General features: G+C 37.0%; 3 protein-coding genes across 13 annotated transcripts; 1 reads left to right on the top strand and 2 right to left on the bottom strand.

Moving 5' to 3' along the window:
* Positions 1 to 32,754: 32,754 nt before the first annotated feature.
* Positions 32,755 to 91,076, bottom strand: RBM41 (RNA binding motif protein 41). 5 transcript variants are annotated; one of them, XM_082716928.1, is made up of 9 exons: positions 90,709 to 91,010; positions 87,824 to 87,940; positions 87,068 to 87,260; positions 86,579 to 86,783; positions 84,624 to 84,695; positions 57,700 to 58,103; positions 40,445 to 40,592; positions 38,149 to 38,329; positions 37,356 to 37,432 (listed from the first exon to the last, which is right to left on the bottom strand). In XM_082716928.1, exons 1-8 carry the CDS (start codon positions 90,927 to 90,929, stop codon positions 38,163 to 38,165), a joined length of 1,527 nt encoding a protein of 508 aa, XP_082573054.1. In that variant the 5' UTR covers positions 90,930 to 91,010; the 3' UTR covers positions 37,356 to 37,432; positions 38,149 to 38,162. The 5 variants fall into 5 exon arrangements, with proteins under 5 accessions (XP_082573056.1, XP_082573053.1, XP_082573057.1 ...); XM_082716930.1 differs by lacking the exon at positions 90,709 to 91,010 and adding an exon at positions 91,019 to 91,060 and having other exon boundaries at positions 32,755 to 38,329; XM_082716927.1 differs by having other exon boundaries at positions 32,755 to 38,329.
* A 4,313-nt stretch (positions 91,077 to 95,389) lies between these two features.
* Positions 95,390 to 193,294, bottom strand: NUP62CL (nucleoporin 62 C-terminal like). 4 transcript variants are annotated; one of them, XM_082717401.1, is made up of 10 exons: positions 193,046 to 193,294; positions 146,846 to 146,950; positions 145,244 to 145,342; positions 140,515 to 140,674; positions 132,259 to 132,409; positions 131,935 to 131,984; positions 131,436 to 131,570; positions 129,162 to 129,273; positions 125,363 to 125,429; positions 95,390 to 96,291 (listed from the first exon to the last, which is right to left on the bottom strand). In XM_082717401.1, the coding sequence occupies exons 2-10, from the start codon at positions 146,901 to 146,903 to the stop codon at positions 96,197 to 96,199; spliced, it is 927 nt and encodes a 308-aa protein (XP_082573527.1). In that variant the 5' UTR covers positions 146,904 to 146,950; positions 193,046 to 193,294; the 3' UTR covers positions 95,390 to 96,196. The 4 variants fall into 4 exon arrangements, with proteins under 4 accessions (XP_082573527.1, XP_082573530.1, XP_082573529.1 ...); XM_082717404.1 differs by lacking the exon at positions 125,363 to 125,429; XM_082717403.1 differs by lacking the exon at positions 145,244 to 145,342 and having other exon boundaries at positions 193,046 to 193,283.
* Positions 193,295 to 193,389: 95 nt separating this feature from the next.
* Positions 193,390 to 232,022, top strand: DNAAF6 (dynein axonemal assembly factor 6). 4 transcript variants are annotated; one of them, XM_082716955.1, is made up of 8 exons: positions 193,398 to 193,477; positions 194,046 to 194,319; positions 200,217 to 200,387; positions 204,288 to 204,360; positions 207,469 to 207,574; positions 210,517 to 210,613; positions 226,271 to 226,356; positions 231,000 to 232,022. In XM_082716955.1, the coding sequence occupies exons 3-8, from the start codon at positions 200,220 to 200,222 to the stop codon at positions 231,127 to 231,129; spliced, it is 660 nt and encodes a 219-aa protein (XP_082573081.1). In that variant the 5' UTR covers positions 193,398 to 193,477; positions 194,046 to 194,319; positions 200,217 to 200,219; the 3' UTR covers positions 231,130 to 232,022. The 4 variants fall into 4 exon arrangements, with proteins under 4 accessions (XP_082573080.1, XP_082573081.1, XP_082573078.1 ...); XM_082716953.1 differs by having other exon boundaries at positions 193,421 to 193,477; positions 200,217 to 200,390; XM_082716954.1 differs by lacking the exon at positions 194,046 to 194,319 and having other exon boundaries at positions 193,390 to 193,477.
* Positions 232,023 to 288,358: the final 56,336 nt, after the last annotated feature.

Below are 288,358 nucleotides of genomic sequence, written 5' to 3'. Positions count from 1 at the left end.
CACTTTGTTTTATAGCAATCTAAAAAGAGATGATTTGACTTGATTCTTGGAAGTGGATTTAAGTGTTCTACGAGGATCACAGACCACAGCTGTGCTGAACGAAACTTTACACATAGGGTATGGTGTCATAGAATGTTTTTGTTACCTTCACAAATTAAATGACATAATAAGACCTCATTCAGGTTGAAGTTTACATTTGAATACTTAATGTCTTTGTGAAGAAACTGCCCTGCCTCCCTAAAGAAATATAGAAAAGTGTCATTGTTCCTTGGGTACTGCAATCCTTTAATTTCAATCATGAAGAGAAATGCCCCCCCCCCCCCGCTTTTTTTGCCGAAGAATACAATATAGTATTTAGAAGCATAAGCTTGCTCTGGATCCATTATTTACTTCCTGTGTAAGTCCCATAATGTTTCTGTGACTTAGATTCCTCATTTGTAAAAATTGGAATAAAAAATAGTATCCCCTTTGTAGAATGAGGACTACTGCCTTCCTTTTGAAGGTATTATGAAATGTGTTTCTTTATTTCCAGTAATACTTCTTGCCTTAAAGACTATTTTATCTAATGTTATTATAACCATGACAGCTTTGTTGTTGTTAGTGTTTGCCTGGTATCTTTTCCATCCTTTTACTTTCAGTCTATGTATCATTGTATGTAAAATATCTCTTGTAAATACCATTTAGTTCATTTATATTAATGTCATTAATGATATAGTTGTATTGAAGATGACCACCTTGCTATTATTTTCTGTTTGTCTCATTTGTCCATTATTTCTTTGTTCCTCTTATCCTGCCTTACTTCAAATTAATCAAGTTTCTCATTTTTATTATTATTCCATTTTGAGTCTTCTATTAGCATTTTGTTTATATCATTGTCTATTGTTTTGGTAGTTATTCTAGAGCAGTTTTTCTCAACCAGAGTGATTTTGCTACCTTGGGGATATTTGGCAATGTCTGGAAATATTTTTGGTTGTCACTCATAGGGGGGAAGTGCTAGTAGCATCTAGAGGATGAGTGAGTCCAGGGATATGGTTTACCATCCTGCAATACACAAGAAAATCCCCCACAACAAAGAGTTATCAAGTCCAAAAATCGTAAGATTGAGATAAAGTTGAGAAACCCTGCTTCTGATAGCTAGAGATTACATCATGCATCCTTAATTTATTACAGTGTACCTTAAATTAGTACCTTACCACTTCATTATAAATGCAAAAATTAGGGGTGCCTGGGTGGCTCAGTGGTGTTAAGCCTCTGCCTTCAGCTCAGGTCATGATCTCAGGGTCCTGGGATCGAGTCCTACATCAGGCTTCCTGCTCAGAGGGGAACCTGCTTCCCCCTACCCTGCCTCCTTGTGATCTCTCTCATTCTGTCAAATAAATAAATAAATAAATCTTTTTTTAAAAATGTAAAAATGATACATCAGTAAAACTCCATTTACCTGCTCCCACACTTTTAGCTATTATATTTCATTTCTATGTACAATATAATTCACAAGGCACGGATATTATTGCTACTTTAAATGATATATAATGTTTTATATTTACCCACATATATCCCTTCTGGTATTCTTCAGTTCTTTCTGCAGTTCTGTTCTTCAAAGAAGTATCATTTTCTTCAGTCTGAAGGAATTAGTATTTTGTATAGTTCATCTCTTATTGCAATGAATTCTCACAACTTTTACATGTTCAAAGACACCTTTATTTCACCTTCACTTTTGAAGGATATTTCACTGGGTACAGAGTGGCAGTTTTCTCTTATAACATTTTAAAGATGTGACTATGCTATATCTTGGCACCCATGGATTATGTTATGTTGAAGGGTATGTTGTTAGTTTCATATTCACCTCTCTGAAGGCAACTTGTCTTTTTTGTCCTCTGGGTGCTTTTAGGTTTTTCTCTGTATCCTTGGATCAGAAGTTTGGCTATGACATACCTAGGTATGATTTTATTGTTTCTCTTCCTTGGGCTTTACTGAGACTCTTGTATCTATGGTTAATGTCTTTAAAACTTTTTTGTTTGTTTGTTTTAAATTTATTTATTTGTCAGAGAGAGAGAGAGCACACAGGCAGGCAGAAGCAGAGGGAGAAGCAGGCTCCTTGCTGAGCAAGGAGCCCAATATGGGACTCAATTCCAGGATGCTGGGATCATGGCCCAAGCCGAAAGCAGCTGCTTAACCAACTGAGCCACCCAGGCATCCCTGTTTGTTTTTCAGAGAAGAGAGAAAGCACACACAAGAATTGGGAGAGTAGGAGAGGGAGAGAGAGAATCTCAAGCAGATTCCACGCTCAGTGTAGCTCAATCCCATTACCCTGAGATTATGATCTGAGCCAAAATCAAGAGTCAGACACTTAACCAACTGAGCCACCCAGGCACCCCATTGTCTTTTACCACTTTGGGGCAATTATCAGCCATTACTTCTTCTAATATATTTTTCTGGCTTATTCTTTGGCTCTTCTCATTCTGGGATTCTAGTTACACATATATTAGACTGACCGACAATCTCCCACATATGTTTCAGTTGGATAGTTTCTATTGAACTGTCTTTGAGTTCTCTATTCCTCTCTTCTGCTGTGTTCAGCCTGCTAGTAAACCCATTCAAGGAATTATTTTTTAATAGAGGCGAAATACACACATAAAAAGTTAATAATTTTTTCAGAGTAAAATTAATATTTTCCATGCAAAAAATCCCTAATATGGCCAAAGGAAAAAAAAGAGACACAGTGAAAATAATTAGCCCTCTTCAGACATCCATCTCCTGCTCTACCCTTTCAGGCATCTGAACAAATACACTTGACCCTTGAGAACATGGGTGTGAACAAGGCAGATGTCCTTCTACAGATTTTATTTTTCATTATGTTCAATCATTGAACACTACAACAAAAACTTATGTAGTATATGTTGATGAAAATTAATAATTTTAAAGTTTATAGTTCAGTGGCATTTAGTACACTTACAATTTTTGTGCAACCATCACTGTTGTTCAACCACCACTTTTGAAACTTCTAGTTTCAAAACATTTTCAACACCTCCAAAGAAAACCCCCATACCCATTAATTAGTTATTCTCTATTCTCCCCTGCTCCTAGACCTTGATAATCACAAGTTTGCTTTCTGTCTTTAGGAATTTATCTATTCTGGGTATTTTATACAAGTGAATTCAAAGAATATGTGATACTTTGTGTCAGTTTTCTTTCACTGAGCATAATGTTTTGAGGCACAACCCCTTGGATCACCAGTGGGTATAGTTACACTCACTGTTTTTCTTATTTATTAAGAGTCACAGTTTCCTGTTCCTCCATGTCTCATAATATTTGTATGCTGAACATTGTGCATAAAGTGACTATAAATTCTAATGTCAAAGTTTTTTTTCCTTCCAAGAGAGGATATGGTCATTGTCAGGAAAATGAGTAAGGAGCTAATCATCTCAAATCAAATAGGAATTGAGCTAGGTAACACTGGATTGTGGCTTTAGTTCCCACTCAGTTCTAACTAAAAGTCTCAAGGGCAAAATTTAAAATCAGGTCCTTTCCTTTTAATAGAAAACCTTTTCTCTACCTAGACTTTCTCTCTTATAAATCATGAGACTGCAATGAATCTATGTCTGACTCCCCAATCTAATTCCTTAGCCTCCAGTGCCATTCCAGCACTGAGCAAAAGCTCAAAGAGACAAACTAAAGTGAGGCAAACCAAATTCTGACCTGTCATGCCAACCAATGAGGCTATAAAATGTTCTTCTGCTTTTTTGCCCCCTCAGCAGAGTGCCTCTGTCTACAGCAAAAACAAACCTTACTTCATATCCAGACTTTCCAGATGCCCACAGAAGGAAATAGGTTGCTAATTTCCACACAAATTTAAAGGACTCTTCCCTTGTTAGGCCATATAAATACAGACAGATATCTCTTTTTTTCCTAGTTGTTACAATGGGAAGGAGGTTTGTTCCTACCTTCTATATCCTGCAGGGTTGTGCTCCATCTGATGTATACACAAGTCTAGAATTCAAGGGAGACAGCCAACCTGGAGTTATAAATTTTGGGACCATCAGGATATAGATGGGATTCAAAGCCATAGGTCTGAATGAGATTATCTGAGAATGAGGGCCTATTAAGAAGAGGTCTATAAGGAAGAGCAAGATGGCAGAGGAGTAGGAGACCTAAATTTTGTCTGGTCCCACGAATTCAGCTAGATAGTTAACAAACCATTCTGAACATCTACAAACTCAATAGGATATCAAGACAAGAATAGCAGCAATTCTAGGAACAGAAGATTGACCACTTCCTAGAAGGTAGGACATGTGGGGAAGTGAATCCGAGGTGATATATAGGAAGATAGAACATGGGGAGAGGGGGTCCTCTGTCAGCCAGCTATTGGCAAGCAAGAGAGCAAGGGAGCACAAAATCAGAACTTTTAGAAGTCTGGTCCACAGAGGGATGTCACTCCAGTGGCTAAGCAGAGGGTGGAATCCTCTCTGGATCAGTGTGGTCTCAGGACTTTCAGGGTCACAGAAAGACTGGGGGGTGGTGCCTGAATGTGCCAGAGATCCCAGGAATCAGAGCAGGGAAGCTGGCAGTAAAGACAGAGCAGAGGAGTGGGCTCTCAGCTAGGGGTTATTTAAACTGCGATCTGAGGCACAATCAGGCCACTACTCTTCCAGTAGGGACCCAACAAGCAGCAGATCTGGGGAGATACCCTTTCTCCCCGGGAGGAACAATGCAGGAGCAAGCTGCAGGAAGCTGCTGGGTATGGAGACTCCAAACAGGGCCATGTGCCAGAGATAGAAATGCTTGGTCACAGGCTGGATGAGCACGGAGTGCAGCCAGAGACCAGGGAAACAGATGTGACTGACTGCTTTTCTCTGAGGGTTCCCTGAAGTGGGGGGGGACCCTGAGATTGTAGCTCTTCTGGGGGTAGAGATTGATAGGCTGCCATCTTCATTCTCGTCCACCAAAGCTGTAGGGAAAGTTTTCAGGGAATAAAAACTACTGAGAGCAAATCCAAGCAGATTACTTAGCCTGGCCCCTGAAAAAGGTAGTGAAATTCTACCTCAGGCAAAGACATTTGAGAATCACTGCAACAGGCCCTTCCACCAGAAGATCAGCAAGAACATCCAGCCAAGACCAAGTTTACTGATCAATGAAAACTGCAAAACACCAGTGCTAGGGGAGTACAGCCCATAGAATTCATGGCTTTTTCCCTGTATTCTTTAGTCTTTCAAAGTTAAATTTTTAAAATTTTTGTTATTTAAAAAAAAAATCCTCTTTCTTATTTTAACTATTTTATTTTATCAATACCTTTTTTAAAAAAGACTTTATTTATTTGATAGAGATCACAAGTAAGCAGAGAGGCAGGCACAGAGAAAGAGGGGGAAGCAGGCTCCCTGCTGAGCAGAAAGCCCAATGCGGGGCTCAATCCCAGGACCTGGAGATCATGACCTGAGCTGAAGGCAGAGGCTTAACCCACTGAGCCACCCAGGTGCCCCTATCTTATCAATACCTTTTTAAACATCTTTTTAAAATTTTCATTATCACATTCACATTCTATCCTTTCATTATATTTAACCTTATTTTTTGTATGCTTTTAAGTTTTCCTTTCTTTAAAATTTTGGGACACAGTCTCTTCTAACAGACCAAAAGATGCCCTAAATCTAGCATATGCCTTTGTTCTAGTCTCCAGTCTTATTACATTCTCCCTCTTTGTTCAACCAACTTCTTATTAATTCCTTTTCTAAAATATTTTTAAATTTTCATCCTTACAGTCATATTCCATCCCTTAAACATGTTTACCATTATTTTTGTATATATATATAAGATTTTCTTTCTTTAAAATTTGAGGAGGCAGTTTTATCTAACAGACCAAAATACGCCCAAAATCAAGTGTGCAGCTCTCTTCTATTCAACAGCCTAATCATATTTTTAGTTCCTTTCTTCTCCTCACCCCCCCCCCCCAGTTTTGGGTCTCCTCTGATTTGGTTAGTGTATATTTTTCTGAGGTCGTTTTTACCCTTTTATCATTTTGTTTTCTCATTCATCTATTCTTCCCTGGACAAAATGACAAGGCAGAAAAACTCACGTCAAAAAACAAAACAAAACAAGAGGCAGTACCAACTGCTAGGGACCTAACCAATATGGACATTAGTAGGATGTCAGAACTAGAGTTCAGGATGATGATTAAAAAAGATGCTAGCTGGGTTCAAAAAAAGCATATAAGATACTAGACAATCCCTTTCTGGAGAAATAAAATCCCTTTCTGAAGAAATGAAAGAACTAAAATCTAACCAAGATGAAATTAATAAAGCTATTAATGAGGTGCAATATAAATGGAAGCTCTTACTGCTAGGATAAATGAGGCAGAAGAGAGAATTAGTGATATAGAAGACCAAATGATGGAGAATAAAGAAGCTGAGAAAAAGAGAGTTAACTACTGAATCATGAGGGGAGAATTCGAGAGATAATTGATTCCATAAGATAAAGCAATATTAGAATAATTGGGATTCCAGAAGAAGAAGAAAGAGAGAAAGGGTCAGAAAGTATGTTGCAGAATTATAGCAGAGAATTTCCCTAACTTTGGGACGGGAACAAGCACCAAAATCCAGGGGGCACAGAAAACCTACCTCAAAATCAATAAAAATAAGTCAACTCCCCATCACCTAATAGTAAGACTTACAAGTCTCAGAGACAAAGAAAAAGTCCTGAAAGCAGCTCGGGACAAGAAGGCTGTAACCATAATGGCATTATATTAGGAGCAGACCTATCCACAGAGACCTGGAAGGCCAGACAGGACTGGCAGGATATATTCAGAGCACTAAATGAGAAAATATGCATCCAGGAATACTATATCCAGCTAGGTTGTCATTGAAAATAGAAGGATAAAAAGCTTCTAGGACAAACAAAAACTAAAAGAATTTGTAAACGCCAAAACAGTCTTACAAGAAATATTTAAGGAGGTCCTTCAAGCAAAGAAAGAACTTAAAAGAAACAGAGTAGAAAGGAACAGAGACAACATATGCTAACAGTCACCTTACAAGAAATACAATGACACTAAAATCATACCTTTGAATAGTTATCCTGAATGTAAATGGGCTAACTGCCCCAATCAAAGACACAGGGTATCAGAATGGATAATGAAACAAGACTCATTGATATGCTGTCTGCAAGAAATTTATTCTGGACCCAAAGACACCTCCAGATTCCAAGTGAGGGGGCTGGAAAACAATTTGCCATGCTAATGGACATAAAAACAAAGATGGGGTGGCAGTCCTTATAACAGACAAATTAGATTTTAAGCCAAAGACCATAAGAAGAGATGAGAAAGGACACTGTATCATACTTTAAGGGTTTACCTCAAAAGAAGACCTAACAATTTAAAATATCTATGCCCCTAACATGGGAGCAGCCAATTATATAAACCAATTAAAAACAAAAAAAGAAACACATTGACAATAATATAGTAATAGTAGGGGACATTAATACCCTCCTCATTGAAATGAACAGATCATCTAAGCAAAAGATCAACAAGGAAATAAAGGCTTTAAATGACACACTGGACCAGATGGACATCACATATATTCAGAACATTTCATCCAAAGCAACAGAATGCACACTCTTCTCTAGCACACATGGAACATTCTCCAGAATAGATCACATCCTGGGTCACAAATCAGGTCTCAACGAGTACCAAAATATTGAGATCATTCCCTGCATATTTTCAGACCACAATGCATTGAAACTAGAACTCAACCACACGAGGAAAGTAAGAAAGAACTCAAATACTTGGAGACTAAAGAGCATCTTACTAAAGAATGAATGGGTCAACCAGGAAATTAAAGAATTTAAAAATTCATGGAAATAAATGAAAATGAAAATACAACTGTTCAAAATTTTGAGATACAGCAATGGCAGTTCTGAGAGGAAAGTATATAGCAATACAAGCCTTTCTCAAGAAATGAGAAAGGTCTCAAATACACAATCTAACCCTACACCTAAAGGAGCTGGAGAAAGAACAGCAAGTCAAGCCCAAACAGGGAAGGAGAAGAGAAATAATAAAGAGAAGAGCAGAAATTACTGAAATAGAAGCCAAAAGAAGAGTAAAACAGATTAACAAAACTAGGAACTGGTTCTTTGAAAGGATTAATAAGATTGATAAAACCCTGGGCAAGCTTATCAAAAAGAAAAGAGAAAGGACCGAAATTTATAAAATCATGAATGAAAGAGGAGAGAGCACAACCAACACCAAGGAAATACAAAAAGTTATAAGAACACATTATGAGCAACTATACACCAGCAAATTTGACAATCTGGAAGAAATAGATGCATTCCTAGAGATTATAAATTACCAAAACTGAACCAGGAAGAAATAGAAATCCTAAACAGACCCATAGCCAGTAAGGAGATTGAAGCAGTCATCAAAAATCTCCTAAACACAAAGAAAAGCCCTGGGTCAGAGGGCCAGGGGAATTCTACCAAACATTTAAAGAAGAATTATACATATTCTCCTGAAACTATTCCAAAAAATAGAAATGGAAGAAATACTTCCAAATTTATTTTATGAGGCCAGCATTATCTTGATCCCAAAACCAAATAAAGACCCCATCCAAAAGGAGAATTACAGACTAATATCTCTGATGAACACAGAAAAATTCTCACCAAAATACTAGCCAATAGGATCCAACAGTACATTAAAAGGATTATTCACCATGACCAAATGGGATTTATTCCTGGGTTGCAAGGGGTGATCCAATATCTACAAATCAATGTGATACAATACATTAATAAAAGAATAAGAACCATATGATCCTCTCAATAGATGCAGAGAAAGCATTTGACAAAGTGATAAAGCATCCTTTATTGATCAAAATTCTTCACAGTGTAAGGATGGAGGGTACATACCTCAATATCATAAAAGCCATCTATGAAAAACCCAAAGTGAATATTGTTCTCAATGGGGAAAAACTAAAAGCTTTTCCCCTAAGGTCAGGAACACAGCAGGGATGTCCACTCTCACCACTGCTATTCAACACAGTACTAGAGTACTAGCCTCAGCAATCAGACAACAGTAAGAAATAAAAGTCATCTGAATTGGCAAAGAAGAAGTCACTCACTTTTTGCAGATGATATGATATTTTATGTGGAAAACCTCAAAGACTCCACTCCAAAACTGCTAGAACTCATACAGGAATTCAGTAAAGTGTCAAGATATAAAATCAATGCACAGAAATCAGCTGCATTTCTATACACCAACAACAAGACAGAAGAGAGAGAAATTAAGGACTCAACTCATATACAGTTGCACCCCAAACCATAAGATACCTAGGAATAAATTTAACCAAAGATGCAAAGAATCTGTACTCAGAAAGCTATAGAGTCCTCATGAAAGAAATTGAGGAAGACACAAAGAAATGAGAAAACCTTCCGTGCTCCTGGTTTGGAAGAACAAATATTGTGAAAATGTCTATGCTACCAAGAGCAATCTACACATTTAATGCAATCCCTATCAAAACACCATCAACTTTTTCATAAGAAATGGAACAAATAATCCTAAAATGTATATGGAACCAGAAAATACCTTGAATAACCAAGGGAATATTGAAAAAGAAAGCCAAAGTTGGCGGCATCACAATTCCAGACTTCAAGCTCTCTTACAAAGCTGTCATCATCAAGACAGTATGGTACTGGCACAAAAACAGACACATAGATCAAAGGAACAGAATAGAGAATCCAGAAATAAACCCTCAACTCTATGGTCAACTAATCCTTGACAAAACAAGAAAGAATGTCCAATGGAAAAAACACAGCCTCCTCAATAAATGTTGGGAAAATTGGACAGCAACATGCAGAAGAATGAAACTGAACCATTTCCTTATACCACACACAAAAATGGGCTCAAAATGGATGAAAGACCTCAGTGTGAGACAGGAATCCATCAAAATCCTTGAGGAGAACACAGTCAGCAACCTCTTTGACCTCAGCCACAGCAACTTCTTCCTAGAGACATTGCCAAAGGCAAGGGAAGCAAGAACAAAGGTGAACTATTGGTACTTCATCAAGATAAAAACTTTTGCACAGCAAAGGAAACAGTCAACAAAATCAAAAGACAACTGACAGAATGGGAGAAGATATTTGCAAATGACGTATCATATAAAGGGCTAGTATCTAAAATCCATATCAGATAAAGGGCTAGTATCCAAAATCTATAAGGAACTTATCAAAGTCAACACCCAAAGAACAAATAATCCAATCAAGAAATGGACAGAAGAGGGGCACCTGGGTGGCTCAGTGGGTTGAGCCTCTGCCTTCGGCTCAGGTCATGATCCCAGGGTCCTGGGATAGAGCCCCGCATCGGGCTCTCTGCCCAGCGGGGATCCTGCTTCCCCCTCTTTCTCTGCCTACTTGTGACCTCTCTCTCTCTGACAAATAAATAAATATAATCTTAAAAAAAAGAAAGGGAAAGAATACATGAACAGACATTTCTGCAAAGAAGACATCCAAATGGCCAACAAACACATGAAAAAGTGCTCAGCATCCCTCAGTGTCAGAGAAATATAAGTCAAAACCACAGTGAGATACCACCTCACAACAGTCAGAATGGCTAAAATTAACCAGTCAAGAAACAACAGGTGTTGGTGAGGATGCGGAGAAAGGGGAACCCTCCTACACTTTTGGTGGGAATGCAAACTGGTGCAGCCACTCTGGAAAATAGTATAGAGGTTCCTCAAAAAGGTGAAAATAGAGCTAGCCTATGACCCAGCAATTGCACTACTGGTTATTTACCCTAAAGATACAGATACAGTGATCTGAAGGGGCACGTGAACCCCAATGATCATAGCAGCAATGTCTGCAATAAACAAACTATGGAAAGAGCCTAGATGTCCATCAACAGAAGAATGGATAAGGAAGATGTGGTATATATATATACAATGGAATACTATGCAGTCATTAAAAAACATGAAATCTTGTCATTTGCAATGGTATGTATGGATCTAGAGGGTATTATACTAAGTGACATAAGTCAATCAGAGAAAAACAAGTATCATATCTCACTGATTTGAGGAATTTGAGAAATAAGAAAGAGGATCATAAGGGAAGGGAGGGAAAAATGAAACAAGATGAAACCAGAGAGGTACACAAACCATAAGAGACTCTTAATCTCAGCAAACAAACTGAGTGTTGCTGGAGGGGAGGGGTATGGGTGGGGTGGGTGTCTGAATGATGGACATTGGGGAGGGTCTGTGCTATGGTGAGTGCTGGGAATTGTACAAGACTGATGAATCATAGACCTGTATCCCTGAAACAAATGATTCATTATATGCTAATTAATAAAAAAGAAGAGTTCTATAGTACTTACACCTGGGGAAATCCAGTATTTAGAGATGTGAGAAGGGGAATAAGTTAGTCAGCAAAAGAAGCAGTGAAGAAGCAGCCAGTGAGGAAGGAAGGAAACTAAGAGTAAGGTATCACAGAAGCCAAGTGAAGATAGCATTTTAAGAGGAGGGAGTGATCAATTGTGTTGAATGATGTGGAGAGATTAATGAACATGGAGACAAAAATATGACCATTGCATTTGGCAACTGGTGTCCTTAACAAGAGCTGTTTCAGTAGAGTTGTAGGGCGTAAATCCTTGTCAAAGTGGAGAAAAAATGAAAATAAAAAAGTACAAACAACTTTGTTTGAATTTTACTGTAAAGGGGAGTGTAGAAATGGGATCATAGCTGGGAGGGCATCAAGAGATCAAAGGAGGGTTTATATTTAAAGATGAGATTATGCAATTTACTTAGAGAAACCATTTAGCATAACACAGGTAGGTAAATTATGTTTATTATTTTTATGTCAGTATGAGAATTCCTTGAATTTTTCTATACTAGTCTAGATAATTTTAAGATTTTTATTATTCATCTTCTGATTCCTTAAGTTTGGAACAAAAAAGAAAGTCAAATCCTCAGAACAAGAAACTCAGAATTTTGTGAGCATACTTGTGGTGACAGAACACCCTCTCTATACATGAGCTAATCTCACCAGAGACCAGGAAGCATCCACAGCTGCCCAAGTATTATTGGAGACAATTTTTGGTGTTTGACTTTCATACTAGAATCACTGCAGCAAACAGAAAAACTCTGAGAATTAGCTAATGTGTCAATTATATCTTTTAATTCACTAATTCAATAATTACTTATTTAAAAATTATGTGCCAAACATTATTCTAGGTGCTTGGATCACTACAAACAAACAAACAAACAAACCCACAACATTTCTGCTCTCTTGAAGTTTGTATTTTAATGGGGGGAGATCAGTAAAAAATATGCAAATAATTAGTAAGATAATTTTATATAATGTGTGGTATGAAGAATATACACAAGGTAAAGAGATAAGAAATATCTATGAGTACGGCAGGTGAAATTCTATCGAAATAAGGTAACCAAAGAAAGCTACTCTTAGGAAGTGACATTTGTTCTAAGAAAGGAGGCAGCCATGTGCAAATATGGGGAAGGAACAATTTTCTAGGCAAAGGAAACAAAGATCCCAAGGTAAGGTGAGCTTCAGTTGTGTGTAGAACGGAAAGAAGGTTGGTATACCTGCTGTATAATGAGCAAGAGTAGTGGTAAGAAAAGAGTTCAGAGGGGGTTGATAACGAGATATGGTATAAGGCTTTGTAATAAGGGCAAGGAGCTCACTTTTTCAAAAATTTTGACAAATACACGTAACATAAAATTAACCATTTTAAGAATTTTGAAGTGCACAATACAGTAACATTTAGTATATCCAAGATGTTATGCAATAATTACCTCTATCTAGTTCCAGAACATTTTCAGTATACCAAAAAAACCAAAAAACAAAAACCTGTAACCATTAAGTAGGAACTCTCTATTCCCTTTCCCTCACAACCCCTGGAAACCACAAATCTTTTTGTCACTGTAGGTTTGCCTATTCTGGATATTTCATATAAATGGAATCACACAATATGTGTGATATATATTTCATATAAAATGAAATGATATATACTTCATATAAAACTTTATATTTCATATAAAAAGCCACATATTGTAGCTTTTTTATTTATATTTCATATAAATGGAATCACACAATATGTGACTTTATGTTTAGTTTATTTACAATGTTTTCAAGGTTCATCCACATTATATAGCATGTATCAGGATTTTTTTTTCCTTTTCATGTCTAAATAATATTCTTTTATATAGATATATTTATTTATCAGTTGATGGACATTTGGATTGTTCTCATCTATCTATTACAATAGAATAGTAGAAACAGTAGAGTACAAATTTTGTTTGAACAATTCCTCATTCAGTCCAGCATATGGTAATTCTATGTTTGAACAATGGGCAAACTATTTTTTACAGTGGTTTCACTATTTTAAATTCCTTCTAGCCATATAGAAGGATTTCAATTCCCACATATTCTTGTTTTCCTTTATTTATTTATTTACATTTATTTTCTTTTAATGATAATAACTATTATTACTTTTATATCCATCCTAGTGGGTGTGATTTAATATCTCATTGTGTGTTTTTTAAATTATTGAAGTATAATTGACATGTTATATTAGTTTTAGGTGTACTACATACATATCAATTTGACAATTCTATATATTACTCAATGCTCACCACAATAAGTGTAGTCATCATCTGTCATCATAAAATATTATTACAATATTATTGACTATATTCCTTATGCTATGGTTTTTATCTCTGTGACATTTATAACTGGACATTTGTACCTCTTTATCCCCCTTATCTATTTCATCCATCCCCCAACCTACCACATCTCTGGCAACCACCAGCTTGTTCTCTGTATTCAAGAGTCTGGGTTTTTTGTTTGTTTGTTCATTTGTTCTGTTTTTTAGATTCCACACATAAGTAAAATCATGTGGTATTTGTCTTCGTCTGACTTACTTCACTGTTTAAAATACTTCTAGGTCCATCCATGTTGTTGCAACCTTCATGCATTCATGGTGAGGGTGTAAATTGGTGCAACCACTATGGAAAGTAGTAAGGAGGTTCCTTGAAAAATTAAAATTTGAAAATAATTTTTTAAAGATTTTTTTTTATTTATTTACTTGACAGAGAGAGATCACAAGTAGGCAGAGAGGCAGGCAGAGAGAAAGGAGGAAGCAGGCTCCCCGCTGAGCAGAGAACCCGATGCGGGACTTGATCCCAGGACCCCGAGATCATGACCTGAGCAGAAGGCAGCGGCTTAACCCACTGAGCCACCCAGGCGCCCCTGAAAATAAATTTTTTAAAAAAATTAAATTTAATTTTAAAAATTTTATTTAGAAAAAATTAAAAATTAAAAATAGAAATACCATATGCTCCAGTAATTCCACTACTGGACATTTACCCAAAGAAAACAAAAGCACAAATTTAAAAAGATATATGCACCCTTATGTTTATTGCAGCATTATTTATAATAGTCAAGATATGGAAGCAATGCAAGTTTCCACTGATAGATGAACGGACAAAGATGTATCTATATAATGCAAGATAAGAGTCCAAATTCATATTTTGCATGTAGATATCCAATTGTCTCAGCACAATTTGTTGAAAAGGATACCAAATTGAATGGTCTTGGTATCCTTGTAAAAAATCAATCGACAATAGATGTATGGATTAATTTCTGGGGTCTCAATTCTAGTCCATTTATCTGTATGTTTATCCTTATGCCAGTAAAATAATGCCAGTTTTTATTACTGTAACTGTTGCAAGTTTTGAAATTGGGAAATGTGAGTCCTCCAACTTTATTACTCTTTAAGATTGTTTTGGCTACTCTGGGTGCCTTACAATTCCATATAAATTTGAGCATCAGCTTTTACATTACTTTAAAAAAGGCTATTTGCATTTTCACATGGATTGCATTAAATCTGTAGATTACTTTGGGGAGCATTGCTACCTTAACAATATTATGTCTTCTACTCCATAACCACATGATGTCTTTCTATTTATTTTGGTCTTTTATTTATTTCAGCACTGTTTTATGGTTTAAATTTTACTAGTCTTGTACCTCTTTGGTTAAGCTTATTTCTAAGTATTTTATTCTTTTTGGTGCTATAATAAATTGAATTGCTTTCTTAATTTCCTCTGAATTGTTCATGCTAATATATGGAAATACAGTGAGTTTTTCTGTGTGTTGATTTTGTATTCAGCAGATTTGATAAATGCACTTGTTGCTTCTAACAGTTATTTTGTGTGTGGATCCTTTAGGGTTTATATATCTATATAGATATATAGAGATACATAGATATAGATATAGATATATTTGTTCAATATATAACAATATTATTACTATCTATCTATATACACAATACCATGCCCCATCTGTAAAGATATAGTTTTATATCTGTTTTATACAGATAGTTTAACTTCTGTTCGACTTGGTAAGTCTTTTTATTTCTTTGTATTTCTTGTCCAATTGCTTTCGCTAGAACTTCCAGTACGCCATTAAATAGAAATGGCAGAAACCAGCATATTTGTCTTGATCCTGATCTTAGAGAAAAAGCTTTTAGTTTTTCATCATTGAGCATGATGGTAGCTGTGGAGTTTTTGTTTCTGTTTTGATTTTTTTATAATGCTTTCTAGTATGTTGAGGAAGTTCCTTAGTTTGCTGAATGTTTTCATCATGGAAGTGTATTGGATTATGTCAAATTATTTTTTGGCATAAATTGAGATAATCATGTAGTCTTTTTCCTTCATTCTATCACACTGGTGTATTACATTGATTGATTTTCTTTTTTTAATATTTTATTTACTTGAGGAGTGAGAGTATCAGAGAGAGAATGAGTTGGAGTGGGGGAACAGAGGGAGAGAGAGAAGCCGACTCCCCACTGCACAGGGAACCCAGTGTGGGGTTAGATCCCAGGAACCTGAGATCATGACCTGAGCCAAAGGCAGATGCTTAGCCAACTGAGCCACCTAGGCACCCCTGATTGATTTTCATATGTTGAATAGTCTTTGCATTCTTGGGATAAATCCCAGTTAGTCATAGTGTATAATACTCTTACTATGCTATTGGATTTGGTTTGCTAGTATTTTGTTGAAGAGTTTAGCATCTACATTAGTAAGAGATGTTGGTATATCATTTTGATTTCTTGTGGTGTTTTTTTTTTCTGGCTTTGGTGGCAGGGCAATACTAGCCTTGAAGAATGAGTTAGGAAGTCTTACCTCCTCTTCTATTTTTGGAGGTGTTTGAGAAGGATTGATAGTGTAAATTTTCCTTAAATGTTTGATGGAATGTATCAATGAAACCTTCTGGTCCTGGGCTTTTTTTTATTGTTGGGAGGTTTTTACTTACTGATTCAGTCTCTTGTTACAGGTTTATTCAAATTTTCTATTTATTTTTTAATTTAAATTCAATTAGCCAACATATAGTATATCATTAGTTTCAGATATAGTGTTTAATAATTTATCACCCAGTGCTCACCACATCACGTATTTTTTTAAAAGCAATTTTGGTACTTTGTGTGTTTCTATGAACTTGCCCACTTCCTCCAGGCTGATTTGTGGTTTACAATTATTCATAGTATTCTCCTTTAACCCTTTATATTTTTGTAAGGTTAGTGGTAACGTCTCCACCTTAATTTCTGAGTTTAGCAATTTGAATTTTTTTTCTTAGTCCAGGTAATGGCATGTTAATGTTGTTGATCTTTTCAAAAAACCATGTTTTGTTTTTGTTGATTCTGTTGTCTATTTCCTATTTTATTTATATTAATTCTAATCTTTTTATTTCCTTCCTTCTGCTAAATTTGGGTTTAGTTCTATTTCTAGTTCCTTAATGTGTTAAGTTGGATTATTGATTTTAGATCACTTTTTAAAACGTAGGTGTGCACAGCTTATAAATATTCCCCTGAGCACCATTTTTGATATATCTGATAATTTTTGTTATGTTGTGTATTTGTTTTCATTTATCTGCATGTATTTCTAAGTTTTTTTTGACCTGCTGACTGTTATAAAATCTGTTTAATTTTCACATATTTGTGGATTTTCCCAAGTTTTTCTGTTATTGATTTCTAGTTTCATTCCATTGTGGTTGGAAAAGATACTTGATGTTATTTAAATAATTTTAAATATACTGAGACTTGCTTTGGCCCAATATATGGTCTATCTTTGAAATTTTTCATGTGCACTTGAGAAGAATGTGTGTTCTCATTGTGGGATGGGGTGTTCTATAAATATCTGTTAGGTTTAACTGGTTTATTTATTTATTTATTTATTTTTGATTTTTTTTTAAATATAATTTTTTATTTTTTATAAACATATATTTTTATCCCCAGGGGTATAGGTCTGTGAATCACCAGGTTTATAATTTTGTTCAAGTCTTCTATTTTCTTAATGATCTTTGTCTAGTTGTTATATACATATCATAGGTAGGATATTGGAATATCCAACTATTATTGTTGAACCATCTACATTTCCCTTTAATTCTGTCAACTTTTGATTCATATACTTTGGAGCTCTGTTGTAAGATGTATGTACATACATAAATTTTATATCTTGGTGAGCTTATCTTTTCATCAGTATCTAATATTCTTCTTTGTATCTTGTAACAAAGTTTTGACTTAAGTCTATTTTGTCTGATATTAATATATCCATTCTAGATTTCTTTTGGATATTATTAACATATAATTTTTTTCCATTTTTTACAGTTAACCTATTATAGTTCTGGAGTCTAATGTGTGTCTCTTTTAGACAGCATATAATTGAATCATGTATTATTATTCATTCTTCAAGTCTCTGCCTTTTAATTGGAGAGTTCAATCCATTTACATCTAATTTCTGGTAAGAAAGGACCTATTGCTGCCATTTTGGTTTTTCTTTTCTATATGTCGTACCTTTTTTCTGTATATTTTTAGTTATATTCTTAGTGGTTACTGTGGCGATTATAATTAACATCCTTTTTCTTCCTTCCATATTATAACTTGATTGACATATAGCTCACATGCCATACAATTGCCCATTTAAAGTGTACAGTTAGCATCTTAACTTTATAAAAACCTAGTTTGGATTAATACCTACTTTGTTCAATAGTATACAAAACTCTGCTCCTATACATTTTCATCCCTCACCTTTGTTATTACTGTCACAAATTACATCTTAGTACATTGGTGCCTATTAACATAAATTTATAAGTACTGTTTAAGCAATTGTATTTTAAATAATATCAGAAAGGAGGTACAAAGCAAAACTACAATACTAGATTTGTATTTACATACATAATTATTTTTCCAGTGTTATTTATTTCTTCATATGACTTTGTGTTGCTGTTGAGTATCTTTTCATTTCATTCTGTAAGACTTTCTTTAGCACTATTTATAGGATAAGTCTAATTGTAACAAATTCTCTCAGCTTTTGTTTATCGGGAAATGTCTTCATTTCACCCTCATTTTTGAAGGATTATTTTGTTAGATCTAGAATTCTCAATTGACAGGGTTTTCCTTTCATCACTTTGAATAAGTCACCCCATAATTTCTGATTTATATGGTTTCTGATAAGTAATCAGAGGCAATGCAAGTGTCCATTGATGAATGAATGGGTAAACATAATGTGGTATATACATACAATGGAATATTATTCAGCCTTTAAACAGGAAGGGGATTCTAACACATGCCAGAACATGGATGAAGATTGAGGACATTATACTAAGTGAAATAAGTCTGTCACAAAAAAGATAAATATTATATGATTCCACTTATATGGGGTACTTAGAGTAGTTAAATTCATAGAGATAGAAAGTAGAACAGTGGTTGCCAAGGGTTGGGTGGTTGGAAGAATGGGCAATTATTGTTTATAGAGTTTCAGTTTTGTAAGATAAAAGACTTCTGGATATGAGTGAGTGGTGATGGCCTCACAATAGGAATGTATTTAATACCTCTGAACTGTGTGCTTAAAAATCGTTAAGATGACAAATTTTGTTATGTGTATTTTACTATAACAAAAAAAATGGGGAAAATGCTGCCCAGGAGGCTACTCCATCCCGAGATAACTTGGGGTGAGGTGGGAAAATCAAAAGCAAGTTCCTGAGCTGATCCCTCAGGGAGCCACCAGGCAGGTCAAAATGCAAATCTACAACTCTTTGAAAACAAGGTCTGCATTGCCTCCTTTGGCAACTGTAAGCCCACAGTTCCATGGCTGTTGCTGAGTTATTGATTGGAGGATGTTTGGCAGGTAAGTAAAAATGTCATAATTCTCTCTTACTGAAACTCAGGAGCCTCTTTCTTCATAAGCACTACCCTGGTTGTTGTAAGCTGTTTTTGTTTTTGTTTTATAATTTCAGAATTCCAAAAATGTTGATTCTAACAGTTTTTTTCCTAGCTTAAACATTGCATTAGTAAAAGGATAAATCCTTGGCTTTCCCTACTCCTCCATTTTTAGTGACATCGCTCTCTGGAGTTTGCTTTTCTTTCTTTCTAATGTGGAAATTTGTTAAAGGATTTTTAAGCCAATTAGTTACAGGATTACAATTTATATATATATATATATTTTTTTTTAGATTTTATTTATTTATTTGACAGAGAGAAATCACAAGTAGACGGAGAGGCAGGCAGAGAGAGAGAGAGGGAAGCAGGCTCCCTGCTGAGCAGAGAGCCCGATGCGGACCTCGATCCCAGGACCCTGAGATCATGACCTGAGCCGAAGGCAGCGGCTTAACCCACTGAGCCACCCAGGCGCCCCTACAATTTATATTTTTAAAAGATTCCTCTCAGGGTGCCAGGGTGGTTCAGATGGTTAAGTGTCTGCCTTTGGCTAAGGTCATGATCCCTGGGCCCTGGGATCTAGCCCCACATGGGCCTCCCTACTCAGTAGGGAGTCTGCTTCTCCCTCTCCCTTTGCCCCTGCCCCTGCTCATGCTCTCTCTCTCTCTCTCTCTCTCAAGTGAGTAAATTTTAAAAAATCTTTAAAAGACTTTTTAAAAAAAAATAAGATTCTATACTCTTTGAAGAATGGATTGTAAAGAGGTAAGAGTGGAACAAAGGACACTAGTTAGGACGCTTAAGTGGTAGTTCATCCAATTATGGGTTTGTCTAGGATAGATTGGATTGGTAGTAAACTTTTTTTAAAAAATGGGTGATTCTTCAGTCAGAATGGCCAAAATTAACAACTCAGGAAACAACAGGTGTTGGTAAAATGTACAGAAAAGGGAACCCTCTTATAATGTGGGAATGTAAGCTGGTGCAGCCACTCTTGAAAACAGTATGGAGTTTCCTCAAAAAGTTGACAATAGAGTGACTCCACAATCCAGCAATTGCACAACTAGGTATTTATCCAAAGGACACAAAAATACTGATTCAAAGGGACACATGCACCCTAATGTTTATAGCAGCAATATCCCCACTAGCCAAAATTTGGAAAGAGCCCAGATATCCATCAACAGATGAATGGATAATGAAGTGGTATATATATGTATGTATGTGTGTATATATATATATATATATATATATATATATATAAAATGGAATATTAGCCATCAAAAAGAATGAAATCTTGCCATTTGCAATGATGTAGGTGAAACTAGAGGATATTATGCCGAGTGAAATAGGTCAGAGAAAGACAAAAACCATATGATTTTATTCATATGTGGAATTTAAGAATTTAAGAAATGAACATAGGGGAATGGAAGGAAGAATAAGATAAAAACAGAGAAGGAGGCAAACCATAAGAGACTCTTTTTTTAAAAAAATTTTATTTATTTATTTATTTAAATTTTTTATTTTTTATAAACATATATTTTTATCCCCAGGGGTACAGGTCTGTGAATCACCAGGTTTACACACTTCACAGCACTCACCAAAGCACATACCCTCCCCAATGTCCATAATCCCACCCCCTTCTCCCAACCTCCCTCCCCCCAGCAACCCTCAGTTTGTTTTGTGAGATTAAGAGTCACTTATGGTTTGTCTCCCTCCCAATTCCATCTTGTTTCATTGATTCTTCTTCTACCCACTTAAGCCCCCATGTTGCATCACCACTTCCTCATATCAGGGAGATCATATGATAGTTGTCTTTCTCTGCTTGACTTATTTCGCTAAGCATGATACGCTCTAGTTCCATCCATGTTGTTGCAAATGGCAAGGTTTCATTTCTTTTGATGGCTGCATAGTATTCCATTGTGTATATATACCACATCTTCTTGATCCATTTTTCTGTTGATGGACATCTAGGTTCTTTCCATAGTTTGGCTATTGTGGACATTGCTGCTATAAACATTCGGGTGCACGTGCCCCTTCGGATCACTACGTTTGTATCTTTAGGGTAAATACCCAGTAGTGCTATTGCTGGGTCATAGGGAAGTTCTATTTTCAACATTCTGAGGAACCTCCATGCTGTTTTTCAGAGTGGCTGCACCAGCTTGCATTCCCACCAACAGTGCAGGAGGGTTCCCCTTTCTCCGCATCCTCGCCAGCATCTGTCATTTCCTGACTTGTTGATTTTAGCCATTCTGACTGGTGTGAGGTGATACCTCAACCATAAGAGACTCTTAACTCTAGGAAACAAACTGAGGGTTGCTGGCAGGGAGGTGGGTGGGATGATGGGATAACTGGGTGATGGGCATTAAGGAAGGCACTTGATGTAATGAGCACTGGGTGTTATATGCAACTGATGAATCACTAAATTCTACCCCTGAAACTAATAATACACTATATGTTAACTAAATTGAATTTAAATAAAAAAAAATAAAGAAAAAACTAGGTGATTCCTGGTATATTTTTGGAGATTAGCTCTAGGTAAACTCCAGGATTGCTTATGAATATATGTGGAAAGTGAGAGGACAAAAAGAATGAAGAACATACTTAGAACTTGGATAATAGTGCCATTTTACCAACGAGGGGGACTAAAAAAAACGACAGGTTGGGGAGGTAAATATTCAATGTTACATTTGAGATGGCTTTTGACATTCAACTGGCCTTGTCAGGAAGTCAGTTGGTATAAAAATCCAGAGCTCAATAGAATGATCTGAGCTGGAAGCAGATTTGGCAGTCATAAACCTATAGCTAGTAATATAAATTTGTGAAACTAGGTAAGAACTTTTAGGGAGAACATGAAATCAGAAAATAATAGGCTAGGTAAGGAGCACTGGGGTCTAATAATATTTAGGCAAGCAGAGAAGGAGCCATAAAACAACTGGGAATATATTAGTGAAGTAAGAAGAAAACCAGGATTATGGTGTTACAGAAGCCAAGACAACAATGTTTCAAGAAAGAGAAAGTGGTAAACTGCATTGAATGCAGTTGAGAAGTTGAGATATAATGAGGACAGAGAAATTACCATTGATTTGGCAAGATGGGGTGGGGGATGTTACAAAAGACCTTGCCAAGAGCAGTGCCTTACTGAAACAGATTTAGGAGAAAATGGGAAATATGGATACAATGACTATAGAAAACTTCAAGAAATTCTGTTGTCAAGAATAGAAAAATGGAGCAATAGCTTGATCGGAATGTGAAGACATGGAAGGTTTTTTTTTTTTTTAAATAAAGAGGATACACAAGAATATGCTTATATGCTGATAGAAATGAGACTGGTGAAGTAGAAAGAGAGTACACTTATATGTGTTAGATCCTTGAGAAATCAGAGGACTGGAATCCAAAGCACAAATAAAGGGGATGGCCTTTGATAGGATCAAGGATACTCCATCCATTTTAATGATAATCTAATATCTATTGAGCTCTATGTACCAGGTACTACTTAAAACACCTTACACATATTCATTTAATGCAACAAGACTGTGAGGTAGAAATTGTTACTGCCCTCATTCATTTTAAATAAGAAAAAAAGTTACAGCCTAGTAAGTTTAAATAGCTTAGTCAAGTTCACTAAGTCAAGTTCTAGTAAATGGTAGAGTCATTATTTGTACCCTGGGAGTATGGCATTTGATCCCACACCTTTAACCACTATTCTATACAGTATATGGAGAAAGCTAGAGTGTGGACACAAATTAAACAGATGGTAGATTTGGTTATAAAAAGAGGAGGAAGTTCTCATCTCACTGCTTTTATTTTCTCAATAATATGAAGCAAGGTCTATATCAGTATCTATAGATGTCTCATTCCTTTTAATGCCAACATAATACTTTATCATATAGTTGTACCACAATATAGTTATTTAACTAATGAGTTCCCTATTGATGAAATTTTGTTTTCAGGTTTTTGTTATTACAATGCTGCAATGAATATTTCTGTGCATTTATCTTTGAGCATATATATAAGTATTTTCTTTGAGCATATATATAAGTATATAATGGATTTCTAGAAGTAGGTTTTCTAGATCTTCTCCATTAAAATTTTAATATATATGGCCAAATTATCTGCTCAAAAGATTACCCTTATTTATACTCCTATCCAAAGTATATGGAAGTGTTTATTTTCCATACCCTTTGAAACATTTCTTGTTATCAATCTTTATAATATTTGATACTCTCATAGGTTGCAAAAAGAACACCTAGTGCTGAGGTCTTGGTTTCTAAATACTGTTTTTCCAATCAAATAAATTAGAGCTCCATGTAGAAATGGTTGATCCCAGCACTGGGTTAGGAAAAATAAGATTAATCTGGTACAACATGTGGTGCCAGAAAGTAAGGAAGCAGTCAAATAATAGGGACCTGTCAAAATGACATAGAAGCTCTCAATGGCCAAGGTGGAAACAATCTGAACAAAATAATGGTAGTATTAGGTTATAAGTCAGAACAAAATAAACATCCATCTAGGAATGCATCTATTATAAATGAGTAAATAAGTGGGGGAGATGGGATATCTTCCTTATAGAATTTCAATTAATACATATAGAAGGAATGAAAGAATTAAAAAAAATCAACATTAGGTAAACAGTAATAACTGTCACTATCAAGAACAATTGATGAATGCTAAAATTAGTGAGCAAAAGTATGATGAGAAACAGTATTTGAATAGTCTCAAGACATTTATTAATTATAAATAGGAAAACAGTAACTTTATAGTGAAGCTTACCAAACACTACCTTAACCAAATGATCAAGGTTAATATCACCAGTAATAAGACATATCAGCATTAGCTATCATCTGATATGATGCACTAAAGAGGACAAACAATGGGGAGGAGTTAAGATGACAGAGGAGTAGGGGACCCTAAGTTCATCTTGTCCCTGGAATTCACCTAGATAGTTGTCAAATCATTCTAAACACCTGCAAAATCTACTGGATTTGAGAAAAAAAAATGCTACAATTCTACAAATAGAAAAGTGACCACTTTTTGGAAGGAAGGAGATACGGAGACTTGAATCTGGGGTGATCTGTCAGAAGACACTGTGGAGGGGAGGGAGCCAGCTTAAGGAGGTTACCACAAAGTAGCATAAACAGTGGAGTGCAAAATTGGAATTTTAGAAGTCTGCTGTGGGGGCGGCGGGGTGAGGGGGAGGACATCCCTGGCTTAAAGGTGCTCAGGTGGTGAAGCAAGATGTAATCCCAGGTCTGACAGTGTGGTCTTAGGAGTCCCAGGGTCACAAGAAGAACAGGGGTGCCCAAGTGCATCAGTTTCCAGGCATCAGAGCAGGGAAGCTGGCTGAAAACCGTGAGTCTAGGTGCAGGCTTTCTGCTTCGTGTTGTCATAAAATGCAAACTGCTGCATGGTCATGTGACTGTTTTCCTGGCAGGGGCCTTAAAAAGGCAGAAGCCTGATGAGACCTCCAGCTTCCCCCAGAAAGAACAGTGCAGGTGTGTGCTGCAGGAGTCCATGAAATTTGGTCTTGAAATTCAGTTGTGTGCCTGAGATAAAAATGATCGGTCACAGGCTGGGTGAACACAGAGTTAGGATGGAAACTGAGGAGACAAGAGTGATTGCTTTTCTATGAGGGCTCACTGAAGAGTAGGGGGCACGAACTTTTACCTCTGGGACTACAGAGCAGGATGCAGCCATTTTCATCCCCCATATCAATGCTGAAAATCTTCAGGGAGCAAAACAGTGCCACATAGTGGAATCCAGAGCTGCTTACACTTAGCCCAGCCTGCTGGAAAAAGCAATGCCACCTGAGAATCAGTGGATCAGGTGCCTACACCAGAAGACCAATAGGAACAACTGGCTAGCACCAAGTCTACTGATCTTAGAAAATTGCAAAGCCTCAGCTCTTAGGGAAAACAGTATACAGCATTCGTGGTTTTCTTTATTCTTTCATCTTTCATTATTATTTTTTCAGCAATTTTCTTATTTTTTCAATTCTTTTTAAATTAATTTTTAATTTTTATTTATGTATATTATAAATTTTAATTTTTTCTTTCTTTTCATTGTATTTTCCTATTTTTGAGTTTATATACGTTTTTCTTTCTTTCCTATTTGGGGATACAGTTTCTTTTAACAAGCAGACCAAAACATGCCAAGGACCTAGGACTTTTTTGCTCTGTTTCTTGTCTAATTTTACTTATTTTGTTTTCTGTTATTGTTATAACTCTCTTTTCTCTTTCTTTCTTCCATTCTTTTCTGAACAAAATGACAAAATGGAAAAATTTACTCCAAAGGAAAGAACAGGAGGTAGTACTCACTGCTAGGGATTTAATCAATATGTATATAAGTAAGAGGTCGGAAATAGAATTTAAAACAATGATTATAAGGATGCTAGCGGTGCTTGAAAAAAAGGAGAGAAGACACTAGAGAATCCCTTACTACAGAAATAAGAGAACGATAATCTAGTCAGGCCAAAATTAAAAATGCTATTACCGAGACGCAGTCCCAAATGGAGGCTTTAAAAGTAAGGATAAACAAGGCAGAAGAGAGAGTCAGTGATATAGAAGATAAAATAATGGAGAACAAGGAAGCTGAAAAAAGGAGAGAAAACAACTACTGGATCAAAAAAGGAGACAGAGAACTCAGTGATTCTATAAAGCAAAACAATATCTGAATCATAAGGGTCCCAGACGATGAAGAGAGGAAGAGAGGGGCAGGTTTATTTGAGCAAGTTATGGCTGAGAACTTCCCTAGTCTGGGGAAGAAAACAGGCATTCTAGTCCAGGAGGCACAGAGAACACCCCTCAAAATCAACAAAAACAGGTAAACACCTCAACATATAATAGTGAAGCTTGAAAATTTCAGTGATAAATTGAAAAACTGAAAGAAGCTCAGAACAAGAGATTCTTAACACATAACAAGGGTAGACATATAAGTTCAGCAGCAGACTTGTCCAGAGACCTGGCACCCAGAAAGGACTGGCATTCAACATGCTAAAGGGGAAAAATACGCAGCCAAGAATATTTTATCTAGCAAGGCTATCATTTAGAATAGAAGAGATAGTTTCTAGGACAAATAAAAACTAAGAAATTAATGAAAATTTAATCAGGCCTGCAAGAAATATTTTTTTAAAGGTATTTATTTATTTATTTGACAGAGAGAGAAATCACAAGTAGGCATAAGTAGCAGAGAAGCAGGCAGATAGAGAGGGAGAAGCAGGCTCCCCACTGAGCAGAGAGCCCGATGTGGGGCTCGATCCCAGGACCCTGGGATCATGACCTGAGCTGAAGGCAAAGGCTTAACCCACTGAGCCACCCAGGCACCCCAGCCCTGCAAGAAATATTAAAGGGGAACCTTTGAGCAAAGATAGCGCTCCCAAAATAACAAAGATCGAAAAGGAACAGAGGCAATCTATAGAAACAGTGACTCTACAGGTAATACAATGGCACTAAATCCCTATCTTTCAGTAATTACTCTGAATGTAAATGGACTAAATGCTCCAATAAAAAGGCATAGGTTATCAGAATGGATTAAAAAAAAAAGACCCATCCATATGCTGCTTTAAAAGACACTCTTTTTTGACATAAAGACACCTCCAGATTGGAAGTGAGAGGTGGAGAACCATCTATCATGCTAATGGAAACCAAAAGAAAGCTGGAGTAGCCATATCAATATCAGACAAACTAGATATTTTTTAAATTTTTATTTTTTATAAACATGTATTTTTATCCCCAGGGGTACAGGTCTGTGAATCACCAGGTTTACACACTTCACAGCACTCCCCATAGCACATACCCTCCCCAATGTCCATAACCCCACCCCCTCTCCCAACCCACGCCCCCAGCAACCCTCAGTTTGTTTTGTGAGATTAAGAGTCACTTATGGTTTGTCTCCCTCCCAATCCCATCTTGTTTCATTCATTCTTCTCCTAGCCCCTTAACCCTCCATGTTGCATCTCCACTTCCTCATATCAGGGAGATCATATGATAGTAGACAAACTAGATTTTAAAACAGAGACTGTAATAAGAGATGAAGAAGGATACTATATCATAATAAAGTGGTCTATCCAATGAGAAGATCTAACAATTATAAATATTTATGCCCCAACTTGGCAGTAGACACATATATAAAGGAATTAATGACAAAATTAAAGAAACTCATTGATAATAGCACAATAAAAGTAGGGGATTTTAACATCCCACTCATAGCAAAGGACAGATCATCTAAGCAGAAGATCAACCAGGAAATGGTGGCTTTGAAGAACACACTGGACCAGATGGACTTCACAGATATATTCAGAGCATTTCATTCTAAGGCAGCAGGATACACATTCTTCTCAAGTGCACATGGAACATTCTCCAGAATAGACTACATACTGGGCCACAAATCAGATCTCAACTAATACCAAAAAATTAGGATTAATCCATGCATATTTTCAGACCACAGTGTTTGAAAATTTGACATCAAATACAAGAAAATTGTGGAAGGAACACAAAAACATGGAGGTTAAAAAGCATCCTACTAAAGAATGATTGGGTCAGGCAGGAAATAAAAGAAGAATTTAAAAAACTACATGGAAACAAATGAAAATGAAACACAACAGTTCAGAACTTTTGGGACGCAGCAAAGTGGTCCTAAGAGGGAAGTACTTGGCATACAGGCCTTTCTCAAGAAACAAGAAAAGTCTCAAATACACTACCTAACTTTATACCTAAAGGAGCTGAGAAAACAGCAAGCAGAGCCTAAATCCTGCAGAAGAGAAAATAAAGAACAGAGCAGAAATCAATGATATAGAAATTTAAAAAAACCCCAGTAGAACAGACCAACAAAACTAGGAGCTGGTTCTTTAAAAGAATTAGCAAAACTGATACACTACTAGCCAGACTTATTAAAAAGAAAAGAGAAAGGAACCAAATAAATAAAATCACGAATAGAAAAGGAGAGATCACAACACCACAGAAACACAATTATAACAGAATATTACAAGCAATTATATGCCAACAAACTGGGCATTCTAGAAAAGATGGACAAATTCCTAGAAACATGCAAGCTACAAAGCTGAAACAGGAAGAAATAGAAAATTTGAACAGGAAAAGTGAATTGGCACAAATCGGAGGGGGAAACTATGAGAGACTGGACTCTGAGAAACAATCTGAGGGTTTGTGGGGGATGGGAGGAATGGGTGAGCCTGGTGTTTGGTATTAAGGAGGGCATATATTGCATGGGGCAATGGGTATTGTACATAAACAGTGAATCTTGGAACACTGCATCAAAGACTAATGGTATGTTTTATGGTGATATAACACAATTAAAAAAGCAAAAAAAAAAGGATGAATGAAGAAGTGGTATAGACATATAGATAGATATATAGATATTATAATGGAACATTATTTAGCCATAAAAGTGATAGAATCCTGCTGTCTATGACAACATGGATAAATCTGGAGGACATTATGCTAGATAATATAAGCCAGACAAGAGAAAGACAAATACTATATGATCTCCTTAATATGTGGGATCTCAAAAAACTTTGAAAACCAAACTCATAGAAAAGGGGATCAGATTTGTGGTTACCAGAGGCAGGGGGTGGGGGGAAAAGAATTGGGGGAAAGGTGGTCAAAAGGTAAAACCTTCCAGTTATAATGTAAATAAGTAGTAGGGATTTAATGTAGAGTGTAACAACTATGGATAAAACACTTCTATAATACATGTGAAAGTGGTTAAGAGGGTAAATCCCAAGAGTTATCATCACAAGGAAAAACAATTTGGTTTTTTTTTTTTTTTTTTGCTTTCTCTTTTTATTCTATTTCTATGAGGTGACAGATGCTAATTAAATTTATAAGTGATCATTTCACACTATATATAAACCAAATTGTATGCTGTATATCTTAATGTATACAGTGATATATGTCAGTTATATCTCAATAAAACTTAGGGGGGAAAAAAGAAAATTTGAACAGATCCATAACCAGCAAAGAAATTATATCAGTAATCCAAAATCTCCCAAGAAAAAAAAGTCCAGGGCCAGATGGCTTTCCAGGGGAATTCTACCAAATAGTTAAAGAAGAATTAATACCTATTCCTCTCAAATTGTTCCAAAAAATAGAAATGGAACAAAAACTTCTAAATTCCTTCTATGAGGCCAGCATTATCTTGATTCCAAAACCAAATATCCCCCTATAAAGGAGAATTACAGGCCATTATCCCTGATGAACATGGATGCAAAAATTCTCACCAAAATACTAGCCAATAGGACCTAACAGTACATTAAAACGATTATTCACCACAACCAAGTGGGATTTATTCCTGGCTGCAAGCATGATTCAAAATCCACAAATGAATCAATGTGATGCACCACATTAACAAAAGAAAGGACAAGAACTGTTTGATCCTCTTACTAGATACAGAAAAAGCATCTGACAAAATACAACATCCTTTCTTGATTAAAACTCTCCACAGTACAGGAATAGAAGGAAGATACTTCAATATCTTAAAAGCCATATATTGAAAACCCACAGTGAATATCTTCCTCAGTGGGGAAAAACTAAAAGCTTTTCCCCTAAGGTCAGGAACATGAGAGGGATGTCCACTCTCACCATTGTTCTTCAACACAGGGCTGGAATTAATAGCTTTAGCAATCAGACAACAAAAAGAAATAAAAGGCATAAAAATCAGCAAAGAAGTCAAATTCACTCTTCGCAGATGACATGATTCTCTATGTAGAAAATGCAAAGGACTCCACCAAAAAAATCGCCAGAACGGATACAGGTATTCAGCAAAGACACAGGATATAAAATCAATCACACAAGTCAGTTGCATTTCAATACACTAACAATGAGGCAGAAGAAAGAGAAATCAAGGAGTGGATCCAATTTACAATTGCACCAAAACCTCTAAGATACCTAGGAATAAACCTAGCCAAAGAAGTCAAAGACCTGTACTTTAAAAACTATAGAACAATTATGAATGAAATTGAGGAAGACAAAGAAATGGGAAAACATTCCATGCTCATGGATTGTAAGAATATTGTTAAAAGGTTTATGCAACCCAAAGCAATCTACATATTCAATTCAATCCTTATCAAAATACAATCAACATTTTTCACAGAGCTGCAATAAACAATCCTAAAATTTGTATGGAACCAGAAAGACCCCAAATAGCCAAAGGAATGTTGTAAAAGGAAAGGAAACCTGGAGGCATCACAGTTCTGGACTTCATGCTGTAATACAAAGTCGTAAAATCATGAAGACAGTATGGTACTGGTATAAAAACAGACAAATACATCAAGGAACAGACAACAGAACCCAGAAATGGACCCTCAACTCTATTGCCAATTAACCTTCAACAAAGCAGGAAAGAATATCCAATGGAAAAAAAGACAGTCTCTTCAACAAACGGTGTTGGGAAAACTGGACAGCCACAAGTAGAATTAAACTGGACCACTTCCTTAAACCATACACAAAAATAAACTCAAAATGGGTGAAAGACCTAACTATGAATTCATCAAAATCCTAAAGGAGAACACAGGCAGCAACATTTAAAAAAAAAAATCTCAGCTGCTAAGTTCTTGCTAGACATGTCTCCAGAGGTATGGGATAAAAAAGCAAAAATGAACTACTGGGGCTTCACCAAGATAAACAGTTTTCGCACAGCAAAGGAAAGAGTCAACAAAACTAAAAGTCAATTTACGGAATGGGAGAAGATATTTGCAAATATCTTATCAGATAAAGGACTCATGTCCAAAATCCATAGAGACCTCACCAAACTCAACACCCAAAAAACAAATAATCCAGTCAAGAACGGGGCAGAAGACATGACCAGACATTTTTCCAAAGATACAAAAATGGCCAACAGACACATGAAAAAATGCTCAACATCACTAGGCATCAGGGAAATATAAATCAAAACCACACACCTGTGTCTCACCTGTGAAGTGAGATACCACCTCACACCTGTCAGAATATCTAAAATTAACAACTCAGGAAAAAACATTTTGGTGAAGATGCAGAAAATGGGGAGCTCTCTTACACTGTTGGTAGGCATACAAACTGGTGCAGCCACTGCTGAAAACAGTATGGAGTTTCCCCAAAAGTTAAAAGTAGAGCTACTCTACAACTCAGCAACTGTACTACTAGGTATTTATCCAAAGGATACATAGTGATTTAATGGGGCACATGTATCCAAACGTTTATGTCCCAAATAGTCAAAATTTGGAAAGAGCCCAGATGTTCAATGGCAGATGAATGGATGAAGTGGTATAAATGTAGTATTATTCAGCTATCCAAGAGAGAAATCTTGCCATTTGCAATGACATGGATGGAACTAGAGGGTATTATGGTAAGTGAAGTCAGTCAGTGAAAGACAAATACCATATGATCTCACTCATATGTGGAAATGAAGAAACAAAATGGATGAACATAGCGGAAGGGAAGGAAAAATAAAGTAAGATGAAAATGGAGAGGTTGAGAGGAAGGCAAACCATAAGAGATGCTGAACTCTAGGAAACAAACTGAAGTTTGCTGGAGGGGAGGTGGGTTGGGGGATGAGGTAATGGGTGATGGGCATTAAGGAGGGCAGTTGATGTAACGACAACTGGGTGTTCTATGCAACTGAGGAATCACTAAATTCCACCTTTGAAACTATTAATAAAAGGGGGGCACATCACTTCTCTGGTATTCTTAACAAAAACACATAACCTCACTCTGATCACAGGCAATCATCAGACAAACCCTAATTAGGGACATTCTACAAAATAAATGCAATAAATAATAAATGCAATGTGGGATACTGGAGTTGAACCTGGATCATTAAAAGACGTTAGTAGAACAAGTAGTAAAAATCAAATAAGGTCTGTAAATTAGTTAATAGTACTGTAGTGATATTATTTTCCTGCTTTTTGATAATTATACTGTGGTTATATAAGGTGTTAATATTAAGAGAGGCTGAGGGGCGCCTGGGTGGCTCAGTGGGTTAAGCCTCTGCCTTCGGCTCAGGTCATGGTCTCAGGGTCCTGGAATCGAGCCCCGCATGGGACTCTCTGCTCCTCAGGGAGCCTGCATCTCCCTCTCTCTCTGCTTGCCTCCCTGCCTACTTTGTCAAACAAATAAATAAAATCTTTAAAAAAATTAAGAGAGGCTGAGTGAAGGATATATGGTAACTCTTGCTATTTTTCTAACTTTCCTATAAATCTAATGTTTTTTTAAAAAAAGAGAGTTCATTGTTCTAATTTTGATTACTATTCTGAATATTTTTAATTAGTCATTTATATTTGTTTCTATAAACTTTTTTACCCACATTTTTCTTGCATTGACTTTTGTATTTTAAGAAAATTATATATATTGCATATTAAGGAAATTATCTCCTTGTGCATGGCAAATTATTTTCTAGTTTGTCTTTTGATCTTTTTATGGTGGGTTTGTGTGTGTATATATATATGCAGATCTTTTTTTTTTTTTGCTATATGCAGATTTTTTAACTGATGATTTCTGTTGACCTGTGTGCAAAAAATAAGGAATAGTAGCTAAGTGGCTTTAAGTCTTCCATGTAATCAAAAGACCACAGAATAGGAACAATACTTTATGACTTCTCTCAATTAAAAATTACATTTATTTAAAAATTCACATATAGTAAAATTCATCCTTTCTGGCATATAATTCTAGTTTTGACAAATGCATACACTTAAGTAACTATAATCAAGATACAGAAACTTTCCATTATTAAAGCAAATTCCCTGTGCTACCATTTTGTAATCAGTCTGCCATTTTTAACCCCTGACATCCACTGATTTGTTCTCTGTTCCTATAGTTTTGCCTTTTCCAGAATATCATATAAATGGAATCAAACTGCAAGTAGCCTTTTGAGTTTGGCTTCTTTTACTTAGCAAAATGTATTTGAGATTCATCCAAGTTGTTGTATGTATCACAGTTCATCATAGTTTTTATTGCTGAGTAGGATGCTGTTTTATGGATATACCACAGTTTGTTTATGCACCAGTTGAGGGACATCCTCCATTGTTATTTTCCTCTATTGTTAGTGATCTGCAGGTCTAGCAAAGGGCGGAGGCGAGATATTCCACTCAACAGAACTAAGTTTGTTCTGAAAAGTCCAGCTTAGAAGTATGTCCCTGGGTAACATGTGCAAGAGGTTGTATCAGGATAACTTAACTTCTTCCTTTTACACTGTATTTAAAATTGAAGAGTTAATCCTAAGGGAGCACTGTATCAAAGGAATAGGAGTTTGTCCTGAGTATAGTTAGATGATATCCTCAGAGCAGGCCTGACAAGTATTCTGGAAGCCAAGTCATTTGTAGAGTAGTAAAAAAAAAATTTTTAATTAAAAAAAACCTGAAAAAAAGTAAAAATTGCCCCAAATCATACCACTTTAAAAATTTTATAAAGCAAAAAGTCCCCTTTCAGTCTATCTAATCTCACTTCTAAAAGGTTTACAATTTGGTATGTATATTTCCCCGCTTTTCCTACATTTATTCAGAAATACCTATATACACATGTATCGTACATATACAAATGCTTTTGTTTATAAACTTCATTCACATTATACCATTTCTTGCTTTTTAAATTAATACAAAATTCTGCATATCATACAGATCAGAATGTATTCACAGATATATCCCATTATTTTAATGGATGCATAGTATTCCACTAAATGAATGTGTCATGATTTATTTATTCATTTTCCTATTGATGGACAGTTGGGTTTTATCCAATTCCTTTTTTTCGTGACTTTGAGATATAATTCATTAAAAAATCACCTATTTAATGTATACAATTCATTATTTATAATATATTCATAGAGTTGTACAATTTTCACTACAATCAATTTCAGAACATTTTAATCAACCTCTAAAGAAGCCTCATACAATTCAGCTATCACCACCAGCCCTGAGCAACCACTAATCCACTCTCTGTCTTTACATATTTACCAATTCTAGTCACTTCATATAAATGGAATCCCATATAGTCTTTTGTGACTGGCTTCTTTCATTTAGCATGCTTTCAGGGTTCTTTATGTTTGTAGCATAAATTAGAATATGAACACTTTTTTGGAAGAGAATGCAAAGAATTTGTACTAATTCTTTTTTAATGTTTGCTAGAATTTATCTGAGAAGCCATTTGAGCCTAGGTTTTTTCTTGTGGGTATTTTTAAGAGTTATTAATAAATCTCTTTGCTATACATATACATATACATTTTTAAATTAATAAATTAATTTATTTTCTATTGGTTCCAGTAGTTTTGTGTTTCGAGGAAATTTTCCATTTCATCTAAGTTATTTATTATTATATACTTGTTCATAGGGTCCCTTCATAATATTTTTTATTTCTAGAAGGTTGGTAGTAACGTTCCCTCCTTCACTTCTGATTCCAGTAATTTCAGTCTTCTTTTCTCCCTGGTTAATCTAACAAAATGTTTGTCACTTTTGTTAATCTTCTTTTATAGAACCAACTATTAGTTCCATTGACATTCTCTACTGTTTTTGTATTCTCTGTCATTTATTTATCTGATCTTTTTAAAAATTTTCTTCCTTCTGCTTACTCTAAATTTAGTCTGCTCTTTTCCCAGTGTCTTAGGCATAAAATGAGATTATCGATATGTGATTATTCTTTTTATTAAATATAGGCATTAGTATTAGTATTTATAAATTTTTCCCCAAGCATTACTTTAGTTGCATCCCATGTTTGGTATGTCATGTCTTCATTTTCATTCATCTCAAAGGATTTCCCAATTTTCCTTGTGATTTTTTTATTTGACCCATTGGTCATTTAAAAGTATGTCCAATTCATGTTTCTGAGTTTCTCAACTTTCTGTTATTGATTTCTAATTCCATTCCATGGAGTCAGAAACATACTTTGCATTAAATTAAATTTACTGAGGTTTGTTTTATGGTCTATGATATGATCTATTCTAGAGGTATTTCATATGCCCTTGAGAAGAATGTGCACTCTGTTCATGTTGGGTATAGTGTTTTACAGATCACTTTAAGGTCTAGCTCATTATGGTACTGTTCAGGTCTTCTATTTCCTTATTATCTAATTGTTCTATTATTGAAAATGGGATACTGAATACCCCAACTCTTATGGTAGACTTGTGGATTTCTCCCTTCATTTAAATCAGCTTTTGACTCGTGTATTTTGGCACTCTGTTGCTACTGCATATGTAATTTTGCTCTTTCTGATGGGCTGACTCTCTTATCATTGTAAGATGTCACTCTTTACATCTAATGACATTTTTTGTTTTAAAGCCTATTACATATTAGTACAGCTGCTCCAGCTTGCTTACAGTTGCCATCTGATACTTCTTTCTATCCTTTTACCTTCAATCTGTTTTTATCTTTTTTTTAAAGATTTTATTTATTTATTTATTTGACAGAGAAAGAGATAGCAAGAGGGGGAACACCGGTAGGGGGAATGGGAGAGGGAGAAGCAGGCTTCCCGCTGAGCAGGGAGCCTGATGTGGGGCTCAATGCCAAAACCCTGGGATCATGACCTGAGCCAAAGGCAGACACTTAACAGCTGAGCCACCCAGGTGCCTCGTTTGTATCTCTGAATATGAAGTGTGACTTCAACAAATAGCCTAGAGGTAAATCTTCCTTGTTTTTCCAGTCTAACACTCTCTTTGACTGGATTGTTTAATCCATTCATATTTATTGTTACTATTAATATAGGTGGACTTAAGACTGCCATTTTACTATTTGTTTCCTATGTGTCTCTGGGTTTTTTTTTGTCTTTGTTCCTCTATTCATCCTTTTGCATTGAATATTTTCTAATGAAAGGTTGAAATTTCTTTAATAATATTTTTACTACATATTTTCAGGTAGTTTCGTAGTGGTTGCTCTAGGGTTTACCATAAAAATCTTAACTGAATTGACTTCAGATATACAGAAACTTAACTCCAATGATATAAACACCTTATTCCTATATGAACCTATTTCTTTCCCCCACTTTTTTGTACTATTATTGTTATACATATTATTTCTACACATTATTAACCCAATATACTGTTATAATTATTACTGATACAATTTTATGTCTTTTAAAGAAGCTCAGAGAAGAAAGAAGAGCAAATAAATATTTGATGCTTTTTTATATTTACTTTCTTAATTCCCATTTCTTTTTCTCTTCACTTGCTCCTGTAGATCTGAGTTACCATCTGGAGTCATTTCTATAGTCCAATACAGCTTTGCCTCACCCACCTCCTATGGCCTGTTATTGGCAAATATATTGCAGTTTTATGTTATAAACCCAACACTGCAACTATGTACATATTGTTTTACAAAATTACTTTTTCAATCAAGTAAGAGAAGAAAAATGCATTTAGACTATCTCATGTAATTACCTTTACCCATGCTACTTTTCTATATGGGTAGATTTAAATTATTATCTGAGGTCAATGCTTTCGACCTGAAGATCTTCCTTTAGTATTTCCTGTGAAGTCAGGTCTGCCAGCAACAACAGCTTATGATATGTGGGAAGACTTACATTTTATCTTCATTCTTTAAAACACAGCTCTATTGGATACAGGGTTCTATAATGATAGTTGGTTTCTCTGAGCACTTTGAATAAGTTATTCTACTGCCACCTCCATTGTTTCTGATGGGAAGTTAGCTGTTAATCTGATTGGTGTTCTCTTGTAAGTAATGATTCATTTTTCTCCTGTTACTTTCAAGAGTTTCTCTTCGTCTTTGACTGTTAGCATTTTTATTATGATGTGTCTGTGGACTTCTTCTTTATCCTACTTGGGGGGTGTTGAAATTCTTGGATGTGTATAGGTAATGCTTCTCATCAAATTTGGGACATTTATATCCATTATTTATTGGAATATTTTCTCTGCTTCTTTCTCTTCTCTTTTTCTGGTCCTTTCATTACAAGTATGTTGGAGTGATTAATGGTCCTACTCTCTGTTCAACCTTCATTTTTTTTTTCTTCCTGTTCTTCAGCCAAAATAATATCATCTCACTTAATACTTATAACCCGGTGAGGTAAGTAATATTATTATCCTCATTTAATAGATGAGAAAACTGAGGCTCAGATAAAGTGACTTGCCAAGGTCATGAAGTGATAAGTGTGGCTGTGAAGTTCAAACACAGGTCTGATTCCAAAGTTTGTACTACATCCTCTGTATCATATTTTCTTGCTATTCGCCAGCAACTACAAGCACACAACTGAGGGATTTGGGAATGGGTGGCTCTCTTCTAGAGACTGCTTTCTTCCCATCCTCCTTTAGGGTAAATTCATATACCTAATGGTAAATTCATATACCTAATATATAACATATATTAAATAGTCATTCAATGTTTATTGCTTTGAATTCAATGATTACTCAATGGTAGCTAGCTTAAATGACTATGAGAACATCAATATTTTGATCTAAATGATTTCATTAGAAAAATATATAGCTTTTTGAAGACACTGATAACTTTATGGGGAAGCATTCATTAAAAATGTGGACTGATTTATGAAAATACATATTGTCACTGCTGATAGTTCCCACTCAACAGCATTTGTTGATGTTTAGGCCTGGGGTCTTAGTCCTTTATTTACTAGGTGGATATAATTAGGGATAATAGGGAGCTCTAGTAAATAAGTATTTCAACATTTAATTAGTTTTTTGGTTCTGCATATAGGAGGAGATCTTGGAAAGAATGTTATATTTATAGACAAATACTGAAGACCCCAGGTAAATCATAAAGATTTAAAAAAAAATCCTTAGAAATAATCATTTGTAATTTATCCTGAGAAAATGATACTTTTTGTATCCTATACTTCATACTTGGCATGTCTGTCCTATATATACTCTTTGATTATAAAAAGTGTTTTCTACCAATTCATCCTGAAACTGAGAGGGATTATCTTAATTTTTCTCTCCCTCAGTTTCTCTTCTTCAAATCCAAACTCTATCTATAAACAAATTCTAGATCCAAGATTCTGATGCAAGGAAGACCTCCTGGGACTCACCATCTATATATCTTTTAGCTACCACTGATTTCTGTCATGTTATCTGTAGCAGATGATATGAGAGAAGCAGCCTGGAGATCTGACCGTTGCTTTTTGTTCTTTCCAAATTCTATCACCAATATTTTCCCACGTAGTTTATATCCATTTACTAGATATAATGCTTGCCTTGCTATCTCCTTACCTAAAAGAGAATGAAAAAAATATCAATTTACATAGGGCTTAATAATTCAATTCTATTCCAAGTCTAGTTTATTTTGTTTTGCCTTAGAGTTAAATACAGGCTATAAGGCTATATAGTTATTTAATTTTATTCTCTTTTCTATATTTTCAAATTTGTATAACTCAGCAAGATTAAACTAATGGCTAAGAATAATGACAATAAAAACTTAAAATGGATGTATGAAAGTGCCTCCTAATTCAAAGATAAGGTTAAAGAAATAAGAACATAGTGTGCCAAAGAAAGCTAAGCTAAGCTATAAATAATAATATATGAACCTCTTAGATAACAGATTACAGGTGTTGTGATAATGAAATCATTTTCAATATAGATGACATGAATAAAAGATGTTATCATGTTAACATTTTGTTACTTTTTTCTTTTGATGGAAGAGTGGGAATCCTCATTAGGATAAATAAGTTTAAGAATTCTTACACCCAGGGGCACCTGGGTGGCTCAGTGGGTTGGGCCTCTGCCTTCGGCTCAGGTCATGATCTCAGGATCCTGAGATCAAGCCCCGCATCAGGCTCTCTGCTCCGTGGGAGGCCTGCCTCTCCCTCTCTCTCTCTGTCTGCCTCTCTGACTACTTGTGATCTCTGTCAAAAAAAAAAAAAAAAAGAATTCTACACCCTGGGGCGCCTGGGTGGCTCAGTGAGTTAAGGCTCTGCCTTCAGCTAAGGTCATGATCTCAGGGCCCTGGGATTGAGCCCTGCATCGGGCTCTCTGCCCAGCAGGGAGCCTGCTTCCCCCCCCCTCTCTCTGTCTGCCTCTCTGCCTACTTGTGATCTCTCTCTCTCTGTCAAATAAATAAATAAAATCTTTAAAAAAAAAGAATTCTTACACCCACATGGATGCCTGAGGTACGGGAGTATACAGTATATAGCAGGGGTTTTCAATTTATGGGCCTCAGAGCCTGGATGTGGGAAATTTGGAAGTGGAATTATTGCCCAGAGTCTGTGAAATCACAGGCAAATAAGCAATGTCTTTAGACTAAACCAATTTATGTCCCACATATGTATATACTGAGAATTTTCAAATGTAAAACTGCTGTTACTAGTAAAAAAGCTATTTACTTTAAAGTACTTAGTTTATAGCTTTGGTGAGTGCTGTGAAGTATGTAAACCTGGTGATTCACAGACCTGTACCCCTGGGGAGAAAAATATATGTTTATAAAAAATAAAAAATTATATTAAAAAAAAGTACTTAGTTTATAAAATCTTTTATTATATATTTTTTCAATTAATGGGTCATATTAACTTGAGACCAATAAAATATATTTAAGTTTAAAAAGGGCCCTCATACCTGAAAAGACTGAAAACCGCTAGTATAGAAGATCCACAAACTTCCAACATGATAGGAAAGATAATATAAGAATGTATGAAAAAAGTGGAGGGGAGTTTTGATACTACTTACATGTAAAAGCACTTGCCTATACATGGACGACTGGGCTGTTTATAAGTAATGATAGTTTAGGGATAATAAAAGGTGTAACTCCTCCCCAGATTCCACCAAAATAAACAGTCTGGTCTGTTATAGAAAATGAAATTCCTCTATCATTATTCTCTTTTAATTAGAATACTGAAGTCATGTATTAAGATAGAAACAATTGTTAAAATAATTTAACATCATTCACTAGTTAATTATGAATTACTAGTGAATTGCACGTTAACTTATAGTCTCTTAGTCTCAAAGGAATAGGGCATAAGGCAAGTACAAGTATGCTGACCAGAATACCAATATATTAATAAGTACTATAACTTGAACTAGAAATACTGTCATCAGCAAAGGGAAGGTACATTTTGATAGAAGGAAGTGCCAAGACTAGGGGAAACTGAGGACAATGGGATACAGTGGCCAGTCATGTATTGTCAATGGAGGAGAGGAAGCACAGAAGGGAGGATAGCGGAACACTGAAAACATATTTCCCTTACTTCTCTTTCCTTCTTCCCATGTATTTCTTCAAGCACATACTTCTTATATACTATGGAGAAATCAAAGGGCTAGATTTAAATTAGAGGGGGTATAAATAATCTCCAATGAACTGATGCTACAATTAATTGTCCAGATAAGGCTACTTACTGGGAAAGGTGATAAAAGCCTGCCCCCTCATTCGTCCAGTCATCATTCGGAATTGAATTGGTGGTCCTTTTTTCTCCTGGAACCGAGCGAACAGTGAGACAAGATCTCTTTCGGTCACCCGAGGGCTAAGGTTCTTCAAGTATAACACCTAATATAAACCGAGGATCAACAGAAATATCACATGAGGAAGGTAAGGCAACTATTTCACTTTGGTCAGAATTAGTTCCAGATAAAGATGGCAGATTGAATACATGCATCTAATTTCACTCCCTCCAGAAAACTCTCTAAAACTATAGGGACTTAAACACACACACACACACACACACACACACACAGACACACACACAGACACACACACATCAGAAAGAACAAGGAAATGAAGCAATAGCAATAATATTCTGGAAACTGAAAAATAATTAGATAAGTGTACTAAGAAAGCTGAATCTTAAACCAGTGGTGGGGAAAGCCAGGAACCAACCCAGTACACACTTAAGAATCCTCAAACAGTTTAGATAGCTTCATGTACCTCTGGGAATGAATGTACAGGGATAGGTTAAGATAAGGTAGGTAGGTTGAAAGTTGTTTAAAAGTCAACTAGATCTTAAATAACTTTTCCTAAAATTAGCTACTAGGTAAAGGCCAATCCCAATCCTGGTGAATAGTGGTAGCTCATTTGCTGAATATGGGGAATGCCAGACACAGATGAGGGTATAAATACTTTAACTGAACAAAAGGGGATTAAGAGAAATAATGCACACTAAATATGATGAGCCCCAAGAGAAAAGATTAAAAAAAAATACTGGTTTGGCATTGGGAATTTCTCCAACAAATAGACCAGCCAGATAATTTTAAAATGAAGCTAAAAGTCAACAAGGGCTGCTCATGTGCTCAGAGCTTCCAATCTGCTTTTTGGCCCCCTACTCATAAATATGGGCACAGATTACCAGGAATCTGAGGAAAGCCTCTAATGTCAAAGAGAGAACAGAACAAACTGAAATGAAAGCAAATGGGGAAAAAAAAAACATCATGCAGGGTGAAGAAAACTTCAAAAAATCATTAATAATACTCTTAGAGAAATGAGACAATATTCTGTTAGAAATGGGATGCTATTTTTAAAAAAAAGAACATTCAAGAAAACAATAAAGAGCCCTCAAATGCAATTTAAGTTCTGATCAGCTTAAAATAGATTGTTATAACTATAAGATGTTTTAAGGAAGCCCCATTGTAACCCAAAAGAAAATACCTGTGTAAGATATTCAAAATAAGAAAGGAAAAAAGCACATCACTATTAAAAAACCAATGAAACACAAGGAAGACTTCAAGAGAGGAAAAGAGGGACAAATGAGCTACAGGACAGAAAACAAATAATAAATGGGGATAGTAAGTCCTTCCCTATCAATAATTACAAGTAAGTATGTTAAACTCCCTAATCAAAGACACAGAGTGGCCAAATGAATAAAAAAAACAAGTTCCAACTATAGCTGTCTACAAGAAACTCTCTTTATATTTTAAGGCCACATATAAACTGAAAATGAAAGGCTAGAGAAAGATATTCCACACAATTGATAACCAACAGAAAGCAGGGTGGCCATACTTCTATCAGACAAAATAGACTTTAAGTCAAAACTGTCACAAGAGACAAAAATGGTTATTATATAATAACAGAAGGGTCAATTCACCAAGAACATATAACAAGTATAAATTTATATGTACGCAACATCAGAACATCTAAATATATGAAGCAAACATTGAGAGAACTGAAAGCAGAAATAGATAGCAACACAATTAATACTAGGACATTTCAATACCTCAATTCCAACAGCAGAAGGAAAACAAGAAAATTTACAAATATGTGGAAATTATATGTCATACTCTTGAACAACCAATGGGTCAAAGAAGAAATAAGAAGAGAAATTAGAAAATATCTTTAGACAAATGAAAATGAAACCACAACGTAACAATATTAATGGAATGCAGCAAGAACAGTACTAAGAGGTAATTTTATAGTCACAAATGCATATATTAAAAAATAAGATCTTAGGGGTATCTGGCTGGCATGCAACTCTTGATCTCAGGGTTTTGAGTTCAAGCACCACCTTGGGCTTTGGAGGCTACTTCAAAAAGAGGAGAGGAGAGAAGAGGGGAGGGGAGGGAAGAGAAAAAGATCTCAAATAAGCAACTCCACAACTTAAAGAACTAAAGTAAGTATCAAACTAAGCCCAAAATTAGCAGAAGGAAAGAAATAAAGGTTAAAGCAAAAACAAACAAAAGAGATTAGGAAAAAAAAAACAACTAAGATGCTGTTTTTTAAAAAAAAGATCAACAAAATTGACTGCCTTTAGCATAACTGAGGAAAAAAAAGAAGATTCAAAATCAGAAATAAATGAGATGTTACAACTAATGCCACAGAATTAAAAAGGATTACAAGAGACTACTATCAACAACTATATGCCAATGAATTGGGTAACCTAGAAGAGAAGGATAAATTCTTAGAAACATACAACATACCCAGACTAAATCATGAAGAAACAGAAAACCTAAAGAGATTTACAACTAGCAATGAGACTGAATTAGTACTCAAAAACCTCTCAGCAGGGCGCCTGGGTGGCTCAGTGCGTTAAAACCTCTGCCTTTGGCTCAGGTCGTGGTCCCAGGGTCCTGGGATTGAGCCCCACATCAGGCTCTCTGCTCTGCAGGGAGCCCACTTCTCTTCTCTCTGCCTGCCTCTCTGCCTACTTGTGAACTCTGTCTGTCAAATAAATAAAATCTTTTTAAAAAAAGAGTCTCTTCGAAAACAAAAAACAAAACAAAACAAACAAAAAACACCTCCCAGCAAAGAAAACCCCAGGACCAGATGGGTTCATGGGTGAATTCTACCAAACATTTAAAGAAGAATTACTGCCAACCCTTCTCAAACTCTTCCAAAAAACTGAAGAGGAGGGAACATTCCCAAACTAACTTTATGAGGCCAGCATTACCCTGATACCAAAAGGGAAAAAATGACACTATGAGAAAACTACTGGCCAATATCCCTGATGAATACAGGTGCAAAAATTCTCAACAGAAAAGCAGTAAAATGAATTCAAAAGCACATTAAGAGGATCACATACCATGACCAAGTGAATTATCTCTGAGATGCAAGGATGGTTCCACATAAAAAAATCAGTGTGATATGCCACATTACAGAAGAAAAGATAAAAATCACATGGTCATCTTAACAGATGCGGACAAAGCACTTGACAAAATTCAACACTCTTTCACGATAAAAATGCTTAAGAAACTAGGAATAAGAGGAATTTACCTCAACACAATACAGGCCAAATATGAAAGGCCCACAGCTAATGTCATGCTCAACAGTGAAAAACTGGAAAGCTTTCCCTCTAAGATCAGGAATAAGGCCAGGATGCCCACTCCTGTCACTTCTATTCAACTCAGTTCTAGAAGTCATGGCCAGAGCAGTTAGACAAGAAAAAAGAAATAAAAGGCATCCAAATGGGAAAGGAAGAATTAAAATCACCTCTGTTTGTATATGGCAAGATCCTATATGTAGAAAACCCTAAAAACTCCACAATTGTTTTAACACAAGTAAAACTAATACATTCAGTCAAGTTGTAGGATGCATACAAAAATTAGGAGCAAACAAAATCAGCAAAGTGGAAAGGCCATACACAGAATAGGAAAACATATTTGCAGATCATATATTTGATAAAGGATTAATATCTAAAATATATAAGGGGCTCCTAACATAAAATAACACCCCCAAACCCCCAAATAACCCAATTTTAAAAATGGGTAAAAGACCTGAAAGACCTGAATAGTCATTTCTTCAAAAAAGACATACAAATGGCTAACAGGTATATAAGATGCTCAATATCACTAATCATCAGGAACATGCAAATCAAAACCTCAATGAAATATCACTTCACACCTGTTAGGATAGCTATTAACAACAATAACAACAAAAGTAAGTGTTGGTGAGGATATGAAGAAATTTTAAACCTCGTATGCTGTTAGTGGGACTGTAAATGAGTATAACCACTGTGGAAAACAGTATGGAGTTTCCTAAAAATATTAAAAATAGAACTAAAATATAATCGAGCAATCCACTTCTGGGTATATATCCAGAAGAACTGGAATTGGAGTCTGGAAGAAATATGTGTATTCCTTTGCTCATTGCAGCATTATTTACCATAGCAAAGATATGGAAACAACTTAAACGTCCACTTACAGATGAATAGATAAAGAAAATGTGTATAAATACAATGGAATATTATTTGGCCTTAAAAAAACAAATCTTGGAAGACACTATAAATAAACCAAACACAAGAACAAATACTATATGAGAATCTGTAGAATACTAAATAGGAATTTATATCAGGCATCTAACATAATCAAACTCATAAAAGCGGAATAGAATCATATTTTCCAGTAGGCTAGGAGAAGGGGTAACTGGGGAGATGTTCATCACAGCATATAGTTTCACTTATGCAAGATGAAGAAGTCCTATACATTTACTGTACAGCATATTGCAAATAGTGTTCAATACTGTACTAGATACTTAAAATTTATTAAGAGGGTAGATCTTAGTTAAATGCTATCCAAGAGAAAGGAGGGAAGAAATTTCTAGAGGTGATGGTTAAGTTTAGGGCATTGTTTTGGTGATGGTTTAATGGTGTGCACTTATTTTCAAACTCATCAAGGTACATACATTAAATATATACAGCTTTACTGGCTGTCATATGTAAGTGATGAATCACTAAATTTTACTCTTGAAACCAACATTTCACTATATGTTAACTAACTAGAATGTAAATAAAAAGCTGGGGCACTTGGGTGGCCCAGTTGGTTAAGTGTCTGCCTTTGGCTCAGGTCATGATCCCAGGTTCCTAGAATTGAGCCCCACACTGGGCTCTGTTCTCAGTTGGGAGCCTGCTTCTCCTTTTCCTTCCCACTCATGACCTCTGTTACTATCTCTGTCTCTCTCTCTCAAATAAATAAACAAAATCTTTTAAAAAATTGATACTAAAAAACCCAACTGAACAAAAAAAATGTACAGCTTCTTATAGGTCAATTATACTTCAATTAAAAAAAAACAATGAAGGAAGTTAAGGACTTGTACACTGAAGACCACAAAACATTGCTCAAAGAAATTAAAGGCACAAATAAATGCAAAATTGTCCCATATTCATGGGATGGAAGACAACACTGTTTAATTTTATACACTACCTAACGTGATCTACAGATTTAATTCCATTCCTATCAAAATCTCAATAGTATTTTCTAGGGATAGAAAAACAAATCCTAAAATTCATGGGGAACCACAAGAGACCCCCCAAATAGCCAAAGAAATCTTGAAAAAATAACGAAACGGAGACTTCACACCTCTTAATTTCAAAACATATTACCAATCTATAGTAATCAAAACAGAGAACTACTATAATGACAGTTATATAGACCACTAGAACAGAACAAAACCCAGAAATAAACCCACACATACATTGTCAACTGAGGGGCAACACACATATACAGTCAACTGAAGGGCAAGAAATACAATGGAGAAAAGATAGTTCCTTCAACAAATGGTGTTGGGAAAAGCTGGTATCCACATGCAAAAGAGTAAAACTGGACTCTTAATTTATATCACACACAAAAATCAACTCAAAATGTATTAAAGTCTTAAACATAAGTCCTAAACTCTAAAACTCCCAGAAGAAAACACAGGGGAAAAGCTTCATGACATTGCCTTGGCAATGATTTCTTGACTATTACATCAGAACCACGGGAAGCAAAAGCAAAAATAAAGTGGGACCTTTATCAACTGAAACACTTGTGTACAGCAAAATAAACAATCAGCAAAGTGAGAATGGCACAAAATATTTAGAAACCATATATCTTATGGTTTAGAAGTTAATATCCAAAAAACAGAATTAAGTTTGGATATTTAAGAATTAAGTTTGGATATTAACTTAGAAGTTAATATCCAAAATATATAAGGAACTCTTAGAACCCAACAGCAAAAAGACAACACAATTTTTAAAAAATGGACCCAAGACCTAAACATTTTCCCAATAAATACATGTAGGAAATAAGTTTAAAAGGATATAGACAAATCAGAATTCTTGCACACTGCTGGCAGAATGTAAAATGGTACAGGTACTATGGAGAACATTTTAAAGGTCCTGCAAAAAAGTAAAAATGAACTACTACATGATCCAGCAATCCCACTTCCAGATACTTATCCAAAGAATTAAAATCAGAATATCAAAGAGATATCTGAATACATACATTCATTGCAAACTGTTCACAATAGCCAAAAGGTGGAGACATCCATCGTGGATGAATGGATAAAGATATGGCATACACACATACAGTGGAATATTATTCAGCCAGAAAAAAGAAATCTGGTCATATGCTACAACATGGGTAAATCTTGAGTGCACTATGTGAAGTGAGATAAGCCAGTCACAGAAGGACAAATACTATGTGATTTCACTTGTATGTGGTACCTAAAGCAGTCAAACTCATTGAAGCAAAAACAGCAGTGGTTGTCAGGGACTGGGGGAGGGGGAAATGGGAACTTGCTGTTCAATGTTTATAAAGTTCAGTCATGCAGGATGAAAAAGTTCTAGAGATTTCCTATACAACACTGTGCCTACAGTTAATAATACTCTAATGTATACTTAAGATTTTGTTATGAGGGTAGATCTCAACTTACATGTTTTATTACTATAAAAAAAGATGGAGGAAAAAATCTCTATGTGTTAGCTGGAATAAATTATATAATTTATACTTAAATGGAACTTGAGAAGAATTCAGACAGAAGCAGCACAAGCAAAGAGCCAGAAAACAAAGCCCACTTAAATAAGGTAATCACTGAAATATGAATAAATATATTAAACACTATAATAAGCAAGAGTCTCTATGCCTCATAGGCTTTAGAAGCTAGGTATTTACATACTTAGCATTTAACTATACTTTTAACTTAAAGGCAAAGGCACAGATTAACTGACCTACGATTCGCTTAAGTGAATTCAAGTGATCTAGAGTTTTGGCTATGAAATACTTAAAGTAAAAGCATCATCAAATAAAATAACTATAGAAAGGAGTATGTGGAACATACTGCAAGTTTCTCACCAAGTAGGAAAGATCCATACTAAGATTGTTCCCTTTGATATGAACACTTTTAAAAAATGAAGAAGACTTCTGGTCGAGGCGGCTTGTCACTTCTTGCTTGGGAGCCTCTTCTTTGCTCCAAACACACACACACACACGCACACGCACACACACACACACATACACACACACACACATCCATCTACATGGATATAGATGTATGTATGTATTAACAACACATATATATATTCATATATATCAAGGTACGCACAACAATACAGCTAGGCTCAAAAACAAGATAAACATTTCTGTGAAACAGAAAAACATATTCCAAGTGATAATACAAGATGAAACTTCCGGGCCTCCTTCTGCAATATACAGTATCATTTTGTATGTTTTGAACTGTATATAAATAGTATTATATTGTATGCACTCTTTTGCAGGTATCTGTTTTAATGTTTAAAAAGGAGACTATTTTTAGGACAGTTTTAGATTTACAGAGAAACTGACAGTACATAGTACAAAGAGTTCCTGTAACTCCACACTCAGTTTCCTCCACTACTAACATCTTACATTACTATGGTGCACTGTTAAAATGAATGAATGGATATTGATACCTTATTATTAACCGAAGTCCATAGTTTATTTAGATTTCCTTAGTTTTCTCCTAATGTCCATTTTCTGTTCCACGATTCCATCCAGGGTACCAGAGTACATTTAGTTTTCTTGTGTTTTTAGGCTCCTCTTTGGTTGTGGTAGTTTCTCAGAATTTCCTTGTTTTTAAAAATCTTGACAGTTTGAGTACTAGTCAGATATTTTGTAGGATGGCCCACTACTAGGATTTTTTTTTGTTGTTTTTCTCACGGTTAGATTGGGGTTATGGGTTGAGAAGGAAGACCAGAGAGGAAAGTGCAGTTTTGGTCACATATCAAGCATGCATGCTATCGACATTATTAATGAGTGTTGATGCTGGCCTTGATTACCTGGCTGAGGCAGTGTTTGTTAGGTTTCTACACTGCAGTATTATTCTTTTGTCTTGCCTTTCCATACTGTACGGTTTCAAAGTCACTCAAGAGCTCAAAACTAAGGAGTGGAAAGTTATGCTCCCCTAGGTTGAGATGGAGCATCTATATAAATTATTTAGAATTCTTCTGTGAGGGATATTTGCCTTCTCTCCCCCAGTTATTTGATTTACTCAATCATTTTTATTATCACTCTGGAGTAACAGCTATTTATCCTATACTTTAGGTTATAATCCAGTATTAATTTACCTAAATTTGCTGCACAAATTGTTCCAATTTTGGTCACTAGAAACTTTCAGTTGGCTCCCGTGCTTCTTTGACATATACCCAACAATGTTTTTATGCTGGTATGTTCAGCACTTTCCTACTTCCTGTCACTACAAAATGCTCAAGTTTCATCTTGTATACTTCCTGCCCCAGTTCTAGAGCCAGTCATTTCTCTGAGAAACCCTGGTTACTTTTATATATATATATATATATATATATAGAGAGAGAGAGAGAGAGAGAGAGAGAGAGAGCGCGCGCAAGCAGGGGGTAGGAGGGCAGGGGCAGAAGGAGAGGGATCGGAAGAGAGAGAATCCTAAGCAGGCTCCATTTCATGACCCTGAGATCATGACCTGAGCCAAAAACCAAGAGTTGGATGCTCAACCAACTGAGCCACCCAGGTGCCACCTTGATTCCTTCATTAGAGAATGGCATTACAAACTACAATTTGGGTGCTGAAGGTGCTTGTTGCTACTGGAGTATCACTTCATTTAGGTCCTCTCAGCTGACAGAGAAAAAAATCATATATTTATACTAACCTGTGTGTATATACATATCGATAAATATTTTATATGTAACCATCTATATCTATGTCAATTTAAACATGATTTCATACTGATGTCTCTAACTCTAAACCACTGAATGGATCATTCCAGCTTCTTTCCTTTGCTTATCTGTAAATTCCACCAGTGAGAAACCTGGCTCCCAACACCTGCCATCCATTTACTTAATTGCTCCATCTCATAATACACATGTATCAGTATCAGGATTGCTAACCAGTACCCCCATGAGATGCAACCTTATTAACTAGGATACAGTGATTATATGCAGCTCTGTTTTTAGTCTTCTAGATTCTACATATTTCCAAAGATGCTTAAGTCAGTACCTTTCACACCCCATACCTTCACTGAAGTTGCTTCACGTATTTGTAACATAGATTCCCTTGTCAGAGTCTGTATTCTTTCCTGGGGTTCCCCTACCTCTCAAATGGTTTTTAATATTTGTGGGCACTAAGGGTCACTCTTTATACTGTACTGTTTTATGGGTTTTGACAAATGTGTATCTTGCATCCACCATTATATTATCATATAGAGTAAGTTTATTACCTTAAAAATCCCCTGTGCTTCACCTATTCTTTTTTTCCCAATCCCTTAAACTCCTGGCAACCACCGATCATTTACTATATGTTTTTGTGTTTTCTGGAATGTCATATAATTGGAATTACATAATATGTAGTCTTTTCAAACTGGTTTTCACTTATTAATATACTCATTAGTTCCTCTATGTCTTTCTGTGGTTTGCCAGATCATGTCTCTTAATTGACAAATTATATTCCACCATATAGATGCAGCACAGGTGATTGTCTCCATTCATCTATTGAAGGACATCCTGACTACTTCCAGTTTGGGGCAATTGAGTAAAACTATTATAAACACTTGCATGCTGGTTTTTGTATAAATAATAGTTTTCAAATAAATTGGGCAAATAACTAAAAGTGTAACTTCTGGATTATATGGCAAAACAATGTTTAACTTGGTAAGACTACAAAACTGACTTCAAAGAAGTTGTACCATTTTGGATTCTCAAAAGCAATGAATGAGTTCCTGTTGCTCAGCAACCTCAATAGCCTTTGATATTGTCAGTTTTATTGTGAATTTTAGCCATTCTAATAAGTGTACGGCATCTCACTGTTGTTTTATTTTGTAATTCTCTGATTACATGATGATGAGCTCCTTTTCATATGCTTATTTGAGATGTATATAACTTCCTTTCTGAGATGTCTGTTCTTATATTTTGCCATTTTTTAATTGGGTTGTTTTACTACTGTTGAGTTTTAGGAGGTCTTTGATTATTTTGGATACAAGTCCTTTATTAGACATGTTTTACAAATTTTTTTTCTATTCTTAGGCTTGTCTTTTGATTTTCTTTAAAGTGTCTTTCACCTAGCAGTAGTTTATAAATTTAACAAAGTATGATTTTTCAATTTTTTTCTTTCATAAATCATGCTTTTGGTGTTGTATCTATTAAATGTATCACCAAACACAAGGTCATTTAGATTTTTTATTTTCTTCTAGAAGTGTTACAGTATTGTGTTTTACATTTGGATCTACGATCTATTTGGAGTTAATTTTTTTTTTTAAATAACGTTAAGATCTGTGTTTACATTCCGATTTTGCATGTGGTAACCAGTTAGTTATTTTAGCACAATTGCCTGAAAAAACTATCTTTCCTTTATTGAATTGCCTTTGCTCCCTTGTCAAAGATTAGTCCATTATATTTGTGTGAGCTTAATTCTGGAGTCTCTATTCTATTCCATTTCTGGAGTCTCTATTCTGCTCCACTGATCTATGTATCTTTTTTTTTTTTTTTAACCCAAACTATCCTTTTTGATTATAGTAAATCTAAAAGTTGTGTAGTATCAGTCATCCCACTTTGTTCTTCTTCAGTATTATGTTGGGTATTCTGGGCCTTCTGTTTTTCCATACAAACTTAGAATCAGTGGTCTATATCCACAAAATAGCTTGCCAGGATTTTATTGGGATTGTGTGGAATCTACATATCTACATATTGGGAAGAACTGACATCTTAACAATACTAGGTCTTCCAATCCATGAACATAGGATATCTCTGCATTTATTTATGATCTTCTTTACTTTTTCAGCACAGTTTTATAGTTTTGTGTATAGATCCTATACATATTTTGATAGATTTATAATTTAGTATTTCACTTTTTTGTGGTGCTTTCATAAAAAAGTATTGGATTTTAAATTTCAATTGTTCATTTCTTGGTAGAAAGAAAAGCAACTGGCTTTTGTATATAAACCTTGTATCCTCCAACCTCGCTACATTCCACTTATTAGTTCCAGTAGTTATTTCACATTGTTGTTATTGTTGATCCTTTGGGATTTTCTACACAGACATACATGTCATTTGTGAAAAAAGACAACTTTATTTTCTCCTTCTCAATCTGTGTGCTTTTCCTTTTCTTATTTTACTGCATTAGCTAGCTTTTCTAGCAAAATACTGAAAAGTAATAGGGAGGGGATTTATTCCTGATCAAAGGAGAAAGCACTCAGTTTCTCACCACTAAGTACAATGTTAGCTGTAGGGTTTTGTAGATATTCTTTATCAAATTGAGGATATTTTCTTCTATTCCTAGTTTGATTAGAGTTTTCTGTTATGAATGATTTTTGGATTTTGTCAAATACCTTTTCTTTATCAACTGAAATAACTATACGATTTTTCCTCTTTCGTTTGTTGATATGGTGGATAATATTAATTGATTTTCAAATGTTGAATCAGCCATAGATACCTAGAAAACTCCTACCTGATCATGGTACATAACTATTTTGATACACTGTTGGCTGTGATTTTTTAATATCTTGATTTTTCAATCAAAATAATTTAATCAAATATTTTTATTTTCCTAAAATTTAGGATTTTTGCATCTATGATCACGATATTGGTCTACAGTTTTGCTTTATTCAATGACTTTATCTGGTTTTGGTATTATGCTAAGGTTGGTTTCATAAAATGAGTTAGAAAGTGTTCCCTCTGTTTCTATTTTGTAGAAAAGATTGTAGAGAACAGGTATCGTTTTGAGATTCCATTTTCACCCCTTTCAGCATATCAATTACACTTCATTTTATAATGTTTAGTGGTTGCCTTAGAGTTTACAATATTCATTTACAACTAATCTAAGTCCACTCTGAACATTATACCATCTCACAGGTAGTACAGATAACTTTTAACAGTTATATACACTAAATACTAATTCCTCCCTTCTACTCTTATAACATTCCTGTTTTATAACATTCATTTTCCCATATGCTATAATTGCCTAACATATTGTTATTATTACTTTGAACAGTCATCTTTTAAATCACTTTAAAATGAAAAAATAAAAGATTTTATTTTACCTTCAGGTCTTCTTTCTCCTATACTCTTCTTTTCTTTGAAGAGATCTGATTTTCTGACCTATATCATTTTCCTTCTCTCTGGAAAAACTTTTTTAAAAAAAATAAATATTTCTCACAAGGCAGATTTACTGCTGACAAATTCCCTCAGTTTTTGTTTGTCTGACAAAGTATTTTTTTGTTCACTTTTGAAGGATTTTTTTTGCTGGATATAGATTTCTAGGTGGATGGGTTTTTTTTTCCCTTCAATACTTTAAATATTTCACTTTCTTGCTTGCATGGTTTCTGACCAGAAATCCAGTGTAATTCTTATTGTTCTTCTATAACTAAAGTGTTTTCTCTGGGTGTTTTCAAGATATCTTGTCTAAGTTTTCTGTGTTTGAACATGATATGCTTAGGGGTATTTGGGGGGTATTTACCCTAGATGGTTGTCTTTCCAGATCCTGAATCTGTGGTCTGGTGTCTGTCATTAATCTTGGAAAATTGTCAGCCATTCCTACTTCAACTAGTTCTTCTGTTCCTTTTCTTTATTCTCCTTCTGGTATTCCAATAGCATGTGTGTTACAGAATTTGAAATTGTCCCACAGTTCTTAGCTATTATTTTCCTTTTTTTTACAGTCTTTTTTCTCTTTGCATTTCAGTTTGGGAGGTTTTTATTGACGTGTCTTCAAGCACACTGATTCTTTCCTTGACCACTCCCAGTTTACTGATGAGGGTATCAAAAGTATTTCTTTTTAGTGTTGCTGATTTCTTGTTTTTATCTCCTTTTGATTCTGAGTTTCTATCTGTTTACATTACCTATCCGTTCTTGCATATTGTGTATTTTCTCTAATCGATTCTTTAGCATATTAATCATAGTTATTCTAAATTCCATATATCTTATAATTCCAAAACCTATATATCTGAGGAGTTTGGTTCTGATGGTTGCTTTATCTCTTCAGAGTGTGGTTCTTCTTTTAGCATGCCTTATGATTTTTTTGTTGAAAGCTGGACATGATTTATAAGTTAAGAGGAACTAAGGTAAATAGGGCATTAGTAGAAAGTTTTGTTAATCTGGCCAGGAGTTGGCAATGTTTAGTGTTCACTCTAGCTGTAGGTGACAGAGGTTTCAATTACTTCAAATGTCTTTGTTTATTCTCCCCCTCTTTTGGGGGGTTTCCCTAAATACTCATTAGATTCTGAGCCTTGCAAGTCTTTTACCTGTAATCCATAGCTATTGCACTGAAGCCCTATTGATGTAGTGATAAAGTGTGGAGCAAGAGAAACATTCTGTAATCTCATAATTAAGTCTCAAGTCTTTTACTGTGCCTGTGTTCCCAGCCTGTACCCTTCAAAAGTGTTTCATAGCTTTTTTTTTCTCTCTCTCTCTTAGATGAGACAGGAAAGCTAGAGGCATCTGGAGTTGGATAATTTCCCTTCTAGCAAGCTGAAGGCTTTGGTAAAGTTCTTTCACTTGCTGGGTATCCCTCTGTTAGTTGAACCCCTGGATATATTTCAAAATGATTACTTTTTCCTTCTCTATGCCAGGAACAGGAGATTGTTTCTTGGCCCTTCCCCCTTGAGAAACCTAGTGGAGTTCCTGAAACTAAAAGTAATGCAAATGTGAAGGCCCTCATAGACTGAGGCCCCTAGAGTTTGTCAAACAATCTACATTCTGCTTCCAGAAATTTGTCAATGTTACCACTTGTCCCTACCAGTTCATGGCGCCAGTGCTTTTCATCCTGATAAGCTGTGATTCTCTATAATTGCCTGCCTCACCAGATTGGGGGGTTGCAGTTTACTCTGTGACTTCAGTTCTCTGATGGGTCCAAGAAAAATCATTGCTGTTTCCTTTGTTCAGCTGTTTCTCTTGTTATAAGGCATGAGTGACAACTTCCAAACACTTTACATGTTGGAGCCGAAACCAAGTAGCTTTTTTCATTCAAAATTGTTTGTGAGTTTCACGCATGTTGATACCTGTAGTTCTATTTTATTCATTTTCTATATTGTACAGTATTCTGCTTTATGAATACACCATGCTTTACCCATTCTCCTGCTGATGAACAAGAGTGTTGTTTATAAACAATGCTACAGTGAGTATCTTCATAATATCTCCTAATGTGCATGTATAAGAGTTCCTCTAGGATAGAAACCTAGGAGTGGGACTGTGGCCTTTTAGTGTATGAGCATCTTCTATTTTACTAGGAATTGCCACAATGTTCATAAAAATGATTGTCTTCATTTACATTCATCCAGCAGCATATTAGAGTCCTTACTACTCCATATGTTCACCAATACTTGGCATTGTCAGGCCTTTAAAAGTATGCCAACTTCATGGATTCTAAAGAGGTTTACACTGTAGTTATATTCTGCATTTCTTTGATTACTAATAAGTTTTGTAGGCAATTCAAAAATTCATGTTTTTCCCCTGTGAACTGCCTGTTTACATCTTCTGGTCATTTTTATTGGGTTGTTTGTATACTTCTTGTTGGTTTGTAGGGAAAGATTTCCTTAAAATGACTCAAAAAGCACAAACCATCAAATAAAATACTGATGACTTGATTACATTAAAATGACAGACTTCTGTTTAACAAAAGACATCATAAATAATGTTAAAAAGAAAGCCACCCATTGGATGAATATATTTGCTAAACAAACAACACATGTCTGCATCCCGAATTTAAAAATAATTTCTTGGGGCACCTCAGTGACTTAGTCGGTTAAGCATCTGACTCTTGATCTCAGTTCCGGTCTTGATCTCACAGTCCTGAGTTCAAGCCCGTGCTAAAAAAATTTTTTTTCTGTAAATAATATGACAAACTAAACAATCAAATAATAGGCAAAGAAAAGAAACAGGCAAAACACACAAGATTACTGAAAAGCTAACAAATGTATAATTATAAGTGTAACTTCATTGCCAGTCAGAAACATGGCAAATTAAATCAATGAGATACCTTCAAACATTTTATACTGGCAAAAATAACAAGTCCAATACTAAAGAGTCTTTGCAAGAATATGAAAGAGATTCCTGAAACCGTGCTCATGGTGTTGAATACATACATACCCTATATCATAGTAATTCCACTCCTAGGAATGTAATCTAGAACGGTAATTCTTAAACTGTCACTCTTGGGCGAGTAGCATCAGCATCTCATGAGAACTTGTTGGAAATGCAAATTCTCGGGCCCTACACCAGGTCCACTTAATTAAGAAATTCTGAAGGTAGAGCCCAGCAATCTGTGCTATAACAAGCCTTCCAGGTGATTCTGGTGCATACTAGCATTTGAGAATCACGGCAATAGAACAAGATTTTTCCAACTTTTTTGACTGAAATCTATAGAAAGAAATGCATTTTACATTCTGGCCCTCATACATACACCACACACACACACACACACACACACACACACACAACCAAACCAAAAGCTCTTTCCAGAAACAGTAATCACCCTTACTCTCTAGAATGTACTTTGATATTTTCTATTCTATTCCATTATGTTTCATTAAAAAATTGCTTGTTGTGACCTACTAATTCCAACCTAAAGTTTTGAAAACTGTTCTAGAGAAACTCTTGTACATATACAGTAGGAGGTACATACAATGCTTGCTGCAGAATTGTCTGTAATAGCAAAAATAAAAATAAAATATCTTCAGGAAAATGCATAAATTATGGTATATTTCTACAATGGAATACTACATAGTTTCTTATATTATTAAAATAAGTTTCAAAAACATTTTATATATTGAGTTAAAAAAGCAAGTTGTAGAAGGATATGTAGAGTATGATATCATTTTAAAATATGTAAAACTATATGTTGCTTATTAATATATAAATATGTAGTAAAAATATAAAACATGCATCAGAATGATAAGTAACAAATTCAGGATAGTAGTTACCTCTGGAGAGGAGATCAGGAAATGGGATTGGTGAGGGATACATGGAAGTCTTCAGGTCTATCTATAAGGTTCTATTATTTTCCTAATTAAGCAAATATGGAAACTACCAAGAACTGATAAAGATGGTTGGCTAGGTATAAGGGTATTGCTGTATTATTCTCTATAACTTTTTGTTTAATAGTAATATTTTATTATTAAAAAAACACAAATCAGGCTGCCCTTGAACCAACAGCAAGAATATATTAGAATTGCAATCACTCAAAGGAAACTGCTTTAATATCCCTCATCTACAATGTAAGTTTTATTCTTTTTTTTAATTCAGAGATAGCCAGAAGCTAACATTATTTTGTTTTGTTTTGCTTTTTAAATTAAACACAACCAAGTATATGCTCCAGGGGCTTGTGCGGCCTCTTTGAATGACATGACAATAATGTTTTCCATTCTGGATCTAACATACACCAGTAATGTGAAATAATGATGTGATCAATAAAACAAGGATTATTTACAACTCTACTTATATATTTGTCAATTTCTCAAGATTTAAGAGATCCTGCACTTTCATTTTGCTGTTTAGTATCAGAAATTTAAAGTCATGTCGTATGAAAGCCAGGTGGAGCATTCTAAAGAAAAATACTCATGTAATAACAGTAGACCCTACTCACAACCAGGTGGCCACTTATTTACTGACTAATTACAGAGGCACAATGGCTACCCGATACAGTGGTCCTATGAATATTACTTGATTTATTACTAGCCTGGGAAACTGGAAGTTACTCTTCCTTCACTTCAAGACCTCTAGTAGATGAGGACTGGGGTCTCATCAAGATTTTTTTAAAATTCTAAGGGTAGGTTAGGACCTTAGGAAACCACAAAGAACATCATAGGAAATATGCTATGTATATAGTTTGCAGAGAATTAATAGTCAAAGTCAAGGAAAAACACAATCACAGTGCCTATGTCATGATTCCTTGGTATAACCAAAGCTAATTTAAAAGTGTTAATTTAGGTAGAGGTAAAGAAAAATGAAAACAACCCATGTTTTTTTTCTTGGTTTGGCCTATACCTTGTTTGGCTCCCCTGGATTATATGAAGAAAACATAGGAATTTTTCGGATCTCTTCCTCTGACAAACGATTTCTCTGGATCTCATCTTCTGGGACAAATTCTATTGGCTGCGTCAGCTTCTTAGGCCCAGTCCAACACTGCTCAGGTGAATTATCAATAACTTTTGCCACATGGAGACTGGGACCTTTACCCTGTGCTGCCTGTTTTCCCTTGTCCTGGAGTAATGACGGGTTCTCAGCTGTGCCACTATCTCCCACTGATGTAGCTGAGACCAGTGAGTGGGAAGCAAAGGGTTCACCTCTCATAAGTTGGAACTCTTCAAGACGTTTTTTCATTATCATCTCTTGGTAAAAACTTTCCAGGTTGTTCATGGGATCACCTTTGTTCTTCTTTTGGGGTTCATCTAGATCAAGACAAAGAGATAGGGAAGTTCTACAAAGCCTACCAACACAACCTTTGACAAATAAATAAAAATTAAATCTTGGATCTCAGACACAGAAACTTTGCTGGGGCAAGTTTGACAAATGACAATAGTATAAAGCTATTTTAATGTGGTGCATCTCAAGCAAGGCTGGAACTATGGTGAAGCAGGTGAGGCACCTCAGGTGCAAAATTTAAGGAGGGGCTCACTCTCAGATTCATGCAAGTACATGCACCTAACTGATAAAGACATTAAAAATGTAACCAGTATGGCATTATTGTGCTTGACAAAATTAATTCTTAGTATCATCTACTACTAAGTTCATATTCAAATGGCTCTGATTATCTTAAAAGGTATCTTTTTATACTTGGATGTTTGATGCAAAATCTAAACCAGGCTTTGGCTGTTTCATCTTTTAAGTCTCTGATTTTAAAACAGTGCCCCGTCTTTTCCACCCCTCCAACTCATTTTTTCTCCATCTTATTGAATTATTAGAGGAACCACATCATTTGTTCAGAGAACAAATGAAATTTGACATTGTTGCTGACATTATTGTTTAACTTGATCCTCAAGTTAACTTGATCCCCTCTATTTCTTACAAACTGGCAGTTAAATCTAGATCTATGCTAATACAATAGTCACTGGCCACACAAATTTATTTAAATTAATGTTTTAGATGTCAGTTCCCCAATTAAACTAGTCACATTTCAAATGCTCAATAGTCATATGTAGCTAGTAGATACCGTAATGGGCAGAATAGATAGAAACCATTTACATCATTGTGGACAGCTGCATTAAGATAGTGCTGATCTAGAGATTTGATTAGATTCAAGTTCAGTATTTTAGGCAACAATCACCCATAGGTAGAGGTGTACTCCCTATTACATCATGTCATAAGGCACATAATGTGTGGCGGTCTCATTTTAATGGCACTAAAGTTGATCAGCATATTCAGGTGGTATTAGTCTAATCCCTCCATTATAAAGTTTTCCCACTCACAACTAATGGGTCTTGCATCCATTAATGACCATTGCCTAGATCTGTTATTTATTATAAAGCTGCAAAATGGAGGTCCCCTAATTATTTTATTTTATATTTATTAATTCTATTATTTCTTTTGATTTATTATCTGGAATTCTGTAATGAACTTACCGTCAATTATTTGGTTTCCCCATATATAGTTCATACAGGAAAGGCAGGACAAATGCTTGATTTTTTTTCCCCCAGTATTTATCAACTACAAAAGTAATGAGTTGGTACCTTAGAAATTTCCAATAGTGACCAATTATTATTTTTAGTATAACTGTAAAATCATTTTTATATGTTGGATATGCTTCAATTAAATGTAATATTTATTCTTTTTAGTGGTCAAATTATCCCACTTGGGACCAATAAGTCCCTTCAAATTGGCTCCTGTGTTTTCCAGTTTTTTGGCACAGCAAGATGTCACAAGTTCATTTTGAATATTTCCTGACTCAAACCTAGATTATCTCTCCAAGGATCCCTGGCTCTTTTTAATTGGAAATAGTATTTAGAAACCACAATGTGTTGCTAGCTGTGTTCATAGCTGTTGAACTGTTTTGTTGCTTCTAGGCCTTTTCAGTGGAAAAGCTAGGAAATTCTTTTAAAAGAAAAATAAATCATTAGTTCCTACTAGTATTTCCACTTTAAATTTAAGATTACAAGTTTTTTACTCAAATGCCTTGATTTTAGACTTGTATCTCTTTTCACATATGCTTAAAATACTGGCTCAATGATATTAACAAACTTATTTATTAGCTTTTTCCTATAACATATTTATAGAATTTTAAAATGTCAAAAAATACTAAGATAACTATTAATGATAAAACTACTAAATACAGTTTCATACATCTTTGCAGTTATTTTTGTCCTTAAAATAATATATCAAATTAGTAATGTACAAATGTTTTAAAGTCCCTTTACACAGTTGTTTTTTCTGGATGGTTACATTACCTGGTTTATTTATAGGTAGGTTTATTTGCTTTGGGTTATTTATATATTTTATTTATGTATTTTAGGAACTGATTTTTCCCTTTTCATTATTATGCAGAACATTTATATGAGTTTAAAGTGAAAACTGTGTTATACAGTACCCTCACAGAAGTCTCACCTCCATCTCTGTCCCCTTCATCTCATTCCTTTCCTTCTCTGTTAAGTAATCATTTTTATTAGGTTTTGATATTATGTTTCCATTATTTCTTTTTTTTTTAAATATAAGCTAATAGGGGTGCACACACAACACCTATATGTGTGTATCTATATCATTCATTATTTATATCCCTTTCCTACATAAAAGGTAACTTATTATAAATACTGTTCTACAACTTACTTTTTTGCACTTAACAACATATCCTGGAGATAACATATTAACATGTAGAGCTCTTCCCCTTCCTCTTGATAGCTCCACAGTACTCTATGAGGTTTATCCAACTACTGGTTTATTCTAGTTTATTCAACTACTCCCCTCCTGAGGCACATTAGTGTTATATCCAGTCTTCTTTGTTTTTATGAATAACACCCTGACAAATAGCCTTGTGCATACATGATTTTGTATTTTTCCAGTATATTTCTGAAACAGATAACAAGAGAAGGCGTTGCTGAGACAAAGGGTAAATGTGTATGTAATTTTTCCTAATATTGCTAAATTCCACTCTGTAGGAGTTGTATTATTCCTCATTTCCACCAGCAAGGTATAAGAATATTTATAGCAGGATTTCTTAAGAGCTCATAAGCATTAACCATTAAGGAACATATTGACAAATTCAACTATATTACAATTTAAAACTTCTGTTCATTAAAAATATTATAAAGAGAAAAGTCATAGAATGGGAAAAATATCTGCAGCATAAATAACTGGTAAAGAACCATTAAGAAAAGGGGCAGACAAATGAAAAGATGCCTCATAAAAGAGGAAATATACATGGCTAATAAATACACACAAAAATGCTCAACCATATTGGAATTCAGGGAAATGCTAATTAAGAATGGGTTGGGATATTAATAGGAAACTGCCATACTGGCAAAAGATTAAAAAGAACACCAATAACACATGTCAGTGAAATTGTAGAGAAATGACACCCTTACACATTGCTGGTAGGAATGTGCACCCACAGCACGAATCACTATAACATTATCTACTGATGTTGAATATATCATAATATGACCAGTCAGCTCCATTCCTACATATATACCCTAGAGAAACTTAGGCATATGTGTACCAGGACACAATAATAATAATGTTTAGATCAGTGCTACTTATAAGTAGCCTGATACTGGCAAAAATATAAATGTCCATCTAAGAATCAATTATAAAACTGTGGTCAGTTTATATAATGAAATACTATATTCTAATGAAAGTGAACAAATTTCAGCTACATATGACCAAGTGGATAAATATTCTAATGTATACATTCAAAAATATATATTCGGTGACTATTATGACTCAGGTACTATTCTAGATTCTTGGGATATATCAGTAAATAAAACAAAGATCACTATCTTCACAGAGCTCAGTGAATTATATAATATGTCAGAAGGTTATGAGTGCTATGGAAAAAACAGAGCAGTGTAATGGGTGATTGGAAGTGCTAGGGGGTTGTAGTAGTAGTAGTTGGAATTTTAATGCTGGACTCAGTGTCTCATTAAGAAAGTGACATTTAAGAGATATGACAAAGAAAGTGAGGCAATCTATCATGCTGATATTAGAGTGAGAGCCCCAAAGTGAGGAATACATCTCAAAAATTTAAAAAGTCTGAATCATGTGAGTACATATGAAATCACATATGAAATCTGAGAAAACTCAAATATTTAGAAATTAAACAACACACTTCTAAATTACTCATAGGTAAAAGAACTCACAAAGGAAATTTTTAAAATATTTTCAACTAAATGAAAAGGAAAACATAGTGTCTAAATTTATAGATGCAAATCAAACAATGTTAAGAGAGAAATTTACAGCTTTAAACAACTGTATCAGAAATGAAGAATGTTTTTAAACCAACAATCTGAGCTTCCAAACTAAGGAAACTAGAAAAAGAACAACTAAACACAAAGCCAGGAAAAAGAAGGAAATAATAAAGATTAGGGAATAAATCAGTAAAATAGAAAACAGAAAAAGAGAGAAAATCAATGAAACCAAAAGCCGATTCTTTGAAAAGTTTGGCAAAATAGCAAACCCTTAGCTAGACCAACCAAGAGAGAAGACAAAATTGACTAAAATCAAGAATTAAAGATGAGGCAGCACCCCAATGTTCATAGCAGCAATGTCCACAATAGCCAAACTGTGAAAAGAGCCGAGATGCCCTTCAACAGACAAATGGATAAAGAAGATGTGGTCTATACACACAATGGAAAATTACTCAGCCATCAGAAAGGACAAATACCCAAATTTTGCCATCAACATGGATGGGACTGGAGGAGATTACCCTAAGTGAAATAAGTCAAGCAGAAAAAGTCAATTATCATATGGTTTCACTTATTTGTGGAACATTAGGAGAAGGAAGGGAAAAATGAAGTGGGGGGAATCGGAGTGGGAGATGAACCATGAGAGACTATGGACTCCAGGAAACAAACTGAGGGTTTTAGAAGGGAGGGGGTAGGGGGATGGGTGAGGGTAAGCCTGGTGATGGGTATTAAGGAAGGCATCAAAATGAAACAATATTTAAGAATAAAAATATAATACCTGTAAAAATAAAACTATAAAACATAACTGAAATAAATTATAGAAGCACTAAATAAAGGAAGAGACATTCCATGTTCTTGGATTATAATAGTCAATATTATTAAAACGGCAGTTTTCCCCAAGTTGAATTACAGATTCAACACAATCCTTATCAAGTATCAGCAGGCTCTGTTATAAAAAAGTTGAAAGTTGCTTCTACAATGTACATGGAAAAACAAAGGGCCTAGAATAACCAAGGCTATTTTGAAAAACAGGAATAAAGTAAGGAATTACACTACCTGATTTCAAAACTTAAATAAAGGTAGACATTCAGAGTATAAGGATACATCAATGGAATCAATGGAATCAAAACAAATGCCCTGAAATAAACACTTACATTTATGGTCGATTGATTTTCTATGAAGGTGCCAAGACAATCCAATGGAGAAAATAATAGTCTTTACAATAAATAGTGCTGGGACCGTTGGACATGCATATTTAAAAACATGAACTTAGAATCTTTATCCCACACACAAAAATGAATTAAAAACAGATTAACAGATCTGTAATTGTAAGAGCTAAAACTATACATATTCTAGAAGAAATCACAGGAGACTATCTTTCTGACCTTGAGTTCAGTAACGATTTCTTTCACATGATACCAAAATGCCCAAGTCATAAAGAAACAAATCGATAAGTGGAAACTTCATTAAAATTAAAAACTTTTGTGATTCAAAAGACACCATTAAGAAAATAAAGCAAGCTACCGACTGGAAGAAAATATTTGCAAATCATATAACTTATAAAGTACTTACATTCAGAATACATAAAGAACTCTTACCACTGAATACTAAGAAAACAACCCCATCAAAAAATGGGTAAAAGAATTCAATAGACACTTTATCAAAGAAGACATAAAAAAGGCTAATAAACACATGAAAAATATTCATGATTATTTGCTATTATAGAAATTCAAATGAAAGCCACAATGAGATATCAGTACACACCCACAAGTATGGCTGTTAAAAATAGGGGAATAACAAGTGTTGGCAAGGATGTAAAGAAGTAAGAATGCTCATACATCACTGATGAGAAAGTAAAATGATGCAACCACATTGGAAAACAGTTTGGCAGTTCCTCAAACGGTTATATAGAGTTACTGTATGACCTAGAAACTCCATTCACTCAAGAGAAATGAAAACATAGCCATACAAAAACTTGGACATGAATGCTCATAGTATTATTCACAGTAGCCAAAAAGTGGACAATAACCCAAATGCCATCAGCAGCGAAAGGATAAATAAAATGTGGTATATCTATAGAATGGAAAATTATTTAGTAATAAGAAGGAATGAATGCTGATACAGGTTACATGAACAAACCTCACAAACATGTTACCTGAAAGAAGCCAAATTCCAAAGATCACGTATTGGTAAGATTCCATTTATATGAAACACTTAGATATAACAAATTTATAGAGACAGAAGGCTTGGGGTAGGCACAGGAGTTATCTACTGCAACTACGTTGATGGGAATTTAGTAGAGTGATGGAAATGTCCTAAAGACTGGATTGTACCGATGACTGCGTAAGTCAATAAATTTAAAATCACCTAATCGAATACCTACAATAGGTGAATTTTAGCACATATAAATTATATATCTCAATGAAGCTGTTTAAAAATCAAGAAAAAAACCTATTGATCTCACAAAATGTTAGAACAGAAAATAGGGAAAATATATTAAAAGACACAAAAGAATAATTAAATGAATGAGAGGATATAGCATATTCACCTTTGAAGATCTGAAGATTCATACTGTAAATATGTCAATTGTCCTCAATTCATTTAAATACTCGACGGAATCTCCATCAAAACCACGTAAGAGAATGTGTTTGAGTATGTGTGTGTAACTTGCCAAGCTGATTCTAAAATTTCCATGGAATAACAAAGTATCAAAGTATACAAAACACTCTGGAATAAGAACAAGGTAGAAGGAATTGGTTTATTTTATTGTACCAGAGATCAAGACATTAAAAAAGCTAAAGTGTCATACTAGTTCTGGTATACTGATAGCCAAAAAGACCAAAGGAACAAAAGAGAGAAGCCAATAAAAACACCCATGCATATATGAACACTTGATGTATCCCAGAACTAGGAATATAACAACACTGCAGGTACATTTTCCAAAATATAGTACTGGGATAGAGGGTTATTTATATGGCAAAAAACAAAACAAAACAAAACCTGAAATCCTATTTCATACCATATACAGAAATCAACTCCAGGTGGATCAAAGACTTAAATGTGAAACGCAAAAACATAAAGTCTTTAGAATAAAGAACAATATCTTCCTGAGCTCATGTAGGGAAGGATTCATTAATCAAAGCACAAAAATTACAAAGTAGAAAGAAAAATTAATAGATTTTCATTACATACAAATGAAGAACTTTTATTCATCAAAAGACACCATAAAGGGAATGAAGTGATAAGCCACAAAATGGAAACAGACATTTTCAACACGTACAGCCAACAAAGAGCAATTATCCACAATAATAAAGAACTTGTACAAATTTATAAGAAATGCATGTAAGATGAGAGATGGAATTTGGAAATAGAATATTCAGGACATAAATCACAACACTTTCCTACTAGCCCCATTTCTCTGTAGCACTACTGAAGGTAAGTAGTGATCACTGAGATCCCAGGGCTTTGGGGCTGAGCCACTGCTTTGATACAGGCCTAAAATGACCTCTGAACCAAGACTGCACCTGGACACAGATATGAACAGATGGAAAGATATTCAGGGAACATTTGTTAAATGGACAAAAGAACTGAACAGTCATTTCACAAAGGAGGCTATCCAAATGGTCAATTATGTGTGAGAGGGCTTCCAACCTCATTAGATATCAAGGGAAGGAAGTTAAAACCGTAATGAAACAAACGAAACAAACTGAACTTAGACTCCTGAAAAATATCAATGCCTGCAAGATAGACAGACAGACAGACAGACAGACACACACACACACACACACACACACTCACACACACACACACACACACACATAGAACTGTTATAAAGCAAACTAAATGCAATATGTGATCCCTGATTACAACCTAAATTTAAAATTGAGAAATTTAATTAGAAACTGTATTATTAGATAGTATGTGTAATAATGCTAAATTGCTTGAGTGATCATAATACCATGATTATACAGGAGAATATCTATTTTCTTAGAAGAGACGTAATGGAAGTATTTAAGAGTAAAACCTCTTAATGTCTGAAATTTACTTTCGAATTGTTTAACAATACACAAACTACACAAACACACATTCTAGTGTAGAGGAAATTGGTAAATGTACGTGAAGGATGTGGGTATACTATTCTTTCACTTTTTCTCCATGTTTGAAAGGTTGAGGCAAACAAGACCTTACTAAACCCTAGTCAAGTAAAAAGTCATATAAATGAATGCTAATTAAGAAAGGGAAAGATAATATACTGAAATATAAGTAAATACCCATCAGATTGGAGTTTGACAATACCCAGTGTGGACAAAGATATGGAGCAACCTGAACCTTCTTCGCACGTGGTTGGTAGGTTTTTAACTTGGGACAATCCCTTCACAAAAGAGGTAACATCTATAAAGTTGAACAGGTAGGAATTCTTCACCCCTCAAGTCCACTCCTAGGTATACATCCCGAGAAACTCCTGTACATGTGTCCCAAGATACATGTACAAAAATGATAACAGTAACAGGACTGATATTTACAGCACCCCCTCCAATGGAAACAACCCACATGTCCAACTACAGTAAAATGGATAAATAAATGCTAATATAACCACAGAAAGGAATATTATACTACAGTGAAAGTCAATGAACTATGGCTATACATTGAAGTATGGATGAATCTCACAAATTTAACAGTAGGTAGAAAAGGAAGACCCAGTGGAATACATACAGTACAATTTATTGATATAATGAATGCTTAAAGACAAGAAGAACTAACCGCTGTCTAGCAATATATGTATAGTTGGTAAAAATATAAAGAAATTATTATCACAAGTCAAGACAGTGGTTAGATCTGGAAGGTAGGGAGATGTGTTTTCCAGAGCATACAGGGACTTCTGGAGTATTGGCAACGTTTGATTTCCTGACTTGACTGTCCCTAAGTGCTACATACTCTCTGGCACGATCCATTTCATTATTAGAAATATTTTTTAGGGGAACCTGGGTGGCTCAGTTGGTTAAGCATCTGCCTTCAGCTCAGGTCATGATCCCAGGGTCCTGAGATCGAGCGCACCATGTTGGGCTCCCTGGCCTGCTTCTCCCTCTCCCTCCACTCCCCCTGCTCATGCTTTCTCTCTCTTTCTCAAACAAATTTTAAAAAGTCTTTAAAAATTTTTTTTTAAAAAGTAAGCAGTAAAGAGGAGATAACTCAGTATACCAGGTAGAATAATATCCCCCCAAAATTCATGTTCACCCAGAACCTCAGAATGTAACCTTATTTGGAAATAGGGTATTTGCAGATACAGCTGGGACAACCCCTTCACAAAAGATGAGGTCATACTGGATTAGAGTGGGTCCTAAATTCAATGACTGGTGTCTTTTTAAGAAGGCCACGTAGAGACACAGACACACAGACATACATGTCACCTAACTGTAGAAGCAGAGATCAGAGTGATGCATGTACAAGGCAAGGATAGCCAGCAACCACTAGAAACTGGGAGAGGGGCACCAAACAGTTTCTTCCTCAGAGTCTCCAGAAGAACCAACCTTGTCAACATCTCAGTTTGAACTTCTAGCCTCCAGAACTGTGAGAGAATACTTTTCTGTTGTTTTGAGTCACCTAGTTTATGGTACTTTGTTACAGCAGCCCTAGGGAACTAATAGATTCTGCACTGGGAAATGGGGTGCTGCTATAACACATAGCTAAAAATGTCTAAGTGCCTTTGGAAATGAGTAATGGTTAGAGGCTGGAAGAACTTTTGAGTTGCTTGACAGCAAAAGGTCAGTTACCTTGAAGACTGTCAGTAGAAATACGGGTGTAAATAGCAGTTCTGGTGAGTGCTCAGAAGTACAGAGGATAACAGAGAAAGCTTCTACCATCTTAGAGAATACATATATCATCATGAACAGAACACTGCTGGAGATATGAGCATTAGAAAATGTACTTCTGGTGAGGCATTAGAAGGAAATGATGAACATGATGAACATGTTATTGGATGCTGGAAGAAAGGCAATCTTTGTCATCAAGTGGCAGAAACTTGGCTGAATCGAGTTTTGCTGTTGGGTGGACTTCACTTATAAGTGGGTATTTAGCTAAGAAGATTTCCCAGCAAAGTGTGGAAGATGCATCTTGATTTCTCTTTGATGCTTATAATAAAATGATGAGAAAAGAGAGACAAATTGAGGAAGGATCTGTGAAAAAAAAACCAGCACTTGATGATCTAGAGATTCTCGTGTATCTAAACAATGTGCTCTGGAAACAGACCAATGGTGTGGCTGGACAGACTTTCACTGAAGAGGTTAGGTGTGTGACTCATGGATGCAATCAACTATCTCATCAGAAGCCAGGAAGAGAGGAGGGGTTATCCAGAAAGGACCCGTGGAAAACCCTTATAACTGATTATATGGGTCTCTTGACATGCATGAGATCAACAAGGTTTTTAAAGAACTGCATACCAGCAGAAAACCCAGCCTGGTGCGAAAGTGACAAAGATGGGACAAAATGAAGGATGACTGCAAAGGCAAAGCCACAGATGCAAAAGCAAATGAGGGTGGGGCTACAGCCACCTGGCAGGCTGAGAAGCTGGTAGGCTGAGAAGGTGGGGCTATCCCAGAGGACCCAGAGATCAAGACCGCCTCTGGGGGCCAGACGACAGAGCACTGAGCCCACAGCATTATTCTCAGGCTCTGAGACCTAACAGAATTTGCCCTGCTGGGCTGTTAACTTGCTTTAGACCAGTAACTCCTTTATTTCTTCCTTTCTGCCCTTTCAAAGTAGGAATGCTGATTCTCTGCCTGTCTCACAACTGTATTTTGGAAGCAGATAATCTCTCTGGTTTCACAGGTCTCTGGACAGAGAAGAGTTTTGTCTTAGGGTGGAACATACTCAGGGCTTTGCTGACACCTGGTTTTGATTATTTAGATAATTACACTTGAGACTTTTTGAGTTGATATTCAGATGAGCTTTCGGACTTGGACTTGATGCTGGAATAGGTTAGGACTTGTGTGGATGTTGCAATGGGGTGAATGATTTTGTGTGAGATGGATATGAATATTTGGAGACGAGAGGGCAGACTACACTGGGTTGAATAGTGTACCCTCGAAATTCATGCCCATGCCAAGCCTCAGACATGACTTTACTTGTAAAGGGGGTCTGAGCAGATGTCACGAGTTAGGATGACATTACAATGAATTAAGGTGGGCCCTAATTCAAATGACTGATGTGCTTATAAGGAGGCCATGTGAAGGCACAGAAACACAGACACACACTGAGACCACCATGTGATGACAGGGGCAGAGACTGGAATGATGCAGCTAGCTAGAACACCAAGGAATGCTGGTAGTGCCAGAAGCTAGAAAATACAAGGAAGGCTTCTAGAGACCTTTGGAAAGAGCATGGCCCTACCAACGCCTTGATTTCGGACTTCTCACCACTGTGAGAGGCTAAACTTCTGTTGTTCTAAGCCACTAGATTTGAGGCCATTTGTTATGGCAGTCCTAGAAAAAGAATCCAGTGATTTTAGAAAATTCTTCTAAGAAATTTTGTTGCAGAGAGAAGGAAAAATGACTGACATACACAATAGGAATGAATCTCAAAAACACATGCTCAGTTAAGGAAGCCTTACAGAAAGAACACAAAGGATATCATTTCAATTATCTGAAGTTCTAGGACAGGAAAATCTATATTGAAAAAAAACCAAAACACCAGTTGCCTCTGGGAAATTGCTGACAAGAAGTATGATAAAACTTTCTGGAATGGTGGTAATCTTCTATGGATTAGGTTACACAGATGCAGTAGTATGCTAGAAATGGCCCAATGATTAGACACATGTCTTCCAGACTCCATTTTCAGTGATAACACTTTGGTAGCTTAAGAGTTGCCATGCAAGTATGTACACCATGGAAACTGGCAAATGAAACAAATCAGAGCCCTTTTACTTTCTGAAGAGCCGGCTGTTAAACATTTGCCAATACATCACTACAAAAATGTATATACTAGTCAAAAGTTCACGGATGAACACTTGAAATTTGTGCAGTTCATGACATGCAAATTTTACATCAAAAGAAAAAAATTTAAATATTTAATTCTAGTTAACAATATGCATACTGAATCATTTAGGGAGATATGTATTTACATTGGCAATTTATTTTTATTTATTGTTTTTAAAGATTTTATTTATTTATTTGACAGAGATCACAAGTAGGCAGAGAGGCAGACAGAGTGTGTGGGGGGGAAGCTGGCTCCCTGCTGAGCAGAGAGCCCAATGTGGGACTCGATCCCAGGACCCCGGGATCATGACCTGAGCCGAAGACAGAGACTTTAACCCACTGAGCCACCCAGGCACGCCTGGCAATTTCTTTTAAATACATCAATAAAGTAAGATGGGTTGATAGATGAATGGAGGGACAGATATGTAATAAAATATTAATGACAGAATCTAGTTGGTGATATAATGGGTATTTGTGATAAAATTTTTTCAACATTTCTGTGTGTTTGAAAATTTTCATTAAAGACTAGGGAAACATCATTTCCTATATAGATATCAAAACAATATTAACATATGTATTTAATTCTCTCATTTTGGTATTTCAATTTTTAAAACAAGTGCTACTCATTATGGTATAGTGAAGGCAGAGAATCTAACATAATGTTAGCTCAAGTAGCTAAACAACTGAAGGGCATTTTTTAAAAAATATTTTATTTATATATTTGACAGACAGAGAGATCACAAGTAGGCAGAGAAGCAGGCAGAGTGAGAGGGGGAAGCAGGCTCCCTGCTGAGCAGAGAGCCTGATGTGGGGCTCAATCCCAGAACCCTGGGATCATGACCCGAGCTGAAGGCAGAGGCCCAACCCACTGAGCCACCCAGGCACCCCTGTCTTTATCAGTTTTTAAAGATAGCTCATGGTAGGAGTATGCACACTACGGAAACCGTCAGGTAGTAAAAAGCATATTAAAATCCTGAAAGGAGGGGCTCCTGGGTGGCTCAGTCAGTTGGGCATCTGCCTTCAGCTCAGGTCATGATCCAAGGGTCCTGGGATCAAGCCCCGCATTGGGCTTCTTGCTCAGCAGGAAGCCTGCTTCTCCCTCTCCCTCTGCCTGCTACTCCCCTTGATTGTGCTCTCTCTCTCTCTGTCAAATAAATAAATAAAAGCCTTTTAAAAAAATCCTGAAAGGAAAGAAGCAATACTGGGGATAACTGACTGAGATCCCTCAGGAGATCATAGGGCTAGGATCCAGCACAAATGTGTAAAGATTGACTTAAGGCACAAAGGATGTATCTACACCACTGAGCTGAGATGGAAGAAAATAAAAACTCAGGATGCAGAAGTTAGCAGAGTCAGGCAGAAAGCAGATGAAGGCTCTTATCAATGACAATGTTTCCTTTGAAATAGGAAACCTATCTACTAAAAATAATGAAACAGTAGGATGGAAAGAATAATGAAGATCTAAAAGAGTATATGGAAGGAATGAAATGGAGAGCTGACCAGGGACCAGGAGATACACTGCTGAACAAGCAAGAAGGCTCTAGACAAGATCAGACATGAGGAAACTGCAGAGGCATTAATCAGTAAATTATACAATTGTTCTCTGGCAATGCTGGAAAACTATGCTGCAGAAATAAAGAAGGCAATTAGTTGGATTGATTCAGGGTTGAGGTTTTTGCCAGGCGGGTATGGCACACAGACAAGGATACAAAAAGAATGCTTCACTGGCAAGAACATGAGTAAATAATGGGTGAGGGGGTCTAAGTAAGATGTGCAAGGAAAGAGAGACATGAAGGGGATGACAGACTGGGAGAAAATAAAAAGGTCAAGGAACTGGAGATTTCAACAGGGTTGAAGAGAGTTACAAGGGCCAGAAGTAAAAGAAATAGGCTGTGGTCAGAGTAATATACTGGGGCTTAAGATTTCAGAGGAAGTTTATTTCTAGAGATGATGTATGTTGCTTTCCCACTGATTTAAGGTTAGAAGATGGGATATGTGTTACTCCCCCAAAAATGTTTATCTCAAGACAGAGCAAAATCAGGGGCACCTGGGTGGCTCTGTTGGTTGAGTATCTGCCTCTAGCTTGGGTCATGATGCCAGGGTCCTGGGATCAAGTCCCATATCAGACTCCTTGCTCAGCTCCTTTTCCCTCTCCCTGCTTGTGCTCTCTTGCCCTCTCTCTCTGTCAAATAAATAAATAAAACCTTTAAAAATAAAATCTTTAAAAAAAAGATACAGCAGAATCACACTTAATAAACCAAAAAATCTTCTCAAATCCCCAACACAGATGCTATGATCAAGACCACTGATGTTCACATAAGAACAGACCTAGATTTAAGTCCTAGCATGGCCACTTAACAACTGACCTTGAGAAAGTTGCCTACCTCCTCAGAAGCTCAATTTCATTATCTGTAAAATGGTTATAATACTGCCACTATCTTGCAGGGTTATTATGAAGTTAAATGAGCAAACATACAAAATGCTTAGCACAAGGGATGGCACAAACAAGCCCTCAAAAATTATTAGCTATTAGAAATTCTGTTTCAATGTAAGAAGTAACCATACTTCACCCCTACCTCTCACACTGAATACAATTCTAAAACCTGGCGAAAATTCAGGGAACATTTGATGACTGCAAAAATTACACAGTAGCAGGTGGAACAGGTGAGAATTTGAAATAACAAAGAGCCCATGCCCAGACACAGCATGATCAGATTGCTGAAAAGTAAACAGTTAGAACAAAAAAGAGTAGAATAACAGAGAGAGAGCATTTAAAAACCCTTATATTTATAGTCCACTGTTTTTTCACAAAAGACAATTTAACTGGGAAAGGATAGTCTTTTCAACTGAAGGTATCAGGACAATTGGATACCCACATGCAAAAACAGATTAATGTAACCCTAACTTTACATGACGTGTAATTCAGCAATTAATTCAAAATGGTTCATAGACCTAAATGTACAAGCTAAAACTATAAGTCCTGCAACAGAACACGTATGAGAAAATCTCTGCAACCTTGGGTTAAAAAAGAAATCTTGTTTATAGGACCAAAAGCAGAAGTCATGAAAAAAAGTAAATTTGACTTCGCCAAAATCACAAACTTCCAAGCTTCAGAAGATATTGTTAAGAGATGTGACATTAGTGAAAATGGCAGAGTACGGACCTCCTGAAATTTTCTCCTCCATAAAAGCAATGAGAACACTGTCAAAAACCATCAGGATCAGCTTTTCCAGGACTCTAGAAATTAACCAAAGGCCTGCAGCAATCTGGGAAATATTTATTCAATAAAAATAGCTAACCCTCAGCAAGAATAATAAATTTTGTGGCATTTTTTTTTTTAAATTTTGTGGCATTTTAACTCGCCCTTTCCTTGTCCTTTTTTTTTCCAGGTCCGTGGTAACCTTGAAAACCAACAATGTGAAAACAATGTGAAATCCCAGTGAAAACCAGCAGCTACCAGAGAGGGAAGAACGGGGCTGGAATACCTCCAAAGCACCACTGTCAGAGAACAGTCATCTAGGTGGCCTTTCTAGTAGTTTCCTGGAAGATTTCACAGGCAAGGCTCTCCTTGATGTAACTCAAAGCTCACCAACCAGTGCTCAGAGCCTTTTTCCCCAGAACTTTTGTCAAAAATAATCAGAGGCAGGGGATGCCTGGGTAGCTCAGTCCGTTAAGCATCTGCTTGCAGCTCAGGTCATGATCCTGGTGTCCTAGGACCAAGTCCCACATCAGGCTCCTTGCTCAGCGGGAAACCCGCTTCTCCCTCTGCCTGCTGTCCCCCCTGCCTGTGCTCTCTCTCTTTCTCTGACCAATAAATAAAACCTTTAAAAAAAATACTCAGAGGCAGTTGGTGAATTCTTCCCCTGCCTGAGGAGGTAGAGCTGGGATAAACAATAGGTTAACCAAAAACGCCTAGACAGAAATTTTGGGGAATGGAATGTCCTTAGAGGGCAGTGAAAAGCTCCAACATATTTCCAGGAATCTAGAAGGCCACACATGTGCATAGGCCTGTCCTCATGGCTGGAGCTGTATGCACGCTCAGGAAAAACTAGAAAAAACCCTAAGCTCTTACCTGACTAATCTTAAGTCTCTGCATAAGCAGGAAGTGAGGGTTAAAATGGAGTTGTAAACTGCTTGGCTGACTATGGAAGATGTGCTCAGTTTGCATACAAATCCTCCATGACTAGGAAATCCCTTAGTTCGGGGAAGAGTACTAGTTCTAGGAATAATTAAAACACTGTGTTAAGTAAGTTAAAGAAGGTCACATGGTCCCATTTATAATGAAATGTCCAGAATAGGCAAGTCCATAGAGAGGAACAATAGAATAGTTGCTATCTGGGCTGGGAGAAGAAAAAGGAACTGAGAACCATCTCTCGGGTGATGGACATGTTCTAAAATTAGATAGTGATGATGGCTGACCAACTCTGTAAATTTACTATAAGTCACCGAATTGTACATTTAAAATTAGTGAGTTTAATGCTATGTCAATCATAACACAATAAAAAAGTGGGTGGAAAAATGACCTAACTACATTCTCTAGTAAACTCATTATAGAAAATGAAACTTACTTTCAAATATAGTAATATAGATAGGATAAAAGTAAAATGGACAGAAAGTAGTTCTAGAATGTTGGAGTAAGGACCTTGAAAATCCACTTTTCCATAAACCCAAAACTCATTAAAAATTAAACTTTTGATAAGTCTGGAAATTAAATAGAGGCATACAACAATAGGAAGAACAGTTACTCAAGAAAAACAGCTGAGTCTCACTAAGAACAGTAAGACTTACTGCATTTCAACTTTCTGTAATCATGATTTCCTCTCTCCAACTTTGCAGTAGCCTTGAAAGCCAACAATCTTGCAACTGTGGTAACTGTAAATAAAACAGCAGCTTAGCTGATCTTATAGGAAGTAGAGCAGTCTGAAGTTCACCAAAAGCCCCATCCTAAGAGAACTGTCACTGCTTGACCAGCCTAGTACTTCACTGAAAAGCTATAATCTGAGGGTTTGTCTTTGACTTGGTTCACATCTCACTCTGCAGGAACAGCCCAGCCCTAAGGCATTTGTCAAAACGAATTGGTGAGGGTTATTCAACACTGTAGCTGCTTGAGAAAGCATTACCAGTTGGGGCTAACAAGAGGATGACAAAAAAGTTAAAAGAAGACATAGGGAATGAGCACACACTTACAGTTTTCAAAAATATACTACAAAGCTATAGCAATGAAAACAGTATGGTATTAGCATAAAGACAGACATACAGACTAGTGGAACAGACTAGAAAGCCCAGAAATACACCCTCAGATATATGGTCAACTGGTCTTTGGCAAGAGTGGCAGGAATACACAATGGAGAAAGGATAGTCCCTTCAATAAATGATGCTAGAAAATTAAATCTCCGCATGGAAAAGAATGAAATGGGGCCCTTATTTTATACCGGTTACAAAAGTCAATTAAAAATAGATTAAAGACTTGGGGCACCTGGGTGGCTCAGTGAGTTAAACCCTCTGCCTTTGGCTCAGGTCATGATCCCAGGGTCCTGGGATCGAGCCCTGCATCAGGCTCTCTGCTTAGCAGGGAGCCTGCCTCCCCTCTCTCTCTGCCTGCCTCTCTGCCTACTTGTGATCTCTGTCTGTCAAATAAATAAATAAATCTTTAAAAAATAATTTAAAAATATTTTAAAAATGGATTAAAGACTTAAAAAGAAGACCTGAAACTCTAAAACTCCTAGAAAAAAACAGAGGAAAATTGTCTTGACATTGGTAGTGGTGATGATTTCTTAAATATAACTACAAAAGCACAGGCAAGAAAAGCGAAAATAGAAAGTGGAACTATATCAAACTAAAACCTGCATAGCAGAAGACATAATTAACAGAGTGAAAGACCATATATCCAATAAAGGGTTAATATCCAAAACATATAGGGAACTCCTACAACTCAACTTAACTATACTGGAATTCAAAATTTTTAAGATTTATTTATTTATTTGAGAGAGAGAGAAAGCATGAATGGGGGGAGTGGCAGAGGGAGAGACTCTTTAAGCAGACTGCCCACTGAGTACAGAGCCCAACGCAGGGCTCAGTCTCACAACCCATGAGATCACGACCTGAGCCAAAAGCAAGGGTTGGACACTTAATCCACTAAGCCACCCAGGGACCGCTGGAATTCAAATTTTAAAAAAATTATTTACCATGAGAGACTATGGACTCTGAAAAACAATCTGAGGGGTTTGAATTGACGGGTGGGTGGGAGGTTGGGGTACCAGGTGGTGGGTATTAAAGAAGGCACGGATTGCATGGAGCACTGGGTGTGGTGAAAAAGTAATGAATACTGTCATGCCAAAAATAAATAAAAATAAATTTTAAAAAATTATTTAAAAATTAAAATAAAAAAACCTGGGGCACCTGGGTGGCTCAGGTCATGATCCCACAGTCCTCGGATCGAGCTCCACATCGGGCTCTCTGCTCAGTGGGAAGCCTGCTTCTCCCTCTCCCACTACCCCTGCTTAGGCTCTCTCTCTATGTCTCTCTCTGTGTCAAATAAATAAATAAAATCTTAAAACAAAAAAAAATTTAAAAACCTGATTAAGAAATGTGCAAAGTATTTGTATAGACATTTCTCCAAAGAAGATATACAAATGGCCAACAGGAATATGAAAAAGTGCTCAAGAGCCTTAATCATCAGGGAAATGGCAATCAAAACCACAGTGATATCCCCTCACAACTGTTAAAATAGCCAACATCAAAGAAAACAAAATATAACAAGTGTTGGTGAGGATCTGGACAAACTGGAATCTTTATACACTTTCAGTGGGAATGTAAAATGGTGTAACTACTACAGAGATCACTTAGGTTTCTGCAAAAGTTTAAAAATAGAAATACCATGTGTTAAAACAACCCTACCGCTAAGTATTCAAAGAACTGAAATCAGAGCCCGCAAGAGATATCCGTACTTCTGTATTCAGCGCTATACTGTTCACAACAGCCAGGATGCGGAAACAACCTAACTGTCCATCAATGAATGAAGATAATGTGGTATATACATACAATGGGATATTATTCAGCCTTAAAAAAAAAAGAAAATCCTGCCATCTTGACAACACAGATGAACCTTGAAGACATTCTGCTAAGTGAAAAAGGACAAATGCTGCCAACTTATGTAAGGTATATAAAATAATCAAACACAAAGAAGAAGAGAATATAATGGTGGTTGCCAGGGGCTGGGGTAAGGGGAAAATGGGGAGTTATTATTCAAAGGTTATAAAGTTTCGGCTATGCAAAATGACTAAGATCTAGAGGCCCACTGTACAATGTTGTGCCTATATTTAATAATATTGCATTGTACATTCAAAAATTTGTTTAGTGTTCTTATAAAAAAGAAAGAAAAAGAGGAAATGAGATGTCCATAAGGGGCTCTGAGAAGTTCAGACATACTCCTGGGACTCTAGAAGGTAACAAACATGTGCTGAGCTATGTGTGTGCCCAGGAAAGTTAGTGCCTGAGAAGTCACTAATCTCTCACCTCTGGCTAACCTTGAGGCTCTGAACAAGTAGGAAGTGAAGTCTAAAGCACAGCTGCAAACTGCCTGGTGGGGCACTGAAGGAGGGACCCAACATACACACCCTCAACAAAGGCTGATAGAACTTTTTTGGTTCAAGGTACTTAAGGAAAACTTTCTCTACTCATTAGTGGACACTCTGCTTACTGAACAGACTTCAGCAGCTGCACATGACAAAGAATTCAAATTTACAGCATTAGTCTAGGACACTCACTATACAAACATCAAGAACAACTAACCCTGGGTGTGTGGGGGAAAATGACTTTCAGAATTGTCACATTACATTATTTTAACTGACTCATTTGCACCAAAAAAATGTTAGACTGCTGTGGACTAAATATCTGTCCCCCATCCCCCAACAGGTATTTTGAAACCCTACTGGTGATGTGATGGTAATAGGAAGTGAAGACCTTTGGGAGGTAACTGGGATTAGATAAGGTCTTGAGGGTGGAGCCCTCATGAATGGGGTCAGTACCCTTATAGAAGTAATGAGAACTTGCTTCCTCTCCCTGTTCTCTGATATGTGAGGGTTCAACAAGAAGTTAGCAGTCTGAAACCCAAAACAGGGTTCTCACCAGAACCTGATCATAATGGAACCCTGATCTCAGACTTTCCGCCTCCAGAACTGCGGGAAACAAATCTGTTGTTTATAAGCTACCCAGTTGATGGTTCTTTGTTATAGCAGCCTGAGTTGATTAAGACAAAGACATTGAAAAAAAGGGAAAGAAAAGGAGAACATGGCCCATACACAGGAAAGAAGAAACAGTCAATAGAAGCTTTCATGAGAAAACACACTGGGCTTCTCAGACAAAACTTTTAATCAGTTGTTGTTAAAGTTCTTCAAACAATTAAAGAAAACCATGTATAAAGAACTAAAGGAATGTTTCAGAATGCCTTACCAAATAGGGAATAAAAATAAAGAGACAGAAATTATAATAAAGAACTAAATAGAAATTCTGGAGTTGAAAAGTACAGTAACTGAAATGAAAACTATACTAGAGGGGCTCAACAGAAGATCTGGGCTGACAGAAAAATCAGTAAACTTGAAGATATGTTGACTACTCATCTAAGGAAGATTACTCTGAGGAGCAAAAACAAGAAAGAATAAAGAAAAAATAACAGCCTTAGAGACCTGTGGGTAAGCATCATGCACACCAACATATCCATAATGGAAATCTCAGAAGAAGAAAGAGCACAAAGAGTATTTGGAGAACTGATGCCTGAAAACTTCTTAAAATTGATGAAAAACATTAATCTACACATTACAGAACCTTGAAAGAATCCAAGTAGGACAAACTCAAGGGACCTATTTGGAGTCTGTCCAAGAGACAGACATGTAGCCAAACTGTCAAAATCAAAAGATGAAGACTGAATCCTGACTGTAGCAAGAGAGAAGAGACTCATCATGGACAAGGAGTCCTAAATAAGATCAACAGTTGGCTGCTCAACAGGAACTGCATGGGCCAGAAGGCAGTAAGATGACATATTTGGTGTGCTAAAGGAAAAAGACTACCAACCAAAAACTTCAGACTGGCAAAAAACTATACTTTAAAACTAAAGGAGAGAGGCGCCTAGGTGGCTCATTCGGTTAGGCATCTGCCTTCGGCTTGGGCCATGATCCCAGAATCCTGGGATCGAGTCTCAAATCAGGCACTCTGCTCAGAAGGGAGCCTGCCTCTCCCTCTCCCTCTGCATACTTGTGCTCTCTCTCTCTGTGTCAAATAAATAAATAAACTGACAAACAAAAAAACTTAAAAAAACAAAAAAATAAAAATAAAGAAGAAATTAAGACATTCCAAGATAAGCATAGACTAAAAGAATTCATCACTATAAGACCTACCCTATGAGAAAACTGTAGGGAATACTTCAGGCTGAAATAAATGAACACTCTTCAGGAACTCAAAAAAAAAAAAAAACTATAAAAAGATGACTGTATAGGAAAACATTAAAAAAAAAACACAATATATATGTATTTGTCTTTGTAACTCATTTTCTTGTCCTGACTTAGGAAATAACTACATAATGAAATAATTATAATACTATGCTGATGAGCTTGAAATCTATAAAGATGTAATTTGTGTGACAGTAATAGTACAAAGGAAGAAGGAGAAAACAGAAAAAAAGGACAAAGTTTTTGAGTATTTCTGAAATTACGTCAGTATTAATACAAACCTTTTTTTAAAACTAAGATGTTAATTATAATCCCCAAGACAACTATTAAAAAAGCAACTAAAAAGATAGTAAAAGAAGCAACACGTTAATTAAAATTATATACTGGAAAAACCTACTTCATGTGAAGGAATAAATGGAATAAGAGAGGGGAAGAAAAGAAAGAAGACAAAGAGTAAAATGGCAGACCAAATCCTATTTTAGCAAAAGATTCCAATTACATAGATTAAATATAAATGAACTAAACACTCAATTGGAAAAGTAGTTTAAAAAAGGAAAACACAACCTAACTATTTGCTGTCCATAAGAGATACACTTTAGGGGCGCCTGGGTGGCTTAGTCGATAAGCATCTGCCTTCAGCTCAGGTCATGACCCCAGGTCCTGAGATGGAGCCCCTTGTTGGGCTCCCTGCTCAGTGGGGAGCCTGCTTCTCCCTTTCCTCCCTGTTCGCTTGTGATCTGTTGCGATCTCTCTCTCTCTCTCAAATAAATAAAATCTTTTTAAAGAAAGAGAAAGAGATACACTTTAGACTTTTAAAAAAGTTAATGGAAAAAGATGCTCCATGCAAAAAAAAGAATCAAAGTAGAGCAGGGTATAAGAAATTCTTCATTCTTCTTCCTTCCTTGGTAAGTCTAGCTAAGGATTCTGAATTTTGTTGATCTTTCCAAAGGACCACTTTTGGTTTTGCCTATTCTCTGTATTTTTTAAATTATTTTTTATTTTTATTATTATTATTTTTTTGCTCTAAGCTTATCATTTTCTCCCTTCAGTTTGATGTGGGTTTAGGTTTCTCTTTTTTTTTTTTTTTGTAGTTTCTTTTTTTTAATCGGGACTTTATATTTTTGGAGAAGTTACAGGTTCACAGCAGAACTGAGGGGAAGGTACATGGATTTCCCACATTACCCCATTCCCACACATGTATAGCCTATCCCATTATCAATATCCCCCATCAGAGTGGTACAGTTTTACAACTAATGGATCTACATTAACCCACTATGATTACACAAAGTTTACAGTTTACATTATGGTTCACTCTTGGCATTACACAGTCTAAGGATTTGGACAAATTATTCTAGCTTTTAAAAAAATTTTATAGGTCTTAAGGTATAAGGTTTTGGTTATTAATTTAAGAGCTTTCTTCTTTATTAATATGGGAATTTATAACTATAAATATCCCCCTAAGCCCTGCTTTTACTGCATCATGTAAGTTTTGGTATGTTAAGTTTTGTTTTCATTCATCTCAAAGCATTTTCTAATGTCCCTGGTGACTTCTTTTTGATCTATCAGTTATTCAGTAGAGTGTCATTCCATTTCTGCATATTTGTACATTTTCTAAATGCCCTTCTATTACTGATTTCTAATTTCATTCAACTGTGAATGGAACTGGCAAGAGTGAACATCTTTGTCTTATTCCTGATACTGAGGGAAATATTTCAGTCTTTCACCATTTATTATGAAGTTAATTACTAACACAATCATTAACACAAACATACGGCCAATTTATTTCTGACAAAAATATGCAAAGGCAAGTAAATAGAGAAAAATACTCTCTTCAACATATGGTGCTGAAACTACTAGAAACTCACAGGCAAAAAACTGAACCTTAACCTAAACCCCACACTTTATAAAAGCATCAAGACAAAATAGATCATAGATCTAAATGTAGAATATACAACCATTAAACTGTTTAAAGAAAAATCTTATTCATAATCTGCTGTCAAAGAGTTCTTTGACATAAAAAAGTATAATATGAAAGAAAAATTCTTTCTGATAATTGGATAACTGGATTATATCAAAATTTAAAACATCTGCTCTGAGGCAAAAAAACCTTGTGTCCTAAAAACTACAAAATGTTGCTAGAAGAATTAAAAATACAAATAAATGCAAAGACAGCCCTTGTTCATGAATTGAAGACATAGTATATCATTAAGATGTCAATATTACCTAAAGTGCTATACAGATTCAGTAAAATCCCTATCAAAATCCCAATGACATTTCTTCCTGAAATAGAAAAACCCATCCTACAATTCATATGGTGTCTCACGGATTCCTCAATAGTGAAAATCTTGAAAAAGAACAAAGTCGGAGGTCTCACACTTTCTGATTTCAAAACTTACTACAAACCTATGGTAATTAAAACAGTGTGGCACTGGCATAAACACAGACATACATACCAGTGGAATAGAATGGATAGCCTAAGAACAGACTCATATTTATGGTCAAATAATTTTTGGAGAGGGTGCTAAGAACATTTAATGTGTAAAGGACAGTCTTTTCAACAAGTAGTATTGGGAAAACTAGATTATCAATGTGCAAAAAACAAAGTTGGATCCTTACCTTATAACATATATAAAAAATTAACTCAAGATGGACCAAAGACCTAAACATAAGGGCTAAAACTGTAAAATGCTCAGGGGATAACATAGGAGAAAACCTTTATGAAATTAGATTTGGCAATGATTTATTGGCCATGACACCAAAAGCATAGTAACAAAAGAAAAACTGACAAATCAGACTTCACCAAAAACATAAACTTTTGTGCATCAAAGGACACTATCAACAGAGTGAGAAGGCAACTCATGAAATGAAGGGAAATACTGGCAAATTATTTACCTGATAAGGGAATTAATATTTAGAACATGCAAAAAAAGCTGACGACTCAACAAAAAATAAACAACCAGTTTAAATAATGCGCAAAGGCAGTACACAGACATTTTTCCAAAGAAGGTACACAAAGGCCAAAAAGCACATGAAAAAGATGCACAACATCACTAATCATTAGGGAAATGCAAATCAAAACCACACAAAGTACCACTTCACACCCACTAGAATGGCTGTCACAAAATAGAAAAGAATTTAAGTGTCGGGCAAGGGGGTGGGGGAAACTGGAATCCTTCTTCATTGCTGGTGGGAATGTGCAATGATACAGCCTCTGTGGAAAACAGTATGGTGGTTCCTCCAAAGATTGAACACAGAATTGCATATGATCCTGCAATTCCACTTCGGGGTATATATGCAAAAGAACTGAATGCAGGGACTTGAACAGACACTTGTACATCCAGTTTCACAGCAGCATTATTTACAATAGCCAAAAGGCAGAAGCAGCGCGAGTGTCTACGGACAAACGAAGGGATAAACAAAATGTGATAGGTACATATAATGGAATATTATCCAGCCAGAAGGAAGGAAGGAAGTTCTGACACATGGATGACCTCAAAGACATGAAGTGAAATAAGCCAGACACAAAAGGACAAATGCATGATTCCACTTATATGAGGCACCTAGGGTAGTCAAATTCACAAAGACAGAAGGAATGGTGGTTGCCAGGGGCAAAGGGGAGGAGTGTAAGGGGAGAAGGTGTTTAATGGGTACAGAGTTTCAGTCTGGGAAGAGAAAGAAATTCTGGAGGTGGATAGTGATGATGGTTGCAGAACAATGTGAATATACTTAATGCCACAGAACTGTACACTGAAAACATGGTTAAAATGGTCAATTTTATGTTAGGTATATTTTACCATGACTTAAAAAGTTTGTTCTGCAAAAGACACTGTTCAGAGAATGAAAAGATAAGCTACAGACTGGGATAAAATACTTGCAAATCATATATCCGTCAGAGAACTGCATTTAGAACATGTAAAGAACTCTCAAAAGTCATGAAGAAAATACACAACCCAGTTAAAAACCAGCACAAGATTGGAACAGACACTGCAGCAAACAGGATAGAAAGATGGCAAATAAGCACATGAAAAGATGTTCAACATCATTAGCTACTAAGGAAAAGCAAATGAAAACTATGATGAGATACCACTGCACGGCTACTAGAAGAACTAAAATAAATACCAACAATACCAAATGCCGACAAAGATGTAGAGCAACTGGAACTCTCATACATTGCTGGTGGGAATGCAAAATGGTTCAGCCATTCTGGAAAATGGTTTGGCAGCTTCTTATAAAGTTAAACAAACACTTACCATATGACCCAGTAATCCCACTCCTTATTTACCTTAGAGAAATAAAAATTTATGTTCACACAAAAACCTGTACAAAAATGTTCGTATCAGTATTATTCATAGTCACCATAACCTGGAAACAGCCCAAATTGCACTTCAATGGGTAGATGGATACACAAAACTGGAATATCCACACAATGGAATGCTACTCAGCAAAATGAAAGAACTATCAATACACACGACTTGGATGACTCTCAAAGGCATTATACTAAATGAAAGAAGCCACACTTAAAAGATGACGTGCTGTACGATTCCATCTTTATGACATTCTTTAAAAGACACAACCATAGTGATGGAAAATAAATCAGGGATTACCAGAGATTATGGGTGGAGTTGGGGGTGACCATCAATGATGGGATGAGGGACTTTTAGAGTGATCAAGCTGTTCTCTATCCTGATTGTGGTGGTGGTTACATGAATTTACATGATTTACATGATTTACAATTCATGGAATTGTACACCAAGGAAAAAATAAGAAAGAAAAACAGACAATTTTATTGTAAATTCATTTTTAAAATAAAAGAGAATATTGCTATTATACCATCATCATCATAATAGTTATACTTTAGTGATTAATAAAAAGATTCAGAATGAGTTGTGAAATAGAATCCAAAAATCATTAAGGTCATTTTATGTCTGGTACAATAACATAAAGGTATAGAGAAAAAAAATCAACAACACTAAATGTAAAAGTTTTACAACTTTTAATATCTCCTCTCTTTAATATTCTTTATCAGGATAAATGGCTCCCTCTGGATCATTTCCTACAAACATTGTCATATACTGAATATGGAATTAAATAAGCACTCAACTCAGAAGTCTGGGACCCTATGTTACATTCCTAAATCTAACACTGTAAGAAAACTCTCGACTTGCCTTTTGTGCCTAATTTTATCTTCCTCTTCATTGAGGTCATGTACTTGTCTGCACTTGTCTTTTTGTGGTATGCTGTGAAGGTTTAAAGCAAGGAGTTTCAAAGATAGGAAACAGAACAGATTCATACACCACCCACCCACCCCAAATACCAGGTACTGCTCTAGGTGATTTACATGTATTACCTCACTTAATCCTCCTAACGACCCTAAAATGTAGGTCTTATTAATATTCTCATTTTACAAGATGAAGACACTGAAGTGTAGGGTGGTAACTTGCCCAGCATCTTACAACAAGCTAGCTAAGTGGGGGAGCCAGGGTTTTTCCAGCAGTCTGCCTCCAGAGCTCATGCTCTTAATCAGTATAATCAGTATACTAGGTCTCTCCACAAGAGGCTGTTCACTTGTTCTTTCATTCCTTCCTTCACCACTGCTCTTCCACGTCTGTGGTCTCTGTCTCTAACAAAGCATTCATTCATGCTCATGGCTTTACCTGTCTGCCACCTGAGTGTCTGTGATTCCCACGTCTATGCAGCCAGCTCTGACTACTCCACTGACTTCCCTGCTGCATTTCCGACCACCTTCTCAATATGTGCATTTAATGATCCTGCCATTCTTACCAAATCAACCTGTTTCAAATTGAACTCGTCTTTCATCAGAAACTCCCCATAAAGACTTCCTTAATTTTGCCAGTTGTTAAAAAGTCACACAGGCTTGAAAACATCTGGGTTGTCTCTGACCTCACCTTCGACCCTCCTCCTTCATTCTCAGTTCTTCCTTTGTGATGTCTCTTATAACCACACCTACCTCTGTTTCCAATACCACTGCCATCATTCTAGTCTAGATCTCCATGCCTAGATGACCATAATGCCTCCTAAATCATTCTCGCTGCTTTCAGTTCTTTCTCTGTCTCATCCTATTTTTTTGGCCACTAGATTCATCCTTTTCAAATACTGCTTTTACCGGGTTACTCCTGGCTCAGAATCCTTTCACCATATCCAAACTATCCGAATAACTGACTCTGTACAGGTCTCTACTACCCACCAAATAAGGTCTTAAATTTTTAGCTACCTTTCTAACCTGGTCTTTCACAAGAGCCCCAAACACGCAATAGTGTTCATACCATCTGCTGCAAATGAATTGCTTTTCCTTCTCCTTACTACAGAATAGGTAGTATTAAAAGAGCACTGAAATCTTACCTCCTCTGAGAGGCCTTCTTCAGTTATGCCAAAGCACGGTGGCCTTTCCCTCCTATGAACTATAGCACTTAACAACTATATCCAGTGTTGTCACCAAATGTTACATGGTTCTCTCTCCAACCAGACTATAATTGCTACAAGGTCAGGAACGATTTCCTAAACTTCTGAGCACCTCCCACAGTGCCTAGCAAAACTTATCTGTTAAACTAATACTTTCTGGTTAAGATGCATAACATTTATCTATGTATTTTGTGCTCATATACAGTTCAGCCCAAAGACTCTTCACAGTCTAGCCTCACCTCCCTTTCCAGTGTCACTCCCTCGCATCCCCTGCTGTGCCCCATACTTCCTGCCACAATGAATTTCTCATTGTCCCCTAGATGCACTATGTCCCTTCACAGACCTGTTCCTGTTCACCTACTATCTGTAATGCCCTCTTACCTTATTTACCTGACAAATGACTGTTGCTCTATCAAGGCTTAGTACAAATGTCAACTCCTGACTCCCCCCAACTAGACTTCCATGTTCAATGTTCTGTGCTCCCTTAGCATTTTATTCACATCTCTGTATCAGTGATTTCCATGTGGTATCACAACTGACTATGTACGTATTTGTGTCTGCCACGGACATATACATTCCTCAAGGAGACTGACTGTTTGTCCTTCCCCTACTCCCTTCACTAACTCTTCATATTTAATGTCCTGCTGTTAAATCTTTCTCTCAGTGAAAGAGCACATTAAAGTCAGTGGCAATCACATACCTTGGTAATAAAGAGCCTTGAGGAAGGAGTGCCGATCGGCTCCCTGAAATAAAGACTTTTCGATTTCCATTTCTCGCCGGGTCAGCTGTTTGCTCTTGGCAAATCTCTGTGGTAGGCAGAGGATGCGCTGACGCTCCGAGATCCTTTCTTCAATATCCTGAAGACGGTTCTGGATTGCTTCCGGGGTTGCCCTCAGTCTTGTCCTCTGAAACCAGAGAAATGAGATGGCATGTGTCATAGAGAACACAGCCTGAAAGTGATGATCTAATGCCTCAGATAAAAAAGAAGCTGGTGAAGGACTGTTCATAGACGTGTTAGTGAAAAAGTCAAGGAAGACATTCTCTTTACCAAGACCCCTATCACAGAAACCAAAGAAAACTCATATACAGAGCTCAGTTTGGTAAGAACTAAAAATGAAAAGGCTCTCAGTGTTAAAGGAAGCGATCTTCCCCTTGATTCTTTAGGAAAAATAAAAATGGCCCCACTCACCTTTTCACCTGAAACATGGCTCTTCCAGATCAAGATTTCTGTTTCATTGAGCCCCAGTTCCCTAAGAGAAGCAGTTTCCTGGTCCTTCTCATGCAGTGTCTGGAACTGGGACAAAGTCATAGTCCCAGCTGCTTCCTTCCCAAAGGGCTTGTACATAGTACCAGGAGCAAAGCTCTCTTTCTTAGACACACATCTGCAAAACAAGCAGGAAGCAAGTTAAGAATATCTTCAGGTTACCACAATTTACAGAAATAGGACTAGCCATTAAAAGAGGCACAATGGAACATACTAGCGATTTCTCTCTCATGGCCTATTTCTAGGCTGAAAGCACCACTGCAATGACATGGAATTCCGTCCTTCTTCCCCTCACCCAGGGCCAATAAATGAATGAATCAAATATTTACTGAATACCTACTACACATCAGACACTGGGCCAGGTACGGAGGATTTAACGGCAAAAAAAGATAAAAATGGTTTCTGCTTTTGCAGAAGAGAATCAAGTAAACAATGATCTTATTGGGTTATAAGTGTTATGTATGTTAAGGGAAGACAGGAACGGACACCTAGCCCAGACTTAGTGGGATATGGGAGGCTTCCCAGAGGAAGAGACACAGAAGCAAAATGCTGTCCAATAAGTAGAAGTTGGCCAAGGAAAAGGGAGTGGGAGAGGAGTGTTCCATCCGGCCTTTCAGAGGCGTCGGCCACCTGGAGGTGAGGGTCTATGATACTCTACCTGTTCGCAAAATCAATACCTACTCCTCAATGGAGACAGAGGTATCAAGTTGATGCTGAAGGAGGCTTTTCAGCTGCCTCTCCCCTTCTGTTTCCAACTCCTCCAGGACATGCTCACCACTTTTCACACAGCTATTTACCCTGGAGCAGATATAAGAATGTATACAGAAAGCAGAAGAAATAGTCAATCTCAAAACATGTTCTTTAGCTATATCATCTACCAGTAGTGACCCCATTTGTTTGAAGACACCCTTCTGTTTGTTGCCCTTCATCATTCATTCATCCTACAAATGTTTACTAAATACCTACTTCCATGCAATGCACTGTGCTAGGTACTGATGCAGTCAAAGGTATTCAAGGCACAGTCCCTATCCTCAAGAAGCTTGCAATTTATTTAGGGCCTGTGTATATGTGTTGTGTTGTATGCCTATGCGGGGAAGGGGGGAGAGGGAAGGGGAGAGAGGGAGGATGAGAAAAGTACGAGTTAACTGGGAGCTAGGATGGTAAATGAAGACTTTGGAAAGGTAATTCTTAAACTGGCATTTGAAGGACTGGGTATGATGAAGGAAAGAAAAGGGAGGCTGAATAAGAAGAGACAGAAATATGTTCTGGGGAATAGGAAGCTCCCTTCAGTTGGCATTCACATATAAGCACTAGGAGATAATCTTGGAGGGGGTAATTAGACACGGATTTTGAATGGCCTTAAATAATCCAACTAAGGGGCCTGGGTCTTCATGTATAGGTATTAGAAAGCAATTTATTAGGCAGTTAAGTGGCAGGGTACAAATGATGGTTTAGGAAAATGAATGTGGTTATACTATGTCTTGTGGATTCATAGGAAAGAAACCAGAATAATGAGTTGGGAAACACTTTAAATTTGTTGAGCATAACACAAAGAAAGTTCAAACTGGCGTGGTAATAGTGGAAACAGAAAAGGAGACTTAGATGAGCGAGGCCTTTTGAAGGCAGGGGTAGGGAAGAAGTCAAAGATAAACCTGAAAGTTCAAGCTGCATAAATATGAGAATAATGGTACCAATGAAGGAAAGAGGAAAATCCAGATGGAATAAATGTTTTTAGAAGGGGAAAGTCAGTATTGTCTTAGCCAGGTTGAGTCAACTACCTATTACAACTGACACACCAGCATGAAATATCAGGAATGCTAATATTTGTTTGCTCAGTATGAAAGACATACTGAGTCTGAGGTGACAGTATAAGTGATACTGGCTAACAGGAAACCGGGAGATGGAAGAATTGTACAGGTGAGAGTCTGAGGCTGGACATGGAAATCTCGAGTCATCTGTGTTGGCAGGATCTGGAGCTGTGAAAGAGGAGCAGATCTCCAGAGAGTATAGAAACATGACACTTTATAGCTGAGGCACTATTCTGTAGAAATCTAGGTAATGCTATAAACTAGCCAATCCTAAGTAACTGAAAAACTCTTACTAGAGTGTAAATAGCAGGACCAGTAGAGCATGCAACAACAGATGATAATAGACAAAAATGAAATGAGTTAATTCCAAGAGAAAAACAAGTATGAAATACCTTCTTTATAAAACAGTCCTTTACCATTTGGGTTATGAGCAAGATCTCATACTCTAGAAAGACTGAGGCCTATTTTTAGAAAATTTTAAAATATCCTTCCTTAGGCCCATGGTTTTAAAAAAACTTCCTTCTAAGTATCTCAATTTTTATTTATTATTTAAAATTCTGAAATTTCTTACTATGTTTAAAGTGGCTTTGAAAGGAATAAACCCTAGTTAACTACATCGGTACACATAAACCTCAAAAAGAAATGCTGAGTGAAATAAAGGCAAGTCACAGAAAAATTCATATAGTCTGTATCCATTTACAGAATTCAAAAATGGATAACACTAGCAACATTTTGTTTAGAGATAAATTCATCTGTGGTGGACCTATTTTTTTAAAGCAAGGTAATGATTAAAGCCAAATTCTGGATGGTGATCCCCTCAGGGAGAAAGGAGGAAGGAGAAGCAATCAGGGAGGGGCACACAGGGGACTTTTAAAAAAATTTTATTTATTTGAGAGACAGACAGAGGGAGTGAGAGAGAGCACAAGCAGTGTGAGGGGTCAAGGGATAAGCAGAGGCCCCGCTGAGCAGGGAGCTGGATGAGGGGCTGCATCCCAGAATCTGGGATCATGACCAGAGCTGTAGGCAGAGGCCCAGCCGAATGAGCTACCCAGGCGCCCCCAAGGGACCCATAAGATACTGCTAATGTTCTATTTCTAAAGCTTTAGTGGGTCCGAATCTATTATTATTCTTTAGACTGTACATATGCATTATTTTGCATGTATGAAATATCACAATAAGCATTTTTTTAAAAGTCATTTTGAGGCAGGGAAACGTTTGTTTAAAAGATGCAGAAACCAACAATACAGGAGAGCATAATATCAGAACTTTAAATGCACCGCTCTATTCCAGAGTGATTATTCTACTTTGCAATGAATCCAAAACTAATTTAATGAGGATCCTTTAAAAAAGCCATTGTGTACTGTCAACAACCGTGAAGCTCTGGCTTTCAACAATGACCAGCTAAGTTAAAGCTGCCATTTCCTGCAGAACCAGTAGGGGGAACTGCTTACAGCGCTGCTTTTCTTTCCCTATGATACACTGAGCCCGTTTTGTACTTTCCGTCTAAATTTTTAGAAACAAAGTATCAGTAGCTTAGGTTAAGATTTGAAAGCTCTACATGCTCTCAGGGCCCGAGAAAGTCTTCCTTAGTAAACAAACACTGCAAAAAAAAAAAAAAAAAAAAAAAAAAAAAGACACCCCTCCCTTCCCGCCCCCACCGTGTGCCCTTCCGAGGATGAGATGGAGGTAGGGCGGGACGGGGACGAGCTGGCCTGGCTTTCTCCCGCACTGGGCATCAGTCGGCCAAGACCCTTTTACCTGGGTGGGTCCGTGTGAAGTAGTAAGAAGCCACAGCATCCGTGCAGCTCCCGGGGCCGGAGCCGTGGCCTAGATGCCTGTGCTGGCAAGGCATTCCTACGGGAACCGGCGACGGAGGCCCTTCCTGAACTTCGCCCCGCAGGCCTGTCTAGCCCGTCTCCCCTCCTCCCTCCTCTTTTGTCTTCCCGCTCACACGAAATCGCATCCCGACAACGTGACATACCCCAAACACAAAGTCATAAAAGCCATTTTCAAAGTTAAAAGGTAGATGAGAGCTCCCTTCGCCGCCTGCTCTCAGAGAAGCCCTTACCTCTTCATGTTTCCACAGGCCCCTATCTCTAACTTGGGTGAATAGGCCGCGGACTTCAAGTCCCAGAACTCTGTGCGGCAGACTCTAAGGGGATTGTGGTGGAGTGCGGGGCTCTGGGAATTGTAGTCGCTCAGAGCTAAAGAAACGGAGAGTACGTACTCTACTGAATGAGGTGTTGTAAGTTGTTTAAATATTTCTCCTGCGGGTTAACGGCAGCACCCAAAATATCCAGCTCATAAAGCTAGGAGTCATTTGAGACTTCTTGACTGTCTCATTCAAAATAGCCAAATCCTGGCTCCTCTATTTTTCCTCCAATGTATGCCTATTAACAACCCTGCTTCTGCTTTCAAGGACTTATTATCGAGCCTACCCGCTGTTTCCAGCTGGGCCCCTGATCCATCCTCTGCAGTGTAGTCCGTGATCAGACACAAGTTTGACCAGATCACCTGCACTAACTGTAACAGAAGCTTAGGAGATGTTGTACTTCCTACCCTGAGAATCAGAAGTCCTTATGAATGTTTTGTTGAAGATTAGGTTGAATCAAGAGAGAGGTATAGCATAGTGGTTAAGACTGTGACCTCTGAGCTCCCAGAAATGGAAATACAAACATCCCTAAGTATATGAAAAGAAGTTTAATCTCACTTAATAAGTGCGATGGAAATTTCGAAGTACAAGGACTACTTGATGACCTGTACAGGTTATCAAAAACGTGGGAAGTCTGAGAACGTGTCAGCGAAAGGAACCAAACGAGACATAAAGACTAAATGTAATGTGATATCCTGCATGGGACTCTGGAACAGAAAAGGGGCCCTAGGTAAAAACTAAAAAAAACACGAATAAACTATGCACTTTAGTTTATAACATTCATTAGATGTGACAAATATACCAGAATTATAAAGATGTTAACACTAGAGGTTAAATGAGTGGAGGTATACACAACCCTGTACTATACAACTTTTCTATATATCTAAAACTGTTCTAAAAATAGTTTATTAAAAGTACACTAAAATAACATTTTCACCTACAAGATTAGTAAAGATCCAGAAGTTTGAGGGCGCATTACTTTTGTTGAGACTGTGGGAAAATAAGCACTCTCATTACACACTGCTGGTAGGAACATAAATTGGTACAACCTCTATGGAAGGTAATGTGAGGATACAGTTGAAACCATAAATCCCCATTTCCTTCAGAACAGAAATTCAACCTCTCTGAATAGGATCCTCAATACTATATGTCAAGTGTGTGTGTGTGTGTGTGTGTGTGTGTGTGTAATATGTGTAATATGTATATATGTACATATGTATTTTATGTGTATATATTTCATACACTATACAAGTTTATATGTATTTTACATATAAAGTTATTCACTGCAACATTGTTTATAACCAAATTTTGCAAACATAAAATACCCACAAATGTAATAAATCCATTCAATGTAAAACTGTGCAGCAGTCCTAAAGATGACAGAGTTTACTGTGGGCTGCTACTGAACAATCTAAATTATGTTTAGTGAAATAGCCAGGTGCAGAACAGTATCAATAGTATACTTCCATTTGTGTAAAAAGAAAGGAGGGGGATTATATGTATGTATGCTTGTGTATGCATCAAATTCCTCTGGGAAAACATAGAGACCAGTGATAAATGAATGCTTCCAGGTAGGGGAGCTGGATGATTAGCAAAAAGGGTGGGGAAAAACTTCACTTTTTATACCTTTGATTTTTTAATATTTATTACCTAGTCAACATTCTTTTTTAATTAAAGGGACCCTTCTTATACCACAAAGAATAAAAAAAGAAAAAGATCATGTGTTTGGGGAGCACACTGTTTGGATTTCTCAGTTCCCATAGTTAGAGAGAACATAGTAGGCAGTTTGGACTTGATCTTTTACTTTGCAAGTTATAAGACTATGTGACTGTCAGGAAGTTTCTTTAACTGGTCTCGGACAGCTTCCTCATCTGTAAAATTGGGAGAGTACCTCTGAATAGGGTGACCATAAAGTGTTACATAAAAGTATGGTTTTAAATTCACTTGATAGGTGGTCATCTATGAGCAAATATTCTGTCATCTGGTAGAACTTCTTCAAACTTTCTGTACTCCCATGCTCAAGTTAGAGGATAAGACAAAGAGCAGCTCCTAGAAGACATTGTACTTCCTAAGAACTTCTTACAAATTGAAAAGGTCACAGAAAGTATCTGAGCTATCCAAAACCTGTTATATGTATGTTCTTGAAGGACATGGATGAATGAATGCTGGTATAACATGTACTATTTTGTGGCTCCGGCAGAGAGCACAGAAAGAATGTAAGCGTGCACAAAGTGTGGGTCATACCAAAGCCTGTACCAGGTAAATCCTGTATGATGGTGAGGCTGAATTCTGCTGCTCAACCAAACTGTTCAATGGACACATCAATCCATAAGTAGATGGGAAAATCTGCCAAAGCTGCTGGTGTGTTTGTCCCCTGGGAAAGTGGCAAAGGGTGGAACAAATACTATACCAGACATGTGTACGACTTCGAATAAGACATACATCCTATCGGCACAGAAGAGATACACACTTCATTAGGAATCCATCTAGGTGGGATGAGTAGAGGATAAATGGCTAAAAAGACATGTAGAGTGGAACTGCAACTTGAAAGCAAGGTCACGAGGAAGTACTCTCTGTACCTGTGTATAACTGTAGCTAGTCCCACGGGTTGGTAGCAAGGGACAAACATTCAGAAAATTGCACTAGAAGGAAAAACAGGCTATTTCTAGTTCTGTCAAACGTATTAACTGTGGAATAATAGCTATTTCTTTTCCCACGGCATGCCTTTCCCTGCTTTTAAAGGGAGACAGTGTATAAAAGCTTTGAGACAGTTCACAAAAAGCTTTGAGAGTTGTAGATGTTATTCATGGACACAGACATCTTACCATGAGGTAATTTCACAATTTCATCTCAGAACAATTTATGACAAACTGAAAAATATGCCTTATTTGTCTTTCTGACAATTTAATAAGGTTCGTTTAATTAAGCCAGAAGTTCTTCCTTAACACAGATATATTTTCAGTGTTTGTCCTTTTCAGATGCTTTGTTTGCAGCACATTTCTGATGAGTACATTATGAAACAATGATAATTTCCAGATGTGGAAGAAGATGCTAAAACCAAAACTCTTCTCTAGAAGAGGGCTAGCATCACTCATCCAATATTAAGAGAAATCAACTGTGCATGTCTTTCAAATACCCCAAATAAGATAGCATAAATGCTGTTTTAGAGAAAATAAATACAGCATCTTTTTCAAAGGACAAAGAAAAGGCTAATTTAATAACATGACAAATTTAAGAAATTTTCCTTCAGCTAAATCCTAGCTGGTCTTGAATATGGTTAGAAGAGGCTCAAGACTCTAGTACCTAACAAAAATGTTGCCTTAAAATGGGTTGTTTGCGATCTTTTAATTAATATTTGTTCAACAATGTCATGTTCTCTAGACACACGTTAGAATCCAAGTCAAAAGGAACCTTAGAGATGAATTAATCCAAGACTCCAGATTCCAGTACATGGAGATTCTGCCAGTAAATCTTACATTGTTAACTGCATTGATCTGGAAGCCCTCACCACCCATCGTTTTCCCAGCTCTTGGGGAGTAAAAAAAAACCCTAGAACTCCCAGTACAAATCCAGCAGGAATACATGAGCCCCTCATTTCACTGAGGAACTTTAGAATAAGCATGTATCATTTGTGAGAGGACATAAAGGAATCACAAAGCTTCAGAGAAATGAAAAATCATTTCTTTTACTTGGAAAGACCTTATTCATATGATTAAATGCTTTCATGGGAGAGATGAAAGATGATACCCAAAATGAAATTATTTGTCCAGTTAATTAAGTAGGGACAAGACTAAATCCGGTGTTTCCACTAATATACTATGTACCTTTTACTGAGCATAGAACTTAATTCATACACCAACTACTTTATAAGAGTTAAATCTCCAAAAACAATAAGGAAAATCTCTTATCTACAGTATAACAGAAATAACACTAGGCTCAAAAACTGGAGATTACTCAAAATTATAGCCAAAAGCTCTTTGCCTACAGAAATCATCCACAAAATTAAATTGTCTCTGGATTATTTTCATATTCTAAAGTTTTGAGTGGTAACAAAAGCTTACCTGATAAGCTGCTACTTTGAGAAGTTTGGGTAGGAATGAAAAGGTCATATAAGTTGATATTTAGTTTACTTATAAGGTGGTGAAAATAACTAGTACTCATTTCAAAGATATTTTCTTCCTGTAATATGTGCAGGACCCCCCTGTACATGTACAGTCAGTATTAGAGAAATTTAGCTCAGTAATTATAGTCGACTAAGCTCTAGTCACTCAAGAAATTTTAAGTAAGTTTGCTTTCACGTTATATGTTTATTTTTTAGAATATCACCTTTATTTATGACAGGTAAAACATGTAACACAAGAGATCAGACTTCCCAAGCTAAGAACAAGGTTTTTTCTTGAAAAACAAATGTCCCAAAGCCAGCAACTATATGCTAAAACCAAATAAAATACCAGACTATCCGTACATCAAAAATATATGAATTGCCTGAACCTTATGCTTTTAAACATAACCTAATTCAAGAACTAAATCTACTCTAATATTTCTTCTTATCCAAATTTCTCACACTTTCTATACTTTATAACACACTTCTTTGTATTATCTATACTGTTTTCATACAGACAGGCATTAATTATATCTCAAACTAGACAGTAAGTACCTTTGAGGAAAAAGACTACGGTACCTAGCACTCCATGTTGAAAGCAGACACCCAGTAAAGACTAGCTGGAATCTATTTCTTGGCAAACATCTCTCGATGATCTGGTTAGAGGAAGAAGGACAATGTGTGCTGCTGGTAGAATATGGGATCTAGGAGAGTTTAAGATACAAATTACACACACGGAGTCAACATGTAATAGGTTACTGCCTAGAGCCAAGAGGGCTAATACAGTCACAGTTTGCTACTACTAAAAGCCAAACTACAGTATAATTCTCAACAGCACAATATTTAATTGAAAAAAAAAGTCAAACCAACCACAAGAAAACTTCATTGTAACCAAAGACTAAGTAGTTAATTGTGAATACTACTCTATTTCACATCATAAAAACTTGTAGATAAAGTATAATCCCAAAACAGCATGCAGAATATGTGGTCGTTCAATCAAAAGCAATTCTGATATTGTGTTCTTGCTCCGCACGACGATGATCCTCAAAAATCCGTGTTACCTCTTCTACCTTCTTCTGCAGCATGCCTACAGGAGGAAAAGTCATGCATCATTAATTTGAGGTCAAAATGTCCAAGGAACAGAATAGCTTACATTCTCACTTCAATATGACTTATAAAACATCAGTTTTATTTAATAGCTTTAACTATTAGAATATACAGGAAAAAATAATCTGTTTAGAAACTGAAAAGAGTGGACAAGACCATTCTTGATTTGCTCTAATTTTCTGGTAAATAACTGTCTACTTGACATTTATGTTTTGTTGAAGAGAAGTGAAAACTGCTTTTTACTCATCACAGCTTAAAAGTGCTATACAAGGTAGTCATTAAATTGAGGTTATAGATTCTGGTACAGGTTTTTGCTGTCTATAAGCAAATTAGTACACATAGTATATTCACATTTCTGTTCCTTTCTAATGGTTTATTTAACTTGGTGGTCCTCAATTTGCTTGGGAGCAGAGCAACACAAAACACCATTAATTTTACCATATAAAACAGCAATATTCTATAGTAAAAATAAGCTGTCAAAGTAAGCATGATAATCTAGATTTTTCTATTAATGTGCAGTTGGTCATTTGTTTTAGTGTTCATTAATGCTTACTAGCCAATAAGCAATAGCTGGTGCCAACGATTAAAAAAAAAACTTCACAAGAGAAACACGAAAAATTCGAAACAACATATTTCAGTTTTCTTCAGCCAATTGGAAAAGCCCCAATGTTATTCAGTTTTAAAGTATAAGAATACGTCATTCTATCTGATGACATACAGACATTTTGCAAGATTATACCTTAAGAACTAATGGTTATATACTGAAAGGCTAGAAAAACAGTGTACATTGAGCCTGCCAAAATACATCTCCTTTTTTTTCTAATAACTGCAGGGTGCAATTTTTTTTAACCACTAAATTACATTTTTCAGTGTGACAGAGGCACAATGAGCACTATAACAAACCATTAACTTGAGGCCAGAATTGTCAACATAAGCAAAATCTACTTAATTTGCTGATTGATAATGTATTAAGGAATACATTTATACAATTTTTTTAAATCAATGAAATGTTGAGCAACACAAGCCAGCATTATTAAGAGAGCTTTCTATAAATATTTTGTCATGTCTTCAAATTAAATTCTCAGGACTATTTCTATATTAACATACTTTACATTTTTTAGGAGTTTCATTATTTGAGGGCAAAAATTGCTCCTAAAATTTAACTGCCCAGAGTTCAGTTCTGAAGATATGTATTAGGGACTGGTTCCTGTAGGTCTATGAAATTATATGCCATACTAGAAGATAAATGCCAGGACTAGTCAATAATTGGGGGAAATACACTATATAAATTTTGAGATTAAAATGAACTGTATTGAGCAATATGAAAATGAAATTAAGAAAACAATTCCATTCACAACTGCATCAAAAAGAATTAAAACACTTAGAAATAAACCTACCAAATGGAGTATAAGACCTGTACACCAAAACATACAGAACATTGCTAAGAGAAATTAAGATCTAAAGAAATGAAGAGGAATCCCATGTTCATGGATTGAAAGACTCCATAGTGGTAAGACGGCAATCCCTCACAGGCTGATCTACAAATTCACTATAACCCCTATGAAAATTCCAGCAACCTATTTTTATAGAAATAGAAAAGCTTTAAAATTTACATGGAACAGACTCAGAATAGCAAAGCAATCTTGAAAAAGAATAATAAATTGCAAGAATTACACTACACAATTTTAAAACTTATTACAAAGCCACATTAATCAAGATGGTGTAATACTAACATAGGATAGCCATAGAGATCAATGGAACAGAAAGTCCAAAAATAAAACTCTATATTTATGGTCAATTCATTTTTGATGAAGGTGATAAGACAATTTAGTGGGGGAAAACATAGTATTTTTCAACAAATAGTGCAGAGACAACTGGTTACCTACATGAAAATGAATTTGAATCCTTACTTCTTAACTATGCACAAAAAACAACACAAGGTGGGCCGAGCTGAAAGCGACCAGACAGGATGTTTACAATGTTAGGGCAGAGCTAAAAGCTACCAGGGCTGAGGTTCACAATGTCTCAAAGAGTTCCAATCTAATTTAAATTATCTCAAAGCTAGGGTAACTGAGACAGAAGATAGAATTAGTGATCTGGAGGACAAACAGAAAGGATCAAGAGGAAGCCTGGAACAAACAGTTTAGAAACCATGAAAACAGAATCAGGGAAATAAATAATGCCATGAAACGTTCCAACGTCAGAATTATTGGTATCCCTGAAGGGGAGGAGAAAGAAAGAAGTCTAGAAGATACAGTGGAACAAGTTCTTCATGAAAATTTTCCCAATCTCGCGAATGGAACCAGGGTTCATGAACTAGAGGCTGAACGGTCTCCACCCAAGATTATAGATTCCAGAAAAACATCAAGGCACCTGATAGTCAAATTGAGGAATCATAATTGTAGGTATAATCTCTTGAAAGCCACTAGGACAAAGAGGCTCCTTACTTAAAAAGGAAAACCCATCAGAATAACGGCAGACCTGTCCACAGAGACCTGGCAATTCAGAAAGGGCTGGCAAGATATATTCAGGGCACTACTGAGAAGAACATGCAGCCAAGAATACTTTATCCAGCAAGACTGACATTCAAAATGGATGAAGAGATAAAGAGTTTCCAAGACCGGCAAGGCTTAAAAGACTATGCAACCACCAAGCCGACACTGCAGGAAATATTAAGGGGGGTTCTATAAAAGAGGAAAAATCCTCAGAATAGCATTGAACAGAAATATAGAGACAATCTACAGAAAGAAAGACTTCAAAGGTAACACGATGTCAATAAAAACGTATCTATCAATAATCACTCTCAATGTGAATGGCCTAAATGCGCCCATAAAATGGCACAGGGTTGCAGATTGGATTAAATGACAGGACCCATCCATATATTGTCACCAAGAGACCCATTTTGAACCTAAAGATACACCCAGACTAAAAAAAAAAAAAAAAAAAAAAGATACACCCAGACTGAAAGTGAAGGGATGGAGAAGCATCTTTCATGCCAATGGGCCTAAAAAGAAGGCTGGGGTAGCGATTCTCATATCAGATAAATTAGATTTTAAACTAAAGACTGTAGTGAGATACAGAAGGACAGGACATAATTCTTAAAGGGACTATCCACCAAGATGATCTAACAATTGTAAATATCTATGTCCCCAATATGGGAGCAGCCAATTACATAAGAAAACTGTTAATCAAGATAAAGAGTCATATTGATATGAATACATTAATAGTAGGAGATCTTAACACACCTCTCTCAGAAATAGACAGATCATCGAAGCAGAAAATCAATAAAGAAACAAGAGCATTGAATAACACATTGGACCAGATGGACCTCATAGATATATACAGAACATTCCACCCTAAAACAACAGAATACTCATTCTTCTCAAGTGCACATGGAACCTTCTCAAGAATAGACCACATACTGGGTCACAAATCAGGACTCAACTGATATCAAAAGACTGAGATTATTCCCTGCATATTGTTAGATCACAGTGCTTTGAAACTGGAGCTCAATCAAAAGGAAAAGTTCTGAAGGAACTCAAACACCTGGAAGCTAAAGACCACCTTGCTTAAGAATGCTTGGATCAACCAGGAGATCAAAGAAGACCTGAAACAATTCATAGAAACCAATGAGAATGAAGACACTTCGGTCCAAAACCTATGGGATACAGCAAAGGCAGTCCTAAGGGGGAAATACATAGCCATCAAAAATACTGAAAAATCCAGAACACAGCTGCTATCTCTATACCTTAAAGAACTGGAGAATCAACATCAAATCAAACCAACTCCACATATAAGAAGGGAAATCAAGATTAGAGCTGAGATCAATGAGGTAGAAACCAGAGATACAGTAGAATGTATCAGTGAAACTAGAAGCTGGTTTTTTGAAAGAATCAGTAAGATCGATAAACCATTGGCCACACTAATCCAAAAGAAAAGAGAGAAAGCCCAAATTAATAAAATTATGAATGAAAATGGAGAGATCACAACTAACACCAAGGAAGTAGAAACAACCAAGAGAAGTCATTATCAAAAGTTATATGCCAATAAGCTAAGCAACCTAGATGAAATGGATGCATTCCTAGTAAACTGTAAAATCCCAAAATTGAACCAGGAAGAAACTGACAACCTGAATAGACCGATATCTAGTAACGAGATTGAAGAAGTGATCAAAAACCTCCCAAAATACAAGAGCCCAGGACCTGATGGATTCCCTGGGGAATTCTACCAAACTTTCAAAGAAGAAATAACACCTATTCTCCTGAAGCTATTTCAAAAATTGAAGCTGAAGGAAAACTTCCAGATTCTTTCTATGAATCCAGCATTACCCTGATCCCCAAACCAGGCAAAGACCCTACCAAAAAGGAGAATTTCAGACCAATATCACTGATGAATATGGATGCTAAGATTCTCAACAAGATCCTAGCAAACAGGATCCAACAGCACATTAAAAGGATTATGCACCATGACCAGGTGGGATTCATTCCTGGGCTACAAGGATGGTTCAACATTCGCAAATCAATCAATGTGATACAACAAATTAATAAGAAAAGAGAGAAGAACCACATGGTCCTCTCAATGGATGCAGAAAAAGCATTTAACAAATACCAGAATCCATGCCTGATTAAAACGCTTCAAAGTATAGGGATAGAGGGAACATTCCTCAACTTCATCAAATCTATCTATGAAAGACCCAGAGCAAATATCATCCTCAATGGGAAAAAGCTTGCAGCCTTCCCGTTGAGATCAGGAACATGAAAAGGATGCCCACTCTCACCACTCTTGTTCAACATAGTATTAGAAGTCCTAGCAACAGCAAATCAGACAACAAAAATAAAAAAAAGGTATCCAAATTGGCAATGAAGAAGTCAAACTCTCTCTCTTCACAGATGACATGATTCTTTATATGGAAAACCCAAAAGACTCCACCCCCAAACTACTAGAACTCATACAGCAATTCAGCAACGTGGCAGTATACAAAGTCAATGTACAGAAATCAGTGGCTTTCTTATACACTAACAATGAAAATACAGAAAGAGAAATAAGAGAATTGATTCCATTTACTATAGCACCAAGAACCATAACATACCTGGGAATAAACCTAACCAAAGAGGTAAAGGATCTGTACTTGAGGAACTACAGAACACTCATGAAAGAAATTGAAGACACAAAAAGATGGGAGACCATTCCATGCTCTTGGATTGGAAGAATAAACATTGTTAAAATGTCTATACTGCCTAGAGCAATCTATACTTTTAATGCCATTCCAATCAAAATTCCACCGGTATTTTTCAAAGAGCTGGAGCAAATAATCCAAAAATTTGTATGGAATCGGAAGAGACCCCGAATCGCTAAGGAAATGTTGAAAAACAAAAATAAAACTGGGGGTATCACGTTACCTGATTTCAAGCTCTACTACAAAGCTGTGATCATCGAGACAGCATGGTACTGGCATAAAAACAGACACACAGACCAGTGGAACAGAGTAGAGAGCCCAGATATGGACCCTCAACTCTGTGGTCAAATAATCTTCGACAAAACAGGAAAAAATATACAGTGGAAAAAAGACAGTCTCTTCAATAAATGGTGCTGGGAAAACTGGGCAGCTATATGTAGAAGAATGAAACTCGACCATGCTCTTACACCGTACACAAAGATAAACTCGAAATGGGTAAAAGACCTCAATATGAGACAGGAATCCATCAGAAACCTAGAGGAGAAAGTAGGCAGTAATCTCTTCGATATCAGCCACAGCAACTTCTTTCAAGATATGTCTCCAAAGGCAAAGGAAACAAAAGCAAAAATAAACTTTTGGGACTTCATCAAAATCAAAAGCTTCTGAACAGCAAAGGAAACAGTCAAGAAAACAAAAAGGCAACCCACGGAATGGGAGAAGATATTTGCAAATGACAGTACAGACAAAAGGTTGATATCCAGGATCTATAAAGAACTCCTCAAACTCAACACACACAAAACAGATAATCATATCAAAACACGGTCAGAAGATATGGTGAATAGACACTTCTCCAATGAAGACATACAAATGGCTATCAGACACATGAAAAAATGTTCATCATCACTAGCCCTCAGGGAGATTTAAATGAAAACTACATTGAGATATCACCTTACACCAGTTAGAATGGCCAAAATTAGCAAGACAAAAAACAACATGTGTCCGAGGGATGTGGAGAAAGGGGAACCCTCTTCCACTGTAGGGAATGCAAGTTGTTGCAGCCTCTTTGGAGAACAGTGTGGAGATTCCTCAAGAAATTAAAAATAGAACTTCCCTATGACCCTGCAATTGCACTACTGGGCATTTACCCCAAAGATACAGATGTTGTGAAAAGAAGGGCCATCTGTACCCCAATGTTTATAGCAGCAATGGCCACGGTCACCAAACTGTGGAAAGAACCAAGATGCCCTTCAGCGGACGAATGCATAAGGAAGAGGTGGTCCATATACACTATGGTGTATTATGCCTCCATCAGAAAGGATGAATACCCAACTTTTGTAGCAACATGGACGGGACTGGAAGAGATTATGCTGAGTGAAATAAGTCAAGCAGAGAGAGTCAATTATCATATGGTTTCACTTATTTGTGGAGCATAACAAATAGCATGGAGGACATGGGGAGTTAGAGAGGAGAAGGGAATTGTGGGAAACTGGAAGGGAAGGTGAACCATGAGAGACTATGGACTCTGAAAAACAATCTGAGGGTTTTGAAGGGGCGGGGGGTGGGAGTTTGGGGTACCAGGTGGTGGGTATTATAAAGGGCACGGATTGCATGGAACACTGGGTGTGGTGCAAAAATAATGAAGACTGTTATGCTACAAATAAATAAATAAATTTTAAAAATGTGTAACTTAATTACATGTTTCTTTTCAAATATCCATTTTACTTGAAAACAAAAAAAAATGGGCAGAAGACATGAACAGACGCTTCTCCAATGAAGACATACAAATGGCTATCAGACACATGAAAAAATGTTCATCATCACTAGCCATCAGGAAGATTAAAATTAAAACCACAATGAGGTATCACCTTACACCGGTTAGAATGGTCAAAATTAGCAAGACAGGAAACAACATGTGTTGGAGGGGATGTGGAGAAAGGGGAACCCTCTTACACTGTTGGTGGGAATGCAAGTTGGTGCAGCCTCTTTGGAGAACAGTGTGGAGATTCCTCAAGAAATTAAAAATAGAACTTCCCTATGACCCTGCAATTGCACTCCTGGGTATTTACCCCAAAGATACAGATGTGAAAAGAAGGGCCATCTGTACCCCAATGTTTATAGCAGCAATGGCCATGGTCGCCAAACTATGGAAAGAACCAAGATGCCCTTCAACAGACGAATGCATAAGGAAGATGTGGTCCATATACACTATGGTGTATTATGCCTCCATCAGAAAGGATGAATACCCAACTTTTGTAGCAACATGGACAGGACTGGAAGAGATTATGCTGAGTGAAATAAGTCAAGCAGAGAGAGTCAATTATCATATGGTTTCACTTATTTGTGGAGCATAACAAATAGCATGGAGGACATGGGGAGTTAGAGAGGAGAAGGGAGTTGGGGGAAATTGGAAGGGGAGGTGAAACATGAAAGACTATGGACTCTGAAAAACAATCTGAGGGGTTTTAAGTGGCGGGGGAGGTGGGAGGTTGGGGGAACCAGGTGGGGGGTATTAGAGAGGGCAAGGATTGCATGGAGCACTGGGTGTGGTGCAAAAATAATGAATACTGTTATGCTGAAAATAAATAAAAAATAAATTAAAAAAAACTCAAGGTGCATTATGGATCTAACTTTAAAGGTAAACTGTATTTGGAAAATAAAACACAAATATCAATGAGTTGATGAGCAGATAAGCAAAATGTGGATGTCCACACACTGGAATGATACACAGCAATAAATGGAATGAAGTACTGATATGTATTATAACATAGATGATCGCTCAGACCATTTTGCCAGACAGCAAAGGCCACATATAATATGACTCCATTTATATAAACTCTCCTGAAAGTACAAATCTCTAAAGACAGAAAAAGTAGACTATTGGCAGGATCAGGGATCAATTTCTAACAAGCAAGAGGGAATTTTTTAGGGTAATAGAAATGTTTTCTAATGGACTGTCTAATGTTTGCACAACTCTGAGTTTTAAACAGCCATTGTTTAAGATGATAGATTAGTGTGTTTAAAACATTTCCTAAAAATCACTTGCACCTCCCAAGAAGATTCTGGTAAAATTGCTTCTAGCCAGTCCTATTCTGTGTATGGGACAGATGTTTTCTTCATCTACACCTATTTGCAAATACTTTAGGTAAAGATTAAAAGACATTCATATAAAGTTATGAAAATAAGTGAGTTGCTCATTAAACCCTAACAGTGCTCTACTATAATTATTTTAAGTTACACATATAAATTTTTTAAAATTTTTTTAAAATTTAATTTACTTATTTGACAGAGAGAGATCATAAGTAGGCAGAGATGCAGGCAGAGACAGAGGAAGGGAAGTGGGCTCCCTGCTGAACAGAGAGCACAATGAGGGGCTCGATCCCAGGACCCTGAGATCATGACCTGAGCTGAAGGCAGAGGCTTAACCCACTTAGCCACCCAGGGGCCCCCACATATAAAAATTATTAGATAATACTAAATTCATGGCTAAAGGAAACAATGTACTTTCATAAACACTGCTATAGTACAACTCTTATTTTCCTTTTAGAAAAACAATTGGGGCAGTTGGAGGAAAAAACATCTTGAAAAAATGGTCAAAAGATATAAATAAGCAGCTTAAAAAAGGAAATATAGACTGTTTATAAATATTTAAAAATGCTCATCTTCACTGGTAACCAGAAGAATGCAACTGAACAATGGAAATATTTTCACCTATAAATTGTAGAAAGGAATGATGACTGTGGTGGTAGAATGCTAAAAGGATTTGGAATTAGCAGAATTAGGTAATTCAAAGAAGTGGTTAAAGTGGGACTGTAAGCAGTCAGTAAGAGGCAGATCTCTCCATTCCGCCTCATCTGGGTAATTCTCCCTACCCAAGCCTAGCAGAGGACTTATTGTTTAGAAAGGGTAAACCAGGTGGTTGTGGCTCAGAGTCACCAGGGAGAGCTGAGGACAAGGTATCTGTACCAAAAATATAAGTGAAAGTTTGCAAGGGATGAAGTAAAAGTCTACAACCTAAGCACTGAGCTCCAATCCCTTTTTTAACAGCCCCAAGAACACTGGCATACCACTAGGTTTATTAGTCTCTAGCCAAAAGCTGAAAGATTCTTCTTTGGAGAAATGACCAACTGAAGAGAAGAATCCTAAAAATTCTAAAAGTAATGGCTGGAGATCCTCCAGTAAAAAGGTCTTGCCAAATTATCCTATAGTAAATTAGCAAGATCCATCTACAGTTTAATGTCTCATTCTTGAATATAAATAGAAAACCAAGAATCACCAGAGTGTTGAGGAATACCTTTAATATAAGACAGAGCAGGGACACCTTGGTGGCTCAATAGGTTTAATGTCTGACTCTTGGTTTAAGTTCAGGTCATGATCTCAGGGTTGTGGGACTTAGCCCCATGTTGGGCTCTGTGTTCAGCATGTAGTCTGCTTGGAATGCTCTCTCTTTCTCTCCCTCCCTCCTCTGACTCCTCTCCCCCCCCCCCATAAATAAATAAATAAATAGAAAGACCAAAAGACTAAAACAAAGCAAAGATAAAGAAAGCTGGAAGACAGAATCCAGGAAAACTAAAATATTTGTTTACGATTTTTTTTATTTGAGACAAAGTGAGAGCATGAAGGGGGGGAGGGGCAGAGAGAGGGAGAAGGTGACCCCCCACTGAGCAGGGAGCCTGACATTGGCTCAATTCCAGGACCCTGAGACTATGACCCAAGCCAAAGGCAGACACTTCAGCAACTGAGCCATGCAGGTGCCCCAGGAAGAATAAAACATTTTTAAAAATCAGTAATATCGTCAGAGAGAAGACACTGAATCCATGAAATAAGAACTGGATGCTATTTAAAACACACACACACACACACACACACACACACACACACACACACACCATAAAACAGTACTACAAGCTCTTGCGAACTAAAAAGATTTACAGGAAGCAAAGATCAGTAGAAAGACTGGAATAAAAAGCTGAGTACTTATCTGAGAAAATTTAACAAAAATACAGCAGAAACCTAATTCCAGAAAATTCCCCCAAACTGACATAAATCACTTTCTTAATTGGAAAAGCTCACTGAATACCATCTCAGTGGATGAATTAAACCTACATGGAGGCACATCTGAAATTTCAGTATTGTGGGGAAGATCTTGAAAACTTCCATAGTGGGAAAAAACATGAAAACGAAGGGGTCACATTAAAGGTTTAGGAATCAGAATGGACCTCAAATCTAGAAGACAATCAACAACATTTTCAAATGCTTAAGAGAAAATTATTTCCAAGCTAGACTTTTTTTTAAAGATTTAATTAAATAATTTATTTATTTGACAGACAGAGATCACAAGTAGGCAGAGAGAAAGGCAGAGATAGAGATGGGGGAGCAGGCTCAACACTGAGCAGAGAGCGTGATGCAGAGCTCGATCCCAGGACTCCGGGATCATGACCTAAGCCAAAGGCAGAGGCTTTAACCCACTGAGCCACCCAGGCGCCCTCCAAGCTAGACTTTGATAGCCGATACTATCAGTTGTCAGGGTAGAATAAAGACCTTTCCCCAAAGAAAACCAAAAAAGTAACTTGTTTTTTTTTAAAGATTTTATTTATTTATTTGATACACAGAGATCACAAGTAGGCAGAGAGGCAGGCAGAGAGAGAGAAGGAAGCAGGCTCACCGCTGAGCAGAGAGCACGATGCGTGGGGCTCGATCCCAGGACGCTGGGATTATGACCTGAGCTGAAGGCAGAGACTTTAACCCACTGAGCCACCGAGGCGCCCCCAAAAAAGTAATTTGAAAAGACACAGGCACCTTTATGTTTACTGTAGCATTATTCACAGTAGCCAAGATGTGGAAGCAACCCTAATGTCCATCAATAGATGAACAGATTTTAAAAAATGTGGTGAATATATACTCTGGAATATTACTCAGCCCTAAAAATCCCCTGAAATCTTGCCATCTCCAACAACATAGATAGTCCTAGGGTATTATGCTAAGTGAAATCAGTCAGAGAAGGCAAATATCATACAATTTCATTCATATGTGGAATTTAAGAAACAAAACAAACAAATAAAAAGAGGAGACAAACAAAAAACAAGACAACTACAGAGAACAAACAGGTGGTTGCCAGAAGGCAGGTAGATTGGGGGGCCAAGGTGAAATAGATAAAGGGGATTAAGAGTATACTTACCTCTTTTTAAAAGATTTTATTAGAGAGAGAGTATGAGCAGGGGCAAGAGCAGAGGGAGAAGGAGGAACAGGCTCCTTGCTGAGCAGAGAACCCAATGCAGGTCTCAATCCCAGGACCCCAGGATCATGACCTGAGCTGAAGGCAGTTGCTTAAACAAGTGAGTTACCCAGGCACCCCAGGCATCACTTCTCTTGACTGAGCACTTAGAAATGTATGAAATTGGGAGGGTATGTGCTACAGTGAGAAAAAAAAAATGTATAGAATTGTGGAATCATTGTATTGTACACCTGGAACTATTATAACACAGTATGTTAATTATACTTGAAATAAAAAAACACCTCAGATACGTAATATCTCAAAATACTTACTTCCCATGCCTTCTCTCAGGAAGCTGATGAAATACATGTTATACTAAAACAAGGGAATAAACCATAAAAAGGGAAATATAAGAGCCATGAAAGAAAGAAAGAAATAGATGGAATACAAGATTGCTGTAGAGGGAAGAACCTAGCTGAGTAGTAAACCAAGAGAGCGATACCAGATAATAGATTAGGGATTCAGGATTAGAGGGATTACAGGGTCTGGGAGAAAGGAATCCAAGAAGGTGAAATTGATGGGTTTAAAGAAAAAGCACATATCAGAGAATGAACTACTTACTGGTAAGTATATAGAAAATTTAGCAAATGATGAAATAAACTTCAGAGGAAAACAGAAACTTGTAAAGAAGTAAGATAGTGGTGCCTGGGTGGGTCAGTTGGTTAAGTGCCTGACTCCTGATTTCAGCTTGGGTCATGATCTCAGGGTCCTGGGATGGAGCTCCACATTGGACTCCATGCTCAGTGGGGAGTTTGCTAGAGATTCTCTCTCTGCCCCTCCCCCTGCTCACTCACTCTCTCTCAAATAAATAAATAAATAAATCTTAAAAAAAAAAAGAAAGAAGACAATATAATATGCTATATGGCCTGGCTGTAAATAAAATTTATGCAATCTTAACTCAAAACAATAAATACTGTTCTATGTGTAATTTATGATATGGTTATATTGGTAAGATGACAGAAAAGTGTGCTTACATGCATATACTTATATGCTTCTATAAATGTAATATGTACATATACTGGGGGGCAGTATGGTGGTATATTGTACTGCACACATATACACAAAATGAGGGTGGTATAAAAGAGTTAAATCCTTACTTCCCATTTGGGGAAGCCAATACAGAAGGCCTAAAATGGAAAAGCTAAAAAGTAAATTATACATGGTATTTAGAGATCTAGAAATATTAAAAAAAAAAACCAGCTGAAATAATTGAAAATGATTGTTTCTAGGGGTAGAAAACAGGGTATGGAGAGAGAAGCTGGTGTTTTTCATAAACCTTATTTAAAAACTTTATCCTCAGTGGGTTAAAGCCTCTGCCTTCGGCTCAGGCCCTGATCTCGGGGTCCTGGGATCGAGCCCCGTATTGGGCTCTCTGCTCACCCCTCTCTCTGCCTGCCTCTCTGCCTACTTGTGATCTCTATCAAATAAATAAATAAAATCTTAAAAAAAAAAAACTTTACCCTCTACTTTCAAGGTGGTAGATGAAAAAGACCTGAAATAAGGCAGTGATAGTAATCCACTGAAAAGAAGATTCAGGAGCTATTAAGAAGTATAATCATCATTACTTACTGAAAGAAATAGAAATAGTCTACCATAAGTCCCTGAGCAAATAATAGCAACTGTTAGCTGAGAAAAAAAAAAAGTTGAAGGAGTTGGAGTTACTGATCTGGGAGGCCCAGGAGAGAGTGAAAATAATGAGTTTAGCTTTACACAAGTTTAATTTGAGGCGCCTTTGGGGTATCTATGTGCAGATGTTTGTTAACATAGAGCTTTATAATGCAAAGTAAAAGAACCATAAGTAAAACTGATGGTTAGAGATGACAACTGAGGTTTAAGAAGTGCTGATATTCAGAAGAGCCTTAAAAGAGAACACTATTAGAGATAAGGGGAGGTCTCAAATCAATAATCTAAGTTCCTACCTTAAGAAAATAGAATATGAGCAAAACAAACCTGAAGCAAGCAAAAGGAAGGAAATAATAAAGACTAGTTACTAATGAAACTGAAAACAGGAACAGTATAGAGAAAAATCAATGAAACAAAAGCTGATTCTTTGCAGAAAAAATTAATAAAAATTGATTAACCTCTACCAAGACAGAAAAAAATAAAAATAGAGAAAACACAAATCACCAATATAAGGAATGAAACAGGGCAGATCACACAAATCCTGTGGTCATTAAAAGTATCAAAAGGAAATCCTAAGAAAAACTTTATGCTTATAAATTCAACAACAAAGAATTGTACCAACTCCTAGAAAACCATAAATTATGCAAATTCAACCAAGATAATCTTAGGAGAGAAGGAAACAAGCCATAACTGACTCTATGCAGGGAACAAACTGAAGATTGATGAAGGGAGGTGGGTGAGGGGTGGGCTAGATGGGTGGTGGGTATTAAAGAGGCCACTTGTAATGATCACTGGTGTTGTATGTAAGTGATGAATCACTGAATTCTACTCCAGAAAGTAATGTTGCATTATATGATTAACAAACTTAAATTTAAAAAATGTATCAATGCAATCCACCATATCAACAAGTTAAAGAAGAAAAAAACACACGATTATATCAATTGATGCAGAAAAAGCATTCGACAAAATCCACTATCCATCCATGATAAAAATCCTCAGCAAGTCAGGAAGAGCATGAAATTACCTAAACTTGATAAAGAACATCTACAAAAAGTCTACAGCTAACTGTACTTAAAGTGAAAGACTGAAGGCTTTCCATAGAAACTTAGGAACATGACAAAGATGTCTGCTTTCATAACTCTTATTCAACATAGTACAGGAAGTTCTAGCCAGTGCAAAGTGAGGAAAAGAGATAAATGGCATACAGATTGGAAAGGAATAAATAAAACTTCCCCTATCTGCAGATGATATAACTACCTATGTAGAAAATCTCAAGGAATAAACAAAACAAAAATTCCTAGATATAAGAAGTAAGTTCAGCAAGCATACATACAAGAAAGGCTAAAATTAATAAGACAGGGAACAACAACGTTGGAGAGGATATGTGGAGAAAGGGGAACCTTCTCACACTGTTGGTGGGAATGCAAGTTGGTACAGCCACTCTGGAAAACAGTATGGAGGTTCCTCAAGAAGTTAAGAATAGAGCTACCCTATGACCCAGCAATTGTACTACTTTGGGGTTATTACCCCAAAGATACAGATGTAGTGAAAAGAATGGGCACCTGCACACCAATGTTCATAGCCGCAATGTCCACAATAGCCAAACTGTGGAAAGAGCCGAGATGTCCTTCAACAGATGAATGGCTAGGGGCGCCTGGGTGACTCAGTGGGTTAAAGCCTCTGCCTTCAGCTCAGGTCATGATCCCAGGGTCCTGGGATTGAGCCCCACCTCAGGCTCTCTGCTCAGCAGGGAGCCTGCTTCCCATCCACCCCTCTGCTTGCCTCTCTGCCTACTTGTAATCTCTATCAAATAGATAAATAAAGTCTAAAAAATTAAAAAAAAGATTTGGTTCGTATATATTCCTCAGCCATCATAAAGGATGAATACCTATCATTTACATCAACATGGATAGAACTGGAGGGTATTATGTTAAGTGAAATAAGTCAATCAGAGAAAGACAATTATCATATGGTTTCACTCATATGTGGAGTATAAGAAATAACACAGAGGATCATAGGGGAAGGAAGGGAAAACTGGAAAACTGAATGGGAAGAAATCAGAGAGGGAAACAAACCATGAGAGACTCTTGACTCCAGGAAACAAACTGAGGGTTGTAGAAAGGGAGGTGGGTAGGGGAAGGGGGTAATTGGGTGATGAACATTAAGGAGGGCACATAATGTGATGAGCACTGGGTATTACACACAACTAAAGAATCACTGAACACTACATCAAAAATTAATGATGTACTATATGTTGGCTATTGTATTTAAATAAAAATAAATAAAAACAAATTGCATTTTTATGCACTAGCAATGAACATATAAAAACCAAAGTTTAAAACACAATATAATTTGTAATTACTACAAATAAAATAAAATAGTTAAGTATAAATCTAATAAAACCAAAACATATATAATGTGGATGCTAGGAGTTACAAAATGCTGGCGAATAAATAAATGGTGGGCTATGCCACACTCATGGATGGAAAGATTCAGCATAGTAAAAATGTCAATTCTCCCCTAAACTGATCTACAGGTTTAATATAATTTCTATCAAATCCCAGAAAATTTTTATTAGAGGGCAAAGGAATTAAAATGGCCAAAATAATCTTGATGAAAAAAAATAATGTGAGAGGAATCCCTCTACCATATAGTAAGGCTTACTATACAGCTACAATAGTGAACACAGTGTGATATTAGAGGAGGGAAAGACATATAGATCTATGGATAGAGAGCCCAGAAATCCATATGCCAAACTAATATATGAAAAAGATGCAAAAGCAATTCAATTGAGGGAGGACAGTCTTTTCAACAACCGGTGTTGAAACAACTGGCTACCCATAGGCAAAAAAAAAAAAAAAAGGAAGAAAGAAAGAAAGAACCTCGATCTAATCCTCACATCTTAAAGAAAAACTAACTCAAAAATGGATTACAGCCTTAAATGTAAAATGTGGAACAATAAAACTTGCAAAAAAAAGGAGAAAATCTTTGGGATAGAGTACTAGGCAAAAAGTTTGTAGATTTGACACCAAAAGTATAATCCATTAAAAAAAATGGAGAAATTCAAAATTAAAAACCTTTTATCCTATGAAAAGCTCTGTTAAGAGGAATAGACAAGGGGCACCTGCGTGGCTCAGTGGGTTAAAGTCTCTGCCTTCAGCTCAGGTCATGATCCCAGGGTCCTGGGATTGAGCCCCACATCGGGCTCTTCGCTCAGTGGGGAGCCTGCTTCCCTTCCTCTCTCTCTGCCTGCCTCTCTGCCTACTTGTGATCTTTGTCTGTCAAATAAATAAAATCTAAAGAGGAATAGACAAATGACAGGCTAGGAGAAAATATCTTCAAACCACAGAGCCAACAAAGGACTAGCATATACCCTAGAATATATAATAAAGTCTCAAAACATTAAAACAAACGAACAAGGGGCATCTGGGTGACTCAGTAGGTTAAGTGTCTGCCTTCGGCTTAGTAGTAGTGAGTAGCCAAAAACTAGAAACATCCCACATGTCCTACAACTGGTAAATGTGTAAAATAACCTGTGGTGCATACGTGCTATGGAGTAGCTGACTAGCAACTAAAAGGATCGAACCATTGATACATGTAATTTAGATGGATTTCAGGGGAACTACACTGAGAAAAAAAAAAAAAAGCCAACCCCATGTGGTTATATGCTGTACGATTCCATTTATATAGTATCTTAAAATGATAAAATTTTAGAAATGGGTGAATAGATTGGTGGTTTCTAACAATTAGGAACTGGGTTAGAGATGTGGAAGGAAGGTGGGTGTGGCAATAAGAGGGAAATAGGAGGAATTCTTATGGTAATGGAACTGTTCTGTATTTCAACTATGGTAATGCACACAAAAACCTACACGTGATAAAACTGTGTATAAGGAAACACACACAAACGCAATAAAAATAAAACCAGGAAAATCTGAACAAGACAGATTATGCCAATGTCCATGTCCTGGTTGTGTTACTGTACTATAGTTTTATAAGACATTAGCACTGGGGAAAACTAGGTAATGAAGAAATAGACCTCTGTATTATTTCTTCAGCACTGTAATGTACAATTAACTCAAATTGTAGAATGTGTAAAAATTTCAAGGATGAAGAATAACACACACAAATAAGGTTTGGATTCCCTACCTCTTTTCCCAGAAGTGCCTGTTCAATAGGCACATAATATGACCCCCAGTTTACATGATGTGATAGTTTTAACAAATCTGTTCTCACTATTTAATATGTTGGCCATCTTTTTAGCTTTATGATCTAGGTTTCCTCATTGCTGCATGCCTGTTAAGCTAGAGCCATATATTAAGGTTTTGTATTCAGTTAGGATGCTGTTTAAAAGTAACCTTGAAATCGCAGGAGCTGAATATAATTAAGGATTATTTTTGATTCAGAAAGGGGAAGAACGAGATAGGAAGGGGGCAAGGAAAGAAGAGAGAGAGAGAAGACACTGTCCTCCTATTTGTCTTAGCTACTTTTAAGAAGATTCCCAGCTTATTAAAATTGAAGTAACACTCAGAATAAATATACTTGAATTCTCAGTACCATGGTCTGATGGGAAGAAGAGTACTTCTAGAGAACAAAGCTCTCATCTGTGCTATGGGAATGCTCGTTCCAGTCTTGCTACTGACACATTAAGTTGGTGATGTGGATACTCTGCTTGTGTATAGCACTACCCCTCACACAAAATTAATAAAATATACATTTCAAGGAAAGGCATAAAAAGAAAAGATGGTGAAGGTACCCTGAATTCTTGGAAACGACATGGCAGAAACAAGGTAGTAGAATTATCATTACATTACATCCTAAGTGGTCCTCAGACAGTTATCCTATTGAAGTATCACTTACTATTCAAGCCTCATTTCAATTCTACTTCCTCCAGGAAATCAACTAAAGATTAGGTTTCTCTTTCTTTGCTGCCTCCACCCTCCACACTTTGAACCTGTTCAAGGCAGTGCACCATTCATGTTTATACCTCCTACACTGATTAACAGTGCCTCGACCCATAACAGGTGTTTTGTATTTAAGAGTCACAGCTATGCGGTTTTAACTTGTATCTGAGAGAACACATTCCCATTAAACAGTACTTCAGTTTTCAAAATGGCTATACCTATTACCTTATTTGAGTCCCACAATATCCATCAGGATAGAGAGAATTAAAAAGTCAAGAAGGTAAGGTTCAGTAGCTTCCCAAAGGCCAAAGCTCATGAAAAATGATATCAGGATTCGTATCTTCAGACTCCCATCTACGAGTGCTTTTTCTATTACAGTGTGCCTGTTTGTCAAATGCTGTGAGGGGTTTAAAGAAAAAGTACTATGCTGAGCTAATAACTGGCTCCACAGAATAATGCTATTCGTTGTCCTTTCAAACACTGAAGTGCTCAAAATAAGGCAGGCCTATCTGAACCCCATCTAGGGAGAAATTTCATCAGTGAAATACTATCAGGCCATTTTATCTATGAGATGGTCATAGAGCATGGACCCCAAAACAGCATTATAGTAAGACACCAGCATATTTATAGTTTTTAGTCACTAAAAGGAAGAAAATTGCTTTGGAGAAAATTCTGTATATCTCACAAACAATATAAATCCAGCTATTTGAGAGCGATTTAAATCATGTTACATATAATTCATCTGGGGAGGCTCTCCAGCCGAGGAAATTCACTTGGGCACAAAATGTACATAAACAGGATTAGTGAGAAATCTAATTTTGCAGATGCATTGAGTGTAATTCAAATCTGGATTTACATATAGAAAAGGAATTATAGAAGTGGAGCTCTGAGAATGTTAACCATCACAAACTATTTCCTAACAGGAGCTGAAGACTTCATCATTTTTAACCTTCGTACCCTAATCTTACCTACAAGAGATTATTTAGGATCAGGGAACAATAATGTGACAATAAATCTATCTTGTCTGTAAAGGGTGGTGGAGACAAGGAGGCAGCTCATTAAACAATGGAAAGACATAAAATACCTTTAAGTTAACTGCAATGGGAAGAAGCAAGTACCTGTCTCTGTTGAGTTCAAGAGACCCTTAGAGTGAGTAGCCACATCTCTGGCAGATCAAGAGCATTTGCTTCTCAAGTATCTGAAGTGGAACACTACACTCCAGAGCACAACAGATGACCTCACTGATCAACCAATGTCACCAAGACTTCTCAAAGAATTTAAGAAAAAGAGGAGGTAAAAGAAGCCACCTTAACCAGTAAATCAGATTTTATTTTATTTTTAAACGATTTTATTTTATTATTTATTTGACAGGCAGAGATCACAAGTAGGCAGAGGCAGGCAGAGAGAGGAGAGGCAGGCAGAGAGAGAGGAGGAAGCAGGCTCCCCGCCAAGCAGAGAGCCCAACTCGGGGCTCCATCCCAGGACCCTGAGAACATGACCCGAGCCGAAGGCAGAGGCTTTAACACACTGAGCCACCCAGGCGCCCCCTCAGATTTTATTTTAGAGGATGAAAGACAAAGAAGATATTTTATTTGGAATTCAAAGGCATCTTTTAGCATCTCAGCATTTGATGCTCTTCAGATACAAGAGGGATGAAAGTAAACTAATAAAAATAGTTTTAAAGCATTTATCTGGACCAAGCTTCTTTAAAAAAATATGGCACTGTTAAATACCATACTGTATATTTGAAAGTTCCTAAGAGGGTGCCTGGGTAGCTCAGATGGCTGGGCCTCTTCTGCCTTTGGCTCAGATCATGATCTCCAAGTCCCAGGATCAAGTCCCTGTTGAGCTCCCAGCTCGAGGGGAATCTGCTTCTTCCTCTCTCTTTGCCTCTTCCCCTGCTTGTGCTCTCTCTGTTTCTCTCTCTTTCTCAAATGAATGAATAAAATCTTTTTTAAAAAGTTTCTAATCTTGTCATTACAAGATTCTTGTGATGAGAAAAAAACTTTTTTGTAACATGTAAGGTGACATATGTCAACTTAATTGTAGCAATCATTTCACAATATATACAAATATTGAATCATGGCACTGTGCACCTGAGAATAATATAATGTTATATGTCAAATCTACCTCCATTTTGTCTTTTAAAAAAAGGTTTAAAAATACCCAACCCTGAAAACTCTAATTTAATATAGTCCCCTCAAATAATAAATATTAACATTGGGTAAAAATGAATTACAACTGTGACATATCACAAAAAACTGCTTCTCTGAAATGATCCTAAAGGCATTTTATTCAAGAGTTAGTCACACCACACTAGATAACTGAGAATGTTTTACAACAAAAAGGAAAAACTAGGTGATCGGAGACCCGGTGCTAATGGGACTGTCTTTTGGAAAGAGCACACAATTCCTTATGGCATTTTTAGTTACTCCAAGGAGTCTTCCCTTTCTTCCCTAAATAGCAGTCAAAGTGTTGTGAGTGGCTATTAAATAATTATGGGGTTATAACCCATAAGAGACTGCAAAGATCGTGGGTGAAATATATTTTAGTTGTGATACTTTTGGCCACCTCACCAAAAAAGCAAAACGCCATGAAAATACTCAAGGAACTTCTAAATAATGATAAGTTTAAGATTTTTATGCTGTCCACCCTTCATTGTGGCATGTGATAAATATTAATGTTATAGACAACGGTTTGGTATAAGGAGAAACAAAAAATGTCTGTCCTTCACCCCTACTTCCCCCACTCTCTAAGAGAAGGAGCTCCATATATTTAAAATAAATAGCAAATTAGCCCAGATTGATTGTCAACTCTGTCCTAAGTGGTCCCAGAAGAGCTGGAGCTGCTGTAGTTTCAGTGACTGCCAACTCAGAAGACAGATGTGTGACTGCAGCATTGCCATCAAGCAAACCTTGAAATAAGGCCATAAATTTATACAGAGAAAGACAAGAGAGGAAAGTGCTATTTAACTGTTGCTACTCTTAACTCTCAATTATCTATCCTGATCAGGAAGAAAGGGGGCAAAGATAATGTTAAAAAATGGATGACTATCAAATTTGAGAACAGGTCAGTATCAGTACATGTTCAGACATTCCCTGACTCAATGCTCTTGTACTTGTCTCTGACCACTTTCCAGCTCAGTTCCATCACAGTTCTATGGAGGTTAGAGGGAAAAGGGGGCCTGCTTCTTCTCTATAATTTACTCCTGAATACTGAACAGTTGATTGGACAGTGCAATCTTTAAACATATTTAAAATATACTGTGTGGTTTCTAAGTCACTTTTAAAGATAAGCCAATTCTTATGGTAAAAACATGATCCTATTAACATTACAGTTGCTATGTCTTACAATAGGAAAAAAATTCATACCAATGTTAAGGATATTCAATCACAAAAACAGAAACCTTTTAAAATACAGATTTTGACATTAAAATCATTTTTAAAAACCTATATAGTTATGGGCATCTACCTGCAGCTCAGGTCATGATCCCAGAGTCCAAGGATGGAGTCCCGCCTTGGGCTCCCTGCTCAGCGGTGAGCCTGCTTCTCCCTGTCCTTCTGCCCCTTCCCCTGCTTCTGCTCACTCTCTCTCTCTCTCTCTCACAAATAAATAAACTCTTTAAAAAAACAAAACTACACAGAGATTTTTCTTTAGGAAAAAATATATATTTTTAAAAGATTTTATTTATTTATCAGAGAGAGAGAGGGGGAGAGAGCAAGCACAGGCAGACAGAATGGCAGGCAGAGGCAGAGGGAGAAGCAGGCTCCCCGCCGAGCAAGGAGCCCGATGCGGGACCCGATCCCAGGACGCCTGGATCATGACCTGAGCCGAAGGCAGCTGCTTAACCAACTGAGCCACCCAGGCGTCCCTAGGAAAAAATATATTATTTCCATTGCTAAAATGACACATTAATTAGTTTTTCTAGAACTATCACTTGCATGTGAGTAAAAGGACTTGTTGAGAAGTTTAACCTTAAACTTCTCAGTCCACAGACCATTTCAGCAGATATGATCTCATTAACTATTAAAAAGCAAAATGAACCATGCCCACCACCAAAAACAAAACAAAACTCTCTTAGTATAATTGAAGCCTGACACTCTCCATTACTTAATCATGTTATTTCCTGATATGAAAAGGAAAGATTGCTTAGGTGGGAACAGCAAAAAGGACTCCACAGCATCAGGAATTACTGGGCTTTCCCCCCTCTTCATCATGACCTCCACTTTCTCAGTTGAGAACCGAGGCGAAACCTCATTGCGTCTCCAGCTCAATTGAATTTTAAGCAAAAAAGTAACTCCCAGAAATCACTACTATCCAAAGTCTTACTCTTTTTACCCTGTATTGACTAGGAAATTTACCAAGACACTTAGAAAGTATGTCCCACACAAAGTACTACTACTATCATACTTGGAAAACCCTTCTCCTCTAATGTTGGTACATGATTAAGATTTTTTTTTCCACATCCAGTGATGCCTACATTAGAATTGTTTTGAGAGCATAAGGAGAAAAAATACTGTTCTGGTAATCAGGAAATTTGGATTCTGGGCCTAGCTTTGCCTTTAACTGTGTGTTCTTAGAGAAGTCATTTAACCTGTCTGGGCCACAGTTTCTTCATTTATATAAAGTAAGTCCTCTGCAGCACTAGCAACCTTAATTTTATTAGTAGGAAAGCACTGGCTGAGAGCCTTGATATTTTACTTATGACAAAGAAGATCCCAGCCAAGAGAAAAAAAAATTACTGTTATCTCTCTTTACAGCATATTTACATTTTGACATCCCCTAACTCTACCCAAGATACACTGCTCATTGTAGGAAAACATGCAACATACAGAAAGACAACAGAGTCAAACTTTGCATAATCTTATTCCTCAGTGTTTTCTAGTCACTGACATTCTCCCACATCTTAGCCATTCTTACAACTTCTTCAAGGTAAGTAATTTTCAGTAATCTTCCTGGAACTGCCTCCTAGGCCAATTTAATAGCTATCTTTTGAATCAAATGGCTTTGTTTTCTTTCTTCCCCCCTCTCTCTCCTATATACACAGTAATCTCTGATAACCAGTTCTGCCACTGTTACTTACTGACTGCCAACCTGGCCCAGGCACTGCTTAAGGAAAGTTCAACATTGTTTCTTTTAGTCTTTATTAAAACAAACAAACAAACTAACAAACAAACAAACAAAAAAACACCAACCCTGAAGGGTAAATATTCTCCCTCATTTTTCAAATGAGGATATAGACTCAGAGAGATTAAGTAACAGTTAAGGTCACACAACTATTAAGTGGTAATGCCTTGACTTGAACCCATCCAGAAACTTCTCACTATCAGGTAATGAATACTAAGGCAGTATAGAACTCAACTCTGTTAAGTTCTATAGAACTCTGATTCAAAAGAGTTTAGAAAAGGATAGTTTCTATAGCTAGTTGAGGATGGTATAGGTATGTCTAGAAGGGAAAAAAGGTAAAGAAGTTCAGGGTTGATGACCTCTATGAATGAAGAGAATGAGGATTCTGGAAATGAGAAATGAGAAAATTTATATTATTTTCATACTATGTCTTCAAAAAGAGTAACAACTGATTGCCTAACTAGCCTCCATTTATCTCAATTACTGAGGTCTAATATTCCATATTTTAGGCAAAAGTCTATAGAAATTATTTCCCCCATATTTTTATTTTAAATCTACAGAATGTTGAGAGAATAGTAAAAAATCACAAACTTGTATATCTTCTATGTAGATTATCCCCCGTTACTATTTTGCCTCAAATTGCTCAATCTCTTTCTTTTCACAAGATTTTTGTCAAACCACTTGAAAGAAAACTAGACATGACACTTCTCTAAATAATGCAGCATACAGCTTCTAAGAATAAAAATGTTTTCCTACACAACCACAGTAACACATGTAAAAAAATAAAAAATTCATTAATATCATTTAATACACAATTCTTATCCAGTTTCCCCAATTGTTCTAAATAACATCTTCTTGAGAAAACATAGGTGATATGCTCCTTGACATTGGTCTTGGCAACTGTTTTTTTGGGTCTGACTCCTAAAGCAAAGGTGACAAAATAAAACAACAACAACTACAACAACAAATAGGACTATATCAAACTAAAAGACCTGCACAGCAAAGGAAACCATTAACAGAATGAAAATGCAACCCACTGAATGGGAGAAGACATTTGCAAATGATATATCCAATACAGGGCTATTACCCAAAATATATAAAGAACTTATACAACTCAATACCAGAAAAACAATCCAATTAGAAATGGGTAGAAGACATGAATATATATTCTTTCAAAGAAGACACACAGATGGCCAACAGATATATGAAAAGATGCTCAGCATCAGTCATCATCAGGGAAATGAAAATCAAAGTCACAATGAGATATCACCACCACCTGTCAGAATGCCTATTAGCAAAAAGGTAAGAAATAATAAGTGTTGGAGAGGACATGGGAAAAAAAGGACCCTCATGCACTTTGGTGGGGCTATGGGGATATAAGTTGGTGCAGTCACTATGAAAAACAGTATGGAGGTTCCTCAAAAAACTTAAAAAAAGGACCACCAATGATCCAGCAATTCCAGTACCATGTGTTTATCTGAAGAAAATAAGAACACTAATTTGAAAAGATAAACATGCCCTATGTTAATCGCATCATTATTTACAATAGTCAAGATATGGCCCTAATCTTTAGTGTCCATTGCTGGATGAATGGATAAAGAAGATTTGGAACATAGAGATGAGGTAGGTGGGGAGATGGGTAAAATACGTGGGGGGGGGAATTAAGAGTACACTTATCATTATGAGCACTGAGTAATGTATAGAAATTGTTGAATCACTATGTTATACACCTGAAACTAATACATCATTAATTATACTGGAATTAATTTTTTTTAAGAAAAAGATGATTTGGTATACACACTACACACACACACACACACACACACACACACACACACACACACACACACAATGGGATACTACTCACCCATAAAAAATGAAATCTTACCATTTGTGACAACAAGGATGGAACTAGAGGGTATTATGTATGCTATGTGAAATAAGTCAGACAAAGACAAATACCATATCTCACTTATATGTGGAATCTAAAAAACAAAACAAATGAACAAACAAAAAACAAAACTCATAAATACACAGAACAGCACAGTGCTTGCTAGAGGGGAAAAGGCAAAATGGGTGAAGGGAGTCAAGAGGTACAAACTTCAATTATAAAATAAATAAGTCACGGGGATGTAATGTACAGCATGTCAACTATAGTCAATAATACTGTAGTATATATTTGAAAGTCGCCAAGATAGTAAACACTGAAAGTTCTCATCACAAGAAAATGGTTTTTTTTTGTAATTCTTTATTTGTAACTAGACTTATTATAATGATCATTTCACAGTGTATATATTGAATCATTATGTTGTATACCTAAAACTAACATAATGATATAGATCAATTATACCTCAATAAAAAATAAGAAGAAAGGAAGACAGGCAAGGAAAGAAAGGAGGAAAGAAAGCAAACGAGAGTGAGAAAGAACAAAAGAATGAAAGAAAGAAGGAAAGAAGAAAAGACAAAAGAGAAAAATGTCTTCTTGGTTCTGATCCAGTATCCAAAATTAACATAATAGACTTAATTGTTATGTTTCTTTTAATCTGAGACAATCCCCTTAACCTGGTTTTGAATTTTTTTGTTTCCCATGACTTTTTTTTTTAAAGATTTTATTTATTTATTTGACAGACAGAGATCACAAATAAGCAGAGAGGCAGGCAGAGAGAGAGGGGGAAGCAGGCTCGCTGGGGAGCAGAGAGCCCGATGTGGGGCTTGATCCCTTGATCCCAGGACCCTAGGATTATGACCTGAGCCAAGGCAGAGGCTTAATCCACTAAGCCACCCAGGCGCACCCCCCATGACTGACTTTTTTAAAAAAGTCCCACATGTTTAACATGTGTTACACATAGAATGTCTGATTATTTTCTTGTGATTTTATTCAGTTAAACTTTTTTGTATAAGAATACTACATTATCTTTCAAAATATCTCACCTGTAGAATGTCTGATTTTTTTATGATTAGATTCAGATGAACCAGTTTTGATAAGAAAATTACATATATGATATTATTTATTTCTTATCATGTCAGATCAAGAGGCACATCAAGTTATTCCACTGTTAGTGACATTAAAATTTATCACCTATTTAAAGTGGTACTTGTCAGATATTTCTGTTGTAAAGGTGTTCCTCAACAATCTTAGACTCAGTAGTATTAGCATTCACTGATGACCCTTGCTTGAATCATCATGATGCTGGGAGGCAAAGTGGTAACTTTCTCACTGAACTATACAATTAGAATAGGTGAAATTTACGGTATGTAAATTATACTTCAACAAAACTGCTTTTATAAATTAACTCAGTAACATGCAATTTGTACTTGGTCCATTCCTTCTAGCATATTTTTTCTGCCAAGAAATGACTGACAGCTGAAACATTTTATAAATGAGGCAAGGTATTCAAGATCAGGGTAGGCTTAATAAAAATGCTCTGTTAAAAATTTTTTAATTGCAGTTCTCTAATTCAATCATTCTCTCTACAATTATTAGCTGGCACACTTCTATAAAAGCTTTTCCCTGCACATCCCAGTTCTCTCTCTCTCCCTCCCCTCTGAATCCCCATCACTGCAGATTCATGGATATCTCCCCTCAGGGTATTATAATAATCCATTACTGATACTCTTTTTGATGTTCAAACTATCCTAATTTGGCCAATAGAAGCCCATTCAAGCACAATGGGCTTGTCCTGATATAACCCCATTAGTTTCGAACAATCTATTGGCTTGCATAAAAAGTTCCCAGGGTACCTGGATGGATCAGCCAGTTAAGCATCTGACTCTTGATTTCTACTCAGGTCATGATCTCAGGGTCATGAGATCAAGCCCCAAGTCAGGCTCTGTGCTGAGCAAGGAGACTGCTTAAAATTCTCTCTCCCCCTCTCTTACTTTGCCCCCTCCCTCCGTGTTTGCTCTCTCTCTCTCTCTCTCTCTAAAAAAAATAAAAATAAAAAATAAAAAATTGCCAAACTCACCCTGTACATTCCCTGCCTGAAACCTGAGATTAGATATTTCCCCAAGAAGCCTTGGTTACTTTTAATAGAAATGGTATTTAGAAACCAAGATTTAGGTGCTTGATGTGCTGTTCTTTGCTAGTGGGGTGTCATTGCTTCTTGGCCCTTTATATAAACAGAACAAGGGAGCAGAAGCCATACTAATATTTGCATCAAATTTATAATACAAACAAAAAAGAAGGAACAGAATAATATCCTCTATTTTACCTTGTCTTCCATTACCATCACTATCCTTATGCCTCTGTTTTACCCTACAATATATAGGATGGCAATAATATTGTTATATTAGAATAGATAGAAACACAATATAATTCTGAAACTAACAATAACTTTTTAAGATTTCTTTGCACTATGGAGTATTATGCCTCCATCAAAAAGGATGAATACCCAACTTTTGTAGCAACATGGACAGGACTGGAAGAGATTATGCTGAGTGAAATAAGTCAAGCAGAGAGAGTCAATTATCATATGGTTTCACTTATTTGTGGAGCATAACAAATAGCATGGAGGACATGGGGAGATAGAGAGAAGGGAGTTGGGGTAAATTGGGGGGAGGTGAACCATGAGAGACTATGGACTCTGAAAAACAATCTGAGGGGTTTGAAGTGGCGGGGGGGGGGGTGGGAGGTTGGGGTACCAGGTGGTGGGTATTATAGAGGGCACGGATTGCATGGAGCACTGGGTGTGGTGAAAAAATAATGAATACTGGGACACCTGGGTGGCTCAGTTGGTTAAGCAGCTGCCTTCGGCTCAGGTCATGATCCCAGCGTCCTGGGATCAAGTCCCACATCGGGCTCCTTGCTCCGCAGGGAGCCTGCTTCTCCCTCTGACTCTGCCTTCCACTGTCTGCCTGTGCTCGCTCTCGCTCTCGCTCTCTCTCTCTCTGACAAATAAATAAATAAAATCTTTAAAAAAAAAAAAAAAAAAAAAAAAAAAAAAAAAAAAAAAAAAAAAAAAAAAAAAAAAAAAAAAAAAAAATAATGAATACTGTTATGCTGAAAATAAATAAATTTAATTAAAAAAAAGATTTCTTTATAGTTCTTTCTGTCCTTAAGATTATATCCTAGTAAGAATGTACTATCAAGAACACCATGTTCAAAAGTTATCTGAGCGGGGCGCCTGGGTGGCTCAGTGGGTTAAAGCCTCTGCCTTCAGCTCACGTCATGATCCCAGGGTCCTGCGATCGAGCCCCGCATCGGGCTCTCTGCTCGAAAGGGAGCCTGCATCCCCCTCTCTCTGTGCCTACCTCTCTGCCTACTTGTGATTTCTGTCTGTCAAATAAAATCTTTAAAAAAAAGTTATCTGAGCTGCATGATTGTTATAGCTATATAGGTTTGTCTGGTTTCAATTTGTATGTATTCAATTTAGCATTTGTCTTCCTTCCCAGTATTTTTGGCTTAATTCTAGTTTTTGAGTATTTAAACTTTATGTGGGCCAGAAAGTCAAAACTATGCTAAGATATAAACATAGAGAAGTCCTGCTTCTGTCCCCATCTCCTCCACCTCATTCCCATACAGCCCCTATTTTCATTAGTTTCTAGTTTATTCTTACCATGTTCCACTTTATAAAAACCAACAATTATAGTTCTTCAGAATTAATGTATACACACTGTAAGTTAAGTAATATCCCTATAACCAACCTCTCATTTGAGCATGGTCACGGTGCACAAAACCTGACTTGCGTCACATCTTCTTTTTTTTTTTTTAAGATTTTGTTTATTTATTTGACACAGAGAGAAATCACAAGTAGGTTGAGAGGCAGGCAGAGAGAGAGGGAGAAGCAGGCTCCCCAATGAGCAGAGAGCCTGAGGCAGGGCTCGATCCCAGGACCCTAAGATCATGACCAGAGCTGAATGCAGAGGCCTAACCCACTGAGCTACCCAGGCGCCCCTTGCATCACATTTTCTAACTGCAGTAACAGATAGCTTCACAATACAAATAAACTCCCACCTGAATTCTGATTAATCCACTGTAGAGAGTCCATATGAGCATTCAGGATCTTGCAGATCTGCTGGAGCTAAACACACATACAAAATTTTTAGATTATGATAATTCTGATATGATAAAGCAAACATAAAAAACAGAAATTAGGAAGTGACTTTTCATTTTTTGGGTAAGAAATGGACTGAGGATATATAAGATATTAATGGCTTTTTCTGCTATTTCATATTTGTAATGTTCATTACATCTTTATATTACTTCAATCTATTTTGTAACTTAAGAATTTGATTCCTATAATTCAATAAGACACTATCACAGTATAAAAATAACTAAAAACAAATATTAAAAGACATTTCACAAGACAAGAAATGCATATAATATTTAAAACATTACTTTTTTCAACCAAATCAGCTAATTTTGTTGAGGTATAATTAACAAATAACATTCTATTAGTTTCAGGCATTTAGCACAATGGTTTGCTATTTGTATATATTGCACGATATGTCTTGTTAATAACATCCATCACAGTATGTAGTTAAAAATATTTTTTTCTTGTGATAATAACATTTAAAGATCTAATCACTTGGCAATTTTCAAATATGCAATACAGTATTGCTAACAGTAGTCATCATGTTGTACATTATATCCCCATACCTTATTTTATACCTGGAAATTTGTTCCTTTTGACCACCTGCACCCATTTCACCCACCACCCAACCCCTGCCTCAGGCAACCACCAATCTGTTCTCTGTATTTACAAGCTTGTATTTTTGGTGCTGGCGTTTTTTAAAATTCCACACGTAAGTGAGATCATACGGTATTTGTCTTTCTCTGTCTCACTTATTTCACTTAGCATAATGCCCTCAAGTTCCAACCATATTCTTGCAAAGAGCAAGATTTCCAAGTCAGCAATTTTTAATAAATGGTAATACTCAGTTGTCAACTGTGTGGAGAAAATAGGTGGATGCCTATACAGCCTATAGTAATAAAAATTGACCCAGCCCTTCAAAATGTAAATTTTTACAATATATATCAACAGTCTTAAAATATTCATATCTTTTAACTCAATATATTCTATTTCTAGGTATCTATCCAGAGGAAATAATCAAATTTATACATAAGTGGTCATAGAGATCAAGTGTATAATGGCAAAGTACTGGAAACGATCTTTCCACCAATTTAAAAAAGTAATTCAATATATTGTGGTAAAGTCACCTCTGATGAAATATTATAAAGTCATTAATATTTTCAAAGATTTCCAAAACTTTCAAAGAATGCTTAAAATTTTAGAAAAACATGTGAAAGAATATGAAATGAAAAGAGAATACAAAACTGTATATATGTATGCTTCCAATGTTATTTAAAACAAAAGAATTTTTACCAGCATAGCAAAAATACTTGGAAAAAATATACTAATATTTTTAATAATATACTAATATTATCAGCAGGGTACTGATAATAGAGATGATTTAATTTTCTTCACAGATTTCTATATTTCCCAAGCATAATACATTGAGTAAGTATATGTAATAACTTTGTAATGAGACACACTAGACATTCAAAATTTTTTTAAATAAAAGTAGGAGGAAATGAAAATGTTACTACACTTGAAAGAACAGTATTTAATGAAAACAGAAATTTAATGCATTTTAACATAACAAATAGAAATACAACTTGTAGTAGGAACAATGAGTTTTTGTAAGAAAAGGTAACTGAAGACCATATACCATAATATGGATCTGCTTAATAAAAATTTTAGGTGTCAGGTGGTCTCTCCCATCTCCTCCGTACCCCCTCCCCACTACCCCCTCCCACATACCCTCTCCCTCCACCCCCACCCCACATACAAACAGTAAAAATAAACAGGTAAATGCCATCATTGTGAATACTATTAAACACTGTGGCTATTTTTCTACCCTGGTGTATGGCCTATAGTAAGGAAGATTTGTTGATCTGGTTACAATAAATTATCTTCAAGAATATTATTGTTCAGCAAATGTTTTCTCTGCTTCTCACCCAATCATTTATGCTATCTGAGAAAAGAGATGAATTGTTGCTGATCTCTTGCTTCTTTTGTCCTGCTATGGAGTAGCAATTATCTTTAATTCACTCATCTTAAACATTTCAATCACCCTTATGACAGAAAAACAAAAACAAAAGACTCATAGCATTTATTCCCCACTACCAAAATAAAATAAAACAATCCAAGGCTAAGTAGAGAAAAAGGATAAGGATAGGATTATAGTCCCTTTTCACTTACTCTGTTCAGAAACTTATTTTATTTCAACACAGAGAGATCAGACTTCACCTCTGCCTCATGCTTAAATCTGCATGTATTTATTTACACATAAAAATTGTTTTATAGAATTGTGGACTTTATCATCACAATGGTGAGCTAATATTTCATAAAAAGAAAACTTACAATCTGTCAACTCTTTGATCATCTATATGAACACAAGAAGATGGTAGCATGGATAATCCCAGACTAATTTATATTTATCTTTGTTCAATTTTAGATTCACCCAAAGTAGAGAATGGCATAATTTTTATAGCTAGAGGGGACTTCAAGATCATTTAAGTCGACCCTTGACATTTTGCAAAAGAAGGAGCTAAGATTCAGAGAGATTAAGTGACTTAAATAAAATTCTAATGCTTTTTCAACTATACCATGCTGTCTCTTTATAATTAAAAAAGCTAGTAATGTGTAAATAGATAAAGAACCGTCTGTACGACTGGACAAAGAGCTTACTAAAGAATAATCACAATATATATCCTTTGTCCTCACCAACCCAGATCTTGGTCCCAAGAATGTACAATGGCAGTTCCTACAATGGGAAGAATCTTCTTACCACTACTCCCATGGAGTGAGAGAGGGGAAAAAAAAGAGCTCCCATTTAGTTGCTAAGACAACTTGGAAAGGCAGAGGAAATAAGCTCTTTAATTAGGCCATAGATAAAGGGGAAAAGTATGAAACATTTCTTATGGCCAAAGTAATTCAAAACATCTCAACTCTAATTGGAGCCTCAGCTTTATTTTCCCATGCTAAAATACACTTACATTATGAGGTAGGTAGATCCTATGAGGCAGGTGGAAACCTAATAACCACATCTAACAAAGTCTCTATGAAAAAATGTATTTTAAGACTCAAGTAGTTGACTTATCAAACATTTAAGACATAACCCAGTTGTAAGTTCAGGCCTACCTGGATATACCTAATAAACCCAAACACATATACTCACAATTATATGAATACACAGAAAAATATGTGAAAGGAGGAATGAATTAACCAATGAGTAAGGGAACAGAAAAACAAATACAGGGACATATTTAGCTTTGTGAAGAACAGGGAGAAACCCCTGAAAATTTAGGGAGGAAAGTCCTTTTTTTTTACCCTCCTGGGAATAATCACAAAAATTCATAACCTTAGGGTGCCTGCGTGGCTCAGTTGTTGGGCATCTGCCCTCGGTTCAGGTTATGATCCCTGGGTCCTGGGATCAAGTCCCTCATGGGGCTTCCTGCTGAGCAGGAAGCCTGCTTCTCCCTCTCCAACTCCCCCTGCTTGCATTCCCTCTCTTGCTGTCTCTCTCCCAGTCAATTAAATAAATAAATAAAACCTTAAAAAAAAATCTCATAACCTTTTCTGCTCCTAAATATTTCTTGTCCCACTTAACTATACCCCAAGTTCATATCTATAGAAGCAGGTAAGGAGCACAAGAGGACAGGAGAAGGAGACCAGCTAAAGGAACTCACAGAATGCTAATTTCATACTAAATCTTGGTTGTCTAAATAGATAAAGTAGTTCACACACCGGGTCAGTAGTGTCAGCAGGACTTCCAACTCTATTCAGGTGCTCAACGATGTCCTTGAGATCTTGGGCCATTCGTTTCAGCTGAGCATCTATATTTTCTGCTAATTTGTAACTGAAAAAGAAGGTAAAATAAAGAGATTAACAAGAAATTCTTTCTCCATTATGTCTTGTTACTGACATAAGAATATGATACTGCCAGCTGGATTTGCACCAAATCCCCCTGCCTTCTAAGTAAGTCTCAGTTATGACACATGGCACATTTTTATGTAGGCAGCATTCATGACCTTATTATTACCATATTCTAAAAAGACTCCATAGGTGAAGGCTTTTAACCAACTCGGCATTTTTATAGTCACCTATTTTCCTTCTGGATAATGTTCCAGGGACCTCTGAAGCAACAAAGCTCCTTTTAGCTCTTAAAATAAACTCGTAAGACATTTAGATACATAGTAAGTTATTTGGTGTTTAGGTGTATTCATTAAGTGCTGAGATGTCTTCAATGATTTTAAATAAATTTTCAAAGTAAAACCTTACATAAATATACTCCATCATCCAAAAAAAGATATTTTGAGAAATGAGATTAACAGTAATCAAAGGTAGATAAATCTTCTAAGTACACAGCAAATATTAGTTGGCTAAATTCCAAACTAGATTTCCACGCAAAATATTTACACACATACATAACACACTTAACCTAGTCAATAATATGTTTATGAATTAAAGTGATCAGAGTTTTTCAACTTTAATATCTATAAAGATTAAAGGATTCAATAGTTAACAAATATTGTTAACTATTTATTGCCTTTCTGTCCCAGAGTATTTAAAGGTAATTGGTTTCCTTGATTGCTGAAAATCCTACTAAAGATTCCACAATATAAATCTGACTACATAAAAATAATGGAAAAGAACTATGTTTCTATTATCCCTTCAAATTACATGTCCAAAAATTTAACTCTCTAGGCTTCAAAAAATGATAGAATGCATAGAAACAAATGCAGAGAAAAAAAATTTGATTCACAAAGGCTGAAATACAAAAGCAGAAACAGAACTAGGTCCAGGATAAAGAAGATGTGGTATACATATACAATGGAATACTATGCAGTCATCAAAAGAAATGAAATCTTGCCATTTGCAATGACGTGGATGGAACTAGAGGCTATTATACTGAGCAAAATAAGTCAATCAGAGAAAGACAATTATATGATCTCCCTGATATGAGGAATTTGAGAGGCAAAGTGGGGGGCTTGGGGGACAGGGAAGGAAAAAAATGAAACAAGATGAGATTGGGAGGGAGACAAACCATAAGAGGCTCTTAATCTCACAAAACAAACTGAGGGTTGCCGGGGGGAGAGGGGGGTTGGGAGAGAGTGGTGGGGTCATGGACATTGGGGAGGGTATGTGCTATGGTGAGTGCTATGAAGTTTGTAAACCTGACAATTCACAGACCTGTACTTCTGGGGCTACTAATACATTATATGTTAATTAAAAAAAAAGAACTAGGCCCAAACAGATTAGCTGTATTTGCCGTATTTCATGTACCTACAAAAAAGTTAATTTGCAAGCTTTTAGAAAATAAGGTCAGTCTTAACTCACTAATAGTCCATTACAAAAGGGAGTCTGATTTGGTCTCAGTCTGGTTTATGTAGCACATTTAGACAATACTTCATTATTTGGCCTGATTACCAAATTTCAGTTCCAGAGAGAAGAAGTTACTGTGAGGACACTTGCTTGGTAATATCATGAACAAAAAGACTGAATCACATATGCACGCACACACACACACAGATTCAGCCCAAGACACTGATAAAATCATTCAATTTTTGAAAGCAATGCAGTCTGCCCCCAGATTAACAAATTGCCTTTAAAATAGCTAGTGATTTATCACTGAAGCAATTGCATGAACATTAAGTTTAAAAGAGTCAATATAAACAGGACACCATAAATATCCCATGGTACTATGATACCACACACATAAAACTTGTATTTCTAATTTAAGAACAAACTTGACAAATATAAAAACTTTACAGTGGTCATGTATAAGCTTGAGATTAGTAAGTATACAAAATGCTATAAAACAAAACTGCCAGAACGATTACTTCATTTTCAAGCATCCTGAAAAGATAAATGGAAAACAGCCAAGTAGGTTGATAAATGGCAACTACGAGAACTTGTCCTTTTCTACCAATTTTTATTCCCTGCCCTTCAATTCTATTTTTTCCTTTTTTTATGTAGCTAAGTCTTGCCCCATTCCCTGATCTTTATTCAGTTACTTACGTCTTCCCATGATCCTCATCTGCAAGCTGCAGATAAGGAGCCCCACTGTGGTCCTTCACAAACTCCTCTAAAGGGGTCAAGAGATTTTCCAGTTCCTTCTGCTGTGACAGGATAAAATCCAATTCTTGTTCCAGCCTGAAAAAACAAGTCAACGGAAGGGCTGATGAAAGGAACTTGGAGTGTCATAATAAATGTCAAAAACTACAACAAGGGGGGACGCCTGGGTGGCTCAGTTGGTTAAGCAGCTGCCTTTAGCTCAGGTCATGATCCCAGCGTCCTGGGATCGAGTCCCACATCGGGCTCCTTGCTCAGCAGGGAGCCTGCTTCTCCCTCTGCCTCTGCCTGCCATTCTGTCTGCCTGTGCTCGCTCTCTCCCCCTCTCTCCCTCTGATCAATAAATAAAATCTTTAAAAAAAAAAAAAAAAACTACAACAAGGCAAAAAGAACGGACAAAGAAACAGATATTTAATCTTTCAACCTAGGGAGTCTAAGGTTCTACCTCTGCTGATCCAGTTTCACTTTTTCCACTTCTCCATGTAAAGTAGTAATCTATAAAGGAACACAAGAATATGATAATGTAAATATTTGAATTTATGTTATAATTTTAAGACAATACTAATTTTCTCATATACACTTCAAATATCAACAATTTCCTAATTCAGGACACTTATTACATAAGGAAAATATTTTTCAGTTGATCACCAATATTGAGATAGAAAATTAACCACAAAACAGGTCTGTGCTCTTATACAATGCAGGCAGACTACTGAGACTTTGAAAATACTTGTACAATAAAGGTAGATTAATAAGACTTTCTTCTTACCTTCTCACCATTCTCAATCAAGGTACGATCCCAAGCATTGACCTGAGTGGCCTGGTGAAGAAAGTACTTCTCTTGATCCTCTAAATCAAGGTTCCATTTGTTTATCAGACCATCCAGCTGACCATAAGTCATCACGGGAGTTACAATTGAACTAAAAAAGGATACAGTAAGACCATATGATCACATATTTTTAAAATGAATAACACAGGAGGACTTAGAGAAGAAATTATCACATGAATTTTCCAGACCTGCTTCCCAACAGAACCAGCATAGGTAGTCAAGATTATTTTTAAAACAACCATTTTAAAATCTTTGGAAATTATCCTAAAGGAATACAGCAAATTAAAAAAAATCTATTAAGAAATCTACCAAATTTCAGTAAGAACAGCTAAATTCTGTGCCACACCTGCTCCCTTCCCTTGCCCTCAGCTCAGCATGATGCAAGTTTCATCCTGGGTGCATGTGGCTAGAGATAGGAATCCCTCTCCCCATAGCTCTTAGTGAAAATTATCCATTCCAAATCGAAGTAGCATCCACAAAACAAAGTAGGCAGCTGATCGTCCATCCTCCACTGGGCAGAACCAAGCAGAACTCTGACTCCCCTGCCAGGTGTTATCAAATAAGCTAAGCAGTAGCTGAAATTCCAGTCTGTGACTGGCAGAACCAGGCAGTGCTCTGATTCCTTTGCTGGGGCAGTGTCAGCAGGGCGAAGCAGAGAGGTAATCATCAATTCTCTGCTCAGGAGAGGCAGGTAGTGTTCTATTTCCTCTACCAGGGTTCTGTCAGCAAAGGCCAGTGACAAGCTGAATCTAAATATCCACCCAATGGCAATAAGACGTAATAAAGCAGAGCGAGAAAGGATTAGTTACCATTAGGCTTCACCACTTGTCTCCAGTGTCAGTGGGACCCAATGGGGAGCTTAACCACTATACCCACCTGGCATCACTGAGACAGAACAAAGCAATGCAAGCTGGAGCTAGTAAGGACTCTACTTCCCACCACCCCTGGTGTCAGCAAGGCTCAGTGAGGAGCTTAACCTCCACACCTACTGGAGAAATCAACCTGAATGAGGCAGGGCAAAGCAGGGCTAGTCAGTACCTCAACCTCCTTCTCCCTAGAACCTGTGTCCGTGAGGCCTAGTGGGGAGCTAAGTGAATGAAGTAATAAGATGCAGAATAGTTGATAACCCGCTTCCTCACTCTTTTTCCACCAGTGGTGCCCAAAAGGAAGTTGAAATTCTGTCTCTGCTCTGCAGCAACTAAGCAGTATGAGTTAGTCCCCCACTTCCTCTTGTTTGGGCGTCCCAGGGACCCAGCTGAAGGCTGAGCTTACATCCCCACTTGAGGCAATGAAGTGGTATGACCCGCTGCCCCACTTTCATGGGGAATGAGTCAGTTGGGCTGAGTGGGTAGCTGAACTTTCATACCACTCATCTGCATTGAGGCAGTATGAGTCAGTACTCCACTTGTCCTGGGGTGGTATGGGCAGCATCTAGTAGGAAGCTGAAGATGCAAATACACCCAACCCTTGTACTATACCTCAATGAAAGAATTACTTGACTTGAAAAAATTAAAATTGGGCCCAGACTCCCCTAACATAATAGACATAAATGTCTATGATACAACTTAAAATTATCTGTCTTATCAAGAACCAGGAAAATCACAACTCAAAAGAGAAAAGATAAGCCAAAGGCACTGACACTGAGAGGTATCAGATACTGGAATTCTCTAAAAGAATTTCAAAGCAACCATCAAAAAAATGCTCCAACAAGCAATTAGGAATTTACTAGAAACAAATGAAAACTAGAAAATGTCAGCAAAGAAACTCAAATTATGAAAAACAACCAAATGGAAATTATATTATAATTACATTATAGAACTGGAAACTAAAAAGCTCACTTAGAGGGTTTGATACAAGAGTGAAAATGACAAAGGACAGAATCAGTGAACTTGAGTAGATCAATAAAATTTACAGAATAGCTAAGAGAAATAAGACACAAAAATGAAAAAAAATCAAAAGAACCTAGAGGACAATGACAGAAGAGATAACATTTGTACCATTGGAGGATGACAGATTAGGAGGAAAAGAGAAAATGAGATGAAGAAGTATTCTGAAAAATAAAGGTGATAACTTCCCAAATTTGGCAAATGACATAAACCTACAAATTCAAGATGCTGGGCAAACCCCAAACAGAATAACGCAGAGAAAGCTGCACTAAGATACATAATACTTAAATTTCTGAAAACTGAGGATAAAGAAAGAAAGAAAAATCTTGAAGGTAGCCAGAGAGAAACAACACATTACTTAAAAGGTACTACCAATTCGAATGACAGCAGATTTCTCATCTTAAACCATGGAGGCTAAAAGGAAGTGTCACAACAGTTTTCAAGTACTGAAAGAAAAAAAAAACCTGTTGACCACAACTTCTCTATCTGGTGAAAATGTCCTTCAGGAGTGAAAGGAAAATAAATATATTCCCTTGCAAGATTTTTGTTGCTGGCAAATGTACCTTTTGAAAATTGGCTAATCAACTTCTTTCAAGATATGTCTCCAAAGGCAAAGGAAACAAAAGCGAAAATAAACTTTTGGGACGTCATCAAAATCAAAAGCTTCTGCACAGCAAAGGAAATGGTCAAAAAAACAAAGAGGCAACCCATGGAATGGGAGAAGATATTTGCAAATGACAGTACAGACAAAAGGTTGATATCCAGGATTTATAATGAACTCCTCAAACTCAACACACACAAAACAGGCAATTATATCAAAAAATGGGCAGAAGATATGAACAGACACTTCTCCAATCAAGACCTACAAATGGCTATCAGACACATGAAAAAATGTTCATCACTAGCCCTCAGGGAGATTCAAATTAAAACCACATTGAGATATCACCTTACACCAGTTAGAGTGGCCAAAATTAGCAAGACAGGAAACAACATGTGTTGGAGGGGATGTGGAGAAAGGGGAACCCTCTTCCACTGTTGGTGGGAATGCAAGTTGGTGCAGCCTCTTTGGAGAACAGTGTGGAGATTCCTCAAGAAATTTAAAAATGGAACTTCCCTATGACCCTGCAATTGCACTCCTGGGTAATAACCCCAAAGATACAGATGTCGTGAAAAGAAGGGCCATCTGTACCCCAATGTTTATAGCAGCAATGGCCACGGTCGCCAAACTATGGAAAGAACCAAGATGCCCTTCAACAGACGAATGGATAAGGAAAATGTGGTCCATATACACTATGGAGTATTATGCCTCCATCAGAAAGGATGAATACCCAACTTTTGTAGCAACACGGACTGGAAGAGATTATGCTGAGTGAAATATGTCAAGCAGAGAGAGTCAACTATCATATGGTTTCACTTATTTGTGGAGCATAACAAATAGCATGGAGGACATGGGGAGTTAGAGAGGAGAAGGGAGTTGGGGTAAACTGGAAGGGGAGGTGAACCATGAAAGACTATGGACTCTGAAAAACAATCTGAGGGGTTTGAAGTAGAGCGGGGGTGGGAGATTGGGATACCAGGTGGTGGGTATTATAGAGGGCACGAGCACTGGGTGTGGTGAAAAAATAATGAATACTGTTATGCTGAAAATAAATTAATTAATTAAAAAATATATATATATATAAAGATAATTGGCTAATCAGAAAATAAAAATGAAAACAGAAGACGGCTTGGAACTTCTTAAAGGAAAGAAGTCAAAATGAGCAAAAAGGGTAAGTATAATAGACTATCCAACTTCTCATGAATTTTAAAGTCATATTTGATGGCTAAAGCAAAAAGTATAACAGCACATAACATCATGTTCAATGTACATGAGGAAATACTGGAGATAATTAAACTTAAAAGGTAAGAAGAGTTAAGGGTGCTAAATGGAATTACTAAAGTGGTAAAATGTCAGCATGAACAGACTATTAGAAGTTACATATGTATACTGTAATACCTAGAGCAACTAGTAAGAAAATTATATAAAGCAATATGCTCAGAAACATTATAAAAATAGAACAAAATGGAACCCTAAAAATGTTTGAGTATCCCACAGGGAAATAAAAAAAAAAAGAAGAAAAACAAAAACAGAAGTAACAAACAAAAGACAAATAATAAAATGGCAGATTTGAGCCCTAACGTATCAATAATTAACTTAAATGTAAATGTGCCAAATATATCAACTAAAAGGCAGAAACTGGATAAAAATTATGATCCATCCATATGCTATCAACAAGAAACTCATTTCAAATACAAAGACACAAATGAGTTGAAAGTAAAGTGATAGAAAAAGACATACAAGTAAGATTAATTTTTTAAAAGAGATGGCTATATTAATAGCAGATAAAGTAAATTTTAGAGCAAAGAAAATTACCAAAGAGGGACACTGGATAATGATAACGGAATCAAATCACCAGGAAAGGCCAACAATGGTAGGCATTGGTTGGTAGGCAACCAAACAGCAGAACCTCAAAATACAAAAAGCAAAACTGTTAGAGCTAAAGGGAGAAACAGAGCATTCCACAATTCTAGTTGGGGACTTCAAATTGCCACTCTCCACAACTGAAAGAAGCAACAGAGAGAAAAGCTGCAAGGATACAGATCTGAAAATACAATGAAGTAGGAACTCATCATCATATATAGAACACTCCACCCAATACAGAAAATACAACTTTCAGGGACCTGTGGAACAGCCACCAAGAAAGACTCTTATCTTCATCATAAAATGAACCTGAAGAAATACAAACAGACTCAAGTCATACAGAGCATGTTCTCTGATTATAAAAGAATCAAACTAGAAATCAATATTGAAAAAAAAAAACAAGAAAATCTCCAAGCACTTGGGAATTAAACAACATGCTTCTAAATAATCTATGGGTCAAGGAGGAATTCACAAAGTAATTTGAAAAGTAGACAGAACTGAATGAAAAAGAAAATTCAACATAATAGAACATGTGGTACACAGGGGCACTGAGGTGGCTCAGTTGGTTTAGCATCTGACTTCAGCTCAGGTCATGATTTCAGGGTCCAGGGATCAAAACTCTTGACTCTCTCCCTCTGCCCCTCCCCCCACTCACGTACACTCCTGCTTGCTCCCTCGTTCTCTCTCAAATAAATAAATAAAAAATTTTTTTAAAGGATATGTGGTACACAGCTAATGCAATGGTGAGGATATTTATAGCATTGAACATTCACATTAGGAAAAGGGAAAGGTCTCAAATCAGTAATCTAAGTTCATGCCTCAAGAAACTAGGAAAAGAGCAATATGAAGCCAACACAATCAGAAGGAAAAAAATAATAAATAGTAGATATCAATGCAATTGAAAATGAAAACAATAGAGAATAATCAGTGAAATAAAAGCTACTTCTTTGGGAAAGGATGAATAAAATTGATAAAAGAAAGGTACAGAACACCAACAGAAGAAATGAAACAGCTATTAAAAGCACAAAAAGCAAATACCACCAACAACTTTATAGTCATAAATTCAACAACTTAGAAAACTAAACCAATTCCTTAAATACCACACACTACTGGGGCGCCTGGGTGGCTCAGTGGGTTAAGCCACTGCCTTCAGCTCAGGTCATGATCTCGGGGTCCTGGGATCAAGTCCCGCATGGGGCTCTCTGCTCAGCAGGGGGTCTGCTTCCCTTCCTCTCTCTCTGCCTGCCTCTCTGCCTGCTTGTGAACTCTCTCTGTCAAATAAATAAATAAAATCTTTAAAAAAAAATACCACACACTACTAAAATTTACCAAAGATGAAACAGATAAACTGAATAGTCCTGGAACCATTAAAGAAATTGATTTGTAACTTAAAATCTCCCAAAAAAGAAATATCCAGCCCTAGAGGTTTCACTGGAGAATTCTGCATATATTTAACAAATACAATTTTAATACAATTTTATATAATTCCTTCTATAAAACAAAAGAGTATACTTCCCAGATCATTTTATGAGGCTAGAATTATCCACATACCAAAAGCAAAGACAGAATAAAAAATGAAAGAAAATAAAGCTATGGGCTAATATCTCTCATGAACTTAAATAAAAAAGTCCTAAGCAAAATACTAGCGAACTAATCCAAAAATGTATTTAAAAAATTGTATGTCATGACCAAGTCAAATTTATCCTACATATGTAAGGCTGGCTCAACATTTGAAAATCAATCAGTGTAATTCACCATATCATTAAGCTAAAGAGGAAAAATCCTAAATTATTCTATCAACTGAGACAGAATAAACATTTGACACAAATATGTCCATCTGATTTTTGACAAAGGTATACAAGTAATTCAATGAAGGAAGTTGAAGACTGTCTTTCAACAAATGATGCTAGAAAAACTGGACACCCCAGACCAAAGTAAAAAATGAACCTTACTCTGAAACTCATACTTCATACAAAAATTAACTGCAAAATATAAAACTGTAAAATTTTTAGAAAAAAATAAGAGAATCTTTGGTATCTAGAGTTAGACAAAGAGCTCCTAAACTTGACATTAAAACATGGTCCATTAAAGGAAAAGCTGATAAACTAGACCTCATCAATTAAAAGTTTTTGTTTGGCAAAGTACCCTGTTAAAAAGACAAAAAGACAAGTTACAAATTTAAAGAATATATTTATAAACCACATATCTGACAAGACTGAACCTAGAATATGTAACTCTCAATACCTGAAATTAAAAAAAGAAATTCAAGTAGAAAACAGACAAAAGACACGACATGAACAGATATGTCACCAAAGAGGATACGCTGGTGGCAGATAAACACATGGAAAGATGTTCAACATCATTCGTCATCAGGGAAATGCAAATTAAAACCACAATGAGATAACATTTCACATTTATTTGAAGGGCTAAAATAAAAAATAGTAACAACACCAGATCCTGGTGAGACTGTGGTCAAACTGGATCCCTCATACATTGCTGTCAAGTAGGTAAAATGGCACAGTCACTCTGGAAAAGAATTTGGCATTATCTTAAAAAAAATAAACATGCAACCACCATACCACCCAGTAACTGCACTCTGGGCATTTATCCCAGAGAAATGAGACTTACACTCATAAAAAAAAAAAAAAACCTGAACACAAATTTTCTCAGCAGCTTTATTCATAACAGCCAGAAACTGGAAACAACCTAGAAGTCCATCAACAAGGCCATCAACAAGTAAACTATAGAGTACATCTACAATACCATGGACTACTACTCAGAAATAAAAAGGAACAAACTATTGATGCACATGACAAATTCAAGGAAGTATGACTAGAAAAAAAAATGCCCAAAGATCAAGTAATTTAGAACTTATTTGTGTAACATTTTTAAACGTCAAAATTATAGAAATGGAGAACAGATTCATTACTGCCCAGGGCCAGGGAAAGGAGGGGGTGGTACTGAGTGTGGCTATAAGAGGGCAACAGGAAGGATCCTTGTGCTGATGGAATTGTCCTATATCTTGATGGTACCACTTGTACCAACAGCATTGCAAGATGTTATTATTGAGGGATACTAGGTAAGGGACACACAGAATTTTTTGTATTATTTCTTAGAAGCACGTGTGAATCTACAATGGTCTCAAAATTTAAAAATTAATTAAAAACCCAAACAATTAGAGAAGAACATAGCATGGATTCAACTTCCTGAATTTTAATGCAGGCTCAACCTTTACCAGGGACAGAGTATAAAATTCCTACATGCTCTAGTTTTCTCATCTATAAAGTAGGAACAGAGAAAGCACCATTTCAGGGTGCCGTGGGTGGCTCAGTGGGTTAAAGCCTCTGCCTTCAGCTCAGGTCATGATCCCAGGGTCCTGGGATCGAGCCCCACATAGGGCTCTCTGCTCAGCGGGGAGCTTGCTTCCTCCTCTCTCTGCCTGCTTCTCTGCCTACTTGTGATCTCCGTCTGTCAAATAAATAAATAAAATCTTAAAAAAAAATGTGTCCATATGGACATTAAAAAAAAAAAAGAAAGCACAAATTTCAAAGAGTTATTGTGAGGATTAAATGATATGATGTTTGTAAAGCACTGTTACTTAGCTAAACATACAGTAATTGCACAGTAAATGTTAGCTATTATTAGTAATAATCATTTTATAATGGTAATAAAACAAAGGTGCGCTATTAATCATTCCAATTCCTAAGCTACAGAAATCCTTTATCTGCAACTTTGACTGAGTCATTTACCCAAATTTCAAATGCTATTCTAAAGCTATACGAGAAAATTATACCTTGTACATGATAAATAAAATGAAATTCACATAAATTTTCAAAGAAACAGCCTTACTTAACAGTCGAAGTAAACGGCAGCGAATTAATGCCAACTGGAAAAATGTTATTAATCCCAGGTGAAATCAGTGACCTTAGGTTCAAGGTAAAGCCACTGGTGGTTGTGGTAGTGGTGGTGGTAGTGGTGACAGTGGTGGTGGTTGTCGTTGATGTTGTAGCTGGAAAATAAAATGCACATTAGTAAGAAATAAGAGACTTATTTTATTTCGTCCTTGATCACTCAGGATAAAAGCTAGAGAAACATTGTTTTAAATGTGAAATTAAACTCAAAGTTGTGTGGATTAGCACTCCACACTGTTGTAATATGAAGTGATATACAGCAGGCCAGACATCCGGATTAACCTTTCTGCTAAAAATTTAAAATCCTGGATATGTGTGTTGAAAAAGAAAATTTACAACTTAACCAGACCTATAATCATTAAAGAAATTGAATCAATCCTCAAAACTCTTCCCACTAAAAAAACCTCCAGACTTAGATGACCTCACTGAAAAATTCTACTAAACTTCCAAGGAAAGAATAATTGCAATCTTATACAAACTCTCTGTACATCTATGTCTTTGCATACTTACATGAATGTACCTGTGTGATTAATTCCTAGAAATGAAATTGCTGGATCAAAGGGTCAGCATGCTATAAATTTTAATATATCTTGCCATATTGCCCAACCAAAAAGATTTTGCCAATTTACATTTCTATCAGTAAGGGAGAGTTCCTGTTTCTCAATGTTATAGCTCATACTAGGCATATATCTTCACCAGCCTAATAGGTGAAAGTCTCTTAAATTTTCATCTACAGCCCAGGCCTCTCTCTTACATGTCTTCTTCCACTGTACCCCTACTAGAATACCTAGCCCTCTCTAGATGAAATCCTAACTATATTTCATGGCCTAACTCATATTCTTCCTTCCTCATATTTGTCACCCACTTCTCTTCTACTCCATCATCATCCCTTGGTTTTCTGAACTTCCATAGCACTTTTGGTTTTTCCTACACACTGAGCACTTAAAGAGTAATTCTCAGAAAACTGCAGCTGGTGGGGACTGCAAATGTTTTCTTCTTTTTGGTTCTCTCTGTTTTCAAATGTTCTTTGTAATCAATAGATGCTGCTTCTGTAACTAGAAATTTGTTATAAAAATACATTATCATATGTACACAATTGTTTGTTTTACATTAGCCTTGCTTTCCCAATTAGCAATATTTTCAGGTTAATGACCATACGAGATAAATACATAAATCATGCTGCCTGCCAAAACAGGCACAGCCTATACTGAGGGAAACTGGCCTTCTCATTTCTGCTCAGGGATCAAGCTCAGATACTCTTTCTTTATTCCAAGAATTCTGTCCTTTGCTCCTGGTTCACAGTTGATTGGGACAAGGGTGGGTATCCAAAGCATGGTATCCATCTCACATACTACTGGCAGCCTATACAAGTCTGACACAGAAAGCTCTAGCCAAGCAGGGATAAAATAGGTCAAAATCGCATTTTTAAAAATTTAGAACTATGGAAAAAATCAGACTATAGGTAGAAATACAGAAATATTTCCAGAAATAGGGTAAGAATCAGATTATAAGCAGAAATTTGGAAATATTCCCAAAAGTGTAGAAAGAATCCAACTACAGGAGGAGGGTTGAAAGAACCAACAGAGAATGGATATGAAGTAGAATTAAGGCTTCTGAGCAAGTCAAAATGAAGACTAAGCTAAGGGGCACCTGGGTGGCTCAGCTGGTTAAGTGTGTGCCTCCTGCCTTCCGCTCACGTCATGATTTCAGGGTTCTGGGATCCAGTGGCTGCATCAGGTTCCCTGCTCAGCCGGGAGCCTGCTTCTCCCTGTCCCTCTGCCCCTCCTGTCCTCATGCTCCTGCTCACCCACATACTCTCTCTATCAAATAAATAATTACAATCTTTAAAAAAAAAAGAATAAGCTAAAATAGTAAGGTAGAAAAAGAGGTAAGGAAACCAGTGGGAAGTTACAAAAGAGAAGACTAAGGGAATAGAACTGAATTATGTTTATCCAACAGATTTAGGTCCTTATTCCTTTAGAATAACTCTTAAATTCCATTTCTTTAAAGTTCAGTGCGATATTACCTGTGTTACATTTCCAAAAGATTCCATTTCCCTTTTGGCCACAGGAATCCTTACAAGAATTCTCTGATTCCTTTTTTTGGTAAGATTTTACTTATTTATTTGAAAGAGAGAGAGAGAGCACGTGCGTAAGCATGAGAGGGGGAAGGTTAGAGGGAGAAGCAGACCCCCAACTGAGGCAGGAACCTTGATGCAGGACTCAATCCCAGCATTCCAGGATCATGAACTGAGCTGAAGGAACTCAACCAACTGAGCCACCCAGGCACCCAAATTCCCTGATTCTTTGAGTTAGCCTTTGTGAGGGTGGAATGAACACCACAGGGAAAGAGCATATCTAGTCACAAAGAATCCCTGAGGTCACTTAATCACCCAAAACACTGGGAAGATTATAGATTGGATTCCATGTGGCATTCTTTACAGTTCTATGTCATCAGTCTTCATCCGAGAATAAAGTCTTATCTGAAAAGAACCCCTCCAGAAATACTGAAACTTAATCACACTATGGAGACCCCTCCTTTATTAATTCATTCAAAAACTCTGTAACTACTACATTCAAGATGGAAAACAGAAAAACAATTAAGAAAGAGTCCTTCTTAAAAAGCTTTTCTTCACCCAAGGGTTGTTTTTTCCTTTTTCTTTATTTTTAAAGTAATCTGTATTTCCTAGCATGGACAAATGACATATAAGAAAATAGCAGATTCTAGGATTAAATGTGTTTGTATTTATAATGATCCCATTTTTGTAAAACAAATTCAGTGTATGTTTGTATGTGTTGGGAAAAAAAGGCTGGAAAGATAAACACCAAATCATTCACTCTAGATACAGTGATATATGTATATATACATGTGTGCATAATTTTTATTTTAAAAAAGAGCAAGCAACTACCATCACTACCAAAACATCTCCACAAAGATGAATAATACCTTTAGAAAATTAATACCTGTCAACCTAAACACAAAAGAATCTTGAGTCATAAAAAAATGGTATTATTTTAACCTTTTTACACAGCATTTATCTTTGTTCTTTATTTTTTACAGTATTTTTAAAAGGTGTAAATTAGCTCTGGCATAGAAGATAATACTCAAATAACAAAAGTATTTCAATTAATAACAAAAAGTAATGGATTTGAGAACGAAAGATTCCATCCCAGTTTGATTTTGCGTTATGACTTTGATCTAAACTAAATACAGACAACTCTACATTATGTGCATAGTAAAAAGGAAGCACAGTTCCATAAAAAATACAAAATAACTGCACACCACATTTGCATTTAAATAAATCTCATTCTGATGGTCTTAAAGACTGTTATATAAAATAGTGAAAACATCCTTTAAAACATCCTACTATCCAATTTTCCTATCCAAACAAACATTTTCCACACAAAAGATATAAGACTGATAAGAAGCAACCTTCTCTTAAAACTTGCTGATTATACTTAGGGCAGAGAATAATCCCAATTGACAATAAATCTGCAAACACAGACACTTGAAAGCTGCCCTACAAGGTTGATTTGTGAGGTGAAGAGTCTGAGCAAGAAAATATGCTTGGGGAGATGGAAAAGTGACTAGGGGGAAAAAACCAACTTCAGGTTAAGGGTGTCAAGTTGAGATACGTCTGACAGGGAGATGGGTATATATATTAATGGTGGATGGAATGGCCAGGAGGGATGGGTTAGTAGCAAAGGTACCAGTTTGTAGGAAGGAATCTGAGACCTAGCTGGGGAGGGGATGGGTTATGGCAGAGTCACCGAAGAGCCTGCCAATTCATCCTTCAGTGACTCAACCCATGGCTGAAAGAATCAGTTTTGTTCAGCATTTTACAGGGAAAATTATGGGTTATGGTATTTGCAAATATGGTAACCTGTAAAGTCCTCAAGACACACTCTTCACAACTCTTGTAGGTTGGCCAGCTGCCTAGTACACAGCAGAAACTCAAATAAGCATCACTCATGCAAAAGAATAAAAAAATAGATGGTGGACATCTCTGTTTAGGAATAATTATTTTAAAATTAGAAAAGAGTGACCTTTAATTTAGACCAGATTTGAGGAAAGATTTATTCAGCCTTCTGTAAACTTTTAAAATAAAACAAATAAGACTTTCCCAGAACGGAGAATGACTTAAATGGTAGGTTTGAGTAGCAACTGACCCCTAACCACCCAGCTCACCATAAGCTACAAGGCTACAACTAGCCAAGTTCTCATCAACCTACAACCTAAGTAGCTCCTAACTGGCAGAAACAAATTTAGGATGGGAACTCCTGTAATCAGCTTTAGGATACGGTCAACTTTAGTACAGGTCAAAACTTAAATTATGTTTTAGGGAAAAAGAACTATCAATGCCAACATATTGGATCGATGTAAACACTATGATCAATACTAAAACTTCTTCAATTTATAAGTTGACAAGAATTTGACAGCAGTGTTGAGTATGGTCATCTCAAAGAAGCAGCATCATTGGTATCAAATGTCTCACTATACTTTGGCAGTCATCACTACTGGTGTACCTTTTGCATACTCTGATGAAATGATCACAACTTACTTAGACAGTCCTAAAAGCTATGGAACACAACTTACTGCTTGTTATACAGCACATTTCCACTGAGCATCCAAACACATCACACACCCCAATAATTCTCAAATCTTACTAGAAGCAGTATGAGCTGCTCCACCTGTTCCAGGGACTTTTAATCCAAATCCCAAAGTTATGCCACCAAATGTTCCAGTCGAAGTTGTTGGAGCACCAACTGCAGAGAATAACATAATATTACCTATTACACTTTAATTTTAAAACAGTGAGCAATTTAGATATAGTCTCTTTCATCTGAAGAGTCCTTTAGAAACTTTTGGCTGAACTCCAAAAGCCTACAGTCAATCCATTTATAAGAAACATCCAGAAAAGGCAAATCTATGGAGACAGAAAATAGATTAGTAGCTGTCTGGGGCTGAAAGATCTTATTTGGAGGACAGAAATGTTCTAAAACTAGATTAGAGTTTGAGTGGTAGTTATGCAATTCAGCCTATTAAAATCACTGAATTATACACTTAAAATAAGTTATTTTATATCTAAGTTATACCTCATTAAAGTTAATTTTAAAAATACTATGGTCAAGATTTCTTTTCATTTGGTGAGCAAGGACATCAAAGACAGGAATGAAAACAAGCCTGTCAGAGGTCAGAGGGCACGTCTGATTGAAAGTGGAATGCATTAAACAATTATAACTTCCAACCTCAGACGTGGTCATATTCACGAGATCTGTTGTATTGGAGAAGGACATCGCTTACATATATCAAAAGGCTTCCAGAATCCCAGTCACATCTCAAAACTGGAAGTCTATTTGGTAGAAAATACAATTCAAGTGGTAACCAGCAATTCTAACTAATGTTGGCCTATTCAAACTTAACAAGAGGACAGGGACAACAGACCACTATTTTTCATCCTGAAATAGGCATGAGCAATTTCTGGCAAGTTTTATTTCTAGGAATGGTGACAACCTTGCTCTAATAGGCCTGTGGGGGGACCATATTATAGCTAGGGTTACAACAACAAAGTCTAATGATAAATGGCATGGCACTGTGAAGATATCTCAAAAGCAGAGTCAGTTATATGGACCTGTAAGAAAGAATTGCTCAACATTTGCTGTTATTGTACTAATGGAAGATACATAGCAAGGAAGTTGGGGTTACAAGATAATTAATATCCCACTTCTCAGCTCAAGGCATCCAGATGTTCCTCTTCAAGGAGAGAAGCCACAAGGCAACACACAGTGTTAATTAAAACCCCAAACTGGTCCTTTTGTCATCCATCACTTCTGAGAGGTAAAATGTAAGGACCACAAACCTGGTCTATCTAGAAGAATACATGATAGCAAGGCTCCAACATTTAATTCCTATTTTATCTTACTCACATAGATAATAAGACTTCTTCCCTTCAGATATACTTGGCAAAACTCCCACTCTTCTTACTCCCATTAGTTTCAAGAAGTTGTTTCAAAATATTACAGCATTAATGAATTATATGCTTAAAATTATCACTTTAAGCGGGAATAATCATGTTAACATAAAATTTACAGTTAAAAGCCATGACAATTAGGTTCTTAAGCAATGCTACTATTGATAGCAGCAGTTACAGATGGGTTCAAGCATAACGATAATTTATGAGATGCAAGAGACCCATAGCTTATATTGGCAAATTGAGTTAAGTGGCCTGATGCAAAATAAGGGTATTTTCTTTGCAACCAGTAACTTACAAGAGAGCCCAGTAGCAGAAGCGGAAGTAGAAGCATTTGACATTGAAGTAAACAGCATGGTGCTTGAACAAGTAGTGGCGTCAGCAGTCGAAGCTGAAGCAAAACCTAAAAATCAAAGTAATAAACAGAAAAATATGTCACCAAAGAACAGTTCTTTAAAAAATAAAATACCATTATAACAAGATTCATTTATAGGAGAAACTGTAACAGAGCAAGGAAAATCAGATACTATGATATCTAATAAATAAAACATAATAAAAGCCTGATTTAGGGTGCCTAGGTGGCTCACTTGGTTGGGCCACTGCCTTCAGCTCAGGTCATGATCCCAGCACCGGGAGTCCCAGGATCAAGTCCCGCACAGGGCTCCCAGCTCCATGGGGAGTCTGCTTCTCCCTCTGACCTTCTCCCCTCTCCTGCTCTCACTCCCCATCTCTCTATCTCTCTCAAGTAAATAAACAAATTTATCTTAAAAAAGCCTGATTTTTAAAAAAAACTGTTTATCAGTACTGCACAGTATAGCCAGTCTTCTAGCACCATCATAACAAAGAAATTCTACTTTACTGAAAAAGTAAATGTAAAAGGGAGATCCACTTCTAGAACTGCAGCATAAGAAGTCCTAGGGACCTGTTCCCCAGTGAAACACCATAATTGGTATAAAAATAATACTGAAGAAAATCCGTGTGAACTTGGGTTTGTGATGACTTTTTAAATAAAACACCAAAAAATACAATCTATTAAAGAAAAAAGAAAAAAAAATAATACTGAAAACAATCTGAAATCTCAGGATATCGTCCAAAAGATATACAGCAAATAAAGAGCATTTATTCAAGAAAATCTGCTAAGACTGAGTTATACCAGTTAGAGTCTAGTATATGAACCACAACCCATTCCCTTCATTCCCTTTATCCCCCTGTTCACCTTGAAGAAAGCCGCACTCCAGGTGGGAGTGGCCAGCTCCCAACCAAGGGATATAGTATTTCATTGGGAAAGCCAAGCAGCCAGCAAATCACCTCTAACACATATTTAATGTGTTGAAATTCCTGGCAAGTAGAGCCAGAATTGAGGGACTTCTACATTTAGTTAGGCCTCATTCATAGGGTAGAGGCTCTACACCAGGCCCCACAGGTTACCCCTACCCTGGCTTCCTTGTCCCAGCTCACAAGACTGAGATTCCATGCCTGAAGCGATAAGCAAGAGGGTCAGAGGAAATGGCCCTACACAACACCCACAGCACTGTTTCAAAGGTTTTTGCCCAGGGATAAAGGAGGCACATAAAAAGAGAGAGCTCCCAAACTACACCCGAAAGTACTGACTTTATCTGAAAAGGAGTGTGAGGAGATTCAACCCAAAGGACTCTCTCAAAAAAAAAAAAAAAATGGAGATTTTTGGTGCTAAACAATTAAGAGGAAGCAAGCAGGTTCATGAGAGTAACAGTTTAGGCTATAAGCCAGCTAGTTTACCAGGGGTAACTAGGGAAAGAGGAAGTTGAAGAGTCCTCCTCCTGAGATCAGAAGAATCAAGTACTCAAACATGCTACACCTTGCATGAATCTTGAAAATATTACCCTAAATGAAAGAAGCCAGACACAGAAGGCTACATATTGTATGATTCAATTTCTATGAAATGTCCAGAATAGGCAAATCCACAGACTGAAAGTAGATTAGTGGATGCTAGGAGGTAGGAGGAAGGGGTAACAGGGAGTGACTGCTAATGGGTACCAGGTTTCTTTCGGGGGTGATGGAAATATTCTGGAGTTACATAGTGGTTATGATTGGACACTCTGTGAATATTTTTTTGAAAACACTGAATTGTACACTTTAAAAGGGTGAATTTTAAGATATGTGATTTATATCTCGATTATGTTATTAAAAAAAAACAGGATCATCTCAAAAGAAGTAGAAAAAGGATTTGAGAAAATGGAACAGATCTTCATGATGAAAATGCTCAACAAACTAGGAAGAGAAGGGAATTTCTTCAACATAATAAAGAGCATTTACGAAAAACCCACAGCTAATATCATATTTAATGGTGAAAGATGGCATACTTTACCACTATCATCAAGAACAAACCAAGGATGTCTGCTCTTCCCAACAATACCTTAGAAGTTCTAGCCAGAACAATTAGACAAGAAAGCAAGATAAATGGCATCTAGGCTGAAAAGGAAGAAATAAACCTTTTTCTAGTCACAGGTGACTTGATCATGAATGCAGAAAATCCTAAGGGAGCCACAAAAAAAAAAATCTATTAGAACATTAAACAAGTTCAACAAATTTGCAGGATTCAAGATCAACACAGAAAAATGAATTACAATTCTATATGCTAGCAATGAACAATCCACAAATGAAATTGAGAACATCATTCCACTAATAATTGCTCAAAAAAATACTTAGGAACAAATCTAACAAAAGAAGTACAAGACTTATAACCAGGAAAATACAAAACATCAATGCAAGAAATTAAAGACAGACATCCTAAATAAATGGAAAGATCTCACTTTTGTGGATCAGAAGATTTAGTATTGTTAAGATGGTATGGTAGGCGGAAAAATGGTCCCCAAGGATAGCTGCCTCATAATACCCAGAGCCTGCAAACGTATTACCTTACTTGACAAAAAGGCCTTTACAGTTGTGATTAAGGTTCAGCACCTTGAGATAGGGAGATTATCCTGGATTATCCAGGTAAGCAAAATCTAATGATATAAATCCTTAAAAGTAGAGATTCCTTCCAGGCTGTGACCAGAGGGAGAGATGACTACAAAAGAATGGTCAGAAAGATACCAAGCTGCTGATACGAATGGCCATCTAACACATGAAAACAAACTCAATGTCATTAGTCATTAGGGAACTGAAAATCAAAACCACAATGAGAGTCTACTTGATACTGACTAAGATGGCTATAATCAAAAAGCCAGATAATATCAAGCCTTGGTGAGGATGTGGAGAAACTGGGAACCTCTAACAATGCAGATGAGCATGTTAAGATAGCACAGCCACTTTGGAAAACTTTCTGGCACTTCCTCAATGTGTTAAACATAGAGTTACCACTTGACCGGGTAATGCTACTCCTAGGTATCTACACAAGAGAAATGAAAACATGTATCTGCACAACAACATGTGTGTGAATGTTCACAGTATCATTACTTACTTACAACAGACAAAAGGTAGAAACAACCCAAATGAACATGGACTGATGAATGGCTAAATAAAATGTGGTATATCCACAAAATGCTATTTTATTTGGCCATAAAAAGGAAAAGCAGCACTGAAATATCCTAAAACATGGATGAGTCCTTAAAAACATTATGTGGAGTGAGAGAAATTAATCACAAAAGAGTACATGGTTTATGACTCCTTTTACATAACATGTGCAGAATAGGGGACTCTAGAGCCAGAAAGCAGATTAGTGGTTGTCGGGAATTGAGACAGGGAGGAACGGACAGTGACTGCTAATGGTTATAGAGTTTCCTTTGAGGGTAATGAAAATAGTCTAAAATTGACTGCAGTAATGATACACAACTTGGTGAATATACCAAAATCCAATTAACTGTACATTTTAAATGTGCAAATTATATGGTATATGAATTACATAATATTTTATAAAAAATAACATTCATAATAATATTTTATGGAAAAATAATAAATAGAAGTCTGAAATAAAGCTTCAGAAAACAGACTACCTGCCTCTTGCTTTAAAATTTCAAATAAAAAGTACAAAAAAATAAAGCTAGAGAAATGAAGTATATAAAGACACAAATGAGATTCACTGGTTAACTAAACACAAAGTTTATCTTTTCATCCTCATTGTAGATCATTGTACATGGCACATGGTAATAAGTACTCAAAGTTTCTGCTTAATTGAACCCACTTTTTCCAGACTCCAATACATAATGACATTCTATTTCCTCTTCAAACGGATAAAGTACTTAATAAGTAACTGCACTTGAATCTGTTGCTGCCTACATCCAACTGCTGAACAACTCTTGGCAATATATAATGTAAGACTCTGCTATCCAAAAGATCTAAGGCCACTGAGGGTGAAGGGTACAAAAGTGCTGGGAAGGAAGGGGGAACATTACCACATACCTTCAACTATCTAAAATGTGTATTGTCGAATATCCCCATGTTTCATCTAGAAAAAGCACCACATGTAGTATACTTTTAAAGAGATGTTCAGCTTTATAGCAAAGGTGTTTTAATATTTGTAATTCATTACTAACAGGTGAGGCTATATTTTTACTATGGGCTTAATGGCTACTTTAATTTCCTCATCCAAAACTGCCTATTTATGTCATCTGCTGATTTTCTCACTAGAGTATTATCTTATTATTGAAGTGTATATCAAGGCTATTTAGCCAAATGTGGTGGGATGCCTGGGTGGCTCAATCTGTTGAGCGACTGACTCCTGATTTCTGCTCAGGTCATGATCTCAGGGTTATGAGATGGAGCCCTATCCCTCTGCCCCTACCCCTCTCTAAAAAAAATGTTGCAAAAATTTCTCAGCCCCATTTTATTTTGGTTTTCTTTTTTTATGTAGTCAAATCTTTCCATCATTTTTTTCCTTTATGGTTTATGTCTCCATGATATGTCTCAAAAGGCTTCCCCACTTAAACATTACAAAAGGTGTTCAATCTGGGGCGCCTGGGTGGCTCAGCATGTTAAGGCCTCTGCCTTTGGCTCGGGTCATGGTCCCGGGGTGCTGGGATCGAGCCCCGCATCGGGCTCTCAGAGAGCCTGCTTCCTCCTCTCTCTCCTCTCCGCCTGCCTCTCTGCCTACTTGTGATCTCTGTCCATCAAATAAATAAATAAATAAATCTTTAAAAAAAAAAGGTGTTCAACATCATTTTTAGGAAAAAATCACAAATTATAACTATATTGAGAATGAGTTCACCAAACAGATGGGAGAAATAAAAATCTAGTAACACACTCTGTTAAGGACACTGAACAGACAAGCAGCCTCTGAGGGTCCTTACGGGAGTGTAAATTGGGTAGAGCCCCTCCAAGTGGCCAATGTTTGAAAAATTCCAAATGAACCTATCTTTTGGACCTATAATTTTTCTTCTCACAATTTATCCACAAAGATCTACCTGTACACCTATAAAATGACCTGTAAAATAAGAGCCATGACATCACTGTTTGTACTAACAAATGAGGAAACAACCTAAATGCCCACCAGCAAGGGACTGAATAAATAAATTCTAGCACATCTAGACCATGGAATTCTATGATACTACAAAAAAATACTGAGGGAGCGGTCTATATAGTGACTGATATGAAAAGACCTATCTCCAAAATATTTATAGTAAGTATATAAAATTTGTAAGTTTAGGGCACCTGGGTGGCTCAGTTGGTTAAGCAACTGCCTTCGGCTCAGGTCATGATCCCCAGGGTTCCCTGATCGAGCCCCACATCCAGCTCCCAGCTCCACAGGGAGTCTGCTTCTTCCTCTGACCTTCTCCCCTCTCATACTCTTTCTCTCACTCTCTCAAATAAACAAATAAAATCGTAATAAATAAATAAATAAGCAAGTTTAAAAAGCAAGGTATCTTGGAACACTGAAAAAATAAAATTAAAAAAGAATGAGAAATATTTTTTTAAAAAAGCAAAGTACAGAGCACTGTGTATACTATCATTTATGTAAAAAAATAAAGGTAGAGGGCTAAGAATATTTTTTTAATCTGCTAGCAAATTCATGAAGAAACTCTAGAAGGATACATATAGTCATAGTGGTCAGCTGAATCGAGGCAGTGGAGTGGGTAGGGGTAATGCAGGGTAGATGGGGTACAGTATACCCATGTATACTATGTATAGTCTTATTTGTAAACCATTTGACTGAATATATTACACATTTTAAATTATACAAAGGTTCTTTCCCCAACCTAAGATATATTATTTACATATTTTCATATTTACCTGAGCTTTTTAAATGTTTATGGCCTCATTTTCTACCTCTAATTCACCCAGTATTTCTTTTGGTTGATCTTATTAAAAAACAAAACTCAGTGGAGTAAATTTGAAGATCTAACTGGCTTTATTAAAGAATTCATGAATCCGGAAGTAACCCATCTAACAAGCAGAGGGGCGATCACAGGAATTACATAAAGTGGAAGGTTTTTACAGGAAGGAAGGTGGGGCAAGAAAGTTATAAGCAAAAGAAAAAAGGATTGTTTCTGGCAGGATCACCTGCTCTTATAGGAAAGGGCAGAGAATCTTATTATGCAGATGTCCATGTGACAGATTACCTCATTGGTGCTTATCAGAAAATTCCTGACAGACCAGTTAAGACTTACATTTCTGGGAGATTGAAACTACAGTTAGATTAAGTATTAAGCCCAGGTTTACTGACTTGGGGCCTTAACCCAAATGACAACATTTTGGACCCGAGGTGGTTTTCTTTTTAATGATCTTCTTAGGCAAAAATTTATCCCCTTTCCCCCAAATCACCTGGTTAGCCAGCTACTACAATTCATTTACTCACTACCCCATCCTCTCTCCCCACAGATTTGAAATGCCATCTTCACAGACCCATGTTTGTTTCTAGACTTAAAAATTTTTCTATCACTGTTCCCCAAGGAAGTTTCAATTACTATAGTACGAGAATTCATGTGCTCTTACATTACACAATATAAGAGAATAAATTTAACATACATTTTCATGTATTTTCCTTCAAGTATTCCATCATTACTTTCCTTAGAAAACAAAAGAGTTGAGGGGTGCCTGGGTGGCTCAGTCGGTTAAGAAACCAACTCTTGGGGGAGGAGTCAAGATGGCGGAGAAGTAGCAAGCTGAGACTGCTTCAGCTAGCCGGAGATCAGCTAGATAGCTTATCTAAAGATTGCAAACACCTGAAAATCCATCGGCAGATCAAGAGAAGAAGAACAGCAATTCGGGAAACAGAAAAACAACCACTTTCTGAAAGGTAGGACCGGCGGAGAAGTGAATCCAAAGCGACGGGAAGATAGACCCCGGGGGGAGGGGCCGGCTCCCGGCAAGCGGCGGAGCAACCGCGCACAAAATCAGGACTTTTAAAAGTCTTTTCCGCTGAGGGACATCGCTCCAGAGGCTAAACCGGGGTGAAGCCCACGCGGGGTCAGCGTGGCCTCAGGTCCCGCAGGGTCACAGAAGGATAGGGGGTGTCTAAGTGTCGCAGAGCTTGCGGGTATTGGAACGGGAAAGCCGGCTACAGAGACAGAGCCGACAGTAAGCTCACAGCTCGGTGTTACCTTGAACCGGTCGCAGGCTCGGTGAGCTCGGAGCGCGGCCGAAGGTCAGGCAGACGGGAGTAACTGGGCGCTGTTCTCTGAGGGCGCACTGAGGAGTGCGGCCCTGGGCTCTCGGCTCCTCCGGGCCGGAGACAAGGAGGCCGCCATTTGTATTCCCGTCCTCCGGAACTCTACGGAAAGCGCTCAGGGAACAAAAGCTCCTGAAAGCAAACCCAAGCGGATTACTCACCCCGGCCCCGGGTAAAAGCGGTGTAATTCCGCCTGGGGCAAAGACACTTGAGAATCACTACAACAGGCCCCTCCCCCAGAAGATCAACAAGAAATCCAGCCAAGACCAAGTTCACCTACCAAGGAGTGCGGTTTCAATACCAAGGAGAGCAGCAGAATTCCAGAGGAGGAAAAAGCCAAGCACGGAACTCATGGCTTTTTTCCTGTGATTTTTTTTAGTCTTGCAGTTAATTTAATTTTTTCTTTTTCATTTTCTTTTTCTTTTTTTCCTTCTCGCCTTCGGGTAAAATTTTTTTTTTAACTGTTACCTTTTTCTTTTTTAACGATTTTTTACTAGTTTATCTAATATATATATTTTTTCTTTTTTACATTTTTCTTAGGTGTTTTCTTTTTTTAAAAAAAATTCTTTTCTTTTCTTTTCTTTTTTCTTTTTTCTTTTTTTTTTCTTTCTTCCTTTTTGAACCTCTTTTTATCCCCTTTCTCCCCACTCACGATTTTGGATCTCTTCTAATTTGGTTAAAGCATATTTTCCTGGGGTTGTTGCCACCCTTTTAGTATTTTACTTGCCCCTTCATTTACTTTTATCTGGACAAAATGACAAGACGTAAAAATTCAACACAAAAAAAAGAACAAGAGGCAGTACCGAAGGCTAGGGACCTAATCAATACAGACATCGGTAATATGTCAGATCTAGAGTTCAGAATGACAATTCTCAAGGTTCTAGCCGGGCTCGAAAAAGGCATGGAAGATATTAGAGAAACCCTCTCGAGAGATATAAAAGCCCTTTCTGGAGAAATAAAAGAACTAAAATCTAACCAAGTTGAAATCAAAAAAGCTATTAATGAGGTGCAATCAAAAATGGAGGCTCTCACTGCTAGGATAAATGAGGCAGAAGAAAGAATTAGTGATATAGAAGACCAAATGACAGAGAATAAAGAAGCTGAGCAAAAGAGGGACAAACAGCTACTGGACCACGAGGGAAGAATTCGAGAGATAAGTGACACCATAAGACGAAACAACATTAGAATAATTGGGATTCCAGAAGAAGAAGAAAGAGAGAGGGGAGCAGAAGGTATACTGGAGAGAATTATTGGGGAGAATTTCCCCAATATGGCAAAGGGAACGAGCATCAAAATTCAGGAGGTTCAGAGAACGCCCCTCAAAATCAATAAGAATAGGCCCACACCCCGTCACCGAATAGTAAAATTTACAAGTCTCAGTGACAAAGAGAAAATCCTGAAAGCAGCCCGGGAAAAGAAGTCTGTAACATACAATGGTAAAAATATTAGATTGGCAGCTGACTTATCCACAGAGACCTGGCAGGCCAGAAAGAGCTGGCATGATATTTTCAGAGCACTAAACGAGAAAAACATGCAGCCCAGAATACTATATCCAGCTAGGCTATCATTGAAAATAGAAGGAGAGATTAAAAGCTTCCAGGACAAACAAAAACTGAAAGAATTTGCAAATACCAAACCAGCTCTACAGGAAATATTGAAAGGGGTCCTCTAAGCAAAGAGAGAGCCTACAAGTGGTAGATCAGAAAGGAACAGAGACCATATACAGTAACAGTCACCATACAGGCAATACAATGGCACTAAATTCATATCTCTCAATAGTTACCCTGAATGTTAATGGGCTAAATGCCCCTGTCAAAAGACACAGGGTATCAGAATGGATAAAAAAACAAAACCCATCTATATGTTGCCTCCAAGAAACGCATTTTAAGCCCGAAGACACCTCCAGATTTAAAGTGAGGGGGTAGAAAAGAATTTACCATGCTAATGGACATCAGAAGAAAGCAGGAGTGGCAATCCTTATAGCAGATCAATTAGATTTTAAGCCAAGGACTATAATAAGAGATGAGGAAGGACACTATATCATACTCAAAGGGTCTGTCCAACAAGAAGATTTAACAATTTTAAATATCTATGCCCCCAACGTGGGAGCAGCCAACTATATAAACCAATTAATAACAAAATCAAAGAAACACATCAACAATAATACAATAATAGTAGGAAACTTTAACACTCCCCTCACTGAAATGGACAGGTCATCCAAGCAAAAGATCAGCAAGGAAATAAAGGCCTTAAACGACACACTGGACCAGATGGACATCACAGATATATTCAGAATATTTCACCCCAAAGCAACAGAATACACATTCTTCTCTAGTGCACATGGAACATTCTCCAGAATAGATCACATCCTCGGTCCTAAATCAGGACTCAACCGGTATCAAAAGATTGGGATCATTCCCTGCATATTTTCAGACCACAATGCTCTAAAGCTAGAACTCAACCACAAAAGGAAGTTTGGAAAGAACCCAAATACATGGAGACTAAACAGTATCCTTCTAAAGAATGAATGGGTCAACCGGCAAATTAAAGAAGAATTGAAAAAAATCATGGAAACAAATGATAATGAAAATACAACGGTTCAAAATCTGTGGGACACAACAAAGGCAGTCCTGAGAGGAAAATATATAGCGGTACAAGCCTTTCTCAAGAAACAAGAAAGGTCTCAGGTACACAACCTAACCCTACACCTAAAGGAGCTGGAGAAAGAACAAGAAAGAAACCCTAAGCTCAGCAGGAGAAGAGAAATCATAAAGATCAGAGCAGAAATCAATGAAATAGAAACCAAAAAAACAATAGAACAGATCAACGAAACTAGGAGCTGGTTCTTTGAAAGAATTAATAAAATTGATAAACCCCTGGCCCGACTTATCAAAAAGAAAAAAGAAAGGACCCAAATAAATAAAATCATGAATGAAAGAGGAGAGATCACAACTAACACCAAAGAAATACAAACTATTATAAGAACATACTATGAGCAACTCTACGCCAATAAATTTGACAATCTGGAAGAAATGGATGCATTCCTAGAAACATATAAACTACCACAACTGAACCAGGAAGAAATAGAAAGCCTGAACAGACCCATAACCAGTAAGGAGATTGAAACAGTCATTAAAAATCTCCAAACAAACAAAAGCCCAGGGCCAGACGGCTTCCCGGGGGAATTCTACCAAACATTTAAAGAAGAACTAATTCCTATTCTCCTGAAACTGTTCCAAAAAATAGAAATGGAAGGAAAACTTCCAAACTCATTTTATGAGGCCAGCATCACCTTGATCCCAAAACCAGACAAGGATCCCACCAAAAAAGAGAGCTATAGACCGATATCCTTGATGAACACAGATGCGAAAATACTCAACAAAATACTAGCCAATAGGATTCAACAGTACATTAAAAAGATTATTCACCACGACCAAGTGGGATTTATTCCAGGGCTGCAAGGTTGGTTCAACATCCGCAAATCAGTCAATGTGATACAACACATCAATAAAAGAAAGAACAAGAACCATATGATACTCTCAATAGATGCTGAAAAAGCATTTGACAAAGTACAGCATCCCTTCCTGATCAAAACTCTTCAAAGTGTAGGGATAGAGGGCACATACCTCAATATCATCAAAGCCATCTATGAAAAACCCACCGCAAATATCATTCTCAATGGAGAAAAACTGAAAGCTTTTCCGCTAAGGTCAGGAACACGGCAGGGATGTCCATTATCACCACTGCTATTCAACATAGTACTAGAGGTCCTAGCCTCAGCAATCGGACAACAAAAGGAAATTAAAGGCATCCAAATCGGCAAAGAAGAAGTCAAATTATCACTCTTCGCATTGATATGATACTATATGTGGAAAACCCAAAAGACTCCACTCCAAAACTGCTAGAACTTATACAGGAATTCAGTAAAGTGTCAGGATATAAAATCAATGCACAGAAATCAGTTGCATTTCTCTACACCAACAGCAAGACAGAAGAAAGAGATATTAAGGAGTCAATCCCATTTACAATTGCATCGAAAACCATAAGATACCTAGGAATAAACCTAACCAAAGAGACACAGAATCTATACTCAGAAAACTATAAAGTACTCATGAAAGAAATTGAGGAAGACACAAAGAAATGGAAAAATGTTCCATGCTCCTGGATTGGAAGAATAAATATTGTGAAAATGTCTATGCTACCTAAAACAATCTACACATTTAATGCAATTCCTATCAAAGTACCATCCATCTTTTTCAAAGAAATGGAACAAATAATTCTAAAATTTATATGGAACCAGAAAAGACCTCGAATAGCCAAAGGGATATTGAAAAAGAAAGCCAACGTTGGTGGCATCACAATTCTGGACTTCAAGCTCTATTACAAAGCTGTCATCATCAAGACAGCATGGTACTGGCACAAAAACAGACACATAGATCAATGGAACAGAATAGAGAGCCCAGAAATAGACCCTCAAATCTATGGTCAACTAATCTTCGACAAAGCAGGAAAGAATGTCCAATGGAAAAAAGACAGCCTCTTCAATAAATGGTGCTGGGAAAATTGGACAGCCACATGCAGAAAAATGAAATTGGACCATTTCCTTACACCACACACAAAAATAGACTCAAAATGGATGAAGGACCTCAATGTGAGAAAGGAATCCATCAAAATCCTTGAGGAGAACACGGGCAGCAACCTCTTCGACCTCTGCCGCAGCAACATCTTCCTAGGAACAACGCAAAAGGCAAGGGAAGCAAGGGAAAAAATGAACTATTGGGATTTCATCAAGATCAAAAGCTTTTGCACAGCAAAGGAAATATTTATCAAAATCAAAAGACAACTGACAGAATGGGAGAAGATATTTGCAAACGACATATCAGATAAAGGACTAGTGTCCAGAATCTATAAAGAACTTAGCAAACTCAACACCCAAAGAACAAATAATCCAATCATGAAATGGGCAGAGGACATGAATAGACATTTCTGCAAAGAAGACATCCAGATGGCCAAGAGACACATGAAAAAGTGCTCCATATCACTCGGCATCAGGGAAATACAAATCAAAACCACAATGAGATATCACCTCACACCAGTCAGAATGGCTAAAATCAACAAGTCAGGAAATGACAGATGCTGGCGAGGATGCGGAGAAAGGGGAACCCTCCTCCACTGTTGGTGGGAATGCAAGCTGGTGCAGCCACTCTGGAAAACAGCATGGAGGTTCCTCAAAATGTTGAAAATAGAACTGCCCTATGACCCAGCAATTGCACTATTGGGTATTTACCCTAAAGATACAAATGTAGTGATCCAAAGGGGCACATGTACCCGAATGTTTATAGCAGCAATGTCCACAATAGCCAAACTATGGAAAGAACCTAGATGTCCATCAACAGATGAATGGATGAAGAAGATGTGGTATATATACACAATGGAATACTATGCAGCCATCAAAAGAAATGAAATCTTGCCATTTGCGACAACATGGATGGAACTAGAGCGTATCATGCTTAGCGAAATAAGTCAAGCAGAGAAAGACAACTATCATATGATCTCCCTGATATGAGGAAGTGGTAATGCAACATGGGGGCTTAAGTGGGTAGGAGAAGAATAAATGAAACAAGATGGGATTGGGAGGGAGACAAACCATAAGTGACTCTTAATCTCACAAAACAAACTGAGGGTTGCTGGGGGGAGGGGGTTTGGGAGAAGGGGGTGGGATTATGGACATTGGGGAGGGTATGTGCTTTGGTGAGTGCTGTGAAGTGTGTAAACCTGGTAATTCACAGACCTGTACCCCTGGGGATAAAAATATATGTTTATAAAAAAATAAAAAATAAAAATATAAAATAAAAAAATTTAAAAAAAAAAGAAAAGAAAAGAAACCAACTCTTGATTTTGGCTCAGGTTATGATCTCAGGGTCATGAAATCGAGCCCCACACTGGGCTCTCCACTGGGCTGGTGTGGGGCCTGTTTAAGATTTCTCTCTCTCTTGGGGCACCTGGGTGGCTTAGTGGGTTAATAAGCCTCTGCCTTCAACTCAGGTGGTGATCTCAGGGTCCTGGGGTTGGCCAGCAGCAGGCCCTGCATGGGGCTCTCTGCTCATTGGGAAGCTTGCTTCCCTCCCCCCTCTGCCTTCCTCTCTGCCTACTTGTGATATCTCTCTCTCTCTCTCTCTGTCAAATAAATAAATAAAATCTTAAAAAAAAAAAGATTTCCCTCTCTCTCCCTCTGTCCCTCCCCACCTCGCTTCCAGCACTCTTTATCTCTCTGGAAAAAAAAAAGAGTTGATTAGACTCATACATTTATTCCCCCAGATTCAACTATACTCAAGTCCCTCTTTCCTTTCCTTCCTCAAAAAAAAATCTATTTAAAAAAAAAAGAAGCCCAATTTGGGAGTCATTTGTCCCCCACCACAGGAAACCACAATTTAATTACACTTTCAATCTATTCCAGAAATGTGACCTTTCAAAAATCAATCTGAAATTTCCTGATCTGCACCAGGAAGGTAATCTGCATGATAAAAACAACAACAACAAAAAAAAAAAACCCTGCTGTTCCCTACCACCCAAAAGAGGTCTGGCCAGAAACAATCCTTTCTTTTCTTTTGCTAATAACTTCTTGCCCCACCCTCCTTCCCATAAAAACCTTCCGTTTTGTACAGTTCCTCACAGCATCTCTCTACTTGCTAGATGGGAAGCTGCCCAATTCATGAATCAATTAAAAAGCCAATTAAATCTTCAAATGTATTTGGTTGAATTTTGCTTTTTAATAATTCCAACTGTGGTTTTATAAGAATTACATTAAATGTGTAGATAAATGTGGAGATATATGACATTCTTATATATGGAGTCTGCACATTCAGTGGGTATCTTCATTTATTCATGTCTCCTATTATATTCCAAGGTAGAATTTTGAAGTTATCTTCATATAGGTCATGCACATTTTAAATGTTTATTGCTAGACACTTTAAATTTTTAGTTGAAATTGTTAATGGGAACTTTTTCCATTTATATATTTACAAACTACTATTACTTAAACACGGGAACACTATTGATTTTTGTATTTATAACTGGCCATATTATGGAAACTTCTTCACTAGTGCTAATTGAATTTGCACTTCATTTATCCCCATATTTTAAAATCCTGATTTGTCTTGGGTACTGGCATAATTTCAGGGCCTGACCTTCAATCACATATACAGAGGTAACTGAGGAAGCAAATGCCATTTAACATGATTTGCTTTTAAGTTAAAGGAGTCTTACTCTTAAATAAAGGATTTAAGAGACAGTCTTGTTTTCCTAATCATAGAATTACAGCAGGGTTTTTCAACATTTGGGGACATGTAATTCTTTGTTGTGGAGGACTAGCCTATGCTGGGATATAGTAAGAAATGCAATATTTGGTCTGTGTCCCCTTTCCTGGACAAATTCTAAAACCCTTGGAATTTCCTAAGTGGTAAAAGTGTTAGAGGCATCTTTTGTTAGAATATTTGGTTTTTGTCTCGAGTTCCTGAAATAGCTCCAGGAACAATAAAGGGGAAAGGAGCCTCTGATTATTTATAACAAGTCCTTAACCACCAAGCCTGATTTATGTTAATAAGGTGAAGTTTAAAGAGCCCTTAAAAATGAGAACTGGTTACCAGAGGGACCAACCAAGTGATTACAGGTTAGAACTTTCATCCCACCCTCTGACCTCTGGAAATGGGAGAGGCTGAAGATTGAGTTAAATTACCATTGGCCAATGACTTAATCAATCATGCCTACAGAGTAGAACTTCCATCAACACCTTAAATGAAGGGGTTTGGAGAACTTATAGGTTGGTGAACACATCGAGGAGCTAAAGGGGTGACCATGCCTGGAGAAGACTTGGAAGATCTGGGCCGCTCCCCCATACTCGCCTATGCATCTCTTCCATTTGGTTGTTCCTAAGTTGTATCATTTATAATAGACCAGTAATTGTAAGTAAAGTGTTTTCCAGAATTCTCTAACCTGTTCTAGCAAATTAGTGACCCAAGGAGAAAGTCGTGGGAACCCCCAACTTCTGAGCAATTAGTCAGAAGTACAAGTGACAACCTGGGACTCCTAATTGGTATCTGAAGCAGTAGAGAGTCTTGTAGGACTAAACCCTTAAAATGTGTGGTCTTGTGGTAACTCCAGGTAATGAGCATCATAACTGAATGTAGGAAACCAAAATCCAGCTGGTGTCCCGGGTTAGGGAACTGGTTGGTGTGGGAAGAACCCTCCATATTTGGTGTCAGAGGTACTGAGTGTAGGGGACACAAGGTTTTCTTTTATATGCACTGCAGGATATTTTGCAGTGTGAAACGGAATCAAGGAAACCGCATTGAAAATGGGGTTGGCAGGCCAGAAGGGGGAGCTCTCACACCATATCACTTGTTGCAGCCTTTTGCAGGCCCTAAGAGGGGGAAAAAAACCTTTTACTACAGGAGCAGGAGGAAGATTTTCTCCTGGCTCAGCAACAACTTGGCCAATGAGATACTTCACGACTCAGGCAATTAAAAGCCACACTTCCTACTCCCAATTTACTCCAGTGGACTTTTTGTTTACAACAGTCCCTCCTAACCACCCCCCCTTTCCTCTATAAAGGAGCTTTCTTCTCTTTTTGTTCTCCAGACTTGCCTGTGGCTTTAACACAGCATTGCTTGTCCAAAATTGAAATTGCTCTGCTATTCAAACAAACTTATTTTGCTAGCAAAATAACTGGCTATTTTATTTTCAAAGTCAAAAGCAGCGTCCCCAGGCTCTCTCCAGTAGGTGCCAGTAGTACCTCCCCAGTCTCAACAACCACAAATGTCTTCAGAAATTGCCAAATATCCTCTAGGAGAGGGGTCAAAACCATCTCCAGTTGAGAACCCCCGGGCTAGAAGAAGGGTTCAATATAATTTTCTCCATCCAGTGGTATCAGGATACGTAAATCAGCCTTAATTCCTCGATGTTTAAGAACATAAGAAAATGCCAACTATTTTCAAGATTTTATTTGTTTGAGAGAGCATGAAGGGGGTGGGCAGGGGCAGAGGGACAAGCAGACTCCCTGCTGAGTGGGAAATCCGATTGGGGCTGACCAGGACTATGAGATCAGGGACCTGAGCTGAAGTCAGGTGACTGACTCAGCCACCAAGACAACTTGGAAACTATTTTAATAAATTATTGGCCCTAGAAAATAGCCACAAATTTTTTTAATAGGATTTTCTTAATAGGATTGGGAAAGGTAGCCCTACACTAAAGACAGTAGGGCATGCTACAATAACTAAAATGGTGATACTAGAATAATAAACGGCAGATCAATAGAACAGAATAGGAAGTCCAGAAGCAGAAATAATCATATATAATAATTTTCTGTATGTGGAAGGCAGCATCTCAAATCAATAGAAAAAGAATGGCTATTTAATGAAGTATAATGGTTTTACTCACTAATCATTTAGAAAAAAATGATTCCTATAAATGTAAACCCAAATAAAAGTACAAAAAGAATTAAGAATTAAGAATCTTGATATGGAAAAGGCCTATTTGTCCAGAGAGAGAAACTCAGAAGAATAAAAGATGTGATAATATAAAAATTAAATTAAGGACATCCAGTAAAATGGGATACATGTACTTTTCCTTATTCAAATAAAACCCCTATTCAACTAAAACATTATACATAAAACAAACCTAAGAAGACCCTAAAAAGTTGTGAGAAGAAGGCAAACCAGATAGGGATCTTGAGTCCCAAGGAATGATATATGGTGGTGGGTCCACAGGTTTTCTTTTTGCTTTGTATTTGCCAGGCTTGGGACTGAATAGGCTAGCAACCCAGAAATACCAATGGATACAGACCCTTCTCATAAAGGTCCCAACAAAAGCCTGATCTGTATAGAAAAGACAAGGAAAGGGGCAGACTAATAGGACAGAAAACTTTTAGACAATAACCACTCTAGTATAACCAATATCACATAAACTGTGGCCTCATTTCCTACCTACTAAGCACTAAACACTAAGAAAGGAGCCTAAACTTCTACCCATGTGAGACTGTAATGAGGTGTCCTAATACCCCTACCAGAGTGGTCAAATAACAGAGAAGGTCAAGTAGGGAGCCAGGTTTTTCATCTCTGCCAGCAGTTTATGAACCCTCTCCTTACAGTGACAATGGAAACCACACTGGGAGCAAGAACTTCCACCTTCGCCCACCAGTAACTGGGAAACCCTTGCCTTGGGTAACAATGGAGACCAAGGGGGAAAATGAAGTTCTACTCCCACCTTAGGGTAATGAAGCAGTACCTTTTACTTCCCTTGCTACAGCAATGTCAAATAAAATCAGCTTAAGGAAAAAAAAGTTTAAATCAGATTCAGTCTCATACTATAATAAGATGTCCAGGTTTCAATTAAACACTCATCCTACCAAGAACCAGGAAGGTCTCAAACTGAGTGAAAAATGACAATACCAAGATGACAGAAACGTTCGAATTAACTGACAAAGATTTGAAAGCAACCATGACAAAAATGCATTAACAAGAAATTGTAAACCCACTTGAAACATGTGAAAAGAACAGCCTTACCAGAAAAAATATAAATGACAAGAAAACCTCAGCAAAGAAATAAAAGATATAATGAACCAAATGGAAATTTGAGAATTGATAAAGACAATACCAAAACACAAAGCTAAGTCGAAAGATTCAACAGCAGAATAGAGCAGATAGACTAGAATCAGTGAAATGGATGACAGACCATAGAAGTCTTCACTAAGACATACAGAATAAATAAACTTCTGAACACTAAAGATAAAACAGTGTCTAACTTATAAGGGAAAAAACTTTAAATGACAGATTTCTCATCAGAAACCATGGAGGCAAGAAGAAAGTATCACCATATTTTTCAGGTAATGAAAGAAAAGAACTGCCAACCCAGAATCCTATATATAGCTAGTGAAAATATCCTTCAGGAATGAAGAGGAAATTGAGATTCTGAAATGGAAAACTCAGAATTTGTTGCAAACAGAGCACCTTAAATGAGCAGCTAAAGGAAGTTCTCTAAACAGAAAGGGATTGACAAAAGAAGGAATCTTGGAACTTCAGGAAGGATGAAACAACAAATAGAAAAGCAAAACCATGGGTAAATACAATAGGTTTTCCTGTTTGTCTTAAGTTTTTAAAATTGTCTGATGGTAGAAGCCAAAATTATAACCTGATATGTTTCTAAATGTACATAGACAGAATATTTTAAGACAATTACATTGCATACAAGGGTGGGTTAAGGTACATACAGAGAGAAAGGTTTCTTTTTCTTTTTTTTTAAGTAGGCTCCACCACCTGTGTGGATTCCAATGTAGGGCTTGAACTCACAACCCTGAGATGAGAGTCAGATGCTTAATAGACTGATCCACCCAGGCACCCTGGGAAAGGTTTCTATACCTCACAAAAACAGGTATGATGACAAGTAGACTATTATATATATACACTATACTATATAAGTTATATTATATACATATATATGTAATATTTAGAGCAACCACTAAAAAAGCTATACAAAGCAGTATTTTCAAAAATACTGTAGTTAAACCAAAACAGAATTCTAAAACATGTTCAAGTAATCAATAGGAAGGCAAGAAACAGAAAACAGAAGGATGACAAATATAAACAAAACAAAAGTTTCTAATCAATCATCCAAATTCTCACCTGAAAACCTAGTAAAAGAGCAAAATAAACCCAAAGCAAGCAGAAGAAAGAAAATAATAAAGAGCAAAAATCAATAAAATGGAGAACAAAAATAGAAAAAAATCAATGATACAGAGTTGATTCTTGAAACATCAATAAAATTAACAAACCTCTAAGATTGAAAAAGAAAACAGAAAATGCAATTACCAATATCAGTAATGAAACAAGGTATCATGACATACCATGTAGACATCAAAAGAATAATACTATGCTCACAAATTTGATAATTTCAAAGAAATGGTCCAACTCAAAAAATACAAATTACCACAAGTCACTAATATAAAATAGATAATTTGAGTAACCTTATAACTTAAGGAATTTATTCATAATTTAAAAACTCCTGAAAAACAAATCTCCCAGTCCAGATGGTATCACTGGAAAATTCTACCAAATGTTTAAAGAATTTCTTTCTGAAAATAAAACAGGAGAACACTTCCCAACTTAATTTATATAACCAGTATCATACCCTGATCAAAACCAGACAAACAGTGGCACCTGGGTGGCTCAGTGGGTTAGGCCTCTGCCTTCGGCTCAGGTCATGATCCCAGGGTTCTGGGATCGAGCCCCGCATCGGGCTCTGCTCGGCGGGGAGCCTGCTTCCTCCTCTCTCTCTGCCTGCCTCTCTGCCTACTTGTGATCTCTGTCAAATAAATAAATAAAATATAAAAAAAACAAAAACAAAAACCAGACAAACAGTATAAAAAAGAAAAACTGCATGTCAATATCCCTTATGAATATGAATGAAAGAATTTTTAAAAATCAAACAAAACATAAGCAAATAGAATTCAGCAATGTATAAAAAGATTAAAGATGATGACCAAGTGGGATTTATTCTAGGGGTGCAAGGTTGGTATAATATTTGAAAATTCAATCAATGTGATCCATATGACCATATCAACTAATGAAGAAAAAGCTTTTACAAAATTCAACACCCAGTTATAGTAAAAGTCTCAAAAAACGAGGAGTAGATAGGAACATCTTCAACATGATGAAGGGCATCTATTAAAAAACTACAGCTAACACCATACTTAATGAGAAACTAGATGGTTCTCCCTAAGATTGAGAAAAAGGAAGGATGCCTGCTCTCATCACTCTTATCCAATATAGTCCTAGAACTGCTAGCTACTGCATTAAAGCAAGGGGGAAAAAAACTAGATTGGAAAGGAAGAAATGAAACTGTCCCTATTTTCAGATGACATGTCTGTCTTTGTAGAAAATCCTAAGAAATCTACAAAAAAAAAAAAACCCTCCTAGAATAAATGAGTTCAGTAAGGTCACAGGATACAAGATAAACATACAAAATCAACTGTATTTCTACATACTAGCAATAATTTAGTATGAAATTAAAATACAATATCATTTACAATCACTTTAAAAAAGAAAACACTCAGGTATAAATCTAACAATAAGAGAAAAAAAATCCCAGTTGATCAGCACTTCTGTCTTTTGTAAAACCCTATTATTCACTGACATTTTCAAGTCCCTACATGAAAAGGACCCATATAATACATTACTATTTTTGAATGTTTTTTTTTTTCAGACTCTAAACGACATGAACAGATTGGATATACAGATGACAAATAAGCACAGGAAAAGATGTTCAACATCATTAGCCCTTAGGGAAATATAAATAAAAACCACAATATGATATCACTATTTGCAAGAATGGCTAAAACAAAAAATAGTGATAATACCAAATGATAGTGAAGAGCAGAGAAACTGGATCACACATACTTGCTGATGAGTATGTAAAATGGTACAGCCATTCTGGAAGACAGTTTGGCAGTTTCTTATAAGACTGAATATACAACTACCATACGATCCAACAATTGTACTCCTGGGCATTTATCCAAGAGAAATGAAGACTTATGTTCACAAAAAAACCTGTACATAAATGTTCACAGCAGCTTTATTCACAATAGCCAACAAGTAGAAACAACACAAATATCCATCCATGGGCAAATAGTTACTTAAACTGCAGCACATCCACACCATGGAATACTACGCATCAATAAAACAAACAACTGATACACACAACAATCTGGATGAATCTATGGGAAATTATGCTGAGCTAAAAATAGCCATTCCTTTAAAATAAATAGCCATTTCTAAAATACCTCATACTGTATGGTTCCATTTATATAACATTTTTGAAATGATAAAATTATAGGAACAGCTGCTCTGAAAGGGCAAAATGCAGGATCCCTGTAGTGACAGGCCTAGTCTATACCTTGACTATCCAGATCAACATCCTGGCTGTGATAATGTCTGACATTTACGCAAGGATGTTACCACTAGGAGAAAATGAACTAAAAGGTATGTGGAATTTCTATTATTTCTTACAACTACAAGAGAATCTATAATTATGGCAAAATAAAAAGCTTAATTTTAAAAAAATTAGGATCTTTTAATGTCTATAAAACTCTTAGAAAAATAAAATGCAAACTAACAGGGCAAACACTTCTTGTACAATATCAAAGAGTTAAGATTCTGTGACTGCATTATCAACAAGAAAAAGACAAATGTATTAGAAAACAGGAATTGATTCAATTCTCACACACACACACATACAAACACACACAAATATAATTACTCAATAAATAATCTGAAAAGGAGTCATCTTACTAGTAATTAAAGAAATGTAAATCAAGATAATGCTGATATTATTTCCACTATAAAGCTATCAAATCAAAAAACACATGAAAAGGAATAGCCATATGCAACACTGTATGGAAATGTACATTCTCATAAATGTACATTCTCACATATGCAACACTGTAGGGAAATGTACATTCTCATAAAAACGATAGTTACCCATGAGTGCCTATTAATGTCAGACAAGGTTCTAGGCATTTCACCTATATTAACTTATCAAATCCCCACAACAACCCTATGAGGTAAGTGTTGAGCACTTACATATGAGCAAATCAATCATTGAGAGGGTAAAATAACTTGCCCAAGGTCACAGAACTAGTAATGAACAGAGCTGAGACTCAAACATTTATTTCCTAGATTTTAAAAATAACAGTTATGCATTATTTCTAACACAAAAAAATTCATTTGTATACAATTACAGTGAAGCCCCCCCAGCAAGGCAGTGACCAAATATTCCAGCATCATAATTATTTCAGTGTTCCACTTCATCTCTTTATGTCCTACAATGTTATGCCAACCGTTCAAAATTGGTATTATCATTAATACAAATTATAAATAATTTAGTTCTATATTGTCTGTAATTTTAAAAATATTTTTTTCCATTTTGGTTGTTTCCCAAAGCTCTGAAATTATTACTATGAATATCTAATTTAATAAAATACACTATAAAATAAAATGTATTAACATCTCAGTGCATTTCCCAAATTCTAAAATATCTAATGCGTCTACAATAAAACCAAGTTTATACAGCTTATAAACCAGAACTCTTTACTAAGCGTGTTTTGGTTCAGCAAGATCCTAAATGCCTTCTCATTAATGTTCAATATAGGTTAAATGTATTCTACTGAGTCTTAATTATTTGGAAACTGGTAACGCACACATGTAAGCTGTTTCTACTAGTCAAAATATTTCACCATTCCCCAGCCATAACATATAAGTGACTTATTGCATTATTGATATTCTCTAAAATTTTACATCGCCCTCAAGATACTTTGCTGTTCTATTGTACCTCCTGATAAATTTTATTTCAGGAGTTTTATTTTCAAAACAGAAAACAGAACATACCAACAGATTATGAATAAAAATATACATGCTAAACACAAGCATTAAATAATTGATCAAAACATTTCAGTATAACTAGCATTACTAAATGCAGAATTATCTCAACTGTTGGTTTCTCAGAAGGTTGTAACTTTTTCCAAAACAAACATTCTTTGGTTCTAAACCTAAAACACCAGAAGGAGCAGTTTGGACTTAATTTCTATCACATTCATCAATAACATTAAATTCCAGCAAGAGAAGTGAGTCATATTTGGATTTGAAGCAATCCAAACAAGAATCTCAAAATCGGTCTTGAATGCTGTGCTTCTCCACTGGAGAGCAGAGTCCCAACCTTACCTGTGTCAGCTGTCCACGGATACTGAAAGGAACAACTGGTTGTGTAGCAACTGTGCCACCAGAGGCAGAGTAGCAGGAGTGAGTGGTAAACCTGCAAATGCTATTGGTTGAGCTGCATTCTCCACTGCAGAGAAAGCATTGAAACTGGCCCTCCCAGCCTGGAGTGTACTTCCACTGATGAAGGAGAAACCTGTGGCAGTTGCAGACTGAGTAGCAGAGCCAAAAGCAAAAGGCTAGATGCTGTCACTCAGTGTCATGGGACACTGCTTGGTACCCAGCCCAAAGCCCCTGTAACCATTGCAGGCTGTGTGAGAGCATGTGTTGCTCAAGTGTAATTTTGGTGCATTTATTTAAATAGGAGGAACAAAATCAATATAATAATTCTGACACATTGAATGGCAGCTAGATAATGTAGTTTCTGCCAAAATAAGTTTTAAATATAAGCAGTTTATGAGATTTTGTTCATAGGTTTTATCTCAATACAGAAGGAAAGATGACCAAATATTACAAGTTATTAGATAACAGAATCAGGGAGAATTGTAGAGGAAATACTCCAGCATTCATTGGACCACCAGGTACTACCAAAAGAAATGGCTGGATCCATCTGGATTTACATAGAAAGGCATGAAAAGTGTGCTCCTTTTAAAATTCTGAAATGTGGGGCACCTGAGTTGCTCAGTGGGTTAAGCCGCTGCCTTCGGCTCAGGTCATGATCTCAGGGTCCTGGGATCTAGTCCCGCATCAGGCTCTCTGCTCAGCAGGGAGCCCGCTTCCCTCTCTCTCTCTGTCAAATAAATAAATAAATAAATCTTTTAAAAAAATTAATTAAATTAAATTCTGAAATGCTTCTCTCTCTCCCACTCCCCCTGCTTGTGTTCCCTCTCTTGCTGTGTCTCTCTCTGTCAAATAAATAAATAAAATCTTTAAAAAAATAAAATAAAATTCTGAAATGCAGGAGGGGAAAATGTATATTCAAGGTCATTACAATGATCAATAGATAAAGATCTCTCAAGAGAGAGATTTAATAAGCAAAGTAGCCTGATTTCAAGATGAATTATGTCCAAAACTCAGTGAGTACTCTTCCTATGGCTCACATAAAATGAAGAGAAATCAAGATCAGAATTCAATGTGCCTTGTGCCTTAAATCTCAGATGGTTTCAGTTTGTAAGGCGATCTTGGGAATGAGTAGCATAATTCCAAATAGTTGACTTAGAAATGCCATACCATTTCTTTGGCCTTTCCATACTCTAAATGGCAAGTTTGTCATTGAGAGATGATTACCTTTGTCCCCACTAAAAGAATCAAAGGGTACTGCTCTTACCCTACAGAAAACCCAGTTCCTTCTGGGGCAGGAGTTGATACAACTGGTATTCCTAAGCTGAATTCTTTAGTCTGTGGAGCAGGAGCTGTGTTACTGAATCAGTACAGGCCAGTAGAAGAGGTACTCACTTATAATCAGTTGGGGTGGAGTCTCAAACTTAAACCCTCCTGCACCAGGTATAGAGAATGTAAACCTGGTAGTTGAACTGGCGGCAATTGTCTACAGAGCCAAAAGCGAACCCACCTGGAGGGATACCAGTTCCTCCAAAATGAAACCCACTTAAGACTCCAGACACTAAATATGGGTAAGAGAGGCATGGAAGAAAACAAATTTCAGAAATGTCAATGAGCCCTTCGAGTCAAGATGTTAGCTAGAAGCCAAATTGGAATCACTCTCTTGTACTCCAAACTCCTAGAAGTATTGGTTAAAAAGCACTTCATAAAAATGTTTTTAAAAGCACACAGCAGGGGTTTTGAAGACACAGGACAATTTTTCTGGGGCCAGACAGAGAAGGAATTTATATCTATAAGCAAAATATGAAGCTGCTTAGCCCAAGGGGGAGACCTGAATGAGGTACGTTCCTTAACAGCTAGAGATATGATGGGTTATGGGTATGATCTGAGGCCACAGGGTAAGGCTCCTCAATCAGCAGAGGCCCCGTGAAGCTTAAATCTGGGAAAGATCTACAAGAGAATGGAAAAGGCGATGGAAACATGTAGGAATCCCAAGCTGGTGAAGAAGACATTCATAGATGGCTCAAATTCCATTTATCTTTATTGAGTAGAAATTTCAGTCTCAAAGGATAACATAAAAATTGATTAGGAGCTGATAAAACCTTCAATGCCAAGTAGGTTGCTCAGGACATTATACAACAGAGGTGACTCCTCCACTTCTTAGTGACACAAGGTTAGAAAAAGCCCCCAGAGAATTAACTCACAGACACAAATTATAAAACCTCTAAGTAGGGAGTCTATAGTCCTGAAAAATGAGAGCAGAGATATGAAAACAAAAGAAAAGCTTCAATATGTATCCAGAAAGAATATAAGAAGGAAAAAAAATAGAATGGCAGAGGCAATACTGAAAGAGTTAACAAAGGAGTTTGCTGGAACTGAAGAAAAATGAGTCCTCAGGTTCAAAAGGCCACCATGTGCAAGCAGGCAACCCCTTCCCACCATCACCACCAACACACACACACACACGCGTGCGTGCGCGCACACCCTTTATATGCAATATACTGAAATATGACAGTTTTAAATACAGAGAAGAAAATCTGAACATCACCAGAGAGAAAAAAACAAATTTACCTAATAAGGACTAACAACCAGTTTGACAGAAGGCTCTTCATTAGCAACAATAAATTTTAGATGATGGAATATCTTTAAAGTGTTAAGGGAAAATCACTGTGTACTTAGAACTCTATCTGAGCCAAAATTTATAAAATGGGATGTGTCTAAAGATCAATTTTTTAAACAATAGCTCTGAAAGGCAATTCTAAGAAATCAGTTTCAAAAAATATTTCATCAAAGTTAAGAGTCCCATTACTTTATGCACCAGTAAGGAAAAAAAAAAAAAAACCTGTCACAACTCCTTCTTATCACTTAAATTTTTTTATACTTCTTGAAAGAGCTCTTTTCAATGTAGACAGATTTTAATCAAACATGCATACCTTAAGAAAAAACTATTCAGAATCCAATTATCAACTCAATTCTTTTATGTCTTCTGTGCCACCAGGAGCACTATTGACACAGTATCAAAACCATGGTGATGGGGCACCTGAGTGGCTCAGTTAGTTAAGCATCTGCCTTTGGCTCTGGTCAGGATCTCAGGGTCCTATGATTAAGCCTTACATCAGGCTCCCTGGCCTGTTTCTCCCTTTCCCTCTGCTTGTTGCTCTCTCTCTGTCTCAAGTAAATAAATAAAATATTTTTTTAAAAATAAGGTGTGTGCCTAGGTGGCTCAGCCAGTTAAGGGTCCTGGGATTGAGTCCTGCATTGGGAATCTCTGATCAGCAGGGAGCCTGCTTCTCCCTCTGTGGCTCCCTCTCCTCCTCTGCTGTTCACTTGATCTCTCTCAAATAAATAAATAAAATCTTTTTAAAAAATGGTGAGAACAATGAGTTTTTTGGTCAAAATTTATGATATTCCCATATAACTTTATATCATAAATATATAATAAATAACTATATATTAGATGATATGTAAAAATATGCTATTATAACATAATTTGGGGTAACATAACACTTAAAACCTCAGGAGGGTGGTACCCTTGGGAACTTAAGATTAAATAGAGCAGAGGAACTCATTAAGAAAACTAAAAGCGGCGGGGGAGGAGTCAAGATGGCGGAGAAGTAGCAGGCTGAGACGGCATCAGGAAGCAGGAGATCAGCTAGATACCTTATCTAACCATTGCGAACACCTACATATCCAACGGGAAATCAAAGAGAAGAGCAACAATTCTAGAAACAGAAAATTGATCACTTTCTGAAAAGTAGGACCTATGGAGAAGTGAATCCAAAGTGATGGGAAGATAGACCATGGGGGAAGGGGCCGGCTCCCAGCAAGCGGGGGAGCAACGGACCACAAAATCAGGACGTTTAAAAGTCTGCTCCATGGAGGGACATCACTCCAGAGGCAAAACCTGGATGGGGGGGAAGCCCATGCGGGGTCAGTATAACCCCACATCCCGCAGAGTCACAGAAGTACTGGGGGTGTCTGAGTGTCACAGAGCTTGCAGGTATTAGAGCGGGGAAGCTGGCTACAGCGACAAAGCCGAGGAGTGAGTTCTCAGCTCAGGGTTACCTTGAACCGGTTGCAAGCTGGGTGAGCTCAGAGTGTGGCCGGAGGCCATGTCGATGGAAGTGACTGGGCGCTTTTCTAGAAGTGCGACCGATTGAGCACTTTCCTACAAGCCCAACCAGAGGCCAGGGAGATGGCAGTGGTTGGGCACTTTTTTCTGAGGGCACACTGAGGAGCGGGACCCCGAGCTCTCGGCTCCTCCGGGCCAGAGATTAGGAGGCCGCCATCTTCATTCCCATCCTCTGGAACTCTATGGAAAGCGCTCAGGGAACAAAACCTCCCCAAAGCAAACCTGAGCGGATTACTTAGTCCAGCCCCCGGTAAGAGTGGTGCAATTCCGCCTGGGGCAAAGACACTTGAGAATCACTACAACAGGCCCCTCCTCCAGAAGATCAACAAGAAACCCAGCTAAGACCAACTTTACTCACCAAGGAGAACAGCGGAATTCCAGAGGAGGAGAAAGAAATTCTTATCTAGACAAAATGACAAGGCAGAAAAACTCACAACAGAAAAAAGAACAAGAGCCAGTACCAAAGGCTGGGGACCTAATCAATACGGACATTGCTAATATGACAGATCTAGAGTTCAGAATGATGATTCTCAAGGTTCTAGCCGGGCTCAAAAAAGGCATGGAAGATATTAGAGAAACCCTCTCCGGAGAGAAAAAAGCCCTTTCTGGAGAAATAAAAGGACGAAAATCTAACCAAGTTGAAATTTTAAAAAGCTATTAATGAGGTGCAGTCAAAAATGGAGGCTCTTACTGCTAGGATAAATGAGGCAGAAGAAAGAATTAGTGACATAGAAGACCAAATGGCAGAGAATAAAGAAGCTGAGCAAAAGAGAGACAAACAAATACTAGACCACGAGGAGAGAATTCGAGAGATAAGTGACACCATAAGATGACACAACATTAGAATAATTGGGATTCCAGAAGAAGAAGAAAGAAAGAGGGGAGCAGAAGGTATATTGGAGAGAATTATTGTAGAGAATTTCCCTAATATGGCAAAGAGAACAAACATTAAAATCCAGGAGATGCTAAGAACGCTCCTCAAAATCAATAAAAATAGGTCCACACCTAATCACCTGATAGTAAAATTTACAAGTCTTAGAGACAAAGAGAAAATCCTGAAAGCAGCCCGAGAAATGAAGTCTGTAACATACAAGGGTAAAAACATTAGATTGGCAGCAGACCTATCCACAGAGACTTGGCAGGCCATAAAGAACTGGCATGATTATTCAGAGCACTAAACGAGAAAAACATGCAGCCAAGAATACTATATCCAGCTAGGCTATCATTGAAAATAGAAGGAGAGATAAAAAGCTTCCAGGACAAACAAAAACTGAAAGAATTTTCAAAAACCAAACCAGCTCTACAGGAAATATTGAAAGGGGTCCTCTAAGCAAAGAGAGACCCTAAAAGTAGTAGATCAGAAAGAAACAGAGACAGTATACAGTAACAGTCACCTTACAGGCAATACAATGGCACTAAATTCGTATCTCTCAATAGTTATCCTGAATGTGAATGGGCTAAATGCCCCAATCAAAAGACACAGGGTATCAGAATGGATAAAAAAACAAAACCCATCTATATGTTTCTACAAGAAACTCATTTCAGACCCAAAGACAGCTCCAGATTTAAAGTGAGGGGGTGGAAAACAATGTACCATGCTAATGGACATCAGAAGAAAGCTGGGATGGCAATCCTTAAATCAGATCAATTAGATTTTTAAGCCAAAGACTATAATAAGAGATGAGGAAGGACACTATATCATACTCAAAGAGTCTGTCCAACAAGAAGACCTAACAATTTTAAATATCTGTGCCCCTAACGTGGGAGCAGCCAACCAATTAATAACAAAATCAAAGAAATACATCAACAATAATACAATAATAGTAGGGGACTTTAATACTCCCCTCACTGAAATGGACAGATCATCTAAGCAAAAGATCAACACTGAAATGGACAGATCATCTAAGCAAAAGATCAACAAGAAAATAAAGGCCTTAAATGTCACACTGGACCAGATGGGCATCACAGATATATTCAGAACATTCCATCCCAAAACAACAGAATATACATTCTTCTCTAGTGCACATGGAACATTCTCCAGAATAGATCACATCCTGGGTCATAAATCAGGTATCAACCAGTATCAAAAGATTGGGATCATTCCTTGCATATTTTCAGACCACAATGCTCTGAAGCTAGAACTCAATCACAAGAGGAAATTTGGAAAGAACACAAATACATGGAGACTAAACAGAATCCTTTTAAAGAATGAATGGGTCAACCAGGAAATTAAGGAAGAATTGAAAAAACTCATAGAAACATATGATAATGAAAACACAACCATTCAAAATCTGTGGGACACAACAAAGGCAGTCCAGAGAGGAAAATACATAGTGGTACAAGCCTTTCTCAAGAAACAAGAAAGGTCTCAAATACACAATCTAACCCTGCACTTAAAGGAGAGGGAGAGAGAACAACAAAGAAAGCCTAAACCCAGCAGGAGAAGAGAAATAATAAGGATCAGAGCCGAAATCAATGAAATAGAAACTAAAAAAACAAAAGAACAAATCAACGAAACTAGGAGCTGGTTCTTTGAAAGAATTAATAAGATTGACAAACCCCTGGCCAGACTTATCAAAAAGAAAAGATAATGGACCCAAATAAAATCATGAATGAAAGAGGAGAGATCACAACTAACACTAAAGAAATACAAACAATTATAAGAACATACTATGAGCAACTCTACGCCAACAAATTCGACAATCTGGAAGAAATGGATACATTTCTAGAGACATATAAACTACCATAACTGAACCAGGAAGAAATAGAAAACTTGAACAGACCCATAACCAGTAAGGAGATTGAAACAGTCATCAAAAATCTCCAAAGAAACAAAAGTCCAGGGCCAGACAACTTCCCAAGGGAATTCTACCAAACATTTAAAGAAGAACTAATTCCTATTCTCCTGAAACTGTTCCAAAAAATAGAAATGGAAGGAAAACTTCCAAACTCATTTTATGAGGCCAGCATCACCTTGATCCCCAAACCAGACAAAGATCCCATCAAAAAAGAGAATTACAGACCAATATCCTTAATGAACACAGATGTGAAGATTCTCACCAAAATACTGGCAAACAGGATCGAACAGTACATTAAAAGGATTATTCACCACAACCAAGTGGGTTTTATTCAAGGGCTGTAAGTTTGGTTCAACATCCGCAAATCAATCAATGTGATATAATACATTAATAATAGAAAGAATAAGAACCATATGATACTCTCAATAGATTCTAAAAAGGCATTTAAAGACAAAGTGCTGCATCCCTTCCTGATCAAAACTCTTCAAAGTGTAGGGATAGAGGGCACATACCTCAATATTATCAAAGCCATCTATGAAAAACCCACTGCAAATATCATTCTCAATGGAGAAAAACTGAAAGCTTTTCCGCTAAGGTCAGGAACATGGCAAGGATGTCCATTATCACCACTGCTGTTCAACATGTACTAGAAGTCCTAGCCTCAGCAATCAGACAACAAAAAGAAATTAAAGGCATTCAAATCAGCAAAGAAGTCAAACTATCTCTCTTTGCAGATGATATGAAACCCAAAAGGCTCCACTCCAAAACTTCTAGGACTTGTACAGGAATTTAGTAATTATGTTATTTAGCATATTTGTTATTTAACATAACATAATTATGTTTATTTTAAAAATAAATTTAATTTAAAAAAGAAAACTAAAAGCCATTTAACTATGCTTTCAAGTCAGCTTTGCAAATATGTAAACTAGCAAAATTTTTCTTTCATTTTAGCATAATCAGTAACTAGATCTGGTTAACAATCTCCACCATTCTCTCCCCAGAACCACTGGTTTCTAGGAGTTGAACGTGATCCCTCGTTGTCTCAGGGCTTCCACCCAAGCCACCCATTAGGCAAGTTTTGATCCTAGACATTTTGATATTAAGTGTGCATACAGGAACAACTCTGATGCTGCAACTGCCACCTGGCCAAAAGGGATTGTAAAACACCAATGACCATTCAGACTCTTTTCAACTTCAGAGATGTTAAAATATGAAAAACTTCACCTCTTAAAATGGATGAAATATGGCATTTTCAGTAGTATTTGTGGCATGGATATAAGTGAACATCTACCCCAGGGTAATTCTGAAGGACAATATTTACCTGAATGGGTTAGTGGCATCACAATTCCAGACTTCAAGCTCTATTACAAAGCTGTCATCATCAAGACAGCATAGTTGCAACATGCTTATTTTTAAGCCATATATACATCTTAAACCTTTTAAAATGTAAGCCCCAAATGGTCATTTCAAGTGTAATCACTCGGTCCTAGAAGGCACAGGAAGAGAGGCACCTTGAGCAGAGAAGAGTTTTTGCTATATTTATTCTTACATTCCCAAGGGTACCACTCTCCCGAGGTTTTAAGTATTATGTTTTTATAACCTATAATAATATATTACTATTATATGATACATACTTATATGTATTATATATTTATGAAATATAATCATATGATAATATAAATGTTGACAGAAAAATTGTTGTCAAGCCATGGTTGTGAGGCTGTAACAGAAATCGACACTTTGGGATTTAGGTATTGTCAATGTCACATTGCAGGCCAAAGGAGTCCTTTCTGGTAGGCAACAAAAGGTGGAATGTTTCTTCCTGTCCCCCTGCATTTGTGGACCTTCTATTCTTTTGGAAGTAATTTAAGAATCTTCCTGTTAAATGTAGCATGTACCTTTAAATCTTTCTTACCTAAAAAATTTGAGAAACAACAAAAAAGTCACATTTGCACTAAAAATGCATGTGTCACTAAGAATTTGGCATCAAAGTTTCTCTCTCTTCCATCTCATTTAGATCTTAAATCTTTCATATTATATTTTTTCATTTTTCAATCTATTTTCCTTAACCATTTTCTGACAAAGGTGTTTAAAAAGCCTCCATTTATTATTAGGAGTTGTCAATTTCTCCTTACAATCCCACTGCTTTTTGTTTTATGTATTTCAAGACCATGTTGTTACAGGCATAGATTTGTGTTTGATAGCCTCTTGGAAGATTTTCTTCCTTTCATCAGTGTGAAATATCTGTTTATTACCAAATTGCCTATAATCATATTTTGTCTGACATTAATGCTGCCTCCCAATTTTTCTTTTGGTTGGTATTTGCCTATTGTATCTTTCTCCATTCCTTTGTTTTCAACCTTTCTGAATCATTTTAAGTACAGTTTTTGTAAACAGCAAAGCTGCAAAATTTTAATCTAAGAGTCTCTTAATGACTGACTTTATTTACATTGATTTTAACTATTCATACTCTTAGACTTACGTCTTTCATCTTATTTTATGTTTTTTATTTGCCACAATATACATCTTCTTTTTCTGGATTTTATTTTTTTTTTATAAACATATATTTTTATCCCCAGGGGTAGAGGTCTGAATTGCCAGGTTTACACACTTCACAGCACTCACCATAGCACATACACCCCCCCAATGTCCATAACCCCACCCCCTTCTCCCAACCCCCCTCCCGCAGCAACCCTCAGTTTGTTTTGGGAGATTAAGAGTCACTTATGGGGGCGCCTGGGTGGCTCAGTGGGTTAAGCCGCTGCCTTCGGCTCAGGTCATGATCTCAGGGTCCTGGGATCGAGTCCCGCATCGGGCTCTCTGCTTGGCAGGGAGCCTGCTTCCCTCTCTCTCTCTGCCTGCCTCTCCATCTACTTGTGATTTCTCTCTGTCAAATACATAAATAAAATCTTTAAAAAAAAAAAAAAGTCACTTATGGTTTGTCTCCCTCCCAATCCCATCTTGTTTCATTTCTTCTTCTTCTACCCCTTAACCCCCCATGTTGCATCTCCACTTCCTCATATGAGGGAGATCATATGATAGTTGTCTTTCTCTGATTAACTTATTTCGCTACACATGATACCCTCTAGTTCCATCCATGTCGTCGCAAATGGCAAGATTTCATTTCTTTTGATGGCTGCATAGTATTCCATTGTGTATATATACCACATCTTCTTCATCCATTCATCTGTTGATGGACATCTAGGTTCTTTCCATAGTTTGGCTATTGTAGACATTGCTGCTATAAACATTCGGGTGCACGTGCCCCGCTGGATCACTATGTTTGTATCTTTAGGGTAAAAACCCAGTAGTGCAATTGCTGGGTCATAGGGCAGTTCTATTTTCAACATTTTGAGGAGCCTCCATGCTGTTTTCCAGAGTGGTTGCACAAGCTTGCATTCCCACCAACAGTGTAGGAGGGTTCCCCTTTCTCCGCATCCTCGCCAGCATCTGTCATTTCCTGACTTGTTAATTTTAGCCATCCTGACTGGTGTGAGGTGATATCTCATTGTGGTTTTGATTTGTATTTCCCTGATGCCAAGTGATGTGGAGCATTTTTTCATGTGTCTATTGGCCATATGGATGTCTTCTTTGCAGAAATGTCTGTTCTGTCCTCTGCCCATTTCTTGATTGGATTATTTGTTCTTTGGGTATTGAGTTTTCTAAGCTCTTTATAGATTTTGGATACTAGCCCTTTATCTGATATGTCGTTTGCAAATATCTTCTCCCATTCTGTCAGTTGTCTTTTGGTTTTGTTAACTGTTTCCTTTGCCATGCAAAAGCTTTTGATCTTGATGAAATCCCAATAGTTCATTTTTGCCCTTGCTTCTGTTATCTTTGGCAATGTTCCTAGGAAGAAGTTGCTGCGGTTGAGGTCGAAGAGGTTGCTGCCTGTGTTCTCCTCAAGGATTTTGAGGGATTCCTTTATCACATTGAGGTCCTTCATCCATTTTGAGTCTATTTTTGTGTATGGTGTAAGGAAATAGTCCAATTTCATTTTTCTGCATGTGGCTGTCCAATTTTCCCAGCACCATTTATTGAAGAGGCTGTCTTTTTTCCATTGAATATTTCTTCCTGCTTTGTCAAAAATTAAACCATAGAGTTGAGGGTCTATTTCTGGACTGTCTATTCTGTTCCATTGGTCTATTTGTCTGTTTTTGTTCCAGTACCATGCTATCTTGATGATGACAGCTTTCAAATAGAGCTTGAAGTCTGGCATTGTGATGCTACCAACTTTGGCTTTCTTTTTCAATATTCCTCTGGCTATTCGAGGTCTTTTCTGGTTCCATATAAATTTTAGGATTGTTTGTTATACTTCTTTGAAGAAAAAATGGATGGGATTTTGATAGGGACTGCATTAAATGTGTAGATTGTTTTAGGTAGAATAGACGTTTTAACAATATTTGTTCTTCCAATTCAGGAGCATGGAACATTTTCCCATTTCTTGTGTCTTCCTCAATTTCTTTCACGAGTACTTTATAGTTTTCTGAGTATAGATTCTTTGCCTCTTTGGTTAGGTTTATTCCTAGGTATCTTATGGTTTTGGGTGCAATTTATAAATGGGACTGACTCCTTAATTTCTCTTTCTTCTGTCTTGTTGTTAGTGTAAAGAAATGCAACTGATTTCTGTGCATTGACTTAATATCCTGACACAGATTTTGACACTAGCCCTTTTTAGGAAGAAGTTGCTGTGGTTGAGGTCGAAGAGGTTGCTGCCTGTGTTCTCCTCAAGGATTTTGATGGATTCCTTTCTCACATCTTTTATCTTTGTTTACATACTTGGATTCATGGAATTTTCTTTATTCCTTTTATTTCTCCCATGCTTGGAAATTGCATATTCTATTAATTTGTATTTTTTTTAATTCTTCCTTTTAACATACAGACTTAAATTCATGTTTTTCTAACAGTATGAAATTAATCCATATTCCCTATCCTTTTTAACAGGATCTTCGCACACTTTAGCTTCCCTGTGTATATCACTGCTTTATTAAAAAATGGAAAACAAGTCTGTACTCCCTATATATGGATATGAGTGGAGATAGCTGTCTCTGTCATTGATGAGTTCCTCTAGCCAACCTCTATTTCTCTTCATCCACACTGCCGGACGATAGGAGCTTAAAGTTGACAAAACTACAGTTGCTTCTGTTGACCCAGCTCAGAGTTCTATCTTGGATGCCTTAAACTCAAGCACACATGTTCAAAGAAAGAAATACCAAATGGTAAAGGATTTCTTCAGAAAACCCACTAGGCTCAAAGAAATCATCAGAGCTCACTGAAAAGGTTTGTAGAAATGGGCAGATGCTCCCTGCCAGACAGTCCAACCTCAATGGGACTTACTCAATTAACTCAACAGCCGGATAGGAAGAAAACCATTCAATGAATACTGTTGCCCATCAGATTGTACTAGTCACTTAAACACACTGGAGCCTCAGTTTGCAGACCTCGACAATTCTGGCAGTTCCATTAAATGAGTAACCAAAATGTTTTTTAACAATAAGTTTATGAAGGGCCCTCCATCTACATTACCTGATTTAATGTAAAGTGCTATATGAAAGCTTTCCAATGTATAATGTTGGGGTTCTCCTTGCTGTCAGTGAAGGATCAGCAAATCAGAGATATGATACTCTCATAGCTGGCCCAGAGAGTGAACATAAACTGGATTTCAACTTAGAATTCAAAAAAATTACCACATATCTATCTAATTTATTGGCATGGAGATTATTTTCTCTTTATACAACCTGTCATCATTTATTGTACCTAGGAGCATTCTGGGTAGTAGAAGAACTGAATGGGGATCAACAAATATGGTAGGTTATTTCAGGACACATCCTTTACCACTTAAGTTCTTGAATCTCTTAGGTAAAATGAAGGGGGAAAAGATAAAAGGATTTATTGAATCTGAAACTCCTTATATTCTAATTACCCACAGCAAATTATAAAGTTATTTTGATCTCCATTCTACAGCTGAGGAAACTGAGTCTCTGAAAGATTAATACACTTCCCCAAGGCCAAGCAACTAGTCAGTGAAGGAAATGGACACAAAACTTCCATTTTAATAGTAGTGTAAGCAACACATTATTAGAGAAGTCTGCATCTCAAACACAGTAATTTCAAACCAAAGTAATTTCAAACCAGAATACCTGAAATAAACTATTTCAGCACAAATGTTTAGAGGCTTCTGTCTTATAAAATATAAATGATTTGGGGGGATCATTCATGCCATTATTCCCTGATACTACTTGAAAAAATGATGTTAAAGCAGTGACTAGCATAGCAGCTCAGCCATGTAATTTGTTTTGTTTTGTTTTTTAATTTTATTTATTCATTTAACAGAGAGAGAGACAGTGAGAGACGGAACACAAGCAGGGGGAGTAGGAGAGGGAAAAGCAGGCTTTCCACTGAGTAGGGAGCCCAAGGACCCAGGGATCATGATCCCAGGACTCCAGGATCATAACCCAAGCCAAAGGCAGATGCTGAACTACTGAGCCATCCAGGCGCCCCAAGCCATGTAATTTGTTAAAAATGTTTCCTACCTTCTCAGAAGCAAATAGACTATTTTTCCTTGCTGGCCACATTCCCCCTAAATGGCCTGGGTACTTGGCAACCGTGGCGTTCCACTAATTCACTTCACCTTCTCAAGAACATCATGACTAAATGATCTCACATGATCAGTCATGTTACAAAGCCATCCCTATAAATAGCAACTTCTGATAATACATATGATTCTTTAACATATCATTAATTACCAAACTAAGGAGAGGTAGAAAAACAAAGGGAAAGTACAAATGCACTGAAGAAACCCCTTGTTTCACCAAAAAAGCCTCCCAGAAAGTAGAAAAATGTAAGCCTCAAAGTACAGTAGAGTCCTTATTTGCCACTGATAGCTATGGATGCCAACTCTAGAAGTAGAAACTGAGTTACTAATATTTTATTCTGAATGTTTGGGTCCCCAGAAAAGAAATGGATAGGGAGATATGAAATTAGCCCATTTTTAGGGAAATAGGAAGGGAGCAAACTTGTAATGATGATTGTTTTATTTTATGCCACAATAAAATACAGGGCTACTGAAAATGGTATATTAGTTGTGAGTTCATATTAAACATTGTAAGCAGTATAACTCACAAATTATCTTTCACATTAAGTGCTTTTTCCCCCTTCATCCAGTAACATATCAAAGCTATGTCAGAATCTTATTTTAAGAGCTAGAAAAAGGTTTTTTTTTTTAATTCCAAAAAGAATAAATAAAATAAAATAAATTTTAAAAATTCCAAAATTAAGACCACCTTGCCAAATATTAAAAGTGTGACATGGTAAAAAAAAAAAAAAAAGAAAAAGAAAAAAAAGTGTGACATGGTGGAAGACTCTAAATTGCCAGGAAACAGGTCTCAATTATCAGTGAATGTCTACAGCAGTTACAAAACTGGAAAAGGGAAGACACCAGGGTGGGGGACCAAAGGGGAGGGTGTGCAGAAGGACTAAAGAGACAAGAATCTTCGAAGTCCTGAGAGGGACATAAGAGTGAGAAGGAAGTGGGGGGGGGGAGTGTGTGCAGGAGGAGGACTCACAAGAGGGCAGGCGTGGAAGGCAGAGACCCAAAGAGAAGGCATGGCTATTGGGAAACTGGGCATCTAGGCAGAGGGACCCAAGAGGGCAGAGCACCAAGTGGGGTGGGGGGATTTGAGGAAGGGAGAAAGAACGGGGTTATGGGGAAGAGGGAGGAGAAAGAGAAGAGAGTGAAACACTTGAGAGAGCTAGTTAAAACACACACACACACACACACACACACACAAAAACAGAGGAATGGCATTCAAATGCAAAAAAACCCACAAAGAACCCAGCCTCAAAGGCATACCCATTTCCCCAAAACACTGAGAAGTAGAGCAAAACAAACAAACAAACAAAAAAACCCATAGACTTCTGAAGCACAGTATGCATAAAAACCTCATACAAGCCTACAAGTAATAGCAGTCATTTAAAAATTTCAAAAACTATCATTTTACAATGAAAAGGAGATTTAGATAATATAACTTAATTAAAATTCATTTTTTAAAAGATTTTATTTATTATTTGACAGTGCAAGAGAGAACACAAGGAGGGGGAGCCACTGGCAGAGGAAGAGAAAGAAGCAGGCTCCAGCTGAGCAGAGAGTCCCATGCAGGGCTGGATCCCACAACCCCCGGATCATGACCTGAGCCAAAAGCAGATGTTTAACCAACTAAGCCACCCAGGCATCCCAATTAAAGTTCATTTTTAAGAATAAAATCTATTGGGGCACCTGGGTGGCTCAGTGGATTAAGCCGCTGCCTTCAGCTCAGGTCATGATCTCAGTGTCCTGGGATCAAGCCCCACATCAGGCTCTTTGCTCAGCGGGGAGCCTGCCTCTCTCTCTCTGCCTGACTCTCTGCCTACTTGTGATCTCTCTCTGTGTCAAATAAATAAATAAAATCTTAAAAAAAAAAGAATAAAATCTATCTATGAAAGACCCACAGCAAATATCATCTTCAATGGAAAAAAGCTTGCAGCCTTCCCATTGAGATCAGGAACAAGACAAGGATGCCCACTTTCACCACTCTTGTTCAACATAGTATTAGAAGTCCTAGCAACAGCAATCAGACAACAAAGAGAAATAAAAGGTATCCAAATTGGCAATGAAGAAGTCAAACTCTCTCTATTCGCAGATGACATGATTCTTTATATGGAAAACCCAAAAGACTCTACCCCCAAACTACTAAAACTCATATAGCAATTCAGCAACGTGGCAGGATACAAAGTCAATGTGCAGAAATCAGTGGCTTTCTTATACACTAACAATGAAAATACAGAAAAGGAAATTAGAGAATCGATTCCATTTTCTATAGTACCAAGAACCATAAGATACCTGGGAATAAACCTAACCAAAGAGGTAAAGGATCTGTACTTGAGGAACTACAGAACACTCATGAAAGAAATTGAAGAAGACACAAAAAGATGGAAGACGATTCCATGCTCTTGCATTGGAAGAATAAACATTGTTAAAATGTTTATACTGCCTAGAGCAATCTACTTTTAATGCCATTCCAATAAAAATTCCACCGGTATTCTTCAAAGAGCTGGAGCAAATAATCCAAAAATTTGTATGGAATCAGAAGAGACCCCGAATCGCTAAGGAAATGTTGAAAAACAAAAATAAAATGGGGGGCATCACGTTACCTGATTTCAAGCTTTACTACAAAGCTGTGATCACCAAGACAGCATGGTACTGGCATAAAAACAGACACATAGACCAGTGGAACAGAGTAGAGAGCCCAGATATGGACCCTCAACTCTCTGGTCAAATAATCTTCCACAAAACAGGAAAAAATATACAGTGGAAAAAAGACAGTCTCTTCAATAAATGGTGCTGGGAAAACTGGACAACTACATGTAGAAGAATGAAACTCGACCATTCTCTTACATCATACACAAAGATAAACTCAAAATGGATAAAAGACCTCAACGTGAGACAGGAATCCATCAGAATCCTAGAGGAGAACATAGGCAGTAATCTCTTCGATATCAGCCACAGCAACTTCTTTCAAGATATGTCTCCAAAGGCAAAGGAAACAAAGCGAAAATAAACTTTTGGGACTTCATCAAAATCAAAAGCTTCTGCACAGCAAAGGAAACAGTCAAAAAAACAAAGAGGCAACCCATGGAATGGGAGAAGATATTTGCAAATGACAGTACAGACAAAAGGTTGATATCCAGGATCTATAATGAACTCCTCAAACTCAACACACACAAAACAGGCAATCATATCAAAAAAATGGGCAGAAGATATGAACAGACACTTCTCCAATCAAGACATACAAATGGCTATCAGACACATGAAAAAATGTTCATCATCACTAGCCCTCAGGGAGATTCAGATTAAAACCACATTGAGATATCAACTTATACCAGTTAGAATGGCCAAAATTAACAAGACAGGAAACAACATGTGTTGGAGGGGATGTGGAGAAAGGGGAACCCTCTTACACTGTTGGTGGGAATGCAAGTTGGTGCAGCCTCTTTGGAGAACAGTGTGGAGATTCCTCAAGAAATTAAAAATAGAACTTCCCTATGACCCTGCAATTGCACTCCTGGGTATTTACCCCAAAGATACAGATGTCGTGAAAAGAAGGGCCATCTGTACCCCAATGTTTATAGCAGCAATGGCCACGGTCGCCAAACTATGGAAAGAACCAAGATGCCCTTCAACGGATGAATGGATAAGGAAGATGTGGTCCATATACACTATGGAGTATTATGCCTCCATCAGAAAGGATGAATACCCAACTTTTGTAGCAACATGGACAGGACTGGAAGAGATTATGCTGAGTGAAATAAGTCAAGCAGAGAGAGTCAATTATCATATGGTTTCACTTATTTGTGGAGCATAACAAATAGCATGGAGGACATGGGGAGTTAGAGAGGAGAAGGGAGTTGGGGTAAATTGGAAGGGGAGGTGAATCCTGAGAGACTATGGACTCTGAAAAACAATCTGAGGGTTTTGAAGTGGCGGGGGGCGTGGGAGGTTGGGGTACCAGGCGGTGGGTATTATAGAGGGCACGGATTGCATGGAGCACTGGGTGTGGTGAAAAAATAATGAATACTGTGACGCCTGGGTGGCTCAGTTGGTTAAGCAGCTGCCTTTGGCTCAGGTCATGATCCCAGCGTCTTGGGATGGAGTCCCACATCGGGCTCCTTGCTTGGCAGGGAGCCTGCTTCTCCCTCTGCCTCTGCCTGCCTCTTTGTCTGCCTGTGCTCGCTTGCTCTCTCTCCCTCTGTCTCTTACAAATAAATAAATAAAATCTTGAAAAAAAATAATGAATACTGTTATGCTGAAAATAAATTAATTAATTAAAAAAAAAGAATAAAACTCACTTCTCTCAGTGCTTGACTCCACAAAAAACAAGGCCACCAAGTATATACCTTTGAAAAATAAGCATAATTCTTAGGTTTGTCATTTATGATTGTGGTAAAATATACATAATGTAAAATTTACCATTTTAACCATTTTAAGCATACAGGTCAATGACATTAAGTAAGCTCACAATGTTGTTCGACTATCACCACTATCCATTTATGAAACCTTCTCAGTGCCAGAGTTCGGCAGTGAAAAATAATTCCCCTTTCCCCACATTCACTTTATTTTTTTGTCTCTCTGAGCTTGTCTATTCTAGGAACTTCATATTAGAACCATATAGTATTTGTATGGATTATATGAATATTTGTATACTTGAAACAACCTAAATGTTCAACAACAATAAGGGTTTAGAGATTTTTTTAAGTGGCATAGTTACATGATGGAATACAGCAATAAATGATACTTTATCTTTATCCATATTTCGCAATTTGGATAAATCTGAAAAACAATGGTGACCCAAAAAAGTTGCAGAAGAGTAAGTAAGTTGAGAAGACAAGTATGGAAGACGTTGATGGAAATGTTAAAGGCATACAAAAGAAGAGATTATAAATCAGGGGTGCCTGGGTGGCTCAGTTGGTGAAGCATCTGCCTTCAGCTCTCTCTCAAATAAATAAATATCTTTTTTTTTAAAAAAACAGATTGCAAATCATTTATGGCCATCTATATTTGAACACATTTAACACAGATTGGAAAAATAGACAACTTCAGAAGGACAATTATCTCTGGGATGGAAAGAAATGAGACTGGGAAGGGGTATAAAGAGTTAACTATATAATGTTTTAGTTCTTTAAAAAACAATGCCGAAAGAAAATACGGCAAAATGTTAACAAACATTAAATCTTTGGTAGGTACGTGGATGATGGTGTAGAATAGTCTCTGTACTTTTGTCTGAAATACCTTATAATTTTGGAAAGGACTAGTTAGTGTTTAGAATGACAGAAAATAAGACAATATGTGCACTTTGAAAAGGGAGATGTGCTAATAAAGGCCAATTATAGCTTTTATTCTCCCAGTCAACTTAATTGGCTCCTTTATAAAAAAAAATTTTATAATTACAAATGAATACACACTCATCATCTTTGGAAAAGATATCCATAAAGAAAGCTAATCAGAATGAGTGTTTTTATAGCACTTGAATCTGCTTGAATCTGCTACGATTCATACATCTTTTAAAGTAAATCATTTGAAAATTATTTAAAATGTCTATACCTATTAAATATATTTATAAAGATAAAAATGTCTATGCCTATTACACAAAAAATACATTCAGTCTAATTCATAATCACAATAGATATCATGGTTGATCACTGCTGCTCTAGCAACAGAAACCTAGATGGGTAAATTCATACATCTAACTGGAGCCAAAACTAGCATCTCAGGTCCAGATCCCTGGCCTTCCTGTTAGGATTCCTCTTGAGTTTCATGGAAGGTAGATTTTAAATAATTCAAACTTTAGGGGCACCTGGGTGGCTCAGTGGGTTAAGCCTCTGCCTTCAGCTCAGGTCATGATCTCAGGGTCCTGGGATCGAGTCCTGCATCGGGCTCTCTGCTAGGCAGGGAGCCTGCTTCCTCCTCTCTCTCTCTCTCTCTCTCTCTCTCTCTGCCTGCTTCTCTTCCTACTTGTGATCTCTGTCAAATAAATTAATAAAATCTTTAAAAAAAATAACTCAAACTTTACAGCATTATTGATAACATGGAATTACCCTAAATAAATGTTCTGTTGTTGGATTAGTTAGGCTGAGTGAATCATGGCCGTCTCACTCTATGGAACATTAGGAGGCTATTACTAATAAAAATTTGAAAACTATCAATCACATAGAAAAAATTCCCAGAACAGTATTAAATAAAAGGAACAAAACTTATATAAGAAAATATTAAGATAATTCAAACATATGGGTACATATGGGGTGCCTGGGTGGCTCAGTCAGTTAAGCATCTGTTCTCTTCTGGCTCAGGTCATGATCCCATAGTCCTAGGATCAAGCCTAAGTGGGCAGGCTCCCTGATCAGTAGGGAGTAGCCTTCTCCATCTCCCTCTGCGGCTCCCCCTGCTTGTGCTCTCTCACTCCTTCACTCTCTCTCTCAAATAAATAAATAAAATATTTTTTTATGTAATGACTTTTAGTGCTGGCTTAATGAATTACTTAAGTCGTGTTTTAAGACAGTTCTATATATTATAGAAGTATTAGGTAAACTAAATCCCTTTTTCATAGCTATAACCCACAAAAACTTTTAGGTGTATTTTTTACTTTTTAGATCTCTCAAGTTTCATTTCATTAAAGCCTGTCAAAGCCTGAAATTCTGTAGATTCTGCAAGTCAGAGAAGCTCTCTTCCTGTTTCAAATTCTGCCTCTAGATCTGACCTGCTATCAAGATTAGACTTCAAGAAATAAAAAAAAAAAAGAATATTAGACTTCATTAAGTGAGTTCTATCTCTGAAATCCATTTACTGACAATGTGATCCTGGGCTAATCACTAAAATGCTGTAATGTTTGTATTCTTCTATCTCTAAGTTTCTGTATTTACAAAATTCTCCATGGAAGTCAAGTACTCTAAGATTCATCTCAGATCCAGGGCTCATTCCCTACTTTCCTACCTCCTAAACCCTGGGAAAAACAGCACTTAACATCAGTTGCATCTTGCTAGGGGCAGGCCAGACCTTGAAGAGGGAACTGTATCCCCAAAGATAAATAGCATTTGTTTCCCAAGAAGTAAACTATTATTTACCAAATACTGTACCAAGCACTTCAAACATGTTATATGACCCACTTTCCCAACCACAGACACAGAACCAATTCATGGAGCCAGGGAAATCTGTATATGCAATTTAGAGGCCAAGGGTAGGCTGCCCCAAGATGAGCCACTTTGGCATGAAGACTATGCTGAGCTGAAAACAAAGTCCAAAGACTCAGGAAGAAACTGACCTCCCCCTCCCCCCACCACAGCAGCCTAAAAGATTTTAGATAAAGGACCTGCTCCAGCAAGAGAGTTATCACCACAGATAACATTAGAATATGAACTAGGTATAGTAGACAGGAAGGAACCTAGCAAAACCTGTTTGATTAAAGTCCTCTCTAAGTCCTACAGTTTCTAAACGGTGCAGCAAACCTTTGTTTACCAAACATATATCCCTTTTCATCTTCTTGTGAGTTGTGTTCCTTTCCTTTGAAATCCCAGACCCCATTTTCTCCTTAGTTCTGGATGACTTTTATACCTCATTTTGCCTGTCTGAAATTTCATGTCTGTAGATTCCCCGTATGTACAAAATTAAATTTCATTTTCTCCTCTTAATCTGTCTCATGTCAATTTAAGTCTTAGTCCAGCTAGAAGAATCTTGAGGGACAGAGAAAATTTTTCTTCCTCCCCCAAAGTGACAAACATCCTATGTGATTCCTAAATACATAAAAGTTTGAAAACCAAAACTGGAAGGCCAGTGTTTTTCAAAATGTGAACAAGAATTCATTAGTGGATTATGGCTACATTAAAAATATATACATAATAGAGACTACCAGAGTGAATTGCATGTAGTAAGCATTGTTTTTGTGAAATGGCTGTCAATTATATATTGTATACGTATATACTTGGCAACAACAAAAAATTTATTTCTTACTGTAGTCACAGAAAAAAGGTCTGAGAAGTACTAGCTAGGCATTACTGACTTAGGATAATGCACAATGAGGCAGAACAGTAATAAAAAAAAAATCAAGAAAGAGCATAGTGGGCGCCTGGGTGGCTCAGAGGGTTAAGCCTTTGCCTTTGGCTTCGGTCCTGGTCCGTAGACCGGGATCAAGCCCCCCATGAAGCCCCGCATGGAGCGTGCACGGAGCCCTGTCTCTGATCCCTGCGTGGTGGGAAGCCTGCTTCTCCCTCTACTTCTACTGCTCCCCCTGCTTGTGCTCTCTAGCTCTGTCAAATAAATAAGTAAATAAAATCTTCAAAGAAAGAAAGAAAGAGCATAGCATATAGAAAAGTTCCACAAATTTCTAGAGAAATAGAAAAATTAAGACACTTAAACTCTAATCATCAATAGTCATAAGGGATATTGTGGTATAATTAATTTGGCCAAAAAGCCAGTAACTTTACTTCTAGGCAATAACTTAAGTATTTCTTTTGTTTGCTGTAGTAATAACAAGTAGAATGGACAAATTATTCAAGCTTGACCGTCGCCTTCACCAGAAAAGGTGGAAGCTAGAAAAACATGACAGTCAAAAGAAGGACAGCACTTTAGTTAACTCATTAATCGAATTCCAATCCGTGAATAATCAAAAGTAACCATCCATTAAAGCCATCCTATCTCTCTTTGCTTACAACACTCAAATAATGAATTAGGGGCTCCAATATCCAACAAAACTAATCACTTCTGAAAACTCCAAATGCTTATTAGGCCATCTCCCTTTTCCCCCCCGTTTGTTTAAAACCAAACCACGGAATTCACGGGAAACCAGTGTCACAACTGTACCTCTACGTGAAGTGAAGACACTCAGATTGACAAGCAGCGGCAAGCCGGCAGCGCATCAGCGTTTCTCCACTCCAAGGCGGGAAAAGAAGGGCACTAGGTCCTCTATGTTACTGGGAGTGGGCTGTAGGTCTGGCGGCCGCAGGGATGCTCCCCCCAAGGGTTTGGGCCCAGAAGTCTTGCCCACCGCAGAGAAAAAGAAGTGAGATCCCACCCTACACACACACACACACAAACACTGAGCCGTGGAAAAGAAGCGCGACCCCACCTTACACACAAACACGCCCCTCACGCGAGCACGCGCGCGTGCACACACACATACACACACACACACACACACACACACACGCTGAGCCAAGAAAAGAAGCACGATCCCACCACTCGCGCGAGCGCGCGCGCGTACACACACACACACACACGACGAGCTAAGGAAAAGCGCGATACTAACCTACCCTACACGCCCCCTCCCCACACACACAAGCTGGGCTGAGGAAAAGAAGCACCATACCGCCTTAACTGCGCGCGTGGGTATAAACAGACACACACGCTGAGCCGGGAAGGAATCACAAAACGTGTCTCTGTCGCGGGGTGGGGAGGGGGCGTGGGGAGCGCGTGCAGAGCTACAGCAAAACCTCAAACCCCTAGCCACCGAGCCTATCCTTCCACGCCGGTTGTCCCAGGTCCACGGGAGGAATTGTCCGGTTTGGAATTCACGTGAGGGAAAAGCGTAATGAGCGAGCCTGCAGAGGACTGGGACAAACGAAATCCCCACAAACTTACCTTGGTGCCTGCCGCCGCCTCTGCCGCTCGCAGTCACAGACCCAAAGTAAATGGATAGGACCTCCAAGACTGTCTTGCAGCCAGAGAGGCGGGCCTCGGCCTAATCCGAGCAGGGGGAAAAAAAAAAAAAAACCGTCCTCCACAGCGGACTGGGTACCGCTGGAGTGACGCTAACTGAGACAGACGCTTAACTGGGGTCCACCTAGTTAACTAGAGAGGGCGGCCATTGACCCTGACTGGCACGCGATCGGATTGGTTGATTCTGGGGCTGTTTCAAAGGAAACTCTTCTGTGATTGGCCAGGAAAGTCAAGCGGGAACCCGGAGGTGGTGGGTGGAGGGGGCAACAAAACTGTTACCTAGGCAACAGAGAGACGCAGCGCTCTCAGCTGTCTATTTTCGGAGCCCAGCCAGCGACCCGAAAACTGACCCAGGTGAGGAAACCTGAACCTTAGAAAGGGGAAAGAAAGGGTCCCCAAATGCCCTGGCTATCGGGAAAACTAGGGTGAACTCTAGAGTGGTTACGACTCTGAAAGCTACCCAAAAAAAACACAAGTCGCAAAGAGTACAGACCTTTTCCCTAAGTTTTCCTTCCCTGGACACTAGAAGCAGGAGGCAGCTATAACAAAACTCAGTCTATTCAGGATGTGAGTGAGAGATGGGTCAATTTTACCATGCCGGGGAATAAATGCTGTTTGACCGTCTGAAGGCCAAAATGAACACACGAAGGCTTCACAATGCCTGTGTCAACTCACACGCACTTATGGTTTTAACATTAATTTGAGAATGAAAACTGTCTCCTTATAGGTAGATCTGGGCGCTCCAAGGCACCCACTGTTCCTTTTGTTTTACACGTACAGGCATGATCTACCCAGAGTGCCTTGGCTGGGATATAAACATAGATATAGATAGATAGATATCTACGTAGATATATCTACGTAGATATGTAGATATATATCTATCTATGTAGATAGATATCTACATAGATATTTATTTTTTAAGGGGTATAGCGTTGTTCAAACAAAAAAAAAAAATGGCCGGTGCCACTTTCCGCGTGGACAATATCCTGTGTGCGAGAATGTGAACACTGTGCCCTGAGGGTTCCAACGGCCGTTGGTCAGATCCGTTGAGGATGGAGAAGCAGTCAGACTATGCTTGAGTGGGCTAAAGCGTCGTGTGCAAAGACTACTTGTACTTAACCTCAGCGAGGCTGCTACTCACCAACAGTTGATCAGAGATTGAGTATTCTATGTCGTGGGACTATACCTGTTAAAAGGTAAGAAACAGTGTCAAAAAAAAAATAAAATCTGTGTATAAGGAGAGAACAGAATTTGATCAGAGTTAGCGGTCATTTCTTCTCAGAGCTTCCTATTATGAAAAGAATTCAGAACAGAGACTGTTTCCCCAAGAAATTAAACAAGCCTTTTGACTTAGGGAGAAAATTTCAAAGTACTGAAGGAAAATTTGCTGTCTCAGCTCCTTTTTAGATAGTGGCGGAGTATGAGAATGAAAGAAAGATTACTGCCAAGTGTATTAAGTCTGTCTAAAATAAAGAATAATAGAGGAAGTATTAAATTAAAAGAAGGTCATATATGAAATATTCCAGGTATTTCCAAAAATCATCTTCTATTGAATATATTTTAAATTTGTAAGAAAACCCTGTCAAGTCCTCAGTTACTTAAGACTTGGTACATTTTATGACATTCCTAAAAAAGGCAATCATTCTTCATATTATAAAGAAAAAGTCAAAAATGAATTATTTTTACTAATCATTGATGTGCATAGATGTCAAAAGTGTAAAAAAAAAATAGCCAGTATACTGTAATTTAATTCAGACATAGGCAGAGATGCTAATAGCATCTGTTTTCAGAAGAAAACTTTTGTGTTTTCAGAATATTTTAATACAGGAATTGCCAAATAAGAACTATGTAAATAAAGTTGCAGAAGAAATGCCAAATATACTTAAGAGAGTAAATCAGTTTTGAATAATTTGAAATCATCCAGCTGTAAACAGTGCTTTACATAGGGGTATGTGTTTACCTATCAAACAAGTTCTCAAAGGATATTATGTGGTAATTCTTTATGACCCTGGTTTTATTTACTATATATACTTGAATTAATAAAATGTTTCCTTTTGAATAGTCTGTAATTCAGGGTTTTCACTAATTTCACCTAGATTTTTTTCCAATTAGTTCAAGTCAAAGAGCCATCCCTACAGACACTGTGGGTGGAAGCAAATGAAAAAGAAGGCACAACCCCAGCCCTCATAACCAAAGTCTGACTTAATCTCTGATGCTGCTTCAGTGCCAGGCGTCTGGACCCATACTTGTTTAGTCCCTAACTGGTTTCTCTGTTTCCGTAATGAGCTGTTTCTGAAGTGTCTGTCTTTTTAGCTTTTTGTGGCTGGTATGAAGAGAGATTCCCCCAATCACACCTTTATGTATGAAGGCCGTAAGGACTGAAGTTGATGTGGGCAAATCATAAGCTCTATCTGGAAAATGTTGCCTTTGGAATTTGCCTAGCAAAGGAGAGTGAGAGAAATGAAAGCAAAGGGCACAGAAAATTTATTTTCTTTTAAAATTTTTTTTTAATTTTATTTTTTCAGTGTTCCAAGATTCAGTGTTTATGCACCACACACAGTGCTCCATGCAATATGTGCCCTCCTTAATAACCACCACCAGGCCCTCCCAACTCCCCACCACTCCCCTCCAAAACCCTCAGCTTGTTTCTCAGAGTCCACAGTCTCTCATGGTTCATCTCCCCCTCCGTTTACCCCCAACTCACTTCTCCTCTCCTTATGGTCCATATATACAATGGAGTATTATGCCTCCATCAGAAAGGATGAATACCCAACTTTTGTATCAAAAACTGGAGGAGATTATGCTGGGTGAAATAAGTCAAGCAGAGAGAGTCAATTATCATATGGTTTCACTTGTGGAAAATTTATTTTCTAAGAACCAAATCTCAAATAGATTTAGCAATATATTTTGTTTTTAATGAAATTACTTAAATTTTCTGAATTTCAATTTATTCTTGGCCTATTTAAGTGGTAATACCAGATTCAGGCAGTGGCACTCTAGAATCTTCTCCTTCCTCTTCTTCCTTTTTTTTTTTTTAAATCACTACACTACACTGAGTAGGCAAAAGGAAGTATACATTAGGTATAAAGGCAGGAGATCATAAGTTCTTTTTTAAAGATTTTACTTGGGGAGCGGGGAAGGGCAGAGGAAGAAGGAGAAAGCATTCCAAAGCAAATCCCACAACCTTGGGATCATGACCTGAGCCGAATTCAAGACCTGGACACTTAACCAACTGAGCCACCGACGCGTCACAGGGTATGTTTAATAAGAAGTTCAGTTTTTAACAGAACACAGATTGCATGTAGAAGAATAAGTAAGAAGTGGCAAAATTAGGTTGGGGTGATATCTTAAAGGACTTTGATTGCCAGGCTTAAGAGGAAACTAATGCATGTCAAATTTCCAGGTGAAAGATATCCCTCAAATAAATAACACTGTAAAAAGGCATCTTGCTTTAGATTGTCCAGTTGATCTGTTTCTGCCAAATAAATGTTTTCAACAAAGCTTAATAAACTATTGTTAATTTTTAGACTTCTAAAAAAAGTGGCAGAATCAGTATTTCTATTAAATTTAGACTATTTTTTTCCAAAAATTCACATCACTGTTTTTCTCTTGATCCTTTGAACTACTAAGTTATTCACAAAGTACTGGTGATTCATTCTCAAAATATATCAAGAAGCATATTTTGATTTCTTATTTTGTGTTTGCAGATTATTACAGTTGATATAGTAAAAATATTTTTGCTAGAGTGCCAATTTCATTATGACATCTCTACACCCATTTAGCTACATATGAATCTATGCCATTTTATGCCAGCCTAATTTGGAATTTAAGAAGTCTTAAGTCCCAATGTGCTTGAGATATATAGAGTGTTACTATAAATTATTGTGAATGATTTATTATATACTCAAACATACATCCCAAGAAGGGGCATCCTTTGAAAGCAGTCACTTTGGGAGTCTATCCACTTGCTGTTGCTATGGCTTAAATTACCTTTGAAAATACTCTTAGAATCGCCTTGAGGCCTGTAGCACATTTTTTTTTTGAATCTCAAAGCAGCAAATCTTCATATTTTGAAAGTAGATGTGATATCTTGATACATCTAGAAATCACTTGGAGACAAATCTGTTGTATAATTAAACTGAGTGATACCATAATGATACCTGTTTTTCTTGGTGATACATATGAAGGCAATTCCAAAATATTTTGAACACTGATAGCATAATTTACATCAGCGTATAACCTTCTAAGGTGACTACTTTGAAATACAATAGCCGTGTGAGTTTAATCATGCTTCATTCAGTATTCATAAACTGCTGACTCTATGCCAGCTCTGGTTTTTGAGACTCTCGGCTTAAAGGGATGGCTTCCCACTGTCCACACCGCCCTGTCTCTCACCAGAGAGCCAGGTCAGAGCTACTTCCCAACTGGTAGGGATTTAGAATAAATCTGCTTTCCCTAAATCCAGTATCCACTGTACTCACTGAACGACAGACTCACTTCAGAGTAACATGAGAAAGCCTATGATTTGGTACCTAGATTTCTTTTCCTGCAGTGATGTTGAGCCCTGCCCTATTCTGAACCTTCGTCTAGCTGCCAGCTCCTCAAAGATCCTCAAGAGTCAGACCCTGCCTCCTCTATCCCCACCTATGGACCAGGGTTCTGTTCCACCTAAACAGACCTCCCTACAACCATACTTATTCAATCTTTCTGCCCTGAAACACTGCTCATATCCCCAAACTGCTGCCATGTCCCTGCCAAGCAGATGAAAATAAATGAATAGGAGTTCTGATTGCTACCTCAGACCCGGTATTTGGAACTTCTGAATACCCTTCTTCTGGGTTTGCTTTACCGGTTCCAGTTTATTCCCCTCTCACCGGCCCACCATTAAGCTCTCACAAGGCTCATCATCATGTATCTGTGTATGCAGGCACAATGTATGTGCCAAATAATAATGATAATTTTATGCAGTTTTTCATATTTTAGCAAACTCTTTCACCTACATTGCTATTAATAATAAGGCCATCACAAGGGCACCTGGGTGGCTCAGTGGGTTAAAGCCTCTGCCTTTGGCTCAGGTCATGATCCCAGGATCCTGGGATCGAGCCCCGCATGGGGCTCTCTGCTCAGCGGGGAGCCTGCTTCCCTTCCTCTCTCTGCCTGCCTCTCTGCCTGCTTGTGATCTATCTGTCAAATAAATAAATAAAATCTTTAAAAATAATAAGAAGGCCATAACAACAATTTTGTAAGGGGTGGAAATGCTGGAATAATAAAACAGTTTCTACTATATTTGCTTTATAAAACCTCATTGTTTGTGCAATCTCAACTCGAAATACTGTTCATATCACTGCATCTGAGACCTGGATCCATTTCCCCTTTTGTTGTCAAAGGTAGAAAATGTGTCAATAAACTTTTTGCTTTTAATGTTCAGTAAATATTTAATGAACACATAATCAACTAGAACTTTTGAAATACAAACAAGAGCCTCTTTGTTTAATTTAATATGTGTCAATTATTCATTTCCATAGCAGACTACCAGACCATACTGTGAGAGAAGATTGTTTTATCACCATTTATTTCACCTTTTCCAATTTAATGAGTTTCCAGTGTAATGAGTTTTATCATTAACTTATTTGACATTATTAGAAGTGATATTCATGCCCAGCAAAATTAAATTTTTAAAGGACCAATAATAGCTAACATATGTTGAGTGCTTACAATGGTTAGAATGTGTGCGAGGCAGAGTTCTAAGCTTTTTGACGTGTGTGAAGCTACTCAATCCTTGTAACAACCCTATGAGGTAGCACTATGATTATTCCTATTTTACAGGTAAGGAGGATGGGTGTATAGAGTTTAAATGATGTGCCCAATGTCACAGTGCTGCAAAGTAAATGATAGATACATATCTAGGCAGCATGACTCTGGAGACCTTACTCTAAACCACTCTGATATACTGCCTCTACGCTAGACATACAAGGCTATTTCACATGTGTTTCATACCCTTGACATCTTGAATAAGCATTAAGATCAGTTTTCCATTTAAAAAAGAAAGTCAAGGGCGCCTGGGTGGCTCAGTGGGTTAAGCCTCTGCCTTCAGCTCAGGTCATGATCTCAGGGTTCTGGGATCGAGTCCCACATCGGGCTCTCTGCTCAGCGGGGAGCCTGCTTCCTCCTTTCTCTCTCTGCCTGCCTCTCTACCTATTTGTGATCTCTGTCTGTCAAATAAATAAAATTTTAAAAAAAGAAAGTCAAAATAATAGTAAAACATAATAAAACAGAAGGTTTGTAAAATACCATCTGCATGCAGATTGATTTTGACAGGTGATTTTGTATGAGCACACATTTGAGAATCCCTTTGTATTACTGTTCTAGGCACAGTGCAGAAATTTTAGTGGATCATTTAATAACAGCACTAAAGAAGTGTTTTCCGTGAGTTAGTTTTATAAAATTACGTTTGAAAAATATGAGCAGAGATGTAGAAATGATTCCCATTATATTTATGCCCAAATCATTCGCAATAAGCTTTATGCAGGTTATTCATTAAAGTCTGTGAGATTTCCAAGATGTTTAAGGACCCTGAATTCCTACCCTAAATGTGACTATAAGGGTTATTTTTTTAAAGATTTTATTTATTTTTTTGACAGACAGAGATCACAAGTAGGCAGAGAGGCAGGCAGAGAGAGAGGAAGGGAAGCCGGCTCCCTGCTGGGCAGAGAGCCTGATTCTCCATCCCAGGACCCTGGGATCATGACCTGAGCCGAAGGCAGAGGCTTTAACTCACTGAGCCACCCAGGCTCCCCTATAAGGGTTAATTTAAAGGCTGGTAGGATTATAAGTCGTGGTGATCTTATTTACGTTTTTAATGTGTTATTTCCTAAAATCTTCATTATATACATATATAGTATCACTATGATAACCATAAAACAGTTCAATTATTTTGTGTGAACTCTTCACTAAAGCCAACGAACCAACCCACTAGAATTCTCAGGTGGTGGTATAATGCTAGGCATCATCAAGGGCTGACTAAAAATTTAATCTTCGGTCTTCAATGAAACAGAAAACCAAAATATCTCTTTCTGATTATCTTCTTCCTCAGAACATGGATTCTGAAAATATGGAATCTGAAAATGTGGAAACTGAAAATATGGAAGCTGAAAATCTACAATATGAAAATATGGAAATTGAAACAATTTCTTCAGTTTCAGCTCTGCAAGCCCTCTCTAAGCTACTTTATCCCGAAGAAGAGGATGATTTTGAGCCTGGACAGGTGGTTGTATACTTACAGATGAATTAGTTCTATTCATGCTAAGTTGTTAAACTGTATTTGAACAACTCGTTCCAACCTTGCTGTGGGAGCAATGTTGTGTCATCCAACAGGAGGTTGCAGGAGTCGTTATACATGAGAGTATCACCTCTGGTTCATTCCTAGCAAACATAATTATCCTTTTTCTAAATTACCTGAACACTCACTAAGAAAATAGTTCTGTAATTATGGTAGCAATAGCCACATTTCAAAATGTTTGTCATTTATATTTATGGAAAAAGAATGCTTGACAACCATTGCAGAGAGTGGTAACTTGGATTTTTAAGCCTAGACAGTATTTCTATAAAACAAATAATTTCCATGAGACAGTGTTAATTAGGCCCCCACCAACCAGCTCCCTTAATTTTTTTTTTAATTTTTAATTTTTTATAAACATATATTTTTATCCCAATGTTGAAAATAGAACTGCCCTATGACCCAGCAATTGCACTACTGGGTATTTACCCTAAAGATACAAACGTAGTGATCCAAAGGGGCACGTGTACCCGAATGTTTATAGCAGCAATGTCCACAATAGCCAAACTATGGAAAGAACCTAGATGTCCATCAACAGATGAATGGATCAAGAAGATGTGTTATATATACACAATGGAATATTATGAAGCCATCAAAAGAAATGAAATCTTGCCAGCTCCCTTAATTTTTAAAAATTTGTCCACACATGACAACAGAACAGAGAGCAATTTGACCCATATAATGGGATAAACTACTATAATTTTAGCTTACTAAAATTGACTTCTGGGTATATGCTCACACATAGCTGTGAAATCTTATTTGTTGGATAGTGTTTGGGATCATGGCAGGCAGCCCCAGGGAGGCTTGCTGCAGCAAGGTGGGCTTCATTTTGGGTAGGATAGTTCCATAAACTGACCTTCAGTCACTGCCCATATTCCCGGAATAATCAAAATACTTCTATGTAGCCCCTGCTCTCCATTCTCCTGCTCCTTAGGTATCAGCAAACCTCAGCTGTCAGACTGCCTACATGAAGACAAAATTTGGGCCAGAAATCTCACACAATAACAGAATATATCAATTTGCTTTACATGATCTTAGTGAAGTTGTTATTATGCCCAATTTTCCATGAATAAACCATCTCCAGTGAGCATGCTAGCAGTCTGCTCATCCCCCCAAATTCTTTTCTGCCATTGTGTGGAAAAACAAATGTAATCTGAATAGGCAGCAAATTCAGTGGCTCAGATCAACACTGGATGGAACTTCCACCTCCCAAGAAGAGTTTAGGTGGAAGGCACAGAATCAAGGAAGATGTGCAATGGGAATAAAATTTTTGGATGGAAACTGAATCAGCTTGGAGCCAGAATCCAAGAAGTGTTAGTCAGGGAAAAGTTAGTAGAGGCCAAACAAAAATCAGGACATTAATGATAGCATTGAATTTATACAACACACAGGACACTGGAGAAAAATTTAGGAGCAAGGTATCAATGAAGTTGGGAAGGCAAGTACATTTTGGTTACCTTAAGCTCAAGTAGAAGGATACATCCTGGGAAGGGTAGGATTATGTCTTATGCAAAAAGCATATTAAATATTTGAGAAACAGCAGTCTTCAAGAAAGGTGAGTGGACCTTGTAACTGGGACAGATTCAAAGATGAAAGATTTTCCCTGGTAACAAAGCCTGTTCTCTTTGGCCTTTACATATAGAGTTGTTTATTTGCATCTAGAGGTGATTCTAGGAGAAAGATGAGTGATTGTGAGAATAGGCGAGGATAATTTTATCAAATTGTACAATTCATAGAGGAAAATTACTGTAATACCGTATGATTCTGTGTATCTAGGTTACCAGCAATTTTGAGGTAATTGGTCACTCAGACACTGGAGTACAGATATCATTAGAGGATATAGAAATGGAGTATAAGAACAGTGGGGAATAATTAATGTTTCCAATGAACTCTTAAATTTTCCAGGAGAGAAATTGTTTTTCATTTTTTAACATATATTAATCTTGGGAACTGTGGAATGATCACAAGAGTGATCTGTTTTTGAAAATACTCTCTGAAAACAACATTAGAACTGTTGTATACACGTTGGCTTATTTACACCATCTCTACCATGAACTGCTAAGAATCTGGGAGATTAGGAAGAGAGTGTTTTTTAAACTCACATGGGAATCTTAAGACCTGTGGGAAATAAGGTTCACCACTCCACAGACACCATAACCAAGTTGTTCTAACTCTCTTACCTATTGCAAAGTGGCATGAACTGCAATGATAAATTTCTCAGATAATGGGATGTGGCTCCATGGTAAAGGCTGAAATGATATTTTCATGGAAAACACTTGCAAGATGGTTTTTAATATTTTTATTATCCTCATTTTTCATTCCACTTGAAATTTGATTTTAATCGTTTATTTTCATTAAGTTAATAAACTGAGACCCTCCTTCACTGATCCAATCATCACTATGCAGGGAGGGCATACCAATTTTTGTTAGGAATGTTCAAGTTTTCCTTTCCATGGATTTTAATTTTCCTTGGAAGGAGTCACTCCACAAAACAAGAAGCCCTCATGTTCCAAGAAATGCTTTGCCCTGATTGACTATTAGTATTCTGATGATTAATAACTTAAGGAAAGCACTACTACTTTATATGACCTTAGTGATTAAAACGAAAAAAAAATGTAGAGTACCATCTTGGGATTTCCACATAAAACTGTCTGTAACACCTTAACCAGAGACAATGCACTTTTGAAGCACCTTTTGGAAAGGAATGGTTACTGTCTTAGAAGCCATTGAGATGTTACAGATTAATTTCTGATTTATAGCTGTTGGAATAGTTTAGCATAATAAAGACACAGGTGAGTTTTTCCACCAGCTTTCAAGGACAAACACTATTCCTCTTGCCCAAACAGGACACTGTAACTTTTGTACATACCTGAAGTCTTGGGAGATCCAGGCAGGGGCCTGAGAAAAGAGAGCCTCATGTGCTAGTTTGCCAGGATCCAGGGAGAGAACAATGTTTTGACTGTCAGCAATGGAGTAAACTGGAGCTTCAGAGTCTGGCATCAGCAAGAACATTTAGGAAAATATTGGGATTTCTTGAATTATCAAAAGACCCCGGAGAGGGACCAATGAGGTGGTTGCCACTATTCTGATAGTGTAATATGTATCATACTTAGTTGAAAAAAGGAAAATTGTTCTTGTACTGGTAAATAGAGGGGCAGTCCTATGACGGTGTGTTTGCTTGCACAGGGGATGGCAAAATGAACTTGCATGATGACTGATGTAGTTCAGCGTGTATTTGACACTCTTAATTTGGGGTTTCTGTTTAAATCCATTAGTTCAGTGTCATGAGGTGGAGTGACTAGAAAGTGTTTCAGGTCCCCAGAGGAAAAAAAGTAAAATCAGTTACCAGGAGTTTCGAATGAGTCCTTTGATATCTAAATACTTAAGACTCTATTTAGTGGTTTGTTTTTGTTTCTATGAAACTTTCCCGTCCTTTTCCATCCCCCATCTAACTCTGGCAAGACACTGCCGAAACCCAAAAGTGTCGATGCTTTTATACTAATACTTGGTTCTGACCTTCAAAGAGATGAATGTGGTTCATTCCGCTATCCGCAGGGATACACAATTCACTGGGCTGGAACTGGGGATTTTGTCTGATCAAAGATCAGTTCTGCCTTTCAGCCTATTAAACTAAATACTTTTTGAAAGGAAAAGGAAAACACATTCTAAATAATACTTGGCATCTGTCGCTTTGTTGTATAACAATGATGATTAAATGAGAAGCTCTATGAAATTTTATATGGAAAGCTTATCAAATTCAAAGCATTACCGGTCATAAAGGTTACACAAGTAATAATTACTTGTTGGACCTTTTTTCTTTTCTCCAAGCCAAACTGTTCATCTGTCCTTGGAGCCATGGGTCCTGGGAATATTGGACCACCAACAACAGAAGAGCTCCAAGGTAAGTTATTTAACAAAGCATATAGATCAGTATAATCAGTAAAATATTTTCTCTGGGAGCAAAAGTATAAGGAGAGTAATACTAACACTAGAGTTTGTCAAAGATGAACTCAGATAATTGCGGAAATGATGAACAGTCGTTTACATATAAAGACGCTTTTTTTTATTCTACTGTTATAGGTAAGTCACTTTTATATTAATGGAAATTAATTTGCCTTGAATTATTGACGTTCACTTTTTGGTATATTTCCTGAGAAGTAAAACCAAGAAAGTCATGTGTGGTTAAACAACTTTTTTATTACTTAAGGTCTAGTTCCCAAAACGATTAGTTTCTTCATCTTCTACCCTGCTATATTCTGGCAATTTTACAGAATTCATTAATTCACTCAACAAATATTTATTAAAAGCCTGTTGTGTACCAGGTAGTAGTAACATCTCTGGAGCTATGAGGAAGATCAAAATAGAAAGGTCTCTGCTCCCATCGAGTTAATAGTCTTTTGGAGAACATAATAAATAGCTACACAATTTTATCTTATATCAAAATGCTTATAAATTAAAGCCCATGAAGCGATGTATATAGTCACGGCTTCTATAAACTAGAATAAATATTTGGGGGAGATTTTCCCCACCATTTTGGCCCATACGTTTTCACAGAGTTGAGCATTTTATACATCTTCAAAAATATAGAAAGCTTTAATTCTGTCATGATGACAGTTACCAGAGGGTGAACAGGGAAAGGAAGTGAAATTCCTTCATCAATTTAGCTGATTGTTAAAGATTTTATCTGGAAAATGTTTAAAATAATGGCTAAAATGAGGTCTGAGGGGATGATTTTAAAATTTCAGTTATTATCCCCTACATACTCAAGAGACTCTTTGCCTCATTCAAGAGATGTTGGAAGGCTAGTTCAAATTTTGATGTGTTTCTATGCTGCCTGAATTTCTGATAGTGTATATCTAATATCCTCTAAATTCTGAGAAAAATGAATCATATGCAAACTATTTTATATGAAATCTGTAATTAGGCTTTACAAAGCTCATGCTAGACAGAAGCAGACAATTACAAAAGAGTTGGCAGTATTGAAAACCTGGTAATCAGGTGCATTTCTGGGGATGCTTGAAAGGAGAACTTGAAATAATGTTCTGCACCTAATGTTGGAACAAATGTAAGCTGGGCTTTTCCATGCCTCATTTGCTTTTAAATATTTAAAGATGACACGTAAGAACCCAGGTATATGCTTAGTCCTGCATAAAGGACAAGTGATAGAGATTTTCTTTGAGGCTCACATCTACATGAGGAAAATACTAGATTAAAAAATTATCACTGGGGCACTGGGGTGAATCAGTGTGTTAAGTGTCTGCCTTCAGCTTAGGTCATGATCTCAGGGTCCTGAGAAAGAGTCCTGCTTTAGGCTTGCTGCTCAGTAGGGAGTCTGCTTCTCCCTCTGTCTCTTCCTGCTGCCACCTCTGCTTGTGCTCTTTTTCTTTCAATCTCTCTCTGTCAACTAAATAAAGAGTGAGAGAGAAAGAGAGAGCATGAGAGGGGAGAGGGTCAGTGGAAGAAGCAGACTCCCTGCTGAGCAGGGAGCCCAACTTGGGACTGGATCCCAGGACTCCAGGATCATGACCTGAGCCAAAGGCTGTTAGTTGCTTAACCAGTTGAGCCACCCAGGTGCCCCAAATAAAATCTTTTTTTTTTTTAATAAAAAAAATGATCATTGTATCCACTGTTTTCAGTTTCTTTTTTTTTTTAAGATTTCATTTATTTATTTGACAGAGATCACAAGTAGGTAGAGAGGCAGCCAGAGAGAGAGGGAGAAGCAGGCTCTCCACTGAGCAGAGAGCCCGATGCAGGGCTCGATCCCAGGACCCTGAGATCGTGACCTGAGCCGAAGGCTTAACCCACTGAGCCACCCAGGTGCCCCTGTTTTCAGTTTCTATAACTGATGTTTTCTAAAAATTATGTCATGCTTTCATGACACAGGTATCAAAGTTTTTAGATAGTAATACACAAAGCAAAATAAGGCATTGGCTCCCCGGATCAAATGATTGTATGTTTGATTGGTTCTTTTATGTAAATGTTGGACATAAGATCCTATTGATGTTTCTGAAAAAAAAAGTATAATATTTCTTTACATATGTAAGTTATATATAATGTTTCATATAAAATGTTCTTTCACATACAGAGTATGTATTATATGTTATATTACATGTTATATTATGTAATATATATGTTATAATATATACATATATATTATATACATATACATATATACCTTATAGACACATATATACATATACACATTATATACATATACATATATACATATATGTATATATGTATACATATATACATTATATATACATTATATATTATATATACATTGTATATACATACATACATATATACATACATATATACATACATATATACATATATACATATATGTACATATATGTATATATAATGTATATACACATTATATAACGTATATGTATATACGTACATATGTACATACATACATATGTATATACGTACATATATATGTATATATAATATATATATACATGTATACATAAACATACATATATATGTATATGTATATATGTTTATATAATGTATATATATACATTTCTGTGTATATATACTGTATATATAATGTATATATATATATGTATATAATGTATATATGTATATAATATGTATGTATGTATAGATACATACATATTATATACATATATACATAATATATACATATATTATAACATATATTAACATATATATGTTATATTACATATTATATGTTGTATGTACACATACAGACCGGAATGCGATCACTGATTATCTCTGGGTAGTTGAATTACAGATGATTTTTTTCTTCTTTTTGCTTACATGTTGTTTCCAAATTTTTTACGACTGTTATTACAATTTTACAATGTACTGTTTGTGGATTGATTCAAAAATTCTACTTTTTTTTTTTTACTAAGTTAGCTTGTTTGGACCAAAACACAAACTAGTGATTACAAATAGAACATGTTTTACTTCGATGATCCTAAACTGAGCATGAAGAATAGAAACAGCCTCAGCTTTATCTTCCCTTTCTCCGCAGTCATCCCTCAAAGCAGTGATGAAAACGGCGAGGATATCTGGAATCCAGAAGAGGTTCCAGAGGGAGCAGAGCATGAGGACATGTGGGATGTTAGAGAAATACCAGAGTAAGTCAGATGAGGCCAGGAATGTGTTTGGGGCTTAAGGTAGATGTGTCATCTGATATCATTCTATTTTTGACAAGATTCATAAAATAACTTCTACCACATAAAAGATAAAACTATGGTGACACACAGAAGGCATGTGTAATTGATGATTTTTTTCCTTCTGAAGCAGAAACAAATAATGAAATATAATACCTTCCTTTCAGTTATTATCAAACAAAAACTGGCGTACAGTCATTTCCATTACAAATTTATATTTACTATTGGCTAGTTGTTTAATGTGGATCTAACACTGGGAAAGAAAACCCATTAAGTTACAAGCATTCATACAAGTCAAATTATTTTACCATGTTTATGTGTCAAAGACCTGCTTTTAATTATTCAGTGCTCCACAATTATGGTAAAAGGCTGTGTTCTCTCTCCAATTATCTATTATTACCTGGACCTATTTACTAGTGATTTTAGGATTGTGTTTAACATATTTTGCAAGTGGTCGTGAAGCCTCACTTTGTAGCTTATTCAATAGGAATTATGAATATGAACTGTAAATATGAAATTTAGGATTATTATCATGAATAGCCCTTCACTCTGATGAAATAAATCACCCACAGTTTCAAGGAATTGAAAGTGTGTTCACATTTGTAATTGAAATTAATGGTTAAATACACTAAGCTTTAAATATATGTATTCTAAAATAAAATATTGATTGAGTATTTAGAATAACTTGAAAAACCAAGGCAGTACTTACTAAATTATAATGTACTTTATGAATTCTTGAGGACTTCTATGGTAAGTGATCTGACAACTTATCTAATTCTTACTATAAAATTGTGTCCAAGTTTGTTTGTTTTTTTTTTAAACCCAACCCTCTCTGTCTGTCCTCTACATCAATTCTGAAAATAGAAGCAGTGGGAGACTGCAGATGATTAACTGGAAAAATGTATCCAGCTTTCAAATAAACAATGTCAAAAAACCCCATAAACCTCATAAAAAAGATCAAAGGGGATTTTAAAACATCTCTGTGTGTACCTTAAAAATGAAGAGTAAATCTCAGGTTATGTTTATACAATGCCCACACATCCGATGAAAGGTATGAAGTAAGCCACTCATTCATCATATTGTCTAATGAATGTCAAACATCTGTATGTGGCAAGTTCCAAATTTGAGTAAACTTTCACTTCTCATCCTGGTGTTTGATGTTCTGTAGAAAGAACATCCATGAAAGTTTTAAATGAATAAGAACTCCAGTCAGGATATGAAGAAAATTATAAGATTTTTTTAATCTTTATTTTCTATCTTACACAAGTACATTTCAAAATGTCCCAGTGGGTAAAGAGGAAATTGGGGAAAAAGGGGGATAGGCTGCTCACAAAAAAAATCACAAGTGGCCAAATAAAAAGTAATAAGGACCTGAGCTAAGTCACTGGCCTGGGGGAGAAGTATGAGGGCCTTTGAGAGATTCTTAAAGGAATATATGTTATCTGATTAGATATAATGAATGACAAGAAAGCGTCAGAAACGATGCTGAGGGTACTGACTAGGGTGAGTGGATGAATAGTGAGGCCATTAACTGGGACTGGGAATGAAGGTAGAGGGAAAACAATGAGTTTGGTTTTGGATGTGTGGACTCTGAGGTGCCTTTGGGACATCCAGGCAAATGGATATAGTAGACAGTTGGAAAACTACATCTGCATGTGCAGAGAAGAGCAGCAGCTAGAGCAAATCCATTTGGGAGTCATGGGCATATGGATCAATACCTTTCTATTTTGCTTTAACCTGTCTTCACCTTTGTAAATATCAGGTAAATGTTATAGTCTATTAAGAAAAAAGTGCCCCATATCAAATAGCTACTTATTGTTAGTCCTGTTCAAACTCAGAGAAATCCCTTTTCCATCCTTGGGCTTTCCTATTTGCAAGCGGTCAGAAGTTCAAGGTAGTCCTTTAGTCTTCCTATCCAGAGAGTTACCGTTTCTTCATTAGGGGGGAATTAAAGAGTAAAGATCATCTGTAAATGTTTGCTCACTTCATTCCGTCTAAAAAGATATAGGGTACATTATGGTTGGGTGCTTCTTTCTGTAAACCACTCTATCCCTAGGGACCCAAATGTGGGGGCAAAGAAAGATTTGTGAATTATCTTCTTGTGTGAGGTGAAATACCAGGAAAATCTTTCATCAGAGTAAGAATTCTATAGGCCTAGATTCTAAATACTGCAATGTTGTTGTGCTGACCACATTACCAGTGTTTCTATTATAGACTTTTAGACCTGGAGAAAATATTGTAGAGATCACTGAATTCAAACCTACCTCTCTCCCATAAATTATACAAATCTGAAAGCAGAGAACCCCATGAGTTTGTGATTTGACCAAGGGCACACAGTTAAGGACGGAAAAAGAACTACACCTAGATTTTCTAACTCTATTCTGTGTCTCAAATTTAGCAGATAAGGATTTCTATATATCCATCAAACTCTGGGTTATGGGCCTACAATTTTTCTGAGCCATCATTTTCCAGGAAAAACAAACTTTTTTTTCTTTTTGCTTTTAATCTTATTAGAAGTTCCCTCAATTCATTTTATTTGTCTAGCTCTGAAACAATTAAGCTTAATTTTTCAAAATGAAGTAGATACAATATAAATCCTGCTTTACAGTATTAGGTATATATATATATATATATATATATATATATATATATATATTTCATGTTTGGTATTTTTTGACTGAATTTTCTGGACTTCTATTCCTTTAGGATTCTGCTACATGCTCAAAGAAATGGTCAGCACTTTATTTAGTCCTTTTATTTTTTTGTAATAGCATGTCCTCATAAGTTTGTAGTTTGGGGTTTTTTTTTTCTTTCTTTCTTTTTTTTTTTTTTTTTTTTTGCTCTGGGACAGAAAACTGCTTTCTTTTGAGTCTCAGTATCATTGACTCTTTTTTTTTTTTTTTTAGGTATGAGATAATATTCAAACAGCAAGTGGGAACTGAGGACATTTTTCTAGGATTTTCGAGAAAAGACTCTTCAACCGCATGTTGTGAAGATCTAGTGGTGAGCCTCTCTATCTTCCCTATGACCATTGTGGCTACACTGACTGGCTATTATATGCATAATACCATAGGCAAGGCAGTAAACTCTTTAAAAATAGTGGTTGCTATGTTTTAGGTACTAAGGGAATAATGGGATTGACAATTTAAAATTGGCTAATACATACAAAATAAACTAAATTTACACATGTGGATAAGATTTACAAATAAACATAATAGATTCATAAGATATAATACACTATTTCTAGTCCTGTGAAAACTGTCCTTCCCTGAATCTCTCTTATCTCTTATATCTATATTTTCTAATGACTCAGCTTACATCGTGCAGTTTAAAAAGGGACTTTTTCTTAATTTTTGGACCCGAACTTCTAATTTAAAACTCTAAAAAGACATCTAAAATGTTATCTTCGTTCCCTTATCAGAATGACACTAATTCTATGTAATAACAATAGCAATACCAATAAGATCAATGAGATCCCCTTACTTCTGCCTATTTAAGACTCAGAATGATCCTGTTGAAAAGTCTGGGCCTAACCAAAAAAGAGGGATATAACCGGTTTGGACAGCAAACACTGGTAATTCTGGTGTGGAGAATTCTTTTCCTGAGATCAGTGGCTGTGCTTCTATCTTTTCCCCTCTCTGTCTCACAAAACTCTACAGTATGGAGTACTGAGATGCCCATTGGAAATGCTTAATCTTTTTTCCTTAAGCAAATGGTAAATGGAATCTATCTTGTGCATGAACTTCAGGTTTTCTCTTACTAGCAAAATCTAAGACATCCAATTGAAGCAAGTAACATAAGTAGTGAGTTTAAGTAGCTTAGGAGATTTTTCAAACTCTAATGAGTTAAGGTTTCAAGTGATCTTGAAGTAATTAGTTCCCAGGGTTTTCCAATAACATCCCAATTCCTCTTTTTTTAAATAACTGTAAAATAACATTTTTGATGTCTAGTGTTGGGGATTGCTATAAACTCTGGAGAAATTCTGGGCCCTAAGTAAATAACTGTTGTGAGCCTTTCCATCTCTCTCCCTTTTAGAGTGCTACTAGTATTAATAATAAAGGTGTCCTGAATGAAGACTCTCGGAAACCAAATTGTACCCAAGAGTAGGAGTACACAGTTTATGTAAAACTCAACAAGTATATGCTGAAGAAGACTTGCTCCCCCCTTTTAATGAACTTCTAGTTGACTGGGGAGACAGAACTCACATAAATGAAATCAGCTTCTTATTAACAGTTAAACTCAGTGTTGACAGTCTACCAGGAGTTTAGAAGGTTTGGATAAGGTATAGACAGTACGGAATGGAAGATGTATGAAATATTTTTTGGTGCTATGGCACTTCACAACATGTATACTGTTTTTTTTCTCTTGCATTTTCTTCATATATTCAATTTTCTTAATTCAATTAGCCAACATATAGTACATCATTAGTTTTTGATATAATGTTCAATGATTCATTAGTTGCATACAGCACCCAGTGCTCATCACATCAAATGCCCTCCTTATTGTCCATCACCGAGTTACCCCATCCCCCCAATCCATCTCCCTTCACCCACCTTCCTGACCCCAGGAAACAGAGGTTTGGAGTCAAGAGTCTCTTATGGTTTGTCTCCCTCTCTGATTTCTTCCCCTTCAGTTTTCCCTCCCTTCCCCTATTGTCCTCTGCACTTTATCTACCATTTACATTGACATGGATGGATTATGCTAAGTGAAATAAGTCAATCAGAGAAAGAGAGTTATCATATAGTTTCACTCATATGTGGAACATAAGGAATAGTGCATATATTCAATTTTTAAATACTTAGTGAGTACTATTACACACCAGGCTCTGTTCTAGGTACTAGGGACACAAAGGTAAATAAGATACAGTCATCACCCTCAAGGAATTTACAATAAAGGAGGCAGACAAGTAACAAATCATTGCAATTCAGTATGGTAAGTATATACTTAGAGGCATATATGTGTGACATATATGGTGTAATAAAGCAGAAAGAGATCAACACTGGGTAGACAAGATTTTTCCAGTGGACAACATTCCAAGAAACAGAGTAAAGCACATGGGGCAGTATCCAGGCATGAAATAGCCTGGCTTATTTGAGTAAGCTCTGAGCATAAGAAGAATAAAGAATAGTTGTCAGTGGTGTACTTACAAGCCAACTCTCAAAAAAGGGAAAATAACCCCTAATTTGTAGCTTGAATTTTATCTTGTAGGCATATTAATGATGATATCCACCATCATTGCTTAACCCCACTGGTAAGACTCAGACTAAAGAGGTTATTGACCACATCTCAAGTATTTCTTGCTCAAATTTATCAGCTTACTATTCCTGTTGGTAATATGGCATTTTCCCAGATCTAAGACATCATCAAATTGTCATTTATTTAATACAAAGGAATAATAAGTGTGCTACCCCATTAATTGTACACATTGATTGCATGACGTACCCAGTAACAGAAACACTAAAATGTGGGGGGAATTAAATCTTAGAACTGGCTAAATTTGTTATCTGGGGGCTGGACCTGGTCTATATGTAACAACCCAGTACAGAGACTTTAAGAAGACCTCTGTTTAAGCTGAAGAAGATATTAGCATGAACAATCTGTTTAAGTACAGGGAGTGATTTGGGGTTTAAGAATCCACAAGAACCACCCTTTCCTTTACCCTCCCCAGACTCCAAATAAGAAAGCAGGATTCATGAGTCTTAAATCAAAGCAATTGTCCTAAACAAAATTCTCAGTTATGATTATGTATGTCTTCAGCAAATCTTCCATTCTTTCCTTCTAACCTCAAACCAAAGAGCTTCATTATCTAAATCCTGCCTACTGCTCCTTTACCGGGTTTGTAGCTACCAAGCTTCCCTGGCCTTAATCTATAATTAGGCATTTTATGTTTTAAGTAAAAATTGTATGTAAAGTGTACAACATGATGATTTGATACACCTATGCATAGTGAAATGATTACTGCATTATTAACATCCTCTCCTCACATACTTACCAGTGTGTGAGTGTCTGTGTGTGTGTGTGTGTGTGTGTGTGTGTGTGTTGAGAGCACTTGGAATCTACTCTCTTAGCAGATTCCCAGTATTCAATATGGTATTAGTAACTGTAATCATCCTGATGTACATTTCAGAGCTTCAGCTTTATATGTCAGCTTTTTGCAAGTTTGTTTTATTTTTAGCTGCCAACCATTTTCTTCAAACCAAATTCTATGAGAAAGCCCAACATAGAGAACACATAAAAGTACCACTGCCTTGAATAAAAGGGTACTATCACCCATGAGGCAGCTCCTAGGAGAAAAACTGGGGCTCTTTGGAACACAGTTTGAAAGATGCTTATCTAGCCTTTCTCCTTGTATTACAGTTGAGAAAATAAGGTCAAGCTTGTAAAGGTATCAAATATTCATATAAATTAATGGAAGAATAATAAGAGAGCTAGAAGGTGTTTTCCTCCTAGGTAACATGCATGTTTTATTTTAAACCTCATGAGTATAATGCCCCTGTCTTGTTCTATTTTACTTTTTTTGATTTTACTATTTTTTATTTTCTTTTTTGTTCTCTATACTTTCCATCGCTCCCCACAAAGATCCTGCCATAATGGGTTTGATATATATCCTTGACTATGTAACCTTGAATACATATTTACCCCTGCTTGCTGTACTTTTAATTCAACAAATACTTATTGAGCACTTACTATAGGCCAGATACTTGATATACAGTGTCGAACACAATAGAAAAGTTTCTCTTTCTCACAAGGAGCTTACTATCAAGAGATCAAGCAGTCTATAAGCAGCAGCACAGACTTCCATAAATCCATTCAATAAGGAAACAGTGAACCCAAATGCATAAAGGTTATTACTTACAGACAGGATAAGCAAGATCAGCTGGGTGTCAGTTCCACATGTCCCTTTGCCCCACAGGAAAACCACTGAACTAAAGGGACCAGATAACAGGTGACATGAGCGGTGGGGCACTCTGTTGCTGAAAAGCCAACTCTACGCTGTAGCTGGACAGTTTTATAGCCTGTATCTACACCCAAGGGGAGGGAGGTAGAAAGCTCTTATGCCTTATTGGAACTAGGGAGGAGGGTGAGAAACTGCTTCACTGGTAGCCTCCTGCAAGATAAGGAGCCTCCCACAGGGTAGAAAGGCAGATAAGAAATAGCCTTGAGGCAACTCCTCACAAGACTCTATCTTCCCCTGTTCCGGGAGGATCACAGGATGTTCTGCCAAGACTTGGGGCCAACAGCAGTTGAGCTTTGCCTATGTGGCCAACGTGGATAGTACAGGTTCACCAGAGTGCCATCGAGGAGCCATTTTCCTACATTCACAGCCTATGAATAAAGGTTTTTATCATACTTGTTTTTACTTAAAATGATATAATAATAATAATAGCAAATCATTTATAGAACACTTACTGTGTGCCAGGCATTTCTCTGAGAACTTTGCACATAGTAAATCATCAATCCCCACATCAACCTTATGAAATTGGTGCCATCATTTTCACTTTACAGAGGAGGTTGATGACACACAATGAAGTTAAGTGACTTGCATTAAGTTCACACACTTAGAATCTGGTAGAACTATAATTGGACCCAAACAATTTGACTTTGATATAAGTGTGTATAAAGTGATATGGTCCAAGCGGACTTCACAATACAGGAGACATCTGGCCTGGACATGTGAAGTGCTTGGTAGTTTGTCAGGGTGGAAAAGCTGTCAGAGCAGAATAAACAGTGGCATCGGCAAAGGCCTAGTGCTTATGAAAGTATATGATATTTTTGAGAACTATTTGTGGTGTTCTTGGAGTCCCAGAATGGACATGGAGCAATAAAAGAAAAGAGAATAAGCAGTTTAGAGTTAGTTGTAAAAGCCCTTGGATGTCACACCATGTGCTATGGATTGAATTGTGTCCCCCCACCACCACCAAGTTCATATGTTGAAGCTCTAACCCCTGTTGTAATGGTATTTGGAGATGGAAGCTTTGGAAGGTAATTAGGTTTAGATGAGGTCATGAGGATGGGGCCACATGATGATATTAGTGTCTTGATACAAAGATGCCAGAGAGCTTGCTCTGTACACAGTGAGAAGGCAGCTTTCTGCAAGCTGAAAAGAGAGTTCTCACCAGAAACCAACCATATTGGCATGTTTGGCATGCTCAGAATTCCAGTCTGTAGTATTTTGTTATGACAGCACCAGCTAAGACACCATGAGCTATGGACGTTTGTGGGCACTAGAATTATAAAATGTCTTCAATCAGGTGAATTATAAAATGTCTTCAAGCAGGTGAATTAAACAATTAGGTGTGTATTTCAAAACAGCTCTAGTGGCAGATTATGGTGGAAAAATTAGAAGAGGTGATGGTAGGAGATGGGTGTGAGCTGGGGAGATTGGTGGTAGGAAAACCAGTTGAGAGACCATTGCATTAATTCAGGTAAGAGAGGCAGGAGCCTAGAGTGTGGCAGTGGGGATAGAGAGCAAAGTAGACGTTTCAGAGGTAATACTGATGGGATTTAGAAATTTGTCTAATGGGATATGTAAGGGAGAAACAGGAGTCAAGAGTTCTAGCTTGGGTGACTGGGTAAATGGTGATAACATTAATTAAGATATGGGAATGTAAAGTGGTTTATCTCTGGATGGTAGTCTTAGAACTGGTTTCTATTTCTTTTTGCTCATCTGACTTTTTTTTTTTTTTTTTACAATTACTATCTATTACTTCTGGAATAAGAGTAAACCAAGGTGGGTTTTTTGTTGTTGTTTTTGGTGGTATGGGAATATCAGGTAAGAAATGCAAAAGAAGACAAAGTTCTAAGTGAAAAATATTAAGTTTTGGTTATATTGAATTCAAACTGCCTGCAAGAAATCTTGTTGGAAGCATCCAGTAGGCTGTTAGAAATATAAAATCCATGCAGAACTCAAAGACAGGAACTGGAGATGTTGATTTTCAGAATTGGAGTTTGCTCTCTGAAGGATTAGAATATACTACCACTGAGTGCTGGCTTTGTATCAGGCTTAGAATGAAGTAGAACTGATTTTAGGTAGTACCTCTATGTTTGGAGAGGGGGAGGTGTTGAGAGGGACACTAAGAAACTTGCAGAATGGGACTGAGAACAGAATACAGAGCCTTTGGGGATGGGGTCAATATTCAGAGGAAGAGTTCAAACAGAGGCATCAGAAATTCTCTCTCCAGTTCCAAGCCAGGTATCAAAAACCAAGAGGAATCGGATCAATGAAGTAAGGTTGAGACTGTCTCATGGCTTTAGAGATAAAAACAATGATGATGGAGGAAGCCAAAAAGCTGTCACAGAAACAAGGTAGGGAAAAATAAGAACTTGCCTACCCCTGAGAAACAGGGCTGACCAAAGTACCTGACCTCTTGGGTGCCAGCTGGGGGACATAGAAAAAGGAAATTAAGGTATCAAGGATATGTAGGAAGATAGCCTGTCTTCTCCATAGGACTATTTGTGGCAGGAAGGGGGGTGGGTGCAGTGGGGAAGTAGGTCAGTGGATTCCTATTTTCACCCATGCATGTTGAACAGCAGATTATCTCTAAAATCCAAAAGTGAATAGGGCTAGGGTTATTGATATTCTGCCAAGTGACCCATCATTTATTCTAGAGGAGGGGAAAAGCAGCCTGCACAAAGCTTGATACTCTTTTTGACCTGAAATGGATTAATAATATTTTGGTTCTTCTGATTTAATGTATCTGTATTGATAAGGGGACATTCTGATGTTACCTATAAAGCAAGGCATTAAGCCTGTTTCTCTTTCATCATCACCGCAGTCACTGGGATATGAGCCTTACTCTATCTCTAAATCTCACTGAGAATAGGGTGAGAGTCAAGGATGGTATAGGAGTCAGTCACTATCTGGCAGATACAACCAGGAGTCACATGTTTATCACACATTCTCATCTCAAAAAGGGCTATCAATCATTCTGAGCAAAGTGTCTCCCTAGCTTCTGAGAATTCACTTGTTTCTTGAATGGTCTACTTCTCAAGTCCTGTTTTCTCTCTTAGGTTAAATCAGTTGTATTCATTTACCTTTAATGAATAAATGGATTTGGCTGCTTGATAGTAGAATAGATTCTCCTTTCCATATAAATTCTAGAGGATGGACATGTTTTTGCAGGCTTTCTGATTATGCTAACCTTATTTGATTGGTTATATATCAGACTGTGTGTCAGAGAGAAGGATATTTGAGCTGTAATACAATTCCTTATTATCAGCTCCAGGCAGCATAGTAAACCTTCAATTCAGTTTCTAATGGTTCTCTTGGTAATATATGTACGCTTATAGTTAATATCATAACATTCTTTCATAATGATGGTAGAAGGATGAATACCTCCTTAAAAGCTAATCTAATTGTATAGATTTAATACATTTGTTACAAAATACATACACAATACATTTGTTACAAAAGTTAGATGTATTTAAAATTTTAAATAGTAACAAAATTAGTAGAGTTGAAAATATAAGTCCCCCATAATGAGAGATAGATGCAGAGTGCATGTGGGCAGGGAGAGAGAGAGATGGGGAGAATTTGCGATGGCTATAGTCAGGTATGAAATAAGAGTGAAAGGTGTCTCTCTTTTTTAAAGATTTTGTTTATTTATTTGAAAGAGAGAGACACAGAAAGAGAGGGAACACAAGCAGGGGGAGAGGGAGAGAGAAGCAGGCTTCCCGCTGAGAAAGGAGCCTGATGTGGGGCTCGATCCCAGGAACCCAGGATCATGACCTGAGCTGAAGGCAGATGTTTAACGATTGAGCCACCCATGCACGCAAGTGAAATGTGTCTTACCCATATTACTTGGTTAAAAAAAAAATCAGAAATTTTACATTTTGATGAGCTTTCATCAAAATATCTGAATCACATGGTCCAGAATCCTTGAATGAGAACAGGCAGAAACTTCTGAATCCCTGCAAGCAAGAACAGATTGACCCTAAGAAAATTCCAGTATTTGAGGGGTAGATAAGCGAAGAGGAACTGAGAAAGATATTCAGAGATGGGGGAAAGCCATAACAGTGTCCGGTGCTATAGAGGGGTAAACCAGGATTAGGGTGCAGAAGGAATTTTTAGATTCATCATTTAAGAAGTCTTTGGTGACCTTTGGAAGACAGCAGTTTCAGTGATGTGCTGGGAGCCAACACCAGATTGTAGAAAGCCGAGAAGTGAACAGGAAGCTAGGAAGAGAAGGCAGCAAATGTAGATCATTCTCTGAGGAGGAATAGCAACGAAGGGGTGGAGAGAGAACAGGTGGTTGTTGAGGAGGAGGCAGGATTTAGGGATAATTTTTTTAGGATAAAAGAGAATTAAGAATGCTTTTCAGTTGATGACAAATATCCCTTCGATTGTAATATTTATTGAGTGCCTACTGTGTGTCACTCGAGTGAATGAACAAAGAGTAAAAAAGTAGTCATGCTATGTGCCCCCACAGGACTTTTAGAAATGGGTAGAGGAATTTTTGGTTATAGGATGTTATTGGCATGTAGTACTTAGGGACCAGAGATGCTCTAAATCCTGCAATAAGAGAGACAATCCTAAAAATAAATGGTTGTCCTGCACAAAATTAGAAAAGTAAGAGTTGAAGATACGAGGATGGACCACCTAGTATTCTACGTTTTTTTTTTATTATTATTATTACTTCCTTCTTCTTAAAACATGTTTTTCTCTTTAATGACTCCTCTCTCTCCTGGTTTTCCTTCCTCCAGAATCACTGGGCTTTCCTCATCTCTATTGACCCCAAATGACCCCAAATGACTGGTTTTTCCTCCCCTGGCTGAAATTCTCTAAGCCTCTGAAAAAAAAAAAAACCCATGTCTCTTTTTTCTGTATTCTCTTTCCATCCAGTCCAATGGCTTTAAATACTATTTCTCTACTCATGGCCTCTCCCAGAATCTTCAGATACATATAACCAACTGCTTACTTGACATCTCTCACTTTAATAGGCAATCCAAGCCTAACATGCCCGCAAACAGAACTCTTTCTTAGAAAGTTTTATTTTTTTTTAAGATTTTATTTATCTATTCAACAGAGAGATCACAAGGAGGCAGAGAGGCAGGCAGAGAGAGAGGGAGAAGCAGGCTCACCGCTGAGCAGAGAGCCCCATGCGGGGCTCAATCCCAGGACCCTGAGATCATGACCTGAGCTGAAGGCACAGGCTTAACGCACTGAGCCACTTGGTTGCTCCCCAAACAGAACTCTTGTCTTCCCCAAACCTCTTTTTCATTGATTTTTATCATTTCAGGAAATGGCAAGAACATTCACCCAACTGCACAAACTAAACGCCTAAATCATCCCTCATTCCTCTTTCTGTTATACCATAAGCAAGTCTTATTGGCTCTACTTTGAAAATATATTCTAAGCCCATCTAATTTTCATTACTACCATGACAACCATCATGTTCCAAACTACCACCATCTTTTGCCTGGACCATTATGAGTCCTTCTTCTCTCTTCTCCCTCCTTCAATAGTTCCTTCCTTGCAGTCTTTCCACAGTGTCCAGAGAGATCCTTTTAAAAAGAAAATCAGGTCACATCACTTCTTTGTTGGCTTCCTACAGCACTTAGAACAAAATCCAAATTCCTGATCTTGACCTATGAAGCCTTATATGATGACACCTACCTACTTTTTCAGTTTTATTTGGCACCACGTTTTCTTCCTTGTTCATTATATTTTAACCACCCTGGCCTTAGTAGCTGCATTTTTTAAAGTAGGCTCTATGCCCAATGTAGGGTTTGAACTCATGACCCTGAGTTCAAGAGTCACATGCTCTACTGATTGAGCCAGACAGGTGTCCCATAGATGCAATTTTAAATAGTATAGTCAGGGAAGGACTCACTGAGAAGGAAATATTTGTGCAAAGACTTGAAGGACATGAGAAAGTGAGGGTAAGAGACTGGAAAGGTTATCTAAGTGGATATATAAATCAACACTGAAGAAAGAAATTTAAAGTTAGAAATATCAATAGAGAACAAAGAATTATTATTATTATTATTATTATTATTATTATTATTATTAAAGATATTAAGATGACCACCCAGCAGTATTTTGCTGTTTTGATTACTTTCTCCTTCTTAAAACGTGTTTTAAGGAATTGGTCGATGGTTTCCAACAAGAAGGGTCATTGGTGGTATAGTGTAAAGACATGACTCATTTTTAAAAGCTGGAGGAAAGGGGCAGGTCCAGGGATACAAATGCAATGGGAGGAAAAAAAGAAAAACAGGCACCAATGGTGAAGACTGGGGAAGCAATGTCATCAAGGGAGATCCAGATTTCAAGAAACTGAAAGGAATACTCAGAGGCTGACGAGATAAAGGGTGATGGACTGTGTGTTCCAAAGGAACTATGGAAGTGTTTCATAGTTGGTGAGGGGTAGGAAATGGAAACAAAATAGAGGATATGAAGGTCCAGATGGTAATTATTAGGTGATAAGCAAGGACTTGGGAGTCTGAGGCTTCTTGTGCTCTTGACAAATAGAGATAAAAGTATAATGGATTGTGTTCTGGTAGTCTCAAGACAGCTAGTGGTAGTGAGACCGTGAGTGTTTGGGGGTGATTGTGGGCGCCAATAGAGACATGGAGGTCCTATAGATTCTTCTTATTTCAGAGTGAGCTGAGCACTCCTGTGAGAGAAGAGGTGCTGTGCTTCTATGATCTCATAAGACAGGCATGACACTATAATACTGGAATGTTTCAAAGTGGTAACATCAGGGGTGCCTGAGTGGCTCAACTGATTGTCTGCCTTCAGCTCAGGTCATGATCTCAGGGTCCTGGGGTCCAGCCTCACGTCTAGCACCCTGCTCAGTGGGGAGTCTGCTTCTTTCTCTGCCCCCCTCTGTCTCTCTCTCAAATAAATAAATAAAATTTTAAAAGCCGAAGTGATAACATCATAGAAAATTTATCCTTTATTTTAAAAAGATATCTATTGGTTTTGTGTCTTGGTTTCAGAGAACACATACCTCTATAGTTTTATTCTTCAGAGGTAAATATATTATTTCAAAGTAGGGATCCACCACTTTTTTTTTCATTTTCCTATAGATAATTAATACTCATGAAGATTTTTATAAAATACTTAGATGACTGCAATGGGAAAAATATCTCCATAGTTAAACATGGGTTTCCATAGTAAAACAATGGGAAGTTAAATTACTGAAACAATTCAGAATGAGATCTACCCAAACTTTTTCTGTTAATCAAAATTTCCTAACATTAAGTTTCAAATTGAAACTCAAATAGACTTAAATTCCTTGCTAAGAATCAAATATACTGGAGGTGGTTCCTGTATTTCTGTCAATTCAAAAGTAGTTTTATAATATCCTGAATCCATAAATTAAATATCTTTTAAATTTTCAGCCCAAACCCTTCTGTATATCTTGAGCTTCAATAGAATTTCAGTAAATAGCATACATAGACTGGCCAAGTTAAATATAAGATATATTTCATTTATTCTTCCATTCTGGTTGTCAGGAAGTGACAGCTCAAGAGGAAATGTAGAATGGATGACCTCTGTGGAACATTCGCCATTTGGCCTTCTCATTTCAGTTTTCCAACATCTTGTAATCTGATCACAGACACTTGTCTGAGGAGCTAAGGAGCCTGTATTAATCATTTACAGATTACAGGAATGTTATCATTTCAGGAACCATCTTGTCATACAAATCTGTCCTAAGAAAAAAACAATAAAGAGGAAATTTAAAACTCAAAATGATAATCCTACATTAATGACCTCCCCCTCCCAAGTGCTTTGGTATATTACCAAAGCTCTGTTACAACACATAGAGGAGAATAAATAGAGGGCCATGAAAGCAATTTGACTTACCTTTACCTATCTCCAGGAAAGCCCCAAAGTGCATTCCCAGAGACAGACTAAGAGACAAGCTGAAAGTGTAAAAAAGGGCTCACACAAACCTTAAAGTTGTGTATCTTTTCCTGCTACATTTTATTCACAAGGCTGGAAGACAGAGGTTTGAACTGACGTTGCTAATAGGTACTGTGGTAGCCAGCCTATGAGATGGTCCCTAATGATTTTCACTTTCTGATATTCTTCCCTTTGTGTGGTCCCCTCGCACTCTGAATAGGGCTGCCCTGTATAACCAATAGGATATCACAGAAATGAAAAAGTACAATTTCTGAGGCTATGTAGGGGTAAAAAGGGCATTGCTTTTGCCTTGCTCTTTTGGACAATTCACTCTGGGAAGAAGACAGCTATTGTCTCATAAGGACAATCAAGCAGCCTTAAACACTATGGAGAAGTCCATGTGGTGAAGAACTGAGGCCTCCTGCCAATAGACATGTGAGTGGGCCACTCTGGATGCAGATCCTCTAGCCCCAATAAAGTCATCAGATGTATGCAGTCCCAGTCAATATCTTGATTAGAACTTCATTTTAGACCCTAAGCCAGAACTACGTGGCTAAACTACTCCCAAATTCTTAACTCACAGAAAATGTGTGAGATAAAAAATGTGTATTGTTTTGAGCCACAAATTAGGAGGGGGAGGTGTAATCGGCTTTGGTTGTAAAACAATAGATAAATCTAAGCAATTAATACCTAATAGGTGATAGGAACAGAATTCATACCCAATTTTGACTCCAAAGGTTGAGCTCCCAAAAGGTTGAAAGGTCCCCAGTGAAATTTTTAGTTTTCCTTAGTTTACCTATTCAGATAAGTAATTCTTTGAAATAAATCAATTTGCATCCTATGAAAAGAGAGGAACATCAATTCCTTTAATTGCTTGGTCAGTGACATACTGTACTTATTAATGTTGGACTAGTTAGATCTTGGGAATAATCAGAAGTCAATAAATAACCATGTCTCTTTTCTGGGAATTTATTAAAAGTATTTTGAAAGAAGTCTGATTCATGTTTTAGGAGTTTTTCTGGTAAGATTACTATTGAACCTTCTATCTTATGAGATTAATGCATATGATTCCACTTAATTTGTTCCTTCCTGTCCCTCCTCTGAAAACATTTTTGTACACAATTTTAATTTTCTCAAGAGAAAAAATCAGTGAGTTGTTTCCGAATTCCCCTTGACTAGAGTTGCCAATGATTTTAAGAACCACTCTAACGTTCTACCCAGAAGTTGTATCTACATTTCACATAAGTTATAATTTTTTTCCTTCCTCAAATGTCATTTCAACCTTGGGGAAATAATCTTTTACCTTGAAAGAACTAAATATTTCAGACTAAAGAAATAAATATTTACATCCCTTGGTCCAGGTGATATGAGTCATCCTGCAACTAAAGAACATCTCAACTCTCAGATCTGAAGTTATTATAAAAAATAGGTCTTTTTTTTAATCCAATAGAATTCTCATTTACTTTGAGGTAGAGCACCTGTAAATAACTTTTAAGAAATGCTCTATCTCAAAAATAAATAAATAAATAAATAAATAAAAATTTTAAAAAAGAAATGCTCTATCTCACTTAAAACATCTATAATTATGAACATCTGAATTTTCAAAATATAAATTAGGAGGTAATTCTTTCTTTAATGAAAATACTAGCAATAAGATTTATTTATTTATTTATTTATTTATTTAAGATTTTATTTATTCATTCGACAGACAGAGATCACAAGTAGGCAGAGAGGCAGGCAGAGAGACAGAGGAGGAAGCAGGCTCCCTGCCAAGCAGAGAGCCCCATGAGGGGCTCAATCCCAGGATCCTGGGATCATGACCTGAGCTGAAGGCAGAGGCTTTAACCCACTGAGCCACCCAGGCACCCCATGATAGGATATATTTAGATAATAGGACTTCTAGAGCTCAATTTACAAATTTTTTTATATACAGATCTAATAAAGTAAAATATAACTCACAGACATGTATAAGTCCACATATTTTATATTATAAAAACAACCAGGTGGTGGGTATTAGAGAGGGCACGGATTGCATGGAGCACTGGATGTGGTGCATAAACAGTGAATACTGTTATGCTGAAAATAAATAAAAAATAAATTAAATAAATAAATTAAAAAAAAACAAAAACAACAACAACAAAAAACACTATTGCCTACTTTAAACTTCTTACAAGGAATTCCATTTTCCCCATTATTTATTTTTATATGTATTTCCCTCATAACCTGGTACTTTTAACCATACCAGTCCAGTTCTTAAATCACCCAAATGTCCGATATTTTAAGTCTCATAGCTCATTTTAGAGAAAGCTTCATAATTTACCTTAACCTCAAGGTAAATTTTTGTGTTTTTTTTTTGTTCTGGGTTTTTTTTGTTGTTGTTTATAGAAACCATCTGCCATGGCATCTCAGATAGATGGGTGAATAGATAGATGATAGATGATAGATACATAGATTGATAAATGATAGATGATAAATCAACTTCCATCAAAAAAAGGAATTAATTAAATTAGAGTGAGGGATGAGACTTTCTACTGTGGTAAAATACACAATACAAAATTCACTGAGTGACACCTAGTACATTGACAATGTTGTGCAACCATCACTATCTAATTCCAGAACATTTTCATCAACCCAGGAGGAAGTCTATACTTGCTAAACAGTCACTCCTCTTTTCTCCCTCTCCAGCCTCTGGCATTCACCAATCTGTTTTCAGTCTCTATGGGTTACCTACTCTGGATATTACATATGAATATATTTCGTACAGTATGGGCCTGGATTCTTTCACTTAGCTCAATGTTTCAAGGTTCATCCATGTAATAGTATTTCATTGCTTTTTATGGCTGAATAATATTCTATTGTATGGATATACCACAATTAGATAATCCATTTATCAGTTGATGAAAATTTGGGTTGTTTGTGCCTTTTATTCAAGTTATTGTGAATAATGCTGCTGTGAACAAAAACATCATATGTTTTATATGCTCTGGGGTATGTACCCAGGAGTGGAATTGCTGGGTCATGTGCTAATTGAGATGAGACATTTTTTTTTTTTTAACCGAAACCAAGTGTTTTATCATTTAAATCTTACTGAATTTCCAGCACATGTTTCTTCCTTGGGCTTTATTTTATTTTTTTTTAATTTTTTTTTAATTTTTTATTTTTTATAAACATATACTTTTATCCCCAGGGGTACAGGTCTGTGAATTACCAGGTTTACACACTTCACAGATGAGACATTTTTAAGTAAAATCTTACCAAACCAATGAAGAGTCCCATTTTTGTGTGTGTGTAGGGATCATGTTGTTATTTATCTTCTGTTACGTTAACAACTTTTATGGACTCCTACACTTCTCTAGGAATTGTGGTATGGGAGTTTACACTGAGATACTGTAGGTGGCATCACCAACCCACAACCCAACACGAGAACTAACCACGTTTTATTCAAAGTGTCTACTGATATAAAGCCAGCTGAAAGTCCCCAGCCCTAGCAGGTGCACTAGTACACACCTTCAGACAATGAAAGTTACAAGCAACCAACGTGTTTCTATATAGATTTGGAGTCAGACAGACCTTAGTTCAATTACACACAGTTACCCTCAAGCCCTCATTAAATTTCTCTGTATCTCAGTTTCATCATCTTTAAAATGGGGGTAATCCTGCCCCTCAAGACTGTTATGAGGAAAGAGTCTAGGCTGACACATAGCTGTAACTTAATAAATATTAGTTCTCATTTCCCCATATTTTCCTACACTCTTCATATTTAATGTTCCTCAAGACAGCAGTATTTTTCTTCTCATTTTCTCTTTCAGGTTAAAATTAAACTGCCAAATACAAACCCTTCTGAAATTAAAATTGACATCCAAGAAATGGTTCTTGACCTCCGTACTCCTGATAAGTGAGTAAAACTTAGAACTAGGATAATGTATTATATTAACAAAACTTTAGCCAATATTCTTAAAGTATACATAGTTATTCTGCATTACCCCTAAAGTCTGAAGAAAAGTGGAAAAGTCACTCAGATGTTTGATCTGCGTAATATAAATATAAATATATTTGGAAACACCTGATTTTTTTCTGCTTTGCCCCCATACATTGTGAGTAGGTTGACACCACCAAAACTGTGCCCAAAACACAGTCATTTACATTAAGATACAGTTTGCTTATCTGTGAGGAAAAATAGCTAGAGGTGAAAATCTCATAAGTTGTAAGTCTCTCATGTGGTTTTTTATACAGTGATGGTATAAGAGAAGCAATATCTTTAAAATTTTTGGTTATTGTGCAGCTCTAAGGCTAAATTTGATTATGTTTATCTAAAGATTTACAGAAAAGTCTTGTCATCAATTACTTAAAATAAAAATTCGAATAATTTATCACTAGTTCCTCAAGTAGTGTGACTACCTTGAAAAAGAATACAGGTAATAGTGGAATAATTGAATTAAACATTTTTATATTTTCAAAATAGTCTTCTTATTACACAAGTTCAAATTATCTTCCCCAAACACAACACATACAGTAAGATTCTGATGTTAATGTTTATCCTGAAACGTGGACAAATCAGTCCTGTCTCTCAAAACCAACTCCGTAAAGAGAGAATCCGTGAAAACCGGTGTATGTCAGAAAAAATATCTAAATATCTCACTGCTTTGTTCACTTTTCATCTGAATGTATAGCAGTGAGCACACCTGGGTTGATTGCAATGGTTCTTTTTCTGTAACTCATGAACATTTCAGGCTGGGTGTGGAGAGCAGTCAGCTTCTGGCACCTGTTCTTTCTTGCATTATCAGTATCAGTACTTCTCTGTTGATCTTGGGACTTCAAAAAAAATAAAAAGTACATCCTTCATACAAGACCTCTATGTGTAAAGAACCCAGTGTACATATGTAGCTTAATCTTGATTTCCACAGTAGATGCATTTAACCCCTAATGAACTAGAGGTAATATACAGAAAATATTTTCTCATCATGTATATCATTTCAAAACTATATTCTCACAAGAAATTGTCTCATGTTATTAAAATTACATCCACTATTGGATGTATTCACCTCAAGGAGTATTGTTCTTTTTAAATTCATATTATATATGCTTTTACTCTTCCACACAAACTCTGCAAGGAAGATTGCTTACATGAACAGTTAATCTTCCATGATATTGGTGTGCTTGTTAAAAGCACATACATATCTACACACCATGGAGTTAATTTCCGTTCCCCTAGCAGTTCTCCATCAATCTTTAGGCAGCTACTCTGGCTATGCTGTCATTTCAGATATCTATCAGGGCCCACTAAATGAAAGACGCATACAGAGATACCTGTCCACATAGAATGTGGACTACACTAGAATTTTTGGATCATACTGTTTTAATATATTAAGTATTCTGTGCAAAGAGGTGCTGTCTCTTAGGAAAAAAATCATGAATTATGGTAGAAGACTGAAGAGAGGCTTATATCATTTTTACCATTTTCCCAAACACTTGAGCATTTTTGGAGCCATGCTATTATATGAAATTGTGTTATTGGAAGTGTGTCTTGTTTTTGAATTTATTGATATTTACATTGACTTTCTTTAGTTTCTAATTTTGACATCCTCTAACACTGTTTACTTACCCCAAGAAAGGTATGAGAAAATATCCTATTTTTGTATGTATAAGGCAGAACAAGTGAATCTATTTTAACTGAATGGACTAGAAATATCAATCAAATAATAGTCAGTTGCATTAGAATTATCAATAAAGCCCAGATTTTTTGGAATTATACAAGCTAAAGAAATAAAGCAATTTCTTGAATTCTTCATTTTTTTTTTAAAGATTTATTTATTTGACAGAGAGAAATCACAAGTAGACAGAGAGGCAGCCAGAGAGAGAGAGAGAGGGAAGCAAGCTCCCTGCCGAGCAGAGAGCTCGATGCGGGACCCGATCCCAGGACCCTGAGATCATGACCCGAGCCGAAGGCAGCGGCTTAATCCACTGAGCCACCCAGGCGCCCCGAATTCTTCATTTTTAAAAAACTGGTTATTTTGGCATGTTGATTCCCAAAATGGAGTAGATAGAAAGGAGGAAAGATAGGGGAAATTGGATAATTTCCCAAGGATTTTTGTCTTCATATGAGGTTCCACTATTTTTTGAGGTAAATCCTAAGAATGTCATAAATGAATTCCTTGAATGGGATAATAAGAAAATATTATAAATACAAGTATGAGTTAAATTTTGGTTGAATGCTATTTAGATTATTCTCACCTTTGCTGTACTCCTTTAACTCAGATTGATTGAGAATTGACTGATGTTTGAACTAAAAAAAAATGCTTTCAAAATGAAGTAGTGAAGTTCAACTCAGTAGCTATTTCTGTACTTGCTTTGAAAATAGTTATGGCTCCAATAGAAAACCTTTAAAAAGCCATGTATATTTTTAACCCAGATATTTAGATAAAATAATTTATTAACTACATAAAATAAAACTACATTATGTGAATATGCACAGAACAAGGTTGTCCTGTATTTAAATCTCTTGCAACATCACCTTGACTTTGCTAATATAAATGTAAGTATGTAAGTCTCTAAATTAAAATTCACTTTATGGTTTTTTTTTCTTGACTTTCATATATTATAGTTCACTTTTAAATAATTGCTAATGGCAATTAACACTGGATAGACATTTGATTAGTGCCTAAAATGCACCTTCTTAAAAGCAAGTATACTATTAATGTAAAGGCTGAGGGATTGGGCTTAAATATTTATTCATATGTGATAGTACTAATCTATAGTACGTATTCAAATATTATTTTGTGGTGACCTATTTGCTTTTCATTCATTTATTTATTCATTCAACAAACGTTTATAAAGTCTTCTGCTAAACACTGAGGGGACACAAAAATAAGATAGAGTCCTGTACTTCAATGAATTGTACATGGATAAGTATTTGTAGAATTTTATTTTGTTTAAATGTAAATCTCAATTCAGATAACAGGCAGTAAAACAGACAAAATACTTCCCTTCTCCTAAGAGCCTAAATAAGTTGCACCATTTCTATTCTTCAAAATTTTAGTATGTCAAGCCATACTATTAAGGACTAGACAGAAATACAGAGATAGATGGATCATCCCAATGCCACTAACTGTCTCTTCTGAATTTATTTCTTTCTGGACAGAGAGGTGCACATTATCATTAGAACTCCTTCTTTAGTTGATTTATAGTTGTCTTTTAGTGCAATGAAGCTACCACCACTGAGCTTTGCTTTATTTTTGAAGTGAATACATTATCATTTGTAGAATAAGGGATAAAGCAAATCTAACTCCAGCTCAACCTATATTGTAAACAATTTTAAAAAGATAGACTCAACATTTTTTGCACCCACTTTCTGGAGATACCAAATATTACTGGCTATATTAAAATACATTATGATAGCATTACTTCTGGTAGAGAAAGCTGTTTTTTCTACCCCAAATACCTGGAATGGAACAAGAGTCACAGAAAATTTCCTTTGGTTCCAGATATTCGTGATAAATATTTTTAATGAGCCCCATTTCTTTAACTTAGGTCTTTGCAAATGAGTAAAGAGGCAATTGGTTTTCAAGAGTTCGTTTTCAAGCACTACTTTTACAAATATTCAATAAGTAGCCCTAAAAAGTACCAGATTACTTTACTGATTTGGACCTTTACCTTCTAAAAGAGCTTTCCGGCCCACTTTTTATAGAGATACTCAAGCCTTCTCTATGGAGAATGTGAGGTAACAAAAGTTTCATGCATTTAATTTTATGCAGATACCAGCATGTGCCGACCCCATGCATAATTCAGATTCATATCCCTATGACAGAATTATGGATGTCTCATCCCAGCAATGCATCTAAAGCATACAGTTATCCTGTAACTGAGCCACAACAGCAAAATAAACCCAGCAATTTCTCACAGGGCTTTTTGTCAATGTATAGTAGAAAGAACCAAAAGCAAGCACAGAGAAGCACTTTCATTGATCTTGTATTAAAATCATTCCGGGCCTGAATTTCAATAACTATACCTGTAGTGGAGACTCAGCCTGGGATTGTGCTAGCAGAATTATTATAAAATCATTCCAATTTTCAGATTTGTATCAGTCAGTCACATTCCATCTACATGTAAGCATGGCTGGCAACAGATCTATCCAGCCAACTTAAAGTTGCAATGGCTCTATTCCTCTGTCTATAAACCAAGGCTGAGACTATGTATCTATAATGCAAAATGGGGTCAATTTTGAAAAAAAAGAGTAGGGGATCAAAGCCCCTGCTTGGATTTTTAAGGCCAAAAAAAAAAAAAAACCCTGGTATATTATTTGTGTTATTTAAGCATATTTTTGACCCGGTACTTATACTGTCTAAATAATTTTTGGTTCCCAATCTTCTGATGGTATGTATTGCTTTCCATTACCTTATTAAAAGTGATATCTTTTTTTTAATTTAAAGTCAATTAGTTAACATATTAGTTTCAAAGATTCATTAAGTGATATTTTCTTGATATTTCTTTAGGAAGATGATTCTAGGTTTTTTTCTTGTCTTGTTTTGTTTTGATTTTTAGGAAGCTGTTGATAACCCTTCCCCATCCTGTGGAATGCAACAGTGCCAAAGCTTTCTATATTATGGAGACTGAGACTCTTGAAGTCACCACAACTTTGAAAAGGGAGTTGGATTTCATTAATTTCTTCTAAAACTTCATGAGTAAGGAGGAAAAGGGGTACATTGGAGTGATAAAAAAAAATAAAAGAAAACTTTGGAAAACATTAGTTAATGTTTTCTATCTTCTTTATTACTCTGACATATTTCAGAAAGGGTCTCAATTCAATTCAAGTGAGATCCTGCTCTTTTGACAGTCATTTCTATTACTCTGATGGAAAATATTGTTTCCTCATATTCATAAGCTATTCCATTTTTATAGCAATAGCTGGATATAGCTGACAGGTTATCCAGTTAGATTACTGCATGGTCAATTAAAACTGAAATATGACCATGAAATGGTTGGTCCACTTATTTCAGGAGTCTGAAGAACTTAAGCCAATTAAGTATACTATGATACAATCAGTTGCATTGCAGTTGGTCGTTATTATTACCAGAAAAGTTTATTTGGTTGCCTTTTCATTGATTTTATCAAATGATTTACAGTGTTCTCTGGTTAGGCTTTCACAATTCTGGAAGATACAAATAACAAAAGATATAAATAGTTTGGTGTACCATACTAACATGTTTTACTTGAATAAGAAATACTCCAGAGCACACAGCATTATTTTGCTTCCTCAGTCTTGCTCTCCATGTTTGGATCTAGTTGGGTTAAAAATAGTCTTCCTTTTGTGCACTAATAATTACTAGCAATGCCTTTTGGGGTACTGTGTGTATATTTAGTATCAAAATCCTTGACATTTAAAAGGAATATAAAGGAAAGCATAGTGCATTTACAAAACCTGTTCTTTCTCATTTCCTATCTTTATTTGTAATTGACCATACCTATTTTTATGAATTATGTCAATGTCATCTGCCTCTTCTGGACTGTATTGCCTGTTTATTTCAGAATTATTCATGAATAAATCACATTTTAAAGCTCATGTAACTAGGTCTCACACCTCACTGTAGAACTGTGAAGGTAATTGGGAGTGAAATTTTGAGAAGAGATGAAAAATTGAAAGATATTTATTACTTCTATATGAACCAGTAGGGGACTAAATACTCAAGCAGATGTTTTCTAGACTTACTTTCATAGGTGACTACCACACGTCTAGTTTGTGACTAGATCTAATAAAAGGAAAAGACCGAGACTTGGGCCAAACTAGTTGTGTGAATGTCTTGAACTCTTGTAGAGAATTTGCCATTGAAATTAGCACCATGATTTCCTCTATGGGGGCAAGAGTTGAAGGTAGGATTAACTAAAAGGAACTAGTGTCTGTGAATTTAAGTCCATGATATTGCAGGAACAGAAGAGTGTCCTACTTTGCTTCCTCAGCATCTTTTTTAAAGGCTGTATTTTAAGAATTTAAGATTACACCCTGAAGTGTAAACTCGGGAGCAAGCCCAAGAAGTAACCAATTTTTTTTTCTTCTAGAAAGCAACAGTGAGTCAGTAGAAAATATATCTCTTTTTCCTATGCACCGGCCCTAATTATAAAGACCATTATTATTCAAGCTGACTGAATGTGTACAAGTTGTCCGGGGAAGAAAAGATAGAACATATCCAGGCCAACTTGAATTGGGCTTTGGTTATGTGGTACTGTATCAATTATATAATGAAACAGAACTTCAAGACAATGAAATGTGATTCAGTAATTAGACCTATCTGTACAGGATCCTACTTCACTGTCCTTGGCCTCAGATATAACAACTTTGTTGTCGCGTTGTTTTGTTTTAAAGCTAATTCATAGGACTTCCCTCCTTTAAAGGGGAATAGGCCAATAAAGCAGATGGAGAAAAGAAAATACAAAAGGAAATTTATCTTGTCAGCACCTTTCAATGAATCTTAGCCATGACCAGGAGACCTGAAAGTTAAAACCGCCATTGTGGCATATCATTAGCTTTCTCCTTTATGAACTTCTTGACTTCCTTTTTTGGTTCCATTAATCTGCAGGAGCACTCAGGAGGATTCAGTCGTACATTCATTCATTGATTTATGCTTTCTTTCAACAAATACCCACTGAACACTTACCACATGCCTGGCACTGTATTAGGTGCTGAGGATAGAGCAATGAGCAAACCATCTGTGGTCCCTGTCCTTATAGAGCAAATGGTTTATCAAGGGAGACAAACAATAACCAAATAAACACATAAACGTTTATTTTCAAGTTTCCTTTTACTGTTATGATGGAAAAAATGGGTGCTTTGAGAATATTGATCAGAGAAACCAAACTTAGTGTGGGAAGTGATAGAAGAAAAGGCTTCCCTAAGGATTTAACACTTCAACTGAAACATGAAGGATACTTAGGACTTGGACTGGTGAAGAGCGTGTTGGGGGAAGAAGAACAGCAGGGCTTCCAGGTTCAAGGAGTAGCAAATGGGAAGACCAGAGGAAAAGAACCTGGAGAATTCAAGGACATGAAAGCCCGTGTTGCTGGATTAGAGTGAATCTGGGGAGTGCGCCCACAAGTAAGGTCGGAAATGTAGGCTAGAGCAATGTCATGCAAAACCTCGCAAGCCAAACTTAGGAAATTGAATTTTATTCTCAATCCTTCGGGAAAGAGATTCAACTAGGCCAGCATGGAGATTGTGGGACCAATTATGAGGCCATGACCAAAATCAGGCAAGTTATTATTCTACACATTACCTGAAGTACAATTCATTGTTGATTTTTTTTCTAATTAGGAAATATGTGTGTGTGTATTTGCTTACATGCTCCATGCAGGAAAATTTAACAACACAGAAAAGCTCTTTAAAAATAAAGTGAAGCTAAAAAAAATAAATAAAGCAAAGCTAAAAATCACTTGTAAGCCAACAAACCATAAATAACCACTCTTACCATTTTTAGTGCCTCTTTTTGACCTTTTTTCCAATGTATACCATAGCTACTCTTTTTCCCCAGAAGGGATAATATTGCACAAACTGGTTTTATAACCTACTTTCTTTTAATTTTAAAGTAAATTCTTTTTTCATTTTTGTTTCTTAGAATTCTAATTTTATTGCAAAGTGATAAAAGATCTATGTGTATTTGTAAAGAATGAATATTTTGTAATTATTTGGTATAGAATTCTATATATATCGATTTAAGTGTTTTTTTTTTAATTGGGCTGTTCAATTCTTCTACATTCTTGTTAATTTTTGGTCTGCTTTCTCTATCAACATGGAGAGGTGTATTTAAATTTACCTCTGGGGCACCTGGGTGGTTCAGTGGGTTAAAGCCTCTGCCTTCAGCTGGGGTCATGATCCCAGGGTCCTGGGATCAAGCCCCGCATGGGCTCTCTGCTCAGCAGGGAGCCTGCTTCCCTTCCTCTCTCTCTGCCTGCCTCTCTGCCTAATTGTGATCTCTGTCTGTCAAATAAATAAGTAAAATCTTTTGAAAAATTTGTTGGTATCTCCTAGTAATTCTGTCAGGTTTTCTCTTACATGTTTTGAGGCAATGTATTTGGGTGCAGACAAATTTAGAACTGTTATATCTTCCTGGTGAATTCTTTCTTTTATAAATATACTATGATACTCTTTATCCTTAGTAATATTTGTCACTTTGTATATTTTATATGCTTTATATGTTTTGTATGTTTAACTTTAGCATAGCTACATCAATTTTGGCTAGTATTTGGCCTTTTCCCATCATTTCTTATGCCCTGGTGTTTTAGTGACTTTTATGAAAATTTAGCTAAATTTTGGATTTTTTTTAAATTAAAGATTTTATTTATTTATTTGAGAGAGAGCACAAGTAGAGGGGAGGAGCAGAGGGAGAGGGAGAAGCAAACACCCGGCTGAGCAATAAAGCAGAATCCTGGGGCTGATCCCAGGACTCTGGGATGATGACCAAAGGCAGATGTTTAAACAACTAAGCCACCCAGGCACCCCAAAATTTTTGATTTTTAAATGCAAACAAGATTATGTCTTTAAACTCCTAAGTTTGAGTCCAACCACATTAATTGTGATTAATGATACATTTGGATTTATTTATATCACCTTATAAGGTTTCTTTCTTTCTTTTTTTTTCTTAAGATTTTATTTATTTATTTGACAGATCACAGTAGGCAGAGAGGCAGGCAGAGAGAGAGGGGGAAGCAGGCTCCCTGCTAAGCAGAGAGCCTGATGTGGGGCTCGATTCCAGGATGCTGGGATCATGACCTGAGCCGAAGGCAGAGGCTTTAGCCCACCTAGCCACCCAGGTGCCCCATAAGGTTTCTTCTTTTTTTTTTTTAATTTTTTTTATTTTTTATAAACATATATTTTTATCCCCAGGGGTACAGGTCTGTGAATCACCAGGTTTACACACTTCACAGCACTCACCAAAGCACATACCCTCCCCAATGTCCATAATCCCACCCCCTGCTCCCAAACCCCCTCCCCCCAGCAACCCTCAGTTTGTTTTGTGAGATTAAGAGTCACTTATGGTTTGTCTCCCTCCCAATCCCATCTTGTTTCATTGATTCTTCTTCTACCCACTTAAGCCCCCATGTTGCATCACCACTTCCTCATATCAGGGAGATCATATGATAGTTGTCTTTCTCTTGACTTATTTCGCTAAGCATGATACGCTCTAGTTCCATCCATGTCGCAAATGGCAAGATTTCATTTCTTTTGATGGCTGCATAGTATTCCATTGTGTATATATACCACATCTTCTTGATCCATTCATCTGTTGATGGACATCTAGGTTCTTTCCATAGTTTGGCTATTGTGGACATTGCTGCTATAAACATTCGGGTGCACGTGCCCCTTTGGATCACTACGTTTGTATCTTTAGGGTAAATGCCCAATAGTGCAATTGCTGGGTCATAGGGCAGTTCTATTTTCAACATTTTGAGGAACCTCCATGCTGTTTTCCAGAGTGGCTGCACCAGCTTGCATTCCCACCAACAGTGTAGGAGGGTTCCCCTTTCTCAGCATCCTCGCCAGCATCTGTCATTTCCTGACTTGTTGATTTTAGCCATTCTGACTGGTGTGAGGTGATATCTCATTGTGGTTTTGATTTGTATTTCCCTGATGCCGAGTGATATGGAGCACTTTTTCATGTGTCTGTTCGCCATCTGGATTCTTTCTTATTCTGTTTTTTTCCTACACTTTTTTTTCTTTTATGCTTTTTTTCCATTAGTCCATGTTTTTAAAAAGATTCTTCATTTATTTGACAGAGAGAGACAGCCAAAGAGGGAACACAAGCAGGGGGAGTGGGAAAGGTAGAAGCAGGCTTCCTGCAGAGCAGGGAGTCCAATGTGGGGCTCGATCCCAGGACCCTGAGATCACAACCTGAACAGAAAGCAGACGCTTAACGGCTGAGCCACCCAGGTGTGCCTGCATTAGTCAATTTTTAAGTTCTTTTTTTCTCCTAGTGGTTTGGAAGTTACACATTTTGGTTCTTTCTTTCCCTTTTATTTAAAATGTCTAAATTTTCTCAGTAGTTCTGCCTTCCCTTTAAACAATTTAAGGACTTAGACAATTTTAACCAAACCATGACTCTCCAACTTTGTTTTCATAGCCCCAAATTATTCATCATCATCATTTTTTTGTTACAATCAATGCTTATTAGATCTACCCACATGTTTGCCAGTATTTTTGCTTACAATTCCGTTTCCCACATCAGTGCTTCCTTTCAGAAGTAAATACTTCAGTATTACTTTCAGCAAGGATTTATGAATTCTTGATCTTCTCAGTTCATTTCTGGAAATGTTTTTGCTGCCCTCATCCTTGAATAATAATTTAGCTGGGAGGTTGCCTGGCTGACTCAGTTGGTAGAGGGTGGAACTCTTGATCTTGGGGTTTTGAGTTCAAGCCACACAATTTAAGAATAAAATCTTTCAAAAAACAATTTAGCTGGATTTTGAAATTCAGGTTGACAGATATTTTCCCTCAGAACTTTGAAGAGATTATTTACCTGTGTCCTGGCCTATACTGTATAACTTCAAAGTCTGCTGTCTCTCATAGTTTTTTTAAATTTATTTTTTATTTATTTTCAGCATAACAGTATACATTATTTTTGCACCACACCCAGTGCTCCATGCAATCCGTGCCCTCTATAATACCCACCACCTGGTACCCCAACCTCCCACCCCCTGCCACTTCAAAACCCTCAAATTGTTTTTCAGAGTCCATAGTCTCTCATGGTTCACCTCCCCTTCCAATTTACCCCAGCTCCCTTCTCCTCTCTAACTCCCCATGTCCTCCATGCTATTTGTTATGCTCCACAAATAAGTGAAACCATATGATAATTGACTCTCTCTGCTTGACTTATTTCACTCAGCATAATCTCTTCCAGTCCCATCCATGTTGCTACAAAAGTTGGGTATTCGTCCTTTCTGATGGAGGCATAATACTCCATAGTGTATATGGACCACATCTTCCTTATCCATTCATCCGTTGAAGGGCATCTTGGTTCTTTCCACAGTTTGGCGACCATGGCCATTGCTGCTATAAACATTGGAGTACAGATGGCCCTTCTTTTCACGACATCTGTATCTTTGGGGTAAATACCCAGGAGTGCAATTGCAGGGTCATAGGGAAGCTCTATTTTTAACTTCTTGAGGAATCTCCACACTGTTCTCCAAAGAGGCTGCACCAACTTGCATTCCCACCAACAGTGGAAGAGGGTTCCCCTTTCTCCACATCCTCTCCAACAGTTTTTAAGAATTTTCTGCTCGTTTTTTGGGGTTCTGCAGTTTGACCCTAACATATCTGAGTATAGATTTAATTTTATTTATTTATTTATTTTGACACTTGCACCTCTTAAGTCTTTTTTATCAATCCTGGAAAATCCTCAGTCATTTTCCCTCTGAATGTTGCCTTTCTCTGATTCTATTTTCCTTCCGGAATGCATCTTAGATTAATGTTCCACCCTTCATTCTCTCTTCCTTGTTGTTTTGCCTCTCTGTCATACTTTCCATGTCTATTTGTTCTTCATGCTGGGTAATTTTCTCAAATATAACCCCCACCCCAGCTCAGTGGTTCTCAGGATTCTGAGCTTGCTGGTGTTTGTGTCTACTTGTTCTCACTCACGTTAGATAATTTATTCTTGTAGTTTTTTATCGTGATGTCTTCTTTAATGGGGTTGGTTAAAAAAAGTTCGGTGAAGACTTTTGTGGTCTATGTTGTGGGAACATCCATTCAAAGCAGTTCTACTTTTGCTTCTGCCAACAGTATCAGGGTAAAAGCTCCTGGTAATGCAGATAGTATAAATTAGAATCAAAAACCCACATGAGTTTCAGGCATGTGCTTTAATTCACAGATATTTTTTCTTCCATCTAGAAATTAGACACAGACAGATAAACGTTCTTGTAATTTCCCTCTGTTAAAGATGTTGATTTTTTTCTAGTCCACCTTTTATGGAGAGTACAGCCCTTCCAGGGGAACTTAATGATGTGACCATTGGGCTCAAGACCTTATCTTCTGTCCCTGTGGTTCTTTTTGGCTTTTTATTTCAATTCCAGTTAGTTAACATACAGTGTTATATGAGTTTCAGGTATACAACAGAGTGATTCAATGTTTCCACACAACACTTGGTGCTTATCACAACAAGTGTACTCCTTAATCCCCATCACCTGTTTAACCCATCTCCCCCCACATACCTCCCATCTGGTGACCATCAGTTTGTTCTCTATAGTTGAGTCTGCTTCTTGATTTCTCTCTCTTTTTTTTTCCATTGCTCATTTGTTTTGTTTCTGAAATTCCACATATGAGTTAAATCATATGGTATTTGTCTTTCTCTGACTGACTTATTTTGCTTAGCATACTACTACTCTTTAGCTCCATCCACAGTGTTAAAAATGTCAAGATTTCATTCTTTTTAATGGCTGAAGCATATTCTATTGTGTATATATACCACATCTTTTTTTAAAATAGATTTTACTTATTCATTTGACAGACAGAAATAACAAGTAGTCAGAGAGGCAGGCAGAGACAGAGAGAGGGAGAAGCAGCCTCCCTGCCGAGCAGAGATCCTGATGTGGGGCTTGATCCTAGGACCCTGAGATCATGACCTGAGCTGAAGGCAGAGGTTTAACCCACTGAGCCACCCAGGCGCCCCTATATACCACATCTTTATCAACTCATCAGTTGATGGACATTTGAGCTCTTTCCAGAGTTTGACTATTGTTGATAATGCCGCTATAAACATCAGGGTGCATGTGCTCCTTTGAGTCTATACTTTTGTAACCTTTGGGTAAATACCTAGTAGTGCAATTGCTGGGTCATAGAGTAGTTCTAGCTTTTAAAAAAATTTGTTTTGTGACCTAATATGTGATCTATTCTGGAGAATGTTCCATACGCACTTGAGAAGAATGTGTATTCTGCTGTTTTACCGTGGAATGTTCCGCATATATATCTGCTAAAACCATTTGTTCCAGTGTGTCACTCAAAGTCATTGTTTCCTTGTTGAATTTCTATTTACACGATCTGTACTTTGATGTAAGTGGGGTGTTAAAGTCCCCACTATCATTATGTTATTATCAATTAGTTCTTTATGTTTGTATTAACTGTTTTATGTATTTGGGTACTCCCAATTTGGGTGGATAAATATTTACAATTTTATCTTCTTGTTGGATTGTCCCCTTTATTATGATATAGTGTCCTTCATTGTCTCTTGTTACAGTCTTTTTTAGAGTCTATTTTGTCTGATATAAGTATTGCTATTTCAGCTTTCTTTTGATATCCATTTGCATGATAGATGTTTCACCATCTTCTCACTTTCAATCTGCAGGTATCTCCAGGTCTAAAATGAGTCTCTTATAGGCAGCATTTATATAGGTCTTGTTTTTTTATCCATCCTGTCACCCTATGTGTTTTGGTTAGATCATTTAGCCCCTTTTACATTCAAATAATTATTGATAGATATCTATTTATTGCTATTTTATTACTTGTTTCATTGTGGTTTCTGAAGGTTTCCTCTGATCCTTTCTTGTCTTTCTTTCATGGTTTGCTGGTTTTCTTTACTATATATTTGGATTTCTTTCTCTTCATTCTTTGCATATTGATTAGTGGTTTTTGGTTCCTGGTTACCATTAGATTTATATATAACATCTTCTGCATGGAGAAGTCTATGTTAAGTTAGTGATCATTGAAGTTTGAATCCACTGTTTCTCCTCTCCTCCTTTTGTTTTAGGTGTATGTTGTCATATTTTACATCCTTTTATTTTGTGAGTTCTTAGACTCTTTTTTTATGGAAATATTCATTTTTACTGCTTTTGTGTTTCCTACCTTCATACTGTCACTTTGGGTCTTTTCTTTCCACTCAGAGGATACCGTTTAATATTTCTTGCTGGGATGGTTTTGTGGTTAGGAACTCCTTTAAAGGTTTTTGTTTGTCTGTGAAACTCTTTATTGCTCCTTCTATTCTGAATGATACCCTTGCTGGATGGAATATTCTTTGCTGTAGATTTTTCTCATTTAACACTTTGAATAGATCATGCTCCTCCCTCCAGGCTTGTATAGTTTCTGCTAAGAGAAAAAAAAAACCCTGATAACCTTATGGGATTTCCCTTGTATCTTACTGTCATCTTTTGTCTTGCTGCTTTTACAATTTTTTCTTCTTCACCATATTTTGCCAATTTAATCACAATATGTCTTGATGTGGATCTGCTTTTATTGGTTTTATTGGGGGTACTCTGTGTCTCCTGAATTTGGATATCTGTTTCCTTCCCCAGGTTAAGGAAGTATTGAGGTATCGCTTATTCAAATAACTTTTTTTTTTTAAGATTTTATTTATTTATTTGACAGACAGAGATCGTAAGTAGGCAGAGAGGCAGGCAGAGAGAGAGAGGAGGAAGCAGGCTCCCTGCTGAGCAGAGAGCCCGATGCGGGGCTCGATCCTAGGACCCTGGGATCATGACCTGAGCCGAAGGCAGCGGCTTAACCACTGAGCCACCCAGGCGCCCCTCAAATAACTTTTTTAAAAAGATTTTTGTTTATTTATTGGACAGAGAGAGATATTACAAATAGGCAGAGAGACAGGCAGAGGTGGGGGGGGGAAGCAGACTCCGCGCTGAGCAGAGAGCCTGATGTGGGACTTGATCCCAGGACCCTGAGATCATGACCTGAGCCAAAGGCAGAGGCTTAACACACTGAGCCACCCAGGCGTCCCTCAAATAACTTTTCTACCCTTATTTCTCTCTTCTTCTTCTGGGACTCCTATAATACAAATGCTACTATATTTGAGGGAGCTACTAAGTTCCCTTAGTCTGTTCTAGCTTTGCATAATGCTTTTTTTTTCTCATTTGTTCAGCTTGATTACTTTCCATTTCTCTTGTCTTCTAAGTCATTCATTTGTTCCCCTACTTCTTCTAGCTGGCTATTCATTGTATCGAGGGTGATTCTAATCTCATTTATGGCACTCTTCATCTATGATCTGTCCTTTTTTTAAATCTCTATATTAAGTATCTCACTGATGTCCTCCACACTTTTCTGAAGTTCTAAGAGTATCTTTATGATCATTACTTTAAATTTTCGTTTCACTTATTTTTCTGGTCGTGGTCTTGTTCTGTTCTTTCATTTGGGACATATTCCTCTGTCTTCTCATTTCATCTAAGTCTCTGTGCTTGTTTCTGTGTATTATGAAAATCAGCTACATTCCCTATTCTTTTTTTTAAAGATTTATTTATTTGAGAGGGAAAGTTCACAGTGGGGGAGGGGTAGAGGAAGAGGTAGAGAATCCCCAAGCCAACTCCCCACTAAGCGCACAGCCCAATGCAGGGCTTGATCCCATGACCCTGAGATCATGACCTGAGCTGAAATCAAGAGTTGGATGCTTAACCGACTGATCCACCCAGTCATCCCATATTTCCTGTTCTTGAAGGTAATGGCCTTATGAAGAAGAGGTCCTATAGTTCCCTGCTATGTAGTGTGCCCTCTTCCCCAGGGCCTGGCACTTCTGGGATTGTCTCCAATGTGTGCTGCATGTGCTGTGCTATTTTATCCTGGCTGCTTTATTCTTCAGGCCAGTCATCTGCAGAGGCTGTCTTTGCCTATTGTGGGCAGTGTTTGGCCCTTGTTTGAATGTGACTCATTTTAATTAGGTGTGTTATGTTTGTGAAATGTGACTTATTGCCAACTCTGCCAGAACTAAGGCTCTGGAAAACTCCTGGGTCAAGAGACATTGTATTGGCAGAGGATTAGGCCAGTCTTCTGGAGATCGACGAGGCCTGCCATGCTGGGACTGGGGCAAGTGTGACTGGGAAGGGTGGTTCCAATGAAGTAAGGGGGACAGAGCTGGTTAGGTAAAAAGTGTCAGCACCGGGCTGGTTCCTGCAGGTGGTCCTATGCTTATGCTGAGGGGCAAGGGTGGGGGGAAATGGTGCCTGCCAGTTCCTTTGTTCCCAGAGGGGTCTCTCTGTGAATAATGCCACTCTGAGACTCACTATGAGAGGAGCAACTAACCTCCCCACTGTGTGCCCCAGACACTCTTCAGATCACTATTTCCACATGGTATGTTCCACAGGCTATTTGCCCTGTCTTGTCTCCAAGAGTAATCCCAATGCCCTCTGGGCTCTTATCTGAGCCAAGCCTGCTGGTCTTGAAAGCTCCAGCTTTTAGCCTCACTGGTTGCAAGAACCCACAAAATTCAGCCCCTCTTGCTTTTCAAGGCAATTGCTATGGAGATGTGTTTTCCCCATGCATTCCTCTGTGTGCTAGTCTGTTTCTCACCCTTCTCTGCAACTATCACTCCCTCACCACCATACTGACCACAATCCACTTCTCTCCCAAACCATGTCTCTGCACTTTCTACCTTCTTAAATGTGACCTGTCCTCTACTTTAAGTCATGGAGTTTTCTGCTAGTCTTCAGGTCAATTTCTGGAGTATTTAAGATGATTTGATAGTTATCTAGTTATATTCATGGGTTGAAGTGAGCCTCGGTTCCTCTTACTCCCCCACCATCTTTCCCTACTCCCTCACCATCTTTCCCTACTCCCCATGTGGTTCTTAAAAGCTGAAACTCCCTTCTCATGGCAATCACAACTTCCACTCACAAGATTACAACTTTGATTTTCAGTTTCCTCTTCATTTCTGGAATCCAGGGGTTTTCCTTTATTTCTTGTGAGCTCAGTTATGCAATTTATTTCATTTGTGCAATTAAAAGAGTTTTTGTATATTTTATCTTGTACTTATTGAAGTTTGTATCAAAAGGTTTTTCAGTTAATTTAGTGGGCCATATTATTGGAAATGGTTAGTCTGCTTTCATAACTGAGAATAATATTTTGAATATTTCTACGTGTTAATAAATATTCTTAGCACAATTATAGACTGAATTTCTCAGAAATCTGTCTCCATGTAAGGCAAGAGTATATGGGAGAGTGCTCTTGCTGGAAGTGAAATCGCTAGATAAATGCATTTTAAAATATTTTGATAGATTTAGCCAATTTGCCTATCAAAAAGTTTATACTTGTATATACTTCCTCAAAAATATATGAGTACTTATTTCTCTGCACTCTAAGAAACCCCAAATATCGTCATCCTTTTTCATTTCCAATTTCATAAGGGAAAAATAGCATCATATCACTTTTACAGACTACCTTCTTTTTTTTTTTTTTAAATATTTTATTTATTTATTTGACAGAGAGAGATCACAAGCAGGTAGAGAGGCAGGCAGAGAGAGAGGAGGAAGCAGGCTCCCTGCTGAGCAGAGAGCCTGATGTGGGGCTCGATCCCAGGACCCCGAGATCATGACCTGAGCCGAAGGCAGCGGCTTAACCACTGAGCCACCCAGGCACCCGGGGACTACCTTCTTTGACATTGTTTTGTGTTGGTCTCAGCCTGTCCATACTGATACTAACAGCTAGGAATGCCTGGGGCCACACACACATTTTCCCAACCACAGACAATGTATGGTTGGACTGGTCCTTATGCTTCCTATTGTGATTGTAAGACATTTCTCCACAACATGCAGTGGGGAACTCTGGAAAAACAAGGATTATTACTTACATATTCAGGATGGTAGACAACATACCAGGGCCACAGAGAGGTCACAGGTAGAGAGTTTGTGTTCTGCTTTTATTGGGTCACGAGTGAGGTGCCTAGAGTCTCCTGGGTTCATACTTCATTGGTGAATTTAAAACATAGAAGTGGGAATTAAAGCACAGGAAGGGAAAATCAGTCAGTTACCTAGGTCACCCAGGGCTTTCTAAAAGGGAAACTTTGCTGGGGCACCTGAGTGGCTCCAGTTGGCTAAGCATCTAACTCTTGATTTCAGCTCAGGTCTTGATCTCAGGGTTGTGAAATGGAGCTCCCTGTTGGGCTCTATGCTGGGTGTGGAGCCTGCTTGGGATTCTCTCTTTCCCTCTTCCCCACCCCACTCCCTCTCTAAAAAAAATAATAAAATAAAATGGAAACTTTGTAGGTGGGAGTGGCTTGTCTCTTTATCTACTTGTGTAGCTGGTAATGTGTTTATTTGAGACGGATATTTCTGAAATGGATGCCTCAGCAATCAAAAGTTTAATGTTAGACACAATCAAAAAAACTAATTGTCAGGTACTTACATTACAGATGTACTAGTGAGGTTGAACATTTCTTATATATTAATTAGCCATTTATGTTCTCATTTTGAGGATTGTTATTTCCTGTTGATCATATTTGTATCAGAATATTTAACTTTTTCTTATTGATTTGTAAAAACTACTTATACATTAAGTATATCAAATCTGGTTATCTGTAATATATTTTACAAATATTTTCCCCAGGATGTTCTTTACCTTTTACTTTTGTTTAAAGTATTTTTAAGAGGAAGATTTTATTTTTATGTAGCATATTTATAGACAGATTATTCACTTATTTTTATTTTTGGTAGTTTTAAGGCCTCATCTTCTACTTTAAACTGCATGCATCTGGAGATTATTTTAGAACAATTAATTTTTAGCCTCCTAATACTAGACTTGAGCTTTATAAAATACATTTAAAACATTCACTGTCACACTCTGACTTCTTCCATTTAATTTTAACCATGAAATCATCCATAAATTATACTGTTAGAAGAGCAGTTGATGATTTGTAATATATTATAAAGTAACAGAATTTGAGTGCCATGCACTTTTAGTCAACTCTTCTGACAAGATAATTTTTAAATGTTTCTATTTGACTTTAAAATACGTTTCATATATATGAATAAGTCTTACACTGAATTTATACCAGTGCAGATTTAAGAATTCTCTTATGAACATCCAACTAGAGATAATTTGGAAAGCACCTGTTTTCCTCATCTTGCCAATCTGTTTTATTTTTGCTTGTTTGTTTCTTACTCCATGCAGAAAAAGACAGTATGATCTTTCAACTTAAGCAGTGTTTTTATCTAAATATCCTGTCTGAATATTACCACATTCAGGATAGGAATATTAAACATGTGAATAGTAAGGGCAAAGGTTAATTTTTTTGTTTCCAAACTTTACCTTGTGGATGACTAAGAGTACAGGGAAAGGCAAGCCCAAGGTTAACATGGAATTTTTCTGCAAGAAAGAAAAAGATTTCCTCCACCACACATTGACAAAAAAGGCCTCCCAAAGGCACCTTCCACAAAGAAACCAACAGAAAAAGGCATACCCCTCAGAGGCCAACCAGGAAGAGACACTAAACAGTGCCTATGTTGAACTTTGGCCTCAACTTGCTCCCTTTTGCTCAGATGCGTTAGGCCCTACACAACTTCAGGCAGTCTTTGTCTGCATCCTCCATTTTTCCCTTCTACAGTCTCTGCTGCACTACAGACTTGAAAAGCCAGTTGAGGAATCCAGATAAAGTCTCTAGCTTGGTTAGTAGATTTCTCAGTTTTGATTGATATAGTTATGCAAGATAATAACCTTAGGGAAAGCTGGATGAGCTGTAAGAATGCTATATAAATTTTGTCACTTCTGGAAGTCTACAATTTTTTAGAATAAAACTTTGCTTTGAAAAGTTGGAGGAGGGCACCTGGGTGGCTCAGTCATTAACCTTCTGCCTTCGTCTTAGGTCATGATCCCAGGGTCCTGGGATTGAGCCCCACATCAAGCTCCCCGCTCAGTGGGAAGCCTGCTTCTCCCTTTCCCCTGCCCCTGCTTGTGTTCCCTCTCTCGCTGTGTCTCTCTGTCAAATAAATAAAATCTTTAAAAAAAGTTGGAGGAGTGGGGCACCTGAGTGGTCACTCTAGGGTTCAGCTCAGGCCATCATCTCAGGGTGGTGGGATTATGTCCCATACCAGGCTCTGCGCTCAGTTCAGAATCTACTTAAGATTCTCTCTCCTTCTCCTTCTGCCCCTCTTCCTCTATGCTCTCTCTCTCTCAAATAAATATATATTTTTTTAAAGCGGGGAAAGCTATAGGATTATGGTCATAACATCACTACTCTGTCTTTGCAGCTTGGAACTCTCTTTAGTTTTTGCCATGCTCACCTGTGATGTGTTTCATATTTTGCTGCATATACTCCACCAAGCAGGGAATCTGTTTGTGGGTGACAGCTGGTTTTATTTCCTAAATACAACCTGTTCAACATAAAGACATAATCTTGAGCTTAGTCTTAATTCTAATAAGGCTGATTAATGAACTTCTTTGCTAGACACTGTTGAGGTGGTATACGGAAATACACAGTAAAAAAAAAATCTATGGTTGGGAAAACACGAGTAACAAACAATACAAAAGCAAAAAAAAACAAGATGGTATATAAATGTTAAATTGTGTTTCACAGGACATTAACAAAAATGGTGGAGTAAGAACCACCAGAAGAAATCCTCTTCTCCATAAAAGCAGTGAGAAAACTAGCAAAAACTCTCAAGAATTAACTTTCTAAGACCTCTGAAAATTAACCAGAAGCTTGCAAGAATTCAGGGAGTGCTTATTCAAGTAAAAGGGATGAATCTGAGTATAAACAGCAAGATTTGTGGCATTTTAACTTACCTTATTCCCACCTCCAACCTCTCCCTAGCTCCATAGTAACTTTGAAAACTAGTGGGCCACAATCATGATAAAACCAAGCAGCCTGGAAACCACTGGAGGGAGCAAAATGAGACTAAAGTTTGTGATGGTTAATTTTATGCGTCAGTTTGACTCAGTCACAAAGTGTCCAAATAGATATTTGGCTAAACATGTTTGTTTCTTTATAATTTATATATTTCCTTATAATATATATATATTTGGTATGTCTGTGAAAGTGTTTCTGGATGAAGTTAGCATCTGAGGGGCTCCTAGGTGGTTCAGTCAGTTAAGTGTCTGCCTTTGGTTCAGGTCATGATCCCAGAGTCCTGGGATTGAGTCCCTCATAGGGCTCCCTGCTCAGCAGGAAGTCTTCTTCTCCCTCTGTCTCTCACCCTGCTCATGTTTTCTCTCACTCTCTCTGTGTCGCTCTCAAAAAAGTAAATAAATAAATAAGCATTTGAATCTATGAACTCAGTCAAGCAGTTTGCCCTCTGCATTGTGGTTGGTCATCATCTAATCTCTTGAGAGCATAAATAGAACAAGAAGATGAAAAAAGATTTGGTCTTTCCTGCCTGATTGCTTGAGCTAGAACATTGATCTGCTTTTGCCCCTGACGCTCTTGGTTCACAGGCCTTCGGAGCCAGACTAGAATCTATATCTTGGTTCTCTCAGTTTTCAAGCATTCAGACTCATATTAAATTTCACCACTTGTTTTCCTGGTCTCTAGCTTGCAGATGGCAGATCACAGGACTTCTCAGCTCCATAAATGTGTGAGCCAATTCCTTATAATAAATATATTTTTTGTTATACATGTATATAAAAATATATAATTGCTTATATTTATATATAAAATAATATATAACATATACTATCTTATATTTTATCTATAATATACAATAAAATATATTTATATAGTATATGTAATATATTATGTGTATATAAAATATGAACTATAATATATATAAATATAATATTATCTATAAAGAGATATATCTCCTATTGTTTCCGTTTCACCAGAGAACTCTAATACAGAGTTCCTTCAAATTTCCATGCCCAGCATTACTCTAATACCTAAATAAGACAAAAATATCACAAGAAAACAAAACTAAGGCCAATATTCTTTATGAATATAGATGTAAAAATCCTCCACAAAATAGCAAACTAAATCTAGCACTATATAGAAAGAATTATAGACCAGCATTAAATACTGTTTATCCCAGGAGTGGAAAGTAGTTTCAACATATGAAAAGCAATCAATGTAACAAACCGCGTATTAATAGAACAAAGGACAAAAAACACATGATCATCTCAATAGATACAGAAAAAAGCATTTAATAAAATTAAATATGCTTCATGACAAAAGCATTTAACAAATTAGGAATAGAAGGAAATTTCTTCACCCTAATAAAAGCATCTATGAAAAATCTAAAACTAACATACTTAATGGTGAAAGGCAGAAAGTTTTACCCCTAAGATCAGGAACAAGACAAGGAGGTCCACTCTTATAACTTCTGTTCAACATTTTACTGGAGGTTCTAGCCAGAGCAATTAGGTAAGAAAAAATAAATAAAAATCACCCAGATTAGAAAGAAGTAAGATTAACAGTATTCTCAGATAACAAGAAGATTTTGTATATTTTAAAAAATCTACAGATTTCTGAATATAGGAAAACCCAAAGAACCCTAAAAAATGCCTTTGAGATCTAATAATCGAGTTTATCAAAGCTATAGGAAACAAAATCAACATACAAAAATCAGTTGTATTTCTGAAAATGAATTAAGAAAACAATTCCATTAGCATCAAAAATAATAAAATCAGAACAATAATAAAAAGAATTGTAAGACTTGTACAAGGAAAACTATAAAATATTATTGGAAGGAATTAAAGATGACCTAAGTAAGTAGAAAGACATCCCATGGTTGTGGATTGGAACACTTAATATTGTTAAGATGGTAATATTCACCCAAATTAATCTATTAGATTCAACATAAGCCTTATTAAAATCCCAGGTGGCTCATTTGTAGAAATTGGCAAACCAATTCTGAAATTTATGTAGAAATGCAAGGAACCCAGAATAGCCCAAAGAATCTTGAAGAACAGTTGGAGAACTCACAATTCTCAATTTTAAAACTTACTATAAAGGTATCACAATCAATGTTTTAGAATAGGCAAGTGCACAGAGATAGAAAGTAGATTTATGGGAAAAGCAGAATATGGAGGAATGAGCTAATGGGCATGTACCTAATTTTTGGGGTGTCAAAACTCTTTTAAAAATAGAAAGCAGTGATGGGGAGCTGCCTAGGTGGCTCAGTGGGTTAAGCCTCTGCCTTCAGCTCAGGTCATGATCTCAGGGTCCTGGGATCGGGTCCCGCATCGGACTCTCTGCTAGGCAGGGAGCCTGCTTCCTCCTCTCTCTCTCTCTCTCTCTGCGTTTGCCTCTCTGCCTACTCATGATCTCCCTCTGTCAAATAAGTAAAACATTTTCAAAAAAAAGAAAGTAGTGATGGTTTGTGGTTCAATATTATGATGGTTCAATATTATGTACTACTTTAACATTTGAAATGAGGGGAAAAGTGTGGTTACAATGGCCTAACTGTAAGCCATCATCCCAAATCCACTTCTGTGGATAAGGTGTCCAAGGCAAACAACATTTTTTATCATGGGGGCCAGGCAAAATTCCTGTTTATCCTTAAGTAAAAGATTTTAGTCCCCTGCCAGTTTGTGAAATTATTCAAACAAATCAATCACATCCTCTTGGGGGAACCAATGATTACTCCACTCTCCTGATATTACAAATCCTGCCTCCTAGAGCTCCTGTTTATTCACTCTGCTCCTGAGTATAATTCCTATGTGACCCTGTGTGGCAAGCTGTGTACTCCCCCCCAGGATTTGAGTATATGTGATTAACAAATCACTGTCAATCTCATCTGTTCACTGTCAGGTGTCATGTGTTTGGCCATCCCTATAACCTTAAAGTAGGACTCCATCTCTCACCAATGGGGTGAAGAGCAGGCAATAAAAATATGACTGCACATCTTTGTGAATACATTAAAAATCACTGAATTGTACTCTTTAAAAGGGTGAATTTTATGTTTTATAAATTAAAAGTCAATTTAAAAATCATGAAAAAATCATTTGCTACAGATGATAAGTTCTATAGATTTTTAGAGGAATAGGAGATTGGGAAAAGCCCCATACAAGAAATGGGTCTTGATCTGGCTTTTGTAGAATGGCTTAGATTTGGGCACACAGGGTAAAGTGAAGGTCCAGAATAAGAAATGAATATGACAGGTTTGAAATTCAATATGGAAATTAATCTGACTAAATTGGATGATTGCTTTAGAGATTAGCAGAGAATAAATCTGGCGAGGTAGGTGAAGTAAAAATTAGAGAAGACCTTGAAAATCAGCAGAGCAACTTAGTCTTGATCCAGTAAATCCAGATTTTTTTCAGAAAATTGACACAATACAGAGACGAAAGGAAATATATAACCTAGTAATTAAAGAGCACAGGATCTATAGTCAGACAGACATAAGACTGAATTGTGACTCTATTTCCATCATGACCATGGTATCTTTACTATTTCACAACTTTAAAGTTAGTTAGTAACTCTGAATCTTGTTAAGACAAGGCATCATTGTCACTTTCTCTCATTAACTGTGCTAGCATTCTCCCACTTATTGCTTGTTCTAAATGTTCTTTCTTTTTTTAAGCCTAGAATGATTGAGCACTAAGACTCTGGAAAGGCTTACTAACCTGATCTTCTGTTACATTTGAATTGCTTAGAAAATTGTATTGTTTTGAAATAGCTTGACTATAACTGAGCTAAAATTTATCTTTCATTGAATTTATAGGAAATAATGTAAACAAAATGGTTTGTTGCTTCAAATAAGAAATTAATATTGTAAAGACTTCAGCTAGTATTTTAATGGCACAGATGCCTGATGTAATGGATAACAGTTGGGGTAAACAATAGATTACCTAAAAAGCTTAAAAGGAATACATGAAAATGAGTTGTCCATAGAGACTTTAAAAAGCTACTATATATTCCTTGTAATCTAGAATACCAGGTACCAGGTAGAACTGTGCACACAGTCAGAAAAGACCTAAGCTTTCACCTTTGGCTGACTTTCAGGTTCTATGCAATTAGGGAATGCAGGCTAATGCAGAGTTGTAAACTGGCTTGGAGTTGAAGGTATGCCCAACATGCTTACAGAGCCCCTTGGCAAAGACTGGAAGATAATTAGTTCTAGGCATTTAAGGAAATTGCTAATAATTAGCTTTCCTCTAAACTAACTGAGCAGAGACTTTATGGCCACATATGACAAAGAAGGCAGAATTTACTGAATTAGTTCAGAAAATTTATTGAACAAGCAAACAACAACAAATACCAGCAATAACAACAAACCCTGGGGGAAAGGAATGACATAATTTTCAGGGTTGCCCAATTATATTTTACAAAATGTGCTTTATTTGATGAAAAATTATGAGAAAAGAACAAAAGGGGAGGAACCATGGCCATAACACAGGAAAAACACCAAGCAATAGATCTATCCAGAAGGAACCTCAGACATCAAAATTATTATGTTCAAAGACCTAAAGGAAACTATGTCTAAAAAACTAAAGGAGGGCTGCCTGTGTGGCTTAATCAGTTAAGTCTCTGACTTCTGATTTCTGCTCAAGGCATGATCTCAGGGTTGTGAGATTAAGCCCTGTACTGGGCTCCATGCTCAGTGGGGAGTCTGCTTGAGATTCTCTCTCCCTCTCCCTCCCACCCCACTCGTGCTCTCTCTCTCTCTGTGTTTCTCTAAAATAAATGAACCAGATGGAAATACTGGAGTTGAAGAGTACAATAAATGAAATGAAAATTTCACTAGAGGGGCTCAACAACATATTTGAACAGAAGAGTTGTGAACATAACAGTAGATCTGTTGAAATTATCAAGGCTGAGAAACAGCAAGAAAAAAGAATAAAGAAAAATGAAAAGAACCTCAGAAACCTGTGGGATATCATGAATTATACCAACATATATATACAGTAAACCTCAGAAGGAAAGGAGAAATAAAAGGAAGCAGAAAAAATATTTGAAGAACTATGACTGATAAACAACCCAAATTTGATGAAAAACATTACATATAAAAAGCTCAGTAAAGTCAAAGGAGGACAAACTGAGAAATCCACACTGGGACATGTCATAATCAAACAGCCAAAAGACAAAAAATTTTGAAGGCAATAAGAGAGAAGTGGCTAAGTATACAGAAGTCATCTTCAATAAGATTAGCAGCTGATTTCTCAGAAACCATGGGAGCTAGGAAGCAGAGGGGCAACATACTTAAAGTGTTAAAAAAAAAAAAAAAAGCTTTTAAAGGTCAACCAAGTATTCCATATCTGGAAAAACTGCCTTCAAAATGAAGAAACCAAGACACTCACAGATAAACAAGAACTGATGGAATTAATCTCTAGCAGAAGTATACTCCAAGAATACTAAAGGGAGTTTTTTAGGCTGAAATAAAAGGATGTAAGATGTTAACTTGAATCAACATGAAAAAATATAGAGCACTAGCAAAAGTGACTACTTAGAAAAATATAATAGTACAAATGTATTTTTGTATGTAGCTCCATTTTCTAATATCTGACTTGAAAGATAATTTCATAAAGCAATAATTATAACTCTATGTTGATGGATACAAAATATAAAGATGTACTTTGTGAAAATTATATAGATAAAGAAGGAGTAGATAAAGCAATATAAAAGCAATATTTTTAATACTATTGAAATTCCTTTGGTTTTAATTTAAACTAGATTTTTATAAATTAAGACATTAATTATACTCCTAGAGCAATCACAAAGAAAAAATACTCAAAATATTAGTAAAAACAAAAGACAAGGAATTAAAATGGTACACTAGAAAATATCTATTTAATATGAAACAATGTAGTAATTGAGGATTAGTAAAACAAAAAAAACATGGCACATGCAAAAAAACAGCTAAATGCAAGGCATAAATCCTGTCTTATCAGTTATTACATTAAATGTAATTGGATTTGGGCTCCTGGGTGGCCCTAAACATCTGCCTTCAGGTTGGGTCTTGATCTCAGGGTTCTGGGATCAAGCCCTGCATTGGGCTCCCTGCTCAATGGGGAGCCTGCTTCTCCCTCTCCCTCTGTCTACAGCTCCCCTTGCTTGTACTCTCTCTCTCCCTCTCTGTCAAGTAAATAAAAAAATCTTTTTTAAAAATATAAATGGATTAAACTCACCAATCAAAAGATAGAGATTGACAAAATACATAAAAATTAAAATCCAACTCTATGGTGTCTTTAAGAGACTCATTTGAGAATTTGAAGATATAAATATGTTCAAAGTATGGAAAAAGATATATCATGCAACAGTAATCAAAAGATTGGTAGAAGTGTCTAGACTAAAAATATACCAATAGACATGAAGACAAAAATTGTTTAGAAAGATAAAGTAGAATATTTTATAAGACTAAAATGATCATCAGGGATGGGGGAAGTGAGGAATAAGGATTAAAAAGTACACTTATCATGGTAAAAAATAAAGTGTTTAAAAAAAGATTAAAATGACCAATCCAGAAGGAAGATACAAACATTAAAACATATATGTGTCTAACATCAGAGATCCAAAATACTTGAAACAAATACAGGAAGAACTGAAGAGGAAAATAGACAATTCAACAATAATAGTTGGATATTTTAACATATCAGTAAGGGATAGAACAATTAGACTAAAAAGAAGCAAGGAAATAGACTTGTACAACAGTATTAACCAACTAGAAATGATAAACATCTAAACAATATTCCACCCAATAACAGGAAAATACACATTCTAAGCTGCACATGAAACATACTTCAGGAAAGAGGATATGTTATGCCATAAAACAAATATTGGTAAATTTAAGAGCTTTTACATCATACAAAATATGTTTTCAGATCATAAGGGAATGAAATTAGAAATCAAAACCAAAAGGAAATCTAGAAAATTCACAAAAATGTGGAAATTAAGCAACATATTCTTAACTGCAGCAAAACAGCAAATAAGAACATACATTGAGATGAATGAAGATTAAAACACAACATTCAAAAACATAGGAGATGGAATGAACCCAGTACTCAGAGGGAAATTTATAGCTGTATTTACCTTCTACCTTAAGAAACAACAACAACAAAAGAGCAAACTAAACCCAAGGCAAATAGAAGGAAAGCGATATTGAAGATCAAAGAGGAAATAAATAACATAGAAAATAGAAAGTAGTAGGGAAAAATCAATGAAACCAAAATTTGGTCTTTGAATAGATAAAGTTAAACCTTTAGCTAGACTAGCTAGTTACAAAAGAAAAGACTGAAACTAGTGCAACTGGAATGACAGAAAGGCCGTCGCTGGCAACCCATATAGAGGTAAGAAGTATTACAAGGGAATTCTATGAACAATTGTGTACGGCAAATTAGATAACACAGGTGAAATGGACAAATTCCTAGAAACACACAAACTACTGAAACTGATTTTAAAAAATAGAAAAAATAGAACATTTCCCACAAGGGATTGAACATAAAACATTTTGTACAAAGGAAAACTCCAAATGAGATGGCTCCAAAGGCGAATTCTACCAAATGTTTAAAGAAAAATGAACACCTATCCTTCACAAATTCCTCTGAAAAAAGTAGAAAAGAAGGAAAACTTCCTAATGCATGTTATGATTTGTAACCCTGATACTAAACCCAAAGATATAACAACAATAAAACAAAACTAATGACCATGAATATATGGTCTCTGTAGACCTATGAATATAAAAGCAAAACACTCAGAAAAATACAATAAAAATATGAATCCATCAAACATACAAAAAGAATTATATACTATGACCAAATGTGATTTATCCCATGAATATAAGGTTGTTTTATTTTTATTTTTTCATTTTTGTTAAAGATTGTATTTATTTTTTTATTTAACAGAAGGGGAGAGAGATCACAAGCAGGCAGAGAGGCAGGCAGAAAGAGAGGGGGAAGCAGGCTCCCCACTGAGCGGAGAACCTGATGTGGGGCTCAATTCCAGGACCCTGAGATCATGATCTGAGCTGAAGGCAGAGACTTAACCCACTGAGTCACCCAGGTGCCCCTATAATGTTGTTTTAAACACTCAACAAACTAGAAACAGAAGGGAAATCCCTCAACTTGATAAAGATCATGTTTGAAAGATTCAAAACTTACATCATACTCTGGTGAAAGATTGGCAGGTTTTCCCTGGTGATCAGGAACAAAACAACACAACTATGTTCACTCTCACTACTTCTATTTAACACTGTGCTAAAAGTTCTTACCAGAGCAATTAGTCAAGAAAAATAAATAAAACGCATCCAAATTAAAAGGGAAAAATAAAACTAACTCTACTCACAGATGGCATGATCCTATACATAGAAAAGGCTAAATAACAACACCAAAAAAACTTCTAGAGCTAAAAAATGAATTCAGCAATGTAGAAAAATACAAGATCAATGTACAAATATCATTTGTATTTCTATACACCAAAAATGAACAATCTGGTCAGGAAACAAAAAAAAAAAAACAATTATACAGGATCAAGAAGAATAAAACACTTTGGGATAAATCTAACCAAGTAGGTACAAGACTTGTACACTGAAAACTACAAAACATGTTGGAAAAAACTAAGAAGACATAAATAACAGGGAAAACATCATGTGCTCATGGATTGAGATACAAAAAAATTGTTAAAGTGACAACACCACCTAAAGCTATCTACAGACACAAAGCAATCCCTATCAAAATAAAACTGCCTTTTTTTCCAGAAATGAACAAGATTATTTTAAAATTTATATGAAATTGCAAGGAACCTTAAATAAGCAAAATAGTTTGAAAAAGAACAAAGTTGGAAGAATTACAGTTCTCAATTTCAAAACATACTACAAATAATAGTAATTAAAACAGTATGGTATTGGCATAAGGGTGGACCTATAATCAATAAAATAGTCAGATAGAAACTGGTATACTCAAATTCAATTGATTTTCAAAGTGGTGCCAAGATCATGAAATGTGGAAAGAACAGTCTCTTCAACAAATGGTGCTGGGACAATTGGATATCCACACGCAAAAGAAAGAACCTGGACACTTACCTCATACCATATGCAAAAATTAACTGGAAATGGATCAAGAACCTAAATGCAAGAGCTAAAATTACTAGCCTTGAGAAGAAAACATAGCGGTAACATCTGCATGACTTTGAGTTTGGTAATAAATTCTTATTAGATATGACAAAAGTACATACAGCAAAGGAAAAATTACATAAATTCAACTTAAATAAATCAGAACTATTGGACATCAAAGGATACTATCAAGAAAGTGAAAAGACAACCTACATATCAAAAATTAATGCTATACCATATGTTGGCTAATTGAACGTAAAAAAAGACAAACCATAGAATGAGAGAAAATATTTGCAAATTATATATCTGATAAATTTTATTATAAATATTATATAAAGAACCCATATAACTTAACAAAAAATACAATTCAATTTTAAAATGGGCAAAGGAGTTAAACATACCTTTATCCAGACAAAATATACAAGTGGCCTACAAGCACATGAAAAGATGCTCAACGTCATTAGTCACTAGAGGAATGCTAATCAAAAACCATAATGGGGGCACCGGGGTGGCTCGGTGGGTTAAAGCCTCTGCCTTCGGCTCAGGTCATGATCCCAGGGTCCTGGGATTGAGCCCCACATCGGGCTCTCCGCTCAGCGGGGAGCCTGCTTCCTCCTCTCTCTGCCTGCTTCTCTGCCTACTTGTGATCTCTGTCTGTCCAATGAATAAATAAAATATTAAAAAAAACCATAATGAAATACAACCTCACACCCACTAAGATAGCTATAATTAAAAAAAAAAAAACAAAAGAAAATAACAGAGGTTAGCAAGGATATAAAGAAATTGGAACCCTCATACATTGCAGATGAAAATGTGAAATGCAACAGCCATAGTGGAAAACATTTTGGCAATTTCTCAAAAAGTCATAGAACTACCATATGACCCAGCAAGGCCATTCCTAGAGAAATTAAAACATATGTCCACACAAAAATTTGTACATGAATGTTTATAGCAGCATTATTCAAAATGGGAAAAAATGTAAATAATCTAATTTCCCAACTGATGAATGGATAAACAAAATGGGATTATCCAGTCAATGGAATATTATTCAGTTGTAAGAAGGAATAAAAGAATAAAGATTGATATGTGTTACAACATGGATAAATCTTGAAAACACAAAGGGTTACATACTGTATGATTGCATTTACATGAAATGTCCAGAATAGGCAAATCTATAGACACAGAAAGATTAGTGGTTACCAGGAACTAGGGGGAAAGCCATTGAGTTGTGCACTTAAAATGGTTACAATGGTGTATGATGTGATGTGAATTTTATCTCAATATGAAAAGGATATGTGGTACTGTTATAAAGATAGAGATATAGATAATTGAGATATATTATAAATTGAGATATAATTGCAAATCCAGTAATAAACCCATACATTCACAGTCAGTTGATTTTCTATGAGGGTGCCAAGACCAAAAATGGGGGGGAAATAGTCTCTTCTAAAATTAGTTGTCTTGGGGCACCTGGGTGGCTCAGTTGGTTAAATGTCTGCCTTTGGCTCAGGTCATGATCCCAGGATCCTGGGATTGAGCTCTGCATAAGGCTCCCTGCTCAGCGGGGAGCCCGCTTCTCTGTCTCCATCTGCCTGCAGCGCCCCCTGCTTGTGCTCTCTCTCTCTATCTCTCGCTCTCTCTCTCTGTCAAATAAATAAAATGTTTTTTAAAATTAAAAAAAAATTAGATGTCTATCACATTGGTATACATGAATGATGAAGGTGGGTTTAGGATTGAGAAATTGGCACCAAGAAATAGAAAAAAGTTTCTCAGAATGTGGTCCTTGGACAGCAGAGTTTACAATCAGTTGGGAATTTTAGTTAAATGCCAATTTCTGGGCCCCATCTTCTGAATCAAATTTTCAGGTGTGAGGCCCCAGAATTTACATTTTTTTATTTTTTCTTTTCATCTTTATTTTTTTAAAAACATATAATGTATTTTTATCCCCAGGGATACAGGTCTGTGAATTGCCTGGTTTACACACTTCACAGCACTCACCATAGCACATACCCTCCCCAATGTCCATAACCCCAACCCCTTCCCCCCAGCAACCCTCAGTTCATTTTGTGACTTTAAGAGTCACTTATGGTTTGTCTCCCTCCCGATCCCATCTTGTTTCATTTATTCTTTTCCTACCCCCCTAACCCCATGTTGCATCTCCACTTCCTCATATGAGGGAGATCATATGATAGTTGTCTTTCTCCGATTGACTTATTTCACTAAGCATGATACCCTCTAGTTCCATCCGCGTCGTCGGAAATGGCAAGATTTCATTTCTTTTGATGGCTGCATAGTATTCCATTGTATATATATTATATACTATATATATATATATATATATATATATATATTCCATACCACTTCTTCTTTATCCATTCGTCTGTTGATGGACATCTAGGTTCTTTCCATAGTTTGGCTATTGGAGACATTGCTGCTATAAACATTTGGGTGCACATGCCCCTTCGGATCACTACGTTTGTATCTTTAGGGTAAATACCCAGTAGTGCAATTGCTGGGTCATAGGGCAGTTCTATTTTCAACTTCTTGAGGAACCTCCATGCTGTTTTCCAGAGTGGTTGCACCAGCTTGCATTCCCACCAACGGTATTAGGAGGGTTCCCATTTCTCCACATCCTTGCCAGCATCTGTCATTTCCTGACTTGTTAATTTTAGCCATCCTGACTGGTGTGAGGTGATATCTCATTGTGGTTTTGATTTGTATTTCCCTGATGCTGAGTGATATGGAGGACTTTTTCATGTGTCTGTTGGCCATCTGGATGTCTTCTTTGCAGAAATGTCTATTCATTTCTTCTGCCCATTTCTTGATTGGATTATTTGTTCTTTGGGTGTTGAGTTTGCTAATTTCTTTATAGATTTTGGACACTAGCCCTCTATCTGATATGTCGTTTGCAAATATCTTCACCCATTGTGTCAGTTGTCTTTTGGTTTTGTTAACTGTTTCCTCTGCTGTGCAAAAGCTTTTGATCTTGTTGAAATCCCAATAGTTCATTTTTGCCCTTGCTTCTGTTACCTTTGACGATGTTCCTAGGAAGACGTTGCTGCAGCTGAGGACGAAGAGGTTGCTGCCTGTGTTCTCCTCAAGGATTTTGAGGGATTCCTTTCTCACATTGAGGTCCTTCATTCATTTTGAGTTTATTTTCGTGTGTGGTGTAGGGAAAGGGTCCAATTTCATTTTTCTGCATGTGGCCGTCCAATTTTCCCAACACCATTTATTGAAGAGGCTCTCTTTTTCCCATTGGATATTCCTTCCTGCTTTGTCGAAGATTAGTTGACCATAGAGTTGAGGGTCTATTTCTGGGCTCTCTATTCTGTTCCATTGATCTATGTGTCTGTTTTTGTGCCAGTACCATGCTGTCTTGATGATGACAGCTTTGTAATAGACCTTGAAGTCTGGAATTGTGGTGCCACCAACTTTGGCTTTCTTTTTCAATATTCATTTGGCTATTCGAGGTCTTTTCTGGTTCCATATAAATTTTAGAATTATTTGTTCCATTTCTTTGAAAAAGATGGATGGTACTTTGATAGGAATTGCATTAAATGTATAGATTGCTTTAGGTAGCATAGACATTTTCACAATATTTATTCTTTCAATCCAGGAGCATGGAACATTTTTCCATTTCTTTGTGTCTTCCTCAATTTCTTTCATGAGTACTTTATAGTTTTCTGAGTATAGATTCTGTGTCTCTTTGGTTAGGTTTATTCCTAGGTATCTTATGGTTTTGGGTGCAATTGTAAATGGGATTGACTCCTTAATTTCTCTTTCTTCTGTCTTGCTGTTGGTGTAGAGAAATGCAACTGATTTCTGTGCATTGATTTTATATCTTGACACTTAACTGAATTCCTGTATAAGTTCTAGCAGTTTTGGAGTGGAGTCTTTTGGGTTTTCCACATATAGTATCATATCAATGCGAAGAGTGATAATTTGACTTCTTCTTTGCCGATTTGGATGCCTTTAATTTCCTTTTGTTGTCCGATTGCTGAGGCTAGGACCTCTAGTACTATGTTGAATAGCAGTGGTGATAATGGACATCCCTGCCGTGTTCCTGACCTTAGCGGAAAAGCTTTCAGTTTTTCTCCATTGAGAATGATATTTGCGGTGGGTTTTTCATAGATGGCTTTGATGATATTGAGGTATGTGGCCTCTATCCCTACACTTTGAAGAATTTTAATCAGGAAGGGATGCTGTACTTTGTCAAATGCTTTTTCAGTATCTATTGAGAGTATCATATGGTTCTTGTTCTTTCTTTTATTAATGTGTTGTATCACATTGATTGATTTGCAGATGTTGAACCAACCTTGCAGCCCTGGAATAAATCCCACTTGGTCGTGGTGAATAATCCTTTTAATGTACTGTTGAATCCTATTGGCTAGTATTTTGGTGAGAATTTTTGCATCTGTGTTCATTAAGGATATTGGTCTCTAATTCCCTTTTTTGATGGGATCCTTGTCTGGTTTGGGGATCAACTCATAAAATGAATTTGGAAGTTTTCATTCAATTTCTATTTTTTGGAACAGTTTCAGGAGAATAGGAATTAGTTCTTTAAATGTTTGGTAGAATTCCCCTGGGAAGCCGTCTGGCCCTGGGCTTTTGTTTGCTGGGAGATTTTTGATGACTGTTTCAATCTCCTTACTGCTTATGGGTCTGTTCAGGTATTCTATTTCTTCTTGGTTCAGTTGTGGTAGTTTATATGTCTCTAGGAATGCATCCATTTCTTCCAGATTATCAAATTTGTTTGCGTAGAGTTGCTCATAGTATGTTCTTATAATTGTTTGTATTTCTTCGGTATTAGTTGTGATCTCTCCTCTTTCATTCATGATTTTATTTATTGGGGTCCTTTCTCTTTTCTTTTTGACAAGTCTGGCCAGGGGTTTATCAACCTTATTAATTCTTTCAAAGAACCACCTCCTAGTTTCGTTGATTTGTTCTTTGTTTTTTTGGTTTCTATTTCACTGATTTCTGCTCTGGTTTTTATGATTTCTCTTCTCCTGCTGGGTTTAGGGTTTCTTTCTTGTTCTTTCTCCAGCTCCTTTAGGTGTAGGGTTAGGTTGTGTATTTGAAACCTTTCTTGTTTCTTGAGAAAGGCTTGTACTGCTATATATTTTCCTCTCAGGACTGCCTTTGCTGTGTCCCACAGATTTTGAACCATTGTGTTTTCATTATCATTTGTTTCCATGAAGTTTTTCAATTCTTCTTTAATTTCCTGGTTGACCCATTCATTCTTTAGAAGGATGCTGTTTAGTCTCCATGCATTTGGGTTCTTTCCGAATTTCCTCTTGTTATTGAGTTCTAGCTTCAGAGCATTGTGGTATGAAAATATGCAGGGGATGATCCCAATCTTTTGATACTGGTTGAGACCTGATTTATGACCCAGGATATGATCTATTCCAGAGAATGTTTCATGTGCACTAGAGAAGAATGTGTAATCTGTTGCTTTGGGATGAAGTGTTCTGAATATATCTGTGATGTTCATCCGCTCCAGTGTGTCATTTAAGGCCTTTATTTCCTTGTTGATCTTTTGCTTGGATGATCTGTCCATTTTAGTGAGGGGAGTGTTAAAGTCCCCTACTATTATTGTATTATTGTCAATGTGTTTCATTGATTTTGTTATTAATTGGTTTATATAGTTGCCTGCTCCCATGTTAGGGGCATAGATATTTAAAATTATTATGTCTTCTTGTTGGACATACCCTTTGAGTATGATATAGTGTCCTTCCTCATCTCTTATTATAGTCTTTGGCTTAAAATCTAATTGATCTGATGTAAGGATTGCCACCCCAGCTTTCTTCTGATATCCATTAGCATGGTAAATTGTTTTCCACCCCATCACTTTACATCTGGAGGTGTCTTCGGGTCTAAAATGAGTTCCTTTAGGCAACATATTGATGGGTTTTGTTTTTTTATTCATTCTGATACCCTGTGTCTTTTGATTGGGGCATTTAGCCCATTTACATTCAGGGTAACTATTGAGAGATATGAATTTAGTGCCATTGTATTGCTTGTAAGGTGACTGTTACTGTATATCGTTTCTGTTCCTTTCTGATCTACTACTTTTAGGGTCTCTCTTTGCTTAGAGGACCCCTTTCAATATTTCCTGTAGAGCTGGTTTTGTTTTTGAAAATTCTTTCAGTTTTTGTTTGTCCTGGAAGCTTTTAATCTCTCCTTCCATTTTCAATGATAGCCTAGCTGGATATAGTATTCTTGGCTGCATGTTTTTCTCATTTAGTGCTTTGAATATGTCATGCCAGTTCTTTCTGGCCTGCCAGGTATGTGTGGATAAGTCTGCTGCCAATCTAATATTTTTACCATTGTATGTTACAGACTTCTTTTCCTGGGCTGCTTTCAGGATTTTCTCTTTGTCGCTAAGACGTGTAAATTTTACTGTTAGGTGATGGGGTGTAGACCTATTCTTGTTGATTTTGAGGGGGGTTCTCTGCACCTCTTGGATTTTGATGCTTGTTCCCTTTGCTATATTAGGGAAATTCTCTCTAATAATTCTTTCCAATATACCTTCTGCTCCCCTCTTTCTTCTCTTCTGGACTCCCAATTATTCTAATGTTGTTTCGTCTTATGGTGTCACTTATCTCTCAAATTCTCCCCTAGTGGTCCAGTAGCTGTTTGTCCCTCTTTTGCTCAGCTTCTTTATTCTCTGTCATTTGGTCTTCTATACCACTAATTCTTTCTTCTGCCTCATTTATCGTAGCAGTAAGAGCCTCCATTTTTTATTGCACCTCATTAATAGCTTTTTTAATTGGAACTTGGTTAGATTTTAATTCTTTTATTTCTCCAGAAAGGGCTTTTATCTCTCCAGAGAGGGTTTATCCAATATCTTGTATGCCTTTTTCGAGCCCAGCTAGAACCTTGAGAATCGTCACTCTGAACTCCATATCTGACATATTACCAATGTCTGTATTGATTAGGTCTCTAGCCTTTGGTACTGCCTCCTGTTCGTTTTTTTTTTTTTTTTTTTTTTTGTGGTGAGTTTTTTCATCTTGTCATTTTGTCCAGATAAGAGTATATGAAGAGCAAATAAAATACCAAAGGGTGGCAAAGACCCCAGGAAAATCAGAATAAAAAATATTTAGCAGAAAAAAAATTAAATTAAAAAATTTTTGAAATTAACTGCAAGTCTAAAGAATCATGGGGAGAAAGCCATGAGTTCCATGCTTTACTTTCTCCTCCACTGGAATTCTGCTGCTTTCCTTGGTAGGTGAACTTGGTCCTGGCTGGATTTCTTGTTGATCTTCTGGGGGAGGGGCCTGTTGTAGTGATTCTCAAGTGTCTTTGCCCGAGTGGAGTTGCACCACCCTTACCAGGGGCCAGGCTGAGTAATCCGCTCAGGTTTGCTTTTGGGAACTTTTGTCCCCCTGAATGCTTTCCGTAGAGTTCCAGAGGACAGGAATGAAAATGGTGGCCTCCCAGTCTCCGACCTGGAGGAGCCGAGAGCCTGAGGCCCTACTCCTCAGTGCGCCCTCAGAGAAAAGAGCCCAATCACTCCCATCTCCCTGGCCTCTGGCCGCGCTCTGAGCTCACCCAGCTGCGACCAGTTCAAAGTAACCCCAAGCTGAGAGCTCACTCCTCGGCTCTGTCTCTCTAGCCGGCTTTCTGCTCTAATACCTGTGAGCTCTGCAACACTCAGACACCCCCGATCCTTCTGTGACCCTGCGGGACCTAGGGCCACACTGGCCCCGCATGGGCTTCACCCCGGTTTAGCCTCTGGAGCTATTTCCCCCAGTGGAGCAGACTTTTAAAAGTCCTGATTTTGTGCTCCGTTGCTCTGCTGTTTGCTGGGAGCCGGCCGCTCCCCCAGAGGTCTATCTTCCCGTTGCTTTGGATTCACTTCTCCGCCAGTCCTATCTTTCAGAAAGTGGTCAATTTTCTGTTTCTAGAATTGCTGTTCTTCTTCTCTCCGATCTCCTGTTGGATTTGTAGGTGTTTGCAATGGTTTGGTAAGCTATCTAGTTGATCTCCTGCTACCTGATGTAGTCTCAGCCTGCTACTTCTCCGCCATCTTGACTCCTCCCCCCTGGAATTTACATTTTAACTAGCTCTCTAGTTAATGCGGATGCATACTGAAGTGTAAGAATAACTGTTATAAAAGGTGGCATCATGAGTTTTCGAGTCAGAAGAACCTGGATTCAAATCCCAGTTCTGACAATTAGCAGTTTTACCTCTGTTCTTAAGTGCTACAGCCAGCCTCCTGCCTTCACCCATGTGTTTCTGTCTCTCTGGCTTAGCTCTTAGCATGAGAATCCTGGGTTGGTTACTTTGTGTTTTATAGTAACTGCAATATAAATGAACAAACTCAGGTGCAAAATCTTAATATAAAACCTAAGTCCTTCCTTCCAGCACTGTCCCATCTCTTTTATCCCAGTGTTCCCAGGTCTGGTGTCCCCATATCTCTCTTTCACTGCAGTATGAGTGGTTTCATCTTACTGTTGAAGATGGGAGACATGAAAACAGAGACAGCTTCATCAAAGGGGCTTTAGTCTGTACTGAGCCTTGAAGGCAGAATTTCTACATGCAGAAATGGAGAAAGAATGCTCCAGAAGGAGGAAAGGCCATTAATGTAAAGGTAAAGAGGGAAGCTGCTGCATGGTTTGTCACTGAAACCAATTAGGGGGCTAGGCTTGGGTTATTTGTTCATTGGTTTACTGGTTTCCTTCCAGTTTGTAGTTTGTGTTCATTTTTCTGATCAATCGGGGGCTTGCCCTCACTTAACTTCATTGTTGACTAACCCTCAGTTTCCTGCCTTTGTTGCAGCCCCAAGTCCTGTGTACAAACTCTGAATGCAAACCTGTAATCCTTCCTGACATTTCCAGCCTAGCTGTCCCTTCCTGGCACCAATATTCCTTTGAATCCTAGCAGTGATGCCTCTCCATAACTCCTCATAGTCCCAGGAGAGGACACTTCTATTTAGGGTAAAGGACATGAAATCTGGAACTGCTTCACAGAGGAGGCTGTGTCTATCCAAAGTTTTAAGGGATAAAGGCAGGATTTCCTCAGGAATGGAGGGAAAAGTCATGTCAAAAAGAAGCCACAATATGAATTTATTAATTCAAAAATATATTGAGGTCTTTATCTTTTCCCATCAATCAATAATGGCAACACAATTCTTGGAGCACCTACCATATGCTGTGCTGGGCTTCTACATACTTGTTCAGTCACTCAGACTTCCACTTAACAAGACTTGTGCTGATTACCTACCTATCCATGTACTCTGTAGCATATGGAAGTGTGCTCCAAGGACTACCTTCATGACTCACCTGAGTAGCATCTCATATACCACCTTCTGTATCCTTCTTTCAGAGTTCCAGACCCTAGATAATCTTTATCTTCAAAGCAGACTTAGCAGGCAACTACCTTTAAGGAATCAGGCTCCTCATTCTCTCCTGCAGCCCACTGCCATCCTCAACCTCCTAGTTCCTACTTGTCATCAGGTCTATTTATTATTACATATATAATTTCAAACATTAGTCTTTTTTTTTAAAGATTTTATTTATTTATTTGATAGAGAGAAATCACAAGTAGATGGAGAGGCAGACAGAGAGAGAGAGGGGAAGCAGGCTCCCTGCTGAGCAGAGAGCCCGATGCGGGACTCGACCCCAGGACCCTGAGATCATGACCTGAGCCGAAGGCAGCGGCTTAACCCACTGAGCCACCCAGGTGCCCCCAAACATTAGTCTTTTTAAGTGTACAACCCAGTGACATCAATTACATTCCCATTGTCGAACAATAATTACTATAATTGGTTTTTTTTAATGTTAAGTAATCTCTACACCCAACATGGGGCTCAAACTCTCAACTCCAAGATCAAGAGTCGGACACTTTGCAGACTGAGCCAGCCAAACACCCCTACAATCTACTTTTTTAAAAAGTTTTTTTTTGAGATTTTATTTTTGAGTAATCTCTACACCCAACATAGAGCTCAAATTTATAACCCCAAGATCAAGAGTTGCATGCTCTACTGACTGAGTCAGCCAGGTATGCCACTACAATCTACTTTAAAAATATTTTCATCAGTCCAAACAGAAACTCTGTACCCATTAAACAATAATTTTTCTCTTGTCCTTCTGTGTCTGGCTTCTTTCATTCAGCATGATGTCTTCAAGTTTCATCCGTTTTATAGCATGCATCTTATCTGTATTGTGAGTGAAGGATTTCACTCCTTTAATGGAGAATATGTGTGTGTGTGTGTGTGTGTGTGTGTGTGTGTGTGTGTGTGTATTCCACAGTTTGTTCATCCATCCATCGATAAACATTTGGGTTGTTACCACCTTTTTGCCTCTGTCATAACGCTGCTCTGAACATTTGCGTACAAGCATTGGAATCTCTTTTTTCAATCCTTTGGGACATATACCTAGGAGTAGGATTGTTGGGTCATATGGTAACTCTATGTTGAACTGTTGAAGGAGCTGCCAGACTGTTTTCTGCAACAGTTGCGCCACTTTACATTCTTACCAGTGATGTGAGGGTTCCCATTTCTTCACATCCCTGCCAACACATACCATAAACCATAAATAGTATCTATATTGAAAATATTCCTTTACTTATGTAGCTGGCTCTCTTCACCCTGGATTTTTTTTTGAAACCAAAGGTTGTGTCCTTAATTGTATATACTTTAACTATGAAATCTAAGGTGAAGAAACTGAAATAGATTTCAAGTCACAGTGACAACTGAGGAGAAAATCTTTGAAAGAATTGGAGATGATTGAGGAAAGAGAGATTGGTGTCCTTTGACACCTTTTCATCGACTGAATTCAAATTTATTCTGGTGACAGCATCTGCAGCCATGAGAGAAAGGTTAACATTTCATAGATCACTTAACAACTCTGCCCATAGCCATTGAAGTGAAGAGGTCAGCAGACTGGGAAGAAATGACACTATGCCACTCACATTCTGAGTGTTTCCTTTTAGTTGATTATTTTAGAACTTTTTGGGTGAGACAATTTGGCCATTTCTCCCTATTTTTGAAGTACTCAAGCAATTTTGGCATTTAAATGTTCTTCCATCTGTAAGAGTTTTAATCACTTAGCCCTGAATTTTCAATCTTCTTGAATCAATTGAAGCCTCACAAAGTGTTCTTTTCAGCTAAGGTTGGAAAGAAAGCAGCAGGGCTGAGCCAACCCTATTATTTGGTATCAGAGTGGAGATCAGAGTTGGTAAGACAAACTGGGCTGCCACCAAGAATTTTACCTATGTTGTAGTGTCTCCAAGAGTGGCCTGGGGATCACTTACCTTAGAAACACCTGGGGGGTATTTGTATTTATATATTTATTTAAATTCAAGTAGTTGACATATCGTGTATTATTAGTTTTAGGGTAGAGTTTAGTGATTCGTCAGCTGCATACAACACTCAGTACTTATTACATCAAGTGCCCTCCTTAATGCCCTTCACCTAATTACCTCATTCCGCTGCAACCTCCCTTCCAGCAACCTTGTTTATTCCCTAGAGTTAAACGCTTCTTATGGTTTGCCTCTCTCTCTGTTTTTACCTTATTTTATTTTTCCTTATACCTGGAGGTGTTTTAAAATAACTTACTCAGAACTAGGGTGACCAATCATCTAGGTTTTCCCCAGACTGAGGATCTTCCTCAGACACTGGATTTTCAGTACTAAAACTGGGAAAGTCTCAGACAAAAGAGGATGGGTGGTTACCCTCACCCCAGACCTACTGAATCAGAATCACTGCTCTCTTATAACTACTGAAGTTTGAGATCTGCTGAAGTGGCCAAAGCATTCCGCTTTCCCCACTTCCCACTGAGGACCACCTTTAGCCTGCAGCTGTCTCATTCTGTCACTGCTTTTGCAACCACTTTAACTGTTTCCTTCTTCCATTATTACATTTAGGTAACCCTCTTACTTCAGTCGGAGGGTAGTGCCTTTAGGGCAACGTAATGGCTAAGCAAGTGTCTGGATCATCACTGTTGTTTGTATCTATGTGCTAGGTGAAACAGGGAGGAGGTTATAGAAGTGCATTCCTTCCTTTATTCATTCCGTGAGCATTTACTGAACACATTTTATATATATAATTTATATAGATAAATATTATTAAACATAACACACTTTTATATAAATATATAAATATTATATATATGAAATATATAATACATAATATATATTATATATGAAAATATATATTTTCATATATATATTATATATTATATATGAAAATATATAATATGTATTATGTATTATATATAATACATCTGAAATATATATTATATAATATTTATATAGTTATATAAAATGTGTTATGTTTAATAATATTTATCTATATATAAATATATATCATTCCTTCATTTATTCAATTATAAATATATAATATTATATATAGGTATATATATAATTATTATATATTTATATATAATATTATATTAATATTTATATTAATATATTAATTTATATTAATATATATATTAATATATAATATTATATATAGGTATATATAATATTATATATATTTCATATATATTATATATAATATATATGTATTGAGCTGAAAGTTGCTTAGAGAAGAAAACAACCTAAAGTTAGGTATGAGCATAGGCAGGCATGTAGGGACATACCTCTGGCATGTATCAGCATATAGGTGAAGAAATAACCATTTTCCAAGAACTACAATGATTTGAGTATATTCATTAATTCAGCAAATATTTATTGAGGGCCTTTTTTATGCCAGCACAATGCTAGACATTGGGATACAACAGTGAACAAGATCTACAGGTCCCTATTCTCATGGATCTTATGTTCTAGTGCAAAGAGACAGATAAACATACAAACAAATAGATAATGACAAGTGCTTTGATTAGTGCTATATGATGTGATTGAGATGGGAGGTCTAATTCGATTGGTTGGTAAGGGAAAGGCTCTCTGAGCAGGTGACATTAGAGCCAAGATCTAAATGATAAAAAGCCAGAAATAGCTACTACAGGACATGGAAGGCAGGAAGGAGCTTGAAATGTTAGAGAAATACAGAGAAAGTTGGTGTGATGGAAGAGTCATGAACAACAGGGAGAATCAAGTGAGAGAGGTTGGAGAGACAGGCAGGGTTTAGATCAAGGCCCCCTTATGGGCCTGGGTCAGGGACCCAGATTTCATTTTTATTCTGAATACTTGTTCAGAGAAGATATTGGAAGGTGTGGAGCAGAGCAGTAAGGTGATCAGATTTACAGTCTGAAAAATCTGATAGTTTCAGAGAATAGACCATAACAGAGTGCAGAAGTGGAAGAACCATAATAGAAGAAGCAGAGAAACCAATTAGGAGACTATTGCAAGTAGACAACATGAGAGAGTGATATCTTGGAGTAAGGTGGTGGGAAGAAGAGACGAGGACAATTTTGTGTTTATTTTGGAGTTAGGGCCAACAGGTTTTGGTGATGGTCTGAATATAGGATATAAAAGGAAAGAGAAGACTCAGGGGCATTCCCAGGTTTCTTGATTTGGGTGAATGGTGGGATCATTTACTAAAATGGGGACGACTCAAGAAAGGACTGGTCAGGTATCAAGAGTTCAGTTTTAGACATGTAATGGTTGAGATGCCTAATAAAATTCCAAGCTGAAGTGTCAAGGAGATATACATGTCTTGAGTTCTGGGCCCTGTCAGAGTCAGGAATATAAGCTAATTTTGGAGTGAAGAGCACATAGATAATACTTAAAGCTCTGGGACTGGATAACATTATCTAGGGAGATAATGAAATAGAAAAGAGGAAGAAGTACCTGGACTGGGCCATGGAACCTCCAACATTTAGAGGTCAAGCAGAGGATAAGGAACCAGCAAAAGAAGCCGAGGGGCTGGCCAGGTATAAGATAAACCAGGAAAGTGTAGTTTCCAGGAAATCAAGAGGAGAAAAGAGCAGGAGTTGAAAGGAGCGAGTACTATTATTCCTGTATTACAGATAAGGAAACCGAGGCAAGGGAGTGTAAATAACTTGCCCAAGTTTGTACAGCTGGTAATGGAGCCACAGGGAGTCTAACCTAAGCAATATGACTTCAGAATCTATGCTCCTAACCACTACACCAGTGGCTCTCAGGCTTTAGTGTTTATCAGAATCATGTGGAGGGCTTGTTAACACACAGATTGGTGGGTGGGTCCCACCTCTAGAGTTTCTGATTCAGAAGTTCTGTGATAAGGCCCAAGATTTTACATCTCTAACAAATTCCCAGGTGATGCTGATGCTGCTGGTCTGGAGACCACCTTAAAGAACCACTGCCCTACTGTTCATTAGCTTTCATGTAGAAAGAAAGACTTGTGATTATGTTAGTATTGCCTTCTCTTCTCTAATTACTTTGAAAGATTTTCCCTTAGGTTGTGAAGGAAGAATTATTCCATTGCCCTTTCTAGAATTATCTGGGTAAAACAACCGTATTTCTGACTAGTGCAGAAGAGATCAGTTGAGCTCCAGGGCTTAAGGGATATGGTGGGACCAGAAAAAAGGATAAGGCTACCAGCTTCTTGATGGTTACCCCACAGATATGGTGGCCTAGATGGGGCACTGCTAAACCCAGCTAAGGGCTGAGAAGGCAAGAAGACTGCAGGACCATATAACTTTAGGATTTTAATAAGGGTTGGACTGAACCTTCAGATATTTCTGGCCAGTAGCCACATTCTTCTACAGTCATTTGTTTTAGCTTTATAAAGGCATTATGCAGCAAAGGCATACCAGGCATTGGGAACCAAAAGACTGGAAAAATGGATCCTGGCCTTGGATATGGAAAAAAGCCTTGGGGTATGGGCTTTGCTGTGCTATCAGGTCTAAGGGCAGAAAGAGCAGGAGTAATGAAATAATAACCAATAAGCATTTATTGTATGCTAGGCATTTGATATACATTATCTCATTGCATCCTCACAACAGCCTATGAGGTAGATATTATTATTATCCCCACTTTACAAGTGAGATATTGTTATTATCCCCATTTTACAACAGACTCAGTAGATTAAGGACAGAGCTACTAAGTGGCAAACCCTTGATTCAAATCTCTTATTCCAAAGCTCTTATTATTTTAAAAAATTATTATTATTTTTAAAAAAAGATTTTATTTATTTATTTGAGGAGGGGAGCAGCAGAGGGAGAGGGAGAAGCAGACTCTGTGCTCAGCCCCCCACACACAAGGGAGTCGAACTCACAACCCCAAGATGTGGGCCAAAACCAAGAATCAGAGACTCAACCAACTGAGCCACCCAGACGCCCCTCCAAAGCTCTTGTTCTTAACCACCACACTCTGAAATGACTAAAATGTAAGACTTTTCTAGACTGCCTCCCCATAAATGAGATGGAGGACAGTGGCATAACTTAAGGAAGGCCTGGCTTAGAGAGCTAAGTGAAGCTACCAGATCAGGCAGAGATTGACAGTGCAAATGCCCTAAGCCAATGTCGGCACACTGTTGTTTTTAAGTCACCAGATCTATAAAAAGACGAACAGTTTCACCAATAAGAACACTATATATGAGAAGAAGTATGTGAGATGAGACAGGAAGGAATGACCAAGGAATGCTATGTGTGATACATGCAATACACACTAGCAAATTTTGGGTAAGTCAAAAAGTACAGGCATTTAAGAAAAGACATGAATGGAGAAAAAAGATGAGACATCTGGTGGAAGCAAATAGATTAAAGACCTTTATACAATGGAGGACTCTGGGGTCCAGGATCTTATTTTAGTCTTTCCTTTTTTCAGCATTCTCTACTTTCTTTTTCATTGAGATTTTTATTCAGAATTGTATATTCATATGCAGTTGTAAGGAATAATACAGGTGGAGCCCTTGTAGACTTTGCCCAGTTTCTCCCAATGGTAACACCTTATAAAACTGTAGAATAATATCACAACCAGGATGTTGACATTGATATAATCCACCAGTCTTAATCAGATTTCCCTAGTGTTGCTTGTACTCAGTGTGTCTGTGTGTGTGTGTGTGTGTGTGAAGTTCTACACAATTTCATTACCTAGGTTCATGTATCCATCACCACAGTCAAGACACCGAACAGTTCCAACACCACAAAGATCCTTCATGTAGTTGTTTATATCAGAATTGACTTCCACTTTCCACCGTATCCCCATCCCTGAGCCCTGGAAACCATTACTAGCCAGTTCTCTATCTCTATAATTTGTCAAGAATGTTACATAAATGAAATCATATAATATGCACATTTTGTGATTGTCTTTTTTTACTCAGCATAATTTCCCTGGAGATTTCTTCAAGTTTCTGCGTGTATCAATAGCCTGTTCCTTTCTATTGATAAAGAGTATTCCATGGTATGACTGTACCATGGTTTATTTAACTACATTCATTATATGTTGAAGGACATCTGAGTTTCCAATTTTTGGCTAGTATGAAAAAAGCTGCTATGAACATTGGTGCACAGGTTTGTATGTGAATATAAATGTTCACTTCTGTGGGATACATGCCCAGAAGTGCAATTGCTGGGCAGTTTGTTAGTGGCATGTTTAGTTTTTTAACAAACTGCCAAAATGTTTTCCAGACTGGTTGTACCATTTTACATGCCCATCAGCAATGTATGAATGATTCAGTTTCTCTACATCTTCACCAGCATTTGATGATGTCACTGTTTTTTATGTTAGTCATTTTGATGGGTAGGTAGGAATATCAAATATCAATCTTTTATTTTTAAAAGAAGGAAACTAGAGAGGAGAAACTTGTGAAATTCCTTTGAGACAAGATCTCTTATTGCTTCAGTTTATCCATCCTGACTAGTTTTCCCTGGAAAACCATTTTGAACTTTTGCAATAAAAGGTCTCCACTCATCTGGGAGCCTGGTCGCCCTAAACCACAAACTAATTGTTTATCTTCTCCTAGACCCAAAGAAAAGCTGAGAGAGCTACAGGAGATTCATCTGAAGTAGTCAGAAGAGTTAAGCAGAAAAGGAATATATAGAGAGAATTTCCATGACAGTGTTTGCAAATAATCACTTCTCCATCTTGTTCTATATTCCCCTTTAACAGAGGCAGTGGTCTGGTTTAAATGTCCAAGGACAGAACTGTGTTGTGAAAGTGGTATGAAGAGAGCTGATTCTGTGTATCTATTCCCAACTCTGAGGTCGGCGACTTTAGCTTGGTTGGTGGCTTAGCAACTTGGTGGCTCGAAATCTGCCATGGTTAGAGTATTTATACCACAGAATTTTCAAACATTAGAAATCAGAGCACTTTTGATCCAGGGTTTGGTTGGCAAACATTTATTATCACAAGGTTCTATATTTCTTTCTAAAATATGTTCTCTACTATTAAGAGGCAGGAGATGAGGATCTATCAGTGGAGTGCCTGCTACATTTGTTAGCCCATAAAATTCTCATAACTTTTTAAGGTCGGTATTATTCTATTCATACTGCAGATGAGGAAACTGAGATTTGAGATGAAACATTTTATCAATGTTGCATGTCAACTAACTGGCAGAGTCCTAATTTGATTTGGGGTCTAAGGTCAATACAAACCTTGTTTTTCCACCATACCACACTGGCTCTCTAGAGGGAAAGAGATCCTACATGCCAGAGAGAAGTGGTGAGGCAAAATTTAAAAAAAAAAAGAAATTATCTCCTCGACTTTAATTAAAAGAAAAGAAAGTTAAAAGAAATTACAAGACTGCTGTACCCCTGGGGATAAAAATATATGTTTATAAAAAATAAAAAATTATAAAAAAAAAAGAAATTACAAGACTGCTTTTGGCATTGTGTGGCACTTTAGCTTATCTAAAGCTTATTTATACTCTTATCTAAATCATATGTACATATGTATAGTCCGGCTGTAGTGGACAGAGTAACTATGGCTTTTGTTTTCTGTAGTCTTTCTAACTTCTATTCCTGCTCCCCTGGAGAACACTTCCCTCTCCCCATGTGACACTACCAAGCAGGCCAAGTTGGCCTCCCCCAACCACAGGTGTGACTGGGCCATGAAGGGTCCTCCTCAGGACTTGTCTCGTGAAACTAGAAGAAAAGAGACTTTTTCCTGCTTGGATTGCTTACCTAGGACATTATGAGTTTGAAGCTCAATTGTTCTTTTCACATGGTAAATTATTGGCCTCCTATAGGTCTGAACCTACCCTGTAGATTTCCCAGTTAATTGAGCCAATAAAGTAACCCCTATCTTTTTTGTGTGAGTGTTTGTGTGTTTAATTAAGCTGTCTGAGTTGAGTTTTCGTTATTTGTAACCAAGAGTCCCATCTCCTCTATGGCCACTCCAGCTCATTAGTCTTTTAATTCTATGAATTTTTAGGACATTTAATAATCTATACCAGCTCCATTCAATAGAAAGACAATGAAAGCCACATATATATAATTTTAATTTTTCTAGTAGCCACATTTTATAAAGTGAAAAGAAGCAGGAGAAATCAATTTAATAACATATTTTTATTTAACCCAACATATTAAAAAATTATCATTTTAACATATAATCAATATAAAAATTCTTAATGAGATAGTTTCCATTCTTTTCTTTGTCCTAAGTCTTTGAAAGCTGGTGTGTATTTTACACCTGTAGCACATCTCAATTCTGACTGCCCACACTTCAGTTGTTCAATGACCGCATGTGGCTAACCGCTATGGTATCGGACAACACAGATTTATACCATACATATTGGCACCAAACAATATATCATCATGTATCACTACTTGAATGTTTCATATGTAAATGGCTAATCTTTCCACCTATCATAAGCTCCTTGAAACCAGAAACCTCACCTTAAAATTCTTCTATGGCCCTTGAGCTTTAGCACAGTGCTATGTTACAAGTAGGTAATAGTATAAATAAGTGATCTCATTTATATCATTCAAGAAGCAGAGGATTGTAATTCACACCCTAGTAAAGAAATGTGAATGAGAAACATACTGCAAGTCTGCTGGAGATATGTCAGGTATCTGCATATGAAGTAGTAAATGTTTCTCTGATAACAAACTATCAGGCCTGAGGCAGAGATGATAAGGACCAAAGTGATAAAAATGCCTTATGATTCTCAAATGAAAAGTGCTAAATTCAAAGTGTAAAATGAGTATCCTTTCCTAGTGCCATTCCATCTTATGGATGAGAGTACTAAAGAGCAAGATGAGTGATTTCTACGTTTGGTAACACGTAACTAGCAAATGGTTAGCATCTGAGCAAGACAGAGACCATTTCTTGGGCCCTCCTATAGACACTGCTTTTTGAAAAAGGCAGTGGTAAGTGGGGGTGAGGGGGTCAGGGTGAAAAAGTGAAAAAGAGATTGGGGAGATAGAGAAATCAGTTTACAGGTTTTTTTCTCCAAGTATACATTTCCCCTCCTCACCCTAATACACACACACACACACACACACACACACACACACACACACCTTTACCACTGATCTATCAATGTCTCATCAGAGTCTGAAAAGAGCTCAAGATGTCTAGTGCTCCTAAATCCTACTGGACCTCCCCGAAAACATAAAGACTTCACTGCAAATAGCCTCTCAGATCATTTGGTCATTCATTTATTTCACTAATTTATTTGGTATGTATGATATGCCAGTCACTATGGGGACTGTAAAAACCAAAGATACACAATCTCTACTCTAATAGAGCTCGATCTACTGAGCATGCAATGGGAGGTGGGGGTAGCAATGATGACAGAAGAATTGTTAGCTATAATGCTACATGATAAACACTATAGAAGGGGTATATACCACATCCTATTGTGGAATGCTGTGCAGTAGTTGTAAGAATGAAGTGTATTCATGAAAAGATCTCTAGGAAAAATAATTGTAAAATGTAATATACAGTATTGTGCTATTTATATTCTTAAAAACAGTACCTGTTTTAGTGTATATCTACGTATATGTGTTTGTATGTGCATAGAAGTCTAGAAGGAGACATACCAAACTGTAATAATAGGAGTTACCTTTGAAGAGGGGATTAGGATTGCAGGGCAAGGAAGTAGATAAATTGGTCTTTATCTTTTTCTGCATCATTTGAATCCTTTAAATAAGAATGTATTTGTAGGTGTGCCTGGGTGGCTCAGTTGTTAAGCACCTGCCTTCAGCTCCAGTCTTGATCTCAGGGTCCTGAGATGGAGCCTCACATCGGGCATCAGTTATCAGTCATCAGTCATCAGGCACTGGGCATCAGGGTCCCTGCTCCACAGGAAGTCTACTTCTCCCTCTCCCACTCCCCCTGCTTGTGTTCCCTCTCTCACAGTGTCTCTTTCTGTCAGATAAATAAATAAAATCGTTTAAATAAAAAAAGAATGTATTTGTATATTAACTGAGTAAATAAAAATTAAAAAATAATATTTTAAGGTTTTCTTAGGTCCTCTGAAAACACAAGGGAGAGAACCATTAAATCTTCGCAGAGGAGGTCGCCTTTGAACCAGGCTTTGTGGCGGGCCCAGTCCTTGCTCTCCATTCAGTCCTGTGGCTCTCCCACGTACAAGACCTAACTCAGATTTTTGTATTCTGATCCTTCCAGATGAAGGAAGTATCTCCAGAGAAGCTACAATCTTGAGTTCTGAAATAGTAGAGTGGACCACCCACTCTTCCCCTAAACTTCAAGTCTCAGAGAAAGTACTAAGCTAAAATCCTGAGTTGAAGATTGAACTAGAAAGAAAATGTGACTGTCTTCCAATATAAAGAAACTGCCTTCCACCCTGTGTTTTAACTGTGATGTTGCTCAAAGAAGCATATTAGGGTGGATGAAAAGCTTAAAGCAAAGATCATTATTGATTCACCCTGGGCCAGGCTCATTCAAATTCAAGATGGAAAGCCCTAGAGAGCCATCCATGTCCTTGTCTTCCAGTGTCCAGTGACAAACCATTTTGGGAAAAAAGCCATGCCCTTTAGAAGGCCAAGACCTGCATCCTATTGACCTACTCTCTTTTGCAGTCTGTTTTTGGATTTTTTAGTTGATGAGACTGGTGGGAAGTGACATAGGAAAGACAACAATGGTAAGATTCACCCAGAGTCCTTAGCATGAACATGGCCTTTTCAAGTTATAAAGATAAATAACTATCTAAGTAGCATTCTGGGGAGTTTGTTTCCAGTAAAGTGAATCGGAGGAGAAAAGAAAGTAGTCACATTAACCTCTGACACAGCTTTCCAGGCAAAAGCCTTCATAACTAAAGGCCAATAATATGATGGCAGGAAGAAACTCTGTAGAATAAGTCAGGTTGCCCTATATAATCAAGAAGGGTAAGGAAACCAACAGCCTGGGGGAGGAGCCCCTATCATTTATGATCACTTTCTGACAGCCTGGATACTAGAAGGATAGTCTGGTGCATTACAACTGAGTTGATAGGCTGGAGAGAATGGACAAGTACAAAATTTCTGTTACTTCTGAAAAGGTCTGAGAGGGAGAATCAGCACAATGTGCTGGAAAGTTTGACCTTGAAATCAGGGTCGTTTGGGATAAAAGAGTTTCTAGGGCTTTTGATATAGCAGGAGGTAACTCTGGATTAATAGAGAGTAGTAGGACTTGGAGACAGAAGGGTTCCCCTTGATAGAGAATTTCTTTGATTTGGGTCAAGAATTTTGCTCCATTTTGAGTTTTATATAGGACCCTTGCTCTCTGCTGAACCATGTCAAAGCTTATAGCTGAACTCAGAAAACTAATTATCACTCAAATTATTTGCCTTGACATGGAGATGCTGGAAGAATTCCATCTAGTTTTTAAGATAGAGATTTTTATCACACTACAGATTCAAAGAGCGTGTATTGGATATCTCCTATGTAATAGCACTGTGTTGACTGGTATAACAAGCACAAAGAAATACATGTCAAAATATATATCCTCCACAAAAAGAGTGCATAAGTGGGCAAAAACTATCAGAATCAACTTTATTGGAGCTTTGGAAACTAATGAAAGTTTTATAGTAACCAGGAAAATGTTTAATCATGAAGATGGGTTGGGGGCAGAATCTTTGTAGGAGAGCTTCATGACTCGATAACTGACCACTGAAATAAATGAGACTTCAGTGGCCATATACAATAAGGAATACAGTTTATAAAATTAAAGAGAAGTCACTAAACAAACAAGAGCAAACACAATAAGGAGCAATAAAAAACTATGCAGAGGGAAAGACAACATGATGTCCAGAGTGGCCATATTATAATATTCAAAATGTCTAATTTTCAACAAAAAAATTCATGCAAAGAAAGAGAGTAGGATCCATACACACACAAAAGAAATTAATAGAAATTGTCCTTGTAGAAGCTCAGACATTGGACTTATTCGACAAATGTTTTAAATTAATAATTTAAATATGCTCAGAGATTTTAAAAAATGTAACAAGAAACAAAGACAATATATTGAATAAAGAGATGGAAATTATGAAAAAAAAAACAGAAATTCTCAGGTTAAAAATTACAATAACTGAAATTAAAAAATTCACTAGAGGAGTTCAACAACAGTAGACTGGAACCAGAAAAAAAGAATAGGTGAAGACAGGACAAATGAAATAGTATGAGAAGCATGACGAAAAATTAATAGTGCCTTAGAGACCTGTGGGACACTATTAATTATACCATCATATGCATAATGATAGTCATTGAAGGAGGTAGGGAGGGTGCAGAGAGAATATTTGAAGAAATAATGACCAAAAACTTCCCAAATATAATAAAGTACATGAATCTACATGCCCAATAAGATCAAGAACTCCAAGAAAGAGAAATGCAGAGATTGAAAGCAAGACAAGTTATAACCAAAGTGTAAAAAGACAAAGATAATTCAGAAGGCACCAAAAGAGAAGCAACTCATATACAATGGATCCACAATACAATAAGCAGGTGATTTCTCACCAGAAACCATAAAGACCAGAAGACAGGGGGATGACATATTCTAAATGTTAAATCAAGAACTTCATATTTTGGAAAACTCTCCTTCAAAAATGAAGGAGAATTTAAGACATTCCCAGATAAACAAAATCCTTGAGATTTTGTTGCTAGTAGGAATTGATAAGTCAAAATGAGGTAAGATATATGAAAAACAAATACTAAAATGGCATAAGTAAGTTTTTTCCTTATCAGTAATTACATTAAGTTTAAGTGAATTAAACTCTCCAGTTAAGAGGTTGAAGACATGGATAAAAACTGTGACGCACCTATACACTGGAGACAAGAGATTCATAAATAGGTTGAAAGTAAAAGGATGGAAAAAGGTATTTCATGCAAACGGTAACCAAAGCAAAGCTGGTGTGGTTATATTAATATCAGACAAAATAACATCAAGACAAAAATTGTTATAAAACACAAAGGATGGTGAGTGCTGTGAAGTGTGTAAACCTGGTGATTCACAGACCTGTACCCCTGGGGATAAAAATATATGTTTATAGAAAATAAAAAATTAAAAAAAACACAAAGGATAGTACATAATGATAAAAGGGTCAATCCATCAAGAAGATATAAAACAAACATATACAGCTAACAATAGAGCCCCAATATGTGTGACACAAAAACTGACAGAATAAAAAGGAGAAATAGACAGTTCAACAATAATGGTTAGAGATTTCAACATCCCACCTTTTAAAAAATATTTATTTATTTGTATTTATGTATTTATTTATTTATTTATTTTGAGAGAGAGAGCAAGAGTACACACACAGGCACAAGCAGGGGGAGGGAGAGGGACAAGCAGACTCTGTGCTGAATGTGGAGCCTGACATGGGGCTCGATCCCATGACCTTGAGATCATGACCCTAGCCAAATATCAAGAGTTGGATGCTTAACCAGCTGAGCTACCCAGGCACCCTGTCAACATCCCACTTTCAATAATGAATAGAACAGCTAGACAAAATATAAAGAAGGAAATAGAAGACTTAACAAATACTCTAACAACCCAGACCTAAAAGATATGTAGAACTATTCACCCTACAACAGGGGAATATGCATTCTTCTCAATTGCACGTAAAACATTCTTCATGATAGACCATATCTACCACACCACATACAAGTTTCAACAAATTTGAAATGCTTAGACAATACAAAGTTGCTTTTATACCACAATAGAGTGAAATTAGAGATCAATACCAGAAAGAAATCTGGAAAATTCACAAATATATGCAAATTAAACAACACATTCTGAAACATGAATGGATCAAAGAATAAACCACAAGGGAAACAAAATAATACTTTAAGGTGAATGAAAATGAAAACACAACATTGAAATTTACATGATGGAGTCAACCCAGTACTCAGAGGGAAATTTATAGGTATAAATGTTTACATTTAAAGAAGAATGATCTTGGGTGCCTGGGTGGCTCAGTTGGTTAAGCCACTGCCTTCAGCTCAGGTCATGATCCCAGGGTCCTGGGATCGAGCCCCACGTCGGGCTCTCTGCTCAGCAGGGAGCCTGCTTCCTCCTCTCTCTCTCTCTCTCTCTCTCTCTCTCTCTGCCTGCCTCTCTGCCTACTTGTGATCTCTGTCTGTCAAATAAACAAAATCTTTAAAAAAAGAAGAAGAAGAAGAATGATCTTGTCAATTCCTTCTACTTTAAGGAATTAGAAGAAGAGCAAACTAAACCCAAAGCAAATAGAAGTAAGGAAATAAAAAGAACAGTAAAACAATTAAGAACAACAAGAACAACAAAAAGCCCAGAAGTTAGTTCTTTGAAAAAATCAGCAAAATTGACAAACATTTTGCTAGACAGACCAGGAAATAGAGTAGACTCACACCACTAAAATCAAGTAAGAAAGTAGAGACATTGTTTCTGACCCCACTGAAATAGAATTATAATAGAAAAGCCTGGGATCAAATGGTTTCACTGACAAATTCAAATGTTTAAAGAATTAAAAGAAATCCTTGTCAAATTCTTCCAAAAAATAGAAGAAGAGAGAACACTTCCTTATTCTAAGGCTGGCATTACTCATACCAAAGCCAGACAAAGACATCAAAAGAAAAGAAAACTGAAGGGGTACCTGGTTGGCTCAGTCAGTTAAACATCTGTCTCTGGCTCAGGTCATGATCCTCAAGCCCTGTGTTGGGTTCCCTGCTCTGTGGGGAGTCTGCATCTCCCTCTCCTTTTGCTCCTCATCCTCTTCCTCCCCCCAACTCATGCTCACACTTTCTCTGTCTCTCTCTCAAATAAATAATAAATAAATAAAATCTTTTTTTAAAAGAAAACTAAAAACAAATATCCTTTATGAATATAGACTCAATACTTATTAACAAAATGCCAACAGAACAATTCTAGCAGCATATTAAAAGGATCATACAACATGAACAAATGGGATTGATCCCAGGAATGCAAGTGTGGTTCAACATGTGAAAATTAATCAATATAATATACCATATTAAAATAATGGGGGTGGGGTGCCTGGCTGGCTCATGTGGTAGCACATGAGACTCTTGATCTTGGGGTCATGAGTTCAAGCCCCACATTGGGCATAGAGCCTAATTAAAAAAAATAAATAAACTGGGGCACCTGGGTGGCTCAGTGGATCAAACCTCTGCCTTCAGCTCGGGTCATGGGCTTGGATTCCTAGGATCGAGCCCCGCACCTGGCTCCCTGCTCAGCGGGGAGCCTGCTTTCCCCTCTCTCTCTCTGCCTGCCTTTCCACCTACTTGTGATCTCTGTCTGTCAAATAAATAAATAAAATCTTTAAAAAATAAATAAAAATAAGGTGAGGTGGAAAAGCACATGTCATTTCAGTTAATGCAGAACAAGCGTTTGATAAAATCCAATATCCTTTCATTATTAAAAAAATTCAACAAGCAATGAGGCGCCTGGGTGGCTCAGCGGGTTAAAGCCTCTGCCTTCAGCCTGGGTCATGATACCAGGGTTCTGAGATCGAGCCCCACATCGGGCTCTCTGCTCAGCGGGGAGCCTGCATCCCCCTCTCTCTCTCTGCCTGCCTCTCTGCCTACTTGTGATCTCTGTCAAATAAATAAATAAAATCTTTTAAAAAATTCAACAAGCAAACAAAAGGAAACTTCCTCAATCCTATAAAGAACAAGTAATGAATCATTGACCACTACATCAAAAACTAATGATGTACTTTATGGTGGCTAACTGAACATAATAAATAAATAAATGAATGAATAAATAAGTAAATATTTTAAATGACAAATAAATAAATAACCCAAATGTATCATCATACTTAATTGTGAAAGACAAAAAGCTTTCACTCTAAGATCAAGAACGCACAAGAATATGTTATCTTACCACTCCTATTCAACATTATACTGAAGATTCTAAACAGGGCAATTAGACAAGAAGAAAAAATAAAAGACATCAAAATTAGAAAGGAATAGTTAAAACTATCTCTATTTACAGATGACATGATCTTACATATAGAAACCCTTAAAGAATCCACCTACAAAGAAAATATTAGGGGTAATAAATTAATTCAGCAAAGTTGCAGGATACAAGAACAGCATACAAAATCAGTTGTGTATCTATACACTAGAAATAAACAATCTGAAAAGCAAATTAAGAAAACAATTCCATTTATAAAAGCATTATAAAGAATAAAATTCTTAGGAATAAATCTACCCAAAGAGGTACAATACTTTTAAAACTAACAAAATATTGTTGAAAAAAATTGAAGATTTAAATAAATGAAAAGACATCTCATGGTTATGGATTTTTAATAGTATGATGCCAGTAGTACCCCAAATGATCTACAGATTCAATGTGATCCCTATAAATATTCCAAATGCCTTTTTGCAGAAAAGGATACACTGATCCTAAAATTTGTTTTGAATTACAGGGTACTCTGAATAGCGAAAACAATCTTGAAAAAGAAAAGCGAAGTTGGCAGACATTTCCTGATTTTAAAACTTACTGCAAAGCTACAGTGATCAAAACACCATAGTACTGGCATAAGGATAGACATATAGATTAATGTAATTTTACAGAGAGTTCAGAAATAAACCCATACATCTGTGGCCAATAGATTTTTGATGCTACAAGGGTAGCAAGATCATAAAATGGGGAAATAAGAATCTTTTCAACAAATGGCATTGGGACAATTGGATATCTACACCCAAAGGGTGATGTTGGACACTTACCTCATAAAATATATATTAGGGTTTTCCAGAGAAACAGAATGAGTAGAATAGATAGATAGATGATAGATAGATATAAATCTATGGTTCTCTCTCTCTCTCTCTCTCTCTCATATATACATACATACATACATACATATATATGTATGTATATATATAGATCTATCTATCTATCCATCAAAAGAGAGAGGTGAGGAGGGGTTTTGCTAGAGACTCAGGAAAATGTAGTTCCAGTCCAAATCTGAAGGTCCAAACACGAGGAGAACCAATGGTGTAGTTCCAGTCCAAAGGGAGCAGGCTTGAGACCCAGGAAGAACTATGTTTCATTTTGATTCTAAAAGCAGAAAAAAATCCAAAATCACAGTTTGAAGGCAGGAAGAATTCTTGCTTATTCAGGGGAGGGGTTAGCCTTTTTGTTCTATCACATCTATCCACATGAGGGAAAGAGATCTGTTTTACTCAGCCTATCAATTTAAATATAAAATTTATATTAAAACACCCTCACAAAAACATGTAGAACAATGTTTGACCAAATATCTGAGCTTCCTGTGGACCAGCCAAGCTGACACATAAAATTAATCATCACACCACATTAAAAAAAAAAAACCTCAAAATGGATTGAAGACCTACATGTAAGAGCCAAAAACTATAAAACTATTAGAGAAAAACCTTAGGTATCAGTCTTTGTGATCTTGGATTTGGTGATGGATTATTTGATATTACACAAAAAGCAAAGTAATAAAAGAAAAAAATATGGGACTTCATCAAATTAAAACTATGAGCATCAAAAGACATTATCAAGAAAGTTAAAAAAAACACAGTATGCAAAAAAATGTTTGCCAATCATATATCTGAAAAGGGCCTACTATCCAGAATATATAAAGGAACACTTACAGCTCAACTCTAGAAATAGAAACAACCTAATTTTAAAATGGGCAAAGGATTTGAATTGATATTTCTCCAAAGAAGATATATTAATGGCCAATAAACACATGACATCCTTAGTCATCACAGAAATGCAAATCAAAACCAAAATGAGAGACCATCTCACACCCATTAGCATGGCTGTGATTTTTAAAAAACAGCAATAGAAAATAACAAGTGTTGCTGAAGATGTGGAGAAATTGCAACACTCACATATTGCTGGTGAAAGTATAAAAAGGAGCAGTCACTGTAGAAAACAGTTGGGAAGTTCCTCAAAAGGTTAAACATAGACTTACTATATGATCCAACAACTCCACTGTTAAGTATATACCCAAAGGAAGTGTAAACATATGTCCACACAGAACTTGTATATGAATATTCATAGCTGCATTATTTTATTAGTCAAAAATGAAAACAATCCAATTATCCACAAATTATTGAATGAATAGACAAAATGTCCATACAATGGAATATTATTTAGGCATAAAAAGAAATGAAATAGTGATGTGTGTATGTTACAACACTGATGAACCTTGAAAATATCATGCTAAATGAAAGAGGCCAAACATAAAAAGTCACATATTGTATGATTCCATTTATATGAAATATCCAGAATAGGCAAATCCATGGAGACTGAAAGCAGATTGGTGGTTACCAGGGACTGGGGATAGGAGAAAGAGAGAAGTGACTGCTTAATGCTATGGGTTTCTTTTTAGGGTGATCATAATGTTCTGGAGTTAGATAGTGGTGATGGTTGTGCATCACTGTGAATGTATTCAAAGCCACTAAATTGTATACTTTAATATGGTTAAAATGGAGAATTTTATGTTGTGTGAATTTTATCTCAATGAAAAATGGAAAGATTCAGACAACTCTTACAGTCTTAGAGTCAAGGTAGTAGACCTTCTGGAGAATCTTACAACATACAGAAAGGATGGATCATTAGTCCCAAGGTATGTCGATTATCTGGAACAGATATTGGTCTTCTATAGTACACAGGCCACAGCTGGCCAGTGGCCTGTTTCATAAGGCCCATGAGCTCCGGAATGGTTTTTAAATTTTAAAGGCCTTTTAAAAGCAACAATAACAAAGAAGGATATGTGACAGAAACTGTTGTGGGCCATAAAACTGAAAATACTTACTATGTGGCTTTTAACACACACACAAACACACACAAAATAGAAAGAAAAAAGAAAAAAAAAGATGGTTGAACCTGATCTATGGTGGTGATAAATGATAATCCTTCACATTTATAAAGTTTACAAGGCCCATCTATTTTCTCTCTGTTGACTTTCAAAACAACTTTGTGAAGTAGATGAAGTGTTATTTCTCTTTACAGAGGGGCAAACTGAGGCTTGGAGAGGTCAAGCTACTCATATCTTTTGCCATGTCATTTGAGAGAACTCGATGGCCCGAAAATAATTACTTACTCTACCCCTACAGCCCACTTCCTCCCTGAATGTTTTGGAAGAACAATTAAAGGCTCTGTGAAAACACAATACAACTTAGACTTGACAGATCATCCCAAGGTTGAGAAAAAGACCAATAGAGCTTTGGCTTACTGCTGCCGGAGTCTCTCTCGCAGTTTTATATCTCCTCTGGCAATGGTCATATATCCTTCTAAATGAAATGCCACCCATATTGAAGGTATCATGAACTGTCAGGCCAAAACCTTTCAAGTGTCATAGAGTTGGACAGTCAGCTATATTTCAAACACATCAGATCCAACAATATGATAAAAATTGACTCCTTCATGATATGTCCCTTTATAGGAGCCATGACGTTCCCTCCTTCCCCTGATGTCTGGCATTTAACCCACAGGTTCTGGACAGCATAGCATTCTGCCTTCCCACCAATTTACCAGGTGTCAGATTTCCCAAGGCTGAAGGAGCTCAGCAATAAGTTGAAGAAGAAGGGTGGGTTGTGCTTGGTATGAGTATTTCTCAATAGGCTCTTGGCACCCGAGTAGCCAATCAGCAACTTCCAAAGAAGGGCTCCCCACCTCTCGGTCACTGTTTTCTCTCTCCGCTCTTCATCCCACATGTGCCTGGCTGAGTACATTGTCACGCACTACTCATTTACGATCTGTAATCTTCTACAGTCAATTTTGGATGATGGTCTCATGTGGAAGGGGGATTGATCACTGCATGCACTGTTGATTTAGGTACTCAAGGGCTATGAAGTAAATGGCTGCCCCTACTGGAGTCACTGTGATAGAATTGTGGGGGATTTATAATTATATCCCTCCATACAAGTCAGTTAATTAATCAGACCTTCCCACACACTTCCATTAGTTTGTTCTCACTGGGTAGGCCATTTTACTCACAGCATGTAAATCCTTCATTCAATTCTCTTTCTGCCCTCTTCTTGGGGCTCCTGTTCACTAAGGGACCAGTATAACCTCTCCCTAGGAAGAAGGTTTTTTTTTTTTTAACAATTTCAGGCCCTTTCCTTCTTTGGGGGCCCCCACATAGGAGCCAGATTACTGGATAAGATCCTTGTATTGTAAGTTTAATCTACATGGCCAAATTCTCTCGAATTTTAGAACAGCTTTAATTTTCCCACCTGACATTTCAATTGTATCCATGGCCTGGACACTTCCTTAATTTTTGTGTACCCATTAGGGGAAAGAAGTTTAAACCCTGCTCTCACTTTCACTGCTAGGCTCTGATTCCCTTGTCTGTAACACCTGGATTCTAAATATCCTTTGAGGACAAATAATATTAATTGCCCCCTTCTTCTGCCTAGGCAGTCCCAATGCCTTGTATTTTTTGTTTTCTTTCTTGTGCAAGATCTTTGTCTACCAGTATCAATGGCAGTTAATAAATCTGGCAGTTTATTACCTTAGATTCCTAGGAGTTAGCAGGATCCATCTGGCCTTCCTGCTCATTGTCTTTCTAAATCTCCCTTCTCTCTCTCTCTCTCTCTCTCTCTCTCTCTCTCTCTCTCCTTCTGGGTTCAACTGTCCATATGTATAGCTTCCAAGATATGAGTGCTGGGCCTGCCTTTCTTATCCAGTGCTCCTGCCTCTTTGCGGGGAGGGATTGGGATTAAAATGGCCTCCATGACTCTGCCCTCTCAAAATTTCTCCCTAGCTGGTGATGTTCTGTCCAGCTTGAGCTTTGGCAGAATACAGACTTCTTGGTTCACTCTAAGGAAAAGCCCTAACTCCTAACAGGGTACTTCCATGGGCCTCTATTTCCATATGTCTCCTAACGTTTTTTAAGGGACATTTGCACATACAAAACATCACAGGGCACACAGGCTAAGTTATGGTGGAAGTGTCATCGTACCTATATTGCTCCAAATCCTACAGCTGGCAGAGAGGAGCTGAGGATGAGACCAAGCTGCTGTGTGGTTTCTCTGCAGGGATTTATCAAACATGTAAAGTAGGTGTTTTGTGGATAGCTTCTTGTTTAGCCTTTTTCTCTTCCAGGGCTCCTAGACCTTAACTAGGTAGTTTAAGTGGGGTTTCCAGTACAGATTATTGACCACTAGAAGTGAGCTAAAAGCTACTTCATACCTATACCATAGGAAATCAGCCTATTCTAGGCCATTCTGGAGACTACACTTCTTCCTTCTTCATCTTTCAAGTATCCAACTGGAATGGATTCTGCATTCCTTAGTCTAAAAATTCTCTCTTTAAAGGTTCCCATGACCTGCCCAACTATCTGTAAAATTGGTGTCACTCAACTAACTTTCTGGAGGATAGACTGGGCCTTAAGTTGGTTTTTTACTCCCTCCTGTATCAGTGAATCATTACACAGAGTGCTGCCTAAGTAGCAGAATTCAGTGATAGCTTTCAGTTTTGTATTGCTGATGGGATTCATGATTTCTATGTATAATTATCCTGCAAAAGGCTAGTGATCTTTTTAAAATGTAAATCAAAACATATCACTCTTCTACTGAAAACCCTCCAGTGGCTTTCCATTGTACTTTAAATAAAATCCAGGCATCTTTCTGTGGCTTACAAAACTCTACATAATCTGGGCTCTGCCCACCTTTCTGATATTATCTTGTACCATGCCCCTAACACACAGATTCTTCAGCCCCACAGAACTTCTTTCTATTCTTATAGCCACAAGCCATTTCTACCTCAGGGACTTTGCACTTGCCTTTTTTAAAAAAGATTTATTTATTTATTTGACAGATAGAGAGAAACACAAGCAGGGTAAGCAGCAGAGGGAGATGGAGAAGCCAGCTCTCCACGGAGCAGGGATCCTGACGTGGGGCTCAATCCTAGGAGCCTGGGATCATGACCTGAGCCAAAGGCAGAACTTAACCAATGGAGCCACTCAGGAGCTCCATGCATTTGCCATTTCTCTGCCTGCTGTACTGTTTGCC

Source organism: Mustela nivalis, assembly GCF_964662115.1.
Source record: "Mustela nivalis genome assembly, chromosome: X".
Classification (NCBI taxonomy): Eukaryota; Metazoa; Chordata; class Mammalia; order Carnivora; family Mustelidae; genus Mustela; species Mustela nivalis.
This window is presented reverse-complemented; position numbering and strand designations above follow the sequence as displayed.

What these genes read in the sequence shown, in the direction of transcription:
- RBM41 (XM_082716927.1), bottom strand. Translation starts at nt 90,929, where the DNA reads ATGTCACGTTGTCGGGATGCGATTTCGTGTGAGCGGGAAGACAAAAGA. An exon ending in GCCATGTTTCAGGTGAAAAG is followed by an intron (nt 86,784 to 87,067) that starts GTGAGTGGGGCC and finishes CTCTGGTTTCAG; the next exon opens with AGGACAAGACTGAGGGCAAC. An exon ending in GATAAAATTAGGCACAAAAG is followed by an intron (nt 58,104 to 84,623) that starts GCAAGTCGAGAG and finishes GTCTTGATCTAG; the next exon opens with ATGAACCCCAAAAGAAGAAC.
- NUP62CL (XM_082717401.1), bottom strand. Translation starts at nt 146,903, where the DNA reads ATGCTGTTTACTTCAATGTCAAATGCTTCTACTTCCGCTTCTGCTACT. An exon ending in AGCAGCTCATACTGCTTCTA is followed by an intron (nt 140,675 to 145,243) that starts GTAAGATTTGAG and finishes TTTATTTTCCAG; the next exon opens with CTACAACATCAACGACAACC. An exon ending in GTGGATTAATCAGAATTCAG is followed by an intron (nt 96,292 to 125,362) that starts GTGGGAGTTTAT and finishes TTCCTCCTGTAG; the next exon opens with GCATGCTGCAGAAGAAGGTA.
- DNAAF6 (XM_082716952.1), top strand. Translation starts at nt 200,220, where the DNA reads ATGGATTCTGAAAATATGGAATCTGAAAATGTGGAAACTGAAAATATG. An exon ending in ATTTTGAGCCTGGACAGGTG is followed by an intron (nt 200,391 to 204,287) that starts GTTGTATACTTA and finishes CTTTTCTCCAAG; the next exon opens with CCAAACTGTTCATCTGTCCT. An exon ending in GATGTTAGAGAAATACCAGA is followed by an intron (nt 207,575 to 210,516) that starts GTAAGTCAGATG and finishes TTTTTTTTTTAG; the next exon opens with GTATGAGATAATATTCAAAC.